The sequence below is a fragment of the Podarcis pityusensis genome (genome assembly GCF_964106645.2).
Source record: "Podarcis pityusensis genome assembly, chromosome: 3".
NCBI classification, from domain to species: Eukaryota; Metazoa; Chordata; class Lepidosauria; order Squamata; family Lacertidae; genus Podarcis; species Podarcis pityusensis.
In genome coordinates this window covers 98045844-98334201 of record NC_138026.1, presented here as the reverse complement: position 1 = coordinate 98334201, position 288358 = coordinate 98045844, and the positions used below count along the sequence as shown (strand labels likewise).

Below are 288358 nucleotides of genomic sequence, written 5' to 3'. Positions count from 1 at the left end.
TTCATGAGACTTGAAAATAATGTGTTGCTCCTTCCTTTAGTTTTTGGCTTTTGCAGAGAGAGAAGGAATATTGCCGTATTAAATGAAGACGAACAGGAAATGCAAAAACCTGAAAGTATCCAAAGTGAAACCACAAACAAAATAGAACATGTCTCCAGGTGCTGAAAAAATGGGTTATATTTTCATAGCAATGCAACGTGTTTCAGCCAAGTTTTATTTAAAGGACTTTTCCAGGGATTTTTCAGAGATTAAATGGGTTTCAGCCCGCAGAGATGTTTAACTGGTGAGTGGCAACCCGCCAGAGACCTCCGCAGGCTGATGTGCATTGAACTGTGCTCACTGTTTTTCAGTATCCTGAGACACACTAAATTAGCAGGCAAGGAGAAAGGTAATATTCCCACCTCCTCCCCATTGCTATAAATTACCATTTTTTAAGATTCACTAATAGTCTGCATTCTTGCTGGAATACACAAGTAAAAAAAAGTTCTTAGCAACTTACAACAATGTATTATTCCACCAGTGTACTAATTTCAGTGTTGATTTAGCAGATATGTATTCAAGGGACTAGAAATTAATGTTTCCTTCCTTTTGAGTTTTTATTATAGATGATAATGTAAGAGGTTCCTTCTCTAAGATCATGCCTGGTCTTGTTATGCTCACTGTTCTCTGTCTAATTTGTCTATCTTTCCATCCTTGTCATCAATGTCTACATAATGCCCTTGGGCATTATTTAAACGTTTTGATTCTTCTGAAACCATTCTATTGCACATTTGCGCATTCAGCTGTCAAACATTAGTTCTCAACAAAGCCCTTTGGGCTGCAATCTTAGTAAGAGCTGTTGAATTTAGTGGGACTTACATCTGAGTAAACAAGCATAGGATTATGATGTTAGTGTCCAAATTATCACTTCATTGAGCTTAACTAAGATAAACTAAGGAGTCTGCTAACAGGAGGAATTTTACTCTGATTTGAGTAGCAAGAGTCAACAATTATTAAATATAGAGAAGGAATGGAAGGCAATTATGCCATTGCTCTTCAGTCCTAAATACTGGGGTGTATATTGGCCATCTTGGCTGTGAGTCCTAGAAGACCTGCTCCTTGCCTTGCAGACCTTTTTCCAGGAGTCCTGACTGACTCCAACTACAAAACCTGAGGCTGCTGGCCAGAGAAGGCCAGAGACGATCTTGGCTGTCTCTTAGTACAGATCCAGGTCACTGAGCCTGAGCTTCTACAGCTGCCACCTGCCGTGAACCACCATTGGCAGGACTGGCAGCAACAGAAACAGATATGTTCTATGCTTATGATAATATTTTATTTTCTTGGAAATTAAAGTTAAAGGTACCCCTGACTGTTAGGTCCAGTCGTGGACGACTCTGGGGTTGCGGCGCTCATCTTGCTTTACTGGCCGAGGGAGCTAGCGTACAGCTTCCGGGTCATGTGGCCAGCATGACTAAGCTGCTTCTGGCGAACCAGAGCAGCGCAGGAAAACGCTTGGAAATTATGCTGTTTTAAATGTGCATTCTGCAGTTGATCTATGTAGTGTTTTATTTTGAAATCTTTAATATTTTATTTAGCAACATAATGATGTTGCTTTGACTATATACTTATATATTTGACTTTCTTCAGTAATGTTTTCTTCAAGATTGTTTTATTTGATGCCTTAATGTAGGCTGTAAACCGCTTTGAGGCTTTCCCCCTTGAAAATATAAAGCTGTGTAGAAATGGAATGAATAATATTAATAAAAACAGTTTAGAACTAACATAAAGGTTACACATAAATTGTCTTAGAATTTGTGGTTTTAGGGGAGAGAGTCAGTTAATACAGGGTTTTTATCTTAGTCCTCAAAAAGACAGACCTGAATATGGTTAGAATGCTCACTGGGAAAGATCTGGGTTCAAATCCTCACTCAGCCATGCGCTCATTGGGTGACTTTGTCCCAGTCACCCTGTCTTAAGACTGATCTACCTCACAGGGCAGTTGTGAGGCTAAAAGGGGGACAGACTATATACAAGGCTCTGAGCTTCTTGGTGGACAGAGTTGGGTAAAAATGTAATACGTAATGCCAAAGGTAACATGGTAAGATCATCACCAAAAATTGTCCTTCCAGTAGCACCTTTAAGACCAACTAAGTTAGTTCTTGGTATGAGCTTTCGTGTGCAAGCACACTTCTTCAGATACACTGAAACAGAAGTTGCCAGATCCTTCTATATAGTGAGAAGGTGGGGAGGGGTATTACTCAGAAGGGTGGTGGGAATGGGAGATTGGCAGATAGCTGAGATGAGCCTGCTGACGACGTCAGCCACCCTTCTGAGTAATACCCCTCCCCACCTTCTCACTATATAGAAGGATCTGGCAACTTCTGTTTCAGTGTATCTGAAGAAGTGTGCTTGCACACGAAAGCTCATACCAAGAACTAACTTAGTTGGTCTTAAAGGTGCTACTGGAAGGATTTTTTTTATTTTGACCAAAAATTGTGTGAGTTAAAACAGTCAATTAGATTAATCGGCAGTAAAGTCAAATGGTGATTAAGAAAAAGAAGTGGAAATATGCTGAGAAAATGCCACGGCCAGGGAACCAACCAGAAGGAATATATTTGCCCAGAGGTGCCTTTTGACATTCACACAAAAAATGAACATGACACTAGGCAAGAATATCCCTATTTGAAATCAGCATCTTGAAGTGAATATAACGTTCAAGCCTTTCAATTCAAAATTATATCATCAGAAAAGCATTTAAAAATCTAAACTGCAGGATCATGGGTCTGAGTAGAAGTCAGGGGACCCAGCCAGTTGGGCCAGTCGATGTTCTGTCTCCATATAGGAAATTATACATTCCCAAGCAGGTGCTCACCCTCTTTTTTCCAAAAACAGCCAGTGAAACAGATTTCACAGCCTCCGTAGACAGCTGATTCTATTGTTAAACTGGTGTTGAAATTAAAATGCTTATCACGATTGTGTTTAATCTCAATATGCTTCTCTAGTACAGTTAATTCTTTCTGACTCTCTTTTTTCAGGTCCAAAAATATTCCTCCCTTTCCCCCCACAAGTCTCCAGACATGATTGTTTGAGAGGAACAGAATGAAACAATAGGGAAATTAGTAGAAGAAAAAAGTCAATTCAGTTTATGTCAATTTTATTCATCGTAGGGTGGCAGCAGTCTACAAGTTCCTTTCGGATGGCACAATGCAACTGAACTTCCCTGCATGAAAGGTGTCAACTTAATCTAGTTCACACTTCTTGTGCAAGATACCTGCGCAATGGCTCAGCCGACACCTCTTTATTTGCAATGATGACTTCAGGCTTCTCATGGTATGACGTCAGCCTGAATAAGGCTGACATCAATAGCCTAGATACGATGGCGTTGGTGACGTCCAGTTGGGTGTGGCAGAATGAATGCTTGCTCATTTAAAGCAATGCAAAGGAAGTTGACACAAGAACTCTGGCATGCTGCCTGCCTCTTAAGGCTGGCTTGGAAAGGGATGAGAGACATAGCGCTGGCAACAAACAAGCAGCAGTTCAAGTGTGTAGCAGGTCTGGCTCCTTGTATTCATAGGCCTTTAAGTAAGAGGCTAACATTGCCATCCCCTCCCATCTAAATCTTGCAGTGAGTGCCTGTTGGATAAGAGGCACTCCCGATGAGGAGGGAGCCATAAGAGAAAATAATTGGAAGAAAATAATTGTGATGGGGCCGATGGGAGTTGTAGTCCACAGCATCTGGAAGGTGCCAAGTTGGCAAAGGCTGGACTAGAGGAATGAGGAATGTCTTGAAACGACTTTAGTCTCCAGACAAGCTTTGCAACAAAACCCCTGGGCCAGGTGTGAGGAACCACTAGCCATTCAGATGTTGCTGAACTATAACTCCTGTCAGCCCCACAGCAAGCACGACCAGTGGTCAGGGATGATGGGAGTTGTAGTTCATCAACATCTGGAGAGGCCAAAGGTTGCCTATGCCTGCTCTAAATCTTTAGAACTACCATGTGACTTTAGAACAAGTCCTCAAATCACCAACTTCTTAATACTAAGGGAAGGCCTCCAAATTATAAACTCTGTTGTTTCGAACAAGAGTTCGAATAAACAAACAAACTTAATTCAAATTGCCTTGGTGGGGCACTCCTTGCCACTCTACTCACCTCTGGGTCTGAAGTCAGGGAGATGTCATGAGGCCCAACAGTGTACAGTTGTGCCTCTGGTTACATACTTAATTCGTTCCAGAGGTCCGTTCTTAACCTGAAACTGTTCTTAACCTGAAGCACCACTTTAGCTAATGGGGCCTCCTCCTGCTGCCGCCGGAGCACGATTTCTGTTCTCATCCTGAAGCAAAGTTCTTAACCCAAGGTACTATTTCTGGGTTAGCGGAGTCTGTAACCTGAAGCATATGTAACCTGAAGTGTATGTAACCCGAGGTACCACTGTATATTAATTCAGGAAAGAAGGGAAAACCCCAAGGGTGGGGAGGTCAGGTGGGAAGAGCCTAAAGTTGTCATGGAAAGCCAGTACAGTGGTACCTCTGGTTACATACTTAATTCGTTCCAGAGGTCCGTTCTGAACCTGAAACTGTTCTTAACCTGAAGCACCACTTTAGCTAATGGGGCCTCCTCCTGCTGCTGCGGGAGCACGATTTCTGTTCTCATCCTGAAGCAAAATTCTTAACCCGAGGTAATATTTCTGGGTTAGCAGAGTCTGTAACCTGAAGCGTATGTAACCTGAAGCGTATGTAACCCACGGTACCACTGTACCCACCTTCCCAGCAAGCACCTTGAAGCTTCCCATCAACAGTTCACCACACCTGGACAGCGGATTCATCAAGCTTACCTGGTTACAGCCTTCTGCCTGAAACTATTCTATTTAAATTACAGTATCTATTTCTAAATTTGCATCTACACATATAAGTGAGGCTGTGCAAATGATATGCAAATCTGTGTCCTCTTTTTTTGTTGACACATTTCCTTTTCTTGGGCACTGTGTAAGTGAAACATGGACAGGAAACTGCCTTAAGAGCATAGCATAAGAAGCTTTTTTAGAATGAGTCAGATCCCTGCTCCCTCTAACTCAGTACTGTGCTAAACTGACCAGCAGTGGGTCTCCACCCAGGAGCCCTTCCCAGCCCTACCTAGAGATTTAACCTTGACCTATTTGCTTACAAAGAATATGTTGTGCCACTATGTTACATTCTGGCATTTAAGGAACACCTAAGGGATTAAGGGACGCAGGTGGTGCTGTGGGTTAAACCACAGAGCCTAGGACTTCATAGAATCATAGAATCATAGAGTTGGAAGAGACCACAAGGGCCATCGAGTCCAACCCCCTGCCAAGCAGGAAGGTCAGCGGTTCGAATCCCCACGACGGGGTGAGCTCCCGTTGCTGGGTCCCTGCTCCTGCCGACCTAGCAGTTCGAAAGCACGTCAAAGTGCAAGTAGATAAATAGGTTCCACTCTGGTGGGAAGGTAAACGGCGTTTCCGTGCGCTGCTCTGGTTCGCCAGAAGCGGCATAGTCATGCTGGCCACATGACCCGGAAGCTGTACACCGGCTCCCTCAGCCAATAAAGCTAGATGAGCGCCGCAACCCCAGAGTTGGTCACGACTGGACCTAATGGTCAGGGGTCCCTTTACCTTTACCTTTAAGGGATTAAACTCCCCTTAAAAGGGGCTTTCTGGAGTGAAGTAATTTTCATTGGAAGTGGGTTGCTGAACCCTTCCCCTGCCAGTCCTGTTCCTGCTGAAACTTCTTCCTCAGCTGCTTTTACACTTGCAAGGTTCTAGACCTTTGTGAGGTAAGCATGCTGCCTTACAGGGGGTGGGCTCTGCTTTCAGGAGAGCATTATGCGCTCATGTTGAGGAGGGAGACATGGTCTCCAAATCAACCTACCTTTCCTCTCTGGAGCTAGGGTCAAAACTCAGTGGCCTAATGTTCTTTACAGGACAACAGTCTGTGCCCATACAGTGCTTTCTTAACGCAATCTAATTTGCAAATATATAATTCCCTGAGCCCACACAAACTAGTTATTGAATTCTGCATAGTCACGTATCAGCGATTTCAGTTTATTAAGTCAGCAGCACAAAAACACGCCTTAAAGTGATCACACTCCCTTTGTTGTTTATTTCTCAATACAGCTTCCTAATGCCGCAATATAAAAAAGCATTTAGAAGGTTCTTTGTTTGCCATCTTCTTTTCCTTTAGAACACATCATCGGCTCTGTATTTCTGCCCATCTAAGGAGTACGGTATATCCCATAGAACAGTGATGGCCAAACTTGGTCCTCCAGCTGTTTTTGGACTACAACTTCCATCATCCCTAGCTAACAAGACCAGTGGCCAGGGATGATGGGAATTGTAGTCCAAAACAGCTGGAGGGCCAGGTTTGGCCACCACTGCCATAGAACATATGAGGAAGGGCCCTAGCTCGCTGGTAGGGCATCTGCTTTGTGTGCAGAAGGGCTTAAGTTACATTTCCAGCATCTCAGTTATATAAGCTAATCACCCAGTGGCATCTTAAACCTAGGTTACAGTCACCACAACAGAATGTCTAGGTGCCTAGACATAGGTGAAATTTATTATTAAAGACTTCCTGTTTCTGCCTGCACCAGAAAAGGAGGTCTTCCTCCTTTGCAGGGAGAGAAGGATGGAGATAAACAAAGAATGATGGGGTGAACTCATTCTTTGAATTCCTCTCTGGGTGGGAGAGGAACGGGCTCTCACCTGTGGATTGCCCTGTGGTCTGACACTTGCTTCTCTGTGGAATGCGAGGGCAGGCAAAGGCACTGGGTGCATGGAGCACTCTGAATGCCGCGACACCCCCTCCCCCATTCGTTCCTGGAAGCAGAGGATATCCTGCTAATTGGGCTTTGATTGGCATAAAGTACAGGCACGTGCCACAGGCAATGAGACAACAAACTGCGGAACATCTCGGCTACAAGGATTTAAAGGTTGGAACTGAGTTAAAGTTCCTTTCGGTGCCAGAGACGGTGAGGGGGAGGGGAGTCTACAGTTGTTTTTCAAAGTTTTTCTTCTACATTTCTGATTCGGCAAACCCTCCCCAGAATGCAAGATTAAAATATAGTATAAAAGGTGGAAGGTGGAATAAACTGGATGAATAATAAGAAATTTAACATCAAACTGGAACTGCATGTGTGAGTGGAATGGAATGGAGAGAGAGAGAAGGGGGGATTCATGCTTTGAAATAACTATGCTGGAATATGGAACGAAACCACCCCCACACTCGGTTATTTTCAAAGAAATGTGAAGGAGACTGAGACAATTAGGAATGTAATCAAATTGGAAAGATAACTGACTGTAATTTTTTCAGCTGAAAGGATGAGAGGGGTCGCCAGCTGCAAGGCCAGAAGTTTTCTTATTAATTATTGGCAGTTTGGAATCTTTCTAGGTTGGAAAAAATGATAAGGGCAGTTTATTTGTTGGAACAGAGGGGTCTCTAACAAGCTGTTGAATCACGTGACGAAGCAACACAGAGGCTTTTGGGAAACTGTGAGACAACCACTTCCCCCGAGTCATGATGGGAAATATCAACAGTTGGAAGAATGAAGGACACAACACCGTATATGGTTGAGACAATATCATGGAGGGGGGGGGATTTCCCACACGCAGGAAAGAACAATGATTACAGACTGAGTACCTCACTTGAAACATTATAAATTACTTAATATATCAACACAAATTGAAACCAAAGGATTGTAGCTGTTGTATAAGGAATTATCTTGAAGGGAATGTAATTGAAATTATTGAGATTTTGGAATGCAGAAAACAAAACAAAAAAATCAAAGAGGAACCCATCAGAACTAGCACGTGAGGAAATCACTTTAACTAAATTGGATCATTTGGTATATAAATAATTGGTTTTAATAATTGTATTAATTGGATAAAATTGGCATTGTTATAATGAGGCTGTTCTTGAAACAATATTGGAAAATAAATAAAAATATTTATCACAAGAAATTTAATATTTAAAAAAAATCATCTCTTTAAAATATAGAGCAGTATAGAAATGAAATGAACAATATTGTTAAACACTCTGCAGTTTCCCAAGTGGTGAGCAATCCAGATGTAGCAATGGAGTATTTCGTTTCCTTTAAAGCACACCACATGTGACTTTGTAATATGCGTTTTATTTAGAATTATACCAGCAGAGCATGGTGGAAGCAGATAGATTGCTACAGTAGGCAGCAAGACTACCATGCTCAAATTCCCAGAGCAACTGCATTCCTGTTCCGCAATAGAGAATGAACAAATGAATGATTGATTGAATGAGTGAGTGTGTGTTCCCCACCCAGGGCCTCTGAGAGGAAGGGCAAGATGTCAATTTAATAAATAAATATGTATGAATTAATGTTTGTGTGACTGAATGGACCGGACGTGTGTTAATACGTCTTAGAATGGAAGTGTGGGGGTAAATTACTGTTGTCATTGGAACTGCTCTTGTATGGCTTGGCTCTGATGAAGCGCTGCTACAGGACCAAACCAATTCCTGGACTGGGTGACAGGTGCTAATCTAAAAAAGTTGGTTCCCATGTCAATGTCTCCTGAACTTTGGAGGAAGATCATGGCTTAGTGGTAGAGGACATGCTTTCTGTGCAAAAGGCACAGGTTCAATCTCTGACATCTCCAGGTAGATTTCTACCTGAAATCCTGGCGAATTGCTTCCAGTAAGCGCCTTTTTGCGCTTACCTGTTACAGTGGTACCTCGTGTTAACAACTTAATTCGTTCTGGAGGTCCGTTCTTAACCTGAAATTGTTCTTAACCTGAAGCACCACTTTACCTAATGGGGCCTCCCGCTGCCGCTGCTGCGCGATTTCTGTTCTCATCCTGAAGCAAAGTTCTTAACCCGAGGTACTATTTCTGGGTTAACGGAGTCTGTAACCTGAAGCGTATGTAACCCGAGGTACCACTGTATAATGGTATAGCTGTTGTTTGCTTAGGGTTGGCAAAATACAAGGCAGGTCAGGCAAAAGAAAGGACAGGTCAGGGTGGGGATTGGGGGCACACACACACTTAGGACACCAAATCCCCCCCCCCTTTGTAGAGGGGAATTTCCTGCAATCAGCCTTCTGCCTCCCTCACCACCATGGCCCCGTTCTTGCCCTTGACTTATGGGTAGGGGCCAGACAGCTGGCTCCCACAGGTGACTTGAGCCACAGCTCCAGCCACTCACCCATGCTAGCGTCGAAAAGGACTCAGGCATGGAGGAAGAGGAGGAGGAGGAGGAGGGAAAGAGGAGGAGATGTCAGGTCGGGGTGGCAGAGGGGATCAAGCAGCAGCAGACCCACACTATGCTAGACCTGAGGAAGAGCACCAGTGAGAAGATGGGAGGAGGGAAATGGGGTCACTCCTTCTCCCTTCTCTCTATTGTTGTTTGCGCTGGGCCAGGCTCATCATCCGCTGCGCCAACAGCGACACAACCACCATTTTGGGCCGGCCACATTCGAATACGGGGGGGAAAGGAGTCCTGTTTGAAGTCCAAACAGGACAGGGGACACTTTTGTCCAGAAATGGGGTGATCACGTTTTCCTAGGGACGGTGGCAACCCTACGTTTGATCCAGTTTTCTTACACAAATGTGGAGCTTACCACCCACAGGGTACAGTGTGCATAAGATGCTCATGTTCATGAAAATAACATACAAAAATCCACTATATTAGGGGAAATTGATTTGAGGAAGTGTGTGTGATAGGCCAAATTGCATATTAAAATGTGTACATTAAGACAAGTTTGCTCTAAAATGCTAGTGAATTTTCATGAGGCCTTTTATTTTTTTTAAAAAAGGTGATTTTTTTGGGAAATGTGAAGAACTGAACTTAGAACTAGAAAAATGAGAAACCAAAATGGGCAGGTTCACTCATCCCTATCTGGAATAGACCTATTTATCCATCTAGCCAAATATTCTGTACTCTGACTGGCAGCAGCTCTCCAAGGTTTTTCTCATCACCTCCTCCCTGAGCTTTTTACCTGGGAAATAGGAGACGATAAGACACACAAAATGTGAGGTTTAGCTCAGTGGGATAAAATATTGATCTGTTCTAATTTACCCTGCCTTCGTGTCCCAGAGCAATACTGCTGAGAAAGCGAAAGCTATTGATTCAAGAAGATGATGATAAACTACGCTTCAGCCAGTACGGTAGAATATAACACTCTGAAAATTCATTCCATTTTAGATTCCCACCCCCATTTGTGGATTTCATAGTTGAGAGCAGAACTATTCTCATTTAAAGTGAGGGCTGAATTTTAATCTCTCTCTGCCCACAGCACATCACTTAACATTCTTGCCGCTCAGCTGTTATGTGCAGAGGGCAGAGACTTTCCACAGGGCCACTTCTTTTCTTCCCTCTTCTCTAGTACTTTAAACACAGCTCTCATCATACCAATACTGGGTGTGCCCCAGTTCAGCCTAGAGAGAGAATACTTCCTTTTAATTCCACCAAGAAATGAGAAAAACAAAACCAAGGGTATTTACAAAACTCAGCTTCCTGTGCTCCCAATCCTGTATTGAGGCCGCCATTAATGTAATATCTTGGCTCAATGAAACATGGCGACTGGCTACTGCAGCGAAACTTACCAATAAACAGTGCCTAGTGGAAGGATGGGACGCCGGTGGCGCTGTGGGTTAATCCACAGAGCCTAGGACTTGCCGATCAGAAGGTCGGCGGTTCGAATCCCCGCAACGGGGTGAGCTCCCGTTGCTCGGTCCCTGCTCCTGCCAATCTAGCAGTTCGAAAGCATGTCAAAGTGCAAGTGGATAAATAGGTACTGCTCCAGCGGGAAGGTAAACAGTGTTTCCGTGCGCTGCTCTGGTTCGCCAGAAGCGGCTTAGTCATGCTGGCCACATGACCCGGAAGCTGTAGCCCAGCTCCCTCGGCCAATAAAGCGAGATGAGCGCCGCAACCCGAGTTGGCCACGACTGGACCTAATGGTCAGGGGTCCCTTTACCTTTATTAGTGGAAGGACAGGGGCCGTATCTCAGTGGTAAGAGCATCAGCCTTGCACGCAGAATGTCTCAGGTTCAATCCCTGGAGAGACTGGGAGAGACTGCTGCCTGGTACCCTGGAAATCCACAGCCAATCAGTGCACATAATACTGAGCTCATTGAACCAATGGTCTGATTGCGTATAAGGCAGCTTCCAATGTTCCTACAAAGATTATTGCACAACAAATTGATGCAGTTTTATATGTTATATGTACAAGAAAGACAAAGGGACGCGGGTGGCGCTGTGGGTTAAACCACAGAGCCTAGGACTTGCTGATCAGAAGGTCGGCAGTTCGAATCCCCGGGACGGGGTGAGCTCCCGTTGCTCGGTCCCTGCTCCTGCCAACCTAGCAGTTTGAAAGCACGTCGAAGTGCAAGTAGATAAATATGTACTGCTCTGGTAGGAAGGTAAACGGCGTTTCCGTGCGCTGCTCTGGTTCGCCAGAAACGGCTTAGTCATGCTGGCCACATGACCCGGAAGCTGTACACCGGCTCCCTCAGCCAATAAAGCGAGATGAGCGCTGCAACCCCAGAGTCGGCCATGACTGGACCTAATGGTCAGGGGTCCCTTTACCTTTTACATTTACAAGAAAGACAACCCCAGTCTCCCAAAGTTACTCAGTCTTTTCTGGCTGTTTGAACATTTCTTCTTTTAGTATGTTGAATGCCAACCTTTCATGGGTGTTTTTTCCCCCATGATGCAATTATTGTGTACTGTAATCTGTCAGGAGGCTGTGTTTGTGGTAAGACGGGAATAAATTGAAAATTCAATTTAAAAATTCGCTCACCTGAAACAATAAAACAAAGGGAAAGCATGCTTAATAACATTATAGCCCCATACCAAGTCAAATCATGGCATCATCTACCCTGACTGGCAGTATAGGGAAATCAAGGGAAAGCAAGTTTAAATAACCACTTCTGAAGGAACTGTAAGGCCCTAGAACAGTAAATATGTAAAACACTAAAATACAACTTTTTTAAAAGTTCAAATACTTGGAGGCTGGAGTTGTACGGCTTGCAGTGAGTGCCAACAGCCACCCATGACATTTGCAAAACCACATTCCAGGCAGAAGTAGCAATCACTGTATATGTGCTGTTGGGTGTGGAGTAAAGTATTGTTTTTTCCTAACAAGAATTAGCAGGTGAAGTAATGAGGAAAACTTGATGGAAATGTGTTTCATCTTGAGCTCCTGGTACTCCCTTTGAGTAAGAACATGAGACGAGCCCTGCTGGATCAGGCCAGGGGCCCATCTAGTCCAGCATCCTGTTCTCTCACAGTGACCAACCAGAAGGGAAACCCATAAGCTATATATGAAGACAATAACCTTATCCTGCTGTCGGTCTCCCACTGAAAATGGTACCCAGAGGCATGCTCTCTCTGCTCCTGGAGGTTGCTGTGGCTGTTGTCTGTCTCAAGAGACAATGGAGTGTGCCTCTGGAGGTGAAGTCAAGCCACAGCATTAGCAGCACCAAATGGACCTCCCCTGGGGCACAAGCCTGGGCAATATGCATGGAGGTCCTGGGCTGCCCAGATGACAAGACCGGCCTCACTGATGTGGTCCAAAGGAAAGCAGAGCAATACGTTTGGCACCAGCTTGGCTGCAGGAGTTGCTGGAAGGAGGCATACAAGGCACCATCCAACGATCTTGGGGACTCCATTCTGTATTTGTGTAGGGTTTACACCTTAGCCTTTTCTTCTCCCAAATATGTCCCGCAAGGCAGCAGAGGTTTAGGATCAGTTTTCCTTCTCCTAGATGGGCTACCTTCTTGGGCTGATGATCCCCATCTGCCTCTCCCTTCCCTCTACAGCAGTGGTTCTCAACCTGTGGGTCCCCAGATGTTGTTGGACTACACTTCCCATTATCCCTGAGCTCTGGCCTTGCTAGCTAGGGGTGATGGGAGTTGTAGTTCAAGAACATCTGGGGACCCACAGGTTGAGAAAGGCTGCTCCACAGCATGTGCAGAAACCACCTTCTTGACTGTTGGACCCACTATTGGTCTCATAAGCTCCATCTGCTAGAGTCTGTCTTTGCATGCAGGGGAAGTCCCTAACTCACCAATGGTTTGAAACCCATTGGCTACCCTCACCTGGTTTAGCTGGCCAGTTGAAGCCGTTCCCAGGGTGTGGCTGCTGTCACATGCTGACAGCTTCTAGAAGCCTTCTAGGGTGTATGGGGTGTTAGATGAGGGGCAGTAGTCTGGCGGGGGACACATCATGCTCCTGCTAGGGTAGTTTGTCCAACTTTGGTTCCTCCCCTGCACTCAGCTCTCCTGGAGATAAATCATGATTAACCACAAATTATCCTTTACCTCCATGAATTTGTCTAGTCCCCTTTTAAAGCCATTTAAGTGGCTCTCGCTACCCCCTAAGGCAGTGAATTCCAAAGTTTAGCAATGAAAATAAGTATTTCCTCTTGCCTGTCCTGTATCTCCCATCCTTCTGTTTCACTGAATGACCAAATTGGGGTCGGTATTAGAAAAAAGGGAGAAACAGTGGTGTTTGGGGGTGAATGAAATCTCTATCGACTTTTTCCACGCCATGCAGATACCCCACCCCCACCTCGATCGCTTTTATGCTGTAACCATTTCTCCTAGGGAAATCTATCCAGTCTTCGGATAATAAATTTCACTTTCCCTTTTCTGCACCTTTTCCAACTATACAATATCCCTACTGAGGTTCAGTGACATATAACATTTACATCCGTTTCTGCATTCCCCGCAGTATATATTGCTAATGCAAAACTTTCTGCAATTAAATGATAGGTTTGATTTTTAGTGTCTTTCTTTCTCTCCCTCTCCCACTTCCCAACCTCTGTTAACATTCAAAGCACAAACAGCGCAAGAGATGCTCAAGGATGCTTTTGGCGACATAAGCAAAAAACCCTTTACGGATTGCTGCATCTCCAACGCTTTCAGAAGCGAGTGGCACGTTACACACAATTTATTGCAAAAAGGAGGCATGGGGAAGGTGACATTTCGTCCTTTGGTTGAATATTCCTCCATACCCAAAAAAAAAAAAAGAAAAAAGGTTGGGGTGGATGCATTTCCATGCATGGAGAAAATTAATCACGCTCAGAGAGAAGGCAAGGCGAAAACCATTTAAATAATTGTTTTGAATGAAGTCATACAGATCCTCCACTTGCTCTTCGCTGAAGTACTGAAGCCCAGGAGCACGTTGACCAGCTCATCTGCTGTTTGTGAGCACTGAGCCTTAGTCTCTAGGTGTGCCTGGTCCATCCTGTGTAAAATGGGAACAGAGAGAATACTTCCTTCATCCTAAGCATCATTAGTCAGCTGGCAAATTGTTTTGGTAATACTGAGCATCAGTGCATCATCACAAGTTCTTTGCAGATCCTGTTCCTCCAGCCAACCTTAATTTCTCAGACAGCATCCCGCCTCCTGTCTGTGACTTGTTTTGATCTTGGATCAAAATATGCTCATTGCAACCTCTGGGCAGCAAGAATGTCAGCAGTGGTGCTCTGTGGGTTTCATACAGAGCACCAGCCATGCAATTTGATGACAATCGGCCATGCAATTTTTCTAGAAAAAGAGGTGCCGGAGCTCACCATGAACTTTCTCCTTGTTTGCATTTTGGCTGGAAAACTGCCTTATAACAGATCAAATATTTGTCCATCCAGCCTATGAGCATCTACTCTGACTGGTCAAATTTTCCAAGGTCACAGACAGAGATCTTTTGCATCACCTGATTCTTTTACCTGGAGATGCTGAGGATCAAATTTTGGACTTTGTCCATGAGTCACTGCCTCCTTTAGATCGGGAGGTGCACACACAGATCAGCAGCTCATGCAAAACACAGCAAACGGGCTGCTCTGCCCCTGTAGAGGAGCCCGTTTTCAGGTTTAAGCAAAGAATGCTTCTCATTTTAAACCAGGAAAAAGTGTATCTGAGCCCCCTGAAGTTTGACGCTCTGTGCCCTCAGAAGACACAGATTTCTCCTTTTTGAATGGTTCAGATTATCAGCTGACTGCTTGCACAATCCAGCCTGTTTTTCTTAAAACAAACACAGCTGCCAGCCAGCCGAGCCCAACCAGGAAGTACAGCCAGAAAATCATATGAGCTCAAATTATGAAGATTCTGAAACCACAATTTCCTTTCTGACAAATTACCCACTGACACAGAAAAAGATTTCTGCTTTGGTCAGCCTGGTCTGAATTCTGCTTTCCTGCCAACGTGCTAGCCAGGGAAGCTCACTTGCCGGACTTTCATTCACTTAGAAGCAATTTCATGAAAGTCAGAGATGGATAGATAGGAATTATATACAATTACCTTTGCGGAACTTTGATGCAATGTTCCTCTCAGCCGTATATAGGAAAGGGCTGAGAGGTTTCCCTTAGATCAAAACATAAAATAAAATAAAAGCGCAAAAACAATGTTTCCATCAAAATAACAGGAAATACCAAAGGCTGTTCTTAAAGCAACACATCCAGCAACTAAAATGACAGAAACAGCCTAAGATTAACATAACTAGTAGAATGTTTTAACTGTAAACTGGACCTCTAGAAATGGTGAGGTGAAGGTTTGGCCACTTTAGTTAACTTAAGCATGAGCTGTATGGGATGAATGTCTGAAGGTGCCTAAACTGAGTCCGACTACCCTTGCATCCACTCCATTCATTATTATCTGTTCTGGAAACAGCCCTAAAGTCTCAGGATTTCACTAGCGCCACTTTCTGAGATCCCGATAGATTGAGGCTGCAAAACCTGAGACTGCATATTTGAGTCTGGTTCAATAATGCACACAAAGCATGAGCTCCCCCACGGACATGTGGTCCCTTCCCAATTAAAGTGACGTCGATCAATACCTGCTCTTTCCCATTAGTTGTAAGAATTGTCCAGGGCTGCTTCCACAGACTGTAGGCAGACACATTTTTATCACTCACCTTTGATGGGGCACCTGCATGACACACGGATCAAAACACCCTCCTCCTTGCTTAGCTTCCCCAACCACCTTTTTTCAAAGGATCTGACTTGCAATCATAGATTGTAGAGTTGGAAGGGACCACGAGGGTCATCTAGTCCAACCCCTGCAATGTCGGGATCAGTTGCCCAATGTGGGGCTCAAACCCATGACCCTAAGAATAAAGAGTCTTGTGCTCTACCAACTGAGCTATCCCAGGACTTCCTGCTGTCCTTTTTTTTTTTAGCAACATGAAACAGCTGTACAATTTCCATAGGACAGTATAGACCAGTGTTCTTCAACACAGGGCCCTCAGATTGAGTTGGACTACCATCCCTGGTGACTGGCTAAACTGACTAGGCATGCTGGGAACTGTAGTCCAACAATTTCCAGGATCCAACTTTGAAGAACACTGGTATAAGATGGCCCACCATGAAGCTATTCCAGCCTATTGTTTGTTGTTTAGTTCGTGACCCCGTGGACCAGAGCATGCCAGGCACTCCTGCCTTCCACTGCCTCCCACAGTTTGGTCAAACTCACGCTGGTAGCTTCGAGAACACTGTCCAACCATCTCATCTGAAATATACTCAGAGTCGCAAAGTGATTTCATGCTCTTTATTCAGCTCATAGTGGTGAGGAGGAATGAATGAATGTCCCCTCACAGTATCTGCTTTATATACATTATTTACACAATGGGCTGCACATGATTGGCTAATTCTGGAATTCTACTGTAAGCCAATCAGGTTGTGGATTCACTTCTATCTGGAGCAGGATTGGGTGGTTCCTGCCAACCAATCATACTGCTGCATTGTTCTAGGACCAATCAGACTGCTGCATTCTGAATCCTATTGTTCTAGGACCAATCAGACTGCTGCCTTTTGGATCCTATTGTTCTAGGACCAATCAGACTGCTACAGTTTGGATCCTATTCAACTCAGTACATAACACCCCTCCCCTCTAAGTTCCAGTCCTGCCCGGGAGGTCGCATTCATAGTCCTCAAGGTATGCCGGCGGCCTACGTGTGCGTTGTGGCCTGGGGTGTTCCCTGGTCCGGGCTCCGGGTTCTGGCTCGTGTTCCAAGGATGCTGGCTGTGATGCGGCTGTTTGGTCTGGTGCAACCGGCTCGCTCAGTCGTGGTTCTGGTTCCGGTGTCCTTTCGGCCTCACGGGTCCTCTCTGTATTTACTGATTCTGCCTCTCCTGCTGGCCCCTCCTGCTCTATGGGCCTCACTGCCCCGCTGTTCCCTTGGGACTCCTCTGACCTGTCCTCCTCCTGGTTTTCTCCCGGGAATCGTCACCGTATCTGGTCGCAGTGGCGGCGCCAGCATTGCCCCCCATCCGTTAGCACCTCGTACGACACGGGGCCAGTGACCCTGGTGATTGTGGCGGGTACCCATGCTGGGCCTGCCCCAAAATTCTTTGCGTACACTGGGTCCTGGGCCTCGAAGGTCCGGGGGTTCCTGCCTTCCCCCACCACTACCTCATCCTGAGCTCTATCGGGGTGAAGGCGGTCCAATCTGATTGCAAGGCGCCGACCCATTAGTAGTTCAGCGGGGCTCCGGCCAGTTGTTGAGCTGGGGGTGCTGTGCTGTGCTAGAAGGAATGTGGCAAGGCGGTACTCCCAGTCCCCTTGCGTCATGCGGCGAAGGGTGTCCTTGGTGGTCCGCACCATGCGTTCTGCTTGGCCATTGGTGGCAGGGTGGAACGGCGCCGAACGGATGTGGCGGATGGCGTTCTGCGCTGTGAAGGTTTGGAATTCTCCTGACGTAAATGCAGTCCCGTTGTCTGAGACGAGAGTGTCAGGGAGCCCGTGGGTTGCAAACAGCCTGCGTAGTACCCGGATGGCTGCAGACGTGGAAGTGGACGGTACCAGTGCGACTTCCAGCCATTTGGTGTAGGAGTCCACCACTATGAAGAATGTTTTCCCCTGAAAGGGGCCAGCGAAATCCACATGCAGGCGTGACCATGGTGCTCGGGCGGACTCCCAGGACTGGACTGGGGCCCTTGGGGGATCTGGGCGGGATTCTTGGCAGGCCTGGCAGTGTTTGACCCAGGCCTCTATCTCTCCATCGATCCCCGGCCACCACACATAACTCCTGGCAAGGGCCTTCATTCTTACTACCCCTGGATGTGTCTCGTGTAGGGCTGTGAGGACCCTTTTGCAGAGGGCTGGGGAACAACGACTCTGCTTCCCCATAACAGGCACCCCTTGTGGGCCGACAGTTCATGTTTGCGGGTTGTGTAGCCGGCGAATTCTGGCCCGGGGCTGCTGCTGGGCCATCCCCTCCACACCCAGTCCAGGACCCGGGAGATGACCCTATCTTTCTTGGAATGGTGTGCAACTTCTTGTGCCTGAATGGGGCGGTCGGGAAGCAGCTCCAGGCTCATAACCTCTTGTGCAGGTGCTGGGTCAGGGCCTGTTTCCGGTAGTGGTAGCCTGCTGAGGGCGTCCGCATGGCCCATCGCCTTCCCAGGTCGGTGAATCAGTGCATACTGGTAGCTGGCAAGGAAAATTGACCACCTGAGGACGCGAGGAGACAGCACTTGGGGGGTCTGCTTTTCGGGGGCAAACAAGCCAAGCAACGGCTTGTGGTCAGTCACCACGGTGAAGGGCCGCCCGTACAAGAAATCATGGAATTTTTTTACTCCCTTTACGATTGCCAGACCCTCCTTGTCGATTTGCGAGTAGTTCCGCTCGGTTGTGTTGAGTGTCTGGGAAAAGTACGCCACCGGTACCTCTCTTCCATCCGGGAGTTGGTGCCCCAGGACAGCTCCGATGCCATAGGGTGAGGCGTCGCATGCTAGCACCACCGGCAGCCTCTCGTCGAAGTGTGCCAAGACCGAGTTTGAGACAAGCAAGTCCTTGACTGCCTGGAATGCGGCCTCCTGGCGCTGGCCCCACACCCAAGGGGCCCGCTTGTCCAGGAGTCTGTGTAGGGGCTCCGCTACTGCCGCCTTGTGGGGAAGGAAGGAATGGTAAAAGTTCAATAGTCCCAAGAAGGCCTGAAGTTCAGTCTTGCTCTTGGGCGCTGGGGCATCACAAATGGCCCGTACCTTGTCCCCAGTCGGGTGGACCCCTTCTGCGTCCACCATAAATCCCAGAAAGTCCACCTGAGGCACTCCTAGTATACATTTTTCCCGCTTCACCTTGAGACCCGCCGTCTGGAAACGGTGCAGAACGGTGCGGAGGCGGTCCTCAAACTCCTCTGGTGTGGGGCCGGCAATCAACACATCATCGAAGAAGGGGGTGACGCCAGGAATCCCTTTAAGGAGAGAGTCCATTATATTCTGGAATATGCCTGGTGCCACGCTGACACCGAATTGCAGCCGCTTTACCCTGAACGCTCCTCTGTGCGTCACAATCGTCTGTGCCTCTGCTGTGGCCTCATCTACTGGCAGCTGTTGATATGCTTGGGCCAAGTCCAGCTTGCCAAAAATTTTCGACCCAGCCAGGGTGGCAAGGACATGGCTGACCACTGGCACTGGGTATGCGTGGGCCGTGAGGGCCTTGTTTATGGTACATTTGTAGTCTGCGCAGATGCGGACCGAACCATTAGGCTTGACGGGTGTGACGATTGGGGTTTCCCAGGGAGCATTAGGCACCGGCTCCAGCACTCCTTGCTCTACGAGTCGGTCCAATTCCTCGTCTATACGGGGTTTCAAGGCGAACGGGACCCGGCGGGCCTTGAGCCTGACCGGTCGTACTGCGGGGTCAAGCTGTAGCGCAATGGGGGGGCCCGTATACTGTCCCAATTTCCCATCGAAAACCCCTGGAAATTCCTTGCATATGGCGTCCACGTCCACTTGTAAGCTAGTGTGGTTCACCCCGGTGACAGCTAGCCCCAGTGGTCCAAACCATGCCAATCCCAGTAAGCTAATGTAGGGGCCCTTGACCACAAGCAAGTCCAGTTGCCGCGTCCGCCCTCGGTATTGCACCCTGAAGGTCCCCACCCCCATTGTGGGGACCTTACGTTTCTGGAAGTCCCGGAGGGTGAATGGGGCCGGCCTGAGTTTGGGACCCCCAGTGGGACACAGTTTCCTTAAGGTCCTTGCCGAGATTATGGATAGAGTTGAACCCGTGTCAAGCTCCATGCGGCATGGGGCCCCCTCTATCTGTACCTCTACATAAATTTTCTCTACGTTGGGGTGGGGCAACTGGTATACCTGGAAGTCCGTGAGCTCCGTCGAGTTGCCTTGGTGCGTTGGGCCCCGGGACCTGGGGCTCTTGGATTGGTCATCTGATGCCTGGTGTCGGGTGGGCCGAGCCCGACACACCCGGGCGATGTGTCCCGATTTTCTGCACTGCCTGCACTCTGCGTTGCGGAAACGGCAGGTCCTCCTCTCGTGACTCTCCCCGCAGCTTGCGCAGTTCCCTCCTTCTCGTCGAGGCAGCTGTGGTCTGTGCGCTGCTTGAGTGCGCTGCTGTACTCGGTGCACCTCCTCCCTGTCGGATCCTGAGTCGTCGGTGAGGTCTTCATGGTGGACCCTCGGTTGGGATGGCAGGCTCGGCCGTGCCTCTTGGGTCGACCTCTCGGCAGCTTCTGTTGCCAGGGCCTCCTCCAGAGCGACCTGGAACGTTAGGTCCTTCTTAGCGTAGAGGCGCCGTTGCAGCTTCTCATCCTTCAGGCCACCGACGAGGCGGTCACGAAGCATGTTCTCCAGCTCTGAGAAGTTGCAGAACCGGGCGGCTTGGCGGAGAGAGGTCACAAACCCAGTTATGGTTTCCCCAGGGGCTTGCCGCTTTGCGTAAAAGGCATTTCGACGAGCCACCACTGAGGGCTGCGGCGAAAAGTGCCCCTTCAGCTGTTCCATTATTGTTTTGTATGGAACAGTAGCGACGTCTTCAGGCGCAAGGAGAGCCCGGGCGATTTCAAACGTCTCCTCTCCGCAGACGCTGAAGAATATCGCCCTCTTCTTGGCGTCTTCTTCGTCGGTGACCCCTTTGGCTTCTAGGAGGAAGGTGAAACGGGAGGCGTACGCTTCCCAGTCTCCAGATGCTGGGTTGAATGGCGAGAAGCTGCTGTTGGCTGCCATTCTGAGTTCCTTGTGCCCCGGAGCTGAAGCCTGGATACACGGTGCGAGGCAGCGGTGCGGCAGTTGGCGGTGCTGCGGTGCTGTGTGTGGCAGTCAGCTCAGCGGGATCCCACCTTCGTCGCCAGTGAAATATACTCAGAGTCGCAAAGTGATTTCATGCTCTTTATTCAGCTCATAGTGGTGAGGAGGAATGAATGAATGTCCCCTCACAGTATCTGCTTTATATACATTATTTACACAATGGGCTGCACATGATTGGCTAATTCTGGAATTCTACTGTAAGCCAATCAGGTTGTGGATTCACTTCTATCTGGAGCAGGATTGGGTGGTTCCTGCCAACCAATCATACTGCTGCATTGTTCTAGGACCAATCAGACTGCTGCATTCTGAATCCTATTGTTCTAGGACCAATCAGACTGCTGCCTTTTGGATCCTATTGTTCTAGGACCAATCAGACTGCTACAGTTTGGATCCTATTCAACTCAGTACATAACATCATCCTCTGTCGTCCCCTTCTCCTTGTGCCCTCCATCTTTCCCAACATCAGGGTCTTTTCCAGGGAGTCTTCTCTTCTCATGAGGTGGCCAAAGTTTTGGAGCCTCAGCTTCACGATCTGTCCTTCCAGTGAGCATTCAGGGCTGATTTCCTTAAGAATGGATAGGTTTGATCTTCTTGCAGTCCATGGGACTCTCAGGAGTCTCCTCCAGAACCATAATTCAAAAGCATTAATTCTTCAACGATCAGCCTTCTTTATGGTCCAGCTCTCACTTCCATACATCACTACTGGGAAAACCAGCCTATAGAGGCTACCAATAGCCTGTATAGATTGTACTTCAGCCATTTCCTTCACTGCTGCCTGTCTACCCTCCCAAGGAAACAACTCTATCCCATTAACCCCTGCCTACCCATATAACAGTATAACATTGTATAACATTACATAGAGTCGCTATATTTCAAGAAGTGAAAGTTCCCAAAGTTGCGGAGCTTTTTAAAGAAAAGTGCCAAAGTTGTTGAGCTCTTTATTTCCTCCTCCAAATTGCAGCCAGGGGTGGAAACTATGACTGGGAGTGAACTGGGGGGAGGGAGTATTTCATGTGTGTGCAAATTTGGGGGTAAGGAAAGAGGGACTAAAATATTGATTGGATTCCAGAAGTCTGGAAGCAGAGTTGCCTAAAGTAGAGCAGGAAAGATTAGGTGCTGTTGAACTGTCCATGTCTATGATATTTAATCACACTGCCATTAAACAAACAGATCTGCTGATTACCACACTTTATCTATCAGACTACCTCTAAGAGATCTAGGCTCAGAATTAATGTTTATACAACCGTACCAGAGAACCCAAAGAGTTTGTATGATGCGCCTCTAGTCCAGGAACTTAGTTGAGAATAAGCTATCTAAATCCTAGCATTAAGGCACGTTATGGTTCTACAGTTAAGTACACTATGTTCAGTACAATCTGAATAAATGGAGCATGGCATGGCACTTTATCTAGAGCACTTGACCCACAGGGTCAAGGTCACTTTAAACATGAAGCTGTTGCTTCACTCAGCTGATTCTAGAAAGATCGCCCTTTTCGTGGTTCTAACCTTCACTTTCATGTGACTCTTTAAAAAGTGAATGAGGTGTTGGCGAAGGGATTTCCACTATTTGCTCTAGGAATGTATAAGATGAATTGCCTCAGATATTTTCCTCTTAGATTAGAAATGGCCTCTTGTATTGATTCAGTGGAATGGATGGAGGATAAATCTGATTCCATTCACATAAAAGGCAAACCTTCCGAATCTGTACTTTGCGAAACTGTGGGACCCGAAACACAGCCATTCATCAAAATTTGCATGTCTTTGAATTTTGTGGTGCTGTTATCCAGTCAAGTAATATGTAAACAAATGCATATGCAAGAAAAAGTGTGCCTTAAACTGTGTATATTTGTGAAAATAACATACAACAAAGTATTATATTACAGGAAGTTGCTTTGCAAAACATGCATATGGACATGTGTCTTTGGAGAGATTCATACGAAAGTGATAGTGAATGTTCATAAGGACTTTTTATTTTAAAAATTGCAAATGAACATGTGAAAAAGTGATTAATTGGGGGGAGGGGAAACCCAGAAAAAATGAGAAATTTACAGGAACCAAAATTTACAGATTGAGTCATCCCAAATTGGTTGCAGCAATAGATGGTAGGATTACACTATGATGTACATTTTCCTCAGGAGTAAGTACACTGAGTTCAATGAGGCTCATTCCCTAGGAAGTGAGCATAGGATTACAACAATGCAGCCCACAACCTATGCTTAGTTACTCTGAAGAAAGCCCCACTGAAATCAATTCAATGTTCTCAAAAGTAAATAATGCATAGAAGTAAAAGTACTAAGTACAAACTTATGCACTCTGACCTGAGAATAAGCCATACTGAACTCAGTGGAGCTTGCCCCTGAGCAAATGTCTAGAATTCAAATTGTTAGTCTGAAGGAGAGACATCATAAAAATGATTCCATTAATGCTCTATGTTGATTAACTGTGCGAAGAGCTCTTATCCGTTTTCAAAGAAGAGATAAACACAGCTCTAAAACTTGCAGTCTACTGAGTTTGTCCCCCGCTCTGATTTGGTTCTCTGTCTTTCCCACAAGTTTATGTTTGAGTTTGTGTAATCGCCAGTTAACCTCACAGCAAAAATATTGCTGATGCTTTAGCTTTCGTTTTCTCACACTTCTCCTATATTCATTGTGGTTTTTTTTCTAGAATTCAGGAAGTCATACAGATTTGCAGCTGTAGCAGATCTGTCAAAGCCCTTTTTATTTTTAAGGTCAGGGCAGTCTAATGTTCCAAAGTTCTGCGTTCTCATTTCTCTCCTCCCCATGGAAAGAAGTTAAGAGTGAAAAGGTGGCCTCCTTTGCAGCTGCAAATCTACCCAAAAAGCAAACGCTGGAGCCAGAATCTAGTACTAAAAGGGTATTGGAACTGATTCAAGAATTTGGACAGGTAGCAGGTTTTAAGTTGAACAAGATGAAAACTAAGGTGTTAGAGAAAAACTTAACTGTGAATGAGAAAGAGAAGTTTCAGGAGGAGACAGGACTAACATTGGTTAAGAAAGTGAAATATTTAGGGGTTAACATGACTGCTAAAAATGTGAATTTATTTAAGGATGATTATGAAAAATGTTGGATTGAAGTGAAAAAGGATCTAGAAATATGGACAAATTTGAAGTTATCATTGTTAGGCCGAATTGCTGTGATAAAAATGAATGTGCTGCCAAGGATGTTGTTTTTGTTTCAAACATTGCAAATTTTGGATAAGAGGGACTGTTTCAAGAAGTGGCAAAAAGATATTTCTAGATTTGTTTGGCAGGGCAAAAAGCCTCGAATAAAATATAAGATACTAACTGATGCCAAAGAAAGAGGTGGATTTGCCCTGCCAGACCTTAAACTTTATTATGAATCAGCTGCTTTTTGCTGGCTGAGAGAATGGCTGCTTCTTGAAAATACTGACGTGTTGGATCTAGAAGGTTTTAATAATGTATTCTGTTGGCATGCATACTTGTGGTACGATAAGGTAAAAGTACATAAAGCGTTTAAAAATCATATTGTTAGAAAAGCATTGTTTAATGTCTGGATAAGATATAAGGATTTGTTAGAAAAGAAAACCCCAATGGAAGCGAAGGCACAGAAAAAACTCAATATGGAGGCCAAATGGCCGAAATATTGGGAAATTTTGGAACAAGATGGAGACAGATTAAAATTGCAGAGCTTTGAAAAATTGAAAAACAGAGTGCAAGATTGGCTCCATTATTATCAAATAATGGAGGCATACAATTTGGACAAAAAAGTTGGATTCCAGGTGGAAAAATCAAAATTGGAAACAGAATTGTTAGACCCAAAAACCAAGAATGTATAACTTGCTGTTGAAATGGAACACTCAGGATGAAATGGTGAAATCAGTTATGATTAAATGGGCACAAGATGTTGGACATAACATAATGATGGCTGATTGGGAACAGTTATGGACCACAGGTATGAAATTCATGGCATGTAATGTCTTAAGAGAAAATTTAATGAAAATGATTTATAGGTGGTACATGACACCAGTCAAGCTTGCAAAAATTTACTATTTGCCCGACAATAAATGTTGGAGATGTAATGAGACTGAAGGTACATTCTTTCACCTTTGGTGGACATGCCCAAGGATTAAGACATTCTGGGAGATGATTTATAATGAAATGAAAAAGGTATTCAAATATACCTTCTTGAAGAAACCAGAGGCCTTTCTCCTGGGCATGGTCGGCCAATTGGTGCCAAAGAAGGATAGAACTTTTTTTATGTATGCAACAACAGCAGCAAGAATACTTATCGCGAAGTATTGGAAGACACAAGATTTACCCACCCGGGAAGAATGGCAGATGAAGTTGATGGACTATATGGAACTGGCGGAGATGACTGGCAGAATCCGAGACCAGGGAGAAGAGTCGGTGGAAGAAGACTGGAAAAAGTTTAAAGACTACTTACAGAAATACTGTAAAATTAATGAATGCTAGAAAAATGTTGGAATGAAGTTATATGGCTTTAGTAGAAATGTTATAAGGAATTAAGTATAAATAGATTAATAGAGTATTAAAGGGAAAAATAAGGTTAGAATCTGTTAAGAAAATTAAAAGATAGAAAGCAGAGGAAGATGGAAAGGAATTGCTGAAACAATTAACAGAAGTGGAATACGAAAAGGGAGGTGTGAGGAGGTCACTGAAATAAGTGAATGAAAGATAAGATACGGAAATTGTTTGATTTTTTTTTAATTTTTAAATTGTTTTTGTTCTGTTAGTTTAGTGTGTTGTGTAGTGTTTTCGTATTGTGTTGTGTTGTTCTTTTTTCTTCTTATTTTTTGTGTGTTTGAATTGTTGGAAAAGTAATAAATATTATTTTAAAAACAAAAACAAAAAGCAAACGCTGGCTGTAAATGTGGATGACTGTTTGCTTTTTCATTTCCTATTTTGTAATCACCTTCTGATTCAGCTTTGCTATCACTGAGTGGCGTAGTAGCAAATTCTGAAGTGCAGCCACCATTTTTAAACCCTTTGTAAGACTGTGCAACAAAGATGAACCTTTGACCACTGCATGCAGACAATGTGGCTTTATAGAGATGTTGGAGAATTCTGTCAGAAACAAAAAAGGGAGCTGAAATTGCCACAATTTGGTGTGTTTGTTGGTGGTCAGGAAAGGAAATCATGCAAGCTAATAAGAACAGTGTATGTTGGGGTGTTTTTTAAGACTCCGCTATGCCTGCTATGAAATAATTGGTGGTGGTGCTTCAGCCCCAACCATTCCTGCTCTTCTACACCAGTTGTATCGCTTATGGTTTAAACAAACCACATTCTCCTTCTCCACTGAGCTGTTTGTTAGCATAATTGATCTTTTTCTACCTAGGCTCCACGTGAATAAAAGCAATATTGGAGCAGAGCCAGTATTGATCCATTGTCATATCCATTCTGAAAACTGCAATTGGTTGTGAGATAACAAGGGCCTATAATGGCATTCGTACAGTATTTTCTAACTTACTATTTCATAATTAAAAAACAAGATGGCTAATTAGAAACTCATGGCTGTACCAAAGTCACAATAAGTCCATTCCTGCCTTGAACCTGAACCACTAACGCTGTAACTGGCTAAATCATCCATTGCTTGCTGGTTTTGAAAAACTAGCAGTTTGGATCCCTCCAAATGAAATGATACATTTGGATTATTTATGTATATATTTGTATAGGTTTGTTTTACAGTGCCTTTCTTCCTTAAGGCACTCAAACTGACATTCTGCAGTTAATGCAGAAGAACAAAGTCCAACTTGGGGGTTAGGGTCAAAAGCTAAAAACCAACTATCAAGAAATGCAAACAGCTGAAATTCAAATAAAGGGCGGAATCAAATACAGACAGGGATTAAGGGGAACTGCGAAAAGCTGGGCAGAACAAAGTAATTTTCAGAAGCTGTTAGAAAAAGATGAGAGGAGGAATAAATATGTACTTCCGGAGGAAGGGAGTTCCAAAGTTTGGGTGCCACTACCAAAAAGTCCCTTTCCTATGTAACCACCAGTCTCACTCCAGCTGATGATGGGATGTAGAAAACAGCCTCTTGCAATACCTCGAAGGGCCAGTAAATTAATATAGAAGGGAGTGTACAACCATTGCAGCCTTTTCTCCTAAGGAATCTAGATGTCGTGTGAATGGACACATAAACAGTAAAGATCCACGTAAGGAAAAGCAGTCTGTGTTTCCCACCTTTGCATTACACTGGGATTTGGAGGAAAGAGCCTAATTGTGGTTTGCAGTAAGCTTTTCTCCTTGAGAGGTGAATGGTCATTCTTAATCTGGAAAGAAATGCTGTGCTTGTTGCAACTACTCCTAAAACAATGATTATAGCCAAGGATATTTACACAATTATCCTGCTTATGCTTCCCAGACCCCACTATTCCTATTACAGTACTTTCCCAGACAGTATCTCCCTAATTCAAGCCTCACTCCTCCTCTTCTTCACTTTCATTAATTAGTTGTGTCCTATTTCCTATAGTCCATGGATTCTCAGCAAAACACACACACTCTTTCATAGACAACACAGCTGCAAATACATTTTTATACTTGTAATGGTAAAAAGAGGATCCTGTTAAAACACTTGATCAGTGTATGTATGATCTGGATGTCAAATAAGATGTCTAATTAATGGTGGGGGTGGGGTGTTTTAAATGGAGAATTGCAACACTGTTAGATTGTCTGCAAAACAAAAGCTTCCTTATTCAATGGAGTTTGACACTTGCTAAATTCGTTAAAATGAGGCGCACAGTTACCTGCAATCATCCAGTTTACAATACATTTCATTGCTGAAGAGGCTGGCTGTCCTTGAGCTATCAACACATCATATGAAATGGTCAGATTTTATTTCTTTAAATAATAATAATTTTAAGTGAATATCCTACCCTCAAGCCAGCAGCAAACCTACAAGATGGCTCACAGCATAAATCATTAGCAAGGCTAATTGTTAAAACACAGGGGTGGGAGGGGACATGATAAAATACTGCCTCATCCCACATGACCCTGGAACAGCCATTGAGTTCTTCAATGGAGGCTCCACCCGCCACCAGCAGATGTGCGATGGCTGGATCTTCTTGGTTCAGTGTGGTGTAGTGGTTAAGAGCGGTGGACTCGTAATCTGGGGAACCGGGTTCGCGTCTCCGCTCCTCCACATGCAGCTGCTGGGTGACCTTGGGCCAGTCACACTTCTTTGAAGTCTCTCAGCCCCACTCACCCCACAGAGTGTTTGTTGTGGGGGAGGAAGGGAAAGGAGAATGTTAGCCGCTTTGAGACTCCTTAAAGGGAGTGAAAGGCGGGATATCAAATCCAAACTCTTCTTCTTCTTCTTCTTCTTGGTTGCGATGACAAGACTATGGAATTCTCCGTCACAGTAAAGCTTAGCTAGGCCCTTCAAAAACTAACCCTATGCGGCCTAGGACCCACGTACCTACGGGACCGCCTCTCCTGGTATGCCCCGCGGAGGACCTTAAGGTCCACAAATAAAAACACTTTGGAGGTCCCAAGCCTCAAGGAGGTTAGATTGGTTTCAACTAGGGCCAGGGCCTTTTCAGCACTGGCCCCGACATGGTAGAACACTCTGTCAGAAGAGACTAGGGCCCTGCGGGACTTGACATATTTCCACAGGGCCTGCAAGACAGAGCTGTTCTGCCTGACCTTTGGTTTGGACTCAGTCTGACCCTTATGTTTCCCTCCCCTTATGGTCTTGATTTATCAGCTACTTTAAAATGAGGCTGCATTTTAAATTGCATTTTAATCTGTATTTTAAATTGGGGGTTTTTCCCTCTCTTTCCCCCCTATTATGTTTTTACTGTGATTTTTATTGGTGTTAGCCGCCCTGAGCCCAGCTCTGGCCGGGGAGGGCAGGGTATAAATAAAATGTATTATTATTATTATTATTATTATTATTAATTATTATTATTAAAAACTGCTCCAAGATGGGAGAGGTGACTGCCTGGCTGTTGCAAGTGCCAGCCAATCAACTTGTTCCAAACAGGCTCAGGGTCCCCTGAACTCATTCTTAAGAAGAGTTCAAAATCCAGCGTGTGCACTAAAATTATATTTGTCAATATGCACCCCCTCACAATGCAGTCGTATTCATGCCTCATAGAATGGAAATAAGTCTCATTTAGTTCAATGGGGCTTGCTCCTCAGGTAAACATGGATAGGATTTCAGCCTGAGCTGACCTAAGTACAAGAACAGGGTTCACTCACATTTACTTTGCATCCAGCGTGCTCCCAATCCTGGTTTGAGAATGTTGTGCACAGTCCACACCTGTCCTGTATCCCGTCATTTTTTAAAAATGAAACACTATGTTTTGATGTGTTTTCCTCCGAAGCAATTTCAGTCAGACCTGAGGACGGCCTAGCTGCGTTTTATGCCAGGAATGTGTACACAGCCTAAGATAGCTGAGGCCACCGGGCTCTTTACTTCATAAAGCATTTATTTGCATTGAGCAATCTCACAGCTGAAAGATGCCTAATTCATGAGAGCAAAGAGGTCGGCCAAGGTTTCAACATTTCTAGGAGGCGTCTCTGGCAGAAATTATAGGCTACAACCAGCAACAGCTACTGGAATGAATCGAGTACAGCACAGTGTCCCCCCAAGAAGGGGGTCGGGAGGAAGCTATTGTGAAAATTCTAACGGAAACATCACAAAACAACGAGTGAGCATGGAAGTTTACCAAATCATTAAACAGAAGGGTGGAGGAAGAGAAAGGATTACGGCAGAGGTGATGGAAAAGACTGCAAATTCTAACTGTCTGAAGATGGAACGGAGGAAACGTTTTTTGCAGAGTGAGGCTGTTTCCAGGCAGGAGCTTTTACATCACAAAAGAGATAATTGAGATCCAATTTTTGTCTGTGCATGATTTGCAGGTGTGATTCTTGATCCTGCAGCCCACAAGGGTGAGTGTGGTTGTTTGATATGCATTTGAAAACCCTCCCCTTGATTGGGCTATTCACATCTTTTCCTCCCTGCATTTGCCCCAGATGAATGAAGAAGGAAATGGTGGTTGGGATCATGGTTTATTCCCATCCACAGCATCATTGGGCAGGTGTGGATACACCTCCTCCCATTGCCAGGATCACCTACCTCTGTTTTTAGACAGACCCACAGCAGGGTAACGCAGAATCAATTTCATTTTTGACATGAAACCAGTTTCTCAAGGAGGTCTTTTCAGGGGGCGAAAAATATGCAATAGATCTAGATTGTGTGCAGCCTACATAGAAAACAAGTACTTGGTCTCCTTTGATTCTAGAATAAAATGTTTGTTTGTTTGTTTGTTTGTTTGTTTGTTTGTTTGTTTATATCCTACCTTTTTCTCCAAGTTGCTCAAGGTAGCAGACATGGTTCTCGTCTCTCCATTTTATTCTCACAGAAATCCTGTACATTAGGCAAAGAGGCAGCGACTGGCCCAAGGTCACTCAGTGAGCTTCATGGCTGGGGTGGAGATATGAGCCTAGACCAGGAGTCAGCAAACTTTTTCAGCAGGGGGCCAGTCCACTGTCCCTCAGACCTTGTGGGGGGTGCCAGACTATATTTTGGAAAAAAAGAAAAAGAACGAATTCCTATGCCCCACAAATAACCCAGAGATACATTTCAAATAAAAGGACACATTCTACTCATGTAAAAACACCAGGCAGGTCCCACAAATTACCCAGAGATGCATTTTAAATAAAAAGACGCATTCTACTCACGTAAAAACATGCTGATTCCCAGACCATCTGCGGGCCGGATTGAGAAGGCAATTGGGCCGGATCCGGCCCCCGGGCCTTAGTTTGCCTACCCATGGCCTAGACCTCCCCTGTCTTAGAACCTGTCCCTACCGCGACTCAATGTGCATTGTGAACCCCTTACACCTCCTTTCATTCCTCCTCCTCTGTGCAGTATTCTCCTCCAACTACTGCTGTTCCACACTTCCTCCTCTGTAAATCTGGAGATTCCCTATACTTTGAAAATCCAGATAGGAGAGCTACATTGACTGCATAGGGAATCTCTGGATTTAGGGAGAGAGGGACTGCAAAACAGCAGTAGTTACAGTCCCAGCCTCTGCGGACCCTTGCCAACAGAGAGGGGAAGAAAGTTGCTTAGAATGGTTGCACTTTTGTACAGTGGTGCCCCGCAAGACGAATGCCTCGCAAGATGAAAAACTCGCTAGACGAAAGGGTTTTGCGTTTTTTGAGTCGTTCCGCAAGACGAATTTCCCTATGGGCTTGCTTCGCAAGACGAAACGTCTTGCGAGTTCTTGCGAGTTTGTTTCCTTTTTCTTAAAGCCGCTAAGCCGTTAATAGCCGCTAAGCCGCTAAGCCGCTAATAGCCGTGCTTCACAAGACGAAAAAACCGCACGACGAAGAGACTCGCGGAACGGATTAATTTTGTCTTGCGAGGCACCACTGTAGTGTTAAGAACCAACAGTGAAGCAACTTAGAAGCATTTTCCTGAATACAGATCATGTAGGTTTGGGGGCTCTCCTGTTGCAGAACTCGGCCTGCTCTACCACAATCCCAAGGTCGATCTCTCAGATTTGTTTCAAAGAATCCAAATTCTCTACCCTAAAGTGACATCATCTCATGGACAGCATCCTTTTAGAGGCTGATGTTGTGTTTAATATTATAGTTTCAAATGGAGTCTCAGACCTTAAGGATTGGAACCAGAATGGTGGATTGGTCATGAAGTGAGAACTCAGCTACATTAGTAAAGAAACGGTGATTTGAATGTGCTATAAACATGCAACACCAGATGGCGCCAGAGAGCAGGAAATTTTAAAACATGATTTTCCATAGGGATTTTGTCCCCTCTTATTCATAGCATTTCCCCCCGTTTACATCCACCCTGAATGTGGTTTGACGAATTATGACCAATAGCTCCCCAAAAGCCACAGTGTGTGTCAATATAAGAGTAGCTCCCATGAACGGACTGGTTTAGTCCAGTGGGACAGAGTTACTCAGGAGAGAGCTATAAGAAAGGAAATGAAGGTTGTTCTGCTGGATAGCTAAATAATATACTTGGGCATTTATAGCCATGTATAAGGTAAACTGAAATTATGTATATGCATGGTTAATTAGCAAGGAGATGGGGAATCAGCAATATTTATATTGTGACTCCGAGGCTATGTCCTTCAAGCTGCAAATTATACTTTTGCCCTTTGCTGTGGTTGTCCTGTTGCTTTGGAATTAACGCATTTTGCAAAGAAGCGATTCTGAAGTGTCCAGCACCCCAGTGGATTAAAGGAAAATTTGGACAGGTTGATTACAAAGTTTGTAAGCATGAGTTGCCTAATTTTCTCTTTGAAGTCAGAGGGACTAATGCATTGTTTGGCTGTTTAAGGGCTGGCTTGCATATGTAGCTCTTTGTGGACAATCGCTGGATTGCTTTGTATAATTATAGTTCCAACAAAAGAACATTTGTTCACCTTAACTATTTTTATTCCCCAGGGCCCAGATGTTCTACATGCACAAGACGTTGCAAAGTTCTTTGGATCCTGAGGATGGTGTCCAAATACTCTCTGCTGTGCTGGGGTAACCCTCAAAATTATCACATCTATACTGCTGCTGCAGCAACACAACACAACCTCTATAGATAAGGAACCCTACCTATCCAATATCCTCTCCAGCAAAACTCCACGTAGATTTGCAGAAGACTCTAGGAGGCAAGCGATGTATTCGTTGTTTTGGCAGTGTGGGAGGTGCTGTTGCAGAATTGGAGTTATTATGGCCCCATCTGTGTTGACATCTTGCATTCATGGTAAAAGTATCTTATGGTACATTGTGGCTGCTGCCAAGCCTAGTGAGATCTCTTTGTTTGGGGTAGGGGAGGAGTGTATGCAGAGCTTTAATTGCATGTGGAGTCAAGTGCCTGGGAGGCTACTCATAATTACAGTTAATTAATATTAGAGATCCGTCTCCCTGCAACAAGATGGGATGGTGACTTTAAAGGGGGATTTGTCAAACTCATGGAGGATAAATGCCAATGGCTGCTTGTCAGAACCTCCATGCATCACTTAACTAAAAAATAGGAAAGGGCTATTGCCTTCCTCCTAGAGAGCCAGTGTGGTGTAGTGGTTGAGAGCGGTAGTCTTGTAATCTGGGGAACCGGGTTCGCGTCTCCGCTCCTCCACATGCAGCTGCTGGGTGAACTTGGGCCAGTCACACTTCTTTGAAGTCTCTCAGTCCCACTCACCCCACAGAGTGTTTGTTGTGGGGGAGGAAGGGAAAGGAGAATGTTAGCCGCTTTGAGACTCCTTAAAGGGAGTGAAAGGCGGGATATCAAATCCAAACTCTTCTTCTTCTTCTTCTTCTTCTTCTTCTTCTTCTTCTTCTTCTTCTTCTTCTTCTTCTTCTTCCTGTTCTGCTTGTCAGCTTTTCAGTGGCAACTGATTGGTTATTGTTAGGAAAGAGGATGTTCAAATGGGTGGACCTATATTTTGAGTCAACAAGAGTTCTTCTTTGCTGCTGCTTCTTGTTGTTAAATTATTTATTATTAACAATTATTCACTGCCATTGTTGATTATTAATTTTATTTCAAATCCGTTATGGAAAACAAAGAAAGGAAAAAAAGAGGGAAATGTGAACTCACATTAACAATACATTTAAACATTGATACAGTCATCTTCGTCTACACATACAGATACAGTGGTACCTCTGTTTTGAACATCTCCATTGACGAATGTTTCAGTTTTCGAACGCTGTAAACCCGGAAGTAAATGCTTTGGTTTTCAAACACGCCTCGGAAGTTGAACATGTTCCGCAGCTTCCACTGGGTGTAAGATCCTGAGGCCTTGCTGACGGCTATTGAGTTTTTGGTTTTCTAACATTTCAGAACTTGAACAGTCTTCCGGAACGGATTACTGTACGTTCGAAAACCGAGGTACCACTGTATGCTGTCTAAATGTGCAAATATGTATCCACGTGAAGCTCATGTTTATAGGGAGTGCGTTCAAATGTAGCAAAGGCATTAAAGTCTTCAAACCATTGCCTGAGAGGCAGTGACTGGTGCAAGTTTACCCAGTGAGCTTCCTGACTAAGTGGGGATTCGAACCCTGGCCTCTCAGGTCTTACTCTAACCACTGCACTACACCATTCACAATTCACTTATCATGAATTGACCTGGTGTTTAGCTAGCACATCTGGACACACTGTATGCACATGGGCTGTAGTTCATGAGAGTCTCTCTTTTAATCCCACCTAACTGTGCTTCCAAAGACATCCTGTGCACTGTTGACAAAGTCCTACAGGCTTAAGAGCAGAACTGCTGAGTCTGGCATTTATCCTAGCCTTTAGACCTTGTACTCTTGCACTCAACATGTTATGCGGGGATTCGTGGTAGACAAGGAAAAAGTTGCTCCAAAGGCAGTAAGTAAAACAGTGCACAATTTTGCTGTTTTTAGATCCTTGTAAAAAAATGTCTACTGTTTTAATTATTATTTTTTTAGTCTTCGTTTTTGTTTTTTGCTTTCTCTATTTTATCTGTAAGCCACCTTGAATCAGGGGAAAAGGCAGGGTATAAATAATGTTTGTTTGTTTGTCAGTCACCCATCTGACTGGGTTGTCTCAGCCACTCTGGGAGGCTCCCAACAAAATATTAAAAATGCAATAAAACACCCACCCAGACCAGGTGAAAAAGGCCTGCAAGGCAGGGAGCAGGTCTTCCAGACTCACAACCAATATGGTCAGGATATCCCCTGTTCAAATCTTGCCTTGCCCATAAACTCATTAGGTGGCCTTAGGCATGTCTCTCACACACACCTTCAAATGCACCCTACTGCTCCTCTGTGCTGACAGTAGCACAAAGTCTTGGCTCATTGTCTATCTGGCAACGTCCTTACATATTGACTCAGACAGCAGTCTTTCATTCATTCGCACTGGGGCCTGACTTTCATAGTGAACTGCTAGCATTATTTACAAATGCAATCCTATTAATAGCGCAACCACTTGAATCTGGCTCTGCGCTGTGGTTTTGGCTGCAGCCATATATCATTCCAGAGGTGCCTTGCTGCGATGCTTAGTTGGCAGGCAATCCTGGTGCACAGTGCATTTCAAAGTCTCACCATTAAGCCATTCAGGTTGGCAGAATTATGAACAGGTGTGCTGTAGGGTTAAGTCCATAAGAGCCTGCCTGGAATATTTTTGTAAAATTAACAAGGCAGCCTGACTGATGGACTGGTTCTACAGCAAAGACCCACTTGGACTTGAAGTTTCAAAATCTGGGAAAGGCCCAAAGCCCCAGATTCAGTCACTGGCATCTCTGTGTAGGACTGGGAATGTCTCCTGCATGTACCCCTGGAAAGCCTCCACCAGTCAATTCAATTCAATTTAATACCTCTATAATATGAGCCAACATCCAAGACAGCGGTGATCAGAGACACCAACAAACTCAAATCCGGCTTGATTTCAAATTAAACCTCCACAAATCACCACAACAATTTATAGCAATTTTATTTAACTCCATTTTCCCATTTCCCACCCCCCCCCAGCCAATGTCTAGAGGGCTGCCCTGTGTGTTTCAAAGCTATTACCTTCACTCAAAAGAAACCAGACAATTTCTGCCAGGGTGTTCCTGCTTGCCTGTGTGAAGAAAGGTTTCAGAAAGCAGGTCTCTATATACAGGGCAGGCTAACAGATAATGAGTGAGGTCTTGCACCCGAGATTCACCACAAATATAAAAGCTGTCTGTGTATGGGACCTTGTTGTAGTGGGAATCACTTGGAAACGCAGCTCAGTAAAGACATTTCTGAAGGAAACTGACGAGAGTTTGGTCAGATAACTAGCTCTAAAATGCTCTGTTTTCAAGAGTTTCTGATTAATTGCAGTTCCCTTTTGGATTCTACCCAAGAGAGCCAATCCCTTAGCTAACACTTATTCAAGGTCAAAGCCTCCACCAGTCTGTATAGACAGTACAGAGCTAAATGGAACAATGTTCAGACTTAGTATACGGCTGCTTCCTATATTCCAGAACTCAATACATATTAGCACAGCCTTACCAAAGAACACGGATATGCATCTGAGACTACAACTCTATGCCGACTTACCTGACAGTCAGTAGGGCTTACTTTTCCATAGACATGTATAAGATTGCACTGTGAAACGCATATGACAAGATTGTAAACGAGCAAAAAATGTTGGGACATTCTCCAAAAACCAGCATAAATGACACAAAGAAGCATGCAGACACATCATTTTTATATACACATTAGTTTTAAAACGGTTGATTTCTCTGTTATTTTGATAAATGTCATTTTATTGCTATTTCCTTATGAACGTTATATATCATTTTATGTAAACCACTTAGAGATTTTTTTTTATTAAGTGGTATATAAAACTGGATCGATTGCATCCCTTTGAATGCCCTTTACAGAAGCCAGGAGCAGGCTTGGTCTACACATGCAGCAGAATGGAGCTTGGGGGGGCGGGATTAGAGAATTCTGAGCATAGCTGTCAACTTTTCCCTTATCTTGTGAGGAATCCTATTCAGAATAAGGGAATTTCCCTTAAAAAAAGGGGAAAGTTGATAGTTATGATCCTAGGATGGTAGAGTCTGGAGTGTACCATTTCACACTACGTGTAGGGGCACCAATTTTGGATGCTGCTCTGTGTAAAAAAACAACTCCAAAACAATTAAGAATTGCACAGTATACTCCTGCACAGTTCTAAACCCAGTTTATTCTTTGTGATACTGGTTTTCTGTCTGCAGGGTTGTTTTCTTTCCTACAAGAGAGCATGCAAATATGGAATTCTGCACTAGCAATCTAGTGGAGCCTTCTGTTCTTCCCCCTCCGAGCTCCTCTGCCTCATGAGTAGACCAGGCCTCAGTTTCACCCAGTGGCATTTCATAAACTGTGAGAAAAGAATATTCGGTCCTCACTTATTGGGACACACAGCAGCTCATATTGAACACCTGGGCTAAGATACATGTGGCCAGTTCAGGCAAACCAAACGGTCTGTGGTAGCCAATGGATTTCTGAGCTTTTTTATTTAAAAAAATAAAGATTGGATCTTAGTGCTAAACCAAAGGCTGCTTTCCTTTTGAAAAATGTTTTCCCTTACAGCATGAAGGGCTGCTGCCAAAACAAGAGGCAAAAGCACCTTCAGCCCATGAGTCTAGTTCAGGCATGCCCAAAGTCCGTTTTCGGGGCCTAATTTGGCCCGCCGGCCGATTAAATCCGTCGCCCGTGGCAGTGTATGTCATGGGGTAAAAAAGCTCAGCAACATCAATCCTTAAAAAAGCTCAACAACTTTGGTCACATGTTCACTTCAAATCTGACCCCCTTTGAAAAAAGTTTCGGCTCCCCTGGTCTAGTTGTTTCACACAGCACATTGTAAAAGCCAACTGTTAAACTGGTATTCACTTCATAGGTTTTTCTGTTTCCTTCGTGGCTAGCCCAATATATTTTGCTGCCTGAGGCACTGCAATAAATGACATCCCTCCCCCAGTCAAGGTGCAGAGTGCCCAAAATCAGCTAAGTTATTTTAGCACCCGAGGCAGAAAATCCCTCGTGCATCTTACCCCACCCTCACAGTCAAAATACAACTTTCTGCACTTTCATAGCACTCAAAAATTGAGCTAAGGTAGCAATCTCATTCTGCCTAATGGCAGAGCTGGCCCCAGTTCTCCCGCAGCCAAACTAGTAATAATAGCACATTTCCCACCAAATGATTCTCTCACCCGGATAATCTTCAGAAGCAGGGAGCACTGTGGTGAAATGACACAATGCTTTAAGCCAATGTGTAGACAGTGAATCCATATGGATTTAACTTAATTTATGCATCTGCATTTCGGAAGGAGTGCACAATGCATGCTGCCGGGACAGCTGCTCCAAGATGCAGGTGCCAATTCTATACAAGGGAAGGATCTATGAAGAATGCACTGAAGCATGTCACTGAACTCGTCAAGGCGGGATCAAGTCAAGGTCTTTACTAGCCACCTATATGCAAATGAATGCTCTGCTCCGGAGGTCAGTCTATAAAATGTTTGTAGAGGTTTTCTAGTGTCCGACTACAGACATTCGAAAACAAAGTGCTTGGGGTCTAAACAAAGAAACCCACCCCAGCCTATATTTGTATCAACCAAAGTAGTTGCATTTTCCAGAAACAAGAACAGCAGGTGCTTTAAAGTTGAAGCAAGAATGTTAGACCTCTTGCATCACAAGCGAAAAACATGTGTAATTCCAAGGGGAAGAACAAGATTTTCCCAAAGCAGTTTATGTCTTCATTGCTCTTTCATCTACCCAGCTGTGTGATCCATGAGATTTTTTTTATTTTTTGCTTCCCTGGATAGTTTCCTTTATGGACACTTTAAAGACACGCTGAAGACCTGTGTGGCAGTGTTTAATCTCTTCTGCCTTTGATCTGCCCAAGTCTTCCTCCCATTTTAGCCTTGGCAAAATTAGGACTTCAACAAAATGTTTATGGGCTTCTCTCTTAACAGGCTTTGTGACAGACAACAAGAACTTGCTTTTCCTTTTAGTTCTTCTGTAACAAAAGGCTGCAACCTTTGAGCCAGCAGAAATTTGCATATAGGCACTGCAACTACTAGAGATGTCAGCAACTACATATTAATGCTACGCAATTTTCTTTTATGGGCTTTTTCACTTGTGCACCCCTGATAAAACTATGCACAGAACTAATTGTATGGTGGGTAGACTTGATAAGCTGTTCAGAATCAGGGAGGTGAAGATTTGATCTAGATTCTGCTGCTTCTTGATTTTCTAACTGTAGCAACATGTCCACAGCCCTAGCAGCCAGATTAGGTTGTGGGGTGTGAAAGCATTTCCAGACCTATGCTCCCTAACTGGCCTGGAGCTTGAGATTTTGTGAAAAACCATATCTTGTTAGCCATATCTCATGTCTCAGAACTCTACTTAAACTAACCTTGCATTACACACACACACACACACACACACACACACACAGCGAACAAATTCATTTAGCCAAACCTCCAGTTAGAAATGTTTTTGATGTTACCAAATCAATTTCAGTAAGTGAAGGGGTGTTTAAAAGAGGAGAAACAAAGGACCCTGCCAAGTTTCGTGTTTTATACAGCAACGTTTATTTCCTTTTCAGTTTTCAGGTTTTATGCAAGGAAACACAGAGTCATAACTGGTTTAGCAGAAGCCCGTTGTCACTGGCATGATGTCGCGAGATACAGATATGCCAATTATGTCTCCGAAGCATTGGTTTCGAATACGACCCATAGAATTTAAGAGATGCCTCTCTAGCTACCACTGAGCGTAAGGGTTTGGAGACTAAGCCCAAGAACACTTAACACAGGGAGAGCGCAAGTGGGGGAGGGGAAAAAAATCAGGCTCACACATTTGTAAGACATGGAAGTGTTCTTCACACAGGCATTTTAATGACAAACCCAGGATCACAGAGGTATGAAAGCTCCTGTTATAAGTAAGGCTGCATTTGGCTTACAAAAAAAAAAATAATCTGTCACATATGTTCTTATTTCAGGCACATGAAGCATTATAGTACCTTTCAGTCCACCAAGAGGTGAAGCAATGGTGCAAGATAGAACCAAAATAGAATATTTACTGTAATATTCAATAATTGTTTTGTAAACATAAGCCAGAGTCCCAGAAGGCTACATCGATGCTGTTATGAAATTAAAGCAGCATATTTAAATATTGTACTTAATACCCTTAAATACATAATACTCCTTTCACGAGAAACTTAAAAAGTCAAAAAGCAGAGGATGTAGTGTTAAAGGTCGTTCCCCGCCCCATCAATGAGAAAAGTCAGAAAGTGCATTCTAGTCTAAACAGTTTCCCATTATCTCAGTGGAGTCAGTGCCAGAGCTGCTCTCAGTGCTCTTAAATGAGTCTCTGAACAGAAACTTCATTTGCATACGGCAAGAGTTAGAGGTGCTCAGAGGCTGGGAGAGTGGGGGGGAGCAGATTTTATACCATAACAAATACATCTTCAGCACTACTTGCTTCCAGCACTTTAAGTGGTTTTGAAACATTCTCCAGAACTTTAGGTACCACTGTTAAACACTCAGTTTTGTTTTGTAAAGGTAATTTATTTGGGTAGTATTCAACGACGTTTTGCTCAGAATAGTCCCACTGAAATTAGTGGGCATTACTAAGCTATGTCCTTTAATTTCCACAGGGCTGCTCTTGAGTAAAAGGCTGAATACCACCCTTTGTATTAGAGGCTGGTTCTACAAATATTTCGTGATGCAGCAAACAGACCCTAAGTGTTCAATCATTTCAAATCTCTTTGAGCAGCTTCATATATTAACAGTCAGTGAATACAACAGTGTGTTTTCACAATGAAACTTGTAATGTGAGGTGGCTTAGCACTCTGTTCATTGCAATATCCCAGAAAGCTATGGTTAGTTTTCGCTGCAAAACTTCAGCAGAATAAACTGGCATAGCCACTTCACCACAAATGCACGTCCTGAGCACAGTGTGTTAATTACTTTTATCTACATGGAACAGCCTTCAACACCACTAGCATTCAGGAGAAAAATACTACCTTATACAAGAATTTGCAAAACTGGCTTCAATATTTTCATATACAATCAAGTACAAAAAGTGCCTCCTGTAGTTTGGAGGTACTCCAGCTGTTCCATTTTTTCCAAACGTACCTAAGACAGCTGACATACTGGAAACCTTACCTGCCAAAGCAGAGATGAACACAACATATTCTGTTGTAAAAGCCAAGCTATTGCATAATAATAATAATAGTAATAATAATAATAATCAGGACCACACCTGGTACACAATTAGCTGCTTTTCTCCCTTACCACTGCAGTGCAAACTCAATATGAGAGTCAAAGTTCGTGCTTTAGAGAGACGCAGCAGTTTTTGAAAAAAGCTATTACCATATTGCAAAGTATACTAACCCAGAAATTTAAAATAAAAATAAAAAATTGGCCCATCAGGGGACAGATGAGGTTAAAAGTGAGACTCTGTTGAACTAGAATGTTTACTATGTGGGATATAGGCCACACACATTTTAAAAAGAGGGAGGGAGGGAGGGTGAGTGAGCAAGCTCATACTTCTAGCACTAAAAAGATAGGAAACCTTGGCTTCAAGATCCAGAATTTACAGTATTATTGTAACTTTTCTGCCTGTCCATCAATATATGCCTGCCTGTTCCCAGCTATACCAATCTAGCCATGTCAATGTGAAAGAAAAGCAGCTGAAAAAATCTTATTAAAATACAGCTCCATGAGAATTGTACAGCAGTTTTTACATGCGTGCAATAATATGTGGGGGACAAACTGGGAGTATTAACAAACAAGTGGCCTTTATAACAAAGAGCCCAGAAGGCAAAGGTAGATGTATTTGATCATTTCACAAATACACCTTTCCAACACTTTACAGCTTGTTAACAGAATAATTTTGTTCTGGAAAAATGAGGTTTGACTGCAACACTGCTGAGCAGGAGGTGCAGAGTGGAAGCCACTGATCACTTGCTTTGTTTGCAATTCCATGTCAAATTAGTGACTTTCCATTTTGAAGTTGGGGAACAAACCTAAATAGCCATATAATAAAAGAGCCTGCATTTAAACAATGCAAATTACATCCCCCCACCACCAAAAAGGTAAAGTAGCAATGCATAAGGAAGACCTCAACTGTCCTCTTTCCTGGTTCTACAGCAATTGTACATAAATCAACTGTTGGAATAACTAAAATATATAAGGAAATCTTGCAATCCCATAAAGACTTCCAATAAGGGCTCTTAAAAATGCTTTAGAAATAGTCAGCATTAATGCCACCTCTGATTTAAGAATTAGCTCTATTTTTAATTGATCAAGAACGGGTAAAGGCTAGTTGAGATCCAGAAACCTATTGGCTAGCATCCTTGCATTCAACATAAGATTAGCCTCTGCAACTTCAATAGAACTAAGGTGGCTGATTTTAAGAGGATTAGCCAAGTGGCTTGACTGCAATCCACAAATTTGTGCAGCAATTCCATTTCTGAACAGGTAGCACTAACTGCTCCTCAAAACCAAAGAGCAGAAAAGTTTGGCTAGAATTTGCTCCAACACATGCCTTCACTACACAAAATGTGTTCCAGGTTATGAGAATTGACTGGTGGAGGAGTTCAGATGTCACAATAAGCCATGGTTTATTGATAGGAAGAAGGCCCAAATAGTCTCAAGCTCCTGCTGCTCCTCTGTGTGGCTACAAGGAGGTCAAAAGCTTTCACTTCTGGTTTTGTTTTTGTTTTATTAGCTTCAATTGAGCACAATTCACCATTATATCCAAAACCTAAACTGTGGATAAACTATGATTTGTTGAAAAAAGCCTGCTTCATAACCCATAGTTTGAAGTTGATTTGTTTCAACCACATCTTATTTAATAATTATTATTGAGTTTGGATGAACTGAACAGCTGCAATTGATCAAAAGTGGATGTGAAAGCTTCTGGTCTCTTCACAGATGAATCTCAAAGCTCACTCATGTCACAATAAGCCAAGGTGTGCTACATCCTTCTCTAACCTGATGCCCTCCTGGTGGCTTTGGACTAAAACTCATCACCCCGGCCACTGCCATGTTGAGTGGAGCAGAGGGGAGTTGCAGTTCAAAGCATCTGGAAGGCACCAGGTTGAGGAGGTTGATTTGAAGCAGCTTAGTAAGTTGTAACAGTTGCTTCGTGAAGCAGCTGCCTGTATTGTGTTAAAAAGAATGCATTTCAGCTGCACATTGGGTAAAATGGCTCATCACGGCTCATCATGAAATACATCAAATGAGAATATATTAATGTTTATACACTGCTAAATTCCATGTTTTTTTAAAAAAGTAAAAAACATTCTTTTAACTCAAAACTAGATGCAATCCAGACAATATTTACCCTTCCATTTCGGCAAGCCATAGATGACACCGCAATGACAAATATCAGCTGTTTCTAGTTCTGGCATAAATTTACTTGAAAGTAAGGTGTTCTTAAAAAATTCTTAAACCTATACAATTGAGGAATGCACAAACTGAGATGCCTTTAAAAGGACTGGTCAATTTCTGTCTTAAAAGTTATCCTTACAGTCATGTGGATATGCGTATCTTTTACAAATCCTATTTTCAAAGCAGCCATTTTTCATTAGGCCCCCAGTACAACACAAAAACAGGGTTTGTTTTTTTAATAAACCAGTACTAGATATGTTTTAAGATGCTACTACTAATACTATGGAGTATAACCTACATGAAATAGGGTTCACTTTTTCATGTATAAGGAAAAAAAATCCTCAAATAGTCTACCTTAAAAAAATAATTCTGCCAACTTTGGCTTCCTTTCTTTATGGTTTCTAAAACATTCACATTCACACACACAATAAGTAGAAAGGCTTCTTCCTGGATTTCTCTAACACATACTGATTTCCAAATGGAGAAATGGGTTGCTGAAGAACTCAATTTTAATTTTTAATCCAAAAAAAAAAAAAAAAAGCATCTTGGCAGAAATGTTGATACTGGTTCTCCAGAGTTGTTGAAGCATCTGTAAACTTTTCGGTGCAATTCAACTAAAAGTTAACACAAGCACATACTGTGTTGGGACGGCACAATTATATCCTTTCAAACAGGCAGCCTAGATTTAAGTATTATGACCAGAACAGGGATTTCAACAATTACAATACTTTGCAACTTGTCTCTTTAATGCTAGTCTTTCTTCTCAAAATCAACCTGTGGTTGAATGCAGACTTCATTCAGCACAACTTTGGGAATTACAAAGACGATTCAAATTGTTTGTTAGGATCTTCCCCAAGCTTTACAGCAGGTATACACTCTGATTTAGTCCTCCTGGTTTTGTGTTGTGAAGAGTCAATGGCTATTTCAGAGAAAGAAATAGAAACGGAAGGGGACTTATCGGTCTTCTTTGCACTAGTCTTTTCCGTAGTTCCACAACACTGCTTCAGAGCACACTGGGTTCTGCAGGGAAGTTCACATTTGGTTACAGCCTCCCCAATAGTAAACTCAGGCTGTATGGTTGTTGCGTGTATCCCTTCATCATGAAATATCTCTTTAATATCCTTCGCAACTTTCAGGTATGTTTCTGGGTCCTTAAATTTAATGTGAGCAGTGCCAATGATCCTGCTTCCTGCCAGCTGCCAAACATGCAATTCATGGACAGCTTCAACTTCTTCCAGTTTGCGGAGTTTCGCATTTAAAGAACGAATATCAATTTGTTTCGGAACAGTTTGCAATAGGATAAGGGCAGATTCTTTAAGAAGTGGGTAAGTTGTATAGAGCAGAATGCAAACCATTATGAGACACAATGCAGGATCTAAATATAGAACCCAGCAGGGACCAGCTACAGGAATTTTCCATAACTCAGTTGCATTCATTCTAGAAGACAACTGAGTAATGTTTTCTGCACAATCGTCATTGATACATGGGTTAATACAAGGCCCATCCTTGGGGCAAGGAGTCCAGTAAGCGTAAAATACTAAAGCATTCACCACAACAATAACGGAGCCCAGGGCATCTCCAAGAACATGAAGAAATACTCCACGCATATTGAGTTGACCACTAGTGTCTTCGTCAGGTTCTATGTCCAGAGAGGTGTCATTATCAATATTCCCATTTGGCTGAAGTTCCATTTGGTTCTCTTTTGCCCCATCACCTGCAAACACAAGAGCAACATTGTTACATGGATAGGAAGCCTTTGGGGGGGTTGGTTAACAGACTGCTAGCAATATTGGGGACAATATAATATTTGGAGGAGGGGAGTTAGAGAAGGCAGGTCTCTTTGTAGAGTTTTGGAACCACTAGAATACACACACTGCATTACAGAATAATGACTTGTTACAGCAACCAAGTCAGTGGTTTTTCGAACACTATAGAGAGAAGTCTTCTTTTCAGATCACAGACCCACTTTTAACAGCAACCTGTAATAAGGAATCCCAATATTAATATTTTAATACTATAACCACCTTTCTGCTCTTCTCATGGGGGGGCGGGTTAATATCCTAACCCAAGAGGATAAAAACAACAAAATGGTGGTATTTCTGCTTGTCTTGATTGGGCGTTTGCCCCAGCTATGGGTTCTGACTTGCAATCTAGAAATACTGATTCAGAGCATTCAAAGGATTCCATGTATTCTCAGTATTCCTTATTATAACACTAAAGTAGGTCACTATTATATCTGTATTACAAGGGAGCCAGCTGAGAGAGGGTGGCTTGATGGTGGCAGAGCTAAGAACTGAATGGAGGCTTCTAAGTTCAGAATCACAACACAACAATAGCTCTCATGTATTGTTTTATTAAATTTGGTAATGATTCAGTAAGATTGGGTGGAAAGGGAGGGAAGATTAAAGGAGCATGCAGTCTGTGTGCAGCAAGGAATGGGGAGAGAAGTGAGACATTTCATATTTTCCAAAAAATAAAGCTCCAGTCTGCACAACAGGTACCATCAGTTGAAATATGTCACTACCATGAAAAATCATGTCACAGATATGAAGCAGCTTATACATGCCTACATGTCCACAATGACATGGCAGAGAAGCCATGTCACTGCAATGGCAGGTGATGTCTATCCAAAAAGAGTGGCATCTGTCAAGACCATATGAAGTCAAATGCCATTACTGCAGCCTTTGTTATGCAAGTATTATTTTGAACTGGAATTTATTTCAACTTTGAATTTTATTGAAACAAACATGCACCCATCTTCCTTCACAAGTGTGCCCTCAATTCTGATTCAAATAAAAGAGACTGTCCCAGATACCAATAGTTTTGAGAAACCTCTCTGCAGCTTTTTGACACAAGCAATTGTTCTCACACTAGAATGTCATACAAATGGGTTTGCCAAAACAAACCAGCCATTACATCAAATGAGATTTTTCTTTTTGTGAACTGCAAGAAGTTTTTGAGATATTCACGCATGGATACCGACTGTGAGCAAAATTTTGCCTGGTGATTTCACCAATATAACCGGTAGAACTGGAAACCATCACAACTCCCACACTTGTTTCACCAGGTAAACTCCACCTATATAATGTACTTTACAAGTCCCAGAAGTAGCATCCTCAAGTGAGTTCAAGAGTTATGTTCATGCATACTAAAAAAAGACAGCTTTTAAAAGTAGCAGAAAGTCAATGCCTGCTAACAGGTATATGCTTAAGATATGAACTAAGCACACTGATACAACACTATTAGGCTTCATGACCTGCAGCTATAGGAACTACTCAAGAAATCCCTCCTTCCTGTTTTGCACCAAGAAATAAAGCTCAGTGAATATGCCAGCATATTGCCTAATTGTGCTAGTCTTGTCCTGCCAGGCCTAACATTTATCACCTCCAACTATTGCCAGACTAAGTTTATGCCCCTCTAGTATTTTGCAAAGCTTACGTTCAACTTAAAATCCTTACTCTACATGGGGCAGGACATACAAGGTTTGCCATGCTTGGAATAACTTTTAAAATATATTTAATTCCATTCACCTGCAGTTCAGTAAAGAAAATATAGCTGTGTAGTCTGTTGACAGCTAATCATCCTTCAACTGTATGGACTAGCTTCAGTGGAAAACTCTGGGCCACATACAGTCCTAGAGGAACAACAGTGTGCTACCTAGGTGTCAATACTTAGGATGACTGGTGGGTTGTAGAAATAAGACATGCACCCTCTAGAGACAGAAAGAGAGAAGTCGGTCCACTTCTCTATGAAAGGGAACTTTGCCATACAACTACTTGGCCAGATATGTCATAATATGCCGCCCGACTATTATCCTAGCACTGACTCCCTATTAAAACATGAAATACACACGTAAAATAATTTACTGGCATAAACTAAAATTATATTAAATGTAGTGCATTGCCATATATTCTCATTTATTTCTACAGTAGATAAATTCTTTCATCTGAGGTGTTGCTAGGATCAATTATGAGTTCCAGTGGCCTGAAATTAAGAGATGACAGTCCAACTACATAGGGCCTTTATTTTCATTTTTTTACAAAAACCAAATTACTAATGATAAAAACTTTAATGAAAACAAAGTTAAGCAAGAATACCAAAGCAGAGCGAAGTAGTTCAGCTGACATAGCAATGAGCAACAATGTAAACATTTGCACCACTCCACTTTTATTTTGGTACTATCCCAGGAAATTATATCGGGCTGAATAGGTCTTTAATATTCTGACTACACTGATGGTTTTGCAATATTTCAAGTCTGTAGAAGAGCTGTAAGCAACACTTATAAACGGACACTGTATTCTGTAGGATCAGAAATAAAACAAAACTGCTTTTTCCTAAGGAATTTTACATTCCACATCTATAGTCATGATCATTGTCATCTATGGATAATATGCTTCCTACTGCAACTTGGCTCCATTTAAAGACCTGGCAAAAGAGGAAGTGCTTCTAGTTACTGGAACCAATACCATGCAAAGGCTTTGGGTGTAGATCAGGAATGTCAGTAGAGTTCATTCTGCTCATCAGGAATGTTGGTAAGGCAGTTAACAGAAGCTGCAGCTTCCTGTGAGCTTTGCCACTCTGTCTACTTTAATGCAATGTGTTAACCCTTACATAGTGGGTTCTGCAGATTTCCCCATGAGCCCAAATTGTGCTATAGGATATAAAGTTTCCTTCATCAAGCTGTAAAAGAAAGAAGGCTGATTGTAGGACCTCAGTTGTCAAAACTGTTCTGAGAAGTCCAAGGGTTTCTCAGTGGAAAGAACATTAACAGCAGTAACTTCCTCTGTAGCAGCTTGTCCACCACTACTGAATTTCGCCTGCAATGCATGGTCACAGGAACTTATGGTTCCTAAAGTCATACTTTTCATTAACGTAGGATGGAAGACATACCTGACCTGACTTATGTGCTTTAAAATTTGCATCAGACTCCTCTGCAAGGTTCAAAGGTAGACATGCTGGGTTGTCTCAGCAGACATCTTGGGAAGGGGACTCTAAAGGTAAGAAATTTGAAAAGCACTGCAATAGGCCTTTCCTTGCGTTCTGCGAAAGCTTAATGCCACCAGCAAAGACTGTGAAATGTTGGTGGCTTTCATGTAGGGAATTCAAGGTACTTATTCTATAAAGTAAGGTGTGTTCCTGTTCTGTACAAAGGGGTCCTTCCATAAAACAGAACGAATGGGTGCTGCAGCAGCTTTTGTTAACTGCCTTCCCAACATTCCTGATGGGCAGAATGAGCTCCTTGACATTCCTTGATCTACACCCAAAGCCTTTGCATGGTGTTGGTTTCCAGTAGCACTTCCCCTTTTGCCAGGTCTTTAAATGGAACCAAGTTGCAATAGGAGGCAGATTATGCACCGACGACAACTACCACCACCATGACTACAAGATCTGAAGTGTGCAACTCCTCATGAAAGGGCAGTTTCATTTTATCTTTGAACCTACGGAATGCAAATGTCTGCTTAGAAGTGCTGCTTACAAGCTCTTGTGCAGACTAGAAATATTGCCATGCCATCAGCTTAGTGGGAATATTAAAGACCTGTTCAGCCCAATAACCTGATTCTGATGGAGGCTCCGACCGCTTCCGGGTACCCCTCATATTTGGGGCTGTGTCTGGGAGAAGCCAGGCATCCCCGGGCAGAGGGGAGGCCTGCTCGCCCACCCTTCCCCCCCCCCCAGCTCACCTAGCTTCTCCAGGCTGACTCCATTGAAGCTGCTGAAATTGTCCACCAGGGTGTTGGTCTCCTCCTCTTTCTGCCGCTCTCCGGGAGGCTGCTCTGCCTTGCCCCGGCGCCGGTGGCCCCCTCCTCCTCCCCCGTGCGAGTGGCCGTGACCTCCTCCGCCGCCGCCGTGCTGGTGGAAGAGACAGAGCCCCAGGACGTTGACGAGGAGCCCCGCGGCGCCGACGCCGATGACCACCCAGGGCTGCTTGATCTCGTTGGGCTCGGTGAAGCGCTCGATGGCCTCGAGCAGGATGGTGAAGCAGAGCGCCGTCAGGAAGACGGCGTTGACCAGCGCGCCCATCACCTCGGCGCGCACCCAGCCGAAGGTGTTCTTCTTGGTGGCGCGGGTGCGCTCGGCGAAGCGCACGGCCACCAGCGCCACCACCAGCGCCATCACGTCCGACAGCATGTGGAAGGAGTCCGACAGCATGGCCAGCGAGTCCGTCACGCGGCTCACCGCCACCTCCACCACGAAGAACAGGAAGGTCAGCGCCAGCATGCACATCAGGCGCGCCCGGCGGCACCCGTGCCGGCGCCGGACCGGAGCCTCCGCGCCCATCTTCGCCCGAGACGGAGCGGACCCGGCAGGACCCAGGCGGCGCCCACGAAGCGGCCGCTGTTGCCGAGGGAGGTGGGGGAGCGGCGGCCGGCGGCTCTTCGACTGCGCCTCGGCCGCTTCAGGCTGTCGACGCTCCGGCTCCTTTGCTTCCGCTCTCCTCGGCCGCCGCCTCCGTCTGTTCGAAGGAGAACCAGCAGCAGCAGCAGCGGCGGCACCGCCGTTCTTTGCAGACGGTTTGAAACTAAACTTTGCACCCGAACCCCCTCGCACTCCTTTCCACACGGAACCCCAGAGCCGCCCGCCGCGCGGGCCCGCCCACTCGGGGCCTCCTCATTGGCGACGGCTCCCGGCAACCGCGCCGCCCGCCGCCAGGGCCCGCCCACCGCCGGCTCGCTCATTGGCGGCGGCCCCGGCAACCGGGCGGGGACCGGTCACGCCTCCCCGCGAGCTGATTGGCACCCAGACGGCCTGGCGACCAGTCCCAACCGCCACGCCTACACGCGGCTTCGCGATTCGCCCTCCGGCCCTCCGGCTTCGTCTGGGGGGGCGGGGGCGCGGCCTCGGGGGGCGTGGCGCTGGTTTCGATTGGGGGGACGCGGTCAGCCGCGGTGTGCTGCAGCCTATCAGCCTTCGCTTTCCGCTCCTCGCTCCCTTCTGCCTCCGCCTCCGAAAGAGTCATTTTTTTTCGGGACTGGTGCAAAACGTGGTTGCGCTGAAGGAACAGAAGAGCCTTCTTCCTCCTTCGCCCCGCCCCTCCCTCCCCCCCCACCCGCGCGCATCGCCCCGGTTTTCCACACGGCCCATCAGTGGAACGCGGCATTCACCTCACAGCGGCTCTTTTACACCCGGCCCGAGTTTCCCCTTTCCGCCTCGGCGATACTGACAGGTTGACTCTCCCGCTCTTGGCAGCCGCGCCCGGACACGGGGCGAGTGTGAGGAGGGCGCTGGGGCATGTGTGAACCTGTCAGTGCGCACGCGATACACCGCACTCTTCCCCTTCGCAACACCCAAGGGCAACGCTTCCCGTGTAGCGAACACCCCGTGCGCGTCAAAAGCAATAGCAACAGCAACACATTTCCATACATTTCTAGGCTCCCCTGCCTCGGGGGCACCTACATAGCACTTGCCTCTTCATCCTCTTGCAATGTAGGTCGTGCCGGGGGAAAAACATGACTGGGCCAAGATCGCCCAAGGAGTATTGTGGCACCTTATGTAACAATAGATCTTGTTCGCCCTAGCCACAAAACACTCGTGTTATTTAACCCGCTCACAGCCTCTCCACAACACCCAAATAAGCGAGCAAGACTCGCCCACACCATAAGGGATATGGCAGGGTGGACGGGCAAACCATTCCTAGTCATATTTATCGCTTTGGGACCTTACAAAAGATCTTGGCTTGTGTTCTGTGCTCAGGCCTCCCTAGATAGCAGCCTGCCCAAAGCATTGAGGGTCCTGCTTTTCTTCTTTTGGTTGATAAGGTGAATCCTCCAAATAACAAACAGATGCCAAAGCTACTAAGAATACCAAATGCGCACACATTTCCATGTTGTCACCTCTCCTGGCAAAGCAATGCGTGTTCTCCTGGCCGAATGGACACCACCTACCACATCTATGTGAGTCGAAATGTATTAATATCGGCTTGCATTGTACGCACAGTCAATGCCCATCTATCTTTGGCCATCTCACCTTATGATGCACAAGTGGTTCATGACATCCAGGCTTTGACAATACAGACACTAAAACAAATACACCAGCCTTCCCATCTCAGTCTAACAGGCCCTGATGAGGCACCCCATCTTGTGCCGGATATTGTGACAGCCGTAAATTCTTCCTCTGCAATATGTTTGTGAAGGTCTGGAAGTCCTATATTCCACATGGAGCTATCTGTAAAGTGTCCATTAATCTGGTATACTCACAGATTTCACAACCACCGCTTATAGTTTAGGTATTAAACTGATTGGTTCAGTCATCATGCAGATTACCACCCTGCTCTGAACAACCTAGGTTATACAATAATTGTTCCGCCAGAATTTAATCAGCCAGCCAGCCAACCATTTTTATCTTAACCATAAGTCTCAACAGAAATCAAACCATCCCCAGCAGAAGGCTGTTACTGGAATTTGGCCCTTGGGATGTGTAATTCTGCCTGGGGGCTTGCGATGCCCAGAGAAGGCATTTCTTTTCCATTTTGGGTATCTCCTTTGGAAGGCACAAGAGATGCTGTTTTGGGTGAAATCTTATTTGGTCATGCTTGTTTTAACGAAAGCCAAGCATCACAACTGACATAACACCTAATATAGCTTTATGCTATATTAGCTCTCCACTGTTGCCATTGCTGCAGCATGCTTTCAAGAATCGCCAATACTTTATAATTTTCATTTTATTACTACTTCCTTTCTTTCATAACTTTAGAGGTAACTTTCATGAATTTAGGGGTTTGTGAAGGATTGACAACCGGCAATTGTTTAGTGATCTGTGGTTCCTCCACAAGAGGGATGTCTTGAGAATATATTTCAGCATAGCCAATAATCAAATTCCAAAATTAACTGCCTGTTTACACTGCCAGTGCTTCAACGTCTTGCATCATTTCATTTTAAGGATATTAAAAGTTGCCTGTTTCCCAAATGCCATTCTTCTCAGACAGTCTCAATAGATTAAATCTCCTCAGTGAATAGTCCATACTTGAATTGTGGCAGTTAATTCCAAGGTCGTCTGGCAGTGGAACCTGCTGATTCAGTTATTCCAACCATTATTTTGATCATGGAATGGAATGTCCCTCAAACCAACTTTTGCCATTACTATTCCAAAAAGCAGCAGTTGAGAAGAGACATTGCAATGGCTAGAACTATTAGAGCAGTTTACTCTTGAGTAGTCCAATGTATCTTAATGAGAGGATAAATTGTTTGGAGACTGCTGCAGCAGGGGCTCCCTTTGTGCACAGATTCTTAGCCAACTGCTCTGTGATATTTCTTGCTACTGAGGCTGCTATCTATGTAGCAACACAATTGCTTGTGGTTACTTTAGATTAAAGGACACACTAGCTAATTCTATCTTCTGCTGGTTTGATTGTGTTGCCTATTGAATAAAAATGTCAAGATTTTACACTTGGAGCCAGCGAGATGTGGCTGTTGTAAAGTTTTGGTTTGGCTGTGGGAACTTCAGGTTCAAACATGCTGCTGAAAGCCTCTTCACAAATACAAAGTGACAAATTTTATGATTGTGTTATGTACTGAGTTGAATAGGATCCAAAATGCAGCAGTCTGATTGGTCCTAGAACAATAGGATTCAGAATGCAGCAGTCTGATTGGTCCTAGAACAATGCAGCAGTATGATTGGTTGGCAGGAACCACCCAATCATGCTCCAGATAGAAGTGAATCCACAACCTGATTGGCTTACAGTAGAATTCCGGAATTAGCCAATCATGTGCAGCCCATTGTGTAAATAATTTATATAAAGCAGATACTTTGAGGGGACATTCATTCATTCCTCCTCACCACTATGAGCTGAATAAAGAGCATGAAATCACTTTGCGACTCTGAGTCTATTTCAGATTGTTTTGCTACTGAGTAAGCACTTGCTAGAAGTATGCACTTGTTAATCCAACCCTCCAGCCAAATGTACCTGAACAATCTTTTAAAAAATAAAAATAAATAGGTTCATATAAAAATATATCACATTCTTACATGTGCATCATGTGGAATTGCTGATGCTGTTATTCTGCAGTTAAACATGTGTATTCTGCTCCTCTGCCAAGGAATTAAGTTCCACCATATCATCAGATGTGAATTTAATTCTCTGTCATTTGGTAAATTGTGGATTTTCAATGAAATTGATTTCTTTTAAGGCTGTAATACTTTGGATAATTACAAATAATTACAGATAATTATGAATTTCAAAGAATGGGTGTGTTTTGGTTTGCGTACTGTTTTGGAAAGTGTGAATTTGATTTGGCTTTAAATGCATAATGAATCAGATCTTTCCTCCATCCCTACTTAGAGTAGAACCACTGAAATCAATAAGATTAAGTCAGTTGTGTCCATTGATTTCAATATGCCCAATCTAATTCAGGTACAACAATGAAGTAGAACTACCTTCCAGTAACCATAAATAATGTTTGGTCACGATGTCAACATACCTTGAGTCAAAGCAATAGGACTTTAAAGTCCAAAGGCTTCTGGTTAACTTGTAAAGGTATGATCTAGGTTATAGAAATGGCCAGTTCCATATTCTACAGCTCTGTGAAAGGCTGGTTCTAAAAAGACTGAAATTGCCATCTAAAATTTGCAGTCTGAAATATTGCTTCCAGTATTGCCCGAATGAGGGAAAAACGCAGCCTATTTATACACAGATATGAAAGGGCAGACTGCTTCCCAATGCATGTCTAGGCACTGACAACCACTTTTCCTCATTATGAGGAACATCATTATGATGTTTATTTCTATCTTAAGGGGTGCAGTCTTCTCCAGTTTAATAACATGTGGAAGCTACAGCTATCCATTAACAGTATATGGATTTATCCATTTAGCAGTACATGTCTACCCAGATGTTAAATTACATACATCCACTGCGCTCAGTGGGGCTTACTCCCGGGTGAGCATTACAGAATTACAGTATCAAGACAAAAAAAAGTATCATACTGCTGTAAAGCGTCTCCCTTGAACTCCACCTGTATCAAGTTAGGGTGCAACACATAATCAGTGAGTTGCCAACTGCAGTGTCATATTTCTTCAGCAGTATCCACCCACTACGTCTTCAGTATGAGTTAATAAGCCAGTGTATTACCCAATTATGGAAATGAATGGCAAATTAGTCAAAACATCTGGCTCCTTACAAAGCCTTTCACTGCTGGGGATTGTGAAGGTGGTGGTGGGGAGAACATTTATTAAGAAGAGGAACAAAGTACTGTGTAGTTGAATTACTCTAGGAGGCCAGTAAAGGAAGAGGAAGAATGAAGGAGGGCTGACTCATGATTACTGCTCCTTACTGAAGTATTTCACTGGGGATTTAATACAGAAAGTTTTTCTGCTTTCTCTGCAGACCTCAGCAAGGCTTGTTTGCCCCTCACCATCCATAAAAGTGAGCACCACATGAGATATTTTGCTGTTCCTTAGTCTGATTCTTTTTTCTAAAAGGGCAAAAAAACTCATAGCAAACAAGTTATATTTAGTTAGTTACTTTTATTTAAAGCAGGGGTTCCCAAATTGATCTGTAGACCACCAAAGGTCATTGCGCTTCATTCAGTTGATCTGTGGCATGTCTGTAAAAATGCAATTAAAAATCATGCAGGATCTAGCACAGCAGGGGGAAAAAGTATTAAGTGGTCTGCCAGTACCGTCTGGTATAGAAGATTTTTTTCCCCCTTGGGCACCATTCAACAAGCATTCCTGTCCAGTAGAGGCCTTCAGCCCTGACAGAAAACAAATCACAAAGGCATACAGGGTCCATTGCTTAGTGCTAGCGCACATCTTTTAAATGCAGATGGTCTGAGGTTCAATCCCTAGCATATGGAGGTAGGGAAATGGCCAGCCATTTATACACATACATACACACACACACACACACACTCCTGAAATCCTTTTAGACTTCACTCCAGTAACAAACGGAATCACTCATAGCTGTAGTGCACACCTTCAATTTACAATCCTTGTTTCATGCCATAATGTCCTGAATGGTTTGGTATAATCGGGATCCAATCTTTATCCCCAACTTTCTGGGAGTAAGCTCCGTTGAACTAAATGGGGCCAACTGCAGATTTTCATTTTTAAAAAAATATATGATTGCAACTAATAGGAACCCACTGAGACAGGAAAGCTTTGGGAAGTTCAAAAGAAATTACAGATCCAATTAGAACTCCCCCCCCCCCCGCGCCTTTACTTTGTTCTTAAGAATGGCAGATGGCCTGTAGGTGTTGCATTCTGGCATCTGCACGTTGGTGCAAAACAGTACGTGGCAAGGACAAATATCAGATTTAAAACTGTTTTGGAGAAAGGAGAGGGGAAAGTGTTGGTTTTGGTTTCAAAAACAATTGGTTTTTGAAAATGAAAAGCTTTAAAATCTGGGATTCCTGATACTGGAGGGAAGAGTGGCTCCATAGTATTTATTGTCACAAAGCTGTGGCTATTTCTAATGCATATGTATGTTTGTAAATATAGATATAGCCATCTCTCTCTCGCCATCTTACATGTACAGGTAGTCTTGTTTTTCTGTTCATAAATAATCTTTTATACCATTTCCACTTTGGGAGGTTCATTTGACCTTGTTCTGATACCCTGGGGGACCTTCTTTGTTTTATGCAGACCAGCATAGCAGCTTCAACATATAAAATAAAAACATATTTGTGGAAGGAAAAAGAAACGGCTTTGGCAATCATCCAAAAGGTATATTTATTTTTGCTCTTTCCACATAATCATCTGTTCTGTGGAAAGCAAGTGATAATGATTCAGCAGAAGGAAAAATTCTAAAAACAATAAATTTGTGGAATCAAAAGAGAAAGGAAAAAAGAACGGTAAATATTTTCCTCTCCTGTAATTGCAGGAATTTCCCTGTGAGGGGTAAATTAGTAAACTGCACATTTGAGCTATTTTTCTTGCTAAGAATATATTTCTGGAAGGTGGTTTACAGACAGTCTCAGTCAGCAGTGGGGACACAAGTACTTTGGTGATCAGATATTTAATTATCTGTTTCCATTTCTGTTTGTTTCAGCCATTAACCATAACAAAATTGGTAATTTAAACACTTTGCAAATTAAACTGTATATTGGTCTGATGATGTTTGAAGGGCAGAAGTCTATGATATCAGTAGGGAAAGCTTCAGGTATACTCTGGTATAGGTGTAATTTTTTATTTTTGGGGGGGTAAAATCTAGGAAGGAAGAATATGACCAGCAATCCATCTCTTTCAAAATGGTGTCAGGCTGAAGCATGTATCAGGAAACAACATCATTGTCTTGTCATCATTAGTGGTAATGAGAGATTTCCTCCTAATACATATGCCAGGATTTTCATCAAGTCCAAAGAAAGAGAAGGAAAGGGTTAATTAAAAAACCCAACCACCCCAGCTAATGCTCTTTCCTTCTTCTCTTTCTTTCTTTTTTTAAAAAAAACCAAACCTGGACATTAAATGCAAAGACACATCTAGCTTCACTGCTGGTTTGGTCCTGAGGCTGTGGGATTAGTATGTAGGCGTAGCAGCAGCCAGATCCATTTTCCACTTGGCTGTGAAGCTCACTATTTATCTGGGCCTAGCCTACCTCATAGGGTTGTTGTTGTTAGGATAAAGGTATTTTACCATGAGGTTCCTGGAGGCTGTCACAGCTAAAATGGCCGCTGTTTCTTTAATGCGAATAAAGCTGGGTCAGCATGAGTCAGTGGCCTGCACTGAGTTGTATATATAGAGTGAGAAATGTTAGTTTGTGCTGAGGCTGGTGTTTGGGTTGGTTGGTTGGTTAGTGTTGGTGTGTATAGTTGTTCAGTCGCTTTTGCACAAAGACTTTTAAGAATAAAACTCTGCAAGGATATTCTTGCGGACTCTTTTGTGCCGACAAGGGTCCGAGGACCAGGCTGAGGAGACAAAGGGAGGTCAGAACCCTTTCCTCCTTTTTTGCTCTTTACAAACTCTGACAGAGGCAAGGTGGAATAGGAGGGCAATAAATAATAGCAAATTAATCATTCATAGTAGTAGTGAACCAAATTCTCCAAGTGTGAATGCTTACGTAGCCAAAACACCACCATCCACACACAGGAGGGGGGCCACCAGCAAGTTTCCTTTGAGGGTGGGGAGGAGATTTACAGAAGTATAAAAATACTTCCAAGAAAATATCTAAGGGGAACCCCCAGCCTAGCCCCCAAAACGCCCATTCCGACGGGGGCTAAGCATTCTTGATGGAATGGAATATTGCCTGACAGTTGGAAATCCAGGGTGGAGGAGAAGCTGGAAGCCTGACCAGCAGCCTGACTCTGCACAGTGTCACAAACTGGCTGGATGCTGGGGAGTGGTGGGAGGCACCAGCTGGGAAGAAGGCTCAGGGCCAGGGGGTTGGTGGTGGGATGATGGCGAGTGGTCAGAGGGAGAAGAAGGAGCAGACTGGGAGAAGGAGATGTCGGAAGTTGGAGAGGCAACAGGGTTTAGTGAGCAGGAAGAGGCTGTGGCAGAGGGCAGTCCAGAATCAGAGGCTGGAGAGAAGGGTCAAAAGGCAGAGATGTCAGGGACTAGGCAGAGGAGGAGTGGTGGAGACTGCCTCCCCAGCTTGACCCTTCCTGGAAGGAGGAAGTGGAAGACAGTTTAGAATTACAACAGGGGTTGGAGGGAGGTCACAGCTCAGAGGCAGATGAGGGGGAAAGCTGGGAGATAATGGGAGAGGAGGAAGAAGCACCGGGGGGTGACAGCTGGCAGATACAGTGTCTTTAGAAAGTATTCCAGACCCCCCCTTCCAGAACCCGGCGAACCTTGAAAGTAGGAGAGCAAAGAGCTCAAAGGCACAGGGCACATAACAGCACTCATAGGAGAGACGATGAGAATGACAAATGAGGAAGTGGGAGAGACGGGGATGTGTGGAGATTCACTCAGTATAACACCATTATCCAAGAGTCTGGGATCTATAGACTCTCTCTGTAAATACTGACTTTAAGAAACATTTCCTTGTCTTTGTACGTTCCTGGGCAACCAGCTGGGAGTCGCTGACAGCAGCCTGACATGAGATGAGTCAGGCTGGTGAAGAAGCCAAGGTGTCTCCTGCTCCTGCTCTGACGAACACCCCACCTCCCTGGTCTCCCAGAATCAGAAGAGGTATGAAGAGGAAGAAATAGAGAAATGTGCACCAGCAGAGTCTCAGATTTCTTGGGAAGGACCCGAGAGAGGAGGAGGTATAGGCAACTATGGGAAGGCAGAATCCTTTAGTTCCCACAACTGCCTCATAGGGGCTATATCTACCAGGGTGGAATCTACACACATATTAAAAAAAAAGCTTTGAAAAATACATTGAATTTGCCATAGCTCACTGTCACCATCTAGTGTCCCATTTGTTTACTGCACTTTATATTGCACTTGGAACATTTTATTTGCAGCCGTATACCTGAGTCCCAGGAATAGTTGCTGTGCTCGTTAGGCCTGGCATTACTGAGCAGCCGTGTTTCTTCTAATAAATAGTTAACTTCACTTACTCTGTGTGATTTATTGCTGGCTGGTTCCCTGACACACAGCAACTTTTTTGTTGCAGATACCACTTGTTAATAATAATTTCCATTAGAAAGCAGGCTAGCTGATAACAACCAATGTCTTCTCAATGGTAAGTCCTATTGAATTAAAGGTGACTTACTCCCAGGTAAGTGGGCTTAGGATCCCAACATTCCATCCCCTCCTCCCGATTTTCAAGCAGCAAGGCATCAGAAGTATTTTTTTCCACATATTAATACATCTGTTGCAATGGCAGTTTCAAGTAGGCGTAACCATATTATAACTTCTCTTGAAGCTTCACATGCCATTAGGAGCCAGCTTGCACAGTTTTGAATATATCCGCCTGCCTTCATCTCAACAAACTTCTTCTACTATAAATGACAATTACCATTAGCTGAATTGCAAGGAGACGTTACTGCATATTATTAAGATGGTTCTGTTTCTTCTCTGACTATGAAATCCATGTTAATTGTAGCCTCCAGTTATAAAATGGCAATTAAAATAATAGAACATCGGGAGAATGTTTGTGAGCATGAAAATATTTATTATCTTATGTTTTCAACCAGTTGTAAGAGTCCCTTGGGGAAACCAACTATAATTATGGATAGTTTTGAAATATTAAAAGGCACTCTCCCAGAAACATGGCTCAGTTTTTGGATCACAACTGAAGCAGTAGGGATGGGATGAATTGGCTTAGCTCAAGTTTTTCATGGGGAACCTCATGAACTCAGAAAGCTGTAGAGCAGCCTTCTGCAACCTGGTATCTTCCAAATATTGTTGGTCTACAGTTCTCATCAGCTCCAGTCAGCTGTTATCTTTTTCTCTCTCTCATACAGTTTAGAGAGAAAGCTGTAAAAATCATGTCCCCCGCCCCCATTTCTTTTCTATCAGCTCTCTGTGATTTTCAAGACTTGGATTCATTCTACTGTATCTGACTTTTACTCAGTTCCCTTGGGAAAGGGATATATATGTGCATGTGTGGCGCTGTGGTCTAAACCACTGAGCCTCTTTTTTTTTTTTTAATGATATTTATTAAAATTTCAGAAAGGGTTACCAAAAAAAGAAAAAAAAGAAAGGAAAAAAAGAAAGAATACAAAATACAAAAAAATTAAAAACATTTAAAAACAAATCAATCTTTCCATGTCTTATCTTTCGTTTACTTGTTTCCCTGACCTCCTTGCACCTCCCTTTTTTGTATTCCAGTTCAGTTAGTTAATTCAGCAAATCCTTTCCCTCTTTGTTTTTATCTTAATCCTTTAACTTAATATATCATAGCTTTAGATTCTCACCTGTTAACAATCCATTTTTACATACTCCTTTGTAACATTGCTGCTAAAACCACTTAACTTTATTCCGACATCATTCTAGCATTCATTAATTTTGCAGTATTTCTGTAAATAGTCTCTAAATTTCTTCCAATCTTCTTCCACCAACTCTTCTCCCTGGTCTTGGATTCTGCCAGTCATTTCCGCCAGTTCCATGTAGTCCATCACCTTCATCTGCCATTCTTCCAAAGTGGGTAGATCTTGTGTCTTCCAGTACTTTGCAATAAGTATTCTTGCTGCTGTTGTAGCATACATAAAGAAAGTTCTATCCTTCTTTGGCACCAATTGGCCAACTATGCCCAGGAGAAAGGCCTCTGGTTTCTTCAGAAAGGTATATTTAAATACCCTTTTCATTTCATTATAGATCATCTCCCAGAAAGCCTTAATCCTTGGGCACGTCCACCAAAGGTGAAAGAATGTACCTTCAGTTTCTTTACATTTCCAACATTTATTATCGGGCAAATGATAGATTTTTGCAAGCTTGACTGGTGTCATGTACCACCTGTATATCATTTTCATAATATTCTCTCTTAGGGCATTACATGCCGTAAACTTCATACCTGTGGTCCATAACTGTTCCCAGTCAGCCATCATTATGTTATGTCCAACATCTTGTGCCCATTTAATCATAGCAGATTTCACCGTTTCATCCTGAGTATTCCATTTCAACAGCAAGTTATACATCTTTGACAAAATCTTGGTTTGGGGTTCTAACAGTTCTGTTTCCAATTTTGATTTTTCCACCTGGAAGCCAGTTTTCTTGTCCAAATTATATAAACCACTGAGCCTCTTGGGCTTGCGGAAGGTCGGTGGTTCAAATCTGCATGACAGGATGAGCTCCTGTTGCTCTGTGCCAGCTTCTGCCAACCTAAATACTTTATTTATAAATAAATAAATGCTTAGGGTTCATGTTTAAGCAAGGATTATGCAGCAGGCATCAGTCTCATGCCAACTATGCTTCTGGCTACTTCCTGTTGTGCCAGAACTGCTCCCAACACCTAGGGAATCTCTCCTAGCCCCCAAACTACACCCTGTGGCTCTCATACATCATTGTTGGATGTATTTGACCACTTTTAAGGACACAGCAGGAAACTGGAAGTGTCCGAGCAATGCCATAGCTATTGATCTTTCTGCTGAAACAGGCCCTAGAATGTGGACTTTGCTCCTGTTTCAGCCTCCCGTTGACTCCACCTTGACTATGTTCTCACCCTGATGCTTTGTATTAAATGGCCAGACAGTTAACTTTGCTTGGGTATATCCCTGCCTGCCCTGATTTATGCTCGTCCCTTTTATGACTCGCTAACATTATTAATGTGGGACGTGGGTGGCGCTGTGGGTTAAACCACAGAGCCTAGGACTTGCTGATCAGAAGGTCGGTGGTTCGAATCCCCGCAACGGGGTGAGCTCCCGTTGCTCAGTCCCTGCTCCTGGCCACCTAACAGTTCGAAAGCACGTCAAAGTGCAAGTAGATAAATAGGTACCGCTCCGCCGGGAAGGTAAACGGCATTTCCGTGCGCTGCTCTGGTTCGCCAGAAGCGGCTTAGTCCTGCTGGCCACATGACCCGGAAGCTGTACACCGGCTCCCTCAGCCAATAAAGCGAGATGGGTGCCGCAACCCCACAGTCAGTCACAACTGGACCTAATGGTCAGGGGTCCCTTTACCTTTACCTAACATTATTATCAGCAATGCAAGGATAATGCAGCATGCAAACCACAAGTCACAGGGAGTGAAAACAGCATAAAGCTCAGAGGGATGGTGAAAAGGCCTCAGCAAATCAAAAGATCTTCATCTGGTACTGAAATGACAACCACTGTAGATACCAGGCAAGTGTCTCTGAATAGATCCTTCCACAGTCAGGGACCCAACAATGAAAAGGCCCTCTCTTCCCTACTGGTGTACCAGCCTCTCACCCATTCATAGACTCATAAAGCTGTAGAGTTGGGAGAGACCCCGAGGGTCATCTAATCCAACCCCCTGCAATGCAGGAATCTCAGCTAAAGCATCCATGACAGGTGGCCATCCAACCTCTGCTTCAAAAGCTCCAAGGAAGGAGAGTCTGTTTAAATTAACAAGCAGTTGTTGGTGAGTTCAGGATCTGCAGTTTTGTAGTTTGTGTAAACAATGAGGAGGATAGTAGATTGGCTAATTGGCCCTTGGCATCAGCATGCCAGGGATGCTTAGGCTTGCAGGATGTGCAAGGGTGTCAAATGCGCTTCAGAGCCAAAGGAATGCACAGGGCAGATAGCGAACTCTTTATTGTTAAAGATAATGCAGCAGCTTCTACAGCTCTGTGTGCTATGCTGCAACAGGGGACCACTCCTCCTCCACCAGTTTATGTCCCTTTGCCCAGCAGGGCTATGCCTGTGTGGAAGCATCCTCTGCTCATCCCTTTTCGGTTCCCTCCTGGTTCTGGGAGATGCCAGGAGTGGCACCACTGACCTGCCTCTTCCTCATCTTCTTCCCATCCATCCTGTGCTCCACCCTCCAGCTCTGACGCTTCCCCTGCCTTTGACTCTTTCCTCCTGGCCCGTAATGTTCCCTACAAATCACTGTAGGGAACTAAGCTCTCATACCTGCTTAGGACAATCCAGCTAGTAATTCCCTAATAAACTACTTCTCCAGTTCCTTGCAATCCAATTCAGGACCTACTTGTAGGCTTCCCATAGGTATCTGACTGGCCCCTGTGAGAGCAGGGGGCTGAATTAGATTAGCCTTTTTGGCCTGATCCAGCACAGCTCTTCTTTTGTTCAATTAAATAGAGCAAGTCACTGCTATTGAGAGTACGTTTTAATAGGACTGAGATGACAACTCATTAAGGTTCCTTGACCTTCCTTGTGCTTAAGTAACACAACACTGCATCTATTATTAAGGGTTATATACTTAGGTTGGGTTCTTTCTGTCTAATAAGGCAACACATACATACCAGACCTTCTGACCCGCTGATTTCATGAAACTCACACACCTACCATAATAATACTAACATCTCAATTTTGGCCTTGCCTGCCGAAAGTGCTTAGTCTGTGTTGTCTGGCATTCACATATCCCACTGGATTTCAAGCCAATATATGGGACACGTTATAGACCCCCTATCAAATCTTGGCTAGCATGCTGAAGGAAAGCTACTTCCAGCATAAAGGATAATAACAACAACAACGGATAAACAACGCAGTTGCTAAAGTGGGAAAAGAAAACAGGACTGCAGTGCCCTTTCCCCCAGCTGTTTATCTCCTTTAGACATGTCCTTCGATGAAGTTTTTCCATTGTAGCGGATATCTTTCTATGCAGCTTGTTGGGTGTGCCAGGCCAGCACTATCTCGAAGAGTCCATGAACAGCGTGTTGAACCCTTAGTGACATCAGGGCAGCTAATAATTAAACCTGAGATTTTAAGTACTGCTGCTCAAATAAATAGCAAATACTCAAGGAAAGAATACACTTTTTACACACTAAAGTTTAGCATATATTTATCGACTGCATTTATATCCCACCTTTCCTCCAAGGATCTCAAGAAAGAATCATAGAATTGTAGAGCTGGAAGGGACCACAATGGTCATCTAGTCCACGCCCTTCAATGCTTGAATAGTTCACCCAACGCGGGGCTCGAACCCACAACCCTGAGATTATGAGTCTCATGCTCTACCAACTGAACTATCTGCTCCTCCTTGCTTTAGCCTCACAAATATCCTGTGGGGTAGGTTAGGTTGAGAGACAGTGACTAGCACAAGGTCACCCAGTGAACTTCATGCCCAAGTGAGAATTTGAACCCCGATCTCCCAGATCCTACACAACACTGGCTGCTTAATATTGTTTTTGGTCAGGTCTTTACTATTTATCTGAGTAACCATGGGCAACTTTAAGTACTACTCCAGCACATGTCTTCATAACCCTATATTCTTTTCCTTGGGTCAAAATCCTCCTACTATTTCATGGTGCACTGTGAAATCTTGGTGCACTGTGAAAACATCTTTATTTCAGCAAGCATTTCTGAAATGTTGATTTTATCCGGTCACGTTTAATACTCTCCTGCTTGATTTGTTTGGTATGTAATTATGGATCTTACGTTGTTGACAATCAGTTGGAGATCTATGACAAAAGGTGGTTCATAAACATCTTAAATAAGTACAGTGGTACCTCAGGTTACAGACGCTTCAGGTTACAGACTCTGCTAAACCAGAAATAGTACCTCGGGTTAAGAACTTTGCTTCAGGATGAGAACAGAAATCGCATGGCGGCAGTGGAAGGCCCCACTAGCTGAAGTGGTACCTCAGGTTAAGAACAGTTTCAGATTAAGAACGGACCTCCAGAATGAATTAAGTTCTTAACCCGAGGTACCACTGTGAATACTACCTGCAACCACAGTAGCACAAGGCAAGGATTAAGAGATGGGTCTCTAAATGCATGTTTGGGCTTCAGGGTGGTTTCTGGGTCTAGAAAGGTGGAAGCCAACTGACCTAAAGCATTCTACTCTATTGTTGCTGGGACAGTTGGTTGCTCTATCACTGACTTAGAGGTACTACGAGAAGAGATAATCATATGTGCAGAAATCCCAGTGTTTAAAAGCAACTGTGTCCCAAACTGTCATTTCCGCATATAGTCATTCAGAGGAGTGATTCAGAGAGAGAGAGAGAGAGAGAAATTTAGCAGAGACACAGAGGTGGTATGCATAAAGAAGAAAGTTTTAGCATTGCCCTCTCCCTGATGTTTAATTATGAGCAGGCAGTTTGCTTCTTCTTTGAATAGATCTTCAAAAAAACTGAGCCCTCCTTAGCCACGCCTGCAATATGAGTTCAGCCACCTCTGTCTCTAACGTCACTGTGGGTAGTAGCACAGTTTGCACTGTTAATCCTTTTCAATGTCATTAGCACACCTCTTAATAACAGGCCTCTAAAGTGAAGTATCATCCCAATCTAGCAATTGGGCATATGTTGACAGCTGCTTGCAGCCACAGTAACTCACCACTGACGTTGGCGTAGTGTAGTCTTTCAGCTCCCAGTCAGGAAGTACAGTAGATACTCTGAACAGTACTGGGCCACCTCGATGTGTAGCTGATCCCGGTATTTCTAATTACACATCACTGTCTCTCATTCCCAAGGCGCCTCTCGCTGAACTTCTGCAAAGGTGACCAGAGACAAAGGGATCCTTCATCCTTACTAGTTGTGTAGAAAGTGAGATTTCAGTCCATGAGACTTTTCTCATCCTGTCATTGTGACATGTAGCTTCAGGCAAACGCCCGGAATCATTTCTGAATTTGCACGATCTTCATTAAACTTCATTTGCTCTTACAATTAATGGCATAAACAGCAGAATGGAGAGAGATTGTTTCTGGGTGGAAAAAATAATAAGATTATCAATCAAACCTGAACTGTTACTGGGGGGCGGGGGGGGGGCGGGGCACGGGATATGGAATATAGGACCTGACATCACTCCCTTTAGAAATATAAACTCTCCAAATTTTGTGTGATATAATGTGTGCAAAAATGTGTATATTAGGAGAAAGTGTGCATAAGAATAAATAGCTTACAAGAAGGCATGGTATTAGAGAGGCTGCTTGCAGAAACATTGGCATTTTATGAGAAATGTGTGCTAGAATGCCGGTAATTTTTCCTGTGGAATTAAAATAAATAAATAACAATTTATTGCAGAATAATAATAATAATAATATTTATATCCCGCTCTCCCCAGCCGAAGCCGGGCTCAGAGCGGCTAACATCAAATGTATTACACATTAACATAAAATCAGACAATCAATTAAAATACATCCTCAAATCAGATCAGGATCAGAATAAAATCCAATCAGATGGCAACCCGCAGATTAGGGTTGGGGACCTTAAATGCTCACCAGGCACAACTGTTTGTGCTGAACTTATAGGGGCCTGTGAGAAAAATTGGGAGGCCACTTTCATGCAAGTTCTTATGAAAGGGGAGAGGGAGTCAGACTGAACCCCGACCAAAGGCCTGGCAGAACAGCTCCGTCTTGCAGGCCCTGCGGAAAGATGTCAAGTCCCGCAGGGCCCTAGTCTCTTGTGACAGAGCGTTCCACCAGATTGGAGCCACAGCCGAAAAAGCCCTGGCTCTGGTTGAGGCCAGCCTAACTTCTCTGTGGCCTGGGACCTTCAGGATGTTTTTATTTGAAGACCGTAAGTTCCTCTGTGGGACATACCAGGAGAGGCAGTCCCGTAGGTACGAGGGTCCTAGGCCATATAGGGCTTTAATAAGGAGAATGAAAGTTGGGGGCGGGGATGAGAAATAGAAAGAAACCAAAATTGAAAGTTTTGTCCAACAGTTTGGCCTTGGCTCCCCTCCTGTTTACTCTTGCTGCCTACCTCCTGCCTGGACATAGACAGAATATGGCAGTCAGAAGCAGTGTCAGGGGAAATTGCTGAAATGTCCAGTAAAATCCAGATGTATGGCAACCCATGTACATTTTGGTGAATTTTCTTAAAAATAGCTGAAAAACGTATTCTTATTCTTTAGATTTTGCCAAGAAAAGCTCAACAACTTTGGGCAAAACTAAAAAGACAGCAGGGAGATGGATGTGGAGAGTGCTGTGTGCGTCCTCTGAGGGCATGTTATCCCTAACCTGGAACCGCCTCAAAACAACATCTTGTTTATTAGCAAAAGCTACAAGGTGGCATTTTCGCTACTGCATTCTAGTGTGTCTCCCTTTTTAAAAATAGAACAGATTATAGACTCATTCCACAGCTGGCATCTGTTCTTCCTTTCAGATATTATGCATCCATTCTCTAATTCTCTTTTATGTGAAGCTTGCCATTCAAAGGATGTTTGGGGAACATGCAGAGATGGGGGCTTCGGCCCCTTGTGGGCTACAGATACACATTTGTACACCTGGAGCAGAGCTCACACACAAACATACACCACACACGTGTGAGGACTTTATTCAAACATTCAGTTAACACATAAAGGTCAGGGGATGGAATATTTCAGAGCCTCCAGGTGTCCCTGTTTTCCAGGGACAGTCCCGGGTTTACAGAAGCCATCTCGGTTTCAGATTTGATCCCAGAATGTCCTGCTTATCCCTAGAATGTCTCTATTTTCATCAGAGAGAAGTTGCAGGGTATAGTTAGCTGACCCCGATCCATCTGAAGGCAGCCATGTATATATTTTATTATGTTTTTATATATGTTGGAAGCCACCCAAAGTGACTGGGACAACTCAGTCAGATGGGTGGGGTATACAGTGGTATCTTGGTTCTCAAACACCTTGGTACTCAAACGCCTTGGTTCCCAAACGCCGAAAACCCAGAAATACGGTAAGTATTCTGGTTTTCGAATGTTTTTCAGAAGCCAAACGTCCGATGTTGGCTATTGTTTCCAGGGTGTCTGCACCAATCAGAAGCTGTGCCTTGGTTTTCAAACATTTCGTAAGTCAAACAGACTTCCGGAATGGATTGAGTTTGGCGCTTTTGTTTTTGCTATTTATTTTGCGTTTTTGTTTTTGAGGCTTTTTCGGTTAATTTGTTTTTGTGACTGTGTGGAACCCACTTCAGCTACTGACTGGTTGATTGTGTGACTGTGGAAATGGATAAAAGCCCCTCATCCAAACAAGGGCTTTCAACAGTGCCGGTAAGGGGAATTTTTTTTTTTTTTATCATCTACAATACTGTCTTATTTGTTTTATAGTACAGTACATTGATTATTGCTTTCGTTTCATGGATCAATGGTCTCATTAGATAGTAAAATTCATGTTAAATGGCTGTTTTAGGAGTTGTTTTTAAAAGTCTGGAATGGATTAATCCGTTTTGCATTAGTTTCTATGGGAAATTGCACCTTGGCTTGGAATGCTTTGGTTTTGGAACGGACCTCCAGAACGGATTAAGTTTGAGAACCAGAATGCCCCTATTATCATCAGAAAAATGTTGGAGGAGGTTTGATATTTTCATCACTCCAATAATGAGCAGTGAGTACCAAGAGGATGGCAGCCAGAAGAGGGCTGGTGGGGAACAAGAAGGAAGGAACACTGAAGTCTGCAGAAGTACAAAACATTTTAAAAAAAACACAGTAACTACTAAGGAGGCACAACGCTCCAGAAACAGTGCAGTGAAAACCGGGTGTGCTCAGTAGCCATGGAATGTTGAATCACTTGGGAAAGAAACCCAGGGCTGGATGGAATGGAGTATCTCAGGGAGGTCATGGCTGGCTGGAAACCTGAGCAGGAGCACTGCTGCCTGGAGAAAAAAATAGTTCCGCATTTGTACGTAAACACCTGTGTGCTGTAATAGCAGTTTTGAGAAAGCATGGGGAGAGAAATATTTCAAACAAATAAATATTATATAACACACATAATTTGGGTGGAGCATGTAAATTACATGAAATGAGGCAGCGTTCTGGTCAGCACCACTTCAGTCTGCACATTGTGGCTGAAGTCGCAGCAACCGTGGTCAATAAATTACCTTAATCTGAAGTAATTACTACTGAATCCCAGAATAACTGGCTGAAGTTATTGACCTAAATATGAAGCTGGTGCATCAAAAGCAGTAGTAGCTCTTTGAGGCTGCTTCAAAGTCTCTCAAAAGGTGCTCCCTTGATACTGAGATAGGGGAGCTTGTGTTGTTTTGCTTCAGAGTGGTGGTGGGCCAGTTTTCATGGCAAGACTATCAAACATTTCCAGTATCAAAGGAATCGGAAGGCCTTAGCGTGAAACATTCAACACACACGCAGATCTATAATCCTTACTCGACCTTTGTCCCCTGTCATATAGTGGTCAGCGACACCACCCCATAGATCGTCGACTCAACGAAGAAAATTAAACTTTAAATGCTAATGGGCGTGGATCGATGAAGCTGAAATTCTTCCAGTAATGTTTAGGAAATACTGGTTAGTGTATCCAGTGGGTTGCCTTTTAGAATGGTGAAATGATCAAGAATGTATGAATACAGGGGTGTGTGGTTTCCCCCCCCCCCTTCTTAATCTACCCTCTATGAGCCTTACATGTCTTGTGGAAAGGTTTGTTCAGTCACACACACAGAGAGGGGGGGCGTGCGCTATTATGTTGGGGCTGGATTTTAGATAACAATAGTCCAAGAATTTGCATGTGATCTACAGGCATATGCAACTTGGCAGATGGCAAGTCTCAAACAATGGGCCTCATGTCAGAAAAACTGGTGGTCTGGAATAAAAGGGGCACAACAGGCCATATGGTGGTGGTATATATTTGAAATGAGGAGAGGGAGTTTCTACGTAATTCCCAGTTAAATATAAACATGATACATTGGGATACCATTAAAAACATTAGTAAATAGTGGCATTTTTGGGCACATTAAGGGTCATTGTACTATAACAACAGTGATGAAGGTGTCTTACAGAAAATGGAAAAGAAGTAATGGTTTAAAATAATGATGATGATGACTGCAGTTAATAGCATGGAAATCTTTAGTGCACAGAAGCTGATGAGCTTCAGTCTATTGCAAGCGACAATTTGGCAAACTTGTTCCACTGGTTACAGTGAGACCTGGCACAACAAAACAAACTTTCGCAGCAATAGACTAAAGCAGAGAGAGAGATGAGCATATGATGGGATGTTTGTTTCTACAATCTCCACTACCTGTGGTACATAAGAACAGCCCCACTAGATCAGGCCAAGATCCACCAAGTCCAGCATCCTCTGGCTAACCAGATGATCTTAGACTCATAGAATTGCAGAGCTGGAAGGGACCCCAAGGGTGATCTGGTCCAACTAGCTGCAAGGCAGGAATCTTTTGCCCACAGCTGCCCCTGGGTGGGCTTGAACCACCAACCTTCTGGTTAACAGCCAGATGCACTGACCCACTGCACCACATGGAATGTCCCCAAGCAGGAGCTCATAGTCACTCTTCTCACCCATGTTCCCCCCAGGAACTGGCAGTGGCTGAGAGAGACACCCATTGGAAACCCTGGAGAGCTGCTGCCGCTCAGTGCCATAGGGTACAAGGCAGTGCCATATGTTCCTGTACCTCTCTATGTAAGCCTTGTTCATCAGGTCTAACAATAGTCATTCGGCGTGCAATTCTGCAGTCCCCTAGAGTGGAGTTTATCCGGGAAGAAGCAGGAACAGAGAGACAATCTGGAGACCCTGGGGAAAATAAGTTGCTGTGTGCTCCTGGGACATATGTGGAAGTTTTTGCCTTGGAGTGTGCTAGCCGCCCTTAACACTGCAGATCCAGCAGTACAGCAGAGACCTGTCCCAGAGGTAACTCAGGGAGCAGAGGTGGAATAGCTTCCATGGGGCTGCCCCACATGCTGCTCTGTAGGTGCGAGACCAAAAGAGGTCTAGGTCATGGAATTCTACTCAAAATTCATCCCGAGCAGATTCCAGCGTATAGTTAGCAGAGTAAAAACTTAAAACACGTTGCAGGATTCCCAAAAAAAACCAGACCAGAGGCAATTAATATTACATCCAGCAGAGCTTTACTGCTACTGAAGGCAAATGAGCATAATGGTCACAAATCCAATACATTCAGGATTGGCACTGTCCATAAGAAATCCAGTTGCAGCAGACTTAAACATATAATAAGTCTAAATCTTAACACTAAGCATATTATATACAGAACACCACACCAGAAGGAAAAGAGATAGAGAAAGAGAAACGCAGGCTCCTTCTGGCCTTACTTTTATAGTCAGCATGACCTCGACAGAAAAGATAACAGAACCAGTTTAAGCCAGCTGTACTCAGGTTCTCTGAAGGAATAACCCAAACATTGTGAACCTTCTGCTTGTTTCTTTCACACAGAAAAGCTTCCAAAACTCTCTTGAATTAATTAGAATAGGAAAGATTTCTACACATCAGAACAATACTTTCTGCACTGGGAAATGCAAACTCAAAGGTCTAGGGTGCAGGTGTGTGGTTTGTGTTTGGGGTGGCCACACACCACATTTGCCTTGGCCTTGCCTGCCCACTGGCCTGCAGACCCTCAGACTGGTGTAGGACCAGTGAGTTAGTAGAGATGTAATTATCCCAAGGATTGATCCATTCTGAAATTTAAAAAATTATGAATACAGGCAAAACAGAGCTGCAATATAAGCAACACATCATTATGCAGAGCTCAGATACTGGTTGCAAGGAGTTCGTCAAGGACATGTTAATGCACAGTGACTCTAAATCAGGGAAATTTTGGCCCCCCATATGTTGCTGGACTACTTTGTCTCTAACCATTGGACATGCTGGTTGAGGGTGAGGCAGATGGCAGTTGAAGTCCAGCAACCTCTCAATGGCTACAGGTTCTGCTTCAAACAAATGGAAGATCGGGAAATCCTTTGGTAAGCTGTTTATTTATTTGCATATTTAAGAGGCATACCAGTCACGTAACGGCTGAAACTAGACATCCTAAATAAAACTGTCATTTTTTTTTAAGGTCCACACATATTTTCTTCAGTAGATCTAATGAATCCGGATTAAGTGCCAGAGAAACTGATAACAGCTCATTAAAAATGGATCCTGCATTTCTCAGGAGGCTTTGAAGTCTATCCTCCCTAGCTCTAAGTAGGTGAAACTGAAGGTCAGCAAGTGGATTGAAGTCACCCTTGACTTCCAGTGAGTAAGGCCACACATCTAGGCCAGCAGGAACCTGGGGCTGGAGCAATGAAGGAACAAGGTATGCAGATAGCACCACACCCAAACTCTTCATCGTGCTCTTGATATACCAGCCTATATACCGTATGTATGAAAGATGTGTGGGGTGATAGTCAACTAAGTTTTACTCAGAACATACCTACTGAAATAAATGGACCTAACTTAGTCATGTTCATTAGTCTAGTCTGAATTAAACACCTTTAACAAACAACAATTCCCAGGATTCTTTGGGGGGACGGATCCTTTAAATGCCTACTTGAAAGTAAGGTGCCACTCTAAAGCCCAAGCAGACTTACAATGGGAACCAAGGAGTCTCTGGTGACTGAATAATTAGTTGGTTGGCATCTATCTCAGGAGACAATGGAGGAGCATGCCATTGGGGGTGAAGTCAAACTGTTGGAGAGTTACAGCGCCTGCTGTGGCTGTAGAGACTGATATGGGAGAGACATGTTCTGTTGCAGCTGGGGCAGATGAAGGCTTCCGGTACCATGGCATCTCTTCTTTCTGCGCTCCTCCCAGCAGTCATTTTTCTTCTGGTCACTACTGTGGATACACAACCTCACTGATTGTCTCTAGGTGCTGCGGTCGTCTGCAGGGATTCCCACATGGCTGTCTTGGTGTTACCAGCCTTCGTGTCATGTTTGCAGACATCTTTGTAATGCAGAATTGGGCTGCCAATTGGCCTGGTGCCTGAAGCCATCTCCCCATAGAGCATGTCCTTGGGGATCCTGCCATCTTCCATTCTGTGGACATGACCAATAATTAGATCCTAAGATAAGAAGCCCAAACCAGTTATATACAATCTCGCTGCTTCCCTGCTAAGATGCTGGATCAAGTCAAGACTTTTCTGAATTCTGATTTTTCATCTCGTCTTCCAAAACGGATGTGGCACGTCCGGTTTCTTTATCAGCCACCCGTTTAATAAATGTCCTCATGCATCTTTTGTACTAGGTGAACTGCCAGCCACTGATTAACCCAGAAACAATAATGCTATTAGCAGAGCCTTTTGTCTTAAGGAAAGGTTACGTTGCCAAGCTGTGACACAAGCCTGATGCTTGATAACTATAATCTATGATTGCGATGACACATAAGAGAGATGTTACATCTGGGCGCAGGGGAGATGTGAACAGTATTATTTCGACTACATTTTTCAGCAGACAAAGCAGTTACCCTTTCTTTCTAACCCCAAAACTGCACAGTGAGATGGTTTGAATGTCATGTCTCCCTGCACACACACACACTCCCCCCGCAAAAATGTAGGAAAAGATCAAATCTGCACCTGTTTCTCTCAGTCCACCTAGTGCACTGTTCCACCTGAATAGATCACCTGATTCTCACCTAAAAAGGTAAAGGTAAAGGGACCCCTGACCATTAGTTCCAGTCGTGACTGACTCTGGGGTTGCGGCGCTCATCTCGGTTTATTGGCCGAGGGAGCCGGCGTACAACTTCCGGGTCATGTGGCTAGCATGACTAAGCTGCTTCTGGCGAACCAGAGCAACGCACGGAAACACCGTTTACCTTCCCGCCAGAGTGGTACCTATTTATCTACTTGCACTTTGACATGCTTTCAAACTGCTAGGTTGGCAGGAGCAGGGACCGAGCAACAGGAGCTCACCCCGTCACAGGGATTCGAACCTCCGACCTTCTGATTGGCAAGTCCTAGGCTCTGTGGTTTAACCCACAGCGCCACCCACACCCCTATGATTGTCACCTACATGCATGGAAATTGTGAAATTTCTTTATTTAACTAGGAATCAACCATGTAAGTTGCATGCATGTTAAGTGGTCATTGGCTGATCTGTTCCTAGGTACAGTGGCAGGGACAGCACACTTAGTGGGTTGGTGGAGAGGACCTGCACACACTTCCCATCATGCACCGGGCTAGGTAGACTGTGGCAAAGAAGTGCCACCTGTACCGATGGCAAGTCTTCCCCTTCCTCACCTCCCCAGAGCGGATTTTAAGGAGGCAGGGGTGGGGAGGGGACTGGAGAGCAGAGTGTCATTGAATTCTACTCAATATTGATTCAGAGCAGAACTCTGACGTATAGTTAGCAGAGTAAAAATATGTTGCAGGATTCCGCAAAAATAGACCAGAGGCAATTAATATTACATCCAGCAGAACTTTACTGCTACTGAAGGCAAATGAGCATAATGGTCACAAATCCAATGCATTCAGGATTGGCACTGTCCATATGAAATCCAGTTGCTGCAGACTTACATTTACAATAACTTATAATAAGTCTAAACCTTAACACTATATACAGATCACCACACCAGAAGGAAGAGAGATAGAAAGAGAAAGTGAAACGCAGGCTCCTTCTGGCCTTACTTTTATAGTCAGCATGACCTTGACAGAAGAGATAACAGAACCAGTTTAAGACAACTGTACTCAGCTTCTCTGAAGGAATAACCCAAACATTGTGAACCTTCTGCTTGTTTCTTTCACACAGAAAAGCTTCCAGAATTAGTTAAAATAGGAAAGATCTCTACACGTTAGATCAATACTTTCTGTACTAAGAAATGCAAACTGACACAGAGATGGGAATGAGGAAGTTCTGTTGCACAAGTAGAAGGCTACTATATGCAAGTCCTCATTTTACAAATGGAAGCCTAGTGGTAATGGAATACTGCTCAGTGCTTTGATGCCTTGAGCTCAGGTAAAAGGCAAACATTCTGGGCCACAGCCAAAAGCTGAGGTGGGCAGCCCCCTACAAACCAATTGACTTAATTGGGTTTAGGAACATATCCCCGCTTTCTGGACTATGGCACCAATCTACTGAGCCCACACTATTTATTGCTTATGCAACATGTCGCAAGGAGCAGGAGCTGTGGGCAACTGTTTTATGTGTAATATATTCAAAACTGCACAACCCATTTGCCGCATAATTCAAAAAGTTTAGTCAGTGAGTAAGCAGGCAGTGGCATCTACTGCTCCTCCTTACCATTACCTTGGGGTCTCAGATTTCAGCAGCACTCTGTGCAATGCTAAAATTTGGTGCCCCCCTTTCTTATCTTTCATTCTACATCATAGTTGTGGCGAACCCGAGGCTCCGTGACCAGCGTGACTGAACTGATTGTGCTCCCCTAAATCCTCTTCTGCCACCACCACCATTGGCAGGGCAGAAGAAAGAGGTGGGTGAACAAGCGAGTAGTTTGCAATGGTGAAGAGTAGGAGCAAGTCCACAAGGGCTTCTTGTCAAATGGCCCCAAGCTGGACTGTGGGCTCTCGGCAGGTGCCCAATCCTGGCGACCCTTGACACCGGCCCCAACACCTACAAACAACAAGGAATACCATTCAATAGAAACAGGTGGCTCTCTTCATTGTCTCAACCTCCCATTCATGCTGGCTCTCCGGTGCACATTTGAACAAAAACGGATTGTACTGACACAAGAAAGGACAAGCTAAGAAATGTAAACAAACACTTTGTCCAACAGCTAATCAGCAGCAGCAACTAACAGGCCAAAGAACACTAGAATTGTGTGCTTTACTTCTGTCTGGCAAAAACATGAGATGAGCCTGCTGGATCAGGCCAATGGCCCATCTAGCCCAGGATCCTGTTCTCATAATGGCCAAGCAGGTGCTTGTGGGAAGCCAGCAAGCAGGATCTGAGCGCCAGATAACTCTCCCCTCCTGCCATTTTCAGCAACTGGTATTCAGAGGCAGCACAAGCCTCCCTGCTTTCTAGTAGGAAGTGCTGAATCAATACACTCTTTTCACAACCACTCATTCAACAACTCCAGATTATGCAATGTTTTTATTTCAAACTGGGTGTAACCCAGTTTCAGTATCACAAAACCTTCGCCTTGCTCTGCGACTTGGCGGTTTGAGAAGACTATATGGATTTGTTGACAAACTACAGAGCAAAGTTCTGATTTGGCTCAAGAGCCCAACTATCCCATTGGCTGGAAGTGTTCAAAACGTGGATTAGTGTTAAGGTAAAGGTAAAGGTACCCCTGCCCGTACGGGCCAGTCTTGACAGACTCTAGGGTTGTGTGCTCATCTCACTCTAGAGGCCGGGAGCCAGCGCTGTCCGCAGACACTTCCGGGTCACGTGGCCAGCGTGGCGAAGCCGCTTCTGGCGAGCCAGAGCAGCACACAGAAATGCCGTTTACCTTCCTGCTAGTAAGTGGTCCCTATTTATCTACTTGCACCCTGGGGTGCTTTTGAACTGCTAGGTTGGCAGGCGCTGGGACCGAGCAATGGGAGCGCACCCCGCCGCGGGGTTTCGAACCGCCGACCATGCGATCAGCAAGTCCTAGGCGCTGAGGTTTTACCCACAGCGCCACCCGCGTCCCTGGATTAGTGTTAACCTACCTCTAATTATATTCTTGGCTTTCACCATATCCTTAGTATCAAAAATGAGGAAGAAGTCCTATAAAAATGACTCACAGAGGAAGATGCCTCAGAAGATACAGAACAGGTGTGTTTGCTGATGCTTTAGTTACAAAGTGCTGGATGTGCTGGCTGTTGTCACAATCTTTTGAGAGATCCATTTTCTTCTTCTTTAGTTAGTCTAATCTTTAGCAAACAAAGAACAGCATGGATTAATCCTCAATATAAATTTAGAAACATTTAGGAACTGCTTAAATTTTTATAACCTCTCTTAAAAGTACGGTAGTGTCCATAAAACAGTATTACTGAATACAGAGATTAAATTTCCAAATATGAAAAACAAGTGTACATAACTAAATTATATGTCTCGGTGGACTTGTTGAAATAATAGAAGTTTATTGTGAGGTTGTTGTGCAACATAGTTCTGCTTATCTCCTGAGAACGCATCCATTGCCCTGTTTCTTAACTATATGAAATCTATAGAGAGACAAGTTACTCACAAACAATTCTTAGACTTAAAAGGTGGAATGGCTCATGCTATCTCTTCTAGCTCTGGATTTCTTGCCAGAGCAAAGGGATGAATTAGATGGCCCTTATATGACCCTTTCCCACTATGGTTCTCTCATTCTATGACTCAGCTCAGCATTCTTGTAAGGAATATGCTATCAATGCCACTTCAACTATCCCTCCCTACCAAATATTCCAGGACTTCTGCCTCCTCTGGTCCAGTTGTTGCATGGGACTGATTTGCTTGTACTAAAATTCAGGTAGGGGCAGGAAGTTGAGAGGGGGAGGGATAGAGTACTATTCAGAGTCCTCTGCAGTATAACAAAGGGAAACACAGTGGGAGTCCAGCCACTTTGTAAACAGAATCTGAGACGGTCACAGGGAAGGTAAAAAAAAAAATTAACAATTTAAAATTCAGAATTAAAAACAGTTAAAATAATTCGCAATCATGGGAATAGGATGGGTCTTCAAAACATACATCCTCAGTATTTGCTGGAGGTTTTATAGCGAAGGTGCCAGATGGACCTCTGTAGGGAGGGAATTCCACAACGTGGGGCTGCCACAGAAAATTCAGGCCATGACACCTGAATTTCTGAGAGTGGAGGAACTACCAAGAGGGTCTGCTTTGCTGACCTAGCACATGAGAGGGTCTATAGAGAAATACAGTGGTACCTTGGGTTAAGAACTTAATTCGTTCCGGATGTCCGTTCTTAACCTGAAACTTTTCTTAACCTGAGGTACCACTTTAGCTAATGGGGCCTCCTGCTGCTGTTGCGCTGCCACCGCACAGTTTCTGTTCTCATCCTGAAGCAAAGTTCTTAACCTGAGATACTATTTCTGGGTTAGTGGAGTCTGTAACCTGAAGCGTCTGTAACCTGAAGCGTCTGTAACCCAAGGTACCACTGTAGGTGGTCTCTCAGATATTTCGAGTGTAAGTCATTTAGGGCTTTAAAAACTAGTGTGAGCCCCTTGAATCGGGCCCACAAATGAATGCAGTCCCTTGAATCGAGCCCCTTGAATTGGGCATACAAAGTCAATGCAGTTGTTTCAGAACAGCGGTTCGAAAGGCAACCTGGCCATTGCATTTTGAACTGGTTGAAGTTCCTCAGTAATCTTCAAGGAGAGCCCCACATAAAGCATATTGAAATAATCCTGTATGGAAGTTCTCAAAGCACAGAGTACCATGGCCAAGTCATTTCTGTCCCTGATGGCCCCAAGTCTCCTTTGGTGTTGCAGGCATCATGGGATGACAGAGGGGCACCCTCCCAAACAACCTGTCAAATTTGGCCTGCAGTGCTGAGCCTGTGAAGGTTCTATGGAAGCTAAAAGGTTTCCCACCCTGGTTTAAGTCAGTGTTAAAGGTGAAAATATTTTAATCTGCTAGTTAGAGGAAAATAAACTTTTCACCTTCATTGAAGAGGGTTGATGAACTGATGCCACTTTATCCTTTCTCAAAAACATGACTGATGTAGCATATCTTGACAACTCCCATAATGTCACTGCATTCAGTTGAGCACAAAGTACTTGACATCTTTCTAGTCAACCTCATTATACAAGTATCATTGTTTCATGACTTTGTTCCACCACCCCGGAAGTCATTATCTCAAACGATCTTGTGTCATGATTTATTGCCCTTCTTATTGCCTTGTTTATATTACCAGCTTTAACGTGTCTGGATTCTCCAAACAGTGCAGTTTAGTGACAGGTCACGGGAACATCAGTTGGTGCATGGCCGGGCTATGCCTCCTGCGTATTCTGAGGCACTCAAATAGCCTATTTAAACCAAGGGGGTTGACCATAGCTCTGTTGGAAGTGCAACAGCAGAGATCATTCTGTGTGCAACTTAAGGGTTAACTTTCCTTAGCGTCAAGGTCAATTAGCTAAAAGGGGGCGGGTGGAGGTGTTGAGTGAATTTTGACTGAAGGCAGTGAAGGCACTTTCAGGGCCACACCCCTCCTCTAAGAGTATCACCTCTGTCTTAGTTCAAAGGAAACCGCCTCATGGGTCAGGAATGGGAATTTTAATTTTAATGATCTTATGAGGAAGTTACACGAGAAAGGAGATTCCAACTAAAGCTGTTCAAAAATGGAATGGTCTCCCTCAGGAGGTGGTGGACTCTCCTTCCTTGGAGGTTTTTAAGCAGAGGTCAGATGGTCATCTGTCATGGATGCTTTAGCTGAGATTCCTGCATTGTAGGGGGTTGGGCTAGATGACCCTTTGGGTCCCTTCCAACTCTACAATTCTATGAATCTGTGGTGTTGATTGTGATCTCCTGGGTGTGATTCAAAGCGCTGGATTTGATCTTTAAACATGTAACTCATTTGTGGGCCTGAGGGCACTTCCAGGTGCTTACTCCTTTTGGATGTGATTCAGTCACTTACAGGGAAATTCAGGTTGCACAATGCAAGTCGATTTGGAACTCTTGCACAACAAACCTGCTTTCCAAAAAACAAAACCTGGGCCTTTTGCAATAAGGAAAGGGGACAGAAAATTCTCACACATATACAGGTCCCTTCAGAATTGGTACCTAAGGCAGCTGCCTCATGGGCGGAGCCGATCAAGTAAAACAATAGAAGTAAAACCCGATCAAGTAAAACAATAGAAATACTTAACTAACTAACTAACTAACTAACTAACCAAACACATCCGTTCTGCTCCCCCCCAAGTCCTGCCCCTCCCAACAAAAATCCTGACTATGCCGATGCTCTGCCTCATGGGACAGCAGGCCCTGGCCCTGCCTGCTGGCTGTGCTGGCTGGTACTGATGGAGTCCCAAGAATATCAGGAGGACCACAGGTTCTCCTGACCTGACTGAGGTTCCCTGGGATTTAAGACAGACAGAGGTCTCTGCCAGCTCTATCTGAAGATGCCAAGGATTGAACATGGGACCATAAAAATGCAAAACAGATGTTCTGCCTCTGAACGATGCCTCTTCAAGTTTGTTCCCAATTATTTACGTATCAGTGGTCACTGTGCACCTGGACTTTTGCATCCCTGGTGATGAGCAGCTATGGATGACATGGAAAACATTATTGGTCTTCAGGCACTGTATATCCAAGTGGTCCTAGGAAGCATCAAACTACAGCAAAGGTAAAGATTAGGTCACATCTGGAAAAGCTACTGAGTGATAGGGTTGACACCCTTGTGGTCTTGGCAGGAGTTTCTGTGCCTTTAATTCCGGGCACTTTCAGATTACCTGTTTATTGAGCATTCATCTTGATTTATTTGGAGCTAGATTAGATGCTGGCTAGTTAATGAACATTCACTGGGATTTGTTTGCAGGGAGGATAGCTGATGTTGCATCAAAGCCAGTGGTAGCTCACATTTTCTACTGTGTTTTCCTGTCACTTTTCTTATCACAAAAAGTTTGAGCCTTTTCGGAAGCAGGTCTGTTGCATCAGACTTCTCAATCAACGATCAAGCTGGAAGTTCCCTTAAATCCCAGGTTCTTCGAGGCAAAGAGCTGTCTTTTGTTATGCTAACCTGTTAAGCACCATGTCCACAGATCTGAACAGGAACAGTAGCACATTATGTTTATTGGTAGTAACTAAAAATGGCAAGGGAGTTAACTTTGATGATTCATTGAAATTCTCTTCGGGTTCAAAAGGTGGGCCATGGTTTGGAGAGGAAAACAATTGGGAGAAAGGCCCATTTGACACAGTGAGCCTAAGGGTAATTGTTGCTATTTTGAGGTGGGATACAACTGCATATTGGCAAAATTAGGTGTGTGGTTATAGCGGATTGTGAGCCCTTGTGCCGCAAACCAGCTTCCCCAAAAGATCAGACTTTTGTGTGTACGTGCAATAATGCTTATTCAAATGAGCCACCATAGCCACTAGAGGGCTGTGAAAATTTGTGCCCTGGGCTTTTCAGACAGCCCAGGCATTATTTCAGACATTATTTATGGCACTGTTTCTCAAACTTTCCTCGTAAGGCTGTAGTTCAGTGGTAGAGCACATGCTTGCATCCAGAAGTCCCAGGTTCAATTCCTGTAATTAAGAAGATTACATGCTCCCTGCTGGAAGAGCATCCCATTCTCACAGACCAATTAGATAATAGAATAATAATAATAATAATAATAATAATAATAATAATAATAATAGAATAGTAGACAGCATCTTAAAAAGCAGAGACATCACCTTGCCAACAAAGGTCCGTCTAGTTAAAGCTATGATTTTCCCAGTAGTCATGTAAGGAAGTGAGAGCTGGACCCTAAAGAAGGCTGATCGCCAAAGAATTGATGCTTTTGAATTATGGTGCTGGAGGAGACTCTTGAGAGTCCCATGGACTGCAAGAAGATCAAACCTATCCATTCTGAAAGAAATCAGCCCTGAGTGCTCACTGGAAGGACAGATCCTGAAGCTGAGGCTCCAATACTTTGGTCACCTCATGAGAAGAGAAGACTCCCTGGAAAAGACCCTGATGTTGGGAAAGATACAAGGAGAAGGGGACGACAGAGGATGAGATGGTTGGACAGTGTTCTCGAAGCTACCAGCATGAGCTTGACCAAACTGTGGGAGGCAGTGGAAGACAGGAGTGCCTGGCGTGCTCTGGTCCATGGGGTCATGAAGAGTCAGACACGACTAAACAAAAGAGCTGGAAGGGACCCTGAGGATTATCTATTCTAGTCCAAACCCCTGCAATGCAGGAATATGCAGCTCCATGAGGCGGACTGAGGCAGCTGCCTCGGGCGGCAGAACACCAAGAGCAGGGGCCCTGTCCCTCCCCACCTCCTTGGCCACTGGTGGAGGAGTGGTGGCAGCAGCAGCAGCGTCTTCAAGGTCTCACAAGATCTCGCCAAAATCTCGCAAGCTCTCACTGAAATCTCACAGGATCTTGTGCATGCCGTGAGATGTTGCAAAAGCCCTGCAAGATCTCACCAGAACCCACCATCGCTGCTGTGTGACCCAGAGAAGGGAGCCTTTAGTGACAGCAGGAGGGCACCTTCCCATTTGACCTCAAGTAGCGGAACAGGATGCTTCCCAATTGTGATTCCCAGTAGCTGGCATTCTGGAGAAGGAACATAACCTTCGGGGGTAGTAGCCATTGATAGCTTTATCCTTCATGAATTTGTCCAATCCTCTTTTAAAGCCCTACTGCTGCTTTAATGGGAAGGATTTTTTTTTTTACTTTTTTCAGGGGAAATGTGCTTTTGGGATTGGTGTAGGGAAGATCTAGGAATTCTTTTGTGGATTGGATTTTAATCTGATAATTGTAGGTCTTTAAAAGGTTACCTCCGCTATCTTGTGCTTGGGGAACTAGATGTGTTGTACATATACAAACCCTACCAAATTCTGACCACTGCTCCTGTTAGGTGGTAAGGAGGGATTTATGAGGCAGGGCCAAATTTCCTGCAGCTAGAACAGGATTCCTAACCAACAGAGAATAAATGAGGCAGGCAGCCAAGCAAATAAATAAGTAAAACTAGTTATGTGACACACTTTGAGTCTGTTTAAATTAGGTATTATTATTTTTTACGTATTTACAAGTACATGAGCACTTAGGCACCGATATGCTTTGCAGTGAAAATATGGTCATCAAATTAATCAAGGACATTGAACAATCAAGTCCGAACTAACAGACAAACATTTCAATTACTTGGGGTCATATAAAACAGCAGATATCAACATGAATTTCCTGCAAGCAATGACAAGGAAGAAAATCTCAAGTTTCCCATTTGCGAAATGGCTCGAGGGCTGCAAATTAACTTTGCATGCTAATCATTTAATGAACAGCGAGCAACCTGGGAAGACGATTGTAAGTGCTGGTCCCATAAATCACGTCTCGTTCCATTTTGTTTGAAGAAGCCAAAAAATGCTTGATGTGCATCTGTGCAGATACTGTATACACAGTGGACCAAGCCCAAAATCACAAGCACTCTAAATTCCATCAGCTTCAAATCTGAATCAATATTTAGTGACACGGGCCTGTTACTGATGGTCACAGAAAACGACTTCCCAGAGATTATATGCAGGATTAAGTCAAAGAAATTCCCAAGCGTGGCCTTTATCCTTCTGCACCATCCTGTGTCAGATACAAGCAAATCTTTGCTGTTATCATACTAACTTTCCAGCCTTGTTTGGCCAAAAAGATTAAATGGAAAAGCAGTGTAAATGACGCACAGTATTAATGCAGTATTAATATCAGCCTATCAACTGTTCCGCAGTCGTAAAAATTAATATTTAATCTTTGGCTGTATTCTAACAGTGATCTGAAATAACCTTTAACGAATTAAAGCTATAATCCATCCTATAAGCACTTATATAAGGATAAATCTCATTCAACAGCATTTGAAGTACACATGTATAGGATTGCATTGCTTGCTTTCAATGGTTTATGACAGTAGGGGGATAACCTGCCAGAAGTTGCAGAACTACAACACCCATCATTCCTAGCTATTGGCCTTGTTTGCTGGGGCTGATGGACATTGTAGTTCAGCAGCATCTGGAGGGCCAAAGCTTCCCTACATCTGCTATACAGGGCAAGCCTATAGATGTCTGCTCAGAAGTAAGTCCCATTGACTTCAATGGGACTTTCTCCTAGGGAAGGGGGTATAGGATTGCAGCCTTACCTGGAAGTAAGCCCCACTGAACACCAGGAGGCTTTCTCTGGAGTAAGCATACCTATGCAAATGAATTTTTGTTGTTTTTGATTAAAATGCAATAGGATCCAATGTAACTGGGAAGGCTCCGTGAGGGAGCCTTCCCAGACCCGCTGAAAGAGGCGGTTATTAAACCGCTTCTTAAAAAACCATCTTTAGATGCGGCCACGATGGCCAACTATCGCCCAGTCTCAAATCTTCCATTCTTGGGCAAGGTGATTGAGCGAGTGGTTGCTGAACAACTCCAGGCACGCCTGGAAGAAGCGGACCATTTGGATCCCTTCCAATCGGGATTCAGGCCTCATCACGGGACTGAAACTGCCTTGGTCGCGCTGGTTGATGATCTCCGGCGGGCTAGGGACAAAGGTGAGAGCTGTTTCCTAGTTCTGCTGGATCTCTCAGCGGCGTTTGATACCATCGACCATAACATCCTTCTGGACCGTCTTGAGGGGCTGGGAGCTGGGGGCACTGTCATACAGTGGTTCCGCTCCTTCCTCCTGGGCCGTGTTCAGAAAGTGGTGGTGGGGGATGAGTGTTCAGACCCCTGGGCTCTCACTTGTGGGGTGCCTCAGGGTTCTGTCCTCTCCCCCATGCTTTTCAACATCTCTCCGCTGGGAGAGATCATCAGGGGGTTTGGGCTGGGTGTTCATCAGTATGCGGGTGATACCCAGCTCTACCTCTCTTTCAAATCAGAACCAGTGAAGGCGGTGACGGTCCTGTGTGAGTGTCTGGAGGCGGTTGGAGGATGGATGGCGGCAAACAGATTGAGATTGAATCCTGACAAGACAGAAGTACTGTTTCTGGGGGACAGGAGGCGGGCAGGTGTGGGGGATTCCCTGGTCCTGAATGGGGTAACCGTGCCCCTGAAGGACCAGGTGCGCAGCCTGGGAGTCATTTTGGACTCACAGCTGTCCATGGAGGCACAGGTTAAATCCGTGTCCAGGGCAGCTGTGTACCAGCTCCATCTGGTACGTAGGCTGAGACCCTATCTGCCCGCGGACTGCCTCGCCAGAGTGGTGCATGCTCTGGTTATCTCCCGCTTGGACTACTGCAATGCGCTCTACGTGGGGCTACCTTTGAAGGTGACCCGGAAACTACAACTAATCCAGAATGCAGCAGCCAGACTGGTGACTGGGAACGGCCGCCGAGACCATATAACACCGGTCTTGAAAGACCTACATTGGCTCCCAGTACGTTTCCGAGCACAATTCAAAGTGTTGGTGCTGACCTTTAAAGCCCTAAACGGCCTCGGTCCAGTATACCTGAAGGAGCGTCTCCACCTCCATCGTTCTACCCGGACACTGAGGTCCAGCACCGAGGGCCTTCTGGCGGTTCCCTCACTACGAGAAGCCAAGTTACAGGGAACCAGGCAGAGGGCCTTCTCGGTAGTGGCGCCCTCCCTGTGGAACGCCCTCCCACCAGATGTCAAAGAGAACAACAACTACCAGACTTTTAGAAGACATCTGAAGGCAGCCCTGTTTAGGGAAGCTTTTAATGTTTGATGTATCATTGTATTTTAATATTCTTTTGGAAGCCGCCCAGAGTGGCTAGGGAAACCCAGCCAGATGGGCGGGGTATAAATAATAAATTATTATTATTATTATTATTTTAATGGTCAACACTGGGGCCTCCCCCTGCATTTCCTTGGGTTTGTGCCTGCTGACATTCTGCTTCAAAAAGAGTTGCATATTAAGTATACAAGTGGGAAGATTTTGCTACGATGGAGGCTACAATTGTATGCATACTTAATCTAGGAAAGGAACGCAGTAGGATTTGGTCCTGCATAAGCATACATAGCAGTGGGATGCAAGTCCCATGGAAAACAATTGAATGGGATTTGCATAGGGGTGCTGTGGAAATTTAATCAGAGGTAAATCTCTTTCAAGATGGGTGTGAGCCAACGTAACACAAGTGTGCATTGGCTAGGGCAGTGTGGCTTCTCCTCACAGCAGGACTGTGTGATTTGCATGCAAAAGGTCCCATGGTCTGTCCCCTCCTTCTCCTGGTAGGGCTGTGACACACACACCTGAAACCCTGGAAAGCCACTGCCAGTCAATAGGCCCAATACTGAGTTAGATGGACTAAAGGTCAGATGCAGTAGAAGGCAGCTTCCTCTGCTGCCCAGTGTAGCTGCCCCTTCCACAAAATCTGCCCTCGATTGGAATCTCTGGAGCAGATTTGGGGGTCACGTGGGAGTTCTAGGGAGATGGTCCCTGCTATCTCCAGTTGCAGCAGGGACCAGAAGTCCTGTTGTGCAAACAGAAAGCGGGCAGACATTGGATACTGCCCAAGGATGTTTGCTTCCACATGTAAGCTTGGAACTCAATGGGACTTATTTCTGAGCAGACAAGCAAATCCTTAGCGGGAGGTAGCAGTAGCATTGTTGGCTTGGACAAGACCCTAACCTTAGACTCCCTCAGCCCATTTCTGCTGCACCTGGAGAAAAGCTTCCTGTTGGTCAACTAGCCACACCCATGAAGAGCAAAAGCTTTGCTACAGCTGTAACGAGTTTCCTGCAGAAAGCCTATTTATTCTGAGGCCATGATAGGCTGGTGAAGGCTAGTCTTAGGCTCCCCAGTCTTTCCTCGCTAGACCTTAGGACGGCAACATGTTGGAGAAACCAGGTTTGGTAGGTTGGTTAGACTTCCCACTGAAGAGCAAGAAGGTTGCCACAGTTGGTTGTGGGTTGTTTCTGGGGGTGCATGGAGGGTAGTTGCCACTGCCCCTTTGGGCTGAGGTTAAAGGCACACCTCGTGAGGGGTTGCCTGTGAGCGGGCTTGCTCCTAGTGAGAGACTGGAATGGATAGGGTGAGATATTATTTCCCCTAAGTACCAAGAGCAAGGTGGAAAGCTGGGGAGCTGCTGTGTGATGAAAGCATGACTGCAGCTCCGGAGTGGGATTGGTGGGTGTTCCAGCACCTCTTTTTCTAGAAAAATAGCACTAGATGTAAAGAGTACTGCAAGGGTTTGGAAAACCTAGCTATTCAAGTGTCAGTGGAGCATGTTGCTATAACAGCTTAAAATCCACATTTCCAGTTACTTTTGTAGTTTGTAAACTGGTATGCAAAGGGGAGGCACAAACCACTGAAAACCAAGCACTTATCTGGCATAGTTCTCACTGAAGATAGATAAGCCATTTCTAGGCTGTAATGCAAAATTGTGTGAGTGTCCGCATGCGAGAGATATTTTTAAGGAGACAGAAAGCCTGCAACTCATGTGCCACGTGCATCTGACCAGGCTGCAATGAAGACAACAGCTATCCCATTACTTCAGAACATGCATGTATTTCAGAGGAGCTGGGTGGCCATGCTTTTCTAAAATAATGTGGCATGTGAATATAGGTTAAAGCTGAACTCATGGGCCAAATTTATTTGACAGTAAGCTCTACTGAAGCAGACAGGCGTTAATTTCACATATAGGCACTTGCAGCGGAGGCATAAGTCTGGATCACCACATCAACAGAGCAAGGGCACCACCTCCAGGCCATTGGAGAATTAAGCTATTTAAATTCCATCCAACGTTTTGGATTAACGAAAGAGATCAAAAGTGGCTTCATACATTCATCACAAGGTGTGAAAAAGACAAAAAGGCATACAAGACTATTTACACTTCTGCTTTTAATAACATGTTGCTTCATCCAAAGAGTATGTATGCATCCTGACATCTGAAGTCCACAGATCTCCCTGCCTGGGAAATTTATGACCTTCCTTCAGACGTAAGAACTCATGTACAACCATATTTAATGTATAAAACCTCTCATGAGAAATGAGTCTTTAAACAAAAGGCTACCTGTAAATCCTTTTCCTCCAGTCAAATTTTGATATCTACTCCGTTCTGTGGGGATGTCCTGGAACACATTACATACTTGGCTCTCTTTTTAACATTTTTCATTAAACAATGTAACATTTCAGAAAACTTTGCAGGGGGAGTAATTCAGCTAATTAGAAGGAACAGATATTGTGCTAGGTGCAACATTATGCTTGTAAAAATCCAACTATTATACACACCTAAATTTAGAGACTCAAAGTGAGGGTTTTTTCTTCTTCTGATGCAGCAGAATCACTTCCTTAAATCTTATATCCAGTGTTGTGCTATTTGTTAAAATCACATCGTAATCATTAAAAAAAAAATCTAGCTAACCACGCCATGAATATTTATATTTAAAACTGGCCTAGCAATGCAACACTAGCAAGGCAAATGCATAAGAATGCAAACTCTAAGGAAAAGAGTTATTCGCACACAACCACACAATTATTTACATTTATTTACATAGAGTTTAAAAGACTATTTTAACACCTTTTCTAAAAACATCCTACGCAGCTTTTCATCATACACGCCACAAGAAACATCAGCTTAAATGACACTACTGAAAACATCACAGTTCTGTACACGATACACACAAATATTCAGCGCATTCCGAGAAGCTGGCGGCTTTTGAGCTGGTAGTGTTTCTCCAGCTCACAAAGGGCTTGAGCCCGCAGGTTGGCAGCGTAGAGACGCTTCTTCAGATTACAACCTTTTTCTTTCGAGAGGGGGAAATTCTCCAGGCTGTCCTCAGACTGAGCATTTTCTTTGCTTTCGTCACCAAACTGAACCTTCTTTTTTCTCGTAGGAAAGACTGGCAGCGCTTCGTCATCTTTAAAAAAACAGAAAGATGCTTTTCAAATACTTAACTCTCGCTCACTGAATATTAGTTTATTCTTTACTCTGGGGGTGGATAACCTCTGGCTCTCTGATGTTGTTGGGACTCCCGACTCCCGCCGTTCCGTAATGGCCATTCCATGGAGTTGGAGTCTGACAATGTCTGGTGAGCCAGAGATCAGCCACCCCTAGTTCACTTCCTTCCATTTTGAGTTTTCAGGAAAGGTTGCAAGTGTTCATACCCCTCTACAAGGCAAAATTTTGATTACACTGAAGGTTCACAGTTGCCACACTCCTTGTAAGATAAAAAAATTCATCAATATCACTGCCTTGGGGGGGGGGAGTGTGTGTACCATGCTAGTTACATGGGCAAAGGTGTTCAGTAGTAGTAATAATACTAATAATAATTATTACTATTTATACCCTGCACATCTGGCTGGGTTCAGTACTCTTATAGGACTTATCTGGGAGAATGTGCCTTCTAGACTGTGTACACATTATTGTGAAGGGAAGGATTATCATATAGAGATCTTCTGTGTGTGAAAGAAAGACAGAAATAAATCTCGTTTGCCTTAGGAAACTCAAAATAGGGTCTGGGGGGAGAGCCAACGGATGAAAAGCCTTGTTTCTTACTTTTAATTCACCTCTGAAGGACAATATTGGTCAATGCGCTTTTATTTTATAAAACTGAAGCAATTTGAAAGTATGAACCAGTTTAAAACCATGTCAAGTGGGTGCAGCATAAACATGCTTAGTTGAAGAAGCTAAATTTCATGTGTGGCAATTGTTTATACACAGGAAATTGGCAAGTGAGCACTTTTCATCATGCATATATTCTCCTTACACCCACAGTATATAACACTGCTCCTTTACTGAGTTTTAGTGTTATGTGTTTTTATTATTTTACACTGCACAGGAAGCTACATGTTCCATACAAAAGGGTGGTTTCACTGAATGATTTTATTACATGCTTATGCTCTTCGTAGTAACTCAGGCCACATCCACCAATACATTTAAAGCAGTATCAGACCACTTTAACAGTCATGACTTCCCCCAAAGAATTCTGGGAACTGTAGTTTGCTAAGGGTGCTGAGTTGTTAGGTGATCCCTATTCCTCTACCAGAATTCCAATTCTCAAAGTGGTTGACCAATCAATTGTTCCTCCCACAGGACTCTGAAAATTGTAGCTATGGAAGGGGAGCGGGGGGGGGGTGTCTCCTAACACCTCTTAGCATCCTTAACAAGCTACAGCTTCTAAGATTGCTTGGAGGAAGCCATGACTTTTAAAGTGGCATCATAGCGTTTTAAATGTATGGTGCAGACATGGTCTCAGACTGAATACCCCCATGGTCACAGCCAGCTTGGGAGACAGTTTATGCCAAGAGAAATTGGCCCACAATTACTTAGCAAATTTTGTAGCTGAGGAAGGATTTGAATGCAGGTCTCCCTGTTCTAAGAGCCAGAAGTCTAGCAACATCTGGAGGTTCCCCATCCTTGATCTAAGAGCAATGATTAATCATGGTATAAGTATCCCAAGCTCAGTCTTCAATTTGGAAACAGATTTCTTCTCCATTGGTCAAGGGAAGTGTCAGATGTCAGCAATGATGGGCAGCTGCCAATGCCCATGTCTAAGGAGAGCACCCCACTGCCAATGCGTGGAAGCCTCAGGCCCACCTTCAGCTGTCATCTTCTATTAATGATGCAACAAGGAGAGCCAACATCCACTGACTTCATCCTCTTCTTCTGGGAAACTGAGGGAGAGGTCAGTAATTTGGCAGTTTTGAAGGAGTGTCTAGACCCTGGAAGTAGCACTGACGCTGCTTATCAACTGATGGACATAACCTAAGATTCTACTGGAAGCAGCAGCAATAATATTTTTATTTGTTCAAGTCATGAGAGAACTGAGGAAAATTGGGCAACTAAAAGAACACAGCTAAAAATGAAAAACGGCCCAACTTTCCTTGAGTTAGGTAAAAGCAGTCTTCTCCAATCTATTGCCCTCCAGATGTTTTGAACAACTTATCAGTTGCCAGCAGCATAGTCAGAGATGATGAAGTTATAGTCCAACACTCCTAGTGAACAGCAGGTAGGAGAAGGTCCCAACTCTGAAGATACTGAATGCTACTTGCTCTCATGTCTGTTCCAGAACTTGGGAATGCACTGCCAATCTGTGGCTACACCATTGTATTTGTCTTTATCCCCAGCCAACCAAACCCCAAGTGCATGCCATTGTATTGTTTTCTCTGACCTACCTTGGACAATGTACCATTTACATTGATAGTGTGGGGATATATATATAACAAGCCCACAAAATGTTCAGCTTCAAAACCCATTCACCCGTGGTACGTTAGCCCACTTCAACTGCAGCATATATCTAAAACCTGAAAGTAATCCCTGCACTATATGTCATGGAACCATATCTCGATTTTGGGTACATATTCTACACAATAGCTAAAGATCAATAATATAGCTGTCTTTACTATGCCTCTTTTTCTGAGGAGTCACTGGGCCTCCTTTGCACATCACAGTAAACCATAGTTAATGGTTTGTCATGAGCATGCTGCTCCGTGGCACTTTGCTCCTTGATGCTAGAAAACAGGAGAAACAGATCGTGTTCTTTAGCTTAGCATTATGCTAAGACAGATGTTGTCTGCTTAGCTCCAAGAAACACAGGATTAGTAAGCCAAACTTAACTACAGATCTTGACTTCCTAGGAGTGAAACAAACTATGATGCCTGACTTGAACCTAACACTAATTGTGGAATTGTGGAAGCGCAAGTGGAGAGCAGCTTGCTCATAGCAAACCATTAACTGTGGTTTACTGTGATTCACAAGCTGGACCAATATCACAAAGAATTGCCTGAATGTAGAAGTAGATATTCAAAGAGGCAGACTTGTGTGTTGAACTGTAAACAAATAAAAAGGCTGCTTGTGTTTTGCTAGTCTGTGGCAGCCATTTGCCAGAAACCATGGGCGGGGTGGGGGTAAGATTCTTTCCTTGTTTGCCTTTGCAAGGTTTCAGAGAGCTTTGTTGTCATTTTAGGGTCAGAATTCCATGGTTGGCAACGCTTTAGAATTCCCTCCCCCCAAGAATCTATGGCAATCATTGACCAATTACATAAACAGACACCTAACAAATGATTTCCTGAATACACATTGTGTTTAGATAGTGGGACTGGTGTGTATACAGCTTTGCTTACCATGAATGGTGGTAATTTAGCCAAGCAATTTCTCACATCAAAAGTATATTAAAAAGGTGACTAGTGGGCATGCAGAATTAGATATTTTGTAAGGGGGATTCTTGTGTTAAAAGAGCCCACCAGTCAGGATTCCTTTACAATAGTTTTGAATAGACTTTAATACCTCATTGTAAGGCACTGTAAATTACCTTTTTGATGCAGCTTAACTGCAATGCTTTCAGATTTCTTTGGCCACAGGAGATGTGAAGGCCCAGAAAACACTGGGCAAATTCAGCAAGCCCACCTTTCAAGGACTTTCAATACCCCCAACCAAAAATTACATATTGTAATGATAAGTAAAACCATACATAACATAGAATACAGCCTGCATATGGAATAATAAAAGGCTTATATGCAAGAGCTGTATTATTACAGGACAGCATCCAGCTAGGTAATATTCTGAATGTACTCCCTGAAATCAATGAACTTTGGTTACTTAAAGTCCATTAGTTTCAAAGGGGTATCACCCAGATAATGCAATTGTTAAATTATTACTCAAGTCAAGTGGGTTTGCCCAGTGAAGCAGGTCCCTTAGAACACAGAGCTGGAGTGAAATATATATATATATTTTTGCAGAAGCTTCATTTTGATTGGAAGACTACAAAGTTCACTTCCTGAAGATGCTTTGATATCACACCATTCCTTTTTGATAAGTCATATAAATAAGAATTCTATCATCATTTAAGTTTGTGGTGATAAGCGAAGACTTGTCTGTGATTCTGAAGGAAAAGCCATTATCCACAAGGAAAAATGGTATTTTAAAGAGGCTACATTATTTGCTGGATTTCTTTACTAGGACTATTGCTCAAACAGCAACATACTAGAATTTGGGTTTTGCGTTGACTAGACACCCCTTGGCAGTTACTCTGGTAGGCTTCTGGAAGTCCACACCTAGCTGCATGGGGTTTTAGGCTTCTGTTTATTATTTATGAGGCCACTCATGCTGCCTGACAAACAGCTTTTGAAATAAAGAGGTGGGGTCCCAAAGAAAAGTCAAGTTTAAAGAAAAAAATCAAGCTGCATCAGTTCATGGTATCCCAGGCTATATTCCTAGAAAACAGCATAGAACCTAGAAGTGCAGTGTTTTAAAGCAAGATATATGAAAATTGACTAGACTACAGTCAAAGAAAAGCTACCCGTATTTTGGCTGCTTTTGAATGAGGCTTAAATCCCCATCTAGTTTGGATATGTACAGCCCATTCTAAATGGCCCCCAAGAACAAAAACCTACTAACTAGTAAGTCACCATCATATAAACCCCAAGTTAGCCTAAATTAGCCTCTTTGCACAGCCATTTACAAAATGGTAAGTTAAAATATATTTTATTTCAGGATTAACTTTATAGAGTTCAAGTAAGCCAAAATTGGCTCCAAATTGTAAACATGTAAGACGACAGAGGTATAATGCACACACATAGATCTGGCACTAGAAAGTGACAGCTGAATTGTAGAAAATATTCATTGAAGTCATGATGCCTCCCATCTTGGGTAGCAGTGGTATCTAAACTAGGCTTAGCAGTTAAGTAGCAGAGGCAAAGGGAAGCAGAGAGGTTTAGGCTGTCCAACTCTTCATTTGTCTGAGTGGCAAAGATGTCAAACACCTCTGCCCCTGACCAAACCTTCAAGAAATTCACAGTATACAGCATTTCAGAAGCCTCCTCTTAAAGTCATGGTTTACCATACAGATGAGGAGCATCAACAGCTTGAAGTATCCAGCATTTACTACCAGCAAAGGGAAGTACCACCCAGTGGGCCTCAATCTGGCCCCTTCATACACATATTAAGCCCACCCTAAGCTGCTGCCAGTATTAAAACATACTGGAGCCGCCAGGAAAGCTGACTTAATATCCACCATAGAAGCAGCATTACTAGAGAGGTCACTAGTACTAAGGCTGGTAGCATCTGGGGATTCCTGGTTTAGCAGTCCGTTAAGAGCTTCCAACATCTTCTCCTACCTGGGCATGTCGCTGGCTGCAATAGCTTCTGGTCCTTGAATAAGTTGTAATTCTTCACCATGTTCTCAGCCCTGTTTAGAAAGGAGCTGGTTAATAAAAGAAAAGCCTTTTTCAAAACAAGACACTTTTAGACATTTTAAAACCAACCTAGCCAGTTTTTCTTCTGCCAGTCTCTCCCGAACACACAGTTCCCGCTCTCTCTCTGGAACAAAAGACAAGCCATGTTATCCAATTGCAAACAGTGTGCACCTATGACAGCTTTTTATTCTGACCAGTAAATGGCCCATGGGGAAAGCAGCATGCAACCTGCATAGTATGTGAAGTCCCTCTGCTTCTATGAACAGAGTCCTTGGCTTATTATAAAAGGATAAACAAGATCCATAAGGGAAAACACACGCAAGTACAGTAGTGTCACTGCATCCATGTTTAGACACCATGATTGCACCATGAAACTATTAGTTGAATATATCATCTATTCAGGTGCATACCAAGTTACATATGACTTGACCCTCATTCTTTCCAATTGTGCTGCCACATCATGCATGCAAGAAATGTGGGGGGTTGCAGGTGGTGCTGTGGTCTAAACCACCGAGCCTCTTGGGCTTGCCAATTACAAGGTTAGCAGTTCGAATTTGCAAGGCGGGGTGAGCTCCCGCTGCTCTGTCACAGCTCCTGCCAACGTAGTAGTTCGAAAGCATACCAGTGCAAGTAAATAGGTACTGCTGCAGTGGGAAGGTAAACAGTGTTTCCGTGCACCCTAGCTTCTGTCGCGGTGTCTTGTTGCACCAGAAGTGGTTTAGCCATGCTGGCCACATGACCCGGAAAGCTATCTGTGGACAAACACTGGCTCTCTTGGCCTGAAAGTGGAGATGAGCGCTGCACCCCAGTCGAATTCGACTGGACTTAACCGTCCAGGGGTCCTTTACCTTGCAAGAACTGTATTAATGTTTCCTTCATGTCACTGAAAGGATGCATCCCACTCCCCATTGAAGGCACTGCTGGAGCAGGAATCCAACCCCCACATCCCATTGCTGCATTAGTTCTTACGTTCTAGCCTGTGTTCTCTTTCTTTTATGGCTCGCTCCCTCTCTTGTAGCTGCTGCTCTTTCAGTTTCAGCTCATTCACTGGAGTTCCTGAAAGTCTTTCTACTTTATCTTGCTCTCCTGATCGTCGCCCTCTTCTCTCCAAGTTTCTTCCTTGCTCCTCCAATACCAGGCTGGCTATCAGAGGGTTCTGCAGAATTTCTTCAACTGAAGGCCGACAGTAATCCTTGAAATCAGGGAGACTTATAGTCACTGTGCAGAAATGTTACATTTAACAAGCCACTGCAAGTTTTTTTCAAGCAGCAGCACATTTGGGGAACAAATTATGTATACATCATTTGTCTGGATTGGGTTTGACTGCAGCCACCTCTGCTGCATCAAAAACTAATATGGAAGGGTCATAAACACTTCCTTCTTTGGGGATATGATAGGCAATAGGCCAAGAATGAGGGCAGAAGCTTCCACCAGCAGCTCGTTGGACACCACCCTTTGTACCCTTGAGAAATCACCCTTACCTTTAGGTGCAGCATCTTTGTGATGAGTTCATTCAGCTGATCTGAATAACGGTATGGGATCCGTCTGAACTTCCCTTCCCTTATCTTTTCTGCCAACTCTTTTTGGTTAAAGGCTGTGAATGGAGGCCTAGAAAGAGTGAACAAACATGCTCTTCCACTTCACCACAGCATCAACTTGAAATGAATTCTTATTTATTTGTTCTTTCTAGAATGTTTTGGTGCCCATGTTTTGATTTAGTTGCTTCTTCTCAAGAGCATGGCTATACTGTGAAATGAGTTTAAATGCTGCCAAATGCCTGCCTAGAAACTTTTGGCTGGTACTATACTTACGACAATGCACACAACTCGTAGAGAAGACATCCTAAAGACCAGATGTCAGATTTCTCATTGTAGGACATGCGATTTATTTGTTCCTAACGGGGGGAAACAGAATATATTAGTACTAAGTGCTTAATAATTAGTTTGCAAATTAGATGAAATGTGGTCACAAAATTGGTTACCAGTACGCATTCTGGAGTATTACTTTGGAGTTAAGCATTAAAAAACACATAGTAAGTAGCATTCCTTGATGGCAATAACACTTTTAGTGCTAACTCATACTTGCTGCTTACTGTATTTTAGGACTATCAACTTGTCCACCTTTTGACTTGACTGTGTCAATATAACATTGAAAGAGGAAAGTCATATTGGAATTCAAACCTGTCTCCAGCAGTTGGTGTTAAGAGGGTTAAGGTTTGCTTTTCTTAGTGAAATTTACCGTTATTTTCCCCCTTTTCTAGATTCATAAAATTAACAACAATGAATGATACGAAACCAATTAAACAGAGCAGTTTCTAAGCTGCAATTCACTCAAGACTCCCCTTAGGATGCATATATTAGTATGTTAACATTTAAATATTAAGAAAAGATTGAAGGCTCCAAAATCTGTTAAGGAAGCACATGCAATTAAATTTCCATGACTATGAGTTGACATGTTTTAAGCCCCCTGTTGATTTTAAGTAGGTTTTGCATTTTTTGAAATTACCTGCTTTTAACTTTTCTTATGGACAATTCCAGTGTTGTTCTGTTATTTGTAAACTACACAGTTTTTTATGATCAAGCTGTATATAAATATTGTAAAACAATTGTGTCAATATTTACAAGTTTTACCAACCAGTGTAATTTATTTAATTCTTCTCTATTAAATATTTCAGTTGTTATTTCTGTGCTCTGAAAGACATTCTGGAGATATTTTATACAGTATACAGCATGGTAAACTTTGACTTGTGTTTAGTAAACAAAACAAAACATGCTATATTAGATACCAATTAATTTAAGGAACTGCTGCTGAAAGGTAAGTTAGATCTGGCAATCACAAAGTAAAAATGCTCAAAATCTAAAGCAGTTGCTTTCATCTTGGGATACTTACTGGAGACATATAATATGGTGTGCCAACAAATGTTTTTGCAAAACTGGTATCATGGTGAAGTATCCTGGCCAGGCCAAAGTCACCAAGCTTCACATTCTTCTTGCCATCAAGGAAGATATTTGCTGGCTTTAGGTCCCGATGAAGCACAGTGTGGCCACCATCACTCCGCCTGTGACACTCCTTCAAAGCCAAGGTCAGCTGAGTGAGGACGCGAAGGACAAAGTTTTCTTCCACATAATGTCTTTTGAAAGAAGAAACAACTGGTTATTTTGAGTACCTTTAAGCCAAAATCCATTCTCTCTCTCAGCCCATTTTCAAATATTCCATTACTTTAGTAAAGAAACTCAAAACATGGGTCTATGCAGATAGAATAGGGGTGAAGCTAAGTAGCTTGAGTCCCCAGGGGCCAAAACTGCACCCCCATTCAACAGGTGTTCCCCAAGTGCAACAATTTTCCCATACTGTAGAAGTGAATGGTTGCCATTCATTTCTTTGGATAATGTGTTTTGGATATATGTGTTTTGGTCACAAGCATACATGAAAGTAACTGAAAGCTAACTATAATCCCCTGAAAGAATCCCACAAATATTGCCTTGTCTTATTATCTAAATCCCATTTGTCCTTGGTATTATCTCCCTGCTCCCTTGTCCTTTCTGAGACAGCAATTTCCCAATTATGCTAACAGTGAAGAAAAGAACAGGAGACACTCTTGTTTCTCATTGCCATATTACTGAACTTCTGAAGACCTCCAGTACACAGAGCATTTGGAAGAGAGACAGTCTTATCTAAATCTGCATGCATGCCAGACAAGGAATCTCTCCTGCTAGTCATTATCTTATTCAAACTTCCACACAAGTGAGAAAAATCCCCGCCTCTTTCCCCAAGTCCAAGAGGCAGACTCTTGTCTCACTTGCACAGCAGTTTAGAGTAGATCAGAATCTAAAGTTGCTGTTTATCTTCTACAAACCTGCATCCAAGAGAGGCATGGCTGCTGCTCCAGGCCCTCTGACAAAGAATTTGGGAGACAGCTTTTTCTAATATTACTCATCCAAGCATGGATCGGGTAAAACTGCAGGTTTTATTTTTATTTTCCCAATGCCAAACTGTAGCTATCTCAAAGGATATTCTATCTCTGGGCAACTACTTGAAAGCCCCCACAATCATTTCATTATTTGCTAGCAGACTAAACTTTTCACCAGTTTTTTTAAACACAGGAAAATGTAGCGCCAAAACAGAAGGATTCCAGCTCAACAAATAAGACATTTTATTTATTTAATTTTATAAAGCCAAGTGCAAGACATTCCAACTTTTAGGTTATTTTACAGAGGGGCATGGGTTCCTTATGAGCAAACTGTAAATTGTATTTTTTAAGTCTTAAGTCAAAGATTTTGATGCATTTCAAATTTAGTAATATGTTGTGTAGGATTATCACACCAGTATTGTAGTGCTCACTACTGACAAGGGTGATATCCATGGCTAAGGCCTCTCTCACTCTATATTTCTTTAGTTGCCAGGTCATTTATCTAGAACAGCCAATTTAATGTTTTAAAATGCACAGGACATTGTCCTCATTTCCTTGATACTCTCTTGTAGATGTCCTATTCTAAAGGGGGAAAACAAACTGAAGTAATAAAAAATAAATAAAAGAATCCACAGGAATATTCTTCCAGAGGATTACAGGGAATAAAGACAACATTTACTAAGTATGTAATTACTTAGGAAAGCGTGCGTGCATGTCCAAGCAAACTGTCATTTTCCCACAAGCAGGCAGTTTGTGTAGTAAGTAATCTTAGTTCGAATCCCCACAACGGGCTGAGCTCCCGTTGCTCAGTCCCTGCTCCTGCTAACCTAGCAGTTTGAAAGAACGTCAAATTGCAAATAGATAAATAGTACCGCTCCGGCGGGAAGGTAAACAGCGTTTCCGTGCGCTGCTTTGGTTTGCCAGAAGTGGCTTAGTCATGCTGGCCACATGACCCAGAAGCTGTACGCCAGCTCCCTCGGCCAGTAAAGTGAGATGAGCGCCGCAACCCCAGAGTTGTCCACGACTGGACCTAACGGTCAGGGGTCCCTTTACCTTTTTAAAGCAAACTACTTGATTGCCTGTATGGGTTAACATCTTGCCAAGTGGAAAATAAAATTTCATCAGTGTGGTAAAAATTGGCATCTCTGCTCAGCAATAATCTTGCACCTCAATGACAGTTGGCTCAAAAATTAGAACTCAAAATTTCTGGTTGCTGGCTTAAAATACCTGTAACCTCTCATAACTAATTTAATAACCTACAGCACAAGATAATGTCATGATAATCCAGAAGTTTTACATACCTTTCTTTTGTACATTTTGCAATCAGAGTTGCCAGGTCTCCACCTTCACAGTATTCCATCACAATATAAAGTGTTGTATTTGTCCTGTCAATTATACGGTCATAATACCGGACAATATTTGGATGTTTTAATTCACGAAGCAAGTTCACTTCAGAAACAAGCATCTGTTTTTCAGATTCTGTCATAGATCCATAGTCAAGTTCTTTCCAGACCAAGACCTGAAAAAAAGGAGCAAGCCATCTCTAGACAATAAACATACAAAAAAACGTAAACAATACAATGATTTTAAAAGCTCAGTGGACTAGCATCTTACTTTAAACCAATATAAATCTCACCCCCGCACCCAACAGCAGCAAACCTGACCTCATCTCTCCACTGCTTCCACAGCAAGAGAATCACACCTCATTTTATTAGTGCAAGATTCACTTGTGGTGGCTTTGTAATTTGGGATTTTGCTCATGGTAAATCTCCGTACACCAAACATACTAATAAACAAAATCAGCAACTTCCTTCTAAACGCCTAGCCAACCTAATGCACAACTGCAGAATTAAGAGCACAACACAGTACAATGTTCTAATGAGGTTGGGGAATCCTTTCACGTGCCAGAACCAATCTGGCGCTTTTGCTAGCATATAGATATAGTGTCTCAGGTCCCATGCCCAGAAGTCCAGGTAGAAAAAGACTGTTTCTGAAGCAGAGATGCAGCAACCAAGACCTTAGCCCAGTTCCTGAACAAGAATATTAGAAGTCAGAGACCACACTGTTTCCAGCAGAAGGAAAAAGCCAGAAACCCCACATTAGCAACTAACAATCAAGTAAGGAAACTAAAGTAGTGAGCTATAGAGCCACCTGTACGTCAGGAAGCATCCCTAGAAAGCAGCATCTTGTCCCTCTTCACCACACCCACAAATACAAAGACTGGGGCCACACATTTGGCTTTTAGGGGTGGGAGGCATAAAAGAAAAAAAATAGCAGGAACACAGCTTGCATAGAAGGCCTGTGTTGTGGTGCAGTAGTAAAAACAGGAATAGGGGGTAGCTCAGAGAAATGGTTTTTTGCACCAGGGCTGAGCTCTAACATTGAAGTCTGTTTCTGATTCCAAGCTTTGTTTTGCATCAAGCTTTCTTTGGTGGTATCCCTATGCATATGTTTTAAGACAGGGATAGTGAATTTGTGGCCTTCAGCTTTCCTTAGACTCCAATTGCCTTCAGCTCCAGGCTACATGAGCATTGATAAGGCTATCAGTTCATCACAATGGCTGCATGCCACCTTCAGTGCCAGAGACAGCATATCTCTGAATACCAGTCACTGGGGAAAAATAGCAGGAGTGGGCTTGATTACTGGCTTCCCTGAGGCATCCCACTGGCCACTATGAGAGAAGGACGCTGGATGAAACCCCCAGCAGAGAAAGGAGTAGCCGGAGGAACTGCAGAGCAGATAAAACAACTTCCTGCACTGTATTTGCTGCTCCTACTGCTATGTTTGCATAAGAGAGCTGCTGGACCATTCTTGGAAAACGATACCCCTGCTCTAATTTACAGCAGCTGGCCTTGACACTGAAATTCTGGGTGTAAGTAGAGACCAATCTGATGACATATAACTAAGTAAATTAATCATCATCATGTGTTTTTTTCGGGGGGGGGGATGCAGGGCTACGCATACCCCTAAACATTGTGAACCTTTGTACTTTTGTCCATTTACTATATCTATTTTTCCCTATTTGAACTATAAAATGGTGATTTTCTTGAGTCAAAATGAGAGTACCCCTAAACATTTTTTTAGGGAAAAAACACTGATAATAACACTAATAATATAATATGGCCTTTGGCCTTATCCAGTAGGGCTCTTCTCATGGTCAGAGAGAATCATGGGAATTGTAACACAACAACATCTGGGGAAGCACAGCGTTCCCACCCCTGGCCCTGCCCTTCCGCATGGCTTCAGAAGGGCTCCCACAATCCTCCGGGTTTCCCACAATCCTCCGGGGCGCCCCCCCCCCCCCGCTCGCAGCATCTACTCACCTTGCCGTCCGACCTCCGCCGCACCTTCTGGCACCTGCCGTAGGAACCGGCGCCGATAGTGAGAAGCACCTCGTAGTCCTCCGGGCGGCTCGGCATCGCTCCGCGCTCCGCGGCGGCCAAAGGACCCAAACACAGCGGAACACGCAGCCGTCCCCCAGCGCAAAAGACGTTTAAAAGACGCCGCGCCTGGCGCCGATTGGTCTGCCGCTGCCCACGCCCGCCCGCCCTCTTTCCAATTGGCTCGCGCGGCTGCCGAGGTCACGTGCTTCCCAACGGCTGCTCCTCTTTCCCGGTCGCTAGGCAACCGCAGCTGTCGCTGGCGCTCGAGGGCGGCGCGAGAAAACTTGGGGCTGAGGTATTTTGGGCACGCCGCTTGGGCACGCGGCGGAAGCGGATCCCAAGTTGCGCTTTGATCGTGCCCTGCCAGTCAAAAGACGTCATCAGGCAGGCGACGAGACTGTATTTTTACCAAACCGAACAAACCCAAGAGTTGCACATAAATCATTACAGTACTTCTGGTTCCATATCGCAGGCATTCGACTCTTCAGGTGACCTAGTCGCTACCAGGGTCAGGATGGAATATAACTATATATTTATCATACTCCGAGTAGACCCACTGAAATGAATGAGAATGTCTGCTAATTTCAGTGGAGCTACTCTGAGCAGGACCCTGAAGACCCAGGGAACGCGAAACCCTTTTATTTTTAAATGACACCCTTAGCCTCTCATGGAAAGGCAAAATCAAGTGCATGTAGCAGAACATAAGAACTGAGCCAGGGTAAAGTGGACAGTGGGAGTTTATGAATCACTGTATCTTTGTATATTCTGCCACCCCTCTCTCCCTCTCCCTCCACCACCCTCATTTGTCTTTGGGGTGAATATAAACTGCTCTTAAATAATTTTAATGAGCTGTCGTTTATTGTTCCTTCCCATCACGCTTCCTTTCCATTTTTAAATGTTTACGATATTCCTTGCATTAGCCAAAAGAGATATTCCCATTTTCCAGATAGGGAAATGAAGGCTGGGAGAGAGTCTCATGCTCCACCAACTGAGCTATGTGTCACGGATTTGTGATTTGTCCACAGTCGGACACAACAACGTTCATGGGACTGAAAATGGCTTTTAATTCCCAATTTCAGCTCCTAATTTCTTAAGGAATTCATAAGAAATTAGGAGCTAAAGTTTTGTATTTAAGCAGACCTGGCTTAGATGCAAAGCTTAGAACTGCAGAAAGAAGAGGGACGATGCACTGGGAAACAAACCAAGAATTTGGCAGTTTGCAGCTAAGTGGTTACATCTCTGAAGACTCTTTGCACTTTTTGGTATCATTGCAATCATCAGAGGATGGGATTTTAGCCACTTAACCTTGGTTTGCTGCTAATATAGTATGGTAGGTTTTCAATCATTGCAAGTCGATATCCCAAAAGTAACTCGTGGTATATATCCTGCAAAGGGGGCACAATAATGTTCTATTGGGAAATATTTGGGAGTGGTCTGTAAGGTGGTTCGGTCATACTGACTTCAGTCAAGCAGATTTACTGTATTTACTCGAGTCTAATGCGCCATCAAATCTAATGTGCATCTCAGCTTTCAGAACTTTGAAACAAACAAAAAAAATTATTTGCTGGCCATCGAATCTAATGCACACCTTAATTTTCACAACATAATTTGGCCAGAAAAAGTGAGCATTAGATGTGAGTAAATACGGTAAATGCAATCACTTTGGGACTTAATTAATTGTGAATTGAGGTGAAAATCTGAAAAACTGATCTCTTGAAAAATAATGTTAATGAAACCTTTTCTGGTTTAATATTGGATGCTGTGCTACAACATTTCCATTAGATGGCACTTGGCCATCACTTCTGATATTGAGGGAAAGCAGCAAAATTGGCACTTGCAGGATTTACAGATTTATTGTGGCATGAATTTTTGTGAACTCGTTTTGTTAGATGTACTGTGTGCCTTTACACATGTGTGAATATCTCACCTACACAGAGTGGAAAGTGAGGTCAGAATGACATGAAATATAAAAGGCACAGATGATCTGTGACATTCTATGGAAAAGCTAAAAGCACAAAAGATGAATGCACAGTGAGTCATTTACAACAGCAGTCATAGGTCTTAAAACCTGTCTTTTCAACTGCTTTGCTGTTTTAACACCTTTGGCCATGTTAGCACTGTGCAATTGACTGAAGTTGTGAAAGGGTTACTGTGCTTACATCTAACAGTTTTCAAACTTTTATTTACCATGATCCATCTGAGATCTCAGTGTATCACAACTTTCTTTGTTTTACAAATCAATTCATGTATGTAACTTATTTAAGTAACTATACTTTAGTCTTTCTAATTCAATGGATGAAGAAAAATAAAACAGCAACATTCCATTACGCCCCTTCAGCACTGAGAAAGGCCTCTTTTAACTGGACTCTAGGCAGTGTTGGTCTGTTTGATAATCCAGACCTGCTTAAAACAGCCTTGATATATTTTCCTATTAAAAAATCAAATAGAGAACTAGGTACGGATATTATTGACTGCTTCACAGCCTTTTTGTCGTCCACCTGAATGAGACTCATGCTCCAGAGTTTGAAAACCTCTACACTGGCATGGTACAAAAATATCACAAACCCTTTTCAGCTCCTTGCTAATTACCATTCACCCCTTTGAATCCATGTGTATATTATATCTGCCAAAGGCAGTGGGGGAGGGTCCTAATCCACAAAAACTGCTACCACAATCAGGATTGCAATCTTATACACACCTGGGGGTAAGTCTCTTTGAACTTATTGACGCTTACCACTGATGAGACATCCTTAGGATTGCAGTGTAAATCTGTTTAGTCTTTAAGATGCTATAAGATCCTGAGCTATTTGTCTTCTGGAAATGATCCATAAGGCAAGATGAAATACATATCAAAGCTTCACATTTCATAGCTGAATAGCTTTGTGCATTGATTGGGTTAAAATGCTTTTCCGGTAAAAAAATAAAATAAAAAAATACATAGCATACTTGCTGCCATGCTGCAGCTTTAACACGTATGTGTTTGTATTATTAACATACATCATAAATGATCAAATTTAATTAAATATATACTAACAAATATCAGTGATTCTCTTAAAAATTATTTTTTCAAACAGAAAATGTCTGTATCACATTTGCTGTTTAAATTTATCGCAATTTGTTTCCAGGAGAATGAAAGTTCATAATAACATATATTGGAATAAATTAGATAGTGACATATCTCAATCTCAGCCAAACAATACTGCTGTGTCTCCTTCCTGAATTATGTATGGGGTTTGTGTGTCTCCTTGTTGCAGCATTCCCAGAAGCTATGTGAAAATATTTGTGAAATGTAGCCTTGAATTCATAATGGCCTGATTCAGACAATTTCCCAAAGCCTGGACCCATGCCATGAAGTATTTTTTAAAAAACAAAAATTCGCAAACCATGATTAGAGCTTTTCCTCCAGGCAGAATCAGAAACCCATGCTGAATCCCACTGGGGAAGGCAGAGCCATAACTACGGGAGGGATATTGAGGTTTTTTTGCCCTGGGCGAAGCCTCCAGAGGGGCATCATTGAGGCTCCCAGCCTGTATGTGCATGGGTGGGTGTGCCAAATTGGGTCTTTGACTTGGGTGAAATAAAGCCTAATTTCACCCCTGGGGAAGGGCTGCAGCTCACTGCTAGCACATCTGCTTTGCATGCAGAAAGTCCCAGGTTCAGTATCTTCAGGTAGAGCTGTTAATGGTTCCGCTGGAACCATGGAGAGCCCCTGCTCAATGGTCTGATTCAGTATAAGGCAGACTTCTATGTTCTATTAAGTTCAATAAATTGCATTCCAAAACAAGGGTCCTTCAGAGTACAGCTTCAATTATGCTAAAGGATGCTCTTGCAATATTTTTATGAAGCCGGGAAGGCTGTAATTCTACGCATGGGTATTTGGAGGCAAGCCCTTCTGAATGCAGTGGGATTGACGTTCCAAGTCAGCATGCATAAGGTTGTGTTATCTGTGTGTTGCTATTATTGCCTACAGCTGTGGTCCTGAACTCATTTTCTTGGAAGTAAGTTCTTACTGGATGAAGGCCCTTATGTTAATTATTGTTATAGGTTAGCACCTCCACACGCCCATGCTCAGCTGGCTGGAGCGTGGTGCTGACAACATTAAGGTTGCAGGCAGTGCTATTTTTCTAGGAAAAGAGGTGCCAGAACTCACGAGGAATGTCTCCCTTGTTCTCTTATAATGGCAATAGCACCCACCTGAGAGGTGTCGGAACTGAGTTCTGGCTGGAAAAAACCCTGGTTGCAGGTTCGATCCCCGTAAGGGACAGCTGCATATTCCTGCAATGCAGTGGGTTGGACAAAATGAGCCTCAGGATCTCTTCCAATTCTATGATTGTATGTGATTTCTATGCGTGTGTGTGTGTGTGTGAGAGAGAGAGAGAGAGAGAGAGAGAGAGAGAGAGAGAGAGTTTGGGATATAAGGTTATAATTCTGTTGTTTAAATGCTTTCAGACAAAAGTTGTTCCAACCACAGATCACATGCTTGGGCAGAAATCCTAAATACGCATACTCGGAAATGAAATTTGCTTCAAAGTAATTCCTTTAGGAGTGGCATGTTGAAGCAGTAATTGCACCAAGACCCAGAGCATGGCCATAGCAATTTGTTCAAACCTTAACTGCCACTCAGTTAAAAATAGTTTTCAATTTCACAATGTTGAGAACATGAATCGCACATTTCAGATTGTCTTTGAAAGGAAGAACTTAAAAGGTTTCTTGGTTACTGTTGCATTGCTGCAGCTGGGTAATGGGTGAATCACTGACAATTCTGGTTATAGTGACCTTACAGAAAGGAGGATTCTCTTACATTATTAGCATCATAAATAGGCAGTGCCATTAGACAATGGAATTACAAAAACAAAACTTTACCACATATACCTGTCAGGTTAGATTAAATTGTAATTGTCAACTTCAAATATACAGCTTTAAACGTCTCCCATGCAACAGAATCTCAAGTGTGATTACTGTATTTTTTGCTCTATAAGACTCACTTTTTCCCTCCTAAAAAGTAAGGGGAAATGTGTGCGCGTCTTATGGAGCGAATGCAGGCTGCACAGCTATCCTAGAAGCCAGAACAGCAAGAGGGATTGCTGCTTTCACTGTGCAGCGATCCCTCTTGCTGTTCTGGCTTCTGAGATTCAGAATATTTTTTTTCTTGTTTTCCTCCTCCAAAAACTAGGTGCGTCTTGTGGTCTGGTGCGTCTTGTAGAGCGAAAAATACGGTACTCAAAAGTAAGCCCTATCTGAGTTCAATCTGACTTCTTTCCTTGCAGGTGTGCTTAGTATTGCAGTCTGAACTCATAAAAAAAAATTGATTTACCATGATGGGAATGAGTCACGGCAAGTCTTAGCTTTGCACACTCCCCACCCTTCCAGTAGATATTTGAAAGCTTTTAGTCCCATTTTTATTAAGCACAGCTTGTCTTTTATTTGAACCTGACAAACTGTGGTTAGCCTTAACCATAGTTTGTTCATAAAGATTAACCACAATTTAGAATTTGAACAGAAAGCTAAGCTGCCGTTGATACAAAATAAGTGAAGTGAAAGCTTCTGATCTTATTGGAGGAGGAGAGGAGAATGGGGAGGTGCACAACCCCAAGGCTCACTTAGATTAATTCCCGTTCACAATAAATCACAGTTTAGCACAACGTCTGAACACAGCTGCTTTGTCATTCTGCTTGTATCTCTCTATTTATATGCTTCAGTCAAACCTTTATCACTGGACATTGCAACTTCAGTTTCATAGACTGGTAATTATTAACTGCAAGGTAGTTGCTAGCTCAGTTGGTAGAGCATGAAACTCTTAATTTTAGGGTTGTGGGTTCAAGCCTCACATTGGGTGAAATATTATTGCATTGCAGAGTGTTGGATCAGATGTCCCTGGTGGTCCCTCCCAGCCCTACGATTCTGTGAAATCTATGTGCTTTTTTAGACTGCAGAAGAGGGTTCAGTGGGGTTGGAATTTTTTAAACATGGTCATTGTAACCATGCCTTTAACTGCAGGTTAATGTGCAGACTTTAACAGGCAATAATGTTTTATTTCCCTGTGAAAATCTTCACTGTGCTGTGCTGGCTGGGGCTGATGGGAGCAGTTGCAGCCCAACACAAGCCACACGAAGCCCCCAAATGAGCTGTGCTCTTGTCCTCAGGTTCCTTCTAGTGAAACACAAATAGAGCAGACAGCCTTGGGGCTGTCGTTTGGAACAAATCTAGTTTATTAGCCTTTGCAGATCCTACCAGGCAGATTTACCTAGCATAAAAGAAGTAACTTGCAAATAAGTACCCTCATATAAGAATTTGTTGATGCATAAAGCCTAGGACTGCCAACTGACAGGTGGGGGGGGGGTGCCAGGCTACTCTGATACATTTACAAGTGTGTAGAAATCGGCCTCCAAAACTTTTCACAGCCTGAAAATAAACGTTATCTCCGTCTGGTGTCTGTACATAAGACTTCTGTTAAAGATTATTCAGTGCATATCTAACCCTATTAAATATACAGGCTTGCCAACAGAAAGTTATACTAATGACATTTTCCGGGGGGGGGGGGTGTTTTCAAGAATACCGTATTTTTTGCTCTCTAAGACTCGCTTTTTCCCTCCTAAAAAGTAAGGGGAAATGTGTGTGCGTCTTATGGAGCAAATGCAGGCTGTGCAGCTATCCCAGAAGCCAGAACAGCAAGAGGGATTGCTGCTTTCAGTGCGCAGCGATCCCTCTTGCTGTTCTGGCTTCTGAGATTCTTGTTTTCCTCCTCCAAAAATTAGGTGTGTCTTGTGGTCTGGTGTGTCTTATAGAGCGAAAAATATGGTATTTTTTAGAGGTTGTAGAGATGCAAAAATGGCAAGACAAAAGAGCTATCCCAACAATGTAGGTTCATACCAATTTATCAAGCGATAGCATTGTGCACCTCATTTGAGCAAAAATGTCAAGAGAGCTGGGAAGATAAATTTTTTGATTTCAGAAGTTGATTAAGATATGCGAGCTGTTGTCCCCAGTACTTTGAAGCCCAGAACTTTAACTGGGAAAAGGAGGAAGTAAATGAAACAGATAAAAAGCACAAAGCAGTCCCCCCCCCCAAAAAATAGCATGAGAAAAAAAGATTAGAAACCTACACAGAGGCAAACAAAGGAGACATTTCTCTTAACAATCGGCATGTAGGTTTTTGTTTGTTTATTCTCTGACCAGTTTTTCTTGTTTCATCCTCTATTATTTCCAGGTACAGTAATCTCAAAAAACACATATAAGATAACAATCCCATTTAAACCAACCAGTAGAGTAGGCTTCCCCAGCCACCAGCCTCACCCCAAGGATTCCAGACAAAGAGTTGTTTAAAACCAACATCATGATTATTTGAATAACACAATCCAGCCATCCTCTTAACTCCATTTTCTCGATGCACCGCTTCAGATCCATTTACATCCACTTCCGTCTTCATAATCTCCCACAAGGGCTATCGTCCATTGTTAAAGCACACGTCTCAAATATCTGTTTTGCCCTGGTAATGCTGGGGGGGATGTTTCCCTGAGACTTTAGTTTCAGTACATTTCTCAGCACAATTCAAAGTGTTGGTGCTGACTTTTAAAGCCTGTTACAGGAATTCTAAGGTCTCACATATATAAATCGTATGTTCATAAACTTACAAGGCAATCACATTCAAAGTATATAAATAATAGTACAGGAGAGCAATCCTGAAGCCATTTTGACTCTTCCAGTGACCTCAGATATTTTCTGCAGTGAGGAAGAAAATAGGAAAACCTATATTGCGAAGTTTTTAATGTTTGATGTTTTATTATGTTTCATATATGCTGTAAGCTGCCCAGAGTGCCTGGGGAAACCCGGCCAGATGGGCAGGGAAATAATAAAAATATAAATAATAAAAAAATACAATTATTATAATTATTATTGTAACAACAATAGCCAAGCCTTTTTTGGCCTGAGGGCCACATTAATCTTTGGTCAGCCCTCTAGGGGCCACATGCCAGTAATGAGCATGGCCAAAAGGGCACAGGCACCTCACACTCTCACACAAGCACAATCATATGCCTCGTACAGGAGAAATATAAATGCAGGGCACACCTGTTATGTACTGAAGTTCTCACCCTGGGCCAGCAGGGGGATACTGTAGATAGTTTTCACTCAGGTCCACGTCAGTTATTTTAGGCGGGAAACCCTGGGTTGTTGTTGCTACAATGTTGACAGACGGCTGCCTATAAAAGCAGGCCGGCTGAGCTGTTTGCTGCTCAGTTCTGTTCCAGCTTACAAAATAAAGAGCTGCTTTGGAGAAATCGCTGTGTCGTCTGCTATGTCAACCCACAACTTAACAACACCCACCCTCAGTGGATCAATGCAAATCAGGTCACCCTCTCCTCTCATCAATCGCCATTTTGGGCACTGTGATCTTACACGATTTCATACAACGTTTTCCCCCTGGGGGAAAATAACACATTTTGGGATGCCACACAAGATCATGGCCCCCCAAAACACACTATTTCAAGGGAGATCATGGTACGAAATTGCCTGAGATCATGACACCAAAAATGGCTGCCATCTTCCCACAAAAAAAAAAAGGGATGTCCTGTTTTTTTCCAGGACACTTATGGGGTATTATATTTTTGAAGTGCTACAAGATCCAAGAGCAGCAGTGAACCCAGACTGGTGCCCCCATCCTCATGCATCAGCTGTTGGGGGCGGGGAGAGTTGAATTCTGCATTGTTCTGGTGCACAAGCGGTGCAATGGCTACACATCACTAGGACTAACCCTGGAAAATCACAGTTCTAAATGCATGGGGAACCTATATGGATACAAAAGACCGCACATGGGAGGTATTTGCCATGAGTTTCCACCATCTTCCCCCTCCCAATGTTTATATTAGCGTAACTGTAGGGCCTGAAGAAAAATCGCGTCAAAATGGGTTTCTCACTTTTTCAAAAAATGGAAACAACGGGGTGGTTCACAAACACCAATGAAAAACTGCCAGGTAGTCAGCCTTCTTTAATCTCATTAATGCTGGAGGCCGCGAGGAAGAAACATTATTAGATTAGGGTGACCTCCAGTCTGCAGAGCACAACTTAATCATAACATTTCTGTGAAAATCATTACAAGGGATGGCAGGCAAATGAAGTCAGGCTAATTAGAACGTTGCCAGGCCACTTAGCGCTGCATAGCACACATACACTTAAAAACCCAACAGCAAATTTACGGAGGGTGGGTTGGAGAAACTTGTTCTAAACCACAGTGCTCTGGAAAATATTAGTTCTTACCTTCTTTTAAGCTAGAGAGAGACAAAGAAGATTTTTGTCACAACAAATAAAGTGGTAGGATGGTGTCAGGAGTCAGGCATAGGTCAGCAATCAAGCAATCAAGCACCCAATGTCAGTGATGCTAACACTTTATTCAAAGAAACAAAACTAGCTCAGTCCTAGTGCTCACAGCAACCCATCCCAGGAGATCTTGCCCAATTGAATCAGTTGCGAGGACTGAAGGTCCCCGCCTTCCCATTGCTCCCTAAAGCTCCTTTCTCAGTTCCTCAGAAGGCTAAGGTTCTGTTCTATATCTTGTGGCTCTGCCCTCATCTCGTTCTGACCACACATTGTTGTCCCATCACCAATCCCCTGGCTCCGAACCTTCTTCCTTTGGGGGTTCCCCTGTGGGTTCCCCAGCTGGTGTCTCCCACCACTCCTTAGCATCCAGCCACTCCATGACAGATAGAGCCTGTATTGGTACCGATGGCTTGCAGCCATCTCACTCCAACTGCTACTGGTTCTAGTAGTGCTCCAAAAAGTACAAACAGGCTCTTCACTTTAAAAGAGGGTGCCTAGCTCTGTTGTCCATCACCGTTCCAAACAAACTGGTGGATAAATTTGTGCAGTGGCAGACCTTGGGTTCTAAAATTTCAGTGGCATAGGATCGCTGCCTTTAGAACCTTATAGCTGCTATTCTGTTTTGTCATAATGAGAGCTTGATGATAGATTGCAACAATGGAATCCTAAGACTGAACGACACCAGCAAGCTGGCAGAATGATAGATCTATTGCCTGCATGCCTCTAGAGCGCAGCCAAGAAATGGGTGCCTAGATTCTACCTGCCTGCCACAGCACAACCTGGTTTCGGCCGTAAGTCTCCGTGTCTTGAGGACCCAGCTCCAGAAGTTGCTGTATGATTCCCATCACCCCTGGCTGAGACTGAGGAGAGTTGAAATTCAAAAGATCTAGAGAGCCACAAGTTCTCCATCTCTTCTTTAGCTTGTACAGTGCAAAGGTCTGGGGCTCAACGACAAGTGGCAGCAGTCATTCCTCATCTCCTGAGCCATAATAAACTTAGCTTGAAACCAGTGTTACAATTTTGGGTTAATACATTCTTCAGCCAATTCCACAGCCTATGGAGTATGTCTAATTAATTTAATCATCACCCTTAGCAAGAGAGCATATTAGCTGCATGACCTCTCAGGATATCAGGATTAGCAGATTGCATAGAGGAGTTGCAGGGCACCGAGGAAATTGAATTAGCAAATGCTAACGAAGCTGGGGACTTTCCACACTCGTGAGCATTAGGGGGTTCTGTGCCTTGGGGATCAGGGACACCAGGCGTATTCTTTGCCAGATTGTGCCATGTGGATACTTCCTTAGGGATGGGGAGAAAATATGCATTTGAGTTTTGTATTTATTGAGCAGCTTGTGATTCAAATGACACATACACACACAAAAATTCAAATGAAAATGCATACTGTTCCAGGAATCAATCGGCAGTTTCAGAATCAGCTTAATAAAGGATTTTAGTGCACCTGATTCTGTCTAGCATAAAAATTCTACTCTGATTTATGCCCACTGAATGAAGGTAGGTTAACTCTTAAATTCCCCCGCCCTCCTGGATCTCAGAGGCATGCCAATAATCCGCAGTAGTGTTTTGACGCCGTTGCACTGCTACTAGGGCAGGCTGTCTTCAGCAAAAACCCATATTGTGGCAGGACAGCAGCAACACAGATGAAGATGAGAGCTGAGGTGAAACTTTATCCTTACCTACGGCTACTTCCTACCCCTGCATCAATGTAATGTCATACCTTGCAAAAGAGGTGCTATAATTAAAACCCTTCACACCATTTACTGAAAACACCTCAATACTGCTTTAACTGTCATGGTTTTACCCTAAATAATTCTGGGATCAGTAGTTTGCTAAGGGTGCTGACAGTTGTTAGGAGACAACAACTCCTCTCCCAGAGCGATAATTCCTGGAGTGGTTTAGAGCTGGGATAGCTCAGTCAGTACAGCATGAGACTTAATCTCAGGGTTGTGGGTTTGAGCCTCATGTTGAGCGAAGGAGTCCTGCGTTGCAGGGGGTTGGACTAGATGACCCTCGTGGTCCCTTCCAACTCTAACAATCTGTGGTTCTATGGTTTAACAAGCAATGCCTCTTCCCAAGAAACTTGGAATTGGCCCATGGGCCTGAATCTAGGGCACGATCAGGTGCCTCTGCAGCTGCCTCAGATGGCTGGGGGAGCATAAAAAAGGAACCTGCTAATTAGCAAAAAGACCCAAAGTTTTCTGATGGTTTTTTTTAATCAAAAAATAAGACATTTTAACCAAGCACATTCCAAATTAAGATGAGGGCAGGAGCTCGCTCATCACAGCACAGGAAAGGAGGAAAAGATGCTGGTACAGCAGCGGCAAACAGCAGCAGAGAGATTCAAGAAAAAGTTATAAATTGGAGGGTTGGGGAGGGAAACTCTTAAAGCACTTCTTCCAACCTGAAATATGAAATGGGAGAACATTCAGTGCAGCCCTGAGGGCTATTAATATGCAGAGAGGTTTATTACAGTCATCAACTGTGTCCCATTTATATAAAATCCAGTAATTATATTATCTTGTCTGTGCACCCAAAGCATGCCACCCACTGTTCAGTGTTGCCGTGTTGTGGGCATGGCTCCAAAGGTTTTCTGGCTGCCAACTATGTTCAAGGTAGGCAAGAGGTGCAAGGTCATGCATTGGCTCAATATATTGGACTTTGACTGTAGGAAAGCTGAACTGTGGCTACAAGGCAAAATAAATAAATAAAATGCTAGTACAGTGTTATCATTTTGTTCTCCAGTGCAGTGGTGGGAGTTCTCTATAATCCTCGTGAATCTTTTTAAGAGTCAAATTTAACATTGTTTGACCCATGCATCTCTAAGAGCAACTTAAATGTTCTAGCTGCACAGCACCATCCTGGGACTTGCTACTTGGACACAGTCAAATGTGACACAATGTTCATTTATTAATTTTACAGTGGTACCTCGGGTTAAGTACCGGTACTTAATTCGTTCCGGAGGTCTGTTCTTAACCTGAAACTGTTCTTAACCTGAAGCACCACTTTAGCTAATGGGGCCTCCTGCTGCCACTGTGCCGCCAGAGCACGATTTCTGTTCTCATCCTGAAGCAAAGTTCTTAACCCAAGGTACTATTTCTGGGTTAGCGGAGTCTGTAACCTGAAGCGTCTGTAACCTGAGGTACCACTGTATTTATAAAAATACTGATAGACCGTTATTCTTTTTTAAAAAAAAACAAACCAAAACAAACCATAGCGGCTTACAACCATTGTACATAAAACTATATAAAATGTTAAAATCAGAAATCAGATAACTGTTGTATTCTTACTCACCTGCATAAGCCCAATGGCATAGAAAACTTTTCAGCAGGCATTTAAAAGTTGGAATGAAAGGTTCTTGCTGAATCTCTGCTGGCGAGTATTCCACAATACCGGGCCAATGAAACTAAATGCTTGGGTTTTTTGTTGTTGTCAAATGAGCCTCACCAACTTGGGGAACAACCCATGATGCTCCTCTGTGACTGAGCTGGAATGTAAGCGTTCAGGTGGTCCATTGAGGTACCCTAGACCTAAGTTGTTCAGGGCTTTGTAAATTACTACAAGGACCTTGAACCTGCTTTGGTAATATATGGGCAGCCAGCACACAGTTTTAACAATGGGGTCACATGCTCTGACGCCGCCATTGGCCACAGTCTGGCTGCCACATTCTGCACCAGCTGATGTATCCAAATCAGTCCCAAGGGCAGCCCCACAGAGAGCGCATGGCAGTAATCCAGCCTGTTGGGAACTTTCTATTATACATTATTATGAGACAGACAGAACAGCCACAGTTGGGCTTATCTGCCATGAAACGAACAAGTTTACAATTGTGTTTGAAGCTGGCCATAAGATGAAGTCTCATAAAGATGAAAATGGAGAACGCATCTCTTCCACATTCTAATTTCACCCTCTCTCCCCACAGCAGGTAATGAAATTATCTGCGAAGTTTCATGGTAATAAAAGGTTCTTATTTAATTAGCTCTATCTAGAGATGTGATATGCCTCTTGCCCTCCCCCCATCCCTCTTTATGTCAAGAGAGAGGCTGGTGTTTTCAAGGTTGACGTGTATTATATAAAAACAGCAGAAATGAACAAATCCAGACACTCTGGTGTCTTCGGCTGAAGCAGTTCTCTAAGAATGAGCCAGCCAAAGTTGAGCACACTGAAGATTTCAGATGTTGTATTGCAACTTCTAAGCATTGGTCAGGCTTTCTGGGGCTGATGGGATTTGGAGTCCAGAGACACCAGGAGAGCACAGTTCATCACCCCCAATGTAAATAATAAAGCAAATTTGCATCTATCTGTTGACTTCACATAATTGATTCCTCTCCAACTAGCTATGGCAAGAGCATGATGCTTCATTTTTTAAATTAAAATGGCCCTGGAAGTACAACTACTTCATTTTCTGCTCCTTTATTTCCTTTCCAAGTAACAGTTGAAGAAGGAAAAAAGATATTAACATGTTCATCTTCAGAAAATAAAAGGTCAGCTTCAATATCCCGAAACCATCTGGGATCCATGTTTTCAAGATCCAAGTGTTCTTGCCAAAGCACAGGGTATGTCAGCTTCTGGTGTCAGTTACCCTGCTTTGACTTTTCTTCTAGTTCAGCTGATACTGGAGTGGGGGGCAGCTGTTCAGGGCTAAACCATGAATAACTATTCCTGTTCAGCTTTTGGGAAGGGCTGGATTCAGGCATAGGTCCACAACAGAAACAATAAATCACCCAAGGCCCAGTGCAGTCAAATCTTTATTCAAGGAAACAAACCACAGCTCAGAGCTAATAGTCTCAGCAACACTTTCTAGGCGATCTTGCCCCAATGAAGCAGTTGCAAGCACTGAAGGTTCCCGCCTTCCCAGTGTCCACTAGGACTCCTCCTCTTCTGGGTCTTTTCCATGCAGTCTCAGGCTGTGTCTGCGCACAACCACCCTCCTTCCTCTCTGCGTTTCATTTCTCTGTGAGTTCTAGACCAGAGAGGAGAGGAGCTGGTCACAGCAGGAGGGAGAGACTCACTGGATTCTTCAGCAGCCTGCCTCATCTCTGTCTCCTGGCCCCTCTCCCCTCCAGCCTCAGGGTCTGAACTGCTCTCTGCCACAGCCTCTTCCCGCTCACTAAACCCTGTTGCCTCTCCAGCTTCCACCACCACATCCCAGTCTGCTCTCTCTTTTCCCTCTGACCATTCATCATTGTCCCACCCAGTGCTGAATTTATGTATAAGCTAAACAAGCTATAGCTTAGGGCCTCACTCTCTTGGGGGACCCGAAAAAAATTAAAGGGGAAAACCCGGATGTACATTTCCAAAATATAAGATAAAAAACGAATAAAATAAAACCTACCTAGAGCAGCACCAATGTTTCCCTTTTTAAGCTCAGCAGAGAGAAAGATGGGGACAAAACTGGAGTTAATTTTGGTCTGCCTGTTATTGGCTCTGACTATTGGGGGTCTCTCCACCTTCCACCCAACGGGCACTGGCCATTGCTGCCTCCTTAGAATACAGAAGGGAAATGAACCTCTATGCTCCCATTTCTACGATATGGGGCTGGGCTGGGCATGCACTCTCTCCTGTACAACCCCTTTTCTCCATTGAGAAATAGAACACCTCAGAATGGGAATCAAGGGAGCTTGCATTTCTTCATTCCAGGTAGTGTAGAGGTATTTGCCATAACCCCCAAATTGCAACTCTTCTGAGCATGCTCAAATATGACTCCAATACTGTTATGGTAAGTGTAGCGCTGATGACAACTGCAATTTATCTCCTTTTGCAGTCACTTTTAACATTGTACAGAGGGGTCTTATAGAAAATATGGAAATACACTTATACATTATATTTGTAGCTGGTGTGCCCAGAGCAAAAACAGAATACCTCATGCCATATTCCACGCACTGTGGTCAACTCATGTTTTCATACACTCTGAAGATTTTAAAAAGCGGAAGAAAACAGCTATAGGAAAAAGCCACCCTCTGACTGAGGCTTCCAGACTGTTTGACAGCTTGACCACTCTTTATGTGTTTGCAGAAAAGGGTGAGGAAATCAGCTGGCAGCTACAATATTGGGCAATATACAAATATTTAAATGTTGAATCCAGAATGAAAAAGAAGAACTTGTACCTTGCACCATTTGCTGGGACAACCATGGTGTTGAGTCAGTGTAATGTAATGGTTAAAGTGTTTGAATAGGTCTTGGGAGACCACAGCGTTCAACTCTCCATTCGGCCAAATAGCTCACTGGGTGAACTTTGGCCATACAGTCTCTTGATCCAATGTCTTTTATTGGAGGAAAGGTGGAGTGTAAACACAATAATCTACTCTATATTTTGAGAAGTTGTTTGTGTATCAGATGAGGGAGCAGATTTTCATCTATCTTTGAATGGAGTTGGATGTTGTTCTGAATCAAGGTGATGGAATGGACCTTTCAAAACTGCATTGATTTTAACCACAGATTTCAAAATTGCCCTGATGGCTTGGTTTCCTGGAATTTCGTCAGCAATGCCTGGTATAACGTTGCTAGTAAATACATAAGCAAGCAATCTGGATGTAATCCCCAATGACCCCATGCTTCCTATTGCTTATTATTTTTTTTAAAGATAACTGTTACACAGTTTACAAAAATAAAGAGAATTCTAAAAAGAAAGAAACAAAGGAACCCTCAGTTTGAGTCTTGGAATTGGCATTTGATAGTATTGTATGGCATTTTCACATGCTACATATATCTTGTTTTTGAAACCACATGAAGCCTAATTGAAAATGAGCTTCTTTATTGTTTGCAGCTTTACATTTAACTTCTGAATAAAACACAGATGATAAAAATAGATGAATGTGCTACCTAAACTCCTTAAATGCATATTTGCATAAACAGCAAGAAGCATGTGACTGTGTTCTTAAGTCAGCGTTGGTGCTAATTATTCCACCCTGGTCTCCTGACTTTGCTGTATGTACCTTTAACAAACACTCAAGTTTTGCATTAGGTTTGTCCTTCCTATCACATCAAAAAGGCTGAGCTAAAAGACCTAATGCTTTAAAAGATTTAACATTTCAACCACTTATTCTCCATGTATTCTTCTACCTTGCATTGGATGCTGCTATCATTCATTAAAGAAGAATCTCACCCTCTCTTCTTGAGTGTAATAACACCCAGAAGCATAGCTGTCAACGTTCCCCCTTTTTAAAGGGAAATTCCCTTATTCCGAACAGGATTCCTTGCAAGAAAAGGGAAAAGTTGACAGCTATGCCCAGAAGCCCCACTCCAAAATAGACACATTGGTCATTTCCATACAGTTTATGGAGCATTAATCCTGATATGTTTAGACAAACTCTGTAGGGCGGTTCAGCAGCACCTGATATTTATTAAGCATGCCTTTGGATTAGCTGACGGGGAGATTATATGATGTTCTGTGGCGGGGACATTATATGATGTTCTGAGAGCCAGTGTGGTGTAGTGTTTAAGAGCAGTGGACTCGTAATCTGGTGAACCGGGTTCGCTTCCCTGCTCCTCCACATGCAGCTGCTGGGTGAGCTTGGGCTAGTCACACTTATTTGAAGTCTCTCAGCCTTACTCACCTCATGGAGTGTTTGTTGTGGGGGAGGAAGGGAAAGGAGATTGTTAGCTGCTTTGAGACTCCTTAGGTAAAGGTAAAGGGACCCCTGACCATTCGGTCCAGTCGTGACCGACTCTGGGGTTGCGGCGCTCATCTCGCTTTATTGGCTGAGGAAGCTTCTGGGTCATGTGGCCAGCATGACTAAGCCACTTCTGGCGAACCAGAGCAGTGCACAGAAATGCTATTTACCTTCCCGCCGGAGTGGTACCTATTTATCTACTTGCACTTTGACGTGCTTTCAAACTACTAGGTTGGCAGGAGCAGGGACCGAGCAACGGGAGCTCACCCCATCGCAGGGATTCAAATCGCCGACCTTCTGATTGGCAAGACCTAGGCTCTGTGGTTTAACCCACAGCGCCACCCGGGTCCCTTTTGAGACTCCTTAGAGCAGTGATAAACTCTTCTTCTGTCCAGTAAGTGTTATCCCACACATTCCAGATGCAATGCCCCATTGCTTTCCTAATTTCAAAGTGTCTGAATTTTTTTTGGGGGGGGGAGCAAGTATGTCGTGCAAGTGTGCCAAAACAGCTTTAATTGTGCAACCTGATTTTGTCGGTGTTGTGACTGAATCTCACCCAATAATAACAACAGTGTAGAATCCTCCCTGCTCTGTTACAACCAGGACACCTATTTGCAGAGCTTTGAGGGCATGGCTCAAGGACAGATATAACTGGCTACAAAGGAACACAACAAATTTCTTAGACTTTATGTCTGTCAACATAGAAATATGCTTCCCCCTCTTTTGTTTCGTTTGGCACATCTATGCACTTAGAATTGCATTGCACCTACAGTAGGCCATCTATTCAGGGGTCTCTCAAAAAATGGGTGGCAGTAAAAGGGAAACAGGAAATTAAGCAGCATTGCCATTGACCTATTGTTGCTGTTTTGGTATTATGGTAACTCACGAGTGAGTGCTAATCCTTTTTTCTAGTCCATGAGGAGTGACAGTGATCAGAACAGGAGTTTCCCTGTCCCCTTCCTGAACCTGTTATTTTAGAACACTGATCATCTACAAACATGTTTGAGTAGACACACTCAGCAAAACCTTTAGCAGTGGTGTAAAAACGAAAGTGAATGCCCCTCCTGGTAGCTCACTCCATTTCTGATGTACAGTGGTACCCTGCTTCTCAAACGCCTTGGTACTCGAACAACTTGGAACCCAAACACTGCAAACCTGGAAGTAAGTGTTCCGGTTTGCAGACTTTTTTCGGAAGCTGAACGTGCTCCGTTTTGAGTGTTATGCTTAGGTCTGTCTGTTTTTGCTATTTATTTTGTGTTTTTGTTTTTGCGGGGGGTTTTTTGTGACTGTGTGGAACCCAGTTCAGCTACTGATTGATTGATTGATTGATTGACTGCAGTACATTGTTTATTGCTTTCATTTTAGGGATCAATGGTCTCGTTAGATAGTAAAATTCACATTAAATTGCTCTTTTAGGGGTTGTTTTTAAAAGTCTGGAATGGATTAATCCATTTTGCATTACTTTCTATGGGAAAGTGTGCCTTGGTTTTGGAACGCTTTGGTTTTGGAACGGACTTCCGGAACGGATTACGTTTGAGAACCAAGGTACCACTGTACTTAGATCTAGACTGGCTTGTAAACTCTGGCAAATGCTTTCCAACTTACTCCTTTGCAACCTCTAACCTCATTTCCACTGTGGTCTTTGCTATTTTTCCAATGCCATTCTGGTACTCAAGTCAACAAATTTGTGTTAGTTTCTGGCCAAAGTTCATTACATAATTCACATGACCAGAATCAGTACATCATATTCTCTCTTGCCATATTCTTGAGAGCCAGTGTGGTGTAGTGGTTAAGAGCGGTAGACTCGTAATCTGGGGGACCGGGTTCGATTCCCCGCTCCTCCACATGCAGCTGCTGGGTGACCTTGGGCTAGTCACACTTCTCTGAAGTCTCTCAGCCCCACTCACCTCACAGAGTGTTTGTTGTGAGGGAGGAAGGGAAAGGAGAATGTTAGCTGCTTTGAGACTCCTTAGGGTAGTGATAAAGCGGGATATCAAATCCAAACTCTTCTTCTACTCTTCTTCTCTGCCCACATGTTGGAGCTGGGGAATCCACAGAGCCTGCTAACAGATTACCCAAAAGACCAAGCACAAAGAGTCCTGAGAGGTATAAACTTTATTGATTTATATCCAATCAGCATGTTATGATATGATCACACCTGCTCATACAGCTGACATTCTTATAGCCAAAAGACAGATTCCCCCCCCCCCTTTTAAAAATACATATTTTCCTCCTAGCAGGAAGGAACTTTACAAACATTATTTATATTAGGAATTAAAAACAATGGCTTTTGTCAAGGACGTGCAGAACGGGGCTGGTCAGCACCGGATCTTGTAGTGCTTTAAACTTCATTCCCCCTACCCTCGTTTTGATTTTGATTTAAAAAATAACACTTTCATCATCAGCACAAAGAACACAAATCCAAACCCAAACAAAATCCAGAGGTGAAACAAAGAGGTAGACAGTAACCACAATGCACAGTTCTTTGGACTGAGCAATGTGCTTCGGCTCGCTCCTAAGAGTTCAATTTGTTTCTACTTTCCTATTACGGCCACTTTGCTTAAAACATTGACACCGCTTGACTAAGGGTTCAGACTAATGGCGCCTCCGTGCAAACAACCAGGGCTTCCACCAGGTTTGCGTAGGACTCAACCTCGGATGGTGTTTTTATAGCACGCCCTACCCAGCCACGTGCAAATCTGAGCTTCGGTGGCAACGCACAAAAAGGGTCGTGTCATTGCACAATCACGGCCATAGAGGCAACCCCCATTTGCGCTTGCAAATTAGTGTCTCTACAGTAGTTCTGCCAGCTTACAAAGCCACACCTTCTCCCTGTGGGGTTGCTTTTAACCTGAACCAGGCCTTAGTGTTACTAGAGCGCTGCATCACAGGACAGTAAGTCCGTGGCACCATGAAACCCTGTATTGCTTATTTTAAGCTAAACGTTCTTTAAAGTGGTTGCATACGTTTCAAACAAACAAACAAACAAACAAACAAACAAACAAACAAACAAATATACGTTATGGCAGCAGCCTCCTCCTTTCCCTTAAGCAACTCTGAAATGTTCATACCTTTCTATTGGTCGCTAGATCTCTGCAAACATTTATGCAGTTATTACCGTGACTGAGTTAAAATGGCAGGTGACAATCCAGTCCCTTCTTGCAGAAAAAGACGAGTTTCTATGCTATTCCTGAGAGCTATAAATAGAACTATTCCAGCTGGAAGCAGAATTAACAAACCATATATTTAGCTAACACACATACAAACTTGCAGCAAGAACAATTAACAGAGCCGATTCAATGTTTTATGGGAAACAAAATGAACCCGGCACATTATTTCCCTTTCTTGTCTATTAACAACTGTAACATAGAAAACAGAAACTCCAAACCCAATAATGCCATATATTTGGCTGCGAAGAGGAAAGCATTTTTGGTATCTGCGGAAGTATAAAAAAAGAAGAATGTTGATTGGTTATTTATTTTGATAAAGAAAAATCAACTCGAAGCACAAAATCCAAATGTGACCAGTCCTTTAACAGACTTACACCATGGTGCCTGTAATCATTCCAATCACATATGGCATAAAATAAAAGAAGAAAAACAGATACACAAAAGAGGGGATGAAAGACCAAACTAAAGAATATGGCATCCCAAACCCCATCATCTTCATCACCATCAAGGAGGAAATTCAATGCAAGGTTGTACTGGACATTTAAGAAGTATAACAATAAAATGCATAGACTTTCTCAAAGCCACCATATGCTTAAGGAATTTTCGCAGACAGGTATACAACAGGACAACCTACAAATTTTGTACAAGAGTAACAAAAGCAATTCACAACTAATTGTGATGACTTTGCAGTTTAATCTTCCAACTCCCTCCTTACAAAACCAAGCGTGTAACTCTGCAAAACGTGCTATTTCATACGTTCATTTTCATGTGGCTCCCCTCCCCCCGCCACCTGTCATCAGTATGGTAGCTTCAGCTGTAAGCTTCATTGTGTTTGTTTTTTGGGAGAAACAGAAATCCACAGCTAAAGGCCAAGTGTCAGTGCCATTCTTTCATACCAACCTGTATGCTGAGAAGTCCAGAAAGAAATTCATTAACTTTGGTCCCAAGTGCATGTAACATTTTGTCTAGAGGAAATTCTCAAAGCTTTAACTGCTGCCCCACACAGCTGTTTGGTATCCTTGTTTTTCTACGGACAGATGGGACGATGCACTGAACAGTTAAGAGGATGGAAAGCAGCTTTGGGGCACAGAACACCAAGTGCTGCAGTGTTAGGATATAATAAGGGGGTCCCCATTAAAATGAGAAGAAGCTGTGGAGTAGATGTTAGTAGGTTAGGCATGGTTTGCATAATTGTATTAGACTGGCCCAGTTCACAGACTCAGGCTCTATCTCTCAATGAGCCATCACTTAACATTACTTCGCAACGCAATGCTTTTCCATAAAAGCAGTTCGCACATTCAGTTGTGAGTCATACGCTGAACAAACCAAGTCGCAAAAACACACGTTTGCAGACCAGACCTGACATATTTTGGCTGGATTTGAAAGGAGTATGGTCTTGCTTCCTGAACACCACAAAACCTTTGGATCTTTAAAGTAAGGTTTACAATTGTAACTTAAGTTCTTGCTAAAAACAGCATAATGCGTAAACGTTAAGAAAGCTTGCAGAACAGTGACTATCAACTCAAAGAGTGGGGAGGAAGGGATCTGTGTGAATGGCACGCATCACTTTAAAGCGGTTAAGGCCGTGATGGTTTCTTGTTAATAAATGGTTAGCCTTCAAAACGCTTACTATCTTCTTCAGTTGATGTTTTACACTACCTAGTTAACATACCGATGCAAATTTGCAAGACTAAGAATAGGTTCAGCTGAATCTCCAACACCCACACCAAACCTGAGAAAGCATCGTAATTTTTATCCTTGTGTTTTCTGTTCCATAATGCTTAAATGGAACTGTCTCATGTAAAACCATTAGATTTGTTAAAACAATGTTCCGCTGGGCATATTATTCTACATAAACTATTCTGGATAGAAAATAAATATGCAGGCCATAGTAAAACAAGCTTTGTGAGTGGGCATTTGCCATCCACCATTCAGGCTTTGCCAAAGCAGCCCTCATTATCGTGGAATGCTCTCCCCAGGGAGGTTCGGCTGGTGCCTTCATTATACACCTTTTGGCGCCAGATGAAAGCGTTCCTCTTCAACCAGGCCTTTGGCCAACTAACATCTGATGCCCTTTTAAGTGTGCTGTGGGAGGGAGGGATTAAGTGTTTGTTTTTATCATGTACTTTGTGTTCTTAATGTTGTAATTCTACGGATGAAGGGCAGTACACAAATTTAATAAATAATAAAATAATTATTATTCAGAGTCAATTCTAACGTTACATCCTCCAGTCACGCTGCTGAAAAATGCACGTGTGTGTGTGTTAAGAGTGTCGCAATGTCTGAATTGCCAGGTGAGTTTTGCATGATGACCCCAATGCATCAAGATACGTCCCACGGCTGCTAATGCCTATATGATGGCATACAAGTATGGTAAGCTTCAGCATGGGATGAGCTGGCTCTACACTGTTTCCGGAGAGAAAGCAAGGGTGCCTATTGAAGTAGTTCAACACAAATTAGTGGTCCCTTTCCAATCTTCAGCTATTCTGATACCATTATATAAATGCACCTCTTTCATTGTACATAAGAGGAACATGAATTATAATGTGAGCTAGCTGCTGCAAAGAAGGAACTGTGAGGTGGTCATCTAGATGACTCAAACCAATGGATTCAAGTTACAAGAAAGGAGATTCCGACTAAACATGTCTGACGTTTTATTATGTTTTTATGTGTGTTGGAAGCCGCCCAGAGTGGCTGGGGCAACTCAGATGGGCAGGAGTTGAATAACAAAATTATAACTATTACTATTAATATTTTTATTATCATCAGGAAGAACAGTTTAACAGTGGAACGGACTCCCTTGGAAGTTGGTGGACTTCACTGGAGGTTTTTAAGCAGAGGCTGGCTGGCCATCAGTAGTGTGATCTAGTTGAAATTCCTGCATTGCAGGGGGTTGGAACTGATGACCCCCGGGGTCCCTTCCAACTCTACAATTTGGATACAGAGTTGTGAGATACTGTCTTATGTGGGATCAGGTGATGCAAAAGATGTTGAGGAAGTTCATTATATTCCAAGACGCAAGGAATCCCCTGTCTCCTCTTTGTAAGAAGCAGACAACCCAGGACAATGACAAAAGAGCCTGCTGGAACAGGCAGCATCCTCTTCTCAGAGTGGCCAACCAGATGCCTATGTTGAAGCCTCACTCACTATGAAATGCTGTATTAAATGGAAGGCTCAAGCCACCATTAACACAGGGTGTTTTCAACTGAACTACTGTACTCAAAAACAGACTGGACCAACCTACTGCATATATACAGCATTTCATGTATATACACACACTTTTAAAAAATGTTCTCTTAGCTTTCCATTCTTCTGTATCCCCCAAACGTACTCTGGATTTGGTTCTGCTGAATTCAATGCAGCTATAGCAGAACAGGAAGTCTGATGAAGCAGAACAATGCATACCTAGTTTTCACTGCCTACATTTAGATGCAAGCATGGGCATAGCCAAGAGGGGGCAGGGGGAGCAGCTGCCCCCCCATCAAGTAAAACAATAGATATACTTAACTGACCAATCACGTCGGTTCTGCCTCCCCTAACAAAAGTCCTGCCCCCCCCCAAATCCTGGCTACGCCCATGGATGCAAGTCTTCGTTTTCAGAATCATGCCCTTCCTAAAATAGGTCGCATGTCCAAATAAATTATACACTAAAAGAGCAGCTGCTGCTTTGCATCCCAGTTCAAGATGTTTGTCATTCAGGATTGAAGCTACATACATCATTACCAGAAATGAACTCCGTAACAAATGAAGCAAACTGCTTGCTATAACACAACAAGGCAAAGAGGATTAAAAACCAAAGAACTCTGGCCACTCCCACCCCCCAAAGGCTTCCTTCTGCAAGAAGTGCTTTACTTAAAATGGATTTTATTTCTATGTTTTATCTTTAAGTTTGCATGAAGTTCAAAAAGCAGGTCTGAACTGCAAACTGACTTTTTGCCCTGTATCTGCGGTGGTCTCATTCCAGTGAAATGTACCGGAGTTATCTTCTAGAATGAATGGTGGATGTTGCAATCATCCATGCTAAAATGCATTTCATTATTTAAAAACACTATCCGCCTGTATTCAGTAAGATGACATTTCATTCCCATAGCTAGGGGAAATTCATCTTTTCCCATTCCCCTTCTTCCCCACTCAAAGCAAAAGAAAAAAGGATGATGCTGTGGTTTTATATTTTTATTTTGTATACTACTCACCAAAATTGGTTCTCATGTGATTTTGGGCAGGGGAAAACCAGGAGAATATATACCTCAAACTTAGCACAGACAACTACTGTTGGCTTGGCTTGGCTCTTAGAAAAACTTACAGTCCATAAAAAGACAACATTCTGTCATTCAAGCTTCGTTTGCACGTCTGTATGTGGAAATTAGGAACTGTTTCCTAGGAATGGTTCTTTTTAAATATATCTTCATATAGTGATACAGACAGGATGCCAAACGTTCCAAGAGTGATAGGTAACAAATATCTTTCCTTCAAAACCATTATAAAACTGTAACAGTATAACCTGAAATCCTGCTTTAGTGCCAGTCTGCCTCTTAAATTAAAATTCCCTTTCTATGACAGTGACATTTTTCAGCAAGATGGCAGATTTCATAACGCTCTTCATGGTTCGGAGAATTTTTACATTAGTTCAGGATGGTAAAGCAAACGTTTTACCCAGTGACTAGATATACTGTTTCATGACCCTGCTAACTTCCTTTTATTTATTTTTCCTATAAGAAAAAGAATTGTGGTGCTTGGCATAAACCCTCACATGGATGTTCCAGGTACTGTTGCGTCAAATGGAAATAAAGGCCTCTATAAAGGTTAAAAACAACACCCACCCATATCATCTGGGCTAGACTGTGGCAACAGGTACACTTTAGGGATGGCAATCCACAGACCTTTCTGAACTGCTAACAGCTATCAAGAATCCAATCTGTCATGGACAGCATCTAAATTCCTTTCAAGCTATGCTCTTTTCTATCACTGTATTGCGTTTTCAAAATCGTTTTGCAAAAAAAGAAAGAAAGAAAGAAAAGATCCCAATTTAGAAAATGCATTGTAAAACCAAAATGGGAAGCGGGTTATGTGATGTGCCATATGTGAAGTACCTTTAAGAGAGGATGCTCTCAAGAGATTTGAAGACAAAAAACATGGGAAGAACAGATGGGTCAATGAGGTATGCACAATTTCTTCAATACTTCATGACACAGTTAATGCCTTTTGCAGAGCGCTTTTCCTTTTCTAGCTTTCCCATACAAGATCTCACTGAGATATTTTTTTTCAGAAGAAGAAGAAGAGAGAGAGGTATCTACTAAACAGGTAACATGGGGCAGTCACAATACCATAACCAGGTCTGCAGAGTACATTAAACAGATCCAGCATGATTAATTACAATACAACTTGAGCTTGTGCAGATGAGGGATCTCTACCACAAGACTTGCAGTACAGGCTACTGGAAAGAAAGTTGCTGAAGATTCCGAGTTTTTACTACAATGCTGAATACTACCTGCGGTGAAAGCAATCTTGCTGCAGATGTTCACCTGTGGTGGTTGTATAATTGTATCTCCTGTTCAAACTCCGAATTTGCTGACGTGGATGTGCGAGGAAGACACACCCTTTAAAAATATGGACAGTTCTTAAAATACATCATTAGGTTGCTGTGTTACTGATTCTCTCTCCTAGCGGAGTTTAAAATTCCCGAAGGGGGAGAAAGTCCATCCAGTAATGTTCCTTTATCCTGGTATATTCACATTTGAACATAACATGATGCACTCTGTAAAGTACCAAGTTCCTCTTGTTCTTAGGTCCCATTCATTCACCTTTTAAAATAGGCATTGATAAAAATACTGAAGAATGCAGTACCACATACCACCTGACAAAAACGCAAACAACTGTACGAGTATTAGCCACAAATTGCTAAGGGTCATCTCCCGGGAAACAATTTCTGTCTGTCCCTGCAAAGGGGGGAACGCTCCTGGAAGAGAAAGAACAGTCTGTTAGTTGCACATTCAAGCTGCCTTTTCAGAGTGTTGCCACATCATGGACAGAACAAGAACTCGGTGAAATGCAGATGTGGCACAGCACTGGCTCTCATTCATCAAGATGCGGATCACTCAACAAGCCAGACTTTAAAAATCCTTCTCATAACATAATTAAGTTTTGCTAGTGTGTTTTCTTCTTCTCTGCAGTAGGAGAAAAGGCAGAATTGGATCTACAGGATTTCGGATTTGTTTAGCTTCTTAGGCCCTCCTTAATTTTCCTGAATTGCAAGTGAAATTAAGGAAGCAACGGCTGTGCCATTTCTGCAATGAGACAGCATGAGAATGGCTTGGCAGATTTGTATACACATTAATATACTGGATGTGTGGCGTATGTCGTAATTAGAAACATGGAACTGTAGAGTTGGAAAGGATCCAAAGGGCAGGTTAAGCTATTTATTTGTAAAGGAACCTCCAACTACAGATGGTATCAGATTTCCCTAATGTGCATAGGGTGGGGAGCTGATTACTTGGATCTTCCTAGAGAAAAAGGGCTCAATCGGTTAGGCCAGGCTTCCTTAAACTTGGCCCTCCAGATGTTTTTGGCCTACAACTCCCATGATCCCTAGCTAGCAGAACCTGTGGCCAGGGATGATGGGAATTGTAGTCTCAAAACATCTGGAGGGCCAAGTCTGAGTAAGCCTGGGTTACGCTTTCAGAATGAGATTTGTAAACATTTGTTAAGAATTACCTCGGGCAGCATGGTAGCAGCATATAAAGTTAAAAAAAATGTGCATTTTAAAATGCTTCAATGCGCACTGGGGAATCTTCCTCCACTTCAGCATTACCACTGTTTACAAGTTATGCTTTCCCCTCTTCACATGTCAGAACATTCCCTCCAGCTCCTGTGGAAGGAGAATTTTCCAGTTGCCCTTCCCAAAGGCTCATGCCGCTCCGTATCTAGACTCGTATGCAATAGCATCACGAAGTGCAGCAAGACAGTAAGAGAATATGTAACGACAACTTTTGCATTACCCGCATGGCTGATCCCATGCCTGCAATCTTAACATTCATGCTGCAATAAAAGCCCTACTAAATTCAACGAGGCTTACTTCTCAGTAGACATGTAGAGGACTGGGCTGAAAGTGGCATGCTCAATACTTTTTTAAGAGAGTCATTTCTAAATATTTTATTTATTAACAGGCACATAACAAAGCCAACAATACCAAAAAAAAAAAAAGTTCCGCAAAATTCAGGTACGTTAGAAATGCAATGTCCAAGACCTGAGATGATAACTAGAGATGGGGTGGCTTGGGGAAAACCCAGGAAAATTGGGAGAAACCATAGGGCTTTCCCAATTTTTCCATTTTTTGTTGTTGGAGGGGGGAGGTAGAACAGGAAAACAAACCAACAGAAAGATTGGGAGAAAATGTCCACCTTCACATCTCTAATGATAGTGGGCAACTTAATCCTAGACTTCTAATTAGTTGACCATTAAGTGAAAACACGCTTGAAAGGAGATGAATATTTAAAATGCTTGCTTTTTATCTTAAGAAAGTGTTACCTGTTTTGTAAAAGTGTGACAAAAGATCCTCCTTTTCAATGAACCGTTGATACAACCAAATGGTGAGGGCTGCAGGCTCAACAGGTACATCTTTAATTGGAAAAATCCTGCATTTCAAAGACAGACAGAACAGTATACTAGACATATGAAATCATTTCCCATTTGTAAGGTGAATCAGGTGAACTCTGGAACAGGACCTGGCATATTCTCCACTATTTATTTATTTATCTATTCTATTCTATTCTCAGAAGAACTGTTTGCATAACCCATTACACTTTTTTAAAAAGCAACCAATTGTTGGACTCATCTCTTGCAACAATCTTTAGGGGCACACTTCAAATACCTTAGATTCAGGTAGGTAGCCACGTTGGTCTGACGCAGGCGAAATAAAAAATAAAATAAAAAATTGTCCAGTAGCACCTTAGAGACCAACTAGGTTTGTTTTAGGTATAAGCTTTCGTGTGCATGCACACTCCTTCAGATACACTTCTTTTCAAATACCTTAATTAGTCACATACAATCAATCCGAAGGCATGTCTAAGCAAAAGAAAAAAGAAAGAAAAAGTCCTCACGTGTTGGTGAAAGGCTATTAAAGAGGAGGCAAAACAGTTCTCCCTAGGAAGGAAGATGCAGTCAGTGTAGCCACTCTCCTACCACCTTGTCAACACACCTTTTTTCGGGGGGGGGGGGATGCAGACTCTGAAAGTTCTTATATTCAAACATTGGTTCCCTGTACCAAACCAGTCCAACTCATATTTCACAATGAGAAGCGTCCATCAAGCATATTTATCCTGGCACATTTCTTCTCCAACTTTCCTCTGCTCCTTTCTCAAGGCCAGTTCCCATTGCATCGTCAGCCTTTATCATTCTATTCATATGTAAATAAAACACGTCTGCATATATGCTGTGCCTTCTGTTCCTGAACTCATTCTAGTTCCCTGGATTCAGAATTTCAATCTAGTAAGCAAAGTACGGACAACTAGTATGGCCCTATATCCCCATGAGAGCATTTGGGGCGCAATTCTGCACCAAACAGGACTTTTCCTTAATGTCAGAATAGCATCATTTATGCCACAACAGCCAGGGTCAGTCCTCAAAGGAAGAGCCAGAGAAGAGCATCCTATTGTGCCATCACCATAGCACTTAACCCTATGCGCCAAATATTACAAAACACAAGATCAAATTGCACCCCCCTCAAGCCTTCATAATACATATCATAATAGGATGGCTAGCTAGAGGAACATTGTTTCACTGCCCCATGACAAAAAGTTAATTTACTGAATGGAAAATTTCACGCTCACTTCAACCACCAAATATTCATCTTACTCATTTCACCAATAAATTTCCATTCACATCATCACGGCCTCTCTTTTTCTCCAGGATCTTGCTATTACGTTTTAGCTTCAACAAGCCTGGAAGATATCGAAAGGTCAAGAAAGTAGCTGCTCTCCACTCTCATTAGCGAGCTCTTTAACGTAAGTGCCTTTTGGCTTCTCTTATGTAAGACTGCTGTGCACTGGCCTTCAAGTTAAAGGCATGAAATGACTAGTTGAGTTTAGTCTCCAAAAGAAAAAGTCTTTCATAATAGGATTCTGTTTGCCATCCCACCTTTCATTCGCCCTTCCTACACTGTTATGTTTTCATTACCTTCAGCAGATTTCTGAATGCTATTTAAACTCTAATTCACAACACTGAAAAGATTTGCAGGAACAGGCTGCAGCTGTGTGTGCAATGTTTTATACAATACACATTCTCAAGGGAGACCTGGGAGGTGACTGAATAGGATTATGAAGTGCCAGGTCTCAGCTCTGTTCAAATGTTCTCCCCCACCCAAGCATTTCCCCCACTGATCTGTCATCCTGGTCTCCTGGATTCACAACTGCATGAATACCAGTAGATTCCTGACTTGACCACTGGTCGTACCTCTCTCCCTTAATGCTTCAAGTAGAAGGTTCACCTTTTTAATGTTTAAAAACTGCTGCATGCCTTTCAATTGTCACCATATAAAGTACAAAACTGCTCCAGGAGTTACATGGGAGGGTAAAATGTTCCTTGATAGTATCACAGGCAACTGAAACTGTGCACAGCTGGCTTCTGCTGAAATTATGCAGAACATTTTCTACGGAGCTGAACTCTGGAACGGTAAGTGGACTGAAGAAAAAGGGGAACATACATTTCTAAAATAAATATAATAAACCCACTTGACTATTTTTGTATCGAATATAATAACCCTCCTTAAACCCTTCTCTCCTTCCGCTGTATACCAGCTTCAGCATGAAGATCTTGGCTTGTTCTAAAGCAGAGTTTTGCATTACACAAAAAGTGGGGGAATCTGGCTTAATGCAGGTCAGGATCTTCATGGTGAAGACAGAGTGTGATGGAAGGAGCAAAGGGGTAAGGGAGGAGCACTTGTTACTGGATTCATAAACCAGCCAGGAATGGTTGTCCAAACTGGACCCGAGAAAGAAAGAACAGAAGAAAACAGTAAATGCTGAGCCTTCTCTTCCAAATATATTTCTCCCAAGTTATTTCAGGTAACTCAACAGAGAAGCAACTTAGCAGCCAGACTTAGTGACAAGTCACTGTGGAAAGGTGGGCTCAACCCCCACTCTCTAGCCTGCACTCAGTGGTCTGTTAGTTGTAGGCTTTATGCATTAAAGCTAAATTTAATTGGCCCCCACTATTCAGTATTTTTCCCAAAGCCTCTATCAACTTGCTTTGTGTCATTATCAGAGGACAACTTTATGCTGTGTGTGGCAAATCCAGGGTAGATACATTGAAAGCGAGTCTTGTAGTAAACACTACTATTGTTTGCAGGGCAAATACATGTAAACGCATGGCGGACATATGGCAAGTGAACGCAAGACTAACCAGACTTCTTTGGCAAATGTGCATGACTGATGTCTGACGTCACACCTGATGAGCAGGTCTTGGTGATACACCTGTTCATCCATGATCAAAGCATGGATCCGCATGGTTTATTGCAGACTGACCTGGCATTCAGCATTCTTCATTACAGATGTCATGGGCAGACCCAGTAAATGTTTGCCACATTTGCAAGAGCCACATTGTATGATGTTATGTAAGATCGCCATGGATGGATGGATAGGGCCTCTATGTCTAATTATTAGCCAAGTGAGAAACAACTTCCTTGCTTTGGTTTTCAAAAGACACATTTGACCATAACTGAAGTACTGGCTTTAATTCAAGGAGTATGCTGTTATAGTCTGACTTTCTTATGCTTGTTGTTGTTTAGTTGTTTAGTCGTGTCTGACTCTTTGTGACCCCATGGACCAGAGCACGCCAGGCACTCCTGTCTTCCACTGCCTCCCACAGTTTGGTCAAACTCACGCTGGTAGCTTCGAGAACACTGTCCAACCATCTCATCCTCTGTTGTCCCCTTCTCCTTGTGCCCTCCATCTTTCCCAACATCAGGGTCTTTTCCAGGGAGTCTTCTCTTCTCATGAGGTGGCCAAAGTATTGGAGCCTCAGCTTCAGGATCTGTCCTTCCAGTGAGCACTCAGGGCTGATTTCCTTAAGAATGGATAGGTTTGATCTTCTTACAGTCCATGGGACTCTCAAGAGTCTCCTCCAGCACGATAATTCAAAAGCATCAATTCTTTGGCGATCAGCCTTCTTTAGGGTCCAGCTCTCACTTCCATACATCACTACTGGGAAAACCATAGCTTTAACTATACGGACCTTTGTTGGTAAGGTGATGTCTCTGCTTTTTAAGATGCTGTCTAGGTTTGCCATCGCCTTTCTCCCAAGGAGCAGGTGTCTTTTAATTTTGTGACTGCTGTCACCATCTGCAGTGATCATGGAGCCCAAGAAAGTAAAATCTCTCACTGCCTCCATTTCTTCCCCTTCTATTTGCCAGGAGGTGATGGGACCAGTGGCCATGATCTTCGTTTTTTTGATGTTGAGCTTCAGACCATATTTTGCGCTCTCCTCTTTCACCCTCATTAAAAGGTTCTTTAATTCCTCCTCACTTTCTGCCATCAAGGTTGTGTCATCTGCATATCTGAGGTTGTTGATATTTCTTCCGGCAATCTTAATTCCGGCTTGGGATTCATCCAGCCCAGCCTTTCGCATGATGAATTCTGCATATGCTATTGATGAATTCTTTCTTATGCTATTGGGAGGTAAAAAACCTCACTTTTCCCCAGAAACTTCTATCTACAAACATACACCCCCAAGTTACCTTATTGAAAATAATTTGCTTGTCCAAAAATGAAGAGCTTTGAGGAAGAAAGCAATGTGAAAATTTTATTTCAAGCCAGTCATATTCCAAAATACAAGTACCTAATGTATTTTTTCCAGGTCTCAATTTAAAATTAACAGAAGACAAACATATTTGTCCTACCTGTAATGTACATGTGTAATTGTTGGTCGCCTGTAGCCAAGAATCCAGGTCTGGATGTCTAGGGGTTCAGCTTTGGGATATGCAATGGTTGTATCTATCACCCACTGAAGACCTTTTGATTTACTTTCTAAGAAAGGGGATTATAGAACAAAAGAAAGGAAACAGAAAGAGTATGATTTTCAATTCTTAGTATCATACTTCTGTTCTAATACAGTACATCACGCCAACTCATTTGATAATAATCTGTATTCTATGATTTGATGAAATACCACCATACTACACGATGCCAAAGCAGGCAGGAACATGTTCAACTCTTACTTCTCAAATTAGAGAACTGGCAGAAAACTCCCTTATATTCCAAATCATAATATACAAAAATGGCTATCCTTGATCATGATGTCATACATTTCAATTATTTAAATTCTGGTTATCCAAAGACCCCACTTCATCTCCCTCCCTCCCCAATCCCTCTCACCCTGTTCTCACCCAAAAAAAAAAAAATCTACCTTGTATCTTCCATATAGCCCTAGGAAGGAATAATTCAAGGTGTATTATTAGCACTGCTGCTTGCTTTAAAGAACTTCTTATTGAAATACATTGATGTTTCTATGGCTGTATGTACATTAGTAGGATTATTCAGATATACAATGTGAGGATGTTTTAATAACAACATAGAATCATAGGATTATAGAGTTGGAAGGGACCCTGAGGATCATCTAGTCCAACCGTCTGCAATGCAGGAATATGCAGCTGTCCCATATGGGGATCGAACCTGCAGCCTTGGCATTATCAGCACCATGCCCTAACCAACATGATTTAAATTATCAATAAGCATTAAAGGTACACCATTAAATTTCTGGCATTCTGTCAACAAGTGAGATGCTAATTAAGCCAAGCACTTAAAAAGCTTAACCTAGTGCCATGTTCGGTGTAGGAGCACTTTCTCCCTGGGCAGAGGAAATGACATACGTCTGATACACCGCTGAAGCCTGCAAGTGCTTGCAACCTCTGGTCTCAACAGGCTTAGTACACAAATCTGTTTTCAATACCAGGATCAGCATGGAATGTATGAAGTAGTATCAAAGAAGACATGGCAACCTACTAATATATTTGTTTTGGCGTAAGTTCTCATCGCCTAGAGACCTTTCTTCTCTTAGTTACTCATTCTCTTTCAAGCTTTCAAAAGCTTCTTCATCACACTTTCTCAATGCAGACAGAGCCCTTTTCAAAATATTTTTTTAGCAAACAAAATAGCGGCTATTATTTATTAACTCTTTAACACAACAATATATAGATACACATTTTAATTTATAGCCCATTTACATTAACACTTCATTATTATTTAAGTAGAAGTTTTAAATCACAGGAAACCATATATTCACAATAAATGACTAGAGGATATTCTCAACGCCAAGGAAAAAACCATCATCATACCTAAGAAAGGAAGCCTTCATAGAAACAAGAACCAAAGTACTGTATGCCAAACTGGTTTATGATGACAAAACTACCATGAAAATAATTGAGAGAAAGAGAGCAACTGAGATAAAGTTAAGCATGTTTTATTTTCACCCAAATTAATTGGCTAACTTATTTGAAAGGTTTATATGTTGCCTCTCAGCTAAATAGCATTCAAGGTATCTTAGCCACAAAATAACTCAACCACCATAAAAAATACAAAACAGGAGGAGAATAAAATACAGGTGGCAACCATTGTGCGTGGGGGCTTCCATGCTGGCCCCTGCATGTGTCAGCAGAGCGCACAAATGCCCTCGCGGCCCTGTTCTGTCCACCATTCTGCCCTCTTCCAGGTCCAAAAGGACCCCTTCATTGGCAGTTGTGTGTCAACTGGACCCACACAAAGTTATCACCGCCTGTAGCGCGCAGACATAAAATTACGGACAAAAGCGGCCGTTAAAATACAGTCATACCTCGGGTTACAGATGCTTCAGGTTGTGTTTTTTCGGGTTACAGACTGCCAAAACCTGGAAGTACCGGAACGGGTTACTTCCGGGTTGCGCTGGTTGCGCTTTACGCATGCGCAGAAGTGCCAAATTGCAACCCCCGCCCGCGCAGACGCACCTCTGCGGGTTGCGAACGTGCATCCCACACGGATCACGTTCGCAACCCGAGCGTCCACTGTAATATAATCATGTGTCACATTTTAACTGTATGCTTTATTCTCCACATAGTGCACTGGCCCATAACTCTGTGACATGTATGCCTTTCAAAGGCATACTTCTTATGCATATAATGGACTGCTGAGAAACCTTAAGCCAAAGGACAGGTTGATTTGTTTCAATAAATATGTGTAATGCATTATGATTTCTGCCAAGAGCGACAACATCGCAACAGGAAAGAGATGGTTCCTAAACCCCTTCCTTACAATCTTGACACACAGATCTCAAGCAGCCAAGCTATTTTGATCTTTCCAATTAGAATACTTTTGTTCTGCATTAGAAGACACTGAGAGTTTCTTTTCAGCAAATGGTCCAATTACCCTGGTGTGCTGGACTTAGCAGCCAGCTACATCAACTTTTCCCTCCAGGGACTGCTTGTTTTGTTTCAGGTTTCATCCTGGCTTCCACTTCTTCCATGCTATATATGTTGATATTCAAGCAACCCTGGAAAATTAAACCCGTAATTCCCCCAAGGGTCATCTACACACATTGGAAGCCAGTATAGGCTACCTTGCACCGCAGAAAGAAATTGCAGCATGAAGAAAGTAGTGCTCATTGGTCTCTCCATTTCTGTTCTTAAAACCAGAAGATAGAAAAGAAGATGTTGCAAGCAGCACTAGCTCCAACCTACACGTACACACTCTGCAAACAGTTGAGGGAGCCACTATAAAAGCAATAGCTACAGTGTGCTGATGTGCCCTGACCAGTGACCTGATGTACACACTCTGTCTCTGCCAGAGGCGAAAGGGGAAGAGTGAGAGAGCACACATGCACAAGCTCCATAGCCACACTGTATTACTGTACTTCCCCAAGTAGAGAAGCAAAAAGAACTGTTGCTACATCTTCCACGCTCTTCCTCTTTTCTGAAAGCAGAGGACTATCTGTGTCCTAGTGTGCAGTGATGGGGACCACAAACGTAAGACACTGGCTCATGCAGAGTCAGACAATTTGTCCATCTAGCTCAGTGCTCTCTATGAGACCAGTGGCATGTCAAGGCTGGACCCCAGGCAGTGAGTGGCCTGGAGAGTCAGGACTCCATGACCATCAGTACCTGAGGGCAATCCAGAAAGCTGGACCAGGGGACAAGCCAGGGTCTGGACCAGCAAACAAGACCACAGAGGCAAGTTGTGATAGAATCAGGTGGACCTTGTGGTTTGGAAAAGAGTCAGCTGAAAAATAAAGTACTTTATACCCCTTCCTGCCCAGGCCAGCCTGAGAAAGAAGGTTCTTCCCTGATCTGGTGCTGAAAGGGGCTCACTGCATGGGGCAAATGAGCAGCAGCTTTCTCGTGTTGCTAACAGAGGAAGTTTTTTGTGCCCTTGCTGAGCTAAAGACACAACCAAGGGCTTTCTTTGTGCAGATGCTCCACCACTGAGCCATGACCATTCCCTCAAAGGCTGCATCTGCTTGCATGAGGTAATTCTTATGCTCTGAGGGCCAGGGGTGCCCTGAATTCAGTCTTGCAAGGTCTTTTTAAAAGGTCAGATTGCCCACCAGTTTATTTTACAATTACAAAGCATACTTTTTTGATTATTTAATTTCTATGCCGTTTAATATATTAAAAAATACCTCTAAGCGGTGTACAAAAAACTGAAGCAACAACAATTAAAACAAAATATTGGAAAAAGACAGTTGTTGTTGTTGTTGTTGTTGTTGTTGTTGTTGTTGTTGTTGTTGTTATTATTATTATTATTATTATATTATTATTATTATTACATATAAATCAGTACCAATTCAGTTTCCTCCTAACACACCCTCCCTTTCAGCCTTTGGGTTCTCAGCCAGGGTCCAATCAAACCCTCAACTCACCCATAGAAAGCTCACAAGGAGAAGTTGTGGAAACAGTGGATTTTATCCTAGTCTCTCACTCTAGACTTGCTTTTGTCCTCTGCCCCTCACCCTGCCACCGAAGTGGGGGGGGGTGCGTGTGCATACCCTCCCTGAGCAGAACAGAGACACGCTCTACTGCTGCCCCATGGCTCTCAGCGCCCTCACCTTTCCTTTCTCCTGCCCTGCTTGCCTCCTCCTCTCAGTGCGCAGGCAGATGTTCCCTTAGCAACCGTGCCCTGAGTGCTGCAGCGGCCTTGCCCGCCGTGCTACAGCCTCAGAGGAGAAAGAGGAGAGCAAACGAGTCAGGCACCACGAGCCAGAATGTGGGCCTGGTGAGGGTGATGGAGTATAGGGCACACGGGCTTCCACCTCGCTACCACTGTCGCCATGATGCTGCCATAAAAAACCTGGACGTTTTGCAAAAAAAATTAAAACCCGCCTGGAATCTTTACCCCAAAAAATGACGACACGTCTCAGGGGAAACGGACATGTGGCAACCCTACCAGAGGTCCCAAATAGAGGTGGGTCACAATGAACCCCTGCCTGCTTCCTCCCAAAACACCTGGGAGGGTCCAAAAAACCTTGGACAAGGCTTGGGCGTATGTGCTACTCTTGGCCAGCTAAGGCCCAAAATTTGGAGAGATGAATGGAAAGAAGTGGTTCACCAATTATTCCTCCTCAGTCCAGCGAAGAAGTACTTAAAATTAATTTGGGGCAAAAGGAGGGCCAAGGCTGCTCATCACCCCCCCCCCAATCCTTCCACTTCAGGCCATAACTCACTGTAGGACTTTAGGGTATATTATTATTATTATTATTATTATTATTATTATTAACATTTGTATACTGCACTTTGTTCAAAGATCACAGGGAGGTTCACAATATAAACAAACAAAATGAGAACACAAAATACAGAATAAAACAAAAGCAAAAGCAAACCAATAGACCCCCTTATTGTGTCCTTAGGCCTCTGAGCCCAAGACAAACCTGTGCTATGGCATCAGAGCTGAAGGAGACAAAAGAGCAAGCTCACCTCCTTGGCCTCCAGCTTTTACCACAAAAGTGCCAGAGTAAAGAGCAGATCAGAGACTAATGCTTCTGAAGAAATCCCAGTTGTGCTACCAGAAGAAATACAATTTTGTAAATACTTCAGAGACTATACCTAAAAAGATTTTTTAAATTTTTTTTTACAGTGTTGCTCCACTCGAGAATACTCTTAGTCTTTGCTTCCTCTGGAAGCAAGTAAATTAGCCCACCGGGATTTGAATGGAAACCCTGCAGGCTGCGGCATGTATTTATCTATCACTCTCTACAGGCCCTTCCTTCCCTCTGGGTTCCTTGCAGTCAGGGGCTGCCAAATGCAATAGCTTGGCCTAGCAGTTCTGAATGTACTCTTCAGTAGGGCGGCTTTCATCCAGTGCCAAGGCAAATTCTCACAACACACAGAGCAATCAAAGAAACAGAAAAGGAAGAAACGTCTTTTAGCAATGCTACCCGTTCGAGGATAACATTTTGGGCTACACGAATCCCAGCCAAACAAATATATAACACCCATACACATTCTCCATTTAGAAGTTTAGCAACCAGAAAAGGAAGGCATCTTTGTGCCACCAATATAATTGGGAGTCATAGCTTTGGAAGGGAGAGCAGAAAAAGTGTAGTATTTATTAAATACAGCAATAATTGATATATTGCTTGTCTCAGGGAAGCCCATCTGACACTAAACAGTATAGCTCAGACTTAGATATCTAAATGGAAGCATTTGATTTAAATAAATTCCTGTGTCTTGATATTAAAAATCTGCCGAAACACTGAATTGACAAAGTGACAGAACTGCTGGCATCATGCCCTGCTTGTGGGTTTCGTGGAAGTGAATGTCTGGTCTAATGCAGGACTATAAGACGGATTCGTGGTCTGATCCAGTATGTTTCAAAATCATTTCCCCCTTTGAATATCCAACCTGATGAAAAGATTTTAAAATAATAATAGTTGGTTGAAATAAAAAGATAGGGTCTCACTCAACTCTGTTTCTCATTTTGTGGGACCTAAATGCTTAAAAGCACGCAGTGTGGGCTGTGCTTGATATCTAGAGCCAGGATAGGATTCATTGGTTATGCATGCTGACAGACCAGAAAAAGCAAACTCCAAATCTAAAACGAAGAGCATATTTATCTTCCCACATAAACCAAACAAGACACCCCTTCAGTTGTGAACTGCAGTAGAGATTACAAAAGGTATTCTACCTGCATTCAATGGGTAAACATCAATTTGATGAATATAAATAAGCCAGCAGATTATCCAATATTTGTCTATCATTACCCAATTTTTATCATTAAAAGCCAGCAATATTTAACACTGCATTTGAAATGAAAGCTCTAAAGTATTAATAAACAAATAGTCGGGCACATCTCAGCCTCATCTGAAACGATTCAGGAAGGCATTGTTATAGCATATTGCTGCTGCCTATAGACCAAAATAGGTAATACAGGTGTTTTAGACTGGATATTCCATTCATTTGTTCTACAGGTGGCAGTAGCACATTGTAGCAGTGACTTGAATGTTTCCCTATTAATTTAGATTTCTCAAACACTGTGCCCACTTCTCACTCATAAACTTATCTTATTTCCTACTCCTTCACCTCCTGTACTGTCCATCTCTTATACAATCTCTACTTCTCAATCCTGGTTCCTCTTCATAGGCTAACTCCAGCCCTAAGTAACTTAGAAATATTGGGCTTGTGCTCTTTGCAGGATTAAATCATAAACAAAAGGTACTATGGTTATACAGAACAACTAGGGCTGGGTTCATACAGGTAAACTATTTTAAATCAATTAAGCCTGGTCAAAACTGGAATTAGGCACAAAGCAGCATGTTCGAGGGTGAGGAGGCATCTATGCATCCATCTGTGTGCAGTATATAACAAACTTACAAATTTAAACTGGGTCAGCTATTGCAGACAAAAGAAAACACTTCTTTAAAATGACATCAGAGTTCTATCATATGAGATCATAATTCAATAAATAACACATGCTGATCTATGTAAATGAGATTTATTCATTATCTACATTAATAAAAACTTTCATCAGTTATCAGCAAGTAGTGCATTCCAACAATTTTTTGCAAACTATTTCATTCCATTACACCTCTGTCACTGAACACTTAATTGCTCAGGTTCAATGTTAAGGTATTTGCAAGCCCATTTTGGTCCAATGAGGATGTTACTAATGAGACTTTCTAACACATCAGGAATAATGCATAAACACAATGCTCCAATAGCAGGTTTACAACAATCAGTAATCACAATCTTTAGCAGAAATGTGCTCCTGAAAATTGACTCTGCAATGTGATCATTTTAAAGAGCCCAAATATATCGTGACACACAAAGGCATCTCTTTAAAAAATGGACAACAACTGGAAACTGCTTATACTGCCGAGGTCCAGTATTCTGATAAAGTTTCTGTTAGTCCACATTGTCATTAAAAAACAAGATAAACCTTGAAGCAGTGGCGTGTGAAAACCAAACTTACATATAATCAGACACTATAACCTTGTAAAATGAAGTCCAGGTGAAAAACAGAAAACTCTAACCCTGAGGAATACCAAATAATTTGCTATGTATGCACCACGTTCTTGACGAGATTTAGGATATCCTGTAGAGTTATATAAAACAACGAAAGGAAGGACTGTAGACAGGACACTGCTGGCAAGACCAATGAAACTGCCAAGCAACTACAATATGCTTCATCAAATACTGAGCAAGACCAACTGTCAATGTCAAGGTCTCAAGAGAGAAGAAATCGCATTTGGTGTGCCAGAAGCTGGCCAGGTAACAAAGAACTGCACACAAATGAATGAATATGCCTTTTTCCTTGTAAACTCACATTCCTACAGATACCTAAATTCAGCTGAGTCTCAGATCTTAAATAAGTAATCTCACTTACATGGTGAACATAAATTGCTTGTTTAATTCTGCTGTATCTCCCAAAAGTCAGAGACTGTTTTGCAAAGCAAAATACAGAGAAAGCTCCCCCAGTTTCTCATATTAATTTTGAACACAGCTGAATTTTGGAAAGCATACCTCTATAAAGCCCCGTAAAAACAATGCTACAAATTCAACACACCTTCATTCTGAAACAAGTAATGTAGAAAAATAATGTGGAAATTCTTTTTCCGATGACAAGGCCACACACAAGTAACACCCAGGCTACATTACTATAATGTGCTGTACAGGAATTGCCAAAACACAATCATTATAAGCTCAATTGGTGGAAAAAGGAAAGTTGGACGTTGCCAGTATGTGGATAGTTGTAACTCAAATAATGTACAAGTATAGCAAGAGCGAAATATATCATGTTTATTAAATTTCTACCCCCGTTTTCTTCTGGAAATTCAAAATAAGTAGCAGCACAAAGATACAAATAATCTAGGCAATATCAAACAGCATGATAAAATATCATAATAATGGAATCAGCAAACACAACAGATGATCAGTTCAGTTTCCCCCAAATACTTCTTTAAAGAGCCAAGTTTTCATCAGCTGCTGACACTACGCAGGCCTCTCTAGGGAAGAACATTCTACTACAGCATCTGCACAACCAAAAGGGCCCAGTTCATGAAGAACCCATCTAAGAGAAGGTGACAGTCCTTTAGAAGCACTAGGTTATGAGTGATGGAATAGAGGTGGCAAAGAAACACATCCAAAATACTTCCTTTGTTCTTAACATAGTAAAGCAGCTGGGGGGAGAAGCAGCAACAATAACTGAAGACACACAGCTAATTAACGGATGTGTTGCATCCAGAGAAGCCTGGCTGCAAAGTGGGCTGGGGGGGGTGTTGCTTTGCAATTGGGTGGGACAAAATAACTTTCCTTCAGCTCATGTTTCTTCTTCACCCCTGGCCCAGAATTAATTTGTTCATACAAAGATGCCCAGGCAGTGTTATTAAACCGATAGCCAATGGAAAAAAAATTCTCTTTTTAGGGGAGTAACGGAAACTTATTTTTAAATAAGTTGTTTCCATGAGATAAAAGCCGGTGCTTTCCATTTTCTAGCCCGCAGGCTCCATGGTGGAGATCACTCCTGTAAGGTAGGAGGAAAGGACTGCAGTAGAAGTGTTTTAAATGTAGCCTACAGCAAAGAACTTTGAATTCTGAAACGCTGCAGGTGAGAGCTATATATTCTCCTTCCGGCACTCAGACTTATAATAGACGCACAACAGGGGAAAAGTCAACAGTATAGAAGTAGTAATTTGCACTTCAGTCTCTAACACACTCACAACTTCCCCTCCTACACTAATAGGTATATACAGTACTCTTATGATCCCAGAACAGTTAAATGTATGTGGTTAGGTAATCCAAGGCACACCAGATATTTTAAGGCATTTTTTAAAAAAGGAAAAAAATAAGCACTTGTTAATTCTGGGATGAATTGAATTTGCTATAGCTTGGAAGTGCTATATATTTTTGGATGGTCCAAAAAGTCCAATTCTTTTTCTTTTAAAGTTACATTAAAAAATATTTTTAGGTAAAACATAAAACCTGACACTCATTTTGACCTGATTCTGATTCTGAGATCCCAATCAGCTGGCAACTGGTTCTATAAAAAGTTAAAATGACCCATACCTGCTTCTGGAGCATCGCCACCTGCCAGAGTTCCATTTTCTTGCTGAGCTATCAGGTTTTTCAATATAACTTGTGTGGCCCCCAGTCTTGGCAGTGTAACATGTGTAAGAAATGGCAAATTGTTTTTCTTGGCAAATGCCTGACTGGTCTCTCTCCTTTTTCTAAGAAAACCACCTTCTGGAAACAATACAATCCACTTCCGATCGCGGCTTCTATAATGTTTTTCTAGATGTTCTTGGAGAAGCAAAAGCTGCTGGTCACGATAAGCTTTTCCCTAAAATGCAAATATGGAAACGTAAGTACAACTTTCTAAGAAAGTTTATTTTCATAATGCTATTGTTTACTTAAAAGAAATAATAGTCCCAAAACAAATTATCTCACTTGGCTGAATTTAGAGTTGGGAGCGAATTCCTACCCACCCCTATTTCCATGTAAATACTCTTGTCACATACTATCAAAAAGATAACGTGATCCCCTCCACATAGCCTGTGACAGCCTTCCCCAACGAGGTACCCTCCAGATATTTTGGACATCCAGAAGACACCAGGTTGGAGAAGCCTGGTCTAGAGCCCGCAGGCTGCCCAACTCACAACTGCAGGGTCGTTTCTTCATTGAAATCCGAACATATAGAGAAACATGATATGGCACTGATGAAGTTTTTTTTTTAAAAAAATTATTTATAGTCTTCATTTATATACATTTCAATAGTTTAACATTAGTTCTAACATTTCAAATCTCGACTTCCTTCCTTCTCTTCCTGCGGTTCCTTAAATTTATTTTATCATTTCCTGCATACTCTAAATTAACTTATTCTTTTATTCATCTATTTTAAAGGAATATATAAATTGCAAGTTATTACAACAATCCTGCCAATGTCTTTTATCTGTTTATAATTTGTTTGTTAGATAGTCAATAAACCATTACCATTCTTTTATTTTTTAAAAATGTTATCTTGATTTCTTATTCTTCTGAGAAGTTTCACAATTTCTGCGTAATCCACAAGTTTTTGTATCCATTCATCTCTCGTCAGGACTTCATAGATGGAAGTTTGTTTATTCATATCACATCTCAGAGGATGATGATGAGGTCAATGCTAGCCATTTCTCACAGACCTGTATCCCACAATATCCCACAAGCAACACAACCTTTTACTTCATACTTCCTTCTTCACCAGCTATACAACACTCCCAGATCCACCAATTCTAGTCAAATGGCTAGATCAAGTAGCTGAATTTTACTGACCTGTAGCTTATGTCAGTCAAAATGTCCTATCAGTAATACCCCCACCAAATTAGGTGCAATTAGGCTTGAAAGAATATTGTACCTGAGGAGGAAGCGCTAGGCTTATGCCTGCTCACACCATGCCTAAATAGCCCCAGAGACTCTATAGCATAGATAGGAAACCTGTGACCCTCTACATGTCATTGGACCCTAACACACATTATCCCTGATCACTAGCCATGCTGACTGGGGCGGATGGAAGTTGAGTCCACTATGTGGAGGGTCACAGGTTTTCCCACATCTGCTCTATAGAAAGTATTGACTAGTTTCCAGGAATGAAGAGGCAGGCTCAATTGCCCTGAAGACATTTATTTACATTCCATTTCAACTACTATATGTTTAGGTATTGCCATTATGTTTCCTGCATTCTCTCTTCTCTCCTCCCCAGTTCTCTTTTAGCCACCTGAAGAATTTTGGGGAACAAGTAGGATAAAAGTATTCCTAAATAATATATTATCTTTGAAACATTAATTTGGGGATAAACAGTTGGTTTTGTGCCAAGGTACACTGTGGAAATGTTTTTATACACTATGACTACCTAGCATAGTCGATGAAATGGGTGGCCACTTTGAAAGCAGATGATGCTACTGATACTGTACAGTTAAAAAAAAATAAAAATCCATTACCTGTCTTATAAAGAAGTCTCCATGAATTAGAGATACAATTCCAAAGTTTGTATATTTAAAAATATAATCCATCAGCCACATCATCTTACGAACAACCTGGGGAAGTTCAGACAAGAACCTGTCAGTGCACTCCAAAGTAACACAACAAATAAACAAGCCAATGTACAAAGTAAAACATGGTAACCCTTCAGAACACATTAGCTAGCAGAAAACCATTTTCCTTACTAAGAAGTCTGAATATAAATGCCATCGAGAATATCTCTGTACAGATGTAACCACTAAAAGACTATTACCTTTCAACGAAGTCTCATTTGCAAAAACATAATCTCCCAGAATTCTACTCCCACTCAAGCCAGTATCTTCACTGTTTTCATTTTACAGAGGGGAAAAATACAGATTTGATCTCTATTTGTTAAACATCTTGGGTAAATCATTTGATTCTTGGGGGAAAAAATCAGTCACTTCCAATTAATCTGTATTAACAAGCTTTTACAATGACTTTCATATGCACTTTTAAAAAATTAGTTTAAATAGTCCTTACTTTCAACTGAATACATTCCTCGAATTGGTTTGATTGAACAGATGGGCTTGCTTTCTTGCAAGGGAGAGCAAGAGAATATAAAGGAAAAATCTAAGATGGGCTTCTCATGATAAGCTATACAAGAACAGCACCTATTCAATGAATTATCTGTTGTCATCTTTATATTGTTCTGTTTCAGAAGGAGAATATCTACACTATTTAATTTTAAAAGACCTGTGCAGGTGTACAATGAGGTAAGGGAGTTTGGAAATATGAAGACACTGGCAGAAAATAATATAATTTTTCCTACCATTATATTTCCTTAAACAGTGTTATGTATACATTCCGTCTACCATACTTTGAACATTACAAATTTCCTACACAGAAAACATGGTCAAGAGAAGAAAAGCCATGAGGACCATGTAAGTTGTATGTGCTAATCACATTCACCTATTTGTCTGCATATGTTAAGTGTGGGGAAGTGTAGGGAACACCAGCTTCTCAACATAAAAATATGCAGTGAAAACAGATGCATTCAAGGAACTTTTCACACTTCTTCCTATATGAAGATACTTTTTATGTAGGCAGTTTCTATCTAGGAAATTTGTAGTGTTTACATAGTTCTCGGACTGTAAACCTTCTGATAGAAAATTCAGGTTCCCCCTTAATCCAGTTACCCAACAAACATCCAACCATTCAGTCTCAAATTAATCTGGAATGCTGGCAATCAGAGCAGACAATATTGGGCAAGAACTATATTCTGGAACCTTTTCATACCAAGGACACATCTTTCATTCAAATATACACTTAATGGGACACTATATATCTGTAAGGTGTTAGTGTTGCTGCTGTGACCCACTTTATGTCAAGATGCAAAGAACAAGGGGGCCCCAAACTAACAGCCAAAGACCAGTGGGCCAGAGAAACAAAAGGTCCTAACCCTATATGCTTTATTGGCATTGAGCGAATGGCTAGTATTTAATCAAGGAATGGGTTGTTTAAACTTTGCCATACCAGTATATTATATTAGTTATATTAATAACTACAGATGGGCGAATTGACCCATTATAATTCAGAATCAGGCAGCCAGGTTACCAGTCCAGGGTTATAAACCCAGGCAAACTCTTTCCTGTGTTACAATCTTCTGAAGCATCTCTGAATTTTTGCGTGTGCACGTCACCAAAGCAGATCTTGGAAACAAAAGTGTGAATTTGGCATTCTTTTTCCACCCCGCGAATCACAAGGCACCCTTCTCATGTGGGCTTCATTTACAATAATGAGTAGATCAACATGGAACCACAGGCAGAGACAGCAGCTATGGAACAAGCCAAAATGCCCATTCCTATTTGTTGCAAGACTCAGTATGCTGCTGTCGTCATTGTGGAGACTGCTTCTGCGTAAGTGTATTTATTTCTTTTTGGGGGGGTGGGACGGTTAACTGCAGAGGCGCTAGACTCCTTCACTTATTTTTATTATTTAAAATAGTAACAATGACAATGGGATGGATGGAAAGTTTGTATTCTCATCCAAAGTATTATTTATTTAAAAAAACTCGAAAAGAGTGCCTAATTAAGCAACTTTTAAGACACAAATGAACCATTTTGCTTCATTATTAGAAGTTTGTTTGGTTTTTGTTATACTTCCTTTCCTGTCTTTTTGTACTTAAAATAATTTAAAGTCAGGAAATATAAACATATCATGTTTCAGCAATTATCAAAAATAATAAACACGGTTTCTGTAGATAACCAGCTTTACTTTATTGTGCATTAAACTAGCATGATGGTATGAATATTGCACTGTGGGTTTTCATGCTTGTTTTGGAAAGTAGTTCATTATTGACTTCAATGAGGACTTCAAAAATGGCTCTTTGATGAAGGCTCGGTCATTTCTCCTTCTTCTCATCTTCCTGCTCCACGTCTACTGCTTCTGCTGTTGCTGTATGATACACGTGCTGGGAAGCGGCAACTGAGTTTTTAAGGGTCCACTGGCTGCATCTTTGGTATCCATGAGTGGTTCAAATATGAGCATTCTCTGTTGGCAGATTATTTATGCTGCCTGTTACAATCCTTCCAGCTGTGCTGAACAGACTCTCAGAGTGAATACTGGTGGGAGGGCTAGCAAGGGAGCCCAAAGAAACAGTGTGTGCTGAGCGCTGCAAATGCCACTTGTGTTTCTGATAAAGCATATAGGTCCTTAGGGCTTTGTTAAATTCTGGCACACCCTCCCCCTCACAAGTTCCTGCCTTGCCACTGCTGCAGCTTCATGTCTGGTATAAGGTGAATAATCATTTTCATTTACGAGTCCCAGACAATCCACCTGGGACTTCTGCAAGACGAACGAGGGATCAGTCTCAGAGTCTCTGGATGTTGCTGAGATTTGTTCCATAACCTTTGAAAAATTGCTACTGAGTGCATCAGATACTTTATGCTGTACCTTACTAACACCTAGTGCGTTTCAAGACAAGCCATCACAGTTTCTCCCACCAGATACTCATTCATCCTACCGAACTTATTTTAAACAGGACCTTCCTCCCTAAATAGTTAACGAATCTTGGGGTAAGGTAACCAGCAGTCCACCAGATAATCTCCCCCTGAACTGCCTTGATATGCCTATTGGTCAGAAGGCTGCTTGTGAGAAAGGTCCTTTATTATTCCTATTGCCTTGGAATGAAGTGAAAGTTGTAAAAAACAACAACCCACCATTGATTTGGGTTGTTTGCAGAGGTACAATACTACTGCAGCTTGCTGTTCCAACTTGCAAGGACATCCTACACTAGGCAGCACAGTGCTATGTTGTTGTGGTGGTCTCGGTCAGTATATGGAAACATCACCGCTGCAGACAGCCAGATTGTTGACATCACATGATGTGCCTATCTGTGGGAAAGAAGAGTTTCCCAGGACGTTCACAGGCTGGATAAGTCTTTGTGAAGAGTGTAACTTGAAACCTTCCGACTGCGCATGTTCAGGAAGTTTGTCAGATGTGCTAGAAGAACTGAACTGAAAGGACGTGTTTTTCTCTAGTGCTGTAATGTCAGAAATAAGCATCATGTAAATAGATTTCTGACTTATTTTCTTTCCCCTGCGGAAGCAGGAGGGAGGGGGTTGTGCATTTTACCCACGCTTGGGAAAATGTCGCCTATCAAAATCTCCCTGGTCTGTCTGGATATCAGCCAGAGGAGGTTACCAGTGTGGTGTAGTGGTTAAGAGCGGTAGTCTCTTAATCCGGGGAACCGGGTTCGCGTCTCCGCTCCTCCACATGCAGCTGCTGGGTGACCTTGGGCCAGTCACACTTCTTTGAAGTCTCTCAGCCCCACTCACCTCACAGAGTGTTTGTTGTGGGGGAGGAAGGGAAAGGAGAATGTTAGCCGCTTTGAGACTCCTGAAGGGGAGTGAAAGGCGGGATATCAAGTCCAAACTCTTCTTCTTCTTCTTCTACCACCGGTAAGCAAGCTCCGAGGACAGTGAGAGGGGCAAGCCTCTATGGAGGGGGCTTGCAAACCAAGTCTTTCAGTCTTGTTTGTGAAGATACAGTTTGCTTGAATTAATCACTAATACTGCTTGCAGTTTTATGTGTGGTCTGCCCTCCAAAACCATGTTTTAGCAGTGAGATATGTTGGATCCTACCATCATATAGTGTCTTCATAATGTTTGTTGCACTGTCTGCTTTGAAATCCAGGCTGGGGAATCAGAACTCAACTGAATGATTGCTGTCAGTTTGCACGCATGTACACAGCCAAACCCAGTTATGTTTAGAACCACCTGTTGTCTCACCAGACTGCCCATATCTGCAACTGTAAACCAATGAGTAGTAACAGACATGTAGTCTTGTACTCATTAGCTATTGCAAATATCTATGGTGAGATGTACGGTCCCACCAATGCCATCTTCAAAGTTTGTACTGAGAGCATCTTGTAACAGCAGCTGAAAGTGCAAAAACTGCTGTCTGAAAAGTAGTTCCTTCCAGACAACTTCTCTTGAGGGACACAGTGATGGATAAATGCTCCAAAATACAGCTCATCAAGAAGGGATAATGGTTCCCTCCCATGGGGATTAACTCTACAAGCCACATAGACCATAGAACTGTAGGGTTGGAAGGGACCACGAGGTTCATCTCATCTAACCCGTGAAATTATTGAGTTCCACTGTCCTGGGGTCATTGGGCTACCAGGTTTGCTTCCTAGCTAGCATTTGATGCAGACTGAACTGAATTCCGCATGCTACAATTTTGTGTGGAGATGGTGTTGGGGAGGACAACAGGCAGGAATTTATGCAGGTACTGCAAAAGGCTGAACACACAGAGAATGCATTGCCTTTCTCATCTCCTTTACAGTGCCACCCAGAACCTGAGTCAAGTTGTACTTCACTTACAAAAAAGAAAAAAGAAACTTTATATTTGATATGGTGGGGGTGGGGGGTGGGATCAGTAGTAACTAGCTGGAGGAGAAAAGAATGCCCGAACATGAGCAAGAAAGAAATGGTGCAAATCAACATGTCTGATTCTCCAAAGTGATTGATGGTTGTATAGCTTCTGATCCAAACTTTTAAACTGCTTTGCTACACTTCATCAAAAGAACCAAAGTGGTAAAAGGAAAATTTCTCTGAACATGTACAACATGTGATATTTTCATCTCCTTCGGTAACTAAAGGGTTACAATAGGCAAAATCTGAGCTTGCTATAAGATGGAGTTCCACGCAGATGACAGAGGCACAGAAAAGAGAGTTTAGCTTGTAATAAATTTCACTGGCTCCAAGTCAGGGTTCATTATGCAAACAGGAATTATAAACCTGCTAAGTTTACCATTTGAACGGACTAATTAAGAATCCTGGTATCATCGCAATTACATGCACACACACAAACTACTGGAAGCAATTTCATTTTTGGACTGATGTTCAGAACAATTTATTTCAACCCACATTCATTTGATTGAAAAAACAAACAAACAGATGGATGGCATGTATTCACTTTTATAGCCTAGCACTAACTAGAAATAGAACACTAAATCAAATGCTTCCCATTTCAACCATCTTGGAGTAAAGACCATAAATATTTCTAAACAAATTTTGTCTGCAGGCCATATCCCATTTTCAGAACTGAAGATAATGGGAAATGCAGAATTCCCATTTTATCATGTGAACATAACAGTCAAGGTTTATGAGCATTTTATCATGAAAGACTAATGCAGTGCAGTGCGTTTTTATTCAGCAAGAATTGTCTACAGTACATCAAGGCAAAATTAAAAGGATGTTTGCTATCCTTGAATGCCCCCTGCTTTGCTTTCCATTCCTGGGTAACATTCACTGTGCAACTTCAACTCCTTTCCTCTCCAGAAGTGGACCCGGGGAAGCATCTCTTACTTTGTGCCTTTCCTCAGTCATTTAGTTTGATCTGCTTTCCTGGGCCACTTGGATTGCTAAATGATTCCTGCCCTGCAAACAACTCTGGTGTCTGTATGCCCTGCTTCTATAGCACAGCCATCTGGAGGATCTGGGCCACTCTGCAGGGGAAGAAGGGCAGCTAGATCCATTAAATGCATGTGAATTTGAGTTTCAGGGCTAGGTACCAGACTTGGCAGTGGTTTCCAGTGCTATGATTCGGAGCACATTCTCAATATGGCCTACCCAGTATGAAACAGCGGTGAATACAAAAATAGCATACCGTGCCTTTGTCCTGAAGGCACATCATTAGGGTGCAAATGTCTCCTGTTGCTTGATGGTTCACCAACATCACAGCTTCATCTTCTGAGATGGTTTTAATATCATCTCCCCATTCTATGACTATTTTGGAAAAAAGGGAAAGGAAAAACTTATTTAAAACCACATATTTCTAAAAGTTAAAAATTATTTTAAAATGTCATTACAAGTGAAGTTAAAGAGTTAAGCAAAATTATTTTCTTCAGCACAATAGAAACAGTCAATTTCATTCAAAAGGCATTCTAGCAGACCACACTAATTTATAAACTTAGAAGAACTCAAAAATCTGCAGCAGTAAGATAAAACTGAATTGCAGTTCCTGAATTAAACATCAGAAAGAACACAATCACTAATCAATACATTGGTAATTAAGTAAGGATGACAATATTGGTTACAGAGCATACTATCTTTAAGGGGGGGAAGCGTCATGAAATTGGCACAGGCACTTTAAATGTGTCAATTCAAAAAGAGGAATCTGTATTCTGACACCTGAAGATTTTAAATGCACTAGATAGCAGAAAGGATATCAGGCACTGCCTGGTGTTGCACGAGGAGAACAAATCAGTGACCCTTGGCCTTGTAGGCGCTCCTCTTTTCCTCTAAAGTTCAGAAGCTTTTCACTTCTGTTTGTACTTGTTAATGTAAAGTATGTTTGGTTTAAAACAAGCCAACTTCAAACCATGGATTATGAAGCGAGTTTGTTCAAACAAACTGTGGTTAATGTTAACCATAGTTTAAGACAGAGGTGGGGAAACAATGATTCTCCAGATGTTGTTGGCCTCCAACTCCCATCACTCCAGCCAGTGTGGCCAAGGGACAGAGGTGATGGAAGTTATAGTCTTGGAACATCTGGAAGGTCACAAGTTTCCCAGTCCTGGTTTAAGAGTTTGGATGCCGTGTTGGATGTGGTTAATGGAAACCAGCAGCTCACTGCAGTCATGCCAGAGAAGCAAAGGGCAGCAGATAAAAGGTTTTCTCCCTAAAGAAACTATTAATGCAGGCGGGGGGGGGGGGGAACTCTCAATAGTATAATTCCCACACTTCTTGGGGACAAGACAGCAGTAGCATCACAAATAATTTATCAGCTACATCTAATGCACAGGCTGTGCTCACTCTTGGAAAAGGGGGACCCCACCATTGTTTTCCATTCTTTTGCAATCACAATGATCAATTTAGTATTGAAGTACTGTAAACAAACAAAATACAGTAAGCCCACAACTTACGCTCCATTAACTTATGCACATTCCGCATTATGAGCTTGGCAAAAAATAATAAACTTAAATAAGGGGGTGGGGCAGAAAGGGGACAGGCATCCGTGAAAAAAGACTTTGACAATCTCACCTGCCGCTGAACCCAATGTGTTTTGACCATACAGTGGTACCTTGGGTTAAGTACTTAATTCGTTCCGGAGGTCCGTTCTTAACCTGAAACTGTTCTTAACCTGAAGCACCACTTTAGCTAGTGGGGCCTCCTGCTGCCACTGCGTCGCCAGAGCACAATTTCTGTTCTCATCCTGAAGCAAAGTTCTTAACCGGAGGTACTATTTCTGGGTTAGCAGAGTCTGTAACCTGAAGCGTATGTAACCCGAGGTACCACTGTACGTGAATTTGGTTTTTGGCACTATTCCCAGAATGCAACCCCCGCATAGGTTGTGGGTAGTGATATGAGGTGAGAAAATTCTCTGCTAGAAAGTTCTCCAGAGAATATTTTCCACAAATTGTAAATTCTAATGTAAGAACCAGTTTTACAACCCACATTTTAAAAATCTAGTAAATAATAAGTCAAGCTGTGATATTGCCGGTGTAAGTATTGAATAATATTTTTTTTTTATCCACTTACATTACTGGGCATTGTATCCTTCACCGTTGGCAGTTCTGAAATGAGAGCTACTGAAAACTTTTTTTAAAAAAAATTATATGTTTTTTAGTTTTAAAAATGCTATTCATTTAATTTGATGAACATTTGAATTCATATGTATTTCAACTATTTGTAATAGCCTTTTTTTTACTTTGGTGTGACCTTATTCTTAGCAATTCTATACCCTTGGCCATACATTGTGATTTTTTTTTACACAAAGTAGCTTTAATGCTTTATACACTTAAAGTACCTAGGCCTATACAATTAGTGTGTAACAGCATGTGAGGTGGCCTTGATTTAAAAAGTTGATGTTTCTATATTTTTATTTAGTGCTAGTAACTGGTTTTTGCAGTGCCATTCAATGATACTAAGTGCTATTTAACAGAGAATGACATACTGAAATGTATTATCATATAATGATAATATAAAGGTAAAGGGTAAAGGGACCCCTGACCACTAGGTCCAGTCGTGGCCGACTCTGGGGTTGCGGCGCTCATCTCGCTTTATTGGCCGAGGGAGCCAGTGTACAGCTTCCGGGTCATGTGGCCAGCATGACTAAGCCGCTTCTGGCGAACCAGGGCAGTGCACGGAAACGCTGTTTACCTTCCCGCCGGAGCGGTACTTATTTATCTACTTGCACTTTGACGTGCTTTTGAACTGCTAGGTGGGCAGGAGCAGGGACCAAGCAACGGGAGCTCACCCCATCGCGGGGTTTTGAACCGCCGACCTTCTGATCGGCAAGTCCTAGGCTCTGTGGTTTAACCCACAGCGCCACTTAATGGCTTCTTTTTTATATGTATGCATATAGTTTTGTTTATCAAGCTGTGTTTTAGTTACCCAAACAGTTATTAAGTGTTAGAGCTATTAGAACAGGGGTCAGCAAACTTTTTCAGCAGGAGGCCGGTCCACTGTTCCTCAGACCTTGTGGAGGGCCGGACTATATAGGGTGGGTGGGTGGGTGGGTGGGGGAAATGAATGAATTCCTATGCCCCACAAATAACCCAAAGATGCATTTTAAATAAAAGGACACATTCTACTCATGTAAAAACACGCTGATTCCCGGACCATCCGCGGGCTGGATTTAGAAGGCAATTGGGCTGGATCTGGCCCCTGGGCCTTAGTTTGTCTATCCATGTATTAGAAGCACAAGATAGCCTATTACAGTTTTTGGTTGCCATCTGAACAAGTTATACATGAATAAACATGTATATTAACTAATTATATCATTTTCCATGCATTAAAATGAAAATTCTCCTATTTTAAATGAAAATTCTCTAATATTCTGATTAATTGAGAATATTCTTGAAAATATTCTCCAAAAGATTATTCTCGAGAATTTAACATCACTAGTTGTGGGTTTACAGTATTGCAATAAGTTCTGCATATATTTGCCCTTGAAACTAGCCTGAAAAGCATAGATGGTCCAGAATGCTGTGGCAGATAAACATGTTTAAGCAATATTGCAAAACACCTGAGAACACTTCATAACCTGGGAACTTGATGAGCACCACTATCTGCCTATTGTTATCATTATCAAAGGACCAGATTAAGTGAAGTAAAGGAATGTGGTGTTTGGAGCAGGGCCCCCAGTGGTGACTCGGGGCTGTGTAATGACCTCCAACAGAAATTCTGATTGTATACTTCCCTTTCGGCTTTCTGTCAGTTATGTAAAGCTCATTTATTTAGGAAAGCTTGGGGGCATGAGGAATTGATGGCTTTTTTAAAAAGTCACTCCTGAGTTTTTCTCTGTAGGAAAGCTTGGACTACTTTTCAGCTGCACTGCTTTTCTGTGTTTATAGATATGATGTTCCTGTAAATGTTGATTGTTGGTTGCCTTAAGCAGTTCTAGAAAGGTGGGCTTAAAAACAGTAGTTTAACAAACAAACCAAAAACAAGTACCAGAAAGTTGCTGTGTGTGTTGCAGCAAAAGCCAGAGACACCTTAAATGTGGCACCTTAAAAGCAAAGACACTGATGACAGGACAGGCTGGGGTTCTCAAACGTTCTATCCTCAAGCCACTTAGGATGCTTACTAAGGCCCACCAGACAGAAAACGGGAGATACAGGGGAGAAGCCAGTCGCAAAACAGTGTCAAGTAGTGGCAGAGCTTGGCATAATCAGCTGGCAATTATTGACACCACTTTCTACCAATAGCTAATCCATATCTGATTACTGCTCAATTCTTTGCTGTAGCATTTGCCTTGTGGCAAACTATTTCACAGCTTAGCTTTCCTTAAGAGGTTCTTCCTTTTATGGAATCAACCCAAAGATTATGGCATGGCTCGCAGGCAATGGCACTGAGGCCCAGTTAAAAGTGGCCCGTGAACAGTGGGGAGCCCTGGCCCACTGTCTGATAAAAGTGGGTTAAGTTTTGTGGACTAGAATCCACTCCACCAGATCCAAACCTAGTGCTGGCAATAAGGCCCTAAGCAACAGGACAGAATCAATAGTACTTGTGACCTGTACAGAAACAAATGAATTATATTTAATCTGGCTGGGTTTAAAGTTTGCCATGGCTCTGTGGTCAAACCCTCCCTTCCACAATGTCATGCTCGCAAGCGACCCTTTAGCCTTCAGACCGCTGAAGCAAGGAAAACAAACATAGTTTGGGAGGTGGTTTTTGTGCTTCTTTCCATGCATAAAGGCTTAAAAAACAAACAAACCCCTCAATCTATCAATCACCAGGAGTGCAGCAACTAAACAAGAACATTGATGTGCTCCCCTGTGAAATGGCCAAGGAGCAACCAGAGGTAAACTGTTTAAAGGGCTACTGAACAAGAACAAGTACTTCCATTACAAATTGTTCCTATTGCCGGACATTTGAAGAATGCACCTACAATCAAGTAATAAATTACAGTACACCAGAGAGAGGGGGGGGAGGGGGGGAGTAATGTCTACTGCATGGCAAAGTATTTCAGTTTCTGTTTATTTGTAACCATAGACCTGAGGGCAGGCAACTATAGCTCTGAGTTTAGGTGGTTCCCAACAGAGTTGTAATATAAACAGATCCATGAACCAAAAAAGCGAAATGAGAACATATTCAGATATTAATGATTTAAAATACACATAGGCAAAGTGAGGAAGGCCGCTCTCATTCCTTGCCAGGTGCAATAATGGTGCTTCTACCTTCCTCTCCCTCCTGAAATTTCTTGGTTATTACTTGCACTCAAAGTGGAGAGCTAAACTTGAAGAGAGGACTGGAGGTCCATTATTAGATCTCCCACGGTTCTCACCCCCCCCCCCAAAAAAACCCCAAAGCAGCAGGGAGGCTGGCTCAAAACATTTTGTCACTTGAGGCAAACCACAAAATGGTGTTTCCTTCCATCAGGGGAGAAGGGATGTGTGAAGATCTACATCAGGAACAAGGATTGGGAGGAGACCAGCACTGCTTCCTATTTGCCAAGAGGTTACTGCAGAGGCAGCATGGGGGGTGCTGGCCTCCAATGCTGCCAAGGCAGCTGCAGCGGTGGCAGGTGATACGTTCCTCAGAGACCAGATCTTCTGCCCCTGTGGATGCTACCACCTGAGGCAGTTGCCTCACGTTGCCTCATGGGTGGGCCAGCCCTGAAGTGGGGAAATGGAGCTGCAGGATAGCAACTTTTTAAATTATTCCCCCCTGCATATACCTACGTGTTCCCTCCCATCTCATTACAGCTCAGCTGGTTAGAGCATGGTGCTGTTAATGCAAAGGCTGCAGGTTCGATCCCCATATGGGACAGCTGCATATTCCTGCATTGCAGGGGGCTGGACTAGATGATCCTCAGGGTCCTTTCCAACTCTACAATTTTATGATTCTATGCTCAGTAGTGTAAATAGCAATGGGGGCATTCAATCCCCCCTTCCTACGTGCAGCAACCCTGGAACAATTACTCCATCTTGCCTCATTTGAAAACTAATCTTTCTAAAGTTCTCAGTCGAAAATCAGTTATTCACTCAACTCATTTGTAACTCTCTGCTCCAGGTAGGGCAAACTCCAGCCTTTATCAGTAACTATTTCTGAAACCTCCCTCCGTGTATCATGTTATAAATGTTAATGGTTCTGCCTTGGGCAATTTTTGTGCTATTTCTGCCTAGTTTGACTTTCTTCCTCCCACCAACCTTCAAGCTCCATAAGTCAAAGTCCTCCTATTTTATTACAAATGTAGGCTGAGGGTTTGAGGACTGCCTTTCATTCCTGCCTGCCTTGAAATGTATGACATCTCTAGTCTCTTCTCTGTTGCAGAGAGGAAATAAGAGCACAGCTTGCAGCCAGCTTCCACAAGGCTCCCTTGCTCTTGAGTCTGATTCACTGTGCACACAGAAAAATAAGCTCCCAAGAGGAACCTCACCTAACCATGTGTTCCAACAAATAATTTCTTCAATTAAATGTGCTCTTATTCATCGGTTTAAATTTCTCCTGCTTTGTCCTGAGAAATGAATTACACTGTGCAGCAAGCAAATGTTTATAATCCTTTTTTAAAAAAGAGAAGCCCAGTAGTTTGAACAAGCTATGGAGGCAGGAGTTCATATCCAACTGCAATGAACAGTGTTGTTGTTTTTTTAAAAAAAACCTAGCTACCCAACAACCCTGATCGCTCAGTGAAAGTCACAACATGTTTAAAACCAAAGCATGAAAGTAAAATATAATGTTACAATTCTTTGCATGAACAACAAAGACTTTTGTGGGACCTTAAAGGCTAATGGTTGTATTACTTATTCAGCATATAATTAGAAGTATGTAAAATATATTGATTTTTAAAAGGATTTATGTTTGAGTAATGGAGCAGCTTAATGCATGCTACCTATTACAGTGCACATAATACAAACTGACCCAGTTTGCACTCCACATTAAACTAGAATTTATATACTGCTTGAATGTAAAAAAAAAGCCTCAAAGCAGTTAGCTAATAGTTTACTATGTATGCACCTATCTGGCCTGTTTGTCTTCTCTTCATATTCAATTTAAAACAAAAAACCCAAAAATGATCTGAACCAGAGATTGTGGTTTTATTTCATTTTTGGATTATTGATTGTGATTTATTAGAACAAACTTTGGCTAGAAATCATGATTTGTTGGAAGCAGAATAATTATGATCCCTTGGTGTGGACATCAAAGGGATTGTGACTTGTTTTCTACCAGTGCCCAGCTAACATGAACGGGGAGGAGCAAAATAATGGTACGTCATTGTTTACGTTTGTCACTGTGATGGAGATAACACTAAATGAGAACATAATGAAAATACAGAACACAAAATAAAAACCTGAACCAGATCTTTCACAACTTCTCCAAGAAGTCCACATTTGTATGACACAACCAAAGGAATTGAGAAGATTTCCTTAATTCAAGTGGACTTTGCCTCCCTGCACTTGCTCTACATGTGATCTGAGAGCTGCATTGCCAAATTTGGAGAAGATGAAAACTAAAGGAGAATTATGTTCCAATTCATGTATTAGAAAGGGAGATGTGAATTATATCAGTTCACTTAAAAACACAGACCAAGCAAAATTCTATTCTATCCCAAGATTTATGTTAATAATAATAATAATAATAATAATAATAAAAAATATTTATACCCCACCCTCCCCGGCCAAAACCGGGCTCAGGACTCCTAACACTGAATATAAATACAGTAAAAAAAAAACAATAGTTGATTAATAAGTTAGAATACAGTTTAAAATGCAGCTTAAAATGCAGCCTTGTTTTAGTGGTAGCCCATAGATCAAAGCCATAAGGGGAGAAAACGTCAAATATTCACCGGGGCCAACTATCCATGCTGGTTGTACATGGGCCAGCAAAAAGAGCTGAGGGAAAATGTATATACAAATCCCATATAAGGGGTTCCATAAAAAAAAAATATGGGGGGGGGGGGGGTTAGATTGAGTCCAGCCCAAAGGCCAGGTGGAACAGCTCCGTCTTGCAGGCCCTGCGGAAAGATGTCAAATCCCGCCCTGATCTCTTGCGGTACGGCGTTCCACCAGGCCGGGGCCAGAGCTGAAAAGGCCCTGGCCCTGGTTGAGGCCAATCTAACCTCCTTGGGGCTCGGGACTTCCAAAGTGTTGTTATTTATGGACCTTAAGGTTCTCCGCGGGGCATACCAGGAAAGGCGGTCCCGTAGGTACGAGGGTCCTAAGCCACACAGGGCTTTAAAGGTCAAAACCAGCACTTTAAACCTGACCTTGTACTTCACTGGGAGCCAGTGCAGCTGGTAAAGCACTGGATGAATGTGATCCCGCAGCAAGGACCCTGTAAGGAGTCTCGCCACGGCATTCTGTACCCGCTGGAGTTTCTGGGTCAGCTTCAAGGGCAGCCCTGCGTAGAGCAAATTAAAGTAATCAAGGCATAATTACCGTATTGTGGTTTTTAACGCTGTATGAACACGGTTCTGAAAAGAATTTTAAATAAAAATAAAGACATAGTATATAAATTCTGAAAGGAATACTGTCTGCTGTTTTGGCTGAAATCAAACCAAAAAGGCAAAAACTTTGGAAGCCTCAATGATCATCTGATCATCGGTGCTTGCAGAATCTAGTGCACAGGGCTTTGCAGGCATTGCCAAACAGCAGAATAATGGTGCCTGCAAACCCCTTTTGGCCAAAGCCTGTCTTTACCTGTTCCCACCTGACATCATAAATTACATAAGGTACAAGCCAAGTAGGCATAACTTGATCAACACAGTCTGGTACACCTTATTATACCTGATCTAGGGCAGAACATTTTTAAATGCTTCAATACAAGTTGTTCTATGATGTCTACCAATCTTTTTTTTAAAAAAAAAATTAAGATGTTCCATGTAAAAAAGGCTTGAACAATTGAAAAGTTCAGTGATATACAAGCAGCTAGTTATTTAAAAGCTTAGCTGCAGAACAAAGTTTACTTTAGCCTTGACTTTGAACTGCTTCCAACCACATCTTGCTATTGGTATACCAACCTTTGGCATGGCCCAAGTTCTGGCTGCTCATTAACACTTGGGTTGCCCGACAAAATCCTGAACGAAATAGGTCAGAGGTCAGTTTCTAGTCTCCCAAAATCATTTGCCTTTTAACTGAATATAGCTGTAAACGATGAACTTTCAAAGAAGCAGCAAAATACATATAACTGGGAATGCAAGAGGGCAATGACATTTTAAAAAATACCGTATTTTTCACTCCATAAGACACACCTGACCATAAGTCGCACCTAGTTTTCAGAAGGGGAATGCAAGAAAAAAATATTTTTAAAGGGAGAGCTGAGCAGAGCCTGTATGCATCCCAGGCTCTGCTCAGCACTCCCTTTCACTAGCCACGTGGAGCCTGTGTGCGGTGCTTGCAGGCTTTTCCCCAGGAGGGAGAAGGGCAGCCCATCACTCTTGCAGGCTTTTCCCCGAGGAGGGAGGAGGGACTTGTGTGCGGCTCTTGGGGGCTTTTCCTGCCTGCCTCCCGCCTGCATTTGCTCCATAAGACGTACACACATTTCCTCTTACTTTTTAGCAGGGGAAAAGTGCTTCTTATGGAGCGAAAAATACGGTAATCTCCTTTTTCAGCCACTTCCTATCTGCTTTACACAGTTCTCTTCACTTCCGCATCTGCATAGGCCAGGGGAAGCCCACATGGTACCCTCTGTATCTTGTTGTACTCCAACTCACATTAGCTCCAGCAAGCATAGCCACACACCAGGGATGATGGGAGTTGTAGTCCAACAACATCAGAAGAGCACCATGTTGGCTTATCTTGATGCAGGCATTCCTCTCTCCTAATGTTCTACTTTGCAAATGGGGCAGATCAGCTCTCCTAGCGTGGGTGGCAGTATCTTAAATAAGCTGTTTCTATTTCTGTTCAGTGATAAATAGTGAGATGAATTTGGTTAGACCAAATCAGCAAAACGTACATAATATGTAATTTGCAGGATACGGCTTTCCAGGGTGCAGAACTTTGGTTGATTTGCAATTAGTAGACCAAAAAAACCCCTGAAACTGTAGATACCATTAAATTCTGTATTTGACTGGTTCACTGCCACATCCCAAGTCAGTCCATAATAAGACCCATTCATGATTTGACTATGGATGAAGAGGCTGATCTGATGTATATTACCGAGATGTGGATGGGGGGATCCTGACCCGACCCAGTTATGTCTACCTGGGTACAGTGGTGCCTCGCAAGACGAAATTAATTCGTTCCGCGAGTTTTGTCGCCTTGCGATTTTTTTCGTCTTGCGAAGCACAGTGTCGGGAAAGTTTTGGAAAAGCTTCAAAAATCACCAAAGTCTTTAAAAACCTCAAAAAAGGCTACCACACCGCGTTCTATGAGTTGCTCCTCGAAGTCAAGTCGCAACTGTATTAATGGTGTTAAGAAAAAGGAAACAAATTTGCAAGACGTTTCCATCTTGCAAAGCAGCTCAAAAAACAAAAAACCCTTTCGTCTAGCGAGTTTTTTGTCTTGCGAGGCATTCGTCTTGCGAGGTACCACTGTACTTTGGCCACAATGACCCACACATTGGTAACTTCCAAGACTAGACTACTGGAATTCACTCTAAGTAGGGCTGCCCTTAACACTGGTCTGAAGCCGAAGCTAGTGCATAATAAAGCACTAGAGTGAATTCCAGTAGTCTGCATTCCAGTAGTCTAGTCTTGGAAGTTACCAGTGTGTGGGTCATTGTGGCTAAACTGCTGACTGGGCTACCTGCCGTGAGCATTTTCCACCACTTCTGAAAGAACTGAACTGGGCAGTGGGCACCAAGTTGCTGCTGAGACAAGTTTAAGGTTCTCTTGTCAACTTACAAAGCTGTAAACAACTTGGAAGCTGGACACCTGGGAGAACACCTTCTCTCAACCTGTATATTGAGACCTGTCTGGTTGTGTCAAAGCATGCTGAGATCCCATCTTGCAACAACCAGGAAATGACCCTTTCAGTTGTGGTACCCAGTTTATGGAATCACCTCCACTCTGGAATAAGGTAAGCACCAACTTTTGATCAGCTGTTGAAGAATGCTAAAAAAACTTCTTAGTCTATGGCCAGATTGGATGCAAACAGCAGAAGATTAATTCGTTTCAGTCTAAAACTGCAACCACACCATACATTTGAAGCATGCCTCCACCCGGCCGGGGTGGGGTGGGGGAGGAATGAGAACTGCAGTTTGTTGAAGGTGCTGGGAAATACAGTTCTGAGAGAAATAAACTACAGTTCCCAGAATTCGGAAGGGTAGGTGCTTCAAATATATGGTGGGATCAAAGCCCAAGCCCGCCTCAATCACATATAAAGCAGAGACCAGATTAGATTTTAGAGGAAAGGGAACTAAACCCATCACTCAAAGATTACCTCATCACTATAGAGATGTAAGTAGCAAGCGCAGGGTTCAGAGCTGGTTTAAACAAAAGGTTCTGCCACTGTCACATCTAGTTTGGTTACTGACCGTCATTATTCAGGGCTATTTTCAGATTTGCAATGTAACACTGTTAAGTAATATTTGCCCTGTACTGCAGTGTGATCCAAGGGCTTAAGAGGTAGCCTAGAAGAGATTATGTCTTTTTCTCAATGTAATATGAAGAGAACAAGCAAGAGGAGATAACAGGTCCGGATCACAATAATGTAAACCATTCATCCAATAGTCAAGAGATGAAGATAAAAAGGAAAATAACAAAGCACTACTGAATAAAAAGCTAAACCACTGAACGCGATGACAACTTCCACAACAAAGATGAAGAAAACTTTTTTATACAGTAACCGTTAAAATAACTTGCCTATCAGAATAATAATGAAATAAAATCAAGTAAGCCCATTCAACATTCAAATCCAAGATGTACTTTTTAACACTGTGACTGCATAAAAGAAGCTTCCAAGCCTAAACCATGTTCTTTCTACAATTGCCTCAAGATATCTCCAGTTTTAATTCAACACATGGAATGTACTCATCATACCAAAACTGAGGAACAGCAAAGGAGGAGTTCAATCTATTATAAAAAGGCATCAAAATACAAAACTAATTCCACAGCACATTTCAGTCCTGACCTTTCCAGAAGTAAGCAATTTATTCTAAACACAATGATCCACGTCAGTATTTCAATAAATTTATTGAGGACCAGGTCTTCCTGGTAAGAGCTCCCCTGAAAATGTTATGCTTGCTTTTAAAATGTACAGTGGTACCTCTGGTTACAAACTTAATTTGTTCTGGAGATCCGTTCTTAATCTGAAACCGTTCTTAACCCGAGATACCACTTTAGCTAATGGGGCCTCCCGCTGCCGCTGCGTGATTTCTGTTCTCATCCTGAGGTAAAGTTCTTAACCCGCTACTTCCAGGTTAGCAGAGTCTGTAACCCGAAGTGTTTGTAACCAGAGGTGTTTGTAACCCAAGGTACCACTGTAATTGAAATTACCTTCAATCCTGTAAGCCCCCTTGAGTCAGGGGGAAAGGATAAACTGACAATCACAAGCACAGTGGTACCTCGGGTTAAGTACTTAATTCTTTCCGGAGGTCTGTTCTTAACCTGAAACTATTCTTAACCTGAAGCACCACTTTAGCTAATGGGGCCACCCGCTACCGCCGCGCTGCCAGAGCACGATTTCTGTTCTCATCCTGAAGCAAAGTTCTTAACCTGAAGCACTATTTCTGGGTTAGCGGAGTCTGTAACCTGAAGTGTATGTAACCTGAAGCGTATGTAACCCGAGGTACCACTGTATCAATATTAAAAGGCGTTAAGTATATATTATCTATTTTAAAGGTAAAGGGTAAAGGGACCCCTGACAATTAAGTCCAGTCGCGAACGACTCTGGGGTTGCAGCGCTCATCTCGCTTTACAGGCCAAAGGAGCCGCTGTCTGTCTGCAGACAGTTTTTTCCGGGTCATGTGGCCAGCATGACTAAGCCGCTTCTGGCGAAACCAGAGGAGCGCACAGAAACAGCGTTTACCTTCCCACTGGAGCGGTACCTATTTATCTACTTGCACTTTTTTTGTGTGTGCTTTCAATCTGCTAGGTTGACAAGAGCTGGGACAGAGCAACGGGAGCTCACCCTGTCGCGGGGATTCAAACTGCCAACGTTCTGATCAGCAAGCCCAAGGCTCAGTGGTTTAGACCACAGCGCCACCCGTGTCCCACACTTATCTACTTTATCTAAGTCTAATAGCTGGAAGACTGCTACAACAAAGTAATCCTCAAAATGTGCAAGGTGTACTGCAAAACAAAACAAAACAAAAAAAAAAACCCCAAACAGCCACATTCAGAAGTTACGCCGCCACCATTCAATGTCTCAGGGATAATGGAAATAAAGTTGAAAAAGCAAAACAGTATATCGGCAATTAGTTATGATAGCAGTGAACAAAAAAAAAGGGATTTCAAATTTTACTACCATGGAAATAGTTTACAATGGGTATCAGAATAGAAAATCCAAACACACTAACTAACTATGCAAACAACAAACCTTTTGTCCAAATTTTAAGCTTCTTTAGGATCAAGCTCAAGATCTAAGCTTAACTGGCATCAACACCTAGTATTATTATTATTATTATTATTATTATTGCTACTACTACTACTACAACCACTACGGAGAATGTGGGACAGAAATAGAATACTTAATCTAGAAGTAAATTAAGTCGAGCTTAAATCCCTCAATTGTGTGATTGCCTGCAAATTTAATAAATAATAATAATAATAATAATCTGCAATACTGATTTCAACCAAATGTTATTTTTATGAATAAACACTGTGGCAAGAGAATGCCTTCACATATGTAAGATCTTCAAGCCTCAACAAATCACTGAGGTATAAATATATTTGGGCAATCAAAAGCCGTATTGGTTTTAATAGTTACAGTTCACTAACTATATAAGGAAATTGTAATGTAAGCACTTTCAGGTGAGGAAATTAAAATCTGAGTTCATAATAAATAACGGTAAAGCATCTGGTGTCTCTAATTTATTCTTTAAAATGGAATTCTCCTGTAAAATGAAACAGTGAAAGAGATTTATGATCCAATGACCCTAAAGAGTAAGGCATCATCTAAACTAAGCCTTGAGCATATATTTAGAACCACTGTGATATTTTTTCATTATTTGCAAATCTGACTAAAATAGGTATGACTAGATGACATACAATAACTTATAGCTGTGGGATCAAAACTCCCCACCACTCACTAAAAATGCTGAGGTTCTTGGCAGACAACTTACAATATTTTCCTGCCTTCTGTAATGTGCTGTGGTAGAGCCTGAGACTGTATAATATTCTACTGCTTGTGGTCAACTGTTCCGTTTTCACAGAAATATTATAAATATAATCTACAGAACAACAGACATGTTAATAAACTGAAAACCTAAGCTATTCCTCATTATATATGAAAAATTTGCCAGTGTATCATCATTGGCTGTTCTCCTACAAGGTTAGTACAGCAAGGATTTTACCTGCCAAATATTGAAGACCCCTAATGCAAAATGTTCGAAGAAGAACATTCACTACTATGCTGTTATTACTAAATTAATACACTGCATGGGACTAATGAAGGAAGGCACCACTATAATTAATCGCTTAAAAGCTGTTGACCTTTAATTACAGGTGGATCTCAACTAAGTTTTACTCAGAGTAAACCCACTGAAATTAACAGACCTTGTTGTTGTTTAGTCGTTTAGTTGTGTCCAACTCTTTGTGACCCCATAGACCAGAGCACGCCAGGCACTCCCGTCTTTCACTGCCTCCCGCAGTTTGGTCAAACTCATGTTAGTAGCAACAGACCTTAGTCATATTCATTAATTTCAATGGGTCTACTTTGAGTGAGACTTGGTTGAATAACACCCGTAAGGCACAAAACACCTCTAATCTGTAACTGTTAGTCATTTATTTATTTAATAAAATGTATGCACCGCAAAGCGGTCTACAGAAGACAAAACAGTAAAATCAAGAAAGATTCACAACCCTACTCTAAAACATGCAAAAGTTACAATACTGAAATGGGTTAAAATTACCTCAACTCTCTAAGCTTCTGGATAGAAAAATAAGAGTTTGGACTTGATACCCTGACTTTCACTCCCCTTAAGGCAGGCATAGGCAAACTCCGGCCCTCCAGATGTTTGGGACTACAATTCCCATCATCCCTAGCTAAGGACCAGTGGTCAGGGATGTGGGAATTGTAGCCCCAAACATCTGGAGGCCTGGAGTTTGCCTCCGCCTGCCCTAAGGAGTCTCAAAGCGGCTAACAATCTCCTTTCCCTTCCTCCTGCACAACAAACACTCTGTGAGCTGAGTGAGGCTGAGAGACTTCAGAGAAGTGTGACTGGCCCAAGGTCACCCAGCAGCTGCATGTGGAGGAGCAGGGAAGCAAACCCAGCTCACCAGATTACGAGTCCACTGCTCTTAACCACTATACCACACTGACTCTCTAAATAGGCTTGCCTAAACAGGTATGTTTTTAACAGGCACAGAAAAGAGCCCTGTGAAAGCACAGTACTCAAGGGGCAAGGAGTTCCAAAGTGTAGGCTCTGCCACACTTAACAATCGAGTCCTTAAAATGTGGAACATGTATTATGTGGCACCTGTAGGGGTGCCAATTCCGCCGATCAAAGTGGTTGGGTTGACATTCTCAGGGTAAGGCAATTTCATGGGTAAACTGGCCCTAAGTTGTTAAGGTCTTTATATACTAATAGTAACACTTTGAACCCGGCCTGGTAGCAAATTGGCAACCAGTGCAGGTTTCTGACCACTGGTGTTACATGCCGACAAGGCCTCACTCCTGTCAGCAATGGTGCTGCAAATGATAACGTTATGCAAGTTACAAAACATTCCACTTTTCTTGGATATGAGAAGCTCTTTCATGCTGATCTAGTTATTTAAATCTACAGCCAAAATTCTATTAAGTTCTACGGAACTCAATAGGATTTTTTTTAAAATTAAAAAAAACTACAATCAAAACATACAATTTTACAAGTACATTTCTGCTATACCCATCCTGTTCTGTGATCCTGCTTGCTAAGCAAGTCTGCACTTTATCAGTCCATATTATTCTGATAAGAGTGTACAAGATGTACGCTTCAGAGAGTCACCTCAGGAAGAACACCCTGGTAAGTTTTACTCATAGAGGCAAATAATAAAAAGATTTACTTGCACATTTTCTTCTTTTGTGTCATTTAAGCAGAAGTCCCTTCAGTTGTTTCTAGTCTCCATTCTCACATACTTCCCATCCCAAAAAACATGCTGAATTACAATTTTTTAGCCAGAACTCAGTTCCGGTACCTCTCAGGTGGGCGCCATATAAGAGAGCGAGGGAGGTGTTCATGGTGAGTTCTGGCACCTCTTTTCTCTAGAAAAACAGCACTGAACAAATCCATTATTAATAACATGAGAAATCGTTTGGTCCCAATTGCCAGAAAAGGAAAAAATCATAATCCTTGTCATAACTGAAGTCCTTCTTGTTTATTCATATAATAGTGCAAGAAGTGGCAATGGTAGAACACTTTGCTTCCAGTAAGAAATGCTCATCTAACCACAGGACTATAGAAAGCACAGCTTAATTGGTATCACAGTATGAATTCGCTCACATCATTTTGTTTAGTACAGATTTAATTGGATCCCCTGCAAGAGAGACATAAAAACAATACAGATGCAGTTTGTGCAAAGGAATCCTAAAAACCTGCCAGTCTGGACGCACCCTGACAGAATCAAACAAGTCATAATTTAGTTATTGCTAACTGTCTATAAAAGCTGTGGTTTTAAAGCGGTGCCCATAAAATCCATTAGAACCATTGCCCTTACATTTCCTGTGGCAGGCATGGTGTATTGCAGCTGCGGTGAGGCAGAGCAACAGTAGGACCGCCAGCGATGACTCCATGCTTTTCTGGATTTGTTCTGCTCTAATTTAAAAAAACCCAATCTGCACGCAGAAGCAGGCTTTCATGCATACATCACTTAGATTGACAACTGTAGTGTACACTGGATGAATAACCATCCATGCATCTAAGAGAGAAAGCTGCCTATTCACGCTGCATTGCTTTTAACACGACATGCATTCCAATACGCATCTTGTAGCAACCTGCCTCACATAACCTAAATTGAGCTTAATATTTGCGATCAGTTTTTGAAAAATGCTATCAACAATGCAACCCAAGTAATAATCTACAACATCCACTCCCTTTATATAAAAAGGTATGGTAGGAAGGAAAGCCAGGAATGAAGAGGTGGCTGAGGATGGGGAAAGAATGCCAGAAAGGGAAGACTTGACATTAGGAATGTAAGCCAACAGAAGATGGGAGAACTGTGAGTTTCAATATGATGTATACAGCAATCAGAGTAAGATAAGGGGAAGGGGGGATTTCTTGCACTAGAAACCCTTTGCCTTCTAGCTGTCACTAACAGCCACCCCTTCATGGATCCAGACCCTCCACTTCTATGTGTGGAGCGGGATCTGGATTAGGCCACTGAGCAAGCAAGCAAACAAACACCAAGTAATACAAGTTCACATACATTACCTTCTATTCCATTTAGATAATTATTTGATTTTATATTATTATTACATGCTGTTTAATCTGTACTGATCTTGCGTCCATGGCATCAACCTGAAGGGTTTGATCCAAAGAAGTTAAAACAGACTTCTGTACATGCAAAAGGAGTTTCCCACCTCTCTTCTCTACTGAAGCCCACTTGAAGTCTGTTTGAGGGACAAGGATCCTCTATGATGTGCAACGAGATAAGAGGAAAACTGGTGGAATTGCAGAAGTGCCTATTTGCACAAAGCACCTTTGGATACAAACAGAAAGCTGCTTGGGCCTAGAGATCATCTAGTCAAACAAAGTTAATCCTTTGTGTTCTTAACCTGCAACTGACCCTGGGGGAGACAGGTAGACATGGCTGGGAAAGGGAGTGGATTAATTTGGCCTGTGTGTTTCCTTCTGTTCCACCCTCCTCAGTTGTCACTTGAACTCCCTAAGGCTTGTGCTGTCACCATTCATCTTTCTCTTGAGTACAGAGCTAGCCCCCCCCCCCGCCCAGTAGAATAAAAAGGGTGCACACATGCCCTGGGTGAGCCAAGTGACAGCAGAAGAGGAAGAAGAAACAGAAGGGAAAAGATGTCCAACGGATTCACTCCCTTCTATTCCAGCCCCCCCCCTTTTTCTTCTCCCAGGCTTCTAAGCAAAAATCAGCAGTATGACTCACTAGGGGCAAGTCAAGTGACAGAGAGGAGGATGGGGGAAAACAAACCTAACAAATACATCTGTTTCTTTTCCAAGCCATTTTGGATGTCAAACATCTGGGTGCAGACAGCAGGCACAGGTATGCAGTTCCCTTACAATCCAGGTGAGAAGAGAACAATTGACAAGTTGTGCATTCTGGATTCTGTGCAATGCACATCCTCAACTACAGCAATTCCTTTGCTTTATTATTCTGCCCTATTTTGAAGCTCATGGGTTAAACATGTTTTTTTAAAAAGGAAAATACTCTAAAAAATAAGCTCAATATTATTCCTATTTTGCATATGGGAAATTTAAGGATGAGAGACAACAACTTGCCCACATCTTTTTCCCTGGTGGAACACACAGCCTTGAGTGTGGTATCCATTCTAGGAAAGAATGTGAAAGTCCAACGTTCTGAAATATAGCTACCCCAAGCTCTAGGATGCTTCTGAAACAAGGGACAATTCTTCAAAATTATGCTGTGGTAAACATCTTTCAGAATTGCAGCAATATCATCCTTATCATTGTGCGGAAACCCTTTTATCTTCTCACCAATTCAACTCAATTGTAACTCCCCTAGGCTATAATCCATACACAAAAACCGAAACGCATGCCAGCAAATTTAAGTTGCAGGTCCCTGCCAGAAAAAGCAAAATCAATAGCTGAAATCCTGATATTCCTCCTTGGGAATCAACTTGTTGCGGAAGAGTTTTCTGTGTGCAGTAACCAAATGCCTCAGTTGTGATCTGTTGTGTATTATTACCCTTTCTACAATCCCAGCAGCAGTGTCCCCTTTGATAACACATGAAATTAGATGTACCACACCCTCAGTGGATAATATGGTTCGAGTGCAAACTTATCCTTCTCTGTATGGACACGCCTTACTCTTTGGAGATGAGATATTCCATAGAAAACAGGTTTTCATTTTATTTTCCCTCAAAGTGAGGTGGTTCTAGTATAGCCAAAAATGGATGTGCCTAAAGACAAATGCAGTCCTCATCGATGTGACCCCCAACCATTCAGGGACACCTCCTGAAGGCCTTTCCCAACTCCACTTCCATTTTCCAGTGCTTCATCTAATTCATGTCTACCACTTCAAATGTTTGTTCTCAGAATTCTGCCAGGGCTCCATAGCCCATAATTATCTATTTTGTCCATTTATAGATCACTTATTGTTAACAGATTCCAAAGCAGTTTACAATGAGGAAAATCCAAGCAAATACGGTAATCAAAATACAATTGTATACATTAAGACCAATTAAAGCTCTAGAACTTTATGAAAGGTGTATATGCCACCTCTCTGCTAATGAATAGGTTACATGGCTCTAAGCCTACCTGAAGCCTGCCTACACCACAACTCTAGCAAAGTTTTAAAGAAGAATAGACATACCTCGGGTTACAGCCGCTAAGGGTTGCATCTTTTCGGGTTGCAGACCGCCGAAACCCGGAAGTACTGGAACGGATTACTTCCGGGTTTCGGAGGTCGTGCATGTGCAGAAATGCTAAATCGCACTTTGCGCATGCGCAGAATCACAACCCGCACGTGCGCAGACGCGGGTTGCGAACGCTGCGGGTTGCGAACGTGCATACCGCACGGATCACGTTCGCAACCCGAGCGTCCACTGTAAGGAGTTTCTCTTAGAAATCTAGGAGCCAAATATAATGTATGGATTGCTATGGTAACCTCCCTCCAAAACTGCTGGAGAGACCTGAGCTGTTTCTGAATTTCAGCAGGGACCAAAGTAGCCTTCTGAGTGGCACAGCCCACCTACTCTAGAACTCAACACCAGTAAGACACTTTGTCAAGTGACAATTACATAATCACATCTGTTAGACGTGAATTCCCTTTAATATTATAATCCCAGAGACAGGCAAGAAAAATCCTCTGATGATTTATTCTTCGGTAATTTTACTGCAACACATTGTATTTTTTTTTTTTTTTAAATTAGATTCTAGCTTTAAATATGAATAAGAAAAGCACTGTAATAAATAGGCAAATTTCTTTCCTGATCTTCTTTTCCAGCTAGCCCAAAGGCACACATCTTACACAATATGAATAAGTTAAGGTAAATGTGGGTGAAGCTAAAAAAGGCAGAGGTTACCACAAGATATTTTGCATAGGCCACAACTGTAAAACACATTCACTTTCTTTTATAAATTTATACTTTTTCCAACTGTGTCATTTCCCACCCACAATTAATCTATCAGAAACTAGGTACAGCCTAGGAAGCCTACTGCAGAAAGAAAAACTGTATACCATGTGTGCATAGTCACATCCTCCCCATGTTAACAGTTCTTGAGCTCCATCTTCTATGCATGGTGTCAATAATGGAAAGTTGCTTTTCGGTCTCTTCAGTAGCGGAGGCAGTCAACCTGTTTCCCCAAGGCACTTGTGCTAGCTATACTGCCTAAATAGTTCTTTAAAATCCTAAGAATCAAATAATTCTATTGAAGAAAAGGAGTGTTTCCACCTCGCATGAGAGTTTTGAAAATACAGTATACTGAACACTCAGAAATAAGGACTAAAAAAGAAACCCAGCTGTATTAGGTTTTTCATATTGCGTTATTCCATGGCAATTACAAAGTTCACCCTTGGGTGTTTTACTACAACCCAGTCAACACTGTTCCACAACCAGATAGAGGTAAATTTATAAACTATAGTTGCATGCTGCACTGAACTTTGCACTGTTATCCTTTGAACATCCTGTCACCAGAGTCTACGAATTCACTTCCACTTTGTCCCCACACTCCTACTTTGGTCTCTCAGTCTCTTCTCTAGCTGGAATGTTTGCCAAGCCAGCTGTGACCCTCTATTTATATGGAAAAAAGAGCAGCCTGGTCTTTTATGCCTCAGGTTATTGGATGAACAAAAAACCAAGTTATCTGTAACCTAATACAATGAGAACAAATTATGACCTATTAATGGACAACAGAAAGCCCCAAGTTCTTGTGTGACCTCCCAACAAACATCAAAACACTCTTGGCTTACCAACTGCGGCTTGTTTGGAGAAACAAACCAAAAGCACTAGTTCACAGTAAGCCAACACTGAGTTCTGTTGGTCCTACCTCCCAGTGCAGGAGCAATTCAACGGTATGCACTAGTGAGCTGCTTGTTCGTACTAAGTCATAGTTTAGGGCTTACTATGATGGGTGAATGGGCTCAGTATCTATGCTTGGGTTTTCCTTCTCTAATTCTACTTTCTTTTTCCCCTTTTGAAACTCTCAAGCAAGTTCTGTCACCAAATGAACTGTTATTTACCTCCTCATTCCTCCTCCTTATTCCAACATGAATCCCTTTGTATCTGCATAGCACCAGTCACCCTTCCTTTATTTGGTGTGTCTTTTTCCAAATTCTCTCAGCATCGGCACATCCCTCCTTCTCATTCTATCTGCCCCAATCTCTTCTATTCTCTATAGATTTAACCACATAGTTGCCACCCAATCTAAATAATGCCTTTGTAATTCAGTGAACCTTTTTCCCTTTCTTGTAATAAACCATGTACATAGACATTTTGTATCTCTCAGTCTTGATCTCATTACCAATTTCTTTAATTGGAGACTCAATTTTCCATGGCACACCATGACTCTTGGTTAAAGATCCAAATATATGGTTCCACCTGTTTATGAATAATCAGTGATGTGTAGATGAGGACATGCAATAATACCATTTCTATTATAATTTCATCCACTTAGTACTAAGAATAGCTCAAAGCAAAGAGTATAGTTAGTTTTGATATATAGTTTTCTGGGAAGACCCTTCCCAGGAACCGGTCACAGAAAATAAGAAGTCTCAGTTGAATTTCATCCTACCTTACTCTTATGTAGTCTGTTGCCCAAATTCCTTTATCTCTAAACCCAACTCCAACACCAGAAGTAACCAAGGACGAAATAAAAATGCCTATGACAATACTGAGAACCTGTTCAGCTTTCCTCACATGTGCACCTCTTTTGGTGTTAAAAATATAGACACACACACCCTTCAGTTTATCCGTGAAGGGTGCAGACAGCGAACAAGCACTGTCATGCCTGGTTTGGCCTTAATATTGAAGCTTTATATCAAAAACAGAAAACAAAGAACAGTTTGTTAACAAGAGATTTGTGTTTTCTTTTGAGTGTTATTGAAGAGCACATGTTTAGAAACAGCTGAAAGCAGAAATATATAACCAAGCATAAATACTCTCAAGTACTCTTATAATAGTAGACGTCAGCTAATTACTAGGCCACAAAAATATTTCTGGGGGGTTTTCTGCACATGTGGCAAAACCAATTTGTCACCATAAATAGAATATTTAGGCGAAGAAGCAGTCATCTGAACTCTGCATCACAGTTCCACTCTGTTTTAGCACAAGAATGCAAATAAATGTTGACACCTGCGGAGTTAAAGACAAATGCTTGAGCAAACGCTAACAGATGACATAACTGTAAAGCACATGGTACAAATGTAAAGAAAGAACTGAAAGAGATTTTCTTTTTTAGGGCCACTTTCTAAATCTTCCAGAATATGTGATCTTATGCAAATAAGCACTGGCACTTACCTTCTAAACACTAAGGAGCACATCAAGTCTTTTAAGAACATATTCACAAGTATTATAGGTATATGGAACGCCTGAGGTAATGATAATTGGGGAGGGGAGGGAAACAGGGAATAAGAAATGTACTTCTCCTTTCTTAACACAAACATCTACAGGAAAAAATGCACTGGCTCCTACAATTTCATATGTTCAACTAATTTCTTCATGTATAGCATAAACAGAATGATATCACCACTTTGTTGACAATGGTATAGTTTGAATGAGCCAAAACATTAGTGTGAACAAACAATATGTAGGCTCCCAGAGAGGTGATTACAACTACTTTTCTTCTCCTCTGGTTATTCTGCAGCTTTAGCCATGGCTGGCATAATGTGTTGTCTGAACCCATACTTGTAAGGAGCTGTAATCAAAGTTTGTACTATGGTTTACAGCTTGTGGTTTGTCTAGAGCGCGCTAAACCTTGAGCTCAGGTATGGCTGACATGCTAAGCCAAACCATGGTTTAAATCAGCAGAACAACTGTAGGAGCAAAGTGGTTAAGTCATGGTGTGCATTATTAGCATGATATGCTAACAAGGACCATATATGAATCCTAAACAAACATACAATTCTTAAGTTTGTAAAGGAAAAAAAGAACTAATAGGTCTGTCATAATTTCAATGGCAGATTATGAATATACCTTATGCCGATAATGCCTTTCACGCAACAGGCAGAAGAAAAAACCTTCACCTGCTGTCAGAAGAAATGAACTAAAAACAAAAAAGCCTTTCAGAACCACTAACATCATCTAATATCACAGAACAATTGGCCTGAATTTTAACTAAAATTGTCATATTACATCCTCAGGATAATAAACGGGGTCTTTAACCTCATCATTTTTACAGTAAACCTCACATACATAACACAGTAAAGCATCAAAATCCTCAATCCTTGCTGGAAGAATTTTTCTTCAATGTGTGTGTGTGAAGACCTCAGATGGAAACTTTCCATTGTGAACACTATGTAGACTTTTTCTGAATAGACATCTTTAAAATCTACAGCATGAAAATGAGTATCTGATTAACCTCTATAACGGGGAGAGCACTTCTGAAGCACTGCGCTACTCAAGAAGCCCCAAAGATGTGGGATGCATTACAGCGAAGGGTCCTTAAAAGCACCTTTGAGCCACACTCCAGCTATTTGTACCTTTTGTGAAGGTTGCTCGTGAATGACAAAAGACTAACAAAAATACAAACTTGCACCGCATTCACATTGTAGGCCAATTAAAACTTTAGTGAGAACATTATATAATATGAACATGAGCTGGAATCATTGGATAACTACCAACAAAACCTCATCTTAAAGCATCTGGGTTTTTTAAAAAAAGGTTTTACTCAGAACAGCCCATGATAGAGTAGAACATGGCATATTATTAAAAAGGACAGCTGTTCTTGAAGCCTACTTTGCAGAGAAGTGAGGAAGTTCTTTCTAGATTCTAGTGCTATACTGACAAAGACTCTAATTAAAATATACTGACTAGGAACTACTGGAAATCCACCCCCCCCATAAACATACAGGCAATTCTCTTTTCGCATGGGGGTTATGTTCTGGACGCCGAACACATCAGTGGAGGCATAAGCCTACCACTTCTCTTTCTGTAACGTCTTTATGACGTTTGCGGGGGGGGGGGGTTTCCACTTCTGGGTTCAGCATCATATGTGATCGTTCGCATGTCATTCAGACACGCCTAAATCAGTTGTTGCCTGCGCTTAGCTCAGGTTCTTTAAAAGTCCTACAGTATTAGTTTCTGTTAGTGCTGCGAGGCACTATGATCGTGTCTAAGCTCTACAAAATATATACATATATATCAGTAGATAAGAGAACATTTTGCAGCATAGAGGCATGGGACTTTCCGTAGATACTGAGTTATCTACCTCTTTTTTTAAACTGTGAGCATATCAATATCCAAAAGCTACTATTACACACTGTTCTAACAAACAAAAGCAAGCCAAGAACAGTCCTCATGCATCTTTATAGTTCGGGAAGCCATTAGTAAAATGGAAGTCACTTATTAAGAATTTCAGAAAAAGCAAACCTGTCTAGTCAAACTATTTATAATATATGTATTATTTCCCCTTTTACAAACACAGACAAGTGATTGTTGTTCACTGGCATATCCACAAATTTCGATTGTCCAAAATCTGGTAAATGGTAAGTCACAGAAATATGTACATAAGTATTCACAAAATGTATCTAGAGCTGTCAGCATTCATAACCGAATGCCCATGTTTTCCAGTTTGCACATTTAATATCATTAAATGTGCACATATAATTCATGCACTTTACAAAGCCAGTTCCCAATATTCTGTTACACTTTATCACAATCTTAAGACACAATCTGGGATAGAGCTCAGGAAGAATAAAACCTGTGAGCGTTTACTATTAAGCCAGGTGGAAAACAGCAAAGTATTGCTGTTTTGAAGTGAGGGCAAAATGCACCCACCACTCCTGATGATGGAGTTAAGGAGTTCTCACCAATATAGATCCCATGGAAGGGCATGAAGTGTCCTTCTATTCCGGAAGCCTTATAAGCATATATTATGTTTGTATTTACTTTGCAACAAATCTCACCGATTTCAAAAGGGCTTCCTCTTTCCCATAGTGTATCTGAAGAAGTGTGCTTGCACACGAAAGCTCATACCAAGAACTAACTTAGTTGGTCTTAAAGGTGCTACTGGAAGGATTTTTTTATTTTGACTATGGCAGACCAACACGGCTACCTATCTGTAACTCCTCTTTCCCATGGAAGTCAACCTGTCCTACCCCCTCCTCCCTTTGGTCAAGTGTGTCTTTAAGCCAAAATTCTGCTATTCGACAAGCACTGAATATAAATCTCTATTAATACATAAAAAGATTTTAGGAGACTTCCACATATAGGTTTACTTCTGTATACATGCATAATCAATTTCAAGTAGTAAGTTGTTCTTACCTGTATATCCTGCACACCAGCCCCAGGAAGCCACCATAGCTAAAAGCCATTTAAATAATACTCCTTCAATATACCAGAACCGTTTACTATCCAACAATCGGAGAGGTTGCAGTACTATTAAATACAGAATGTAGGACGGAATAGCGACAAGGTTATTGGCAACCATGAAGCCAAATCTTAAGAGTGCTTTCAGAAATATATAGGCCGCCCTTCGGGCCTGTTCTAAAGTCACAGCCATTCTCTTCACACAGGAGTCTGTAGTCGTTTCCTACAGAATAAGAAAGAGAGAAATTACTCAACACGAAGAAGACAACTTCCTGCTTACCAATGTCCAACAAGGCCTTATTTCAAAGAAACAGTTATGTGCTTTGTATGTATTGAGTCACCATAGCAAAGATTTCCCCCACTAATTGGCCTGTTTGCACACACATCATCTCTTGAGTCATAACTATCTTTCCAGCCTGATAAGGAGCTTAGGATTTTTACTTGGGTCTACCGCACAGAATGCATATACCCAAGCTTACTTTTAAAAACTGACACACCACAATCTACCTCGCTACAAAAGGATCACTTGTGTTAGTTGTTAAACTATGTTTGTGGAGGTTGTAAAGAAATCTCAGAAAACCCTTCCCCGTGGACCTAGGGTTTCACTTTGTTTTTACAGACACATATGAGTATAATTGCATAAATAAACTGTAAATGGACCTCATCATCATAATTCAGTCTTGTAAAGTTATAGCACGGATGAAAAGGAAACGCACATTTGTACATTCCATGCTGCAAGAAGACAATCAAATGCAGTAACTGTACACTAAGGGGCAGTCCATTTGTCTGCCCCCCTCAACAAACAAAGTGGGAAATTATTATGGGTTACACTAAAAGCAGGGTAACAACTCCCCTTTAGTTAACAAGGGGAGGTGACTGAGAGGAAAACAGGCAACCACCAGCTGCACTGAGAGGACCTTTTAGCAGTTACAACCAATAAGCATTGAAGCCAGACATTAGAATACCTGAAATGGCCTCTCTAGCCTTCAAGTTAGTCAGGAAAGCATGGACATCCAAACATATTAGGGGGCAGCCAGTAGGTAAAAGCAGAGATAAACAGGAGAGGGAAGGGCAGAGAATCCCAGGCTGGAAATGGAAAGCAGGAATGAGGGGGGGAGAAGACTAACGAGGACTAGGAAGGGGGGGGGGACGCCAGCAGCCTGTGGAAGGCAGGAAAGGGATAGTGGGCAACCACAAGGCCAAGCCAACCAACGGGACTCCGCGGATCATCACTCACCTTCTGCTGCGCAGAGGGAAGGAGATGGCAGGACCGAGCGAACTGGGCCCGGCGGCGGCGGCGGCGGCGGCAGCAGCAATGTGCGCCCTAGTTGGCAGCGGCTGCTGGTGAAGGAGGTGGCGGCGGCGGCGGCGGCAGCAGCTCTGACAGGAGGGCGGCGGGCTCATGGACACGGAGGTGGCTGGCCTGGCCCCAAAGTAACGGGCTGGGAGCCGGCTCCCTATTCCGTCTGCAGCTCCCTGAGTGCGGGGGGGGGGGGGAGAAAGGCGCGGAGTGAGCGAGCGAGCGAGCGAACGGGAGAGGGAAAAGAGAAGCGGCGCCAACGCCGGGGGCTGCCAGCCCGGCGAGGGAGGTCGCCGGCAAGAGGATTTGTCCCGGGGTTGCGGCTAAATCCGCCGCCGCCGCCGCCTCCTCCAGTCGCGGCTTTCAGGGCCTAACGCGCCCGGCTCTCCTAGGCTAAGCTTGGCGGCCAGCAGCCCCTCGGGCGGGCGGGTGGGTGTCCCCCGCATCTCCCACCGAAGTGGGTGGGGTGCAAGAGGGCAGGGCAAGAGGGCGGAGGACGAGGAAGAAGCATGCGCGACACCTGTTGGGGTACAGAGGCGCGGCGAGGAAGGGGAGGATAGAGGTCGTCTCGGGAACTCCCCGCCCCGTTACCTATCTGCTCCTGCAGCGTATTTGGGGGCAGAAGGTGGGGGGGGGCACCCTGTGAAGAGCCGGGGGGAAAGGGACGCATCTGCGCCCCATTCAAATATAGAGAAGTAGGAAGAACTCGGCGGTGCTCTTCCTGCATGGGCCCCACAGAGAGGAGGGAGGGGCTCGGCAGCTCTCGGAAGGAATCTCCGAGTTGCACGCCGGATAGCTTCGATTATTATTGTTATTGTTATTATTAATCCGCTGCCCCACCTCAACCTATCCCATAGGTTGTCGCAAGGGCGACAAGAGGCAGATGCCAGGCAATGCTGGGGAACACCCAGGCTCTGATCAGAGCGCCAGGCGTGACCCACATGTCGAGTATTCACCCACTGGGGAAAGGGGGGGGGGGTCCTCGGGGTGAGCCACTCGGGATGGAAGGTCCTCTCAAGGGCAGAAACGGGGCCATTCTGCTCCTCAGTAAGGTGGGCTCTCAGTCTCTCCACCATACAACGAAAAGAAGCTGGGATGAGGTCAGGCTGCCCCCGAGAAGTAGTCCAGTCCTTCCCTTGTACTCCCGCCTTGAGCTGTCGGTTTTGGGAAGTGACCTTTTCCAGAGCCTGAAACTGCCCATTCCCTTCTCTCCCGCCGCCACCATGCGGGGAATTGTCTCAAGGGCACCCGAAATAAGGGGACTTTCCAAAAGAGCATCCATAGGGCAATGACTACCACCGCCATGCATTCCGTGTAAAGGGAACCTCGCAAGGGCGTCAGTGGGGCGAGTTTCCCGGTTGTCGGGAAAGAGGAGGCTCTTAAGGACACCCCCCCGGTGAGAAGCCCTTTCCCTCCTGCCTAGAGAGGGCTGGCCTCTCAAGGGCACTATTGGGGTGACGGCCCCCCCGCCCCCTCAATCCGAATTCAGAGGGACCAATGTCCGTATTTCATCTGCCCGAGGAGGTGGCATGTTCACCCCCCCCTCTCTTAAAAAGGGCGTAGAAAAGCAGCAGCGAGGAAGGGGGGCAAGAAGACCCCATACCCTTTCAGCCTGAGGGGGAATCCATCTCAAGGGCGACAGGGGGAGACCCTCCTCCTCCTCCCCTAGAAGAGGAGGAAGGACCCCGGGAAAGCCCCACCGGGAGCCTCCTCCCGGCCCGCGCGGTAGCTGTGGAGCGGGGACCCTCTCAAGGGCGCCAAGGGGCGCGGGAACCCGTCCTCCGCTTCTCCTCCGGAGGGAGCTGCCGCTCCAAAAGCCCCAGCAGGCGGATGAACGGCGACTCCCCCCCCCCCTCCAAATACACGCGTGCGCGCGCGCCCGCCGCTCCTGCTTTCCCTTTTCCCGCCACCCCCCAACCAGCGCCCCATTTATTCTCGGGTAAGCGCGGACGCCGCGGGGGTGTTTCCGTACCTCCGGCCGGCCGGCTGCCTTCCCCAGGCCGGCTCCCAGGAGCTCGCGGGATGCATAGCGGCGGGCCGGCGGCCGCCACAGGGCCCGGCCAGCCCTCGCCCACCTCTCGCGCCGGGAAGAGGCTCCGCCGCGACGGCCCGTCGCCGCCGCCTCTTCGCCTCTTGGCGCTCGGAAGGGTCCCTCTCGCTCGCTTCCTTTCCGGCTCCCGAGGAGGAGGAGGCGGCGGCGGTGCTGGTGGTGGTGGAAGCGGCGGCGGCAGCGAGCGAGGCAGGAGCGGGCCCCTCACTGCAGCAAGCGCCGCTCCCTCCGGCCGACAGCTCCCTCTAACGAGCCTCGGAAAGCTGGCAGGCTCAGGCGGCCGAGCCGAGAATCCCCCCGGCGGCGGGCAGGGCCTCGGCAGGCCGCCTCCTTCGCTCGACCCCCGCCCCGCGCCCGGAAGGGAAACGCGCGCTCGGCGTCGCCCTTCCCTCGGAGGGGAAAGTAGAGGGAAGGCTCCTGGGGTGGGGTGGGGGGTTCCCCTTCTCTCTCTCACGCAGAAGGGGGAAATGCAGTAGTATAAATAGCAGCCCTATATATAACATAAAACATGCTGCTATATGTTTGCGCGGACACAAACACACACACGTATAGAGAGAGAGAGGCAAAGGGGGGGGGACAATAGGAGCCCACCCCACACACTTCCTCCTGCCTCCTCCTCTTACTGAGCTTGAGCAAAGCGAGAAAGCTGCTGGATTGGATGGATGCAAGACCCCACACTGCCCTTCTCTCTCCCTCCACCTCTTACATTGTCATTAACCAGCGACTCCTGGCTTGAAAAATGTCGCGTGGAAGGGCTCGAAGCGGGCACGACGAACACGGGCACACGACTCGTGTGCATGCTCCTGCCTAACGGGGCGCGGAGAAAGATGCCTAGCGGGGACTCGAATTTAAGGCACGGGCAATGGGTTTTGGGTTCGGGGGCCACGCCTCACACATAAGGGCCTGCAGATGTATGCCCTGCGAGGGTTGGGGTGCAAGGGGGGTCGGCAAAGGCGGGGGGGGGGAGTTTGCTTGTTCAAGGTTTAAGGAGCATTGGGGTTTTTTGGCGGGTGTGGGGTGGACAGGCCAGGTTGGAGTGGATGTGGGAGGGCCGGGAAGTGAAGTGGGTCTGAAAACCGCGTGTTAATTTGGAAATGCAGCTTTCAAAACGTTGTGTGTACATATACATATATCATTTTATTTATATGCCACCTTTCCGTAGTTAAAACTATGCTCCAGGCAGCATACAACATGAAATAAGATCACATACAAACATTTTTGTTGTTGTTTAGTCGTGTAGTCATGTCCGACTCTTTGTGACCCCATGGACCAGAGCACGCCAGGCACTCCTGTCTTCCACTGCCTCCCACAGTTTGGTCAAACTCTTAAGTTCATAGCTTTGACAACACTGTCCAACCATCTCATCCTCTGTCGTCCCCTTCTCCTTGTGCCCTCCATCTTTCCCAATATCAGGGTCTTTTCCAGGGAGTCTTCTCTTCTCATGAGGTGACCAAAGTATTGGAGCCTCAGCTTCAGGATCTGTCCTTCCAGTGAGCACTCAGGGCTGATTTCCTTAAGAATGGAGAGGTTTGATCTTCTTGTAGCCCATGGGACTCTCCAGAGCCTCCTCCAGCACCATAATTCAAAAACATCAATTCTTCGGGGATCAGCCTTCTTATGGTCCAGCTCTCACTTCCATACATCGCTACTGGGAAAACCATAGCTTTAACTATACGGACCTTTGTTGGCAAGGTGGTGTCTCTGCTATTTAAGATGCTGTCTAGGTTTGTCATTGCTTTTCTCCCAAGAAGCAGGCATAGCAATAATCAATAAAAGATCCCTTCATTGCAGGGGTTTGGACCCTCATCAGTCCCTTCCAGCTGGACAGTTTTGTGATTCTATCAAAACATCAAAAAGTACACAAGTAAATTGAAACAATTTCCTCATAAAAATAAATTATAAAATAAAGGTACAAAAATTAATTTCAATAACGGCAGCAGCAACAACATCCAACACGCCCCACCAAATACAGCAGCCCAGTAGCCTCAGTTTTTGTAGCTCAAGTCAGGGCCCAGCTCTCCGAGGCCAGGTGGGAAAAGGCCTGCAAGGCAGGAAATAGTTCTTCTAGGACTTGCAGCCTTAGGTCTCTAAGCACATTGAGAATGCCTCCGATTAGGGTTGCCATATTTTGAAGAGCAAAAAAGAGGACGCTATGATGGCCATTCAAAGCAAATAGATGCAATCTGCCTCAAATTTTACCTCTGAAAAAGAGGACACATGGTAACCCTAAATATTAGATAAGAATTTACATTTCAACTCCATGTAGTCTTGGGGAAAAATGTTGGTTGTCATGCCAGTCTGAGACGTGAGCTCTCCTCCTCAGGCACTGAAATTGGCCAAGAACACTGCTTTGCAGAGCAATTAACATAAAGATCTGGCAGTGGAAAAGATAAGGAAGTGTGTTAAAAATCTATCTGTACAATGAAAGAAGAAAACAAAATGGCTGCCACATTGCTAAAGGCCCAGAATGAAGTCCACAAGCGGGACCTGAAGGCAATCACACTCTCCCATTGTCACTCCCTCAACAATTAATACTCTGATGCAAATTGCATCTGAAACATGAATTTCTTGAGGTGGTCTTCTTATCTTGAACCACTGTAATATGGGGGAGGGCTACAGCTCATTAGCATAGCATATGCATAGCATAACATGCTTTACATGCAAGCAGCTGAATCCCTGGCACTTCCAGGGGTGGGAAAGACTCCCATTTGACACCTTGGAGAGCTGCTGCCAATACTGAGCTTGAATAATGATAATAATAATAATATCCCGCCCATCTGACTGGGTTGCCCCAGCCACTCTGGGTGACTTCTGACAGATATAAAAGCACAAGAAAACATTGACATTAAAAAACTTCTTTATGCAGGGCTGCCTTCAGATGTATTCTAAAAGACAGATAGTGGTTCGTTTCCTTAACATCTGCCAGGAGCCACCACCAAGAAGTCCCCGTACCTGACTTGCTGTAATTTCACTACTTGCAGTGCTAGAACCGCCAGAAGGCCCTCAGAGCTGGACCAATGGCCTGCCTCCATATATAGTAACGTCTTCTGTTCCTGTCACAGAAAAAAGCAGCAGCATTATGTCTATGAAGCCACAGGCATGGACGGTGTTAACGCACTCCTCAACAATGACACAGCTGAATGCATACCATTTCCCGCCTACTACCGTAATAGGGCTATTTTGACCCTCCCAAACTCACAGCACTAGCCTATGCATGCCACTTCGCTCAGAAATAATTCCCATTGAATTCAAGGTTAGTGTAATAGAACTGAAGCTTTAGAGCTGTTCTGTATCAGTGTCCCAACTGTGAGTCACTTGACTGCCAGCTGTGAAAAGTAATCCATGTGGCTGGCATTGTGCACAGTGATTCATGAGGTAGGATCTTGGCTGCAGAACTACATTATACTGTTCATTTGTTAAAGGTACAACATGAGACTCCCCTGTTGCCTGTGCTTTGAGACACTGCACTGTACATGTCTGTTCACTGGGGCTTTCTTCCAGGTGTGTGCCTTAGGCTGCAATTCTGCACGCAGTTACCTGGCAGGAAGTCTCATTATTAGACAGGGCACTGTAATACGGCTACTTTGGGGAGCTGGCTGGAGGCTGCTGATACAGGATACCCAGATAAAAACACTTATTTCAGGATCTAGCAAGCTGTAGAAGCAGTGAACTGCTGATTGTCTTTTTCCATTGACATACAACTCTTCATACAAAATCAGAGCAGTTCACAGATGCCAGTGTAAACTACACAAAAACTTTGATTTGTGAAGTAATAAAGCACCCTTCAAAACATTCTTCCTCTTCCTGTGTCAGAACAGCCGGAGCAGCTGAAGACATCCATCATTTTCAAAAAGCATCCACTGTATCTTGTGTCACATTTTTCACGTACTAGTAGTGGTTGTTGAATTGTTTAGGTCTTTGGGGATATTAAATTTATCCTTTTTAAAACAAAGCAAAACATTTTTATTTGCAAATTGACTTTTTTTTTAACCTATCATTTATCCAAGAAGTTTCAAAAGGTGATATATACCAGGAGTTTAAATTGCATAGTGAATAATCTCCACAAACATATAAACACGGAAAAGACATAAATTATTAACAAACATTAAATATGCCCAATTAAATGTCGTCAGAACTTAACAATTGCGCATTTTGTCATGCTCTGTTTACCACATGCTTACAAAGGCTGCAGCACTATCCAGTCCAGATGGTCACGTTACAGATGCATTAAAACAGACATGATATTGAAGTCTGCTCATTAGCACATAGTGCTTGCCAAAACCTTAGGTAGAGCACTTGATTATAATAAAAGACCAAGCTGTCCCATCACAGCAATACTGAATACCGCTGTGGCAGTGATGAAAGAAACTTAACTTGCAATACCTAGCTATTTACTGTGGAGTTACAGAAATTTTTAAAAAGAGAGAGAGAATGCAACCAATTTTTAAAGAAATTAGTCTGAAGATCATAGTGTTGGAAGTGGCATGAGTGCACCATTTAATAGTACAACCAACAAGCATCCACAACAGATGCCCAGGTTCTGTTCGGCAAACAGGGATGACAAATCTGTGGTCCTCTGGATGTTGTCATCATCCCTGACCGTGGTCCCTGCTGGCTAGGACAGATGTGAGTTGGAGTCCAACAACTTCTGGAGGGCCAGAGATTAGGCAGCCATAATCAAGGTCTTTTTCCTAAAGTTGAACTACGATCTTCCCTTCTGTAATTTAAGCCCAATAAATCAAATCCTGTCCTCTAGGGTAGCAAGAGACACATCTTTGCCCTATTCTGTGTGACAGCCCATCGTATTTGAAGGATACTATCGCTGCCCCCACCTTCCCAAGTCTTCTCCAGACTAACTAGTTTGATTATAAAATTTCTATACCACTCAATATATTAAAAGTATCTCCAAGTGGTGAACAAAAAACTGAAGCAAAAACAGACAAACCAAATATTACAAGAATACAGTTACATGTGTATGGGGTGTTAGGGGAGGGGTTGTTCCTATGGTGGGGGAACATGTCATGCTTTCTCTCCCTACCTGCAAATGAGAAGCAAACGTTACCCACAACACTTACCAAGTTCCCTTTTCTCTCCCATATAACATGCAGAAACCATTACTGTTTATTTTTAAGTTACTTTTTTACCTGCTCTTCACCGTAATATCACAGGGTAGGTTACAGCAATTTGAAAATAGATGATTAAAATCAGTTAAAATTACAGTCAAAAGAACAGAGTCTGTCCTCCTGTCTTTCTCTCTCTCTACCTATATTTCCCATGTGTCAAAAGCCAGGGAAAGAGGCGCATCTTCAATAATGAAGGTGCCAGATGTACATTGAAGGGCTGCCAGAAAAAATGCCCTCTCCCAGGCTGCCAGCCCATGAATGTCTGAGGGCCATGAAACTACCAGGAGACCTTGGATTGAACCTAGAACCTTTTGCATGCAAAGCATGTTCTCAACCACTGAGTTGCAGCCCTTCTCCTAATGCACATTTCTAAGCATACAGCCAACATGTGCCAGAGAGGCAGCAGTCAATTGCACACATCAGCTGCATGGCCATAAGGAGAAGTGCAGAACTGAAGAGCTGGCAAAATTTCCAGGCCCCAGACAGGAAGGGAAACCCTGCTTCCCAACCATTGCCGCAATCCAGTTTCCAGACATGCCCCTTTGTCGAAGTTCGGTTTTTCAGAGATGCCCCTGGTTCCTGGGCCCTTTTTTGCATTCTGCTCCCAAAGCTGTTCTTGTTCTTGTTCTTATTTATTTAATTCATTACCTGCCCTTCCCCCATCAGGCGGGTTACAAGAAGTTAAAATTCAGTGTTAAAAACAGTGTAAAACAAATTGCCGTCACAGGAATGGAGCAGGCACTGAAAACACATGTCTTGAGTTTCAAAAGCCCTGGATAAAGAGGTGGGTCTTCAGCATATAGTGGAAACTATATACAGTGGTACCTCAGGTTAAGAACATAATTCGTTCTGGAGGTCCGTTCTTAACCTGAAACTGTTCTTAACCTGAGGTACCACTTTAGCTGATGGGGCCTCCCGCTGCCACCGCGCCACCACTGTGCGATTTCTGTTCTCATCCTGAAGCAAAGTTCTTAACCCGAGGTACTATTTCTGGGTTAGCGGAGTTTGTAACCTGAAGTGTCTGTAACCTGAAGCATCTGTAACCCGAGGTACCACTGTACTGAAAATGACAGACTCGCCTCTGTGAGGAGGGAATTCCACAGCCTAGGAGCTGCCACAGAGAATGCCATCTCCAGCACCCTGCCAGCACCCTGAACCTCTGAGGGCAGGAGAACTACTAAGAGGGCTCCCTCTGCTGATCTTAACACCCAAGAGGGCATGTTGGGAAGGATGGGGTATTTCAGTAATGAATGCATAGCATCCCTCCATCATGGCATCACTTCATGCCATCAACTTGAGTTGGGGAGGCAGGAGAGCACATCATCTGGCAATGGTATGTCTTGAGTTTAATTACAACATCCTGTTGGACAGAAGAGGGGAACTTGACATGAAGCTTGTTTTCATCAGCTGCTCCATGTTTTGGGTAACATAGCTTGTCTCTTGGTGACCTGCCTCGCAGGGGTGGTGTGAGAGAAAATATAAAGATGAGAATAATATATATATATATATATATATATATATATATATATATATATATATCTGTAAGCATATGAGTACATGGATTGATCCACAATTAGAAGGTCATCAACAGACTCAGCAGATATGTGTATTCAAACTCACTGATTATGATAGGGAAGTCTCTGGCTGATTATCAATGAGGGGGTTTTTTTAAATCAAAGTTGACACTGAGCATTCAGGACACAATTAATTGTGTGCAGGTACCAAGATACAAGTACTAAGCAATTATCAGCTGTGTTTACTGCAAGTTAATTGTACAGCTGCTGAAGGACAAGTTCCAGCTTGCTAATCTATTTTAAAAAGGAGAGAGAGAAAAGAGCTTGAGGAAAAAGAACTGAAGTAGTTCATCTGCATGCAGATTAGATCTAAAACTCACCCACATGTTGTGGAACTCCCATGGACAAAACTGCTTTATGACTAATCTAGTTTCTACTTATCTGCTGAACGGTAGTGGCCTGTTAAGTTTGAGGCAAAATGGGTCAGCAGGACTCATCGCAAGTGAGTTAATTATTTGCTGATGTTATTTTAAGTTATTAAAATATTAACCTTGGCACAATTTTTCAGTTTGTTATTTGTTCACATGCTAGCGGATCTCAGTATTACAGTACAGACAAGGCTCCCAAAGCAGCTTACAACAAATCAATATGCAACGATAATTAACAATGCTAAAAAGGATTTGAAGTTCCACTGGTAAAAAGATCAAAGGTCACAGTATTTAAAAGCCAGCAATTACAAAACTTAAAAACCCTTACACTGCAATCCTATACATATCTACTCAGAAGTAGGTCTAAGTCCCTTTGCGTTCAGTGGGACTTAGTTTCAGATAAGTGTACACAGGATTGCAGCCTTAATTCATTAAGCTAAACGTACATCCGGATTCATACTTCCAATAATCCCTCTGAACACAACACTGTTCAAGTCCAGCTAACACAACATTTTAATTCTGGGGGCATTGGTGTCCCATTCTAGGCATTTCTGTGATCGTACCGCACATTGGGACTGACCTGTCAAACTTTCACAACATTTTCTAAGACAGCAATGGGCATCTGTGTCCATACAGATAACATTGGACTACAACTCCCATTAGCCCCAGGCAGCATGGCCAGCAGTCAGAGGTGTTGGGAGCCATAGTCCAAGGTCATCCAGATGATCACAGATCCCCCCATCCCAGTCTTAGGAGGAGAGGCCTTGAGTTCAGTCTCTGTTCCCTAATAAAATAATGTCATCATGGCCTGAGGGTCCACTAAATAATCATTATCCTGGGAATCTCATAAACATTTGCCTTATTATTGTAGTACAGTGGTACCTTGGGTTACATACACTTCAGGTTACATACGCTTCAGGTTACAGACTCCACTAACCTAGAAATAGTGCTTCAGGTTAAGAACTTTGCTGCAGGATAAGAACAGAAATCGTGCTCCAGCGGCGCAGCAGCAGCAAGAGGCCCCATTAGCTAAAGTGGTGCTTCAGGTTAAGAACAGTTTCAGGTTAAGAACAGACCTCCGGAACGAATTAAGTACCTAACCTGAGGTACCACTGTACAGCAGAAAACTCTGAGGGTTCCATGCAGTGCTATTTTTCTAGAAAAAGAGGTGCCAGAACTCACCACAAACACTTCCCTTGTTCACTTGTAATGGCAATGGCACCCGTCTGAGAAGTGCTGGAACTGAGTTCCAGCAAGTTCCAACTGAAAAATGAAGCATGGACAGCTTCATTTTACTACAGAATGCTGACAACCATCTCTTGACATATTCATGAATGGCTTCTTGCAAATCTTGGCGTTGCCCACACTCCTTCTAGGTCTCTGTAAACAGCCATCGACTTTGCTAATCTCCGGTGTGGGAAGTTGGAATGGCAGCATTCCAGGTGTTGGGTCTTGGCCCACATTCAGAACTTGGGAGAAGGTGATATCATCGGTTGTTCCACTTGCTGGCACAGAGCCACTGCCCCAAGTGATTCGTTCTCAGCAGCACGGTGCCCAAGACAGTCTGTGAATGGTCTGATTTAATACCAGAATACACCACAACGTAGTTTGCTGATGGGGACTGGATAGTGCATATCTGATTTCTGAATAACATTTTGAAAGGCATTTGTCATCAGGGCTTCCCTTCAGAATGATAAGGTTTTGCCTGGCTTCAGCTTACTCTGCTTGCAGGGTGCTCCCATGGCTGGTTTTTGAAGCCGTGTGCCTGTGACATTAGCCACAATCTGTATCAGTCCTGTACAAATACCACGGTTTTATGCATTTTCTGCCTCCCTCAAACCAGCTCCCTCAAACCTAAATCCAGCTAGAAAACCTAAGCTGCATTCACTTTGTGCTTAAGCCTGGTGCATATATTTGAGACAGTCACTGCACATGTGCAGATGGGTGTGCATGCACAGACAAAAGCTTTGTTAATTGGAATTCTAGGGAAGTTGCAGGGGCAGGGAAACAAGAAAGATCATGCACATCGGGCGAGTACATCCCTGCTCCCTCACTGATATGCACAACACTGTGCAAATGTGGCTTGAAACGCTGCGGTGGAAAACAACCTTGCTGCATTTTAAGCCATTAGTGTGTGCGCACTCAGAGAGCCGAACTACATGCGATGCTAAATGGATCATTAGAAACTAAATTAGGTTTTTAAAATGTAATAATAGGCATTGGAGATGGGGGGAGGAATTTTCATTGGGACCACAAGAGTGGGGAGATTTAACCATTCCATTCTCTGCCTCAATCCTGATTAAAATTTCCCATATGCTGCTGTCAGCCTTAGGGAGCAAAGCTCCCATGGGCAGCAATGGGATATTTATTTCTTAGGCAAATACCAGTGCATGGGGCAATTATTGGTGGGCACAACTGGGAAAGCAAGAATCAAATCTTGTATCTGTGCATGCTGCTGTCCTGATTAACCCCACCCCAACTGGCTTTAAAATACCACCACTTAACATAGGACAATTCCAGGCAGTACAGTGGTACCTCAGGTTACATACGCTTCAGGTTACAGACTCCGCTAACCTAGAAATAGTACTTCGGGTTAAGAACTTTGCTTCAGGATGAGAACAGAAATCGTATTCCGGCGGCGCAGCAGCAGCGGGAGGCCCCATTAGCTAAAGTGGTGCTTCAGGTTAAGGACAGTTTCAGGTTAAGAACGGACCTCTGGAACGAATTAAGTATTTAACCCGAGGTACCACTGTATTTATTGTGGGATCGATGCTGCTCAGACATGCCAGGTTGTTGTTTTTTGCATCAACCAATGCAAATGCCAGAGAGAAAAGAAAGGATATTGTCATAAAAATGACAGCCTGTATCCCCACCCCCTTCAGTCCAGATCTACTCTTTCCAGCAGTGGCATAGTCTGGGTTGCCTGTGCCCAGGGCCACACAGAGGGTGGACGGGGTGGGAGGGATGGAAATGGATGGAGTACACATGCGCATTCAATTGCCTAATGGCGTCCACATCACCCAGCAGATCGCAGACACAGAGAAAAGAAAAGAAGAGTTGTCCTGTTGTCTGGAGAGGCCACTTCCTGTTTCACATGTAAAAGCTGTTTTTATTGGAGCTCAGTGACGGAAGCACACAGCTGTACTGAGGCGGCACCAGAGTGTTGAAATTTTGTGCCCCTAACAATGTTGCACCCGGGGCAAGCGCCCCTGTGCCCCCTCATGCTATGCCACTGAAACATAGCTGTCAACTTTTCCCTTTTCTTGTGAGGAATCCTATTTGGAATAAGGGAATTTCCCTCAAAAAAAGGAAAACGTTGACAGCTATGCACTGAAATCCAAAAAGTTTTTTTTAAATTATTTTTTAAAAAGAGCCAATGACCCACTTGCAATACGTGAATGACCCATTTGTAATATTAAGCCTTGTGTCCGGAAGTGCTTCTAGTTTCTAATGACACATTTAGCGCCATGTTTATTATTTATGAGGCTTTGTAGTTTCTTGTCACAAGCGTCTCAAGGTGACTTACAAATAATAGTAAAAATACAGTATGCAACCTTTAAAAGCACAGTGATTTAAAAGGACGCACAACAGAAGATAACCAAACCATATAAACCAGTGGTGTCCAAACTTTTTTCAAAAAGGGCCAGATTTGATGAAGTGATGAAGTGAAGTGCTGTGAGGGGCGACCAGGAAATAAACTGGTGCAGGGGCCGGATTAAACCAACCGGTGGGCCAGATTAGGCCCCCAAAATGGATTTTGGACATGCCTGATATAAGCAGTCCCTACATCCACTAACATAGGTCTAACCATCACAGTCTTTGGGGCACCAGATAAAGGCCTGGGAGAAGAGAAACGACTTTGCCTGGTGCCAAAAATAGATCAGTGCCAGCAAGCCTCCCTGCAGAGAGCATTCCATAGAGGGGGCCACTCCTGAAAAGACCAAACTAGACATGATGTCATTGGTATCAAATTAGCCTTGTATGTTGTGATTGTAGTGGGGGGGGAGTTGGCTCAAGGTCATAGTGTGGGGAGAGGGCACTTTAACACTTTGATGCTACTGAGGCCCTGATCCACCTGTTGTTGCTTTTTTTAAGTGATCGTACAAGGCCCAATAACACCGTGTTGACTTTCCCACTTTATCAAGGCCTTCAGTGCATCTCTGGGTTATAACCTAGCAACTTTCCCCTTGCCATTTCACATTTAGCTGTGGCTCTCCACACGTCAGCATCTACTGCTTAAGGTGGTCACCTCACTGCCGGCTCTGAACTGCAGCAAACAGAGGAAGCATCTTGTTCAAAAGCAACACTGCTGATTTCTTCTCTCTAGCAGGATCTCTGGGAGAGGAGTGGTGTCAGCATCTAGGAAATAGCTATGCCACGATGCTACAATTATTTGCAATTATTATAAATCACAAAGGCCTCACCCAGCAACTGGGCTTCTGAAAATACTGCATACAGATTTAGTTTGGCATACTTGGAAGAAATTCTAATCTGTTCATCTGGAAAGCTCGATGAACCACAGCCTTGTTTCCACACATCATACATAATATGGGATGCTCGCAAATGGTACACTAGGATTTGTTTGCATCCTGCTTTTCTCCTCCAAAACAGGTTGCTCGGGTAGCTAATGAGGTATAAAACAACAACAAAAATTGAAAACAAATAATTAAAACAATGACCAAGGCTGCTTCCAAATTAGAGCTTAATACTGTAAACTAGTCGTTGAGATAATCTGGCAATAGGCTTCCAAAAACAAACAAGCAGATTTTAAAGAAAAATCCAGGTTAAAGTTACTTTGACACTTGAAGCAGAAAGTCTCACAAGTGTTCTTCACCTTTCCTTGTGCTAAAAATGCAATAGCAATGCATTAAATAATAATGCATTAAATAACTAGCACTTTCCAGCCTTTCAAGAAACCCCAAAATGGCCGCTTAGGGCTGCCACTTCACTTCCTAACGGTAGAGCTGGCCTTCAGAGTCTAAAGTGTAGAAGATTGAGAAGAGGAAAGAAGGGACCAGGGCAGAAAGGTCTCCACTTGGCCAGTTGAGCCTCCAGTATTGGGGACAGTGTATCTCTTAATGCCAGGTGCAAGGCTTATTGAAACTCGGGAATGGGCATTGTCTTCATGCCCTGTAGGCTTGTTTCATTTTGTTCAGGTGGCTTCAGAATCAAAGGGTTGCATTCATCGTAGCACCATGTCGGGGTCCCATCAGTGCAAGGATTACGGCTAGTGCAATGGGACTCACCCCTCTTTTCCCCCGGCGCACCCTTTAAAACTGTTCTAGGGCTTCCCCTGATACCCCTGGAAGGTACAGAGCATGCAGGGCATTCCACTACATTCGTGGTAATCCTTGTGCTTGGAGGAGGAATTAGTTGAATACTGCCCAAAACCTTTTGGCTATGCTCAGACCGAATATAGTGCAGGGGTGAAGAACCTCAGCCCTGAGGCCTGAATGTCATCCTCCAGGCCCCTCTAACCAGTCCTTGCTCCTGCTCTCTCAGTTGTTTTTGGCTGGCTGGAGTCTTTGAAGAACAGTGATCACATCTCTCGCTTGCCTGAATGGAGAAGTGTTGTTTGCAAGTGTGTGGGTGTAGAAACCTCAAGACTTTTGTGTGGGTGCAGCAGAGATTACTGTACAGAGGAAATCGTCACCCTGGTCTGTTTGCCCTTCCCGTCACCAGCATGTGGGCTGTAAGAAGGATCTTCCGCACCCCTGTCCTATAGGGTCACGCAGCTTTGAGTCGCTTCCTTTTTGAAACAAATAGCTTCATTGGAAAATGATGAGGCAACAAGTTGTGATGCCTTCAGTTGTGGCACTTGCTGCTGGAAGTTTAAACGACGGAGTGCACTCTGATCCACAGAGGCTGACTCTGAGTCTCAGCCATCCTGCAGGATAGAAAAATAAATGATACAGAACAGCTGGAAAAGAGCAGTTATCAATATGGGATGTGTCCTTTTCTCACATCCATCCCTTGTTGTCCTTGTCATTTCCTTTCCTCCTCCACCCCATGTTGAAATGTGTATTGTAAGCTGCTCAGGGCAGGAATTGTTATTTGGGGGAAATCAAATGGTAACCGGGGCTCTCACACTTGAGACACACCTGCCAATTACACCTCATGCGTTTCCAAGGAACCACCAGTGTAACACTGCTGCACCCACAGGAAACACAATTCCTGCCTAAAGACCCAATTAAGACATACTGCTGCTGCTGCTGCTGCTGCTGCTGCTGCTGCTGCTCCAATAAAAGGGATGTTTGATTTGGTAACAGGAGTATAGGAATCTGCCATACACAAGTGATCCAGCTAGCTTAATAGTGTCTACACTATCTGGCAGCTGCTCTCCAGCTTGGACAGGAGTCTTTCTCAGCCCTAAGTGAAGACGACAGGCATTGAACCCGAGACCTTTTGCATGCAAGCTAATGCGCGCAAGGTCACTGACCTGTATCCTCTCCTTTCATTTGCATGGGCAAGTCCAAAATGAAAATAAGCTATTAGCCCAGGCACTCCACTCTCCCCATTATAAGAGGCTTAAGAAGAATCTGCTGGAGCAACCCGGCATCCTATTCTCACAGTGGCCAACCAGAGACTTAGAGGAAGCCTACAAGCTCCCTTATCACAGTTTCCAGCAACTACTATCCAGAAGCATTCGGCCTGACAGTCTAGTCCTCTTTTAAAGTTGGGGACCCTCACATCCTCCTGCAAGAGCAAGTTCCTCAGTTTATGCACTATGTGAAGAAGTATTTTCTATTGTCTGCACTGAACCATCCAACAGTTGGCTTCATGAGATGCCCATGAGTTCTAGCACTATGAGAGAGGGAAGAAAAACCTGTGTCCATTCACTTTCTCCATGTCTCATATAGTTTTACACACTTCTATCATATCAACTCTGACTCGCCTTTTCTCTAAACCAAAAAGCCCGAATTTTGTACCCTATCCTCATAGGGAGCTGCTCCATCCTCTTCATCATTTTGGTTGCCTTTTTAGAAACCTTTCCCAACTCTATCCTTTTTGAGGTTTGGTGTCCTGATCCCCTGGCCTACCCGTCAGCCACTCAAGTGTGCCAAACACAAGTTCAAAAGCCAAGGGTTGATCAGCACCGGCAAAGTCCGAAATCCAAAGGCTGAAGGTCAGGAAACAAGGTTCAGGGCCAATCCAAGTCTGATGTCAGGATACAGTCCAGCGTCAAGCCCAAAATACAGTCCCGTGGAGGTCCAGGAGCACCCAAGTCAAGGTGCAGTTGAGCAGGGACAGCACCTCAGCTTTGCTGCCCTTTTATACTATGCCTGCTGATTTCAGCATCTGGGCTTGAGGAGCCATGTGACCCTCACCTGCTCCCAGCCTACTCCAACTGGGGAATCACTTACCTCCTCCCAGAGCTAGTGAGCCCCACCTGGCTCACTGGTAAGTGTCGACATGCAGAGGGCCGGGAGGCCAGCTGGCTAGCCCCAGCTGGGCCGTCTCATTCCAGCTGTCCCGCTGCGAAGACCCATCAGCCTCTGCTCTGACGTAAATCAGCAACCCGGGCTTCAAAGCCAGGGCACACTATCAGCAGATTGAACTGCACACACAGAATAGGTGTGAGGCTTGTGAAAGCATACTACAACTACAGATTTATTAATCATAAATCAAGACAAAGAAACATGTCCTCTCTCTCTCTCTCTCTCTCTCTCTCTCTCTCTCTCTCTTTGTCTTCTCAGAAAGACCGGGAAAAGCAAAAACTATACACACAGCAGAAGTTCCCAGCAAGCTGTGCTGGAATGTAAACAGACATATGACACGTAACAGTTCCACATGTCTGCTCCTTAAGGTGGAATGGAAATTCTCAACAGTAAGCTGGGCTGTGGGCCCTTGCCTGCCTCTGCCTCTGGGAGCGCTCCACCCGCTGTTCCCTGTGCATCAGAGCCTGCATATATCTGGAGACAGGGGCCCCTCTGGCTCTGCGGATGGGTCCTGTTGCTCCGGCTCCTGCGCATCGACCCCCATCCCCTCGTCCTCCTCGGTCCCCCTTTAAGTGCTTCCTACACCAACATCTCCTTCCCCATCCCTTGCTTGCCCTGGTGTGCCCCAGTGCTGTCTACACCCTCCCGGAAGCCCCTTCCTCCTCCCCATACTCCTGCCAGTTCAGGACATGAGGTGACCAGAGGTGTACAATTTAGTACCATCTGTCAACTTGGCTGCCATCACTGTTCCCCTGACTGTGCTTGTTAACTGGCTCATGAATGAGCTAGAGTGTGAACTCATTTGTGAAAATGTTAATAAGCCCGGTCCTAATAGAGGACTCCATTCTCTACATCCCTCCACTGGGAGAATTGTCCATATATTCCTACTGTCCACTTTCTGTTACTTAACCAGTTCCTGATCTACAAGTCGGGTGCTGGGGAGAGGTATTACCACTGGCGGGGGACAAGTCATGCATGGGGTAGTTTGTCTGCCTTTGGTCCTCATCCTGCACTCAGCTCTCACCCTGTGGCTCCTAGAAGCTGTCAGCATGCAACAGAAGCCACACCCTGGGAAACGGCTTTTAGCTGATGTATCTCAAACCCTTGGTGAGTTACGGATTTCCCCTGCATGCAAAGATAGACTGCTGCGGATTGAACAGACAAGACCAGTAGTGTTAGATTCAACTCAGGATCATGGTTTGTCTTCTCCCAAACAAACCATAAGTGATAAGCCAATAACTAACCTTGATTACAGCTTATTGTTTGGAATGCGACAAACCCCCAAAATGAAACCATTGCTTAGTTTCTTGTAGCCCAGAAGCAGCGGAATAACATAGCAGTTCTGCACCACCACTCTTGCTTGTTCATGCTGAGTCATAGTTTGGCTTACCATGACATGTGAACCAACGGCTCTCAAGTTTTCAGACAGGAGACATGCCCTGTCCTACCAGGAGATGCCAGGATAGTTGAATGTTCAACAGAACGGTCGCCTGCTTGCGCTCAGATTGTGTTGCTGTTATTTGATTGCTGTATACAGTTTCCTATCTGGTTTCAGGAGGCACTGATTCTGTGACCATACTGCTACTGAGTGTCTCAGGTTCCTGTAACCTGTACACCAGGTTTGTCATTGATGTCTCTCGCAGGCTTTAATATTGCAACGTGGTACAAATGAGTCACGACTCAAAGCCCAGCCTGCTCCATCCTTGGGGCATAAATTATGTACTTGGTTTTGAGGAATTTTGAAGTGAAACAAAGAAGCCCGGTTTCAGAATGCATCAAGCCATTATTGCCACCGTGGCGAAAAACACAGGAACATGGCGTATCATTTGTCTATCTGAACACTGCAAAGGGAAATTTATCTCTTATCTAGAAATATGACACCGATCCCATTCCTTTGCATCTGTTCTTGCTGTTGAGTTTGACAGATCATTTGCCAAGAAGATTGAACATACCAGCTAACAAGTACACACATGAACCTTTTGCAGAGAAAAGGGCTGGATTTCCTTGCCTAGAGGCTCAAACGTATTCAGTTAGGTCAATTTCCAGGTACAATTATTTCTCTGCCCATTGGGGTTTCATCTTGCCCCAAGGTTAGCAATGACTTACTAAAAAATAGATGAAGACCAAAAATGTAGAATGAGCCAGCCACCACAGATTGTAGTCTCTTTTAAACGTTTCTGCTATAGGTCTGTGCTTAGAGATTGCTTTAGGTCTTTTCTTGAGGAGGTCCATCTTCTCTAGAATCCTAGAATTGTAAGGGACCACAAGGGTCATCTAGTCCAACATCCTGCCAGGCAGGAATCTTTTGCCCAATGTGGGGCTCAAACCCACGACCCTGAGATTAAGAGTCTTGTATCTGGTATCTCGGGAGACAATGGAGGAGTGCGTCTTTGGGGGTGAAGTCAAACCATTGGAGAGTTATAGAGCCTGCTGTGGCTGTAAAGAATGATATGGAAGAGACATGTTTTTCCCCTGGTTATTCCCACTGTGTGAATGCAATTAACATTTGGACTGAATGCAAGTTAGACTGGAACAAAATTAGGGTGCAAACCTATTAAAGTAGCCAGATTCTCTTTGAAGCACTTTTTCATTTATAGATGATGTTGATCAGAAGTACTAAAAGGGAGGGGAAAGGTCACAGAGAGCAGGCTTGCCCGATACGCAAGTCTTGCGGCAGGCAAAATGGACAGAGGCAGCTGCAGGAACAGTACAAGGACAGGCCAGCTTCACCATCACATGGCAATTACAACGGCCAGCCATGGGATTAAGGCGGATGCACGTCTCCATAAACTTAATACGGTTAAATTCAGGAGGCAACATTTTCCGTTCTTCAAAAAGCTGCGACTTGAACTGTGCAAACTGAATTTCCAGTGCTCCTGCACCGATAGCCAGCTGCTGGTTAAATCAAGTTCAGCTTGGTAGTGACTGGCATTAAGCTCAGACAAACCCATCCTTGCAAATTAAATCAGTTTTTCGCACAGGAAATTGTTTGCAGCGGTTGACATACGTAGGGACATGTTTTAGGCCTACATTTGACCTGAGCAGAGGCTGTAGGAAGGGCACTCAGTGGCACTGTGGTAAGAAAATGCATTTCCAACATGATTATTCCCTGTACTGTACTCTGCAATCAAACTGAGTGCCTGTATGTATGTATTTTTATTGTGCTTATATAAGTTGATGATTTAACTGAATCAGCCTGGAGACTTAACTTCTCCTTCCCACCCCAGAACAGCCAAAGTCCCTGCCCAAGAAAGAAAATAAACAATATTTGATTAAATACATGAAAATCAGAAAGTTGAGGTGATTTTAATCTGTTTTAGTATTTTAACTTTTTTGTGTTTTAAAGTATACTTGAGATTTCTTTTGATTTCACTGTGTTGTCTTTTGAGTGTTGTTGTTTTTTTAACAATCAAGTGATGTATACATTTTATGAAATAAATAAATGATTAATACTAATACTTACAGATAAATGTAAATCTATCTAATTTATTGCATTTTTAGTTATCCAATAACCAACATTCTCTGGGAAATGTACAGTATATGATTTTTAAAAACCAATAAAACTATGATCCAAAATATGGTGCTAAAAAGCAGTATTTTAAAGCAATCAATACATCAGAAACCCTATTTGGGCCCTCTGCTTATGTGTTCAACCTACATGTAAGCATGGAGAGTGGAAACGATCATGCTAAACAGTGCCTCCATCACCCTCCAAGTCATGGAAGCTCTGAAACTTATTTATTTTTTAAAATGGCAAATTAAAAAAAAACCCAATTACAGGAATTTGCTGGTTCCTAAACAAGGTGCAATTTCAGTGTCTCCTCTTGGGAAATGCAGCTAGCAGAATGCATGAGGAAATATGCCAGTGATAACAAGCACTCAAAGCAAATTAAATTTAGAATGACAGTTGGCATCCTTCTTCAGAGGTGGAGACATAATGGCACTAACTAGGATCAAGAAGCCATCGTGACACGCCACAAGGAAGTCATTTGGGACTTGGCAGAGGCAGCAACACCAAAACCACGGCATCCTCTGATGGAATAGGTTTCTGACCTGCAGTGTTGAAAAGCCAATGCTCATTCTGACAGGCAAAAGGACTAGAGAGAGGAAGGTGCCTTGGAGGAGCACTGCTACCACAGATTTAGACCTGCTTTCCGGGGTCTCAGGCAAGAGAGGCCTTTCCCATCACCTGATCCTTTTTCTAACTACAGATACTGGAGATCGAGTCTGGGACTTTCCCCATATGGCCCAAAATGAAAAGTTGGTTCAAACAATGTAGAAATCTAGCAGGACTGGTCCTAACTATTAGGACATGGCTGCCTCAGGCAACTGATTTAAGCCTCATGAAAGGGCAGCAAATTATTATCATTTAATGTACAGTGGTACCTCGGGTTAAGTACTTAATTCGTTCCGGAGGTCCATTCTTAACCTGAAACTGTTCTTAACCTGAAGCACCACTTTACCTAATGGGGTCTCCTGCTGCCGCCGCGCCGCCGGACCCCTATTTCTGTTCTTATCCTAAAGCAAAGTTGGTTAAGAGCGGTAGTCTCATAATCTGGGGAACCGGGTTCGCGTCTCCGCTCCTCCACATGCAGCTGCTGGGTGACCTTGGGCCAGTCACACTTCTTTGAAGTCTCTCAGCCCCACTCACCTCACAGAGTGTTTGTTGTGGGGGAGGAAGGGAAAGGAGAATGTTAGCCGCTTTGAGACTCCTGAAGGGGAGTGAAAGGCGGGATATCAAATCCAAACTTCTCTCTCTCTCTCTCTCTTAATCTGAAGCACTATTTCTGGGTTAGCAGAGTGTGTAACCTGAAGTGTATGTAACCTGAAGCGTATGTAACCCGAGGTACCACTGTACGTCTGCTGCCTAGAAGGGGAAAGAACCGTTTGTGGGATGTCCTGCCCCAGATGTCAAAATATCTTGGTTGATCTTGGGTACTATGACTTGAGGGTTGCCATTTGATGCTTTGCCTCAGGCAGCAAAATGGCTTGTGCCAGCCCTGACTATTTTGTCGGCCTCATTACCAGCTACGTACATTAAATGACTCAGGACCGCAACACGAGAGCGGGCCTTCTCTGCAGTGGCTCCCCGTCTGTGGAATGCTTTCCTCAGGGAAGTTCGACTGGTGCCTTCATTATACACCTTTATACGTTGGGCCAAAACATTCCTTTTTAACCAGGCCTTTGGTTGATTTGATTCAACATCCTATGCCCTTTTAAATTTTTCTTTTTTTTTTTAGGGGAGTGTATTGGGTTGTTGTTTTTATTTTGAATATGGAATTTATAGTTTTATATTTTGATTTTATTCTGTAAACGGCCTTGAGACCTGTGGGTATAGGGCGGTATATAAATTTAATAAATAATAATACTACTAAATAATATTACTAAATAATATTACTAAATTACTAAATAATATTACTAAATAATATTACTAAATAATATAACTAGGGTCCTTCTGCATGCAAACCATGTTCTCTACCACTGAACTATGGACTCTTTGTCCAAGGAAAGACCCAGCCCCCTGTGTGCACTGCCTCTCTATTGAGGTTCTCCTCTCCCTCCAATCTTGCTTTCACCAACAGACAATATTTTAGAAGGGGATCCACCAACGATTGTGTCTGCCCCTGCCTGGTGTAACCCTGGCACCGGTTCCATAGCTTGCTTATGCCAGACTACGTTCATCACCTGAGGCCCTGCTTCTTGTCCCACCTCTGAGAGAGATTTGGCAGGTGGCAACACAAGAATGGGCCTTTTCAGTGGTGGCTCCCCAATTGCGGCTTGCTCTCCTCAGATAAAGTTGCCTGGTGCCATCATAGGAACAACTTCTTAGCCAGGAAAAGTCATTCCTGCTCACCCTAGAATTTGGCTTTTAATTGGGGGTCATAAGGTATGATATACCCAAGTCCATAATGGTAGGATGGGGAAAGATTTGTTATTTTTATGTTTTTGAAGGATGGGCACATTTAGGCAATGAATGCTCCTTTTAACTTTGTGATATTTTTTAATCTTTGTACAGTGGTACCTCGGGTTACAGACGCTTCAGGTTACAGACTCCGCTAACCCAGAAATAGTACCTTGGGTTAAGAACTTTGCTTCAGGATGAGAACAGAAATTGTGCGGCGGCAGCAGTGGGAGGTCCCATTAGCTGAAGTGGTGCTTCAGGTTAAGAACAGACCTCCAGAACGAATTAAGTTCTTAACCCGAGGTACCACTGTATCCCGTCTGCTTTTATAATTGTAAGCAGCTTTGAGATGTTTTTGTAAGCGACAAATAAACGTCATAAGTAATAAGAGACAACACACTGTGTGCTTTGTGCTGTTCAACTACAACTTCCATCTGCCCTGACCACAGGCCATTCTGGTTGAGGCTGATGGGAGCTGGCGCCCAACATCAAGAGGACAACCCTTTGGCGATCTCTGCGCTATAGTTGTGGCAGAATGTTGGGAAACTGGTTTCATTTAGAGAGGCAAGATTGTCATCACAACCGATGGGCTGCCTGCGAGGTCCAAAACACATTGCCCAGAATTGAGGGGATTTCAAACTATGAGAGTCAGGTTACTCAATATTTTCCCTATGAATGTTTCCTCATTTGGGGGGTGGGAATGGCCCTCATTAACATGGGAGAAAGTCATGGGATACTGGGTCAACAATCTGCCCCTAATGACGCCCCCCCCCCCGAGCTATAAAATAACTCACCAAGCATCAAGCCTGCTCCTTCCCAAGTCAGGCAACAGAGTGAAGTTTGGAGGGTAGCTTTTCCAGACTGAGCGACCTTCTTACCACCTTGAGAACTGGCTTTCCATCTTCCTGGCTCTTGCCTCCTTGGCTGATCTGCCTCATGTAAGAGGATTTCATATTATGCAAACACACAGATTCTGCGACCAGAAATAAATTAGGAAAATTTAGCAAATGTATGCATGGTTATCCATTGGGGGGCGGGGGCGGGGGGAGAAATTTATTAGTGCAGAAATCCAGGCTTTGCTGATTTCTCATTAATAAGTCTTTCCTGTATGGCAGAGGTGTCAGATTTTCAGTCCCACTTGAGATTATTGCTGAGGCCCACCAGTCACAAAAGGGTGGCAGATGGAGGCAGAATTCAGCAATCGGCCAGTAATTACCAACATAATTTTTCTACCAATATCTAAAGCATTTTTGGAAATTGCTAGATTCTTTGCCGCAACATTTTCCTCATGTTAAGGAGTTCCACTGCTCTGCTTTCTTCAGGCACACTGCATAAATGTGAAATCCATGTGTGTGTGGGGGGGGGTTGTCTTCTGCAAACCTTGGGATGACCTTGAGAACAGCAATACCACCCTCTTATTCATTTTTCAGTAGGCCTCATTTTTGCAACATTTTTTTTGTAAGAATGCTGTAATTTAAGTGCATTAGGAAATACAGGGTAAACTTCAGTTCCTTTTAGCAGTTACAGTCGTACCTTGGTTCTCGAATTGAATCCGTTCTGGGAGTCCGTTCGACTCTTGAAACGGTTTGAAAACCAAGGCGTGGCTTCCGATTGGCTGCAGGAGCTTCTTGCACTCAAGCGGAAGCCGCGTTCGATGTTCGGCTTCCGAAAAACGTCCACAAATCGGAACACTCACTTCTGGGTTTGCGACGTTCAGGAGCAGATTTGTTCGACAACTAAGGCATTTGACTACCAAGGTTCCCCTGTACTTTTATTGGTTCCTATTACAGTGTATAATAATATATTTCTGAGCAAGAATATATTTTTTGGTGGAGAGTCAAGGGCTTCCACACCTCCTCCTGATCCTCTGTCTCCCAGGACCAGGAGAGGACTGAAGTGGGAGGAGCAGGAGGTGACATGCAGACAGAGTCTTCTCTCGCTTGCACACAGCTCGGGTAGGGGAGATCCAAAAGCCAAGGTTGGGACCTCTCTGTTGTGGCAACTGCCACATTGGGTGCACACCTTGTTAGTATTTTCATTCTCCATTGCTGCTGGATCACCTAGGAGTAGCTGAGAGACGTAGGACTGATGGACATGCCTTCTCCTAACTTGTAAGTGTACTTTTGACAATAAAAAGTTAATTCTTCCCGCTGGACAGATCGCATCACAATACTTATAGCATCACGATACTGGAGGGACACTTATTTCCCACCCTTGGTCCACTCCCATCCATGATCTATTGTAAAGCTGTTATAGCATATGGTGGCTATGGGTATGAACAGGAAATCTTTCAGAGTATCTCCTTTACCACAAACTTGCTAGACAATTACAGGCAATAAATTCTCAGTCTTGCCCCTACCCCACTGGGAAGATGGAGGTAACATTCACCAACATTATAGAGCTATTGTGAAAATTACTGAAATGATATATATATTCTCATGAGATGTTCTACAGAAGTGGTGGCATTAGTAATCTCGAAGAAGAGAATCTCTAGCACTGATATAAGAGATTCAGAGTAGGCTATATATAATTTGCCTTTTTCTCTATGCAAATGGAAAGCTGCTGTATGCCGAATGTTCCCTTTTATGTGTTCGTCTTTTGGACAATCAGCATTTGCATTCTGAATGGCTGCTTACTGGGAAATATTTTTGCAAGCCTCTTTTAATATGTAACCTCGTTTCCATGTTGTGAAGATAACCTTCAAAATGCATTATATAATACAATCACAATTCTAAGATTCTGTAAAATTCTGATTTTATGCAAGACAAACAGTTCTTCAAGGTGCTTGAAATATGAAGCAAAGAAACATTTCCAGTAGGTCCTTAAAATCCAGCACAGCTGATGTGCAATAGCTTCCCCCAGACTTGACCATTCCTGAGAGAACAAATGAAATAAATACAACAGAATTTGGTCAAGGAAAAGAAGTCCTAACTTGCATACAATGCTTGAATTCATGATCACGTATGTGCTTACCTAACGTCTTGTCCCTAGAAGGTTACCCACAAAGGAACACAGATTGTGGGGTGAAAGAGATTCCCCATCCCTGATCATAATGTGTGGGTCATAACTGCAGATAAAACACTCAGGCAAGAAATTTCCTATGACCCAGATCACTATGCTTTTCAGTGGAGGCAGCTGCCTCTGACCAGGGTATCTGGCTCAAGCTTGAGGCTCAGGCCATGACTCCAAGGACTCCAGATGCTGATGTTGGTCATGGCTCCGTTTTCATCAGCCTCAGAACTTCAGACATAAGGCCCATAAAACCCCGAATTAAGTATCTTTCTTAAAAGTGCAGCTACACAAAAATGAGGGAAAAATATTGAATTTCTTCCCTGCTTTGAATTCTATTGCCTTTCAGCCAGTCCATCCTGTTTGAAATCCCATCTCCAGCTACGGCTATTTCTGATGCACCGGAGGAAGGAACCAACATGAAAATCTGTATTATTCTGTATGTGGGAACTGCCTAATCATCATAATGGATTACACATTTTTTTAAAAAAAAGCTTACCACTCCATATCTTTCTTCCTCCAACGGTTCCAACTTGTAGAATTTACCTCCGTGCTGGTATGCAGAAATTCTAGCTTCATCTCTGCTCCCCCTACTTCCCAGGTTTATTTCACCAATGTCCCTAAAGGCCAACCAACATTTCTATTTTTCTATTTTCTATTTTCTAACCATGTTTCAGCTCCTTCTTCTTGCTCCTGGTATCACACTTTCCTTTTCTGCTTTCCATGGTCATAAATGAGCATGAATTGGATTGTCATATATGGCTATTAACACATCGGACAAGTTTTCTTCTTGAGCAAAGTTAGACATTATGCAAAACCATTCACCTACCATTTCAACAGGGCACCATATACTACACCATAAAGCAGAATTATGCCAATTTAAACAGTCATGGGTTTCCCCAAAGATTCCTGCGGACTGTAATTTGTTATGGGTGCTAAGAGTTGTTAGGCAATCCCTGTACCCCTCACAGAGCTACAATTCCCAGAGTTGTCAGGATTAAACCAAAAATTTGCTAGCCCACATTGATTCCATTACTGATTTCAGACCAATTAAAGACTTCCAAGACCTCCTAGAGTCGGTGGAAAGGAGAGACAGCTAAGTGTCATCAGCGTGTTGAAGATATCCAACTCCAAATCACCCCTAGCAGTCTCATGTAGAAACAAAGGGATGCTCAGTATTCCAGCAGTGGGGTAAGTGGCTTCTAAACAAGTCCAGTATCTATAGGCACAGAACTCCTTTTTCAATTAAGTAAATTTAGGGAAAGAGGAGTCCTGAAGGGAAATAGCTTATTCAATCAGAAATTGGATTTTTCAGCACAAGGTGGAAATATTCAGCGATTCCCCATGGTCAGCTGATGGTATGCACACCTAGCTCCAGTGACCTCTATGTAACTTGGGTGATAAGCCTTTGGATTGGGTTTACATAGGTTTGACTTCATCTAAGTCAGTGCTAGACGAAGGTGGCTAAAAGATAAAAATGGGGAACAAACTGTGAAGCTAGCCAGCTGATCAACACGAAGCTCCATCTACCTACGTATGTCAAGCAGCACATTTCCCACTGCTTGCTGTCAGAGGCAGCGTTAGAAATTTGCCAGGCGCATTTGGCTGGCTATCGGCCACTTGCGATCAAGTGAAGATGCCCGGGTGCCAGGATTGGCAGCTGACATGTCCACCATCTGGAGGTGCATGCCTGGGGATCATTGGATCTGCACTCTTTTCACACGCTAATACCCCATTCTGTAGAATTCTATCCATTATCTTTTATCTGCACCTTCAGACTGAATTTCAGGACCCAAAAAAGTCATATTGAAAAATATGACTTTCAAGTCGTCTGGCCCCAAAATGGAAACTAGGCATTCTGTTTCAGCAACTGTAACCCTGGTTTAAGGAGCCATTTGGCACCTAGTTTATATAACTGAGTTTCTAACACTGGAGATTATTCATAATTTGCAAAATCAACATGCTGGGGACAGAAGAGGTGAAATGTTTCTTTGTTAAATTCTTTGTTAAATTCAAAGAGAGACACTTTGAAACCCAAGGCAGCCAGTGAATCAAGTATTGAAGTTTAAAGAATGCCAATGTCTTTTTTTCCCCACAAGAAGTTCTGGTTTTGCTGATCAGATTCAAATGGGAAACAAATGGTTTATTAGGATATTCTATATATAACAAGGAGGCATTTGCTTAATGTAAGATGAAGTAAGAAACTACATCTGAGTAGTTTCTAAAAAAGGAGCATGTTGCAAGTAACCTCCAAACCCATCCCCCAGTATTTACAATGAAAGAAACCCTCAACCTGCATACCTGTATCATCAAGAGCTGAGTGAACTTCTCACATCTGAAAGCAAGAGGAATGGACACATTGCAAGTTCAGTAAGAGAATGCAAAGTCAATTTCTTCCTGCACAGCTATGGCATGCACTCCACCAACCATAAGAGTATTTAATGGAAGAAGGCTCTCCATTCACAACTCTGGTACAGAATAAAGCAGGGAATTATTAGTATTAGAAATATTTTCATCCTACCTTTCAGGATACCAAATGCTTCCAAGCCTTACTGGTAAAATTAAAGTACTTTATAACGTATGTTTGCTTTTTAAAAAATAACAGGATTCTTCTCACTGGATAGCTGGCCTGGAGGTGGTAGGGCCAAGAGTCCATGTGGAGCAGGCTTCAAGATCATTACTTGTCTCCTTGCTCTTTTGAAGTAACTCATAATACCATACAAAATATACCCTCTTTAGGTTATAGGGTACAGGGCCTGGTCATCTGTTGCACTTCAAGCTGCATTTTGCTTTAGAATGAGTTGCCTCTTCCAAAAAACAAAAACAAAACCCTATTAAAAAGTACTCACATCGCTTCAATGCGCATTTTCTTCATATTGTTGTTAAAAGAAGAACAGTTATAACACAACCCTTTCTGATCTTTCAACTTTCTAACCTTTCAAAGATGAATACAGTGGTGCCCCGCAAGACGAATGCCTCGCAAGACGGAAAACCCGCTAGACGAAAGGGTTTTCCATTTTGGAGGTGCTTCGCAAAACGAATTTCCTATGTGCTTGCTTCGCAAGACGAAAATGTCTTGCGAGTTCCTGCGGGGTTTTTTTCCTTCCCCCCCCCCCTTTTTCCCAAGCCGCTAAACCGCTTATCAGCTGATCGGCTAAGCCGCTTAACAGCTGATCTGCTAAGCCCGCTAAGCCGCTAATACTGTAGCGCTAATCCGCTAAACCGCTAATGGGCTTGCTTCGCAAGACGAAAAAACCCGCAAGACGAAGAGACTCGCGGAACGGATTCTTTTCGTCTTGCGAGGCACCACTGTATATTTCTTTCTGGGGGACTTTGTGTTGGGGGGCGGGGCAAGGATCCCAACCAATCTGAAATGCCTTTTCCTATAAAGCAAGACAATCTCCCTTTCCCCACAATGGCATAGCTCAAGCATTATTATATAGAGAAGCAACAAATATGAGCAGCTGCAAGATTCAGAGGCATTAAAGAACACCACGCCGATATTTGGAATGATATCCAAACCTCGTTCTAACTTAGCAGCATTCAAAATGATTATTTACATTTAACCACCCAGAATGTCTGGACGTTTGTTGAAACTTTTTGCATTTGTAGATGTACTGAATAACACAGAGGAACACAGTTTTGCATACATAAAAACCCAATGCAATTTGAAAGACTAAATGTAGAATCGAAAGTCATGCTCCTCAGGAAGTGGCAACTGGATTACTCAAACAGCCAATATGTTGGGATGCAACCCAGGAAATTCTTGCAGACCTTTCACTGCTCACTATCTTCCAACTGGAAGCCATCAACAACGATGCAAAGGGAAACCAACTTGGCCCATTCTTATCTGAGGCTTTAAAGTGGCTTTTCTATTGTGTGTGGTGGAATGCAGGTTACAAGGCACACGGAAAGCACAATAAAACAGTGAATGGATGGATCATGTAATGGGGCCAGATTTCAGTTCATCACACCATCCTAAAATCTGTGCTGAATGATGGCGAGAAGAGCTGGGTATGTGATGAAGCCATAAAAACATGGATTTAGCCCCCTCAGGCCCTTAGTGACCCACATCACATGAACAGGGCCATAAGAACCTGAAAAAAGGCTTTAAAGTACATAACCAAGGCTTTGTTCTGCTTTAGCAAATTTCTGCACTCCACTGCTAGAGCAATTTCAGTGGTATGGTGGAAACAGAGCACTTCATTCAACCAGCTTGTTATATGGAGTGCCTCAAGAGGATTGGGTTTCAGTGACCAAGCTGCATTTAATAGGTGTGATCATTGCAGTTGCCAAGGAAGGAAGGAAGGAAGGAAGGAAGGAAGGAAGGAAGGAAGGAAGGAAGGACAGCATCATGGGAAACAGATGGGGGAAATGACAACGTCCACATAAAATGGAATGCCTTTCACTTGGGCTAATGAATGATAAGAACAGTGCTAAAAACGGGAATAGGCAGTTCGTTGCTGTGGCTGCGGCTGTTGTGGTGGCTGCTGTCCTTGCTGTTGCTGAAGTCGAATTTGCTGGGAGTAAGGATCTTCAAGAGACTTAATCAACAGAGTGGTTTTGGGCCCCGTCTTCCATATGATACCATTGAGATCTCTAACAGAAGACTCCACTGTGATGCTGTGGGTGCCAACAATAATAAAGTTCAAGAGGAACTGTGTGCTGAAGTAATCGTTGTGAGGCTCAACCATCTGCTCCATCTCATTTGTCAGGCTGTCAATGGGCATCTGGGAAAGAAAACAGGAGTAGGAATGGCATTTTCCACAGCTTCTCTAAGGGGGTGTTCAATGTTTCAATTCTGTCATATAAGCAAAGGTTTGGCTCACAAAAGACAGTATCAGAACTGTTGTCCTTTGCTTTTGTTCAGCATGTCTAAGCAAAATGTAAGAAGCCATTTAGCGCTCTCTGCTAAAGCTATTGCAAACTGCTCAGCTGTTCATAGCAGGGCTTGGGAACCTCTAAGTGATTAGCCATCCCAAGTGATCAGCATTCTCTTACTTGAGCAGATTTGCTTCCTGCTGCCAGACAGCTGTGTGTTCTTAGTCGATTGTAATGTTAGGACTTTTCAGTGCTACTGCCAAGACAGCAAGTGTGGAAAAGGATTATCTGTTCCACCTTCCCCTTTCCACCGAGATGCAAATACACAAGGCGCAGGCTTTTTCCCATGGGGATATGAACACAACACCACCACAAGATCTTACTTACAGGTTTTATCTTCAAGGAACCTGCCAGAAATGCCTACACACCCACACACCCCTCCCCCGCTGAGATTAAAATCCTCGCCACCCAACAGCAGAAAATGATCTTTCCATTTAAATTCTTCATAGGTTTCAGACACTGTAAAATGTTGACAGTATACAACTCCATACCTTGTACTCTTGCCCAGATTTGGTCTGCAGTGTTGAAGATACATTTAGACAGATCGACTGAATCTTGCGGAAAAGGCCTGGTTTGGAGCCGTGCTGAACCACTCCTTCTACCTTCAATGCCATTTGCTGGTTATTCTGAACGACAATGGGCTCAGCAGGGTTGCGTGGGGATGGTGACAGGGCAAGCTGGAGTACAGATAAAATAAAAAAAGCAACTGAAACAAGAAGTACATGGAAGATGGCGAGGAATATTGCAATGCTCAAGATATAATCAACACAATTTATGATCAGTGCATTCATTGCATGAGTAGTGCACTGTCAGAAAAAAATACACATCTTCAAGCACTCCACACTTGAAATGCATTTTCTCTAAACTGAATTGCAGCTAACTTTTCTGTTAGAACGTTATTTTACACAATGAAGATGCTGTCCTTAATACTCCCATATTAGGGCAGCTTTAATATTTCAGTACAATCAAGCAGTAAAGCTTTCTCTGCACTTTGGGCAGCAGCTGGAAGGCTGGATGACAGCCTAAAAACTGTGTTTGAAACCAAGCAGGAAATCAGCCTTTGGCTAATTAAACAATCTATGGTCTTTTGAACTGTGAGAAGGGTATTGTTTTTGTTTGTTGCTATGTTATGTATTTTTGTGTTTTTATATTCTAAACAGGCCTGTTACCCCAACCAGAGAGATGACTTATGCTCTGGGGCATGGATTCTGCAACATTTGATAATCTTTCAAGTAAGCTTTTTTGCTTGTTAAGAGCCCTTAGCTTTTGACTCTGACAATCTTAAGTACACATACTCTAAGACTCCAAATAGACATTAAGTCGACTGCTATTGACACAGGCAACTGATTAGCCGAAGGAGTCCTGAAGGAAGTTCCATGGGTCTGCTGTAAGTACCTGTGCTGCAGAGATCCCTTCTAGCAAGGTACTTCTGGCAGGCTTCTTGGTGAGTTTCAGAAAGCTAGCAAAGACCTTCCTTTTTGGCAAAGTATGTGCTCTTTGGGGAACAATCCTGGATATCTCTCTCTCTCTCTCTCTCTCTCTCTCTGTGTGTGTGTGTATATATATATATTATATATAAAACTTTGCGGCAAATTTGTTTGTTGTGGGGAGCGTGTGTGTTGACCTCTTTTAAGACATGTACACCGCTTTGGATAATCAAGAGGCTAAATTTGAACAGCACTGTGTCTGGGCAGTCAATATTGATTAAACATATGCTTCAGCCATACTGAATATTTGTATATTCCATCAGGAGCTTGATTATTTTATAAACAGGATGTGAGCTTAATGGCGTAACAGCATCAGAAGCCATATTACACCAAATGAATGATCAATAAAATGAACCATTAAAACGAAGCAGGGAAATAACAGGCCACAAGACTTTGAAAGATATGACAAAGATATTTCCTTCAGATAAATGAGACAGTGGGGGTGTAAAATAAAAAGGGGAAGATAAATGCAGATGTTCCATGTATGGGGCTGCGCTCCCTCTGAAAGAACAGGTTCAGAGAATGGGGGCGCTGCTGAAGCCATCTTTGTCTTTTACCTTTTACCAGATGCAGCGGATACATCAACTATAACATTATTGAACAAGGATAGTCTGGCCATGGTGACCTCAAGGTCTGATGACTGCAACACGTTCCATGCCAGACCATATTTGGCCCTTGTCTGGAGACTCCGGCTGGTGCAAAATGCTGCAGCTAGATTGTCGATGGGGACAATCGCTGGCCTGTAACCCTGGTGCTCAAAAGCTTGCACTGGCTGCCCATATACTAAAGAGCCAGGTTCTAGAGTATTGTCTTAATTGACATGGCCCTTAAAAACATAGGTCCAGGACAGCTCAAGGGCTGCCTAATCCCTTATATCCCTAGCCCAGTCATTGTTAGTGGCTCTCCATGGTTCTGATGTACAGCTCAAATCCACCAGAAACCATGTGTGTGGGATGTTGGACACAATTTTGTGGAACTGCCTTCCAGTTGAGGTGACGCAGGCCCCCTTCCTGATGAACTTCTGGTGCCTACTGAAGGCTTTTTTTTATCCCAGCAAGTATTTAAGTCTGACTGTACAGTTTTAATCAATTTTTACCTTTCCTATTTCCATTTTCTATTTACCTTTACCAATTTATTGTACACTGCTTAGACAAGGTTGTAGTTAAGTGATATAACATCATCATCAACAACAATGTATTTATACCCTGCAACAATAACAACAATTTATTTATACCCTGCCCACCTGGTTGGGTTTCCCCAGCCACTCTGGGCAGCTCCCAACAGAATATTAAAAATACAATAAAAGATCAAACATTAAAAACTTCCCTAAACAAGGCTGCCTTCAGATGTCTTCTAAAGGTCAGATAGTTATTTATCTCCTTGACATCTGATGGGCGGGTGTTCCACAGGGCGGGTACCACTACCGAGAAGGCCCTTTGCGACTCTCCATTTACACAGGGTTATGTTATGGACCTCCGCGAGCCGGACGGGCAGAGGGGCTTTGTTGAGGCTGCTCAGCTGATGCATGGGGAAGCTGTTAGGCGGGAAGCCTCAACAATGCCCCGTTGTGCCTCTGTCCTCTTCAGGCTCTGGGGAGGGTCTTCTTGTGAGCCAAAAGGACACTCATGCAAATAGATTGTGTATAAATGAGGAGTTGCTTGTAGGCATTGTTTAAATAAACAAACAAATAAAAGCTTTGGAAAAAATAACTGCTGTACTGGGTGCCATACAATCACTAAAGGCTCCCCTTCTCTCTCCTGTTTATAGAAGAGCCAGGGCCAAACAGAATGCAGTGAGCGATCTAAACAGAATCTCCCATTGAAAAATAGCAATAATTAAAGAATCAAAGCAGACGTAGGGATCTGGATCAGCAGCAATCCTCCTTCCCCTTCCTCTTCCTGACAGCGAAGGGATTGTAGACATTTCTCTGCATTAACTGCAGTTAAAATTCGGTGATACCGTAAGCTTACCTTAATGCTAGTCGACTGCAGCTTCTGGAAAAAATACCTCTGGAATGACAAGGGAACTTTCAGCAAGGCAATGACTGCATTGCATAGACAAGCCGTGTGCTGGAACAAAACAATGCCAAGCCAGATCAGAACTAATCCTTTTTACAGCAGGGATCGGAAACAGAATGTACTTTGCGCATTAGCGTTGCAGTCACTAGCACTTATTAGGAAGCCAAGACAATGCATCATCAAGAATCGAGCGCAGCCCTCACCAGCCTGGGGGGCTCAAGGTGTTTTAGACTACAGCTTCTATGACCTGATGAGAGTTGTAGTCCAAAACATCTGATGGGCACCAAGCTGGAATAGCCTATAGAGATGGTGGAAACAAATCCAGTTTCCTTTCTGTATCAGGACAAGAGAGGCATTGAATAGCTCCAAAAATAGCTCAGTAGCAGGTCTAAAGGAATTTGGGGGGAAAGTTGTTGTTTTCCCTGACATCCCCTATTCCTAAGTGCATCATTTGATCAAGAATATCTGGAAACAAAAAATGGCGGCTAATGCAGCCTGGCACATTAGATCTCAAGGCAGGCGCTTCCTGGAGACCAGAGGCCACCAGGAGGAAGAATGCAGCCAAATAGGACAAGGCAGGGCAAGGCAGTACTGGCTTGAGAGAAACTAAGTAGCAGTGGGGAGTCCCTACAACAAAGAAAGGAAAGCCATGAATGGATCTGAAGATTAAATATGGGGAAATTCTGAAGTCTTACGAAAAACGGCTTGTTCTCTATTCTGGTCCCACAGTGCTTTCTGCAATAAAATGAGAGCAAAAATATGGCCAGCGAGAAATTAACATATGAAGAGTCCTGCTGGATCAGGCCAAAGCTCTATCTAGTTCAATATCTTGCTTTTCACAGTGGCCAATGAGATGATTCTGGGAAACCCACAAGCAAGAAATTAGGGCAATAGCGGCCCCCTGCTGCTGCTTTAGTTTTTATACGGGACTCTGCGTACATTTTTATTCATATAAAAATGCATGTCCATATATAATATAATGCTCAACACGCATGAAAGGACAGCAGATTGCTTGCTCTCAAGAGATCAGAGATATCCTAAAGTCAGTATCTGAAACCCTGGTTCTAGTTGATAGATTAAGCTCATTTAGAACTGTTCTCCACCTTGTGTTTGGAGTTACATCAGCTAGCGCTTGTGTTCTCGGATGACCTGACCTGATAAGAGAAACTCTACACCAGTGAAATGTTGTACTGAAACACAATCAGCTTCAATGAATGAAGCCAAGGTGGAGCAATGGCAGGTGGCCTCTAGGATGTTCCACACATGAACTTTCTGCATGACAGCCATCACAGCATCAGAATCAGAAAGGTGTTAAATAACACAGCTCCTAGAAAACTGAGTAAAATTATAAGTAGTCCAAAGAACAATGATATAGCTCCGCATGTCACTACAAGCGTCATCCCTTTATTTCAAATTACAAATATTTCTGTCTGTTGCTACTGATGTATACCGAAGATGTATATAATGCTTTTCAAGTTGAAGCTTTCCATTCTCAAGTTTAGGAGAGGGGAAAGGGCCAAAATCTAAACATCCGTGGATAAAGAAACATACTACTCATTAAAAAGCATGACAAATTTTGCTATAGCTGGTCAAAAATTTTGAGAATGAGTGAAGACTTATTTCAAACAATTTTTACTTTTCTACACATTCCTTAAGCTTTTTAATATGCATGATAATCTCTGGATTATACTTATGTTTGTATTTGTTAATTCATTATACCTAAATATAAATGCTGCTTCCACCATTCCTATAGCTTTAGTTAATAAATTACAGATTGAAGCCGAGTCTTGACTTGTCACTTCCACCTTGACCACTGAACAGTACAATCCTATACACATCTCCTCAGAAATACAAATCTGGCACTGTGAGTCATTAAAAATTATACCCTCTAAAGCATAAAATGCATCTCCAATGTTGCTCTATGGTAGAAACCGATTTTATTCCATCTCTCTGGTTATATGCTATTTGTGACCAATACAAAACCTAGAGTCATCTATCTTTTGACTTCTTGTTTCAAAGGAATGTAAAGAACTACTATTTTAAAAGTCTCTATGACAAAGTGGTTATTACTTGCCATGTAAGACACGGGTGCATATTTTCTGTTCAGTGATTCCACTTCTTCCAGCACATGACTGAACACAGACATCATTCTCCTTTCATATTCACTTGTGGCATGTGCCACTCCAGCAGAGCAATATTCCTGTAAACTAGAAAATAAATTCATTCCGGTGATGCCCAATGTGTGCCTTTTCCTAACCTTTCCAAAGTGTCTTGGGTATTTTTTACACAAGGCTTTGGGACTCTAGGCTGGATAAGAAGGTGAGATAAAGATTCTATAAAATCATCATCTTGTTTATATATACTTAACCATTCATGGGAAAACAAATAATTTCCTGGAAATAGCACAGCCTCTCTGACAGGTTCCTTTGTCTTTGTAAATGCTGTACTCCATGGATAACCCTCCCCATCTTTATAGGCATTTCACACTTAATCTGAACATCTCCAATTCACTTAAACGTTTCTTCCTTACTCAATTAAAAAATAAAATAAAAAATCTTGGAATAAATTTGTGACACTCCTGCAAAACAGTTGCTTGTGCATTCAGCGCCGAATTGAATACACAGGAAGAGTCCCCTGAACTGAAAAGGCAGACGGCTCGATTTTGCTGAAGCAGCCTGCACCGACACATGGAAGCCACCTCCACGCAATGCATTCTCTGCACTGGTTCACCAAAATGATGATGTGGTTGTTGTGTCTGGCAAGCATGGTCTAGATGTTCTGCCAATCAACTCATAACCTTCTGCATCAGAGGCAGGGAACCTTTTCTGGTCAGTGGGCTGGATCCTTCTTTTCCTTCTCCTCTGGACCAAATCTGACATGTGGGTGAATATGCTGCCTGCCAATCGCCTGGCATCACTATCGCCAGGTGATGCTGTGCTCGGAAGCCCCGATCGTCAGGACGTCAAAGTGCAGTGCAGGGCTTGAAAACCCTTTTGCTTGGGTAATGTTTCAGGTTTGGATGTAATGATAAACTGCAGCTAATAGAAAACAGACGTGACAGCTTCCAATCATTTCTGTTCAGCAGCAGTGAAGAGGAAAGTGAAAAATGCAGGAGCCAAAAGCTGTGCACAACAGTTTTAGCGTTACCTCTGAATCGGGCCATTGTTTTAAAAAGTGTGTACTGTCTATGTGGATTAAGATCTACTAGGCATCAGTTCAGGCCTGTAATTCCCATGTTTAAATGAGCCATTACTACTTCTGAGCAATTCTTTCCGATTTCCAGTCTCACGGGATCTGATCAACTTACGTTCTATCAACAGAAATCAGACTCAGCCCAATGGGAGACCTTTTACTAGCACCAAGAAGGCTTACATGGCTATCTTTGTCCCTCGAGAAACTTCATCAAAGTCAATGGCATTACACCAGAGATTAATTATCTGGTTAATTTAGGGGATTTCAAAAGCTAAGGAGGAAAACAGGGACTATTCAAGAGAGCCCAATGGTATTGTGGGTGGGGGAGCCCTGGCTTTTTAAGCAAACTTATTTGGAATTTAGTTCCATTGAAATTATTAGTGCTTACATCAAATGAAGTTTATTTAACACCAGGTATACAAGCAATACAAGAAGTTTTTGTCATTTATTTTATTTTTATCTTCAACAAGAGCTTGTGGCATCTCATCCTGAACTATTTCTGAGAATGCCAGGGTTCTCTTAAAGCTTAATGGAGGCTTCTCAGTGAGAACAGAAATGACAGACAAGCTCTCCTAAAAGATGGCTTGTGCAACACTAGTGATCTTCCACTGCAATGAACTGATGCATGCTCTTGTCTGTGCTTTAAGTTCACATGGGTCAATGAGGAGGCCCAAGCCAGGGAACTGAATGTGTAATTTAATGACTCTCTTTTCTATGCTTTTTTGCTTTCTCTGTTTTACCTGTAAGCTGCCTTGGGGAAAAGGTGGCAAATAAATAAGTATTATTACTATTGTTATAATACTGTAAAACATCCTCTGTAACATTAGGGGTTCCATGGCAGACATGCAAGGTTTCCACAGGAGATGTCAATGTGAAAATCCTTCCAAGAAGGAAGACTGAAAGGCACTAAACTAGAGAATCTCAGTTTCACCAAGGTGCAATGTTTTCATCCCTAGAGAAATAAATCACTAAGGGTTGTATCCAAAGTGGCAGTAATACATCTCCAAACGACGCAATAATTTCCACTTGTGCAACAGGACTTCCTGCCTCCTTCCCCTGCACCTATGTTCTGTGGGTTTCTCCATCCACCCAGAGGAGACTGGGAGAGGGTGGAGGGAGAAGAGGAAGTCCTGTTGTGCAAGCTGAAATCTTTACACTAATGGGACATGTTAGCTGGATACAGCCCTGAGAATTTTTAAAGTAAGGATTGCCTAGCTAAAATATTATAACCAAATTACTTGAATCTATTTTTTCTAAATATTTTCTGCCACTCCCAGCCAGCTTCATTTAGCTGTTGACTTCAAACTCCTATCAGCCGCCGGCGGTATGGCGAATGGTCGGTGTTGATAGGAATGGTAGTCCAACAATAGCTAGAGGGCTACAGGTTCCCCCATCCCTGATTTAGCCCAATCATCAACCCACTTTAAGGAAATCAGGACTCTCTTCAAAAGATTTCTAATTTTTGCTGCCCTGATGCCTATCAGTATAAACAATCATCTGCTGAATTTTACATTACTACTTTTCCACATGACATGTTCATGTGCTTGTTCATGCACCTCGTTATCAGCACGGTACAGTGCCGACAGTTTATTTTATTTTAATACTTCTATTAAAATTTTGTTTAAATCAAAAAACTGAAGTATGAAGTCACTGTCAAATTTTTAAAAGTCTACAGAAAATTTTAAAAAGTATACGTTTAGCTTTAATTTTGGAGCCAAGGAAAAAGGCAAAGTTGCTAAAGAACTAATATGGTTTTTTTTAAAAAAATACTTTCTGAATGACAATAAGCATGCACTACATTATTTATTTATTTAGTTAATGAATTACTTCCCATGAAACACTGCATTTTAGTGAAATGCAGCTGAAATTTCTTTCAGATGAACAAACAAACTAAAGGTAAATTTGAATGGACTCCTCCATATACTCAAAATGTTTAACTTTGTGCAACTATATTTCACAGGATCCCTGGCTAAACTACTGCTAGACATTTTCGCCTTGATTAATGGCTACTTAAATTAGAAAATAATGGCAAGACTGGGTGACAAGAGGCTGAAGAAACTTAAGTCTGCATCATATTTACCTTGCAGATTCAGGATCTAAAATCAGGGCTTCGATTGCATGCGATATCAATAAGCAACCTTGCTGCTGTCTGACGTAATGTTAAAGGTGAACAAATGAAATTGGCAAAATCAAATTAATATTACATGGTTCATTAAAATAATGGCCGTAAGTTACTAGAATCAGCATGGCCTTCATATCTGGGGAGATCATAATACAACATGAATTTAAGCAACTTGATTCCACAGACCACTTCACATTAGAGAGCCAGTGTGGTGTAGTGGTTAAGAGTGGTAGTCTCGTAATCTGGTGGACTGGGTTCGTTTCTCCGCTCCTCCACCTGCAGCTGCTGGGTGACCTTGTGCCAGTCACACTTCCTTGAAGTCTCTCAGCCTTACTCACCTCACAGAGTGTTTGTTGTGGGGGAGGAAGGGAAAAGAGAATGCTAGCCGCTTTGAGACTCCTTCGGGTAGTGATAAAGCGGGATATCAAATCCAAACTCTTCTTGGATACAATGCTGAACCAGAGTTTAGCCCAATGCAATTGTGCCTAGGGAGGCGTCAGGTTCATGCACTCCCCACCCCGTTTTGATCATGAACAGGAGATTTGAAATGTTTGGACCCAAGCTATTTACTGGTTTGCCTGCACCCATACTAATCCGCCAACATCACCCTGTTTCGGAAGCTCACCTTCTGTGCCCAACCCTCAGGTCAGCAAGATGGGTGACCATGAGGAAGAGATCCTTGCCCATGGTGGCATCAAAGCTACAGAGCTTTCTCCCACTGAACCTGTGCCAAAAAGGCACTGAAGAACAGCCTTCTAGGTATGATGTTTGATAGCTGGGTAATGGTCTGACACAATGATATCAAGTGCTAAATTCTAGCAAACAAACTTTGGTGTTTGGTGTTGGCATTAAAAGGAAACTGGCATGCTGAATTTGTAAGAAAGTTATGTTCTCCCCATGTCCTAAGCTCCAGTAATAAATTCTTAAGAGTCATCTTTACAAGGCATGTCCTTAAGAGAAAAATAACCAAGCCCTGTGCTTTGAAAAGTAGGATACAGCTCCACATTCCTCAAAGTTGCTGAGTCTGCATCAAAGGATGATTGATAGAGATCTCCGTATCTTGCAGCTAGGTTCCTGAATTCTTCCATGGAGAGTTTCATCTGCAGAAGCAAAAGGGGTGGGGACAAAAACAAAGCACTACTCATCATGATTGATTGCACTGAACTGAACTAATATTTTTATTTCTTTGTATATCCTTGTGCTGTGCTCAGTTTTCTCATTTGTTTCCATGAGGTCATAAATTGAAAAGGTCAAAAAAATACACCACAGAACCCCTGCACTGGGCCCTCATATCACTGGCTCAACTGGCAAGACTGTACCTTCTCTCCATCCTGTCTTGGGATGCAGGTTCGCCTGAAGCCAACTGAGCTTCCCTGCTTTCTTTGGCTCCCATTAGCAGCCCCTAACATATAGAACCAGCAGGTGATTATTGGAAAGCTGCTCAGAATCCAATTACAACTTGCACCTCAAACCTATCAGTTCTCTCTTTGCCCTGTTGAAAGTTGCCTTTGCCTCACTTCTTGTACCGTCCAGTTCCCTCCTCCCTGCCAATTTGCTCTTCAGATTTCTCCCTGATCCTGCCTCACAATCCAATTCCTGCCTTTCCCCCACCCTGCCCATCTAAATTAGGTTAGGCTCTATTAGGAGCAGGGCCTTTTCAATTGTGGAATATTCTCTTCTGCAAGACCTGCCTGGCTAAATCAATTCTTGCTTTTAAGAGGCAAATGAAAACCACGGCACTCTGCCAGACTTTTGGAATCTGAAGGTTGAAATCTCCGATACTAGATTTTTTATTATTATTAATTTGCTCTAGTTTGCTTTATGAATTTTCAAAGTGTATTTTGTGGCAATTTTGGAGGATCCTTGTGTGCCAAAATGCAGGGTACTCATTTATGGGACAAAGCAATTCAGTGGGGTAGGGAGAATCCAAAACCTTTCCAGTCTCATACCAGCCCAGGCAGAAGGTCAAGGGGGCTGATAGAGGGAAAATAAGCTCCACAGTTGGTATATTTCCCCCCTCTCTTATGAGGGGAGTGTTTGTATGTTGGGGAATGGGTCAAAATAGCCCACATAATGAGTCATTGTGAATACCCCTAACTATGGCTTGATGTGACGACTGAACTGGGTCAATGTATATCTAATCTTATGCACACTGAAGTTTGTTTTTGGCTTACTTATCATGGTTTGTTAAACTGAAACAAACCACCACCTCCAGTTCTGGCATTCTTCTAAGGCAGAGATTTTGTTTAGTTTCTTCTGTGCACTAGGAGGGAGGAGCAAAGGGGACAAGATTGGAGCATTCACTGTAAGGGATTAACTCTGGTGCAAGCAAGACTAAATCAGGGCAGGAACATCTTAACAAATCAACGGCCATATGAATTATGTGAAGTTGAAGTGCTAACATGCCCCAGAAGGCAAGCAAGGAGGGGAGACTAAGTACTTCCACTGGGAGCACCTTTCACAGACAAAGCTATGTTTCTGGCCTCCATATAAGGTGGAACCTTTAGCAGGGCATCATGAAACAGATCTTACTATGCTAAATCAGAGATGGGGAACATGTAGGCCTCTAAATGTTGTTGGATCCAGCTCCCATAATTCCCTGCCAGTGTGACCTGTGGTCAGGGATGATGGGAGTTCATAGCTCCTGGGCACAGGCACTAAACAATATTCTTTCTGCAGAAGGTCTGTACCTTTTCAACATGTTTATAGGAGAACACTGTGGCTTCTGCCCATTGCAAAAGGAGCCTCATCCTTTAATGATCAGCTGAATTGCAGCTACTGGTCACTTTTTTGGTCAGTGTTCACTGTTCATTGTTTTCATCTCAGCACACCAAGCCAAGTAAAAATATAATTGCACGTTCATAACAGGGACAAACTGGAGCACATGCCTGGTTGGAAATGCGTCCACACCGCTGAAGGTCACTGCCTGAGGTCATGACAATGGTTGTGGCAATGGCAGGTGGAGGACTAGTCTTCAGGCTATTACAAGTGCAGATGAGCTGAGAGAAAGCCTGAAGGAGGTCAATCCGGAGTTTGACAAACCCGCACTGAAAGCTCAAAGGGTTAAGGGGTGTGCTGGCAGCCTGAAAGACAAACAAAACACAGAGTCAGAACTTTGAGACTGGTGACCCAAGCCAAAAGCCACTGAAGAATGCCCTTTCAATTTTAGAAATCATTTCTCTAGAAGAACACTTTGTTTAGATAATGTGGGATATTTGTGGGGTTATGTATTAGTATTCAGAAGAACATTCCACGGGTGAACTTTATGGATAACAGCTCCCACAGATATTCAGAAGTTGCTACTGCTGCTTGGAGCAGGGGGATCGACTTTTACAAGATTTAGATTAATAAGGAAACATAATTTAGATTAGAAGTGGGTAGAGTTCAGGCCTGTGAGATCTACTTTGTTTTTTACAAGTACCGCAAGAATTACCAAGTCCGATGCAAAAAACAGCAGAATCCCCAACCTGTCAGTGTCTCAGGCCTTCTAAGTCAGTCCTCAGATCCACTCCACCCAATTAGCTCACCCAGCTAATGGAGATACATGCCAGGTCAGTTCCCTCATCCACAATTAAATCAGAAGGTCTAGCAGATGAGCAGCTTCATATGCAAAGAAAACCCAGGATTGGGGAGTCCAGACATGGTCTATTTGTAACCCTGCTAGAACCAATGACCCCATCCCTCCACTCTGTCACATCTCCCTCAAACTCACAATCACCCCAATAGAGGTCTCCGCCAAGTAGAGCAAGGTCCTAATTTCCAATACCTCTTTTCTCTCTGCACTAGGCACCTTCAAAAATTCATCATCACGCAAGCATTACGATAATGTGTGGCCAGAGCTGAAGGAAAGCGAGAAGCAGCTGTGTTTTCCAGTGCCAATTTTAAAAATGAGCAGCCAGAATAGCAGCAGATTTTTAAGGAAGGATATAAGGATATGTATTTGTCCAGCCTTTGTGAAGGATGATATTCTGATCCTAGATTGGCTTGAGAGCCCACGTTAAGGGCCAAAGAGGTAAAGGGAGACAGAGGAGAAAGAAAAGGACAGAGCATATGCACAAAGAGGACATTTGTAAATGGCATGTAGACATACAGCTTGTATGCATTCAGCAGCAATACTTTCTGAATTAACATATTTGTCAGAGTTCTGCGGATGTCCCAGCTAATAAACAAAGCTCTGTGATTTCCATATACAAAGGGCACAATAAAAGACACATGAAACAACCAAATCAACATTTGCCCAGAGAGATGAACAAACTACTTAGCTGCCTTTTTTAAAGCTTCATAAGCAACAATTACTAGGTTAATAAAAGGCTCAAACTAGGGCACATACATTGCAAAGGCACCTAAAACATCAATTTTCTCATACTGTGGTTCTTCTATTGAAACGGGCACTATTTTTGTCACGATAAGCAATTAAATACATTTTCTGCTCCATATAAACCAAGCTCTATCTTATTTCTGCTTGCCTGAGCTGACAAATTGCCTTCTTCTGGAGTCAGAAATGTTCACGCACACATTGTGCAACACAGGACTGCAGCAATTCAATAGAACTGGCAAGTTAAATAAGCCTTGTGCCTGTCTTCTTCCTACCACATCAAGGGACTCACTTTGAAGACAATGTATTTATATCCTGTAATTTTTGAGACCAAGTTTGGACAAACTGTGTCTCACCACAACATGTATTCCCCCCACCCACCCAAAGGTGTTTTCCTGCAGACTCTCCCCCTTCCCTGAGGAGAAAATAGCTTTTCTGGCTCTTTGAATAGCCATGGCAACGAAAAATCAGGACAGAGGATATAGGGCCATTCCTATCTTCACTACAAACCTGCGAGGTAGATTAAGGAGAGACCAAGTCAAATTCACCTAAGGACCTCTGGGGTGAGGCTGGATTGATCTCTGCCTGCCTGAATTCAGTCCAATGTTCTAACCACAACAACACACTGAACTGAGCAAAGCTATGAAAATGAAGAAGCTTAAGAATGCATATTCATTAGTTGGCCACGTCTCATGCTTCCCACACCCATTTTAAGTGGTAGATCCAGAATTTCTTGTATTTGTTATTAATGTCAGAATAAGCTCATGCAACATGGTCCATAATAAGGTCAAGCCGAGCCTACAACACATTAATGCAAATAATGCACAAATGATGTTGTTGTTCATGTAACCAAAATACAAATTACCGTATTTTTCGCCCTATAGGACGCACTTTTTCCCCTCCAAAAATGAAGGGGAAATGTGTGTGCGTCCTATGGGGCGAATACAGGCTTTTGCTGAAGCCTGGTGAGCGATAGGGGTCGGTGCGCACCGACCCCTCTCCCTCTCCAGGCTTCAGAAAGCTCTGCGCAGCCCTAGGGAGCCCGGCGCGAAGCTGCACCGGGCTCCCGAAGGTTGCGCAGAGCTGCCTGCGCTCCCGGGCTCGGCGCAGCTCCACGCAACCCCCTGCGCCGGGCTCCCGAAGGTTGCGCAAGCTCCCAGAGCGATGCCAAAGCTGTGCGCAGCTTCGGCATCGCTCTGGCTCCTGTTCTGGGGGCTGGGGTCGGGGGAAGCTCCGGCTTCCCCCGCCCCCAGCCACGCAAGCTCCCAAAGCGATGCCAAAGCTGCGCTCAGCTTCGGCATCGCTCTGGCTCCCGTTCTGGGGGCTGGGGTCGGGGGAAGCTCCGGCTTCCCCCGCCCCAGCCCCGCGCCTGGGTGTGTGGGGGGGGGGGAAATAAAAAAAAAATCCTTTATTCCCCCCCCCCAATCTAGGTGCGTCCGATGGGCCGGTGCATCCTATAGGGCGAAAAATACGGTAGTTGCTGTTTCTCTACTGCATAATATATTTCCAGTGCAGCAGGGCAAGTCCCTCTCCCTGGCTAAGCATTTCAAGAATGCAGAACACAGTTCCATTCCGGCAAATGCAACCGAAGGTAAACAAAAGGGGAGGAAAGGGGAGGAAAGGTCTTTGTTTTACGGAAAAGAACTCTGGTGACTCTTGGCTGATTGCACAAGGAATCCAAGATCGTTCATACTGCAGCCAAGACTGCTATTGTTCAATCTCTGCCTCCTGTGCACTCATGTGATGATAAATGTTAATGTGAGCATGAAAGCAGTGGGTTCATACCTACTCTGTCAAACAGCAGTAGTTTACTGGTTTAATTATTACAGGAGTAAGCTACCTTACTGATGAAATTATTGCTGGAGTCTTGCACTGCCAACATGCCAATTCGGTAGTGACCAATCCACTCAGATAGCCATGCAGACAGAAAGAAGGTGAAGATCTTAAACGCTAAAGTTCTTGCTGGAATAAGCTACTGCTGCTTAAGAAAGTAGGTGTAAGCGCAACATTTGTTCTTCCAAGACATCTGAAGAAGAGTCTAGTTAGAAACGGTAGTGAAAAAGGACAATTGCTTTATCCTACAGGCCTGCAACAAGGATGGGGGGAGAATTCACACTGACCGTTAAGGATGCTATTCCTTTGTGGTAAGATTTCAGTGACTCAGCAATACAGGAAAGTGCTGAACTATAATCATCCTTTTGCAGCCCTGTCAGGCACTGCTCTGCATGGGAGAACTCCTTCAAGCTGTTTAGCCAGAAGTAGAAGTGTTCTGAAGCCACCTGAGTCAGCAAGCTTTGATACAGCTCTCTGGCCATGCCATGGTTACCCTGTGCAGGGCAACAAGAGAGAGATTTACAGAACAAAAACAAAACAAAACTCTGCACTTAAACCAAACGATAAAACAGGATCAGAATAATACGAAATCGTCAAAAACATTTCAAAGTCGTTCTTGCCATTTAAAGCTTGTATATATCCCACAAGTGGAACCTTGCTGAGAATCTTGCTCTCCCCACTGAAAGGCCTTAGTCTTTCCCAAGGAAATCTAAAATAGCGCCCCTGCTCAAGATGAGTGCTCCAATTAGCAGCTGCCAAAATGGGACTCTACAAAATGGAATCCAGACCCTACCATGTCTCCAATGAAATCAGCTGACTTTTTTGTTGTAAAATTAGCTGAGGGGAATTGGTCCATCAATAGCTGCAATCTGGCAGGTAGAATTGTTTTAATTTAGCATGCTTTCACATATTTTAACTCTACTCCTTATTCTTTAAAAAAGATCCTAGTACAGCAAAAAATAAAAAATAAAAAATGCAGCCACTTTTTATCACGTAGGGGGGCAATTATCTCCCCAAAAGTTTCCAGTCTTCATGGGGAATTTAAGGAGTAAAAAGAGTTCCTTTCAACTCAGTCAATTAGGCTTTCTTATTGGGGAAACCAGAATTATAAATTATGAATCACACATACCATTCTGGAAGCTTGTCTGGCTATCCTGTAAGCTGTCCATCCATTGGAGACATTTTCAAGTTGTTGTTTGATAACAGTTTTCACTTCAGAGGATAAAGTCTTCTGGCTGGCAACAAATATCACAGTAGCAAGAGATACCTAACAAGGAAGGAATAGTGCAAAGCTGAATGAAAAAACAGATCATACAGACCCTAGCCACAAATAATGTGGAATCATAGTCTACCATCACCAGCATGAGCTTTGGTCTCATCAGGTCCACCCCCCACTTGCACAATGAATACAGTCGTATCTTGGATCCCAAACGCCTTGCGAATCGCATGTTTTGGCTCCTGAATGCCGCAAACCCAGAAGTGAGTGTTCCAGTTTGGGAACGTTCTTTGGAATCCTGCAGCCAATCGGAAGCCGCGCCTTGATTTCCAAATGTTTTGGAAGTCAAACAGACTTCCAGAACAGATTCCATTCGACATCCAAGGTACAACTGTAGTTATGTACCTGGTTCACTAGTAAATTTACTAGTAAAAAGCTAGTAAGTTTGCCTTCCAATCAGAATCACAATGACAAATTAGGATCAAACTGCAATGCAATCCTGGTTTGTGGGGAAACGGGGGGTTACACAAACCATAGTTTACTAGGTTTAGACAAAACAGCATTGCTGCTAAAGCAGGAGTGGTAAGTACTTTATTCAATCTCTGACCACCACAACAGGAGGAATATAGAAGGGGAAGGTAGAGTTCAAGGTTCATACTCCGTAAACCACGGTTTAGTGCTACATTTGAATAGTTTTCTGTTACTTTCTTTGAAAGGTTAACCACTCTAATACCAAACAAGTGGTATTGCTTGCAAGTGGGTCTGTCTGAAAAGGATTGCAAGCTCTGGCAAGTAAACATGGGGTTATATACAACTGGAGCACTGAAATTAATGCGTAGGTCTAGCTTAAGGCCACTGATTTCAACTGGTCTACTCTGAGAACAACTTAGCTGGATACAACCAATGGTAGTGAAATGGCTTTATGCCCTCATAAAAGCCCTGTTAAATCAAACTACGAATCCAGCACCTGTGATCCGTCAGGTATCACCAGAAGGGCATTAAAACAACAGCTCTGCATTATTGCTTTGCAACTTGCATTCAGCACTGCCTCATGGCTAATGATTGATGTGAGAATTTGCTTAATCCCCCCTTTAAAGCCATCTAAGCTAATGTCACCTTCACATCTTATGAGCACAATTCCATAAATTATGTGCTATCTGAAGTGCTTCTTCTTGTCTGTCCTGCATCTACTGCTAATCAATTTCACCGACTGATCCAATTTCTAGTCTTATATGAGAGGGCAAAAAACCCTGCTTTCTCCACACCAGACATAATTTCACGAGCCTCTACTATATCCAGCCTTTAGACATGTTCTTTGCTAAACAAAAAAGCCTTTTCTGGTACGGAAGGCGTTCTAACCCCTTGATTTTGGTGGTCCTTTTCTACACTTTCCCATTTGTTATGCTACTGAGACTTACAAAGATATTAAAAAGTAGAAAAACATTCAGCAACACAATCACAATAAATAACTGGAACAAAATTACATGAAAATGTTGTATAGCAAACAACAGGCTGTTTCAGCCCTCTGCCCATTATATCTGAAACACCTTTATTAGTTTCACACACAGCAGTGTGTGGGATCAGGCAGCTCTGCCCAAAGCCTGCCACTTCCCTGGGCCTGTTCCCTGAGCATCAGAAAGCAAGCTGAGGGAACTTCCTCTCTGCCTTGGCTAGCACTGGCAAGGCAGTTTGTGCATGTTTGTGGCACTTGATGGCGATGTGTTCAAATGCTGAGTTGTTGCCTGCTGCCCTCAACTGATACCTGCACCCACACAATGCACTTCAACACCTCCACAGTTGAGTCAAGTCACTCCCCAACCCATATTATCCGTGGATTGGGCAAGATTCAAATCAAATGGGGTGTGCATAAGGGCTGCCACTTGGGCAATACAAAAACCATGCAGACATAAGATGCATCAAATCCACTTTGAGCTGTCCTGTGTCTACAGCCATGGTGGAAATGGGTAAGACTTTTTACAGTGGTGCTGTCATTTCCAGGCCAAGCTGACCACCCATGTAAAACAAGTGCCACCTACTGGACTGAAGGAGGATTAAGATTAATAAAACAGCAGATATACTCCTAAATGGATGTGTTTCAGGTTTGGGATGCAGACTTTTAAGTTTCCTTTACTTGCTGAAAAACATCTGTTTGATGCTTACTTAATAGAAGTTAAACTACCGGTATTTAACATGCCACTCCTCTGTATGATCAAGTTCAATGGGTTTTTTTTTCATTTACTTTATTAAAAATGCTCTCTTCCTCTCTCTCTCTATCTACACACACACACACACACACACACACACCCCTCTTTCAGTAATCACATTGACTTCATGAAATCCAAGGTGTCCAGTGACATCATTATTTAATTAAAAAAGCCAACTGTCTATCTAGCACCTCATCTAGTAGCCAAACAAGCTTCTCTACTTCCTGAACATTCAGTTGATATCTAAAACAGTGCTCTGATGCTAATCCCTCATATTTGTTAGGCAGAAGCATTTTGGCTTTGAAAATAATGGGTTGTTTTTTTTAAAGCATCATGACTAGTGGCAACCATAGGTTAGATGAAGGATAGGTCTGCCCAGATATATGCTTTCAAACTTGTTGGACCAGTGGTTTGTCATAATGTGCTTTCACTCTCTCAGAAGTTCATAGATACATTCCTCCAATACCACAGGTAGGAAACGAGAAGCAATGAAATCCTTTCATGTAAAATTGTTATCCAAAACCACTATGCATTTCTCTACAACAGGTTTGATAACCAAAAATGAAAAGAGAAGTAACAAGTCTTTTAAACATGAATGCTAATGCCGTGAAAGAATGGGATAGAAGAAACATGGCAAAGGATACAAGGATACAAAAAAAGAGAAAGAAACCTCATGATGAGAAGAGAAAGCAAAAAACACAGCAATGTTGTAACTGCATCATGGTTTCCACTGCAATGAGGCAAGTTGACTGTTACACAACATGCAATACTACATGTTTACAAAATGATTATTCAATCCAATGGTACCCAGGTCCAGTTTGCTATATCTGGAATCAATGTTGCTCACCAAAAGCTCTTGCTGTTTATCAGATGCAGATCGTCCAATCACTTTATAGAGATCCATCAGGTCCCCCAGCATTCCGTCTCCCAAGACCGGTAACTGCATGGCAATGGCTGCCAAACAGTGGCACATGAGAATCCTGGCAGCATCTTGTGCACTGTGCAGCTGTGTCAACAAGGACTCCACAATGGACTGGCTCAGGTGGGGGCGGCACTTGGCCAGCTTCACCATGCAAGTGAGTGCTATCTGCATTTGGGAAAAACAAAAAACGCTTGTTTAACATTCATCGCAAATCTGTCAAACGCTACTCGTTTTTGGTCACAACATTCATGTAACCATGAAGGTGCAAAATAAAGGATAAACCAAAAAACACAAAGGCATTCTGCCAAACCACCAAACCCTCTAAACTAAAGAACATGCAGGGAGGATTCAGATTTAGGAAGTGCACAGAGAGAGGAGAGGGAATGGAAGTTACACTGCAGAGCCAGAAGTCCTTGCACTAATGGAAACGTTTTGTTGGATACTGCCCTTAAGCTTCTGTACAGCAGACCTTTCCAGCTTTGGGAATCATCAGCTGCTTCTAAACTTAAAACTAAGCTGGGCTGATTATATCCTGACTAAAAAGTATAAACTGTGTTTAAATTAAACTATGATTCATTTGAAGAAGCCAGGGTCAAAGTGTGGTTTATGTGGTTTAAACATAGGATAGCACTCTAGTCCCATCTCCGTTCTGTTTTTACAAAGATGAGACTCATGCTATATACAGCCAACACATATAATATTACTACTTATTGTATGGAACGACAATGAGACAAACTATTCACCTATCCCAAGTATTTTTCCTGACTACCTGCTCTACAAAGGGCATTAATTCATTTGCATGTCAGTCCTCACTCTTTGGTTATATGGGGTGGCCAGCTCACAAGAGCACAGTGAGGCAAATGTTGGGCTACTCCAGACTTGCTAACTTGTTGAGTCCTGCCCTTGATCTGTGTGCATTCTGTTGTGCTTGGGCATTCATTTCTACTTTAAGTAGTTAATCAGACCACAAAAAGCGGCCCCACTAAAAACTACCTGCATTGCTCTTACATAGATTAATATGGAAGACAACTGGGTTGGTGGGGGCGGATTTATTATTTACCTTTAAGGTCGCTTGAGTACCTGGACTGCTGTCTTGACTACAAAGAACAAGGAGGGATTCAAGGCCAAAGACAGCATCCTGCTCCAACGGTAAAAGATCTAGGACAAATATTTAAACTTTAATTCCTGACTGTTTTAATACTAGCCACTGTGGTCCTCATGGCCATGAAAGAGAACAAAACATTTCCCCTTTAACATAATTTGGAAATCTGGGATCTAGAAATGCCTTGATGCAGTAATACAGCACAGCCAAATGAGTTTCAAATAAATTCCATCAATTTTAAAACACCAAGAACTGAAATGCTGTCAGTTCTAGCTTGCATGCATTTCTTAGTGTTAGGGAGGAGAAAATGGTGAAATGAAAAACAAAACCAACCACATGACCATTAGATTTGGCTATAAACTGGAAGATAGCAACACCATCTTAAAATTTCTCTTTCATTCCATTGGCAGAGAAATGAGCAGGATATCTGCAGTTCACACCCAGTCAACTTAAGAGCAGTGCACTGATTTACATTTGGATGGCCATGCTTAGCTCTCATTCCAACAAAATACTGCATAAGCAATGGAAAAATAGTGAAAGTAAACAACAATTACTTGAGCTCTCTAGTTTAGCATCAAAGGTAAACGTCCACATGAGTTCAACTTGTTTCCAAAGGAAAACACAGCACATTACATTACATCAAACATGGGGAGATATACTATGACACGCACCCACCCACCCTTTTAGAATTACCTTTTTCCTGGCATGAAGCAGCTATGTTTGTCAGAACTCGGACTCCATGAGCTGCAATACCCTGGTTATTATGGTAACAGCATTCCTGTGCAAGTTTGACTATATCGGATGATCTTGTTGTCGTAGCTGTTGCTCCTAAGGGAGAAATAGTGGGATACATCTAAACAGCAAAGCCTTGTTCATTACATGCAGTATTTTCTTTTCCACAGTTTAAGAGCAAGGAAAAAACAGGAAGATGGTCTGGTTATAAGCATTGCCTAACCTCCAACTAAGCTATAAAGGGGTATTTATTTATTTGGGGAGGGCCCAAAGAGGACTATGAATAACGTTGGCTCTTAAGCCAACACTGTAGAACCTGCGCAGAACTATACTGCTCTTCCAAAACACAGAACAGCCAGTTGGCCACTATCCACATCCATCTTATCTCAAATTTATGCAAGTTCCAATCACTACAATAAACCCTAGATTCCATCAGCCCCTCCATTTATTCATTTTTAAGTGAAATGGTAGATACTCCACACCCTTGCAGAAAAATAGTCTGCAGGGTGGCTTTGGGATCCTCATTGTTTCTCAGTCTACCTTGCTTCAGGGGGCTTGTTTCAAGGTTGAAAGACAGTTCCAAGTTCATTGGAGAAGGAGTGGAATATTAAGACAACAAATCATTCATTCAGATTCAAAGAACTACCAAAGATAAGTGGGTTTAAACTCCTCCAAAATCAATAGGCTTCACATAAACCAAATCAGGACTCAAAACACAGAATGCATCAACAATCTGATTAACTTAGAGACCATCTTGAGACATAGCTGGAGAGCGGAGGGTGGTTTAAATCAGATGTGCCAATCAGTTCATGCAATGCTGTGTGTAGCAAAAACAGCAAACCAGGCAACTCAAGCAACTTTAAAAGGTAAATAATGTATTCTGTCTTATTGTCTAACATATTAATTCATGTTAGAGAAATGCAGGTTTTAACATGATCATATGCAGAGAAGAAGGGTGTCAGAGAATACTAATGTGGAAGGCAACTGTAGCGCAGAACTAGTTTCTTGGTTTATAATTTCGGTCATTATCATAGTCTTACATTGCAATTAAAATTAGCTCTGCAGTTTTTGAACTGCTGCAGTGCCTTCCAAGGAAACACACTTTTCAACATTATTTACAGTGTTCAAAAGACTGAAAAGCACCACTTATACTAATATCTGCAACAACACCAGGGAAAAATTGAAAGTGTGCCAAAATTTGGCTGATCTAATCTATTCATACCTGGAGCAATGCTGAAGTACTGTTTGATGGCTATTGTCCCTGACAGTGTGGAAAGTACAGATAGCATGCCTAGTTTCATACTGTCATAAGGAGTTTGAAGAGCACATTCACATAGTGCCTAAAAGCCAGGAGATAGGACAATTTTAGTACAAGGAAGGAAAAAGAATTAAAAATTATTAACATGTGTTCATCACGCTTGATTCACATGCACACATAACATTTACGTAACAGAAATGTAATATATAATAATAGTAAATAATAATAACTTTATGATTCCTGGTTGAGGATGCAAAGTACCTGCATTGGGGGAGGGGGGAATTATTAGTAACCTTAAATACTTGGCAATTGTATAAGGCCTGGGTATTCAAAATTCTTCACACACATTATCTCAGCAGTCCTTATAATAACCCTATAAAGCTGTTCAATATTGTAGGTTGGGGAGCTGAGAAAGAGAGAAAGCATCTCGCCTAAGGCTGCCCAATGAGGAGAAGGCAGATTTGTTCTCTGTTGCTCCAGCGGGCAGGACCTAAACTAATAGGTTTTGAAATGGCAAGGAACATAATTTCAGCTAAACATCAGAGGAAAAAAAACTTCCTAATGCAAAGAGCTGTTTGATAGAGGGAAATACCAGCTCTCATTTTCTGGAGCAATTTAGGCACAGGAAGAATGTCTTCTCTTGTAAGGGATAACCACCAAGGGCCATTTCAGCTCTAAATTCTATGATTATACACTATGGGATTTAGCTGTCATTTTTGGATTTTTACAGAATTAATGATGCATGAGTAGAGATTGGATGTGGAAGAAAGGAAAAATAGGGCAGGAGGAGGAAGTGGCAAGATTAATAGAACAGACAGATGTGTGGGGAAGGAGAAGAAAGTATGCAGGCCAAAAGAAGTCACAGACAAATCTGTTCTAATTTTGGCTTTTCAGCAGATAGCGCCTGTGTATTTCAAAGTTTCACCCACCCCCGTGAGAAAGGAAAGCATTAAGAACAAAATAGAATTCTGAAGACAGTCAGATTTTCAATATGCAGAAAACAAACAAAGTGTCGAGTGTCCAACTAAGGCAAGGGGGAAAGACCAGGTTTGTTTTTGTTTTAAATGGAACTGTGTATGTTACACCCATCAACAGAACCCCTCCAATTCATTAATGAATTTCCTTGCCACTGCTACACAATGCTCCAGTGCTTAACAGAACTCTCTAAAGAAATTACATTTGTTCCTTTCATCACAATACGCTGGACAGAAAAAACTCCCAATATTTTGCTAGGCTTTTGGAACTTCCATGCACAAAGAAAAAGAGTTCCATTCATGCACAACCAGAAATTACAGAGAAAACGAAAATGAAATTTGATTGTGCCCCTAGAGTGTTTAAAGCTAAATACAGTGGTACCTCAGGTTACATACGCTTCAGGTTACAGTCTCCGCTAACCCAGAAATAGTGCTTCAGGTTAAGAACTTTGCTTTAGGATGAGAACAGAAATCGTGCTCTGGCGGTGCAGCAGCAGCAAGAGGCCCCATTAGCTAAAGTGGTGCTTCAGGTTAAGAACAGACCTCCGGAACGAATTAAGTACTTAACCTGAGGTACCACTGTAAATCACTCAGTTTGTCATTGTCTTCTAAAATAGGTACTACAGTACCATACTACATCATGGTACATACAGTACCATGATCTCATCAGTCAGCATACACCTTATAGGAAAGTTAAAGACTTGCAGTCATCTTTCACATTTTCCCACCACTTCCTCTAGTTTTTTATCAGGAAACCACATTATTGACATTTTGCAAGAGTGATATAAATCTTTAGTAATCTTCAGAATAGTGACCAAAGGCAGGAATCCCTCTTTCCATGTCACAGATACAAAATCAAATTGCCCAGGCCCTACCTTCTTCCCAGATCTATGGGAGCTGGTTATATTTGCTCAGCTTTGAACCCTAGCTCAAATTCAGCACTCAGCAGCACATTCAAATAATAGAGCATGTCATATCCCACATATTCAGCCCGTATGTTTTCATTTTCTCATGACCCTTTCTTTGTTAACTCTTCATATTAACCAAAATAAAATGAAAATCCAGCTTTCCAAGACTTGCATCAGTATTTGCACTCAGCGATTTTTTTCGTCTTGCGAAGCACGGTGTCGGGAAGGTTTTGGAAAAGCTTCAAAAATCACCAAAGTCTTTAAAAACCTCAAAAAAGGCTACCACACCGCGTTCTATGAGTTGCTCCTCGAAGTCAAGTCGCAACTGTATTAACAGTGTTAAGAAAAAGGAAACAAACTTGCAAGACGTTTCCGTCTTGCGAAGCAAGCCCATAGGGAAAATCATCTTGCAAAGCAGCTCAAAAAACAAAAAACCCTTTCGTCTAGCGAGTTTTTTGTCTTGCGAGGCATTCGTCTTGCGAGTTACCACTGTATTAGGCAATAGTATTAATAAAATAATACAGAACATCCATCCATAATATAAAAGACTTTGTCAAGTTCCAGAGCACTAAAACAGTTTCCCTTGTGCATTGCTGATAGCTCCAATTCTAATATTATTTTCCCTTTTTAAAATCCAATTTGCCAAAATCCATGATGTAAGAGACAGAAGTTACCACAGAGGCCAAGGAACAAGATGTAAATTTAAACAGTTCTACAAAGTGCTAAAATCCCACATGTTTTGACATTGTTCCCCACCTCGTTCTTCTGGACAGACCTTGAGTAGAATTAGTATGGCTTACATGCAAAACAGTATTAGCAGAACACTTCTGATCAATGACAACTGAAACAAGAGCCAAGTCACACTGTACTGTGTCCTGATCTTGGGATCAGGAGCCATCAAAATGTTCTGCAGAACAGAGCAGGGGCACCTGACAGAATTCAATACCGTGAGGGAGAGCAAAACAGGGTTGTCAGCAGAAGGTGCACCACCAATTATTTCTCTCTCCAGCCTTTGACTTTAGACTGAAAATAGCAGAGATTTAAAATACCACCATCTGTCTGTATCACAACACCTCTTGCTAGAACGTTTCAACGCATCACTGAGCATGGCTGAAAGGAAGAAAACCATATTAAAGAACACTGCAGCTGACATGTACCTTCGTTCCACATCATTAGCCATGGAAGAATAGAACAAAATGAAAACAGTGCTCATCTAAACAGGTAGTCTGTCCCAACAAATGCTCTAATGTTTACAAGATGAGAGGCCTACAGCTAGAGACTTGGGCGGTTAGTTCAAAGGCACACGCCAGCTCTTGAACTTGCTGTGCAGATCCCTAGCCGTGACCCCCTCAGTTTCCAAATTCCTTTCATCCAAACACCACAAAGCTCTCCTTGTCCTTGGGTCCTGTGTAAGGTTTGCCTCCAGCTGAAGGAGAAGGGTGGTACATATGGGAAATTAATAATTAGAGAAGGAGGAAAATGGAAATTGAAACCATATGAAGAAGTGAAAGAGTATGTTAATGATTGGTTACATTATTATCAGGTCAATGAAATGTTTAAACAAGACGTTAAAGAAAAAGGTTTTTATGAAAAAGAATCGAAGTTTCAACAAGAGATATTGAATAATGATTTAAAAATTTTGTCCAAAATGTATAAATTGCTGCTTGAATGGCACTTGAAAGATGAGGTTAAGTCGGTTATGATTCATTGGGCCAAAGATTTTGGGTATAACATACAGTTGAGTGATTGGATAAAATTATGGAAGGAAGGCTTAAAATTTACTGCATGTAATGCACTAAAAGAAAATGTGATGAAAATGATGTATAGATGGTATATTAAACCAGTGAAGTTAGCAAAAATGTATAGAATCAGTAATAAATGTTGGAAATGTAAGGAAAAAGAGGGAACATTTTATCACATGTGGTGGGAATGTAAAAAGGTGAAATGCTTCTGGGAGATGATATATAATGAGTTGATAAAAATGTTGAAATATACATTTATAAAGAAACCAGAAGCATTTCTCTTGGGTATTGTTGGAAACGATATAAATAGAAAGGAATGTAAGCTTTTTCTATATGCAGTAACAGCAGCAAGAATGCTATTGGCCCAAAAATGGAAGCAAGCCGAATTACCAACGATGGAAGAATGGAGGATGAAATTAATGGACTATGCGGAACTTGACAAACTAACAGGAAGCATCCGAAACAGGCGGGACCAGAAGTTTACCGAGGACTGAAGTAAATTTACAGATTATTTGAAAAGTATTTGTGATGACCAGACGACGTTTGTAGGTTTGCAAGAAGTTCTGTGAAGAAGAATATTAGAAATATTGCAAAAATGGAGAAGGAGATGGGATATGTTAAAGAGATGTAAAGGCAATATTAAGTTAGGAAATGCGTAAGAAGTGATTAAGACAGAGGATTATCAGAGGTGCTGATGGAAGTCCAATAAGAACATATTTGTGATAAATTGTGTGGTATGTTTTATAATTTTGTATGTTAAAAACCAATAAAAATATTTTTTTAAAAAAAAGGAGGAGAAGGGTGGTAGCTCAGTAGTACAACATCTACTTGGGTTGCAGAAAGTTCCAAGTTCAATGCTTGGCATTTCCAAGTAGAGCTAAGAGAGACCCCTGCCTTGAAACCCTGGAGTGTTGCTGTCAGTCAGTGTGGACAATACTGAGCTAGATGGACCAATGGTCTGACTCAGGATAAGGCAGCTTCCTAGGTTAAGCTTCCCCTTTCTTCATTTCCCTCTTAATTTAACTTCAGACTTGGCCTCCTTCATCCGTAGGCCCCACGCTACTTGTCAGCTCACTTCTTATTCTGCCCTTGCTTCAGCTACTCTCCCTCTGAACTCTCTGTTCTGCAGGTCCTTGGCCTTTTTCAGACAATTTCCAAGGCTTCCTGCTTCCCAGCACCCATGTCTCAGTCTCTCCCTCCCCCCAAAACACACACTTAACACCTTCTGTCTCTAAGCTCCAAGTGGGATTTTTTCCTAGCCAAATTGACCTTTTACTTCCTTCACAGAAGATGCTCCAAAGCTCCAGCTTTTTCCTGAATAGTTGTGAACATGCTGTGACAATACAGCAGCTCAGCAGATAGTTTGGGGTGGGGTGGGGTGGGGTGGGGGCAGCTCACAGACAAGTAAGTGGGAAACAGCCACTTCTAGCTGGCTGCACATAAAGGATAATTTGGACAACAACTAAACTCTCTTCAAATTGCCTAAGCCCCACTATCATTTATGATGTGTCAAGCCATCTGAAGCTGCTGACATGTTTTTGCATGGCTCGCTGCATTTTTTCATTAATTTACCAAATAAGAAAAAGTCAATTCGGAGTAAAAATTTAATCAAAAGCTGCATTTGGGGAAAAAAATTGATTCATTTGTTAACTAGGCAGTCCATCAAAACTCTTTATTAAAGATCTGATCAGAATAAAGGCGGAACCAGAACTTACACAGAAACTGACAAGGTGAATTTGTTAAGAGCAGGGTGAAAATTCCATTCTGAGAAAGATAAATGGCTCAGTTGCTTTCCTGTGACAAATTCAGCGATGCACCCATGAATGCGTAAGTCCAGGGAAGAGAAGGTGGCTGGCTGCATTGAACTGTGATACAACTCTGGAATATAGTATGGGAGACCACTGGGCAAAGCAAATCTGCACCAAAATGAGGATGATCTCTGTTGGATCAGGTCAAGGGCCCACCTACCCCATAATTTTCACAGTTGCCTACCAGATGCACATGAGAAGCCTGCAAGAAGGACCCAAATGCAACTGCCCTCTCCCCACATGCAACTCCCAACAACTGGTATTTAGAAGCATACTGCCTCTGACAGTGGAGGTAGATCATACAGGCTAGTAGTCATTGATAGTCTTGTCCTCCCTGAATTTGTCTATAGCTGTCACTACTTCTTGTAGGAGCAAAACTTTTCTCTGCCCACTTCCTCCATGCCATGCTCAAAGTTCTATCATGTCATTTCTCTAAATGCTGCAACCTTTCCTAAGAAGGGAGTTATCCTCCTGATCATCTTGGTTGTCCTTTTCTGAACCTTTCCCAACTGTACAACTTTTTGAGGCGAGGCAGCCAGAACCACACATAGGAATCCAAGCACAGACACACCACAAATCATACTGCCTTGCCCACTTTCTGTACAACCCCTGCAAATGTTAAGGAACATAATGTCTTAATGGCTCAGTGTGAGCAATACGCATCAGAAGGCTCTGACACTGCCCCAGGGAAGCATTTTTAAAGCACTTCTCTATCTTGCAAAATTCAGTTCTGTCAAGGGCTTGCTGGCAGGCCCCAGCCCTAGAATCAAAGGTTTTCTCAAAACAACACAAACAGGCTGGTGCTCCCAAGGAAAGCTTGTAATCTTTATAGAAGAATACTCCAGGAAAATACACTGATGTCCTAGGTTCCAGCTCTAGGAAGGGCAAGGTATCAAGGAAGGCAGGGATCAAGGGAGCAGGCAAGAATGCAAAACTGAACAAGAATGAATTGCCTGGAGATTTGAGCCTCTGCCCCCTGCCTCACACACACAACGCAAAGGAGCCCTGGATTCCTAAGACAAAGCAAGCTTGGAGTTCCCTATAGTCCAAGCAACCAAACACCAGAATCCTCACAAATTCTCATTTCATTTCTTCCAAGTAAACCTTTCCCGGCAGAAATGGTTTTCCAAAAAGTTCCATCCTAGCAGGTTTCTGTATCTCTCTACTACTGCTATCTGACCATACTTGTTCATATTTTTGACACGTACGGGTAATAAACATAAAAAAGGGATACAAGCAGGGCAAAGACACCAAAGCACACGTCTTCCTCTTGTATTTTACTAATGTCATGGGCTGCTTGTGGGGACTCCCATCAAAAGGCAAGACACAAATTAACACCAAAGCTAAAGTACATTTCTAGTAACACTTGTACTCCTGAAACCAGTTATGTCTGGCTAAGGCTAAAAGGCTGCTTTTAATCTGCTATAAGACTGAGTGACAAGTGGGTGGTGATCTGTGGGTGCCTTACTCTAGACTGCTTACCAATTGCTAATGATTGGTTTATTATTTTTATTTATTGGCTCCTTTTATATAGGGACGCGGGTGGCGCTGTGGGTAAAACCTCAGCGCCTAGGGCTTGCCGATCGCATGGTCGGCGGTTCGAATCCCCGCAGCAGGGTGAGCTCCCGTCTTCGGTCCCAGTTCCTGCCCACCTAGCAGTTCGAAAGCACCCCTAAGTGCAAGTAGATAAATAGGTACCGCTTTATAGTGGGAAGGTAAACGGCGTTTCCGTGTGCTGCGCTGGTGCTGGCTCGCCAGAGCAGCTTCGTCACGCTGGCCACGTGACCCGGAAGTGTCTCCGGACAGCGCTCTTAAGTGAAATGGGCGCACAACCCTAGAGTCGGACACGACTGGCCCGTACGGGCAGGGGTACCTTTACCTTTTACCTATATAACTGCCCCATAACAGGAGCTCTCGGAATGGCTCACAAAGCAACGACAGAGAAGCAAATACCAAAATACAATACAATAAAAACCATACATTTAAAAAACTGGAGTAAACTCAATGTACTGTTACGGAAATCAATTTACTGTTACTCTTAGTGAAGTGATCTTGGTGAATGTGGGCCTCCAGTGTTACTGGGTTCAAAACAGTCCCACTCAACATGGTCAGGGGTGATGAGACCCATAGGCCAGCAACATTTGGAAACCTCATCACCTTGTTCTTCAATCCTCGCACAGAGCTTTGCTACCTTAGCACCTGAGGAGTATGATGAAGAATCACCACTTTATGAGAGATGCTACAGGGTATAGGAACAGTGATGGGAGGTTTCTCCAAGTAGAATGTTAGAAGCTTTGTCTATTATTTATAAAACATGGTGGGTAAATCAGCTCTTAAATGAAAAGTTACATCTCTAAAATGATGAATAGAAACCTACACCTGGAGCGTGATGCTAAGCAGATCTACCTGGAAGTCAACAACAAAGAGTTTGACGGGTCTTATCTGAAAGAAGGCCTAGTGGCTCAGTTCGAAAACAAGCATAATAGCATTTACAATACCTGAATATTGTCTCTGCTCCATGTATGTGGGGTTTTATTTGCAAGTAACTTTAGATCTTGAATAGCAAGCCTCTTCACAGCCTCTCTTGGGTCATTCTTCAAGTATTGCAATAAGAGCTGTATCTGTAAGAAAGCAAGTTTTAGATTAAACTACATTTGACTACTTTCTTGTATTTCTCAACATGCATGTGAGTACAAGCAAATAAAAAGAGAAGCCGGAACATGAAGGGTTGATTCTGAGTCCCTCCATTGATGGAAAGCTCCTTGATTCAGCAGAGGCTTCAATTAACCAAAAGGAAGAGGAGATTTTTCATAAATTCCCCCTCTCTCTTGCAGTTCCTTGCACCACCAACATACTGTTCCAAAAGATGCCTTGCACAAGCAAGGAAGAGCAAAAGAAAGAAGGGCAAATAAATGAAAATCACCCCCACTTTTCCACAAATGGAAGCCTCCACTGGAACAAATAGCTTTCTGTCATGGGCACATTCGGAGATAACCTTAAAGCTTTAAGAAACTTCAACAAGCAATCAAAATTCTTAATTACATACAGCTTTCGATGGCTCTGTAGATTTAACTCACCATGATACCATCTAAGCAGACAGGATCTGGATATTTTGCAATCTTGCACAAATGAAGTATGGGCACAAAATGTGCTACAGACCCTGAGTTACCTAAAAATCTTAGTTAATATATTTCCCCCCTAAAAATTAAAAAACACAATTTGCAAGTTCTTACGACTCCAAGATAGGCTTGAAATATTTAGGAAAGGCCTGATGAAGCCTATGAAGTCTTGCTGAATACGATCCCTTCAACTGAACCATGACAATTTTACTTGAGTACACTAAGCACTTCAAAGAAAATATTACCTGCTTGGGAATGTCCACCAAAGAGGAGGCAGCAAGCAAGGTAAAGGTGTGTAAAGTAACAATGACCATCTTGGTAGAAGGGTAGGATGTCACCAGCTGCTGGAGTAACTGGCGGGCACTGGAGGCCAGGCTGGCATCATGATGCATATGCTGCAGGATGGGGATCAACTTCAGCTTCAAGTCTACAGGAGTGGCTAAACCTAGTACATGAAAAGAAAAATACCTTTCAGGGTGACATGTGGTGTGCCTATGATAAAATGTGAATATTGAGAGCTCTGGGGAAAAATAAAATATGACTAGTTTCAGTACTAGAGTCACAGAACAAGGACTATGCAGCTGGGTTATTATTATTTTTAAAAATCCCTTCCACTCCTCTTGAAATTTAGACTATAAGCTCCTCAAAGTGCAGACCTGTCATTTTTGCTTATGGCACTCTACTACACACCATGGACACAGATATCACTTCATATAGCACTAACAAATAATACAAATACTTAAGTGTGAAATTAAATACTAGATTCATCTAGACAATTTTAAAAAGACAATATCCAATGCTAGTTATATTCAAGTCCAAATCAGCTCAGCATCTTGCTGCTTTCCCACATAGCTACCCACATCATATAACCAACATTTGAAAAATAAATGAAAATGTCAAAGAAAGTTTCTATTGCATAGCACCACCTTCTAAAATAAGGTACTACGCTTTCAACAGACAACATTAAAAACACTGCATGCCAGATCAAAATAAAGTCCAATCCTATGGAAAGAAGACAGAAAAAGCATTCTTAACACCAAGTATTGAAATTGAGCATCAAATTAAGGGGCAACTGAACGCAGGGACAACTTCCAACAACTAAAAAGACTCACTTTTTTAAAAGAAAAGAACGGTTAGTTCCAAAGAATAGTTACTTAAGATACAATAGCCCTTAACAAAATCAAAATCTTTTTATTGCTTTTCATTATTTGTTGGATAAAATGTACATACCTTGAATCATTTCACTGATTTTGTTACAAATCCCTCCAGCAAAATCTCTGTCAAGAACAAGAAGGGGAAGCAGGATAAATCAGTCATACAACCTGAACAAACTACAGAAACAAACTCCCACATCTGGGTAAGCAAAATGAATGTGAAATGTACACATACAGAGAAGTTGCAGGTGAAAGATAGAGTTGCACAATGGCTGAAAAACTAACAGCATAATCGTATGCAGCACAAGCCTATACAGCACAAATAAGTTATACTGAGTTCAGTAGGGATTGCTTCCAGCTACATGTGCACAGAATTGCAGCCTGAGCTACAAACCAGAAGGCTCATAGTTTATATCTTGGCCCCTTCCTGAACTCACTATTTATTACTTTTCTTAATATATACCCCTCTTCATCACCTTAGCTCTCAGGGTGATTGACAGTGAAATAAAAAACCATGAAAATGTATAAATCACTAAATTGGTGATCTGAGGCAGACTCGGCTGCCCTCCCATCTACAAGATGGGGAAAATAATACTGACCTACCTGATAGGACTGCTGTAAGGATTACTAAGATAATGCAGGCAAAGCATTATGCAATTGAAAAGTACTGCCTGAACACTCAGGAAAGATGGAATTACACCAGATGTTCCACTTACTTGGACTGGGCAGAAAAATTAGCTGCAGCAAAGATAGCAGCTTCAACCTCTACATTGTCATGTGAGTCCAAACTCTGACGAATACTGTGATGTGCATTCTTCCTTTCTGGAATTATGGATGCCATACTGCCTAACATCCTGGAAAATAAAACAGATGGACTGAACCTGCTATAAAGGAGGAGGTTGCCTACAAGATAAATCTGCAGTCATCCAGGTAGTGTTTTGTAAAGATGAAAGAAAATGTGAACATTCCATTCTATGCATGACAAACAAGATAAAATCAAGACTTGGGCAGATAGAACTCAGTGAAAGAACACATCTGTGAAGGAACTCCCTAGTTCACTCCCTAGCAGAGATGGAAAAAACCCCTAAAGATATTTTAGCAGCTAGAATAAATAGTACTGGGCTACACAAACCAATATCCTCACTCGGTATAAGGCAACTTCCTATGTACATTGGTCCTGCATTTACTGCATTGACAGTACTCTGAAGACTATAGCATTTGGGCAGGTTCTTGCTCATTAAACATGCATACCTGAGTGTGATCGCTCGAGCAACTGGATCATTGCTGTGAATAACCGAGAAAACTCTTTTCACAAACTCATCCACATTCAGGATTTTTTCCAAATGCTTCTCACTCTGCTGAGTAACTTTCAGAACACACAGCCGCAGGAAGTTGTTTCTGTTTTAAAACAAATTTTATTTATTTACCTACAACGTTTGTACCCTACCTTTCTTAAAAAGGTCTAAGGCGGTTAGCAGTTCATAAATACAAACAATGTAACAATATCAAATATTTACAACATAACATTTAAAGGCCCAGAAGCGGCAAAATAAAACATGCAACAGGAAAGATCAAGAAGAATGGAGAAAAGAACACCAAATCCACTACGGGCATCTTTGAGACATGCAAGAGGACCCCCTTACTGAGCAAGCAACATTCATATGGGAGAAAGTGGCAATTCAGGTATCTTAGCACCAAACCATAAAGGGGCTATAAAGAGCCATCGCCAGTACTTTGAATTGAAAACACCAGTCCCTTGAACACTAAGAATTGGGAAGAAGCTAATTTTACTTACCCCACTCTGAAAACATCGGCTAGCTTTAAAAATGCTGAGTTAATTAGAATTGGGAATGGGTATTTCTGAAAGAGTCTGGGAAAACGTACAACTGCTTCACACTGCTCCCCCAGTTTGCCAGATCGGAGACCTGTGACAAATAAGAATACCACCACAGCAGTTAAAAACTTTGGACTTTTAAAAACTGAAGCAAACTGACATGCAATATAAAAGCAGCTTTCCTAGACTGAACCAAAGTACCCACCTAGTCCAGCATCGTGTTCCCACAGTGGCCAACCAGATACGGTACTTATTGGAAGCCTACTAGCAAGAAACAGGCACAATACTGCTCTCCAAGCTCGTGTTCCACAACTGCCTCTTAAGCTTGAAGAAGTACTAAAAATGGCTTCTTAATTAAATTTATTTATATCCTACCCTTCCTCCTAACAGAGCCTAGTAGCCACTGAAAACTGTGCCCTCCATAAATTTGTCTAATCTGCTTTTAAAACCATCTAAGATGCTAGCCATAAACATACTGTGTGGATGTGAATTCTGTAGCTTAACAATCAACCATGTGAAGTACTTTGATGGGGGGGGGGGAGGATTCACTGAACGAACATTGTCAGTGAGAGCCCTGAGCAAGGGTTTCCACTTAAGCAACAGGGCTTTCCCCACCACCACCCCTTGTCCCCCCCCCCCCACGATACTGGCTCAGGAGGGTGTTGGGAAACCCACAGAACAGAGCAGGGGAAGGAAGGTATCATTCCATCTGCCTGTGCAGACATAACAGCTGTTACAGTACAGCAACAAATGCCACTAGGAGACTGTGTTATCTGTGAAATGGAGCTCTGCAGCCATGGAAGAAGCAGGCATCTCATTCATGGCATGTGGACACATTGCATTAGCTGGGATGAAGAAATACAAGATTCCGTTCAGATAATTAGTCTCGGGTGCCTTATCTGTAGATGGCTAAGTGGCAGAAACCTTGACTGTTACAATGCGGGCGGCAGCCCCGCTTAAACAACCACTACACATCTAATTCTGTGTAAGATTTTGCCATGGAGCGTACGAAGGTTGATTATACCATACGTAATGGGCTATCATAAAATACGTTATAATAAAACTGTTGCTGTTATAGCTCAAGGTGCCACAATACAAAGCTGCAATCTCACACATCCCTAGCCTGACCTACTGAACTCCACGGGCCTTACTTCTGCACAGGTGTGCCTAGGATGACACTGTTAAACGGAGAGCAACAAGCCTCTCTGTTGCTTTTACCGTCTCACAGATCCCCATGCATGGCTTGTGACACCATCTAAACACAACCTAAACCCGCCTTCAAACTTCCCACCGTCCATCAAAAGGGGCGGGACTTCCTCGCGCCGCTATCGGCGCATGCGCACATCTCACTCGGCGGCGGGGCCGCCGCTCCTCGACTTACCTTTATCCAGCTCCATGAGGGCGGAGTTGGCGTCCAACTCCTGCTCCCCGTAGCCGGCATCGGCGAGGAAGGATTTGGAAGCAGAGGCCATGGCAGCCAAGGCCCGGAGGGGGCGGGGAGGAGGGCGCTTATCCACCACACAGACGCGCACACGCGCTTATCTTCCCTCTTTCCAGTCTTTAACGGCCATTCACTGCGCATGTGCAGACGCTGGGCTGCCAGCTGCGCCTGCGCGGTGGAACCTCCCCTCCGCTATTCTAGTGCGCACGCGTGTCGTAGTCGCGCTCCCTTTGCGGTCGAATGAAACGTGAGAGTTTGCGGGTGGCTGTCGCGCATGCGTGTTGATAGAAGAGACGTGCCTGTTACTTTTCATAGCCGGCGGGAGGCGTGGCCTCACCCTTGCCGGTGGGAAAGAGAAGCCAATGGCGAGCAGGAGGCGGGGTCTATTCTTCTGCGCTGTCCAATGGCCACGCGCGAGGCGACTTTGGCGCGTACTTTGGGCTGGCGGGAGATAGCGTCGCGAAGCAGGGGGCTGGCCGCTCGTCTGTTCCCGGTGGTCGTTGCGCGGGGAAAGGGCAGGAGTGTGCGCTGCGGCCGTCGTTACCATGCTGTGCCGTTCTCTCGTTCGCCGCTGCCAGGCTGGGCCGCAGGGTGAGTATCCGAGGCAACATCTCCCTCTGCGCCGCTTCACCAGCCTCCAGTCATGGCGGGGGGGGGAGGGAGGGAGATACAGCCCCTTTTTTCACCCCTCACCCTAATTTTGGCCAAACCAAGCGCTTTCCCTCTGCAGAAAGCGGGTCAGGCCCCTTCTGCGTCCCTTTTAATTCGAGTGCTGCCTTGAGCCCCCCCCCCCTTTTGATTGGGGCTGCCTCACGAAGACGGTTGGGAAACGTCAGTTGGGGCAGAATTCAACGGCCAGGTTGCTCACCAGGACAACTGGAGCAAATTACAGTGGTACCTCGGGTTACAGACGCTTCAGGTTACATACACTTCAGGTTACAGATTCCGCTAACCCAGAAATATTACCTCGGGTTAAGAATTTTGCTTCAGGATGAGAACAGAAATCGTGATCCTGTGGCGCGGCAGCACCAGGAGGCCCCATTAGCTAAAGTGGTGCTTCAGGTTAAGAATGGACCTCTGGAACGAATTTACTTCTTAACCAAAGGTACCACTGTACAGTGGTACCTCAGGTTAAGAACTTAATCCCAGGTTGCTCACCAGGGCAAGACAACTGGAGCAAATTACAGTGGTACCTCAGGTTAAGAACTTAATTCGTTCTGGAGGTCCGTTCTTAACCTGAAACTGTTCTTAACCTGAAGCACCAGAGATCGCCAAAGGGTTGTCCTCTTGATGTTGGGCGCCAGCTCCCATCAGCCTCAACCAGAATGGCCTGTGGTCAGGGCAGATGGAAGTTGTAGTTGAACAGCACAAAGCACACAGTGTGTTGTCTCTTATTACTTATGACGTTTATTTGTCGCTTACAAAAACATCTCAAAGCTGCTTACAATTATAAAAGCAGACGGGATACAGTGGTACCTCGGGTTAAGAACTTAATTCGTTCTGGAGGTCTGTTCTTAACCTGAAGCACCACTTCAGCTAATGGGGCCTCCCGCTGCCACCGCACAATTTCTGTTCTCATCCTGAAGCAAAGTTCTTAACCCGAAGTACTATTTCTGGGTTAGCGGAGCCTGTAACCGGAAGCGCCTATTATAACCCGAAGTACTACTGTACACCAATCCTGTTGCGACAGCAACTGGCTGCCAGTTTTTGGGCCCAGTTCAAGGTGCGGGTTTGAACTCTGAAGCCTCAGGACTGCCTCTCTCCATATGAACCGACCAGGACCCTACAATCATTCGGGTGCCTCTGCGAGAGGATCTGAGGGTGGCAACACAAGAACGGGTCTTTTCTGTGGTGGCTCCCCATTTGTGGAATGCTCTCCCCAGGGATACTCACCTGGTGCCTTCACTACATGTCTTTAGGCACCAGGCAAAAACATTCCTTTTCTCCCAGGCCTTTGGCTAATTAAACAATCAGTGGCCTTTTAAATGTGCTTGTCATTTGTTTTATGTGTTTTCATGTATTTTTTATGCTGTAAACCACCCTGTGATCTTTGGATGAAGGGCAGTGTATCAATTTAATAAATAAGTTGTATCCATTTTTAATTCCACATTTTTTTATACTTTATGCCATGCAGGGCAAGCCTTGCCACAAGATCACCCAGTGAGCTTCAAAACTAAGCAAGGGAATCTGCTCTTAACATGCAGCGCTCTTGATTCCTCATCTCCCCTCCCCCTCCACTATTTCACTCCAGACAACAGTTTAACTGATCTTGGAGTGTCCAGTATCAGAAATCAGTCAGTGGAGATATTAAATAATAAATAAAAGAAGCAATAAAATACAATTAATAATCAATACACTTATTTAACGTGGACGTGCCATGGACCATCTGAATGATGCTCAGAACCAGTGAAACAGTAGATTTGAGGACAGCATAAATGTCAGCTGCAGTTTTATAAACTTGTTTGCAGAGTTTTTGGTACTTACCTTCAGCATTCAAAATCGTCAGGCATTTTGCACATGGCTATTGGCCATTTACTAACAAGCTACTAACATGCATTTGACCAAACTGTGGGAGGCAGTGGAAGACAAGAATACCTGGCGTGCTTTGGTCCATGGGGTCACGAAGAGTCGGACTCGACTAAACGACTAAACAGCAGCAATCGGCCACTTGCAACCAAGTGAAGATGCCCGTGTGCCAGGATGTCATCTGGCATCTCCTCCATCTGGGGGTGCATGCCTGGGGATCCTTGGATCTTGACTGTTTTCAGTTCTTTGCTGTAGAATTCTATCCATGATACTTTATCTGCACAATCAGAATTAATTTCAGGAAACAAAAAATTGTATTGAAAAATACAATTTTCAAGCTACCTGGCCCAAAACATGGTAACTAGGCATTACCTAGTAATGTAACCTGGTTTAAGAAGCCATTTGGCTCCTACCTTGTATATCTGAGTTTCGAACACTGCTTATCTTTACAAAAATCATTTTTTCCCAGGTCTTCCACCAAGGTTTTCCTTAAACCACCTTCTGGAGTGCTATCAGTGTACTAAAGGAGATGAACATGCTTCATATGGAGAAACAGGAATGCCCGTTCCTCCTTTTGGCTGCACCTTTTCAACAGGTATGGGGAAATTTTATCTGTAAACATTGCAATGTGGCAGAAAAGGGCAACTGAAATGATCAAGGGCCTAGAGCAACTCCTCTGTGAAGAAAGGTTATACTGTAATGTTTGGGCCTTTCATATAAACCTGCAGGGGCTATATTTATTATTTATTTATTATTAAACTTATATCCCATTCTACCTCCCATATGAAACCAAGGTGGTAAAACAACTAGCAATAAAAACATGTTTATAACAATTCCAGTACAGATGCACACCAGTCTTTATGATTGCTTATTTATAGAAGTATATCTATGCTGCCATATAATAAAATAACAAGGCTGTGATACATTATTTTATATATGTTCTTACTTTAGTTCTGTGATTACTTAACATTTTTATCCTGACATTTTGTGCTGTTAGATTGCACCCTCTTTAGTGGAGTGTTATCCAAAGCACTTTTAAAAATGTTTTCAAACGTACAAATACTGCTTTGTTTTCCAGCTCCAGATGTGCAGCATGTACTTGCCGTTGCAAATGAAGAAGGATTTGTTAGGCTCTACGACACCCATACACAAAAAAGTAACAAGGGGATTTTTAGAGGTAAAAGGGAAACCTTGATGGGAACTATGAGCTGAATTAGTTGATAAAGGCAGTAAACAAAAAAAGTGTTTTGACTGATTAAATAATTGGCAGATATTAGGAACAAGAACTTCAGTATTTAAAAAGTAGCATAGCATACCTTTCATTGTAATTCTTATGTCTGCTTCCATTACTGCTTTCTTACTTGGTTGATGGAAAGTCAAAACATGAGAGGATGATTGCCACCTCCTTCATACCTTATATGCATTGCTCTGTGCTTGGGGTTTCTTCCTGCTACCACAGAGGAAGTTGTGTTTGTATGAAAGTTATGTGCACACAATACTGTAAATTGTAGTTGTTTCAGTGTTTTTCAACAGCTGTTTGTTTGGAACTAACACAGGCTTTTATTTTCCCAATAGAGTGGCAGGCTCACTCAAACGCTGTTTTTGATATTGCTTGGGTGCCTGGAGAACATAAAATTGTGAGTAAGCTAAAACTATCCCTTCCTTGTTTGGCCCTTTATATGTGCCGTCACAAATTCCAGTGTTCTTTCCGTCTCTTCTATGATAAGATCACTAGTAGACCCAGTAACCTCACTCATACTTTCAAAAGTTGGTTTACCTGATATGCAGGTAAATCATTGTGTTCTGTTGTTTCATAGGCCAAAGGAGGCAATCTATCAAAGAATTGTCCACAAGTGGATTCTTAAAGATGGAAATGTACAGAAGATGGCCATTAGTAGGGGGCATTTTTAACCTTTTGGATATCTGCTGACCTTGTTAGCCATTCTTTAAAAAATGTAAAGGGGCAGTATCGATGAATGAATCCAATTCTGTATCTTGCAGTTTGCCTAAAATTCATGATTGATTCTCTGTTTACAGAATGCCTTTACAGTAATAGTTTAGATCCCATGCTTTGACCCAGCAGCTGCATATAAAATTGACAACTTATAATGTATGTATGTTTTACACAGTGCATTCAGTACCATTCAGAGTAGAATCACTGAAATTTACATAACTAACTTAGGTCTAGTAATTGCAAAATCGGGGCCTGGTTATTTGTGGTTCTGTTACCTTTGAAACTTCCACTTTCATATCTGAGTCATATTGTTGCTGCCACCTTCTAAGGCTGCAATCATATGCAGACTTGGGAGTAAGTCCCTTTGAACTTGCTGGAGTAAACACCCATAGGTTTGCACTGAGAGTGTCAAGAGTGTCTTTTATGCTGAAAGGAAACATGTTTTACCTTCAAAAGCTCATGCCAATACAAGCTATAGTCTTGGAGGGCAACAGGACTCTGCCTTCTTTTTTTTCTCTAACTACAATGATTAGCTAACTTCTTTATCTTTTAAGGTTACCGCTTCAGGAGACCAAACTGCAAAAGTCTGGGATGTACGGACTAGTGAGCTACTGGGAGTCTGCAAAGGGCACCAGTGCAGCCTCAAGTCGGTTGCTTTCTCTAAATTTGAAAGGGGTAAATATTCCTATTTTATATTTCAGTATATCTCGCCACTTTTGAGGTCATCTGCTAATTGACCCTGTTAACTGGAAATGCCAGGAAATGAGCCTGAGACTTGCTTCATGCAAAGCTTGCTTTCTGCCACTGAGTTATAGTCTTTCTATGGATTTATCACAGGTTTTTAAAAAGCTGCTCCAGTGTTACCAGGAAAGTTTGGAAACCCTTGGCTTTCCTTTGAATAGATGAGATTGTGGCTAGTCCTGCATAAATGGGGTAGAAGTCTCATGTTGGTACATCTAGGTATGTTGGCAGCCTTTGATGCCTTTGCATCTGTGGTGATATTGTGTCCTTTTCAGAGCTTTGGTGAGTGAAAAGGCAGTGATTCCAGCTTAGCTCCTCAATGTGTTTTTTGAGTCTTTCTCAGCCATCTAAACAGGACTCCTACTGCCCCGTGCTTGGTGCAGGAGAAGGAACAGAAAATAGAGATGTCATAGAGTCCAGAGCCAAAACCTGATGCTAAAAGAATTAGAGATTCCTTGTAACAACAAGTTTCCTAAACCTCAAGTTTCTATGCAGAATACCTCCTAAATAATTACCGAGTTTAAATTAAATTGCAGGGTTGCATATGAAAAATGTTTCAGTATTTCAAACTGAGAGTACCATTTTGTACTCTGAGAGTATTAAATGGCCCAGGACTGTCATACCTCAAGGACTGTGTCTCTTCATATTAACCAACCTGGACCCCACAATCATTTGAGGTTCATCTTCTGCCTGTGAGAGGTCTGGTGGGTGGCAACACGAGAATGGGCCCTTTTTGCAGTGGCTCCTCGCTTGGAGAATGCCCTACCCAAGGAGCCTTGCCTGATGCCTCTGTTACATAACTTTAGGTGCCTGGTAAAAATGTTTCTCTTCTATTTCTCTTCTCAGTCAATGGTCTTTTAAACAGCAGGAAGGAGATACTGTTTTTTGCTTGTTACTATGTTACATATTTTTGTATATGTACAGCTGCCCTGTGATCCTTGAATGAAGGGCAGAATAGAAATATAATTATTATTAATAATTTTGCACTGTATATTCCACAGCTGTGTTCTGTACTGGAGGAAGGGATGGAAACATCATGGTTTGGGACACACGGTGCAATAAGAAAGGTACATCCTATTATAATTCAGGTCTGTTCACTTAATATGGGCTGAGTGCAGCATTCATAATCATTGCTGACTTTTTTTTTTCCTTTGTAGTGGTGTGATAGTAGCCTTCCAATTTAGTTTATTTATGAGCTCATTCTCTGTGTGGAACTGCCATGCAGCGGAGGTCCTTTTAATATTGTTTCTTGAAATTGCCTTTCAGATGGATTTTACAGGCAGGTGAAGCAAATAAGTGGGGCCCACAACATAGTAGACAAGCAGACTCCATCCAAACTAAAGAAGAAAAAGCAGAATGTGAGAGGACTTGCTCCCTCAGTGGTAAGGATTTGGAAGCTGAAGGCCATTCAGCGCCCGCTTGTGCAAAGAAAAGAGACTAGCTTTATAGAATGTTCTGCTGCATAAGGTTGAGCTTTGCCTTGGCTTGAAAATAAACTGTGGACGTTGTAAATACTAGAGAGTGGGGGCGAGGAGTGAGCAAATTGAATGAAATAGGTCCACATGAGCCTCTATCAATAGCTAGCCTTGCTTCCAGCAAGAGATAAAAAAAACAAAAATCCACTGTTTTCACCAGACTATTCTGTTAGGCTTTTCTCCAAATTAGTGCCCACACAGTCTGGTGTACAAACCTTTCTCCTTTCATTTTCCCCATGTGTATTAGTGCTTTCTCACACATGTATACCTTACAGAACATTCACCCGCAGGCAGCATCACACACCACTTGTATACATATGCATACGTATATCTTGAATTTGTAGCACTCTCCCCTTTGCTGTTTATTTCTTTAGTAAATTTATTTGCGACCCTTCATCTGGGAATCACAGGGCGGTTTACAATATCGAAACAGAAATAACAAACAAAACAATACCCCCCTCAGACACAGTTTTAAAAGGTTGTTTAATCAGCCAAAGCTCTGGGGGAAGAGGAATGTTTTTGCTTGGCGCCTACTAGGAACATGCATTATGCCAGGTCAGACTACTTGTTTGTCCAGACTGGCATTGCCAACTCTGGCTGGCAGCAGCTCTCCAGAATCTCCAGTTGGAGAGGGGTCTTTTACATCACCAGGTGTCTGGTCCTTCGTAACTGGCGATTCCAGGGAGCGAACAGTCTGCATTTAAAGCAAATGCTCTACCACTGAGCTGCAGTCCATTGCCACACATTAATTTCCATTCTGCTTTTACCTTACCTTTCCGTTGCTCTTTAGCAGAAAACGCTTCCAGCAAAAAGTAGTAATACAGTCACTGCCCTGTGGCTTGCAGTCAAAATGATACGATGCATAAGGAAAAAGGAATGCGGAGGGGCAATAAGCAAACACAGGTTCTTACAGTTCTTATAACATCCAGCTAGGTTGGAACAGTTCAGCTAGCCTGATGGAATGGCTGCTGCTAAGTGGCAAATGAGGAGTGCCAAAGGCAGCTGGCTTTTCAGCTGAGATGATGTAATAGCCTTCCTTCCCTTTTCTCTTGCTTCTCTGCAGCTTATCTTAAACTTAGTCCTTTCAGTTAATAAGTAGGAATATCACTGGCTTCAGGGCATGAACGCATATCCCATCTATGCCACTTCATGGCCTCGGTTTCCACCTTCTGTTAATATTAGGGCAGCAATTGGGGAGCAAGGAGAAGCTGCTTAATGAAGCTGTTTACAGGGAATGTTTAGGATAAATCAAGGCTGAAACTACCTCGCATAACTTTTCTGTGGTTTTCAGATAGAATTTCTTCCTTCTCCCTAGGATTTTCAGCAGAGTGTGACAGTGGTGCTACTTCAAGATGAACACACCTTAATCTCAGCTGGGGCAGTTGATGGGTAAGGAAGCAATTGCGGCAATTCTTTAATAAACCCTCCTTAGCTCCTGTCCCACATCAAGCCCATCTGGTACTAAAACAACAAAAAACAAGTAAGAAATATAGCTGTATTTTACAGGTGAAGGGCAAAGATGGAAAGCCAATTTGGAATAAACACTGCTCCTTTGCTATATGTGTCCTCAATTTTGAGTTCGCTCAGGAAAAACTCCCTCATTTCTCTGCGGGGATGCATTTTACCACAAGTAATTTCTTTTACCAGGAAAGAAAAAAGTTACCTAATGAGATAAAAGGAGATGGGGAGGAAATAGGTGGTGGCTCTTGGTTATGTGCATACGGTTGAGCTGATTCTTACCCTTGTCCTGGAATGGGGGCATACATACATACATACAGCAAACTATGGATCAGCATATTGCCCTATTCAGTTGTGAGTGCCCATATAAGCTGATCACATTTTTAAGCAAATATCCACCCATGCAGTCATTGGTGGGGGAGGTGGAGGCAATGGAGCATAGAATGCCTTATCTTGACACAGGGCTCCGAAGGAAAAGGTATCACCTCCAATCTCGCGCCCTCCCACAACATTCCATTCCCCTTGGTATGTGTGTTACAAATGAGAAAGAACTGTGGAGTTCTGATAGGGCCTGTCTCTTGAATTTTAGCGTAATCAAGGTATGGGACCTGCGCAAGAACTACACCACGTATCGACAGGATCCAGTGCCATCCAGATCTTTCAGCTACCCTGGGACCAGCACTCGTAAGCTTGGTATGTCTTAGCATTGTGCTGAAGAACTGAAGGGAACCAGAGTCCCTTAAAAACAAAACAGCAGGTCTTCCTTTGCTTTCTCACTTTACGGTGAAACACATTATGTAGATCTGTCCATCTGGCTTCAGCTTCGATGAACTGTTCCAGGTGGGGAGTGCGGTCCTAATTTTCCTGGATCTTCTAGTTGCCTTCAGTACTATTGACCATGGTGTCCTTCTGGATAGGCTTTATGAATTAGGGTTTAAGGGCACAGAACTCTGATGGTTCTGTTCCTACTGGAGGACTGATTCCAGTAGATGCTTGGCCCCATAGCATCTATATTGCTGCCGCCCTGTGCTTTTCAACATCAACATGAAGGCTCTGAGTGGGGTCATCTGGGAATATGGAGCATGATATCAACAAACTCCACTCCTTTAACACATAATTCAGTTTAGAAGGGCTGGATGAATGCTAACCAACTGGAACTCAATCCAGAGAAGGTGGAGGAACTGCTGGTGTGGGTTGGTAATGATCAGCCCGCTGAATAGAAGTTTGCAGTATTGCTATGACCCTAGAATGGAAAAGAGAGCTAGCTGGGTGGGACTCCGGATGGGACCATTTTGCTGCAGTTTCTATTTATTCCCTCTATAGAGCCAGTGTGGTGTAGTGGTTAAGAGCGGTAGTCACGTAATCTGGGTAACCGGGTTCGTGTCTCCGCTCCTCCACATGCAGCTGCTGGGTGACCTTGGGCCAGTCACACTTCTTTGAAGTCTCTCAGCCCCACTCACCTCACAGAGTGTTTGTTGTGGGGGAGGAAGGGAAAGGAGAATGTTAGCCGCTTTGAGACTCCTGAAGGGGAGTGAAAGGCGGGATATCAAATCCAAACTCTTCTTCTTCTTCTTCTTCTGAAGCAGCTACTTGTTTATCATACATTTGACATAGAGCTTTTTCTCGTCTAGGTTATTCTAGTCTTGTTTTGGACTCGAGTGGTACCAGCCTATTCGCTAATTGCACTGATGACAATATATACATGTTCAGTATGTCGACTACAAAGACCACTCCAGGTAAGAATGATTAATATCGCACACTAGATTATCCTTAAACCTAGGTGCTCATGAAGCTTAGGCAAATATGGCATGTGTGTGTACATCGTCAAATCCTATGTGTATTTCCTGTAAAAGAACCTCTACAGTGTTCAATGAGCCTTGCTACTTGCTGACTGGGGCTAGTGGGAATTTAAGTCTAACACATCTGGGAGCACCAGGTTGGCAAAGCTGCGCTGTTATCTCCACCTACATTTACCGAGAAGTAAGGCCACTGTATTCATAAAATCTAAATATTTGCTTGATTACTATAATGCACCCTATACACATCCATAGAGGATCTGCTTGTAATGAGTTATAAGTGATTAAATAAATACCCATGACATATAGTTGTGAATTGTTACCATGTTCAGTTCCATATCCTATTATAATGGAGAGAAGTTGTTCTTGTTTTTTTGTTTGTTTTTTTTCCACTCTGCCACTTTAGCCAGTGGCTTCTCTTCAAAATCTGTTCTTAGGCCACCAGAGAGCAGCAAATACTGAAAGCCTGGAAAAGAGCAGGTGCTGCTCACTTTCCCTTTTGTACTTCCTCGAATTAAAGTCTCTTCGCTATAGAGTTTATAGAGCATAATTACTTAAACTTTCTTCTCCACCCATCCCCTTTTGGAGGAAATGTGGTCTGAGACAAACTTTTCATGGACGTCTGTCTACATTCCAAGCATTTGAGCTCATACTATATCCTGTAATTTAATTTTGTACAATTTTAATAAAAATTGGCTAGGTCCAATGAACTTGTTTGGGTGTGTTGGGTGACTTCGCCAAAGGCAATTTTAAACACCTTATCCCGAGCCCTGCATTTATAGTCAAATACTTGATTTTTTTAATTAAGCAGTTGTGCAAACATATACATTTCTGGCTGTAGTAATAACATTGTTCTAGTGGCACCTGGATTTTTATTTATTTCTTGGCAGGGAACTGGGGTGGGAGATAGCAGTATAAGAAAAACATAGAGGCTGCTGGCAGCTGGGTGTACTTAAAGGAAGGAGACTGCAAAGGTAGCAAGTGTATGTATTCCCTTAATGTTAGGAAGCAAATAGCCCAATATGTCAAATCCACATGCCAAAGAAACTCCTACCACCTTTACTGTTCTGAAGTCAGTTATTGCTGCAGATTATGGTATTGCCATCTATATGATGGGTGCCGCAATGAGCTTCTCTTTCAGGACTGAGGGAGGCCTCGGTAACGTTCTATGCTAAGGCTAGGAATGCGCCCTTTCCCCCTTCACAGTCAACCCAGAGCTCTTGGCATCTGCACGTAACTCTCCCCATTAGTGACAGCCACTTCCAGTTTTTGACGTGCCAAGAGTCACAGCTATTTGGGGCAGTAGTTCCAAGGCGTAATCGATCAGGTGAGCTGTTACGGAGCCCTTAAAAATAGCCCACTGACCCGTGTCACCGAGCCGGTGCATATCCTCCTTGAGAAATAGGATACCAGAGGCAGGAAGTGAGAGAGGAGCAGCTTCCCTGACAGATGCTGGAGCTTCATTCTCTATCCAAGAAGTGCTGAATGCTAAGAGGTTTAAGGAAGCGGCCATAACTGGGGGCTTTGAAGACCGAGAAGCAGAGCAAAACTGCACTGCAAGGAGTACATAGGGTAACTGACTGGGGCGAAGGGAAGAGCGGGTCAGATTTGTTTTATTGCGATCTTTTCGTAAGCCAAACCAGGAACCTTTTGAAAAGCAGGGTATAAATCATTTGCCAAAATAATTCTGTTTTATCATAAACTGCTGGTGAAATCCTTGTCAGCTTTGGAATGCCAGACTACAGTAAGAGCCTCCTGGGCTGTACAGCAGGGTTGAGCAGACGGCAGATCAGGATCTAATGGTCAATCTCTGGGTCATGAGCTGCAGACAGGCCCAGGTTTCTGACTCCTAGTTGCTCAGCAGTAGTAGCAATAACGAAACAACCTTTTCCACCTAAATAAGCCTCCTAAAAATGGGGACTTTTGTGTGAAAGTTTCAGTTTTGGAAATAAGTCCCTAAACTCAGAATGTGCTCAGAGGCACTCTTTTTAAAATTCTTGTGACTTTTTTTGTTGTTGCACCTCTTCTACTTGGTAGAAGGTAGAAGTTGGGGGGGGGGAGCTGCTAGTAAAAGGCAAAGTGGATCTGACAAGTCTGAAACTTGCCCACCTTTTGCCATGCAGACACACGTTCACTTTACAGCATAATTCCTGTTTGATCAGTGTGTAGACCATAATATGAGATGCCTGAACTTACAGGCAGAATCCAGCATATATACATAAACATTTAGTTACCACCAGCATTCATTGTGGGTAAAAGTTAGGAACTGCATTGTGGTGGTTGCTTGCCCTTGCCCTGAAATGTTAATAAGGCACTGGCAGTGTTTCCTTGGGGCAGAGTGTGCTTCTGTTGACTGTGTGAGCTTTCCCTTAATTGTGTGTCCACCCCTGCCCTCCGTCAGCCAAGGCCCTCCCAGCCTGAAACGAAAGCCTTTTGGAGATGACTTCTGAAAAGCTTTGGGCTGAACTTCCACTTTGCTCTTCTTCCATGTAGGCTTTGTGTCAAGTGAAGCAAGTTTCCCAACCATTTCACTTGTTGCTTAACTGAGCGCAGCTGTTTCCAAACAAGCCCAGCTTCTAATACTTTCGCTTCTGAAGTCGGCTGCTCAAATTTTACTAAATGGTGCGAAGTATTATGAAGGGTTGACGAAAGACTGCTGGGAGTATTATTTGACCTCTCATATTTTATTGCAAAGGGATGCTTCCTCAGCGGACAAGAAGATCTAGCAGCCTCCCCAATCTGGTGCCCTCCAGATGTTGAACTCCCATCAGCCCCAGCCAGCACTGCCAATAGTCAGGGATGGCTAGAGCTTCAGATCCAGGGCTACAATTCCCCAGAGTTCCCTGGGAAGCAGGACCGATTGTTAAACCACTCTTCCATCTGTAGCTCTGGGCAGGGAATAGGGGTCTCCTAACAACTCTTGACAACCGTAACGAACGGTAGTACCTAGGATTCTTCTGTGGAAGCCATGGCTGTTTAAAAGTGGCATGATACTGCTTTAAATGTGTAGTACGGAAGGGGCCCTGATCCTCGGTGTATGTGAACTGGCAGGAAATGGACTCACTATTGGTCTGTGCGTTTATAACTACTGACTAATCCTGAAAGTTTGGTTTTCTTTGTTGAATCTCAGGGTCCATTTTCAGTGGGCATCAAAATTCCAGTTTCTATGTCAAATCCAGCATCAGCCCAGATGACCAGTTCTTGATTAGCGGCTCAAGTGACCAGAATGCCTACATCTGGAAGGTAAGCAGCCCCAACCCCTGCGGTTGGTCTCTTCCACACCCAGTGAACACAGAGAGGAGGCAGGGACAGAATCATTGGTGCGGGGGCTGCTCCTAGCATTACTATGCCAAGAGTATACAACTGTCAAGCCCAAATGCAAGTGCTGATAGAAAACAGCTAACTTCCTGCTTCTACTTTCTTTCATGGCTCCTGGCTCCTGCTTATTTCAAGTTGCTGATCTTAATCTGGTTTTAATAGGCCTTTAAAAAATCCCTTTCAGTCCTGTTTACTCAGCCAGCTATGACAAGCTGAAAGTTCTTGCTTCATATTTAACAGAGTCTAATGGTTTGTTTTGATTCTTCCCCCCCCACCCACCCAGCACTTTACCCACTTCACAAGCTCTTTCGTCAGGTTTGTCTCTCTTCTTCCTCTCCTCCTGCTCTACTTTTCACCTTCCTTAGATGCTTAGTATTCAGGAGTTAAGGCCTCCGCATTATTAGGGTGGCTGAGCCAGAGCTTTCAGCAAAATTCCCAAGCAGCTGAGAAGCTTAGCTGGCACACTGAGATGATGTGAGGAGGAATGCAAACGGCTTTTGTATTATTATTTCTCCACCCAAGGGCACTTACTTATATAGGCTTTTTTTTTTGTCCACCCCATCCAGTGTAAAACAAACTCAGTAACTGAGATGCCTTCTGCTAAATTTTATTTATTAAATATTCAATACTTCCCTTTGTCCATAGATCTCAGGGCAGTTCACAACGTAAAATTGCAAAGTAAAAAAAAACAAAAAATACATAATAAAAATAAGAACAAGAACAAGCCAATAACCCACCCACCCCCGCTCTCACAACACATTTAAAATGGCATTGGGTGTCAATCAGCCAAAGTTCTGGTTAAAGAGGAACATTTTTGCCAGACGCCTAAAGGTGTATAATGAAGGCGCCAGGTAAACCTCCCTGGGTAGAGCATTCCACAAGTGGGAAGCCACTGCAGAAAGGACCTATTCTTTTGTTGCTACCTTCTGCACCTCTCATGGAGTAGGCACACAAAGAAGGGCCTTGGATGATGATCTCAGGGTCCAGGTAGATTCATATGGAAAGAGGTGGTCCTTGAGGTATTGCGGTCTTCAGCTGTTTAAGGCTTTACAGGTGAACACCAGCACTTGGGCCCAGAAGCTAATTGGTAGCCAGTGCCACTGGATCAGTGTTATATGCTCAAACCTTGCCCTGGTGAGCAACCTGGCCACCAAATTCTGCACTAGCTGAAGTTTCAGAACAGTCTTCAGAGACAGCCCTGTGTAGAACACATTGCAGTAATCTAACCTAGAGATTACCACAGCATAGACAACATAAATTAGGCTATCCCTGTCCAGAATAAGAATCTAGAGTGGCCACTTCTTCCCCTGTCAACTTGGGTTGACTTTGTACACAGCAGGTACAAATCTGTGGTTGCACTTTTAAACTGTGTAATGGGCAGTCTTTCCTCATGTGTGATTCTTAAAACTTCTGTCCTAAATTCTGGAATGTTAGCGCTCGGATTCATTCATCTCTGGGCTACCAAAAATTGGATACAAGTTCCTTCCCACCACACTGTTCCACACCAGGAACACGTCAGATCCTGAGAGGGGAACAAAGCATGAAATTGAATCACACCATACTGACATCTACATGATTCCTTTTCTTATTTTGAGCAGAGAAGCCAAAATCATAGCACTGGAAAGAACAGAAGGCTATATATCCCCCATCAACCAAAAAAAACCCCTTGCCCCAAAGAATGATCCTCTGCCTTCCAGTGCCTCCCTTTCCCCACTGCATTCCAAGTCGCTGTGCCATATGCAGAGATCAAATCTGTCCAGCCCTTAAGTTGTCAGCTTCTAAGTTGGAAGAGACCCTCTCTGCAGCTTTTCATAAATGTGACCACATTTCTCCTTGTCTTCTCTCTCTGCTCTGGCTCCCTTTCTCTTCAGTTCACTGTAAAGTTCCATTATTGTTGTTGTTTAAAAAAATGTGTGTGCTCTGTTGCTCCTGTCTGTCTTCTTTAATCCCTCTTTATATGCCTCCTGATTCCAGATCCTTAGCTGGACCAAACAATAGATCTCTTGTCTCATACTTTTTCTGTCTGTCTCTCTCTTGGCAAGTTAAAAAGCAGCAGTTCCAACAGAGATCCTTGGGGGAATCTCCCTCCATTCTTGCATCCCTCCGTTGTGAGAGTTGTCAATTTATTTCTGTTCTCCGCTTCCTGTTTTTTATCTAGTTTCTGGCCCATAAGAGGATTTATCCTTTTACCCCGTGATTGCACAGTTTCCTTAGGAACCTTTGGTTGAGAGACTTCTGTCAAAGCCTTTTTGAAAGTTGAAATACTCCGTTATCTACCAGCCTTCTCTGTTCCACTGAGATTTTAACTGGTGTCCTTTAATTGTCCTTCCCTTATGTTCCTCCTCCTTACTTTACCTCAAGTATATGTTTATTTAGATTATTATCTTGCAGATACAGTTTTGTGTTCTGTTAATCTTAAGTTATGTACTATACATTGCCTTGCTTGTTAGATACTGAAAAACCATTATTCATTAGCTGTTGTCTCTGCGCAAAACAATAACCTCTTTCACCTTCAAAGGAGCATAGGGGGCCACCTCTCACCAATTCTTACGGTGGTCCATGTTGCTTGGTACTGTCAACACAGGCTAGCAGTGGCTCTTTAGGGTAGGGATTTCCCCCAAGCCTACCTGAACATACTAGGAATTAGACCTAGGATCTTGCGCACGCAAAACATGCATTCTACCACTGAGCCATTGGCCATTTCTCTGAGCTAAGTCTTGGAGTTGAGGCTGGTTCACACAAGCAAAGCAGCCAGTCGCGACACTAACAAGTCGTTCTTCATTGTGGCCTATCAGGTGTAAGACTGCATGGAGATAATAACCATCACTCCCTGGGTGAACTTGCCTCACTTTTTGTCTGCACTGCATGCTGAACCCATGGGCTTAACTTCTCAAGAGACGTTCCTGATGTCCTCCTTGTATTACATGGCTGCCTGGCCCAACCCTCCAACTCCTTGTCCCGCAACCTGATTGTCCAATAAGAGGGAAATTTATTAAGACGTCTGTCACTTCGTTGAGCACACTGGAGTTAAATCATTGCTTCCACCTCCAACCTAGTGGCCTGAGGTAAAGTTCCCTCAGCGCCATAACCTTCTCTGGAAGCAGTGTAATCAATATGCTGTAAGGAAAGGAGATGCATTAGTAATAAAGAGCAAGATTTATTGTTACCTCAGCATTTGAGATACCTCGAGGCAGTACTCCACAAAAAGTATCCTGGTAGTTTCTTTTGTTGTGTACACAACTTGTTGTGGCTGAAAACTATGGCTTTCTCTTGCCAGGGCAAGAGGAGGCTGCAGAATATCTGTTGTCCTTATGGGCCACTATAGGCACCCCACATGCAGCGCAGCTTCAAATGTGATTAATTCTAAACAGCCTGAGTGCTTATCAGGAGCTGGTAGGGGAGAAGGCAGCCATTGGAGGTGAAAGCATTGGTCATGTCTTAGACGAGGGACAAGGACTTTTGGCCCTCCAGAAGTTGAATTCCAACTCCCATCAGCTAGTGGCCAGAGATGGCAGCAATTGCAGTCCAGATCTGGAGGGCTGCATGTTCCCTATCCAGGTCTAATGCAGGGCCTGGGTATTTGCTATGGGATCTGCCACCACTCTGCCTTTTCTGCACATGAATTGGCTCTGCCATTATTGCAGATTTGTTTCCATGCAGAGATTGGCTGTTCTGGACAGGAGCGTCTTGCCAGCATGCCAGGCCTGAATTGTAGGCTGACATTTGGGATTGTCTGTTTATTTGGTTTAAGAGCATTTATAAGCTGCTTAAAGTTTTGTAAATCTCTTGGCGCTGCGCAACATAAAATAACCATTTTCATCAAAACAGAAGTGCAGCATGAAACAGGAGTATAAAAGCATATTAAAAACAAATAAAATGGCTATTCAGGGAATTCAAAATCATAAAACAGGTTTTGAACTTATGGGCCACAGAAAGTCTGGGTAGTTGCAATTTCACAAGCTTTATGGCAGGGGGTGGGTAGTGTTTTCTAACTATAGTAGAGCTAAGCCAAAGCTGGGCTTATCCATTTATTGCTCCATCGTGCATTGATTATTGCTCTAAAGATGAGCATTTGCAAGGAAGGATGTGCTCAAAGGTGTCAGTTAACCCTCAATGCAATCCCTAGGACTGGGACCAGCTGCTTAGGGCTTTTTTATTATTATTCCTTATGAATGTTGAATCCAGACCCAGCAAGAAGTATGTCTTTTTCGGCCTGCTCTCATTAATAAGGGATTGTGAGACATTGCTACACACCGTGGAAGGGGGAAATGGCTAAATGTAAACACAGATACTCTCTCTACCAAGAGCTTTAGCTTTAGCTGTTCTCCTTAAAAGGGCTCTGGTTTCCATGTTGTTGCCTCCTTTGGCAAAGAGGATGGGTTTTGAACAGGGCATTTTCTAAATATATATAGGCAAGAAGCTGACCTAAACTCAGAGGGGGCAAAAACCCCTTTAAAATGCACCAACCGGACTTAAACCCAATCCTCAGTATTCTACTTAAGAACTTTATGGATAGCTTTTCAAGCTGTCAGAACAATAAAGAGAAACTAGATCAGGAAAAGTAGAGCATCCTTTTTTTGCTTTTCATACATCCTTGCAAAGCTTCATTTACCCACATGGTGAAGAATTTAATAAAGTTCGCTTAGTCATCAGTGCAAATCCTCGTCAAATATCACATTGCTGACGGTGACTCACAGCTTTGGGAAGGAGAGCGGCTGAAAAATAGAATCGAGCATCTGAGAATCTGCTGCAGCTTGAGGTTAGCTTAGGTTACTCCTTATTCATTAGCGGCCTAATGAGTCAGAGTAGGTGGCGTGGCATTTTCTCCCAATTGCTCCCTCACCTGCGGCATTGCTAGGAGGTTTTCTGCCTCGGTCAGTACAGATAGCCAGGAGGAGTTATGCATAGAGGACTGTGCTGAAAGATTTATTACGCCTAAGGCACTTTCAGGATGGGGTGGGCATGCAAGGTCCAGAAAGTGGAGATCCCATGCCATGTCGCCTCTGTCCCTCTTGGTGTCTCTCCAGAAAGAAACCGTAGAACAGGGGTCCTCAAACTGTCCACTCCCCAGGGACCAGTTGAGGCAGCTGGAAATTACTGAGTCCCACCAGTCGCAAAACAGTGATCAGTGGTCCATGCCAGTCACAAAATGACAGTGGATGGAGGCAGAGTTCGTCATAACCAGCTGGAAATTACTGACAGCTTCTACTGATTTATCTAATCCATCTTTCCTTTATATCCCCAGTTTTTTTATTTATATAATAATAAATAACACACTAACCTTTTATCTTGCTTTCTGATACTCTTCAACATCTCCTCTGGCCCCCTTTTTTTATAAAATGATATTTATTGAGAATTTTAAAATTACAAAAAAAAAACCAAGAAAAAAAGAAGGAAAAAACAAGGAAAAAACAAATTGCAATTAAACAATACAAATCGGTAAAAGTCAAAGTCAAAAAGCAAGAACAAAACACATAACACATCAAAATCAAAAAGCAAAAATAAACCAAAAAAATTTAAAAACAGATCCAGTATTCCCAAATCCCTAACTGTCATTACCTTACTTCATCGACCTCCTCACACCTCCCTTTTTTGTATTCTAGTTGTTAATTATCACAGCAAATCCTTTCCATTTTTCATAATATTCTGTCATTAAATTACCTTAATCTATTTTAACCTTATCTTACCATAAAAAACCCTAAAACTTAAAACTTAAATCTTATTTATACCAATTTCTCATAACCATAACATATTCTTACATAATTCTTTTTAACATTTCTGCTAAAGCCAAATAATTTCGTTCCAACATTTTTCTAATACTCATTAATTTTACAAAGCTTTCCTAAATAAATTTTTTAAAAACTTTCTTCCAATCTTCATCCAACGTCTCTTCCTCCTGGTCTCGGGTTTTGTCAGTCCTTTCTATCCCATCCATCTAGTTCATTAACCTGGTAACCTTATGTCCAAGGCCCTTAAGTCTCTTCCATGTCCCTTCCGCAGATCTTCTTCATATTTATATCTGTACTTTACTTTGTCTTCTGCTCCTTTCACTCGTGGAGACTCCAGCTTGACAATATTTTTGTCCCTTCTTGACAGATCAGCCCCTTTTCCATAGTCAACACTGAACTCCATGTGGTATTTAAAAGCATGTTTCAAGGTCCCTCCAAAGTTGAGGACCCCCACAACCCCAAACTCCTCCCGGCCCAAAGCCAGACTTGAAAAGTCAAAACATCCCTGCATAGGGGGGTCTATCCAGCCCCCCATCTCCAAGCCAAGCAAGACTCTATCTCTCCAAATCTGGCTTTTTCCAGGTTCATTCGTCAGATCCAACAACTCATGTTCCTGCTGGGCCACAGTTCCCTCCATCTCTGCCTCACGAGGTCCAGCAACAACCTCCTCCCTCATCTGATCTGTCAGAGCACACTCCTGGATTAATTCCTGAGTGGGTTCTATATAGATACCCACTACCTGTCCAAAATTTCCGATCGCAACAGTCATCAAATCCGTCTTCTCATGCAACTGTTCCAATAAAGCACTTGTCTTGCAGAAAGCAAGCACCAGAGCCACCGAGTACATTCTTGTGCAAGGTCAGAGTCTGGTCCCACGATCTTAATCTATTGCAGCTGCAAAGCTCCCCAGTTCAGATTTAATAACAGTTTCACAAGCTCCCTCTAGGGGAAAAAGCTTCTATTTGTATCCATCTCTTTTTTTTTTTTTTAAAGCAGATCTAACAACAAAGTTTCCTTTTTCAGATATTTTGTCAATATTTTGTTCCTTTTAGATGCGAGGGGGAACAATGGAATCACTATGTTTCTCTTCTTTTAACTATCTGTCAAAAACGTTTGTCTATAGTCAATGAACTTCCCGAGGACGTCTGTCCTGACACCCCGCTCCCAGGTTCAAGACGGTGGAAAATTGCTTTTCTTTACACTCTCTTCTGCAGGTTTAAACAGTCCAGAAAAAATCCCCCCTCTTCTCCTGCTTCCAAGGGGGGTTCAGTAATTTTAGATGATGAAAATTGATCCTTTACAGGCGATTTTCTAAACTCTAGCTTGCCGTGTCTTTGCTTTAATCTATCTACAAAAAGCGGAAGGCGGACTTCCTGTTTAGACCTTCCCACTTCAGTGCCAAATTAAAAGAAATTTCTTAATCCAATTTTCCGTTCTACTCACGGACAGTTATTTAAGATCCAATTGTCCACAGGAAAAAGTCAGCACTCTCTGGCAACAGCAATGCGGCTTCACTCCGTGAAAGAAGCAGTCGATTCAAAGCACCGCGCCATTCACCCCACGTCGCTCCGGATCCCCAAAACCGGGTTTCCCTGCGAGTAGGGGAGGCGCAAAAGGTGCCAGCCGAATCCCACGTCCACAGGCTTCTCCCGCCTGTGGTTTTTGATGGGTCTCTGCCTCGCCGTGGCAGTTCAGACCCTTTTTTCCACGGAGCGGATTCCTCCCGATTGGAGGAAATCCGCCATTGCCAGAGGCGCCAACCCGGAAGTCGCCAACATCTCCTCTGGCCCTTTCCCCTCTGAGAAGGGAGCCTTCCCCTCCCCTCTCTCTCTCTCTCTCTCACACACACACACACACACATACACACACCCCTAGCGCTCCTCCACACAGCATACAAGGAGCTGCTGGTCATGACATTAGTCCTGTCAAAGGGCCATGGCATAGCTAAGAGGTGGACCAGGCAAGTAAAGAGGCCCCAGGTAGGCTGTGGCACTCAGCCCCCCTGAAAGTGGATCAAGGCCACACCCCATAGTCGCCTTTGACTCACAGCAAGCAAATCTAGCAACAAGGCCTACTGAGATTTCTGAATGCATCACAGTCAAACAGAACCGGTTGTTTCTGTATGAGAAGCAGAAGGGTGTTGCCTTGACCTTTCAAGAAAAGAATTCTGATTTACAGATCGCTTCCTATGTGGACGTTCTGTCTGCACACTGCAACAGGGAATCTAACACAGAATCGGGCTTCTGAAGGACTTCAGCCTAATTCATCAGAGCAAATTACTTTGCCTTGTGAATTTGCAGAAGCGTTTGAAAGTGTCCTGGTAAATCAACCAAGGAGTCTCAAACGGAAAAGCAGGAATGCTGAAGGTGTGTGTGTTTGGGAGGTGGTGGAGATTTTTGTGCTGTGCCCTACATGGGCCAGAGGATAGTCTGAAGGCACATGCTACGCTGCTGAAGCTAAGCAGATCTGTCCCCATAAGCTCTCTGGGTATGAGCCTGCCAGGGAACCAGAGGTAAGCTGCTCTGAGCTTTTTGGAGTTACAGCAGGCTGTGCAAGGGTGACTGAAAAAAAAATCAGTACTTCTTTCTACTCTCCCCTGCTCCCCACGCCACCTGTCTCATAATCTTTGTTGCCACCCCAGACATTTCCAAAATATTCTGCATTATTTGAGAATGGAAAAGATTGCACTTGAAGTGACTCATACATAGCTGTTAATTTTGCAGGTTCTTGACAGGGTACAGGGTTTTGGCTTTATGCCAGCGTCAGAGAAGCTGTGATCCTTCAAATATTGCTGGCCTCCAACTCCCCCATCATCCCTGAGCATTTCTTATGTTGGTTGGAGCTGATAAGAGTTGGGAGTCCAGCAATATTTGGAGGACTGCAGTTTCCCCAGCCCTGGCTGATGTAATACAGGATGTGCCCAACATACGTATGGATTTCTAGCTTTCCGTAACTGCACACTTAAATTTTTCCCCTATTACTTTTCCTGGGTTAAAAATGCTTGTCTTTTTTTGAAAGACGTCATTCGTACCAAGGCTGTCTGCAAAATATAACTCTAAGGTGTTAAGAAATGAAGATTTTGTAAGCACCACTGATGAGCTGGGCTTATGATGCCTGTTTTGTATGTGGCCAGGTTTGTGTGTGCTGTGATTCTAGAGCAAGGATGTGGAAGTTATGGCACTCCAGATGTTGTCGGACTCCAACTCCCTCCAGCCCCTCTGCCAGAATGGCCGAAGGTCGGGGATAAGGAAGTCATAGTCCAACAACATCCGGAAAGCCGCAGGTATCCCTATATCAGTCCTAGGGGAAGATGGGGAAGGAAAAAGCAGGAATGGTGGTTCTGAATGCAGAATTTCGACTTCTGACAACCTTATTTGTTTGTTTTTAAATCATGTTACTTAAAACACCGAGCAGGTTTTGGGATGGGGAATATACCGTATTTTTTGCTCTATAAGACTCACTTTTTCCCTCCTAAAAAGTAAGGGGAAATGTGTGTGCGTCTTATGGAGCGAATGCAGGCTGCACAGCTATCCCAGAAGCCAGAACAGCAAGAGGGATTGCTGCTTTCACTGTGTAGCGATCCCTCTTGCTGTTCTGGCTTCTGAGATTCAGAATATTTTTTTTCTTGTTTTCCTCCTCCAAAAACCAGTCTTGTGGTCTGGTGCGTCTTATAGAGCGAAAAATACAGTGTGTAATTTTTAAAAGAAGCTCTTGGGATTTATGGCTGACAAGATATCTCAGTCAGTAGAGCATGAGACTCTTAATTCCAGGGTTGTGGGTTCGAATCCCACATTGCGTAAAAGATTCCTGCATTGTGGGGGGGCGAGGTTGGACTAGATGACCCTCATGACCCCTTCCAACTATACAATTCTATGATTCTATCATAAGATATGCTTGAAAGTGTGCAGCCGACAGCTGCTGATATCTCTGAAGCCAGGAATTGATGTGGCAGCTGAGTTACATTTCCAGTGGTTGGGAAGCGAAGGTTGTGTCTTGCATCGTTCTTTGCCCCTTGCTACAAGTTAGACAACTGGCGCAAACTGAGCAAAATAAGAGAGTCCTTGCAAATGTGCATGATTTGTACAGCTTTTTTAGATGCAGAATTTGGATGGCTTTTAACATTTTGTGTGTGCGCACGCACACATTTCCTCAGCATGCCACTGGTTTCTCAATTTCCTTTTAAACTTGCTCTATTTGAAAGGCAGCACTGTTTGGTAATTGTGGATTACAGAGCAGATTTTGCTAACCTGGCATCCTCCACATGTTTTGGGGCTGATGGGAGTTGTAGTACAAAACATTCAGAGAGCACCAGGCTGGAAAATACCCCAGATTGATGTTTGTCCTTCTGATACCTAGATGTTTTGATGTTCCGGTGTCTTCGCTTTTCTGACTTTCTCTGCAATTCTTCCTTTCTATAGGTATCTGAGCCCCAGCTTCCTCCCATGATGCTCATTGGCCACTTGCAGGAGGTCACCTCTGTTGCCTGGTGTCCATCTGACTTCACTAAGGTTTGCTTCCACATTTTCAAAATCTCCCCTTATGCCTGCCTTTTGGAAGAAACTCCACTAACAAAAGCCTAAATATAATTTCTTTTCATTTGCTTCAAAGCAAAAGTAGCTTCTCCTGCCCAGATAGCCTTAAGCCCTTGGCTATACAACTGACTCTCCCACTGTGAGATAAGGCAGAGGAAAGGACCTTTTTTGGTTGTAGAGCACCATTTGTGGAGCTCAAAAGGACCACTGGAGAGACCTGTCAGGAGTATACATGGGCCACTGGTATCAAACTGTATGCCTTACTAGAAAAGCTAATCAATAGACTGAAACTGACATGGGGACAAATAGAAAAGGACACCTTCTCCCTAGTATGACTCCCCTTTATCACATACAAAGCCCAACAAGACAACAACAAGAACCCACCAATAGCATATGAGTCAATATGTCTAGCTTGACCCAACAATTCCTCCCCCTCCCTCCCCCTCTGAAAAAAGAAACAATGCACATACTTTTGTAAACCAAGAAAATCTTTAATAAAAATAATTTTATTTAATTTTAAGGCCTCGTCTGGCATGGTTATCTTTGCACCAGGCAAACCCTTTTTTTTTTATTCACATGTTCTTGTACATGGAACATGTGTTTGCTTAGTTCTTCATATCTCCCAATCCCTTTTCCTCTTGTGATGTGTCTTGTCAAAATTGTAAGCCTAAAGACAGGGGCTATCTCCCTTGTTCGTTTTATGTGTGTGCTTGATTTGTAAGCTCAAGAGTGGATTAAAAAATCCTGTCAACTGAAGAGCTAGTACCTCTTTGTGGAATTCTTTCCCCAATAAGGTTTTTAATATTTCATCATTTACAAAGTTACATGTTTTAAAACTGAATATCTCACCATTCCAATAGATTGTCAAAGACAGCTAACAACATCACTGTTAAAACAATAAAACATTTTTTAAAATGGATTTACAGCATGAAACAACAACATAAAACATAATCTATAAAAAGCAGCAGCAGAAAATGCAAAAACTACAGCCAGCATCTCATCTTGGTAGCACAGAGACATATTTGGCAATTATTGGAACCAGATGTTATAGCCTAAAGGCCCATTTTATACCTTTTTTCTCTTGCTATGTTTTATTATATTTTAATTCCATAAACAGCTCTGAAATTTATTTAAGAGGTGGTATAGAAATCTATTGATTTAAACTTAATAAGACAGGTGGTTAAAAAAAAATATTACTGACTCATAATTCTACCAGGCTCTAATCTGAAATGACATAGCATTACATCCTTTAAAATTCAGCTAATAAAGAGAGAGCCTGGGGTTCTCAATGTAGCAGGATAGCTGCAAGTCCCTTCTCTGACACATTTACCATTCCCAAAACTCGCCACTCTTCCACTGTTTGTTAGAGAGTCAACATCTTCACTTGTTTGCAAAGTGCGGCATTTCTCAGCCGGCTCCCTGTGCTCTTTTGCAGATTTCCACATGTTCAGACGACAACACCGTCAAGATTTGGCGCTTAAAGCGAGGAACCGAAGAAGAGAACTGTCTAGACAAAAGCAGCTTGGTGGGTTGGGCCTGCCAGAAGAAAGTGGGAGAACAAAGTGGAACAGGTAAGAACTTCCGAGACGCTGACAAACGTTCTCTCCTGTGCAGTAGATTTGTAGCTTGGGGGCAATTTCTTTAATAAAGCAGAGGCATGGCAGAAATTAGGTTCGAGAACAGTTTTCGCAACAGCTATATGAAACTGATGTCTTGTCAGTGTGTGAAATACCTGTGTAGCCGGAAGATGATTTTTTCCCACCCCCTGCATAGCTCATGGAAGACTAGTAATTAAAAGTACATAAGACTAATTCAGGTTATCAGTTTGATGTGCAGCTGAGAGGATACAGCTGCCACAGAATATGAACGTGTGTATGCAAGGTAACAGGCTGAATGTCAAAAAGCATTGCAGACATGTGGCAAAATTGTGGCTCGGTGATTACCAGCTTAAAACAGCATTTAAAGGCATGGTAAAACCCAGTCTTGCCACACATTTGTAAGAAGTGGAAGCATTCAAACAGCTCTGCAAGTTAATGGTCACCTGAAGCTGATTATGTTGGCCCTGAAATCAAGGATAATTTTTCTTATCTTTTAAGGATTCTCTGTGAATTATGCAAATAAAGAAAAGTTACGATTGGTTGTATTGCATAGTCCAGAGGTTTTCAGACTTTGTGCTCCCAGGGCCCACTTGAGACAATTACTGAAGCTCACCAGTCATAATCAGGCAGCCTTCCTTCCCACCTAGCTAACAGGGCCAGTGGTCAGGGATGATGGGAATTGAAGTCCCAAAATAGCTGGAGAGCCAAGTTTGGCCATGCCTGACTAGGCCCTCCCAAGGCAAGCTAAACCTTACACGACAGCTTACTCTTATGGTTTTAACCCCTTCATGTTTTAATTATAGACTTAAGCATGTTATCCCACAAACAATTGGTTCTAGATTATTTAATCTTCTTCCAAAAAATACAGTTTTATTGTTTTGTGATCATGTGGAAAATTCAGTAATCTGTCACTTCACAATTGCTGAAGCATACCCATGGAAACACTCTTCCTCCTATCCCTTTCTTCCCACAACTCAATAACAAAGAAGAAAAAGAACCACCAACGTGGTAAAACTGTTTCAGTGGATTGTGATTGAATCACACAATTCACACTTATGCACTAAGGCACAAGACAGTGGCATAGACCACTTGCTAGCACAACATTTATTATTGGCGATAGACTGATCCTATGGTACAGTTTAAAACAACAATACTCTGGATCGTGCTCCCTGCCCTGGGATTTCACAGTAATAGGAAAACAGGCTGTCTTTCTGCTTGAGGCATAAAGCCTCTCTCATAATATGTTCTCCATAGTCTCATTTGCAACCATACAATTACAGGTACAAGCACACAGTCCATTCACACACAGTCTATTTTAAGCAAAGAAAGTAAAGTCAGTAAACTGAAACAAAAGTAAAAGTTCAGGTCTCTTGAGATGTGCCAAGACATTCTCCTTCCTTCAGTTCAGATCTTGTTGCAGCATCCTGCGCTGCTGATCTCTTCATGGTGTTCGGATCATTCTTTCTCTGTTCCCAATGTGTAGTTAGAGAGTTTTTCATCCTGAGGAGAGACTCAGCAGCCATCTTGTGGCTAAGATAGCCACACACCCTAATTCCATAAGAATTGTATAATAGACGTCAGTAAACAAAAATACCAGAAATTCAACAGCATACTGTAGAGTGAAGTGTACCTATCACATGCATGCTCACTCTGTGGATATCACTGAAAAAGGGGCAGCCCATATTGCCAAAGGGATGAGGCACCTTTTCTTTGAGGAAAGGGTAGTGTTTGGAGGGGCGGAGGCAACCTGGAAGCTGCATGTGCATAATGAGGAATGGAATGAGTCAATAAGGAGAAAAGTTTCTGCCTCCATAAAATGAGAACTCCAAGGTCAGCTGATGAAATTGATGGGCTCTAGGCTCAGGAGACTAGAAATGCATGATTACCATGTGTAATTCACTGCCACAAAACATAATGGCCACTAGATTAGAGGACTTTAAAATGGGCTGGAGTAATACATAGAGCAGCTTTGGTCATAGCTATTAACCATAAGCCTTAATGGAGCCTGATGTCTGGAAGCAGTATACCTCGGAATGTCAGATGCTGGGAACATAGGGATGTGGGGGGTGGAACCCTCATGCTCATGCCCTGTGAAGTCTTCTTTGGACCTCTATCTCTGAGAGAAACAATGCCAGGCTAGGTGGACACTTTGTCTAATCCAGCTGGGCTGCTTTTGTGTTGTATTCTTACCCAGAGGGCAGAGAGAGCTCTTCCCCTCTATCCCACCACATAAAAATAAAAGCTTTTGGAGTAGTTTTCCCAGTTGCTAAAAAGATTGATGATATCTACAGACAGGAAACAGAAGGAGCTGGCTAGAGTCCTCTTAGCAACTCATAAATAAAAAAATTCCTGAAAGAGGTACCCGCTCTGAAGGAAAAGTAGTGTTTGGTTTTTGTTCAATGAAAAAGTAAAGTTAAATAAATAAATATGCATGCATGCATGCATTGACAATTGTGGGAAAGATGCCCTGCTGGGGAGCAAATGTCTTACAGCAGTGGTTCCCAATTGGGGATCTGTGTAATCCTCCCAGGGGGTCTGTGGCACATAACCACCAGCTGTCCGGGACATCCCATTTGGGGGTACTATGCTCTTGTGTGGGTCACATGACTCATGCAGGGGTACAGCCCGGTTTTGTGCTGGAACATGTTGGAGGGTACAGTAGCACAATTCACATAACAAAAACTACCACAGAGATAATCGACTTTTTCAAAAGTAGGGGGTCCATGGCTTGGCTTTTGAAAAAACAAGGGGTCTGCGGTACTTAGCTAATTGAGAACCACCAGCTTACAAGACTAATGAAATGGTTAAAAGTTAAAGAGCTATTCTTCATGGCAGTGCTATTCTTCATAGCAGTGGTGGGGAACCTGTGGCCCTCCAGATGTTGCTGAACTCACATCCTGATCATTGGCTATGCTGGCCGTTATTGATGGGAATTGGAGTCCAACATCTGGAAGCCATCAAATTCTGGGCAGCCGTGAGATGCAATCGTGGCAGCAGCAGCAGCTGTGTGTTTACAGTTATCTTTCAAGCTCATTTACCTGGCCAAGCTATGTTTGGGAAGGGGTGTGCATGTGTCTATTACTGTTCTAGGACAATGCAGCACAAGGAATGTAAACAAATAGAGTTTCCTGGTTCAACCTGGCTTGTATAAATAATAATAAAACCATCTTTATCTAAATCCTCTGGGTAGGGCATACAAATATTTGGATTAAGAGGAATTCTAGTTATGTAGTGCTGAACTAGTGGTTCAGAGCTAAGGTTTATACAACCTCCATCCCCACCCCAAAAGTTTCCTGAGTAAAATCAGTACTCCTGGGCTTTGTCCACAGCCCTAAGCACCTCCTTGGGTTGTATCCTGCCCATCCATGGGACTGCAGTGGCAGATACAATCATAGTTGCTAAACTGTAATCTCAAATCCAGAAATCCTACTGTGAACAGAATTACCAGGCAGGTTTACGCTATTTATTGTACTGTTGTCAGTGTGCTTGGCACTTAACAGGGTGATAGCAAGACAGATCCCTACTCTGTGGAGGTAACAGGAAGGATATGCATTCAGTCCAGGCCACTAAATTATGACTTGACTTTTCCTGCCCTACAGTCCATTCAGAGCAAATAGAAATAGTGTGGCAAATTATTCAGGACAGTGTTCTTCTTCCTTACTTGTTATTTGCAGAAAAAGGGGGCATTAGTGGAGAGGATAAAAGAGGACATTAGCCTGCCCTAGGTTCAGAATAGCAAGTTGGAGGTGTGGCTTGTGCAAAAGAGCAGGGAGCTTGTAGGGATTTGCCTTGAACAATTGCAGTTGCTGCTGTTTCTGTCTGAATCGAGAGGCTTTGCAGTCCTTGCCTTTCTGTTCAGCTTAGTTTTGCAAGTAAATGAGCTAGAACCTCAAACTATTAATAACCACTACGATTTGTGAAGGTCCAGTTGATGTGCTAAAGCAATTTTGTATGGGTCTACAGCTGTGTAGCAAATTATTGGCACCAGACCTAATATCTTGATCTTGGGGACCAGAAGTTTTTCCAATTCTATCCCAAATCCCACGAGTTTGTCTAAAAAAAACCCGTAACAAATCCAAAAGGTATGTAAGAACCCCTGTGCCAGACCCACAAGAGAGGGTATCCCAGATACTGCTTTTGACCTGGAGGCTGTTTTTTTTCACCTTCACAAATGGCTTCTTTCAACCCAGAGAAATGGAAGAAAGGGATTGTTTTGCCAACATAGAATTAACTTGCAGGAAACTTGCAGAACAATAGGAGGGTATGTGCCAGTTCTTTCGTGCTGTGTGTATCTCGTGTACACACGCATACGTCATTGTCCTCTTAGGAAACCTACTTTAAAAAAAACCAACTTCCTATTGATACAGAAGTAGTTGTTAAATCTCCCAGCTTGAAAACTGCAAGCGATGTCCGTGCTGGATATTTACAGTGAAAAAGTTGGCTCTTGTTAGGAAAAAAATGGATACCTTATTCTTTATTCAGCTCAGGAATGGGAAAGGAAGTGCAAGGATCGTGCAGACATAGGCAGACTTCCTACATACTTTGGCTTTTTGAACACCAAACATGTGTTATGTGCACACAATAGCTATTTGCACTCCAATTCACTGTTGCCTTAACCAGGTACTATTTTATTGGAATAAGACGTGCATCCAACTCGCAATTGGCACAAGCTGCGGCTGTGCAGAGACTATTAAACTGACTGCAATATAGAGCAAGCTCTTCTTCCCTCTCACTTCAGAGCTATAAGCTGGGAGGCAGGGCGCTGTACAAGTCTTTGAAACCTTCAAGAAGATGAGTCTTGCTTCAGTGTTTGTTTTACTTGCATGCATGTCCATAATTTTAGGCTGCAATCCTCAGAAGTTTGCAATGAGAGATCCTTTGACTATGTGGAATGCTAGTATGTCCTGATTGTGCCCTTGATTTCTTCACACTTGGGATGCTTTGTCCTCATCTGGGCTTTGTGTTTTACCTTCAGGAACTCAAAGCAGCAGCCAGGGGACTCCTGCTAAAGCCTCTCTGACGGGCAGCCCCCCTATTTCTTCGCCGCAGCCTGCAGCGTGCGCTCCAGCTTACACTGGAGATCTTCCTCTTCCCTCCAGCACACCAACATCGTCATCGGTCAAACCTCCAGCCACATTGGCCTACATTCCAACAAGGCAGAAGGAAACCGCTACAGACACAATGCCCAAACCAGCTCCTCCTTCAGTTATGTCCATTCGGCAGTGGGTTACCAAGACTCCAAATGTATCTTCCCATGTGAAAGCCCCGGCAGAGATTTCTCAGGTCCTCGCCACTTCTGAATCGCCACGTCTGAGGCTTGAGGTGCGAGCCAAGAGGAGGCTAGACTCCAGCAAGGAAGGACCTACCAAGTGCCTAAGAACCTGCAACTGTGTGACTGATCTTCACCCGGTGCCTAAAAAATCCAGGCCGCAGCAGGACACTTTGGAAGCAGACTTAGAAGGGGAAGGCTGCCTGACCCTCAGTGGTCAAGCTCAGGCCGCTGAAAGCCTGGAAGGGCCTTCCCCACCTGGAAATCCTTGTTCCCCTGCAAGCTTCTCAAACCTTTCGCTTCCTCTCAAGGCCCCTTGTGGGAAAATGGCGGACAAGGAGAACGGTTCTCCAGACAAAAGAAACTGGCTGTCTGCTTTAGGGGACAAGCTGCGGAATAGCAAGCCTACTTGTCCAAATGGGTCTGGCTGCAGCTCCCAGCCGTTGCGGAACCTGAGCACGAGGCGACTGGAAGCTGGGACAGGAATTGTGTCACCAGGGCCTGTAAGTACATTTAACTTGGCTACAACATCTTTGATATTTGAGTTTATTTCTGGGGTTCCCAGTGTGTGGTGCCTGAGGAGACCCTGCAGTCCCTCAGATACTCCACTTGTTACATGCCACTCCCAATGTTTAATTTATGTGTGTGTGTTCTATTTTTGGAGGTTTCCCCCTTTCAAAAAAATTTTGGCAGTTGCTGGGATGGCTGAAAGGGGAAATGCCGGTCTCCAGCTGTCCCCTTTCCATTCCCCAAAGGGAAGATGCCATCACTGAACAAAGCTGACATCATTGTCGCACAAACAGTACTGTGTGGATTCTGAACCCAAAGAGCACCAATTCCAGAATTGTTAAGACATTGCTCTGATTTCACTTAAACTGTTGTTTACATGCTACCCATATGATTGGGTTGCCCAAAACACTGTAGGCAGCTCCCAAGAAAATACTGAAAACACCAAACATTAAAAACGTCTCTGCACAGCGCTGCCTTCAGATGCCTTCTAAAAAGTCAAATAGTTGTTTATTTCCTTGACATCTGACGGGAGGGCGTTCCACAGGGCAGGCACCACTACCGAGAAGGCCCTCTGCGTGGTTCACTTCTCACAGTGAGGGAGCTGCCAGAAGGTCCTCGGAGCTGGATCTCAGTGTCTGAACTGAACGATTGGAGTAGAGACGCTCCTTCAGGTATACCAGGCAGCAGTGCTATTTTTCTAGAAAAATAGGTGCAGGACGCACCATGAACACCTCTCTTGTTCTCTTATAATGGCAATAGCGCCCATCTGGTAAGTGCAGGAACTGAGTTCCAGCGACTTCCGGCTGAAAAAAGGCCAAAGGCTTTAAAGGTCAGCACCAACACTGAATTGTGCTTGCAGCACAATTTAAAATGTTGTACAGTATGTTTCAGGATTTGGATCCCTCTCACTTCAAATTCTAAGACTTGATCATTGTTCCCCACATCCTCCTCTTTCTGTAGGCAAGTGGTGCGGCATTGAAATTATGGGGGTGATGCAGAGGGTGCTATGGGGATATGTTTAAAGGGATGTGGCTGGCAAAAGTGAGGAAAATGGGAGTGGCGCTGTGGGTTAAACCACAGAGCCTAGGTCAGCGGTTCGAATCCCCGCAATAGGGTGAGCTCCCGTTGCTCGGTCCCTGCTCCTGCCAACCTAGCAGTTTGAAAGCACGTCAAAGTGCAAGTAGATAAATAGGTACCGCTCTGGCGGGAAGGTAAACGGCATTTCCGTACGCTGCTCTGGTTCGCCAGAAGCGGCTTAGTCATGCTGGCCACATGACCTGGAAGCTGTATGCCGGCTCCCTCAGCCAATAAAGTGAGATGAACGCCGCAACCCCAGAGTCAGCCACGACTGGACCTAATGGTCAGGGGTCCCTTTACCTTTTATTAGGACATGCCAGGCACAGATGAAGTAGGGCAGCCCGTTTATGTGAATGTTTACCCCACCCTGTTCTATTGCTCAGAGTGGCTTGAGCATTTTTAAGTGTTTTCTGCCTTCCCTTCAATCCCATTTAAAGGCTTTGATGAGGGTTGTTGCTGACAGCGGGAAACAGCACCGGGAAGCAAATCATCCATTGTTATCTGAGTTTCTTTTCCTGCTCTGTCACAGCAGGCAAAGCTGCAGCAATAGATACAAGGAAGTGGAGCTTAGCTGTGTAATGGGGATGGAAACATTTATAACAGGACTGCTGCATTCCATTCCGTGATAGGAAGGACACTTTGCTTTGGGGTTATGGGAAACGTATTTGCCATTTTTTGGAGACCAGGACAGAACTGGGGCTCTCTTGCTCCATGGGTAGCTAACTTCACCTTGCTCAATTTCTCTGATTATGTTTTCTGGAAGGCAGTAGTACTTCATAGTGCAGATCCTGCACTCTGAGAGTTGCAGTGAGGATAACACTATCTCACTCAGATAATGAGTGGGTAACTCAGGGCTGCCCTTTCCTTGAGAGAAGAAGGGGGTTCTGCCCTTGCTCAGCAGCATCAACTTGATACTTATGGACCGCTGCCAGGCTTGCATTTTGCGGTTTGTTGTCTTCTCAAGAGCCAGTAAGGTGTAAGACTTGACATGATGCTTGATAGCGTCTGGGTTCACAGCCATGCACAACTCTGTTGTCTGCGGTGGGGGACAACCATATTGTGCCAGTTTGAGAACTTTGTGGTGGGGAGAGGAATGAGACAAAAATATTATAAAATAAGGTTCCTTTTGGTACTTCTGCAAACCTTGGGGTTCCCCAGAGACTGCTGATACCTCAGCATTAATGGTGCTGTTTTGGGTACATGAGGATCCTGAGGAAGTTCATTATTAGGATTCAAATTTCTGGACTAGAATGGCTTTAGAGAGGATAAAATTTTCAAAAAAAAACACATATCCAATGTCTATAAGTGTGTCTGACCTGATACCTAACTCTGCCTTTCTTTTCCCCTCACAGGGCGTAGCTACTTTGGTTCCCATGAGGAAGATTTGCACATACTTTGAGCGAAAATTGCAGAAAAACTGACGAATAACATTCTTCTAGACTTTCTGTAATGTTGTAGCATACTTGATATTACTGTGAGTGGATTTGTACCACCCATTGAAAGACGCTGTTGTCTTTGGACCTTAATAAAATTAACTTCCTGATTTATTTTTTAAAAAATTATAAAATCTGTTATCCATTTATTGCATTTAATTAGTTAATACACCAGCTAAGGGGGGATATCTGCTCAATTAATGTATAGGAACAGATAGATTTTAAAATATAAACTGTGGTGTGTGTTTTTAATTGTAATGTTTCTAACAACCTTTTTCTCAAATCCTTTGTATTTCTTTGTTGGAAATATGTTTTGCCATGTCCGGCATACTGCTTTCAATGAAAGGAGGTTTCAAGTACAACATTAGCACCCTGCCTTTAATGGTAAAATTAGATATTTAGCTGAGCCTCTTGACTCCCATTGAAAGAAATATCTATATTTTGTGCTGCTCATTCTTCCATTGTTGCAACAGTGTAAATGTGACTTGTTTTATATGAATGCAAAGTTTCTTAACACCCATGGCTACTTTTTCCTTCTTTTCTAATGGAGTTCATATGAATGGGAGGAGGGAAAAACATTTAATACAGTACTGGGGAAAATACTTCACCCATGCCTTGAAGCATCATTTGAAGGAATGCCTAAGTGAGAGCATTATTGTCACCGTAGTTCAGAGAAGTGAGACAGAAAGCCTAACACCCTGACATGCGAAAGACTCACTTCTTTTCTCAACCCTCTGTTTTTATTTTATTTTAACAAAATTTATAGATTGCTTGGTTGCACAACAGCAGCCTCTAAGATATTTACAAAATACATGGAGTGGATATCTCAAAAATAACTTCAGGAACCTGAACTCAGAGTCATGTCCCGTAAGAAAGTTACTAGGATGAATTAGCAAAAACCCCTGAGTCCCAGTTAGAGGCAAGAGAAATTCAATTGTTACAGATGTCCAAATTGGGGTCAAAGACTGAAATAGTTGTGTAGTTCAATTGCTAGAGCGACATAGTTGCAGAGATTAAAATGGTTAGTTCAAGTAAAATGTGTGCAAAGCCTTCAATGCTCCACCCTCCCTGGACCTAGCATCTTTTACACTCTACTAGTTTCTATGACAGGGACAAATCTAGGTAGAGATAAGGAATATTACTGTTGCTGTATAAGGAATGGGAACTGGTGGGAGGAATCTCCCGGGCTGTAATAATGAGGCCTATGTATTCCAGAAAAAGTTCAAATGTAAATGGTAGGGAATTGAACCACCCAAGGGAAGAAATGACAAAAACAGAAGGATTTAAACTCCTGTTCCAAGGAGAATAGAAGGAGAAACTTTCACTGTGACCAGGGGGTCAAGGACTAAGACTGGATATAAAGGCTATTATAGTGGCTGAACACAAGCCATAGACTGCACACACTGAAAATTAGTCTGGTTTATTCAGGAAAATGTCAGTTGTGAGTGGCCAAAGGTAAGTATGCCTTTGTAGGTAATCTTAATCACTGAATGGTTCTTTTCAGAACCTTCCAAGTACAGTTCCTAGAATAGAAAATTGATTTAAGGGGACAATGCATGCCTTCATATTCTCTCAAGCATCTCTGGCTAGTATGAGGAAAAAAACAGATAGGAGGCAAGGAAACAGGTAGGGGAGGGAAACTAGTGGCATTTGGAGCTTTCTGTCTTAGGAGAGAGATCCCAGGAAGGCTGAACAGCATGGTCCTCCATGGACAAGCTCTTAAAATAACTTGGGCTTCTGAGAGGAGAAGGCACCTGAGAGCTGAGACACAAATCAAATGGCGAGACTAGAAGAGGCCTTGAGTGTGAATCCATCCTTAAGTGATACGAACAACTACTGACTGGTAGGGACAATACTAATTGAGGAAGACTTTATTTTTGTCAGGGCTGCTATTAATATCAGTAACCTGCCTGTCACCCTTAGGTCCCAAGACAGGTTATAACAACTAAGACACAATGTTAAAATCCGCTTAAAACAGCTTATACTCACACAAATCTCTGGTGTCTTACACTCACATAAAAGGTAAAGGACCCCTGACCGTTAGGTCCGGTCGCAGACGACTCTGGGGTTGCAGCGCTCATCTCGCTTTACTGGCTGAGGGAGCCGGTGTGTCAAATGCCAGGCTAAAGAGGTATGTCTTCAGCATTCAGTGAAATGTTTTTGTGAAGGTGCCAGACACACCTCTGTGGGGAAGAAATTCTGCAACTTTAGGGCTGCCATAGAGAAGGCCTTTTTCCAGGCCACCACACCCTCTACTTCTGAGGGCAGTAGAACAACCAAGAGGGCCTCTTCTGCCGATCTTGACAGCCAAGGATGTCTGTAAGGAAGGAGGCAGCATTTTAGCTATTTGGAGCCTGAGTCGTCAAAGCTGAGCGATCTAGGGCTTTAAACACTAACATGAGCACCCTGAACCTGTTTTCAGACAGGTTATGTGAGCTCTAAATGGAACCCAGCCAATCATCTGGCCACTGCATTTTAAACCAATTGATGTTTTTGAGTTGTCTTCAAGGACAGCTCTGCATAGAGCATGTTGCAATCATCCAGTCTGGAAGTTCCCAGAGCATGGAGTACAAGAGTGGCTGCAGTTGGTTGAACCGGCCAGAGCTGGAAATTTCATGGCCAAATGGAGGCGCATGCTTGTGCTGGAAGCCAGCACCTAGCAAACAGATCAAGTGCCGAGTTGAGCATTAGCATACACTCAGAGCTCTTGCTCTGGGACGCCAGCCAGAGCAGGCACCTGAATAACAAAGGGGGAGATTTGGGCAAAGGGAGTCCAAAGGGTCAAGCAATGCAAAGGATTATTTAGCAAAGTGGAGCTTGATCTCAGCAAATCCTGCAAATGGCTGGATCACCGCAGAAAGTAATTTGCCCGCCTTTAGAGTGTTTGTTTACAATATCCTGTGATCAGAGCCTCGATTCACTGGCACACCGCCTAGTACCGTGACACACCTATTCCTGCTTTGCATCGCTAGACCTTTTTGAGTTTGTTTTTCTTCTCTGGAGTATATATACCTACCCACTTAAGACATGACTTCGTGTATTTTATGAAATAGGCTCTACTATATGAACATTTATGCTGCAGTTTATTAGAGCCTTTCCAGGTGTTGTGGGCTTCTTGTATTTGCTGTGGCACACTTAATGCAGACACTTCTCTGGAACTTCTCATAATCCAGTTTCACTGCAAGGTGCTTTTTATAGTTTCGGGCTTTGCAGCCAGGTCCTATCTGTGTTTACCTGGAAGCAAGCCTTCTTTCACAATGAGGCAGCGGAAAAGTAGGTGAGTTCATCATGCCCTATTTTCCCCCCTCAAGTGAAGTGTCATCAACAGTGATTTAAGCCCTGTTATTTAGGTAGAAGTGTGGTTTTCAGCACCTTTTTTTATTGTACAAGTTCACTGAGATTAAACTCCTAAACCTTGGAAAGAATAGGGATTGGGGAATAATACACACTGCACCAAATGCTAATTGTTTCATTGGCAAAGCTTGAGGACACAATGCTAAAGTCAAGTTTTTCCTCACAATATCACCGCAGGAACGAAGCACATCACGGGGGCTTATATTCAAATAACTGCTGTAGTGCTTAGATATGTGAAACAAAAGAACACCTGACTGGAATTAATGGCACCGATGCCGTATCAACAGTGGAAAAAATATCCTTTATTCAGTTCCATTTATGAATCACTTCCTATGAAAGATCTCAAAGCGGTTAACAATAAAACGGCAATATGAAAAATGACTTCGCCGACAAAACTGAAACATTCCATAAATAAACACAGTTTCAAATCCAGTACAAACTGGGATAAAGATCTCTAATTAAAAGCCTTGTTGGAAAACGAAGACATTCATCAGTCTAAAAAGACAATATATCTGATATATGAAGGGAGGAAGTTCCAAAAAGGGGCTGTTTCCACACTAAAGGCCTGAGTCCTGCCTTGTACAGATAGTATCTACAAGAGGCCCTCTGCTTCAGAGCATTGTGATTGGTTGAGTAAACAAGGAATAAGGCTATCTTTTTAGGTACCCTGCTCCCAAAGTGTGTAGGGCTTTGTATACCTTGTATACTTTGGTATTCTTCAATGCATCCCATTCCCCGCCAGTGTATTTCTTTCAGCAGTTGTGTAACAACATGTGGCAATGGCCTGCACGGTAGCACTCAAGCTGCTGCATTTTGCACTAGCCAGAGCTTCCAGACCAACCTAAGGGGCAATTCTACATTATGGCAATCCATCCTGGATGGACAACGGTTGTCAAGTTAAATCCTGGTCCAGACATGGCTGTAGCTGTCTCTCTAGTGACAGATAGATCCAGGAGCACTGCCTAGACTATGAGCCTGTGCCTTCAAGGGGAAAAAAAACCCTATCCAAAGCAAGCAATTGACCAATTATCTGGACTCAGAAACTGCTCACCCACAGCACCCTGATCTGAAGGAGCATCTCCACCTCCATCGTTCTGCCTGGACACTGAGGTCCAGCTCCAAGGGCCTTCTGGTGGTTCCCTCACTGCGAGAAGCCAAGTTACAGGGAACCAGGCAGAGGGCCTTCTCGGTAGTGGCACCTGCCTTGTGGAACACCCTCCCATCAGATTTCAAAGAAATTAACAACTATCCAACTTTTAGAAGACATCTGAAGGCAGCCCTATTTAGGGAAGCTTTTAATATCTGATGAATTATTGCATTTTAATGTTTTGTTGGAAGCTGCCCAGAGTGGCTGGGGAAGCCCAGCCAGATGGGTGGGGTATAAATAATTACATCATGATGATGATGATGATGATGATGATGATGATGATGATCTTGATCTTGCCAGTGTTTGGAGTCTGCTTCTTGGCCCTCATCCAGTCCACCACTGAGTCTCGGCACTGGTCCAGGGCATGCATAGCCTCTTCTGATCCAGATGTTACAGTGAAATAGAGCTGGGTATCATTGGCATACTGTTGAAAGGTTGCCCTTAGTTCCCTGATATGCTAAGGGGCAGAACAGGATGATCCCACTCTGTGGCTTCATATATATTTTCATGGAGAATAAGACGGAGCCACGTGGAACCCCAAATTTAGAGGGTCCATGGGACTAAGCAACCTTTTGAGACCAAGTATCCAAGTAGCAGCAGAACCACAAAGTGCTGACCTCCACCCTCACTCCAACAGCTGTCCTAGAAAAAATACCATAATGGTGCCTACATTAGCTGAGAGATCAAGGAGAATCTGCAATGCCACACTTCCCCTGTGTCTATAGGTCATCCTAAAGAACTTGTGATATGCAAGTGTTCAGATAAGCATTACACCCTTTTTCCCACTCCTACAGACAAGGTGATATCTGTGCCAAAACCAAGCCTGAACCTAATCAGATCTTGGTTTCATCCAGCAGAACCAAGATCTGGTTGACAACCACTCACTTGAACACCTTCCCCAAGAATGGGACATTTGCTTTTGGCCTGTAGCTTAAATTATCTGAAGCAAAGGGCTGTTTCTTAAGGAGTATGTAAACCCACATACTTTATTTTGAAAGCTATATTTTCTAAGAAGGTGAGTGGTGTTGCGGTTAAAGTAAACTTCATTTTTAGAGTTTAGAACTTGCTTGATCTCTGAGGACAGGGTGCTGCCTCACACCAGATCAAACTATTTTGTCCATCTAGGCCAAGATTGTATCATCAACCCCACGACTTGATCCTTTTAACCGGAGATACCAGGGATAGAATCTGAGGTGCTATGCAGGCATTCTGCTGCTCTCTTCCCAATCTGTTTAGCAGGTCTGGCTGAAGATCTAATTTGCTTAAGCCAGAGTTTCACAACTTTTTAATTCATTTTCTATGCATTCAAAAGAAGCCTCCATGGTTGGAACTCCTACAAAATCATAGGAAGCTTGGACCCTCTCCACCCCAAAACCTTTCCCCTAAATAAATTATAATTACTACATTCCAAGACCCTCCAAGTGTCCCTATTTTCCAGGGACGTCTCAAATTTGGGGAAGCCATCCCAGTTTCTGATTTGATCCCAGAATGTCCGACTTTTCCTTAGCATGTCCCTATTTTCAATGGAGAAATGTTGGAGTTATCCAACCTGCGAACCATCTGAAGGCAATCAGATGTATAGGGAAGGGTTTTTTTTAATGTTTAATATTTTATTATGCTTTTATATATGTTGGAAGCTGCCCAGAGTGGCTAGGGCAACCCAGTAAGATGTGGAGGGGTATAAATAGTAAAATTATCACTATGGAATGGGACGTCCCTATTTTCATCGGAGAAATGTTGGATATGCATTCCATAAAACGACACTCTGATAAGAAGGCATCTTCAGCAGGAAGCACAGCTCCTGCCCACCGCAATGAGAGACAATAGAGCAGGCAGAAAGTTTCATACATGGGCATGAGGAATGCATTTTGTGGCCAGGGTTCTCTTTCTCTCCCCCACTCCTAAGAGGCTTTCCTTTATCTGAGGCCTGTCTCATTCTCCAGCGCAGATCCTGCTGGTTGCCAGGCAACCCCATTTGAACAAATGTTACACAATCTCTACAGTTCTGCTTTTCTTATTAGGAGAACATGCACCTTGGCTAAAAATGGAATGTTTCCTTTCTTCAGGCGACCCCGGGGGGGGGGGGGAAACAACGCATCCAGCCCAGGGATATTTTTAAAATGGAATCAAAACACTTAAGCGGTTGAATTGTAAAGCTTTCACGTATCAAGTTGCAGGATCACGGAGGGCCTGTTGGCTTATTTGAAGCGCTGGTGCTTGGTGGTACATCCGTTCTCTCCCGTCACTTAAACAGAGAAGTTTCCTGGCTGGAATTTGTATAACTGCCAGGCTCACGAATCAGAATGACGTGACAAAATGTAAAACACAAAAGAAACAGCTGAATGGTAACCGTGGCCTGAAATTAAGAGTGTGTGTTTCTATCTTTTCACGGAGAGACCTGAAGCCAAGACGTACGCAGGTGAGGAAACCCAGCACTTGGGGTGGGGGATAATTCCTATGTGGAACGGCTTGGAAACATAGACTAGGAAGAACAGAAGACCTGCTGCCTCAGGCCAAAGGCCCAACTGGTTCAGGAGCTGAGTCTTGTAATTCCCAGAAACTGGTTTTTACAGGCATACTGCCTCCAACCGTGGAGGGAGATCATAGCCATCCTGACTTATTTATAGGCTTTTCCTTCATGATGGACACCAACTTGGATGGTTTTCAAAGAGAATTAACCAAATTCCTGGAGGACAAAGGTGATCGATGACTACTACACAGCTATGGACCTCAATACCTCAAGGATCGTCTCTCCTCATACAAACCTACCCAGACCCTGCGCTTGTCATCTGAGACACTTCTCTATGTCTCTCTCCTTCCCCCCCTCCCCACATCCCAGAAAGTTTTGGAGGGTGGCAACAAGAGAACGGGCCTTTTGTGTGGTGGCTCCCCGATTGTGGAATGCTCTCCCCAGAGAGGCAAGGGCTCTGGTTGGCTGTGTAGTTCTGAAGGAGTTTTTGTCTGTATATTTGCTTGAATGTGTCCCTGCTATGAACAAGGCCTGAAGTAAGAAAGACAAAATCTCTCTGTTTATTTCTCCTCAGATTATATGCTGGGTGTTTTTTGTTCAGCTTTTGGTACCAGGATTTATTTTCTCTCTGGATGTCGCCTGTGTTATTTAACTGACTTTTCTAACAACGCATGTCCTCCAAGGATACATTTCAGAAAGGCTTCCTGTTCTTCTAGGTAGGTAGAGCTGCGCACCAAAGGAAAACAGCAGTCTGGGAAGCTTTTTCAGCCTGCGGGTCACATTTCCTTGTCGGCAGCCTTTCAGGCCCCCCACCCCAGCAGTGGTAGGCAGGGCCAGAAGCAAAACAGGTGGAGCAATGGTGCGACACTTACCTTACATTACAGCCATGCAAAAGCTAGAAGTTTCTACAAATCTCTCTCTCTCTCTCTCTCTCTCTCACACACACACACACACACACACACACTCCTTCCAGGCATACAAGAACCATCACTATAGCTCAAATACATTCCAGTCAGGCAAAAGCAGTTAAGGAGGGCGTGACCTGGGGATCATCTCAGGGGCCAAGTAAAGATACCTAAAGGGCCACATTTGACACCTGGACCTAAGGTTGCCCACCCCTGACATAATGCTAAACTATGCCTTTGAGCCATGTCCAAAATGGACCTTGAATGTGCATTAAATTCACACTGTAGAAAGTTGCAGAGAAATTTAATTTTGCCTCCCACTTTTCTCCTTTTCAAACAAAGCAATCTCTAGTTCATCTCCGCATATAAGGTCTAGGGATGGCTCAGTTTCACTGTGTGAAGTTCGGTCTTGGCAAAGTCACTGTCTATTTGTAACTTTGTCCCCATTTGACTACTTGTCTCTTGAGGTTAATACGCATGCATCTCTATTTTTAAAAAAAGACATTGGTTATGTAATCCACTGGGATTAAAAAACAAACAGTAACAAGTAGGGTTTTTAAAAAAAGTTTCACTGAATTTCAGAAGCACGTAGGGGGGAAATAATCACATGTGTATCTATCAAATATACATATTCTGCACATTATTGCATTAGCCAAGTATACTAGTATGGTGAAGTGGTTAGAGTTGAAGGTAATAGCAGAGAAAACCAGGGTCAGCACCACACTGAGCCATCAGGTTCACTGGGTGACCTTGGGCCAGTTAGGCTGAGAGAGAGTTAGTCTGAACAGGCTTGTTGTGATAATGCAGTTGGTGGGGAAAGCATGTACAGTGGTACCTCGGGTTAAGTACCTAATTCGTTCTGGAGGTCCGTTCTTAACCTGAAACTGTTCTTAACCTGAAGCACCACTTTAGCTAATGGGGCCTCCCGCTGCCGCCGCACCACCGGAGCACAATTTCTGTTCTTATCCTGAAGCAAAGTTCTTAACCTGAAGCACTATTTCTGGGTTAGCGGAGTGTGTAACCTGAAGCGTATGTAACCCGAGGTACCACTGTACAGTGGTACCTCTAGATACGAACGGGATCCGTTCCGGAGCCCCGTTCACATCTAGAGGTAAACGTATCTAGCGACGGCATGTCTGCGCACGCACACGTCACTTGTTGCCGCTTCTGCGCATGCGCGTGACATCATTTTGAGCGGCTGTGCATGCGCAAGCGGCGAAACCCGGAAGTAACGCGCTCCATTACTTCCGGGTTGCCGCAGAGCGCAACTCAAACGCGCTCAACTTGAAGCAAATTTAACCCCAGGTATGACTGTATACCATATTTAACTCCTTACACCACTATATATTTTGGAAAGTCATCCTACTATGCATTTGGACATCTTTCTCAAAATACCATAACCAAATTTTGCATGATGGTTCCTGAGATCAAAGAGCAAGTTTCTGTCTACGTTTAGAAATAGTGGGGTGCCATTTTGAATCAAGATGGCAGGCCGAACCTTTCAAAACTGCAGTGATTTTAACCACTGATTTCAAATCTGCATCCATTTTTTGGTTTCTTGCAATTCCTAAGTAACACCACGTACAGGGCTGCTAGTTGTTTATACATTGATGGGCTGATTGTTTTAAATGTAAAAGCGAAATTAAGCCAGTAAATTGATATCACCCATAAAACAAATTATAATTTAAAAGAAATGTCTGCCAGTGAATCTTTGTAACACTCCGTAGGCAAAATATCCACTTCGGGGATGGATGGGTGGGTGGGTGTGAAAAAGCTCTTGTTGATGGTGCTACGGTATTTTTTGTCCCCAGTTGCTTTGTACCAGAGCAGAGCTATGAAGTCCCTTAGGTGTCTGATAGTGAAACAGGATCCCACACACTTCCTGGCTGCTGAGTTGGATGTCGGTGAAGGCAGCATTCCAAATTATTTGTTGTGTGCTGACGGAATGGCCTCCAGACAGCTTGTACTTTTGGCAGCTTGCTAACCAGATCCATTTGGCCATATCGAGGTGGTGTTTTCCTGCTCTTTTTTTTGTTTTTGTTTTTTAAATAGCTCCCTAGCTAAGCAATGGAAAAGTTTCACACTGGCATTTACAGTTTGCGTATATTTGTTTCCCCCAGATGAGATGGCCACAGTATGAAAGATGTCGCCTACTAGAAACCAGTGGCCCAGAACCAACAACTTACAGGTGAACAAACCTCAGTACGGTGGTACCTCAGGTTAAGAACTTAATTCATTCTGGAGGTCCATTCTTAATCTGAAAATGTTCTTAACCTGAGGTACCACTTTAGTTAATGGGGCCTCCTGCTGCCGCCGCGCTGCCACCGCGCAATTTCTGTTCTCATCCTGAAGCAAAGTTCTTAACCCGAGGTACTATTTCTGGGTTAGCGGAGTCTGTAACCTGAAGCGTCTGTAACCTGAGGTACCACTGTATTCAGAGCTGAGCAGTGGTATGCATTTCTGATGCCATTGCTAACTCTTGAGAAGCCCAGGGAGCCTTAAATCTCTTGCTCAGAAGAATTCTAATTTCTGCCAGTGGATCTGCCAGCGCTTTCTCACAACTCTCTTATTCTGCGCCTAACTTTTCTGTGGGAAGGTGGGGCCGCTTCATATTGTTGTGTGCTCTGACCCAGTAGTTCCAAAACTTCATTCTCTGGGCCAAACCTTCAGAATAAAAACTTGTTCATGCCACACCCATTTTTTAAATTGATAGGAAATACATTGGGGAATGAGCAGAAGGCATCTGCAAATGCATACGTGACTGGATGAACTTCCTGTGCAAAAGCTGTGTAAAAACAAAGCAGGTTACACAGCAATGTCAAACAAAACCACAGGCGGTAAGATAATGATGCTGTGCTGAACCGCCATACCCTGACCGAGCTCGCTTGACAGTGATGCAAGCTCGTCTGCTTTTTCTGGAATTAAAAAATTACTACTGTTGCAAAGTAGGCAAGCCTTTAATGATGCAGTATGCAGCCGATAAGAGTTTCTTCCAACGCTGATTTTCATCTTGGGGGCTACGCCAGCTGCTGACTGGTGTAACGTGGTTTAACAAAGGAAGGGTTTAAATTTGTCATGGGTTAAATTATGGGGCTCATTGCCCTAACCCCGCCCTTGTCTTGCCACTGCCTGTCATACATCCCTGCTGATGTGGTTCCGGAAGAGCACTGCTCATCTGCACATGCTTGAGCATGAACAGCTTTGTATGCTCGCACTGTGCCTGGGAGTGCGATGCCAACATTCACCACAAGGAGAAAACAAATATTTGGGGACAATGGTGACTTGTAGGGTTGTGTGGAAAGGTCTGTTGGGATGGATGTGGTTGGAAAGGTACAAACTGAACACAAAGTTTAGAGAGGAGCGGAGGCAAGAGGCACAGTGGAAACAGGCTGGTGAAGAAGCCAGATAGTCATCCCCTCCTGCGGCGACCAGCTCCCCTCCCCTTGGTCTTCCAGAACCAGAAGAGGAATGAAGAGGGTGGAGCAAAGAGAGACAAGGCAAAGGAGCCTCAGGTCGATGGGGAAGGACCCGGCGAAGGAGACAGGGAGCTGTAGGAAGGCAGGGATCTTCATTCCTTGCAACGACCTCATTGGAGCAAGACCACCTGTGATCACTAGGCCTGTGCTGTTTTGGTTTATTCGAATACAGAGTTAACTTCACTGACACTGGGTGTTTTATTGCTGACCTTCTCAGCTCCTGGGACTTCATGATACATAAGGAGTGTGGCTAATGTCATGAGCAAACACTAGCAATGGACTAAAAAAATAATGTGTGCACAGCCTTAAACCAGACTTGCGTAACTTGTGGTTTGCCAAGCCAAGTCTCATCCACCAGCCATGCATCATAGCCTGACAGGTACTTCCCTCCTGTTTTATTGCAGTGTCAAGCATGACCAAAACAACATTCACTGAGTCCTCTGAGAGGCTGGAGGTGCAACTGGTCAAAACTTGTGCAGGATGAACCTCTGTCTATTGGTGAGTTAACCACAAGCATGCAAAGCAGATTCTGGATGGTCAGGCTTGATTGTGTGTTCTGTTGAATAAAAATATCTCTCTCTCTCTCTCTCTCTCTCTCTCTCTCTATATATATATATATAAATTTTTTATTAATTTTCCAATACATTTGTACATTTTTATCCAAATTATAACAAAGCATCTCTTTTGGACTTCCTTCAGCTTCTCTGACAATCATCCATATTTATCTCTTAATTACGCATTCCCTTTATACATATTGCCATTTGTCTTCCCTCTCCCTTCTGTTTCTTTTTGACAATATCTCTCGGTTTTTACAGCGCCTCTCGAAACCCCACTAGCGTTGTTTGTATATCACATACATTTTTCAGATACTCTACAAACTTTCCCCAGTCTTCGATGAACTTTTGGTCTCGGGCATATCTGATTTTCCCAGTTAGTTTATCCAGTTCCGCATAATCTGTCAATTTCATTCTCCATTCTTCTATTGTTGGTATTTCCTCTTGTTTCCATTTTTGAGCCAATAAAATCCTTGCTGCTGTAACTGCATACTGAAAGAGTTTACAGTCTTTTCTTCTTATTTCTTTTCCTGTAATTCCTAAAAGAAAGGCTTCTGGTTTCTTCACAAAAGCAAATTTTAACATCTTTTTTAATTCATTATAAATCGCATCCCAGAAACCTTTCACTTTCTTACATTCCCACCACATATGATAAAATGTTCCTTCTTTTTCTTTACATTTCCAACACTTATTACATGTCTTATACATTTTTGCTAATTTTACCGGCGTGATGTACCATCTGTAGAACATTTTCATAACATTTTCCTTCAACGCAGTACATGCAATAAATTTCAAATTTTCTTTCCACAATTTTTCCCAATCATCAAATTGTATATTATACCCAAAGTTTTTGGCCCATTGTATCATTACCGATTTAACCTCTTCGTCTTTCATGTTCCATTCCAACAGTATTTTATACATTTTTGACAAAATTTTATAGTAAA

General features: G+C 43.1%; 5 protein-coding genes and 4 long non-coding RNA genes across 11 annotated transcripts; 4 read left to right on the top strand and 5 right to left on the bottom strand.

Annotated features, from left to right (window-relative positions):
• Window positions 1-39011: 39011 nt before the first annotated feature.
• Window positions 39012-49403, bottom strand: SLC30A1 (solute carrier family 30 member 1). The gene is made up of 2 exons (XM_081000587.1): window positions 48524-49403; window positions 39012-44556 (listed from the first exon to the last, which is right to left on the bottom strand). The coding sequence occupies exons 1-2, from the start codon at window positions 49119-49121 to the stop codon at window positions 43658-43660; spliced, it is 1497 nt and encodes a 498-aa protein (XP_080856713.1). The 5' UTR covers window positions 49122-49403; the 3' UTR covers window positions 39012-43657.
• Window positions 49404-55554: 6151 nt separating this feature from the next.
• LOC308474399 lies at window positions 55555-56177 on the top strand. The gene is made up of 2 exons (XR_013984695.1): window positions 55555-55627; window positions 55987-56177. It is a non-coding gene; the product is annotated as an uncharacterized lncRNA (long non-coding RNA).
• A 30046-nt stretch (window positions 56178-86223) lies between these two features.
• On the bottom strand, window positions 86224-99986 carry NEK2 (NIMA related kinase 2). The gene is made up of 9 exons (XM_081000581.1): window positions 99766-99986; window positions 97744-97961; window positions 95422-95662; window positions 94344-94426; window positions 94014-94140; window positions 93502-93724; window positions 92602-92656; window positions 92455-92525; window positions 86224-87257 (listed from the first exon to the last, which is right to left on the bottom strand). Exons 1-9 carry the CDS (start codon window positions 99859-99861, stop codon window positions 87028-87030), a joined length of 1344 nt encoding a protein of 447 aa, XP_080856707.1. The 5' UTR covers window positions 99862-99986; the 3' UTR covers window positions 86224-87027.
• An 18876-nt stretch (window positions 99987-118862) lies between these two features.
• LPGAT1 (lysophosphatidylglycerol acyltransferase 1) lies at window positions 118863-178612 on the bottom strand. 2 transcript variants are annotated; one of them, XM_081000604.1, is made up of 9 exons: window positions 178338-178477; window positions 176303-176541; window positions 175021-175288; window positions 149532-149650; window positions 143357-143452; window positions 141450-141723; window positions 131826-131952; window positions 127460-127566; window positions 118863-125891 (listed from the first exon to the last, which is right to left on the bottom strand). In XM_081000604.1, exons 3-9 carry the CDS (start codon window positions 175256-175258, stop codon window positions 125740-125742), a joined length of 1113 nt encoding a protein of 370 aa, XP_080856730.1. In that variant the 5' UTR covers window positions 175259-175288; window positions 176303-176541; window positions 178338-178477; the 3' UTR covers window positions 118863-125739. The 2 variants fall into 2 exon arrangements, with proteins under 2 accessions (XP_080856730.1, XP_080856731.1); XM_081000605.1 differs by lacking the exon at window positions 176303-176541 and having other exon boundaries at window positions 178338-178612.
• Window positions 178613-179668: 1056 nt separating this feature from the next.
• Window positions 179669-194341, bottom strand: LOC308474401. Its single transcript, XR_013984697.1, has 4 exons — window positions 194310-194341; window positions 181368-181468; window positions 180665-180789; window positions 179669-180253 (listed from the first exon to the last, which is right to left on the bottom strand). It is a non-coding gene; the product is annotated as an uncharacterized lncRNA (long non-coding RNA).
• Window positions 194342-205416: 11075 nt separating this feature from the next.
• Window positions 205417-242233, bottom strand: INTS7 (integrator complex subunit 7). Of its 2 annotated transcripts, XM_081000502.1 has the most exons (20): window positions 242033-242233; window positions 240613-240742; window positions 240069-240215; window positions 239534-239671; window positions 238894-238940; window positions 237909-238108; window positions 237043-237165; window positions 229077-229194; window positions 227816-227950; window positions 227081-227178; window positions 225946-226185; window positions 222808-222945; window positions 221966-222172; window positions 218419-218613; window positions 216527-216630; window positions 215489-215557; window positions 212291-212423; window positions 210169-210267; window positions 207203-207388; window positions 205417-206560 (listed from the first exon to the last, which is right to left on the bottom strand). In XM_081000502.1, the coding sequence occupies exons 1-20, from the start codon at window positions 242121-242123 to the stop codon at window positions 206267-206269; spliced, it is 2892 nt and encodes a 963-aa protein (XP_080856628.1). In that variant the 5' UTR covers window positions 242124-242233; the 3' UTR covers window positions 205417-206266. The 2 variants fall into 2 exon arrangements, with proteins under 2 accessions (XP_080856628.1, XP_080856629.1); XM_081000503.1 differs by lacking the exon at window positions 240613-240742 and having other exon boundaries at window positions 242033-242172.
• On the top strand, window positions 207407-208102 carry LOC308474409. Its single transcript, XR_013984705.1, has 2 exons — window positions 207407-207943; window positions 208051-208102. It is a non-coding gene; the product is annotated as an uncharacterized lncRNA (long non-coding RNA).
• A 9-nt stretch (window positions 242234-242242) lies between the features above and the next one.
• On the top strand, window positions 242243-276024 carry DTL (denticleless E3 ubiquitin protein ligase homolog). The gene is given in 16 exon segments (XM_081000512.1): window positions 242243-242576; window positions 242578-242683; window positions 245088-245213; window positions 245697-245795; window positions 246194-246255; window positions 247127-247247; window positions 248315-248380; window positions 248580-248695; window positions 250104-250177; window positions 250836-250939; window positions 251878-251982; window positions 255173-255285; window positions 265508-265597; window positions 267057-267192; window positions 272195-272991; window positions 275428-276024. Coding segments are annotated over 16 exon segments (2394 nt in total). The 5' UTR covers window positions 242243-242366; the 3' UTR covers window positions 275497-276024.
• Window positions 276025-285256: 9232 nt separating this feature from the next.
• LOC308474406 lies at window positions 285257-287451 on the top strand. Its single transcript, XR_013984702.1, has 3 exons — window positions 285257-285392; window positions 285505-285572; window positions 287265-287451. It is a non-coding gene; the product is annotated as an uncharacterized lncRNA (long non-coding RNA).
• Window positions 287452-288358: the final 907 nt, after the last annotated feature.

Coding starts and splice junctions, on each gene's coding strand:
- NEK2 (XM_081000581.1), bottom strand. CDS start 99,861: ATGCCGAGCCGCCCGGAGGACTACGAGGTGCTTCTCACTATCGGCGCC. Junction 95,663..97,743: donor GCAAAATGTACAAAAGAAAG/GTATGTAAAACT, acceptor TTCTTTCAAAAG/ACATTATGTGGAAGAAAACT. Junction 94,141..94,343: donor TACGAGTTGTGTGCATTGTC/GTAAGTATAGTA, acceptor CACTCTTTCTAG/GCCTCCATTCACAGCCTTTA.
- INTS7 (XM_081000502.1), bottom strand. CDS start 242,123: ATGGCCTCTGCTTCCAAATCCTTCCTCGCCGATGCCGGCTACGGGGAG. Junction 240,743..242,032: donor CCTCATGGAGCTGGATAAAG/GTAAGTCGAGGA, acceptor TATTTGTCACAG/GTCTCCGATCTGGCAAACTG. Junction 237,166..237,908: donor TGGTGGACATTCCCAAGCAG/GTAATATTTTCT, acceptor GCTTTCTTACAG/ATACAGCTCTTATTGCAATA.
- LPGAT1 (XM_081000605.1), bottom strand. CDS start 175,258: ATGGCTGTGACTTTAGAACAGGCCCGAAGGGCGGCCTATATATTTCTG. Junction 141,724..143,356: donor GAGACTTCTTTATAAGACAG/GTAATGGATTTT, acceptor TTTGCATTTTAG/GGAAAAGCTTATCGTGACCA. Junction 127,567..131,825: donor ATTACACATGTACATTACAG/GTAGGACAAATA, acceptor TTTGAAATGCAG/GATTTTTCCAATTAAAGATG.
- SLC30A1 (XM_081000587.1), bottom strand. CDS start 49,121: ATGGGCGCGGAGGCTCCGGTCCGGCGCCGGCACGGGTGCCGCCGGGCG. Junction 44,557..48,523: donor AGTCAGCCTGGAGAAGCTAG/GTGAGCTGGGGG, acceptor TTGTGTTTGCAG/GTGATGGGGCAAAAGAGAAC.